We start from the raw sequence: 288,358 nt of genomic DNA on the forward strand, positions 1-288,358 counted from the left end.
AACACATATTGAAACAAAACACACAGCTTGCAGAAAAACCTCAAGGTCTTATTAAATCATGTTATTAACCTGAAACATTGACAGAAGGTCTTTGTTTAAAATCGGACCATGCTTGGGTCGGCTTATGAGTGGACAAAGGGAAGGAGGGATCAAAAGAGAAGGGCTGAGCTGGGATGTCACTCTAGCCCTATCTTGTTATCTTTTGCCGAAAATGTATAACCATCGTTCCTTGACAATGTAACGTCACTTATCCGTAGGGAGTGTGTACGCTCTATCGAGAGAGTATATCTTCTGTCTGATAAGTCTTGCCGGCCGGTAAAATAAAGACTACTTTGTTGAAAGTACAATAGGTATTCGACTCAGTAATTTTACTGAACCAGATTGAGGAAAAGAATCTACATTTACATTTGGTGTCAGAAGTGGGATCTCAACGGACGACTGCCGAAAACTTGCGAATTAAGAGCCAGACTAGCCTTGGACGAGACGAGGGGAAAGTGGCCACTGGAGTGAGTATGATTTCAATACTGCTCCAGTTTCCCCCGGTTTCAAAAGTCTGAGGAAGGTTTAGCCACTCGCTGGTTCTCAGGTGGTGTCTGAACGAGATCCAGGACAATCTGGTGAATACCTTTCAAACTTAGAATAGGGATAGAGATAGGGAAATTGCGCGATGACGCAAACCAAGCGGCGACTTGGAAAGATAGGTTATAGTTAGAGCTAGATAGGGATAGATGATCAATCATGGATCCAAAAATTAATAGGAAAGAAAAGAGACTCTTGTGAACGTCTGTTTAAATGAGAAATGCTTCTGTGATTTTTACTGTAAAAAAAAAGCCGGGGAGTTGTGGTTTGTTTTATCTCAAACAGAATGAAAGTTTTTTTTAACCCTTCATAGTGTTGTCTGTATGTGGGAAATTTAAGAGTGTGAACCTTATTGAATGCTAAGTTACGGAGCCAGGAAATGCACAAACGATAGGTTTGTTAAAAAAAAAGAAAAAATTACATGGTCCCGGTGGTTAAAAAAAAAAGGATTTAACATGCTCACTTACTTGTCGAAAAAAAACATTCAGAGAAGGCACAGCAAAACAACTGAGATGGATTCAAAAGGATTCAAAAAAAAATATTATATTAAATAACACGACCTTGAGGCTGGAACAATTGAGATAACGAAAAGCAGTCCACAGCCTACGTGCCAGACTTCTCTCTAGTTATGGAAAAGAAAAAAAAGTAACGTAGTAAATAGGTGCTAAAAAAAAAATGTTCTGAGATTTTAAATTATGAGAAAAATTCCACTGCAGTCTAAAAGAAAAAAAATCACTCCTGTCCAGTTGGCAGAAAAACTCCATTAAATTAGGGCTTTCATTGACTGATTGGATTTAAACTGCGCAGTGACGCGAAAGGATAGGGAAATTTGGAGAATAAAAGAAATTAAATTTAGAAAATTAGGCTCACAGGAAATTAAATAAGGCTTATGGGGAATTAAATAGAGGAATGGTGTTCAAGTCAGGTGTGACGTCGACCTCGTATATCACTTGGTCCATCTAGGCACTGATTGAATTTAAATCACGCAGCAACTCGCAGCGGCGTGAGTGTGCGGCCAAGTGAAGGAGGGCTGACGCAGACGCATGGCAGCATGAACGCGTAGTGACGTGGGACGTGCGGCGGTGCGAGCGCGCGGCCGAATGAACGTGGGCCGACGCGAACGCGCAGCGACGCGAACCGCGAAGTAATATCAAAGTCAGTGCTGATTTTAGTAAGTCTGTTTATTGTAAGTCTGTTGGTTTCAAGTATTTTGAATCGCGCGGTGACGCGAGCTGCGGGGCGACGCGGCTTTGTGTTAGTTTCGTAAAGTCCGTTTATTTCAAGTGTTTCAAATCGCGCGGCGACACGAGCCACGGGGCGACGCGGCTTTGTGTTAGTTTAGTAAAGTCCGTTTATTTCAAGTGTTTCGAATCGCATGGCAATGCGAGCCGCAGGGCAACGCGGCTTTGTGTTAGTTTAGTAAAGTCCGTTTATTTCAAGTGTTTCAAATCACGCGGCGACGCGAGCCGCGGGGCCACGCGGCTTTGTGTTAGTTTAGTAAAGTCTATTTGTTTTAAGTTTGTTCAAATCGCACGACGACGTGAATGCGTAACGACACGGTAATACGAGGGACAGCGTGAAAATGGGTAATCAGTTGGATAAAACAACGGATGCGGATAGTCCGCTACAAAAGTTATGTGAGGAATTCCCTGAAAGAGCTGAAGACTTTAGAAAATTATCAGGAGCCCTGAACAAATTATTAGGAGATGACCAGTGACCTCTAGGTGGCACTAGAAGCGTAGAGGTAGCAAAAAAGCACAGGGATTGTCAAAAATTAAAAGATGCATCACTTCTGTCAAGTTGGCAAATAAATGCTATTAAATTGGGACTCTCATTGACAGAGGGAACACATGTTAAAACTGTAGACGTCTTAAAACAAAAGAATGTGCGCACGAGAAACTTACTAAGAGATCCTCTGGGACCTCTGAGAAAGGTATTGACCGACTACGTAGTAAAATGGCTGGCTTTATGTTAACCGAGGCTGATGATGAAATTGATGAGTGGTCACTGACTCAGCGCCCAACGGCGCCTCCCGCACCCCCTGGCCCCTTGCTCCAGTCCTCTTCCCAACTCCCTCCACCTTACACTCCGGCAAAAGGAGTTAAAAATAACCCCATACCACCAAAGCAACAAACCCAAACTGACTCTTCATCCTCTGATAGCGATTCGGATCCCCAGTTCACAAGCAATATAGCCGAAAGGACCAGATCTCACACTCGAAAGGGCAGAACTATATCTCGATATCACAGACAGTCCCGTAAATCTTCTAGTCAATCTACCAGTCCAAGTTGTGAAAGACATAGCAAACACCCCCGCCAATCGAGACGCAGAACTGTCAAGCAGTCAGACAGCTCCAAAACATCCTCCGACCTAGGAATGATTTCCAAGATCGCAAAATCCTGACACCAATTCCCTGTCAGACCAATGCCAAACCCTGATGCACAACAAGCTGCAGACCACCCCACTATAGATGTCTATGTGATCTTCGAACAACTATTTGATTGCTCACGCTATCCGGACAAATGGAAAGGGCAGTTAGATATTATTGGCAGGAAAAGAAAGGGGAGGGAGGAGGTGCACCCCCAACCCGGGTCAAGACTGAATACGTGACTAGAAAGGAAGAGCCATCTCGGGAGGAAGGATCAATAGAACCTCAGTGTTGCGTACAGGATTGGATGGATAAGCAAGGATACGGTTAAACTAAACAACCAAACGGCCCGAGCCCTGCTAATAAACCTCCCTATTGTCCCCGGCATGGTATGGGAAGAGGCCGGGACTGGGTGAGAGGAATTGACTGTTTTAATTGTGGGCAGGAAGGACATTGGAATAAAAATTGCCCCTACCGTCAGCATGGAAAAGGAAGAGGAGGAAGAGGAGGGGGGCAAGGGGGGAGAGGAGGATCTTACACTAACTTCTCTCAGAACAATCCCTTTGGTCAATTGTCCCCCGATTGACTACGCAGCTTGATTGTGCAGGGATCCTCCCCGGACGACGAACCAATGATATTGTTAAAAATTCTGAATGAGTGGCAACCCTTTTTGATAGATACGGGAGCCTTCATGTCTTCTGTACAATCAAAGCTTAAACTCCCTGCCTCTACTGAAACACAGGAACTTTCAGGACTCCTGGGACAAATTTCGACATTCCCAGTGTCCGAACCGGTTAAAATGGGTTACCAGGAAGAATCGGTGGAACATCGATTTGTTATCACAACCAATCTGGACTGTAACTTGATGGCTAGAGACCTCCTCTGCAAATTCCAGTTGCATTTGGAGTGTGGAGATGATGGGATTATTGTAAAACAGGGAACCCTTAAGCGGCAGTATTATACCACTAGAACCCCTCAGTGGTGGTCTCTGGACCTGCCGCAGGCACCCTATCACGTGACCCTAGCATACCATCCCAGTGGAAAGAATCAGGACCTGCAGAACTTTTATCAGGATCACGAAGGGGAAGTGAAGGAAATTCTATTAAGGGCTAGAGTGACTGGACCGGAAGGGAAGGCAGATTTTGTGGAAATGGACAGCCCCCAACGGTGGCACCACATATTACTCGTGAAGTATTACCTCCCCACCACGCTAAAGATTTGGGAGTTATGGTGCGCCAGGCTATAGACGAGGCTGACCCTACCAGCCGGGATGTGCAAATTCCACGGGGACCCCGAGAAGGTCTTAACGACTCTGCAGCATCATACTGGCTCTGACATACCTGACTATGTGGATCCTCATGTGTGGGCAGAGGACCCCTCCCAAGTGAGTTATCACAGGCAATACCGAGTATCCACCGAGCTTTGGAGGCTAGCCGAGTCGAACCAATTTGCCAGTTTCCAGTCCCTAGCACGGCTAAACAAATGCGACAGTGTTTGGGGATGATCAATTACTGCAGATCCTGGATCCCTAATGTTGCCCTGATGACTAAGCACCTCACCCCGTGTACAAATAGAAACCGTAGACGTCCAAGCCTTTAAGGAACTAAAGACAGCCCTGCTGCAAGCTCCGGCTTTGGGCCGGCCCCTCTATGACCGGCCCTTTCAACTGTATTGTACAATTCTGAAAGACTGTGCTACCGTTGTCTTAACACATCTCACTCCGTAGCTGCCCTCCTGGGCCAACTGCAGACTCAACACCTTACCATGGCCAGGCAAAGCAGATATGAGATCTACTTACTAACCAATCCTAAGCTGACCTTTCGGCACTGTACTGCAATTAATCCGGCCTGATTTCTTACTGAGCCACCCCAAGATGAGGAAGAACCCAGTCATGATTGTTTATTTTTAATTTAAGAGGCCACATCAGTCAGGGAAGATTTTGTTGATGTACCAATTGAAGATCCAGACTGTATTATGTATGTTGATGGAATTAATCCAGAAGATACACGAATCTCAGGATACGCCATAGTAAACCAGGAGAATCAGGTCTTGGAATCTGCCGCTTTTGAACCTGCCTATTCTGCTCAACAAGCTGAACTATTCGCCCTCACCCGAGCCTGTATCTTGGCCAAAGATCTCAAAGTCAATATCTATACCGACTCTAGGTATACCGACTCTAGGGGTGGCCCATGATTTCAGACAATTATGGAAAAATAGGGGATTCCTAACCTCACAGGGAATGAGATATCTCATAAACAGCTAGTATCTGATTTGTTGCAAGCCCTCATGTTCCCCAAACGCATTGCCATTGTCAAATGTACCGCCACACTACTGGAAATTCTCTGGTTGATATAGGTAATCGTTGTGCTGACCAAGAGGCCAAACAGGCCTCTCGTGACCAACAGATGGTAGTGCCCAAAATTATGAGTCAGACTAAAAATCCTGCGAAGGATAAATTAGCCTCGGAAAAACCAATGCCAACCATCCAAGATGTTATAAAAGCACAGGAGGACGCTCCTGAAAAAGATAAACTGTTGTGGAAATATTATGCATGTACTTATGACAATGTTTCTAAACTCTGGACCATTCCCGCGGAACAGACTTGCATGTCTGACGAGTTGGCTCTATGGGTTATTGAATGTATGCATTTTGCTATTCATTGTGGAGCAAGGACCACGAGTGACACACTTTTGGCTACTTGGTGGCACCCTAGACTCCAGGCGCTCACCCAGAACATCAGTAGTCGTTGCCTGGTTTGCCAGCAACATAATCCAGGGAAGGGAGTCCCCTGTGATTGGGGTAAAACGTCCCTACCCGAAGGTCCCTTTGAGACATTTCAGTTGAACTACATTGAGTTGCAAAAAGTTCAGTGTTACAAATATGTGTTAGTAATAGTAGATGTGTTTAGCAGATGGATTGAAGCCCACCCTATCCTGGACAATAAGGCTCAAACTGTTGTTAAGGTGTTAATGAGGGAAATTGTTCCTAGATATGGTATCTCAGCTCGACTGATGACCACCTATGTTCTTTCTCTGACTCAGGATCTGCGACTAGTTCACAACCAGGTTCAAGATGCTCACCTCGACCTCCCAGTTTTACCCGAATTGTCCCTCGTGGCACCAGGGAAGTATGGATTCAGAAGGGATTAGAGCCACAATGGGAGGGGCCTTTTCAGGTGTTACTCACTACCCCCACTGCAGCCAAGGTTGAGGGGAAAAGTACCTGAGTTCACCTGCACCACTGCAAGCTCACCACCCCCTAACGAACCTATTTTACTGGTTATTCTAACTCCTGTTTCTGTTCCAGACTTCCTCTTCTCCATAGCTGAACAAGGCCGTTGGCGTTCTAATTGGAACGTGGACCAGTTTGAACTTTTACCCATAGTGATAGACAGCCAGCTACACCGACGGTGACCTGAGAAGAGAGACGGGAAAACTGAACTCTTTTAATCAGCAAAATAATTGGACTATTTATCTGAATCCTGAGCCATAAGATGAAACTGTCTGTATGCCACAGTCTGTATAATAGTGTTGATATATGACAGTTTCGGCGCCTGGGAGGGGAGACAGAGACGAGAGCTACATGTCTTATGTTTATGCGTAAAATGGGAACTTTTCTAGATGTTGGGTGTGTTCACATTCCCTATACATTTTACTCCTAGAATGATCCTAAGTGTTATCATGGAATGATAAAAGGGGGGAATGTGAATGTTTAAAAATGTATAGACCATTGAAATTGAGAACGTGGGAATTGTATAGGGACAGTATAAGCTAACAAACAATTCATGGAGGAATAGCCATGACATCTCAGACTCGAGACTGCGAAATGTTACAACATTAACACATATTGAAACAAAACCCACAGCTTGCAGAAAAACTTCAAGGTCTTATTAAATCATGTTATTAACCTGAAACATTGACAGAAGGTCTTTGTTTAAAATCGGACCATGCTTGGGTCGGCTTATGAGTGGACAAAGGGAAGGAGGGATCAAAAGAGATGGGCTGAGCTGGGATGTCACTCTCGCCCTATCTTGTTATCTTTTGCCGAAAATGTATAACCATCGTGCCTTGACAATGTAACGTCACTTATCCGTAGGGAGTGTGTACGCTCTATCGAGAGAGTATATCTTCTGTCTGATAAGTCTTGCCGGCCAGTAAAATAAAGACTGCTTTGTTGAAAGTACAATAGGTATTCGACTCAGTAATTTTACTGAACCAGATTGAGGAAAAGAATCTACATTTACACCCCTTTCAGTCTCACTCCCCCCTCACGATCTCACTACCCTCTCCTGATCTCACTCCCCCCCTCCCGAACCCACTCCTACCCTCCCGATCTGATTACCCCCTCCCGATCTCACTCCGCCCCCCTTCCTATCTCACACCCCCTTTCCCGATCTCACTCCCCCTCACAATCTCACTCCCCGCTCACGATCTCACTCCCGCTCTCCCAATCTAACTCCCCCCACCCCTTCTGATCTCGCTCCCCCCTCCCTCCGAATGACCCTGTACCCGATCCTGCCAACTCAACTGCTTGGGTGCTGGCCCTGGGATGCAGGAATTTGTGCAGCTTCCTGCCGTCATTCTGCAGGGAACAGCTGGGAAGTGGGTCGATAACATTTAAATGAAGCCCGGAAGTTAAATACCATGAGTCTCTTCTTTTCTGGTGCGGGTGATGCTTGAACTGACATCAAAACTCAGCCGCTGAATATTACCCCCCACACTCCCCTGCCACCATTTAACTCCACACCAGTAATTCAATGGCGTGGTTTCGATAACTAAAGATTGAGTGGTTTTTGAATGTCAGCACACCTGCTTTTGAAAATTTTCCTCATTCTATAGTCTCTGAAAATAAATTAATTGCATTGGGGAGGGTCCAGTGGGCAGCAACAAGAATAATCCCATTGCATTCTTGCCTCTGACTCCGTACGTTTGTGAATTTAATTCCAAGTACATTTGACATTTGAATATAATGGTAAGGGGTGCTGTTTTTCACATGAGATATTACTACCCTGCCTGACTGATTAGATGGATGTAAAAGGTGCTATAATCAGATGTTCTAACCAGCGTTCTTCCTTCAACTCGCAGACCGCTCATTTTCAGTTTGTGTTCAGTTGGCTGCTGTGTTTACCTACATAACGACAATGATTGCACCATAAAAGTAATTTGTTGGTTGTGAAGCTTGTTCGGATGTCCTGAGGACATGATAAGATGCTATATGATTGAGTTCGCTCTCTGAAGGGAATAAGCTATGAAAAAGATGAGAGACGTTCGGGCTGCTCCAAAAGAGAGTTGAATGTGGACTTAAGAGGTAGAAAAAATATTAATTGGTATACTTAAGGTATACCTGGACACAAGAAGACATTTTTTGTGCTCAAAGTTTGATAACTGTTTGGAATAGTCTGACAGGCAAGGTAGTAGAACAAGACTTTTGGGCCATTCATTATGTAACATGTTGGAGGGAAAGCTTAAACCTGAAAGATATTTTCTCATCCTTGATTGTTCTTTCTGTGTTGTGCATTGGATGCAATAAACATAGTGAATGCATTGTAATGTGGCTGAAAGAGTACAAGATGACAATGACATAGGACTTGACATAATATCTGACAATAATGTATAAAAATTCTTGGCACATCCTGTTCTTCATTTTCTTCTTATACTTTAGTCACATTCACTCGCCCTCAGTAATATCTAGAGGCAATGTCTGCTTCTGCTACTTTTAATAGATAATACTGTTCTCCTGATGATCAGTCCTTCCAACAGTGGTGGCACGATGGCGCGACTTGTCCAATGCTGAATAGCGAGGAGCGAGACTGTCAAATGATTTGAAAACTAAGGATGAGGATTTCAGAATCGCCTGAATGAGGGACGGGGCAGAAGATGGTGAAAATGGGAGTGGCAGGAGATCAGAGCCTCTATTGTTCCCTATCCGCCTTATTACCAGCAGAATGGTTACTGGTGGGTTTTAGATTGACTGAAATTGAGTCAGCTTTACACACATTGTTGCACGCAGTTCATTAGCATAACATCAGGTGTAACTTTGGATAAATCTGACGAGTAGATGTGTGGTGTGAGAACAAAGCTGATGAATTGTCCTCTTCCAGGCAGAGTTCCAGCAGGGTGGGACTTCCATTCACCTCCCCTGCGAATCTGCCTCAACCCTGACCCAGTACCCTGGGTTGGAGCCATTTACAATGCACGTTGGGTTTCTGGCAGGAGTCTAATCGCCAAGAGGGAGCCATTCAGTGCGATGGTGGAAGAGGTGGCAAGGGGCCGTAAAGGGTTCGAAGATTTCTGAAGATCAGGCCAGCTGTCCCACTGAAGGCTTCAACTGAGACCGGGATGTTCAACTGGTTTGTGTATGTTGCCGATTTGACAGACGGAGGCTATTCCCAGCCCTCGCCCTCCATAAGAGGGACTTCAAGATCTTGACCACCACTTCCCATGGCCTACCGCCACCTTCCACATGGTGACGCCAGGAAGCAGGGGTGGGGAGGATTTGAGGGAAATCCTCCGGCTACCCTGGCCTCCCATCCCCAATGATTTTTGCATGCAGCAAGTGGGGAAGGAGCAGCCAGCAGCAGTCCCAGCAGGGGCAGGGGAAGGGAAGAGCAATGAGTCAGCGGTTGTGTATGCCTCACCGCCAGCATTTTCTCTCATTCTCCACTGATTTTGGACAGGACCACGGGGGGGTTATCACCCCGTAGCAACAATTTGTGTTTCTTTAGCACCTTCAATGTAGCATATCCCAAGATTGTTTCACAGGGGCGCAAGCAAACAAAAATCAACGTTGAACAAAAGAAGCAGCTATTCAGAAAGTTGACATGTGGAAAGTGGGGCGAAGGAGGTGGTACATGTACAAGGGACCAGAGTGGGAGGAACACAACGTTCTCAGGGGTTGTAGGGTTAGAGGAAAATGTGCCATATACATATGAGCATTTTATTTCCTTTGGCAGCACTGTTTGGGCACGATTGTAATGCACACAGTGATTTTACAGGAACACATTCAGCAGTGCACTGCTGGGGCAACGTAAACCCTGAGAGGCTGATTGTCCCCTGATACTTTCGACACTAAACAGCCTCTGAGGTGGCCAAGCTGGGGTCTTGAGTTTAGCCCGCGTTTAGCGCAAGACGCCATCTCGCTAAACATAGAAACATAGAAAATAGATGCAGGAATAGGCCATTCAGCCCTTCGAGCCTGCACCACCATTCAATATGATCATGGCTGATCATGCAACTTCAGTACCCCATTCTTGCTTTCTCTCCATACCCCTTGATTCCTTTAGCCATAAGGGCCACATCTAACTCCCTTTTGAATTTATCTAACGAACTGGCCTCAACAACTTTCTGTGGTATTCCACAGGTTCACAATTCTCTAAGTGAAGAAGTTTCTCCTCATCTCGGTCCTAAATGGCTTACCCCTTATCCTTAGACTGTGACCCCTGGTTCTGGACTTCCCCAACATCGGGAACATTCTTCCTGCATCTAACCTTTCCAATCCCGTCAGAATTTTATATGTTTCTATGAGATCCCTTCTCAGTCTTCTAAGTTCCAGTGAATATAAGTCTAGTTGATCCAGTCTTTCTTCATATGTCATCCCGGGAATCCCTGCCATCCCAGGAATCAGTCTGGTGAACCTTTGCTGCACTCCCTCTATAGCAAGAATGTCCTTCCTCTGATTAGGAGACCAAAACGGCACACAATACTCCAGGTGTGGTCTCACCAAGGCCCTGTACAACTGCATTAAGACCTCCCTGCTCCTATACTCAAATCCCCTCTTAATGAAGGCCAGCATACCATTTGCCTTCTTTACTGCTTGCTGTACCAGCATGCCTACCTTCAATGACTGATGTACCATGACACCCAGGTCTCGTTGCACCTCCCCTTTTACTAATCTGTCACCATTCAGATAATAATCTGCCTTCCTGTTTTTGGAACCAAAGTGGATAACCTCATACTTATTCACATTATACTGCATCTGCCATGCATTTGCCCATTTACCTAACCTGTCCAAGTCCCCCTGCAGCCTCCTAGCATCCTCCTCGCAGCTCGCACTGCCACCCAGCTTAGTGTCAGCTGTAAACCTGGAGATATTACACTCAATTCCTTTGTCTAAATCATTAATGTATATTATAAATAGCTGGGGTCCCAGCACTGAACCCTGCGGTACTCCATTAGTCACTGCCTGCCATTCTGAAAAGGACCCGTTTATTCTGACTCTCTGCTTCCTGTCTGCCAACCAGTTCTCTATCCACGTCAATATATTACCCCCAATACCATGTGCCTTAATTTTGCACACCAATCTCTTGTGTGGGACCTTGTCAAAAGCCTTTTGAAAGTCCAAATACACCACATCCACTGGTTCTCCCTTGTCCACTCTACTAGTTACATTTTCAAAAAATTCTAGAAGATTCTAAAAGAAAATTCTAAAAGGAGTTGAAACTCTTTTAGAGTCTACCTGCAAAACATAAAACATTAAACCGTGCCACCCGACCTGGGTGACACACCAGACATTTACAAGGCCCTTTTTTTTCCTTTTTTTTGTGTTTTTCTTTTTTTTTTGTTTTTTTTTGGGCACTAAAATCACAATTTTTCCCCAGTGCCCCCTATAAAAGGGAAGGGGACACTAAAAGCACCGGCAATTAAAACAAATTAAACTTTAAAACGTAAAATCAAATTAAAATTTGGTTGCCGGGCGTGATGATGCACTCCAGTCCCTCCGGTGCCCACCTCTCGCGGAAGGCCGCGAGCGTACCGGTGGACACCGTGTGCTCCATCTCCAAAGACACCCTGGACCGGATGTAAGAGCGGAAGAGAGGCAGGCAGTCAGGTTGAACGACCCCCTCGACCGCCCTAAAAGGAGTTGAAACTCTTTTAAGTTTACCTGAAAATAAACATAAACATTAAAACCATGCCACCCGCCTGGGTGACACAGCAGACATTTTCAAGGCCCCTTTTTTTCCTTTTTTTTCTTTTTTTTTTTTTTGGGGTGCTAAAATCAAATTTTTCCAGTGCCCCCTATAAAAGGGAAGGGGGACACTAAAAGCACCGGCAATGAAAACAAATTAAACTTTAAAACGTAAAATCAAATTAAAATTTGGTTGCCGGGCGTGATGACGCACTCCAGTCCCTCCGGTGCCCACCTCTCGCGGAAGGCCGCGAGCGTACCGGTGGACACCGCGTGCTCCATCTCCAAGGACACCCTGGACCGGATGTAAGAGCGGAAGAGAGGCAGGCAGTCAGGTTGAACGACCCCCTCGACCGCCCTAAAAGGAGTTGAAACTCTTTTGAGTTTACCTGCGAAAACATAAAACATGTATCCGTGCCACCCGACCTGGATGACACACACAAGACATTTACAAGGCCCTTTTTTGTTTTTTTTTGGGGGGTTTTTTGTGGGTTTTTTTTGGGCACTAAAATCAAATTTTTCCTTTTTCCAGTGCCCCCTATAAAAGGAGAGGGGGACACTAAAAGCACCGGCAATTAAAACAAATTAAACTTTAAAACGTAAAATCAAATTAAAATTTGGTTGCCGGGCGTGATGATGCACTCCAGTCCCTCCGGTGCCCACCTCTCGCGGAAGGCCGCGAGCGTACCGGTGGACACCGCGTGCTCCATCTCCAAGGACACCCTGGACCGGATGTAAGAGCAAAAGAGAGGCAGGCAGTCAGGTTGAACGACCCCCTCGACCGCCCTAAAAGGAGTTGAAACTCTTTTGAGTTTATCTGTGAAAACATAAAACATTAAACGGTGCCACCCGACCTGGGTGACACTCCAGACATTTACAAGGCCCATTTTTTTTTTCCCCCTTTTTTGTGTTTTTTTTTGTGTTTTTTCTTTTTTTTTTTGTTTTTTTTTTGGGCACTAAAATCACAATTTTTCCCCAGTGCCCCCTATAAAAGGGAAGGGGACACTAAAAGCACCGGCAATTAAAACAAATTAACTTTAAAATGTAAAATCAAATTAAAATTTGGTTGCCGGGCGTGATGATGCACTCCAGTCCCTCCGGTGCCCACCTCTCGCGGAAGGCCGCGAGCGTACCGGTGGACACCGCGTGCTCCATCTCCAAGGACACCCTGGACCGGATGTAAGAGCAAAAGAGAGGCAGGCAGTCAGGTTGAACGACCCCCTCGACCGCCCTAAAAGGAGTTGAAGCTTGCGCTAGGAACGGCCACTGGAGGATCGTTAAGGTGCTGATTGCCATTAAAATTCCCTGCAAGTGCTCATTAAGGAGACTACATGGCATTTTGGTGGATAGCGCTTGACCTAATGCCCTCTGCTAACAGTGACCAGAGGATGTCGAGTAAACACAGTGTTGCAGAGGATTTTGAGTGTTACCTTTTACTGTTTGCTTGCTGCTGGATGTTTGAAGAGGACTTTTGAAACACTTTGGGAGACTTTCTGGGACACTTTGTCAAGACTTCATCAACACTCAATCAACATTAATTCTCAAATTCTCTGAGGACTTCACCTAAAAAGAGTGAGTGCTGTGCTACTCCATTTTATAGGAGTCACCAGGAGAAAGAGAGTGCTTGGTCATCGGCACCTTGTTAGGGGTCCCCCTTGGTCTGCAAGAGAAATGGGAGGAGGACATGAGGCCAGGCAGAGCAACACCAGCTTCTGCAGGAGAGAGGGACAGGAGAGTGATGTGGTCTCCTTCCACCCTGCCGGTACAGGACATCCCTTCTCATCTTGGCCTCCTCGCCCACGACCTCCTGTGCTGAATCTGAGAACCTGGTGCACCCTCTCACTCGATCCCTGAGCCATCCTGAAACTTGCCGCTGTGGGTCAGCCAGCACACTCCACACCCTCTATGGAAGTGGTTGTGTGCAGCCCATGTATATTGCGCCACGAAAATTGTGTATAATCAGCGCTTGAGTGCTAAACCTGCAGATGTCTCTGTTTTAGCACCTCTGGGCAAATTCAAATTATGCTAATCAGCAATTAGGACCAAAATTGTATGCTAAAGCCAGACTTTCAAACAGGCATGACTTATTAGCACAGCACCCATTTAGTGCCTGTTTTCACCCTTTCACCAAAATAACCCTCTAAGGCTTTGAATTTACTCTGCGATATTAGTGCACGAAGCCTTTAACACATTTTTGTCTATTTCCTTTGTTCACTTTACCTGAGCAGTTATCCCACTTCATTTCTGTTAAATGAGTTGACATCTCAACTGAAATAGTAGACAATCATTTTTTCTGTATGAAAAATAACTACAAGATGTGAGACTTCTTAGTCTCACATCATAAATACACTTTAGGTTTAGATCTGCTTAATTTTAATCTGACGTATTTGAATTTTATTCATAAGCAGTTGTCTGATTCTCGATACTTTTACAAATCTGACTCACAGTTAAGCCAACCTTTATTTTTAGTAACATCAGTCTTGTTCAACACTGATGCATGTTCTCCCTGAGATCAGATGAGAAAAGCTTCCAGTAGCCTACATCTTAAATGCGAACACAAGAATGGAACCAAAACACACTTGTGATGTACTGTCAGCTTTAACTCCAGCACTGAACAACAACTGCAGCATCTCCTCTAATTGTGTCTCTCGCAATTCCTTCTTTTGAGGTGCTGTGTTTGCTCACATTTAGACGGCAGAGGAAGCAGTTTAATATTCCAGAGGTGAAGCAGTTTTCCACTGCCATTTACTTAAAAAGGAATAACAATCGAGATAAAACCTGTGCTACATCTTTAAGCAGTCTACAGTAGTGTGGCTAGCTATATGGATTGAGAAATCAGGAGGGGTGTTTGCTTGTATAGAATAGGGGCTTCTACATTTCATTGGACAACCGTACTAAATACTACCTACTTAATCTGGTGTGAAATCCGCAGATCATGAAAAGGCATGTTTGCAGTCGGTATTATAAAAATAGTTGACAAAGTGATCAGGGATCAGCTATTACTATTGTATAGCCACCGATTCCATCGCCTCCCCTGGCCACTATCTGAGGTTGATCCTCGCAATTCATAACTGTAAGGGGAAAATGGAAAGGCTTCTCCTCCCATGAGGATCGACGCTCGCCCCAATCCGCGTAACAGCCCCCGGAGTTAGCAGACAGAGACGGATGGCAAGGTATAACGATCTTTTATTACGAACGTCCGGGAACACCTCTTATCACAGCCGCCTATGAGTGGAGATGCTCTCCGAACAGCACAATCATACAACTTTTATACATTTCAAAAACCCCTCCATTCCCTGGTAAGACCTCCCTAGATCTCTAATTGGACTACCTTATCAGTGCTACTTTTCTAATTGGACTACCTTATTACTTTGGATTGACAGGCCAAGACCCTCGTGACCACCTTAGGCCGTGACTAGAATGACTTCATTAGGTCAGAATTTGTTGATTCTCCTTGGTGCCCGTGAGTTCGCTTCGAGCATCTTCGCAAGGTCTTATCAATGCCTGTTTAGGTTCTCACATCGGATTTTGTTGGAATATTATTGAATTGATAACTTCTGGAGCCTTACTACAAGGCCAAAGAAAGGCCTTTTACCTCCTTGTGGGTCGGTGCAGGAACCAGCACTTTAACCCTGGTCCCGCTGGTACCCCTAATGCCAAATTTCTCTTACAATAACCTTGCCGTTCTATTTGACCACCAAGACTTCCGATTTCCACTTCCATAACATTGCCCGTCTCCGCCCCTGCCTCAACTCATCTGCTGCTGCAACCCTCAACCAAGTCCTGTTCACCTATCACCCCTGTGCTCGCTGACCTACATTGGCTTCCAGTTAAGCAACACCTTGATTTAAAAATTCTCATCCGTATTTTCAAATCCCCCCATGGCCTTGCCCCTCCCTATCTCTGTAATCTCCTCCAGCTCCTCAACCCCCCCCCCCCGAGATGTCTGCGCTCCTCTAATTCTGCGCTCTTGAGCATCCCTCAATCGCTCAACCATTGATGGCCGTGCCTTCTGTTGCCTAGGCCCCAAGCTCTGGAACTCCCTGCCTGAACCTCTCTGCCTCTTTACTTCTCTTTCCTCCTTCAAGCTGCTCCTTAAAACCTACCTCTTTGACCAAGCTTTGGGTCACCTGTGCTAATTTCTACTTATACGGCTCGGTGTCAAATGTTTTATCTCATAATAGTCCTGTGAAGCGCCTTGGGATGTTTCACTACATTAAAGGCTCTATATAAAATACAAGTTGTTGTTGTTGTTGTTATTTGTTTCCACTAGACCCGGCTAATCCAATGCACTCCTGGTTGGCCTCCCATCTTATACCCTTTGTAAACTTGAGCTCATCCAAAACTCTGCTGCCCTATCTTAATGTGCACAAAATCTTGTTCATCCATCACCCCTGTGCTCGATGACCTACATTGATTCTCGGTCTGGCAACACTTCGATTTTAAAAATCTCATCCTTTTTTTTCAAATTCCACCATGGCCTCACCCTTCCCTAGCTCTGTAACCTCCTCCAACCCTACAAGCCTCAGAGATCTCTGCTGTCCTCTAATTCTGGCATCTTGTTCATCCCTGATTTTAATCACCCCTCCATTGGCGACCATGCCTTCATCTGCCTAAATCCTAAATTCTGGAATTCCATCACTAAAGCTCTCTGTCTCTCTCTTCTCCATCAAAATCTATGGGCTAGAATTTCGGTTGTCGGTGAAAAAGATTGTTTTATGCCAAAATTAGCGTTTTCGCTGCGCTACCATTTTTAGACCTAAATTTTGGCCTTCAGTAAACTCGCCGTTGCACGAGGATTCGCGGCGCAAACTGTGAGTTTCGGCAACAGTAGTCTGAGGCCTTTAGCACTGCGAGAGAGGCCTTGGGAGGGGAGAAAACGAAAAAAAGAAAATTGCAAAAAACATTCACAAAACATTCATAAAACCCTTACCTACTAAATTGCTGAAAAGTAATTTAAAAACAAAAACTTTAACTTACCTTTTTTGCAGGCCTTCATACTTACCACTGCACTGCGGGTTTGACCTGTCGGTATTCTGGGCGTAGCGGAGAGAGCCCAAATTATGACGGCAATGCAATCCGTGGCATTGCACGTTGTTTCACGTCGACGCACCTCTCCCTGGCGGTACGTGGAAGTGCCGCCCGCAAAAAGATGCCCGAAGATCCCGCCGACCGGGGTTTCGCCGCTGAGCATCAAATCGCTGCAAAAACCCGGTGGCAAAGTCGGCCATATTCTAGGCCTACCTCTTTGACCAAACTTTTGGTCAACTGCCCTAATATCTCTTTATTGATTACTGTAAAGGGGGAAGATTCCGTCTTTAGTGCTTCTGGTGCAGGACTTTGTATTCTGGGAGCCCATATCGGAATGATTTTAGTGTTCTGATATGCTTTCCTGGCACCAAGTGCTAAAGGTGGAACAACCCTTGCAAGTTACACTTCTCCACCAATTGAAGAAGATTCAACACAAGAAAATACTTACCACAAACACCTTCGGTTGAGATTTAAAAAAAAATATTAACACTTTAAACTGTATAAAATACTGGGAGCAGTTACAAATCTTATTCTTCGTTTTTTTCGCGCCACTCATGCATCATTGTTGTCTTTTATATACAAATTTTCCACCAGGTTGTCATGTGATTCAGGTTGCAGTGGTGCATTCTGGGTATAGCAGGGTAGATCGTGACCTTGTGCGATAATGTAAAACTGATGATAGCGAGTCGGCAGACCTTTTACAACTCTCCCCATTTTTATTTCCATTGAAGTCGTGCCCTCTCTAAGCTTATCTTTGCCATGTGACCTACATCTAGCTCCCTTGGCCCCATAACCACTAAACTACTGACTGCCCAGCTTCCCTTCCTGGTCTCAATACAAGCTGATATTGTAAATGATTCTCTCTCCTTAGGTACTGTCCCAAGCCTTTCAAAATTGCTGTCATCGGCCCTCCTCAAAGAAACCACCGTCAACCCCTCTGACCTTGCAAACTACTATCTCATCTCAACCTTCCTTTCCTCTGCAAGGTGTTTGAATGTGTTGGCAATTATCAAATCCGTGCCCATCATTCCTGCAACCCCATATTTGAATCTCCCCAATCAGGTTTCCACCCCTGCCACAGCACTGAAACGCCCCAATCGAAGTCACAAATTAAATTCTCTATTAAAGTGGTGCATTATCCCTCCTCTTCTTGACCTCCATGCTGCCTTTGACACGTTCAATCACACCATCCTCCTCCAATACCTTTCCTCCATTTTCTGACTCACTTGGATTGGTTTCACTCTTGCCTATCTGATCATAGCCACAACATCTCCAACAATGGCTTCTCTTCCCGTTCCCTCATCATTACATCTGGAGTTCCTCAAGGATCTAACTTTGGCCTTCTCCTCTTTCCTCATATTCATGCTGCCTCTTGGAGACATCATCTGCAGACATGTACACATAAAAGCAAGTTGTTGTTGTTGTGAATCCATGCCAGTAACACCATCGGACGTGACTACTTCAATGTTCTTCTGGCCCATCTCTCATCCTCTGTAAACTGCAGGTCATTCAAAACTCTGGTGCCTGTATTGTATTCCGCCTCAAGTCCCATTAGACTTGTCCTTTTTGACCTACATTGCCTCCCAGTCCCCAAGCATCTCCAATTCTCCTCTTCAAGCTTAAATTCCTTCATGACCTCACCTCTCCTTATCTCAGTAACCGCCTCCAATCCTACAACCTCACAAACTCTCCGTTCCTCTGACCCTGGGCTTTTGCGCATCCACCACCCATTTGCCCTACCATTGGTAGCCATACCTTTAGCCACCTAGGCCTCACACTCTTGCATTTTTTCCCTAAACCTCACCACCTACTTTAAGACCCTCCTTAGAACCCATTTCTTTGACCAAGCTTTGAAGCACCCATCCTAATATCTCATTGTTCAGGTTGATATCCATTTTTTCCTTATGCTTCCGTGAAGCACATTTGGGGCTGGATTTTTGGCTGATTTGCACCCCATTTAGCGCCTCAGCGGGGCGCAAGAATGATTATTTGGGCATGAAACGAGGCGTACAAGATTTTGCGCCCAGGTGGAAGTTTCGCCGATGGTTTGGTGGCGGCGCTAAAACTTAGTGCCCTGCCGCTGTTTTGACCATTTGCATGAAGTAAATCATTGTGCATCGCTGCGCTAGCACCACGGGCGAAACTTTAGAGCATTTCGCTCAATTTAGCGTCCGCCCGGGGACCCAGGGCGCACCAGGTGCTAACGGCGCCATGTTAAAAGCGAAGGAGAAAGTCACAGATGTCAGTGATTAAAAGCATTGGGAGAAGAACGCTGAGTTACTGCATACTTTTAATTGTGAAGTTTATGTGAGTTTCTAGTTTGCTTTAAAAGACATTTAAGGACATTTTAAAAGATACGGGCCATGCTATGTCGGGAGCCAGTAATCCTGGCTGCTATATTTATGTGACGTCGAGCTGGAAGAAGGCTTATTGTTGTTCATTTTCAATGTAATCGAAGCGGGTGCAGATGTATGGGAAGGAGACCTTACCCCCCACAAGCTTACAGAGAACATCATTCATACCTGCAGCTCTCTGAGGCACAGTGCGTTAGAAGGCTGCACTGCCAAAAAGAGGTGTTCACAGAGATATGCCAGCTCATACAGGCAGACCTTCAGCCTACCAGCGGCAACAGGACTGCACTGCCTGTCGAGGTGAAGGTAACTGTGGCACTTGCTTTCTATGCCTCGGGCTCCTTTCAGGCATCAGCGGGCGGCATATGCTCCATCTCGCAACACGCTACACACTGCTACATTCGCCAGGTGACTACTGCACTATACGCACGCAGGATGTTGTTCATAAACTTCCCAATGACCAAGGAGACCAAAAATGAGAGGGCTGCAGGCTTTTGTTGATTTGCTGGCTTCCCCAAGGTTCAGGGTGCCATTGACTGTACACACATTGCCCTGCGAGCACCTTTAGAGAATCCAGAGGTTTACCGAAACGGAAAGGGATTCCACTCCATGAACGCACAGATTGTCTGTGACCATACTCAGCGCATCCTGGCAGCCAGTGCCCAATATCCAGAGCGCACACATGATGCTTTCATCATGCGTGAGAACAGTGTCTCACGCATATTCCAGCATCAATCAGGCCAGAGCTGGATGCTGGGGGACAAAGGTTACGTCCTCACCACCTAGCTCATGAACCCCCTTCCGGAACCCGAGCATCGCTATAATGAGAGCCATGCAGCCACACGCAACATCATCGAACAGACAATTGGAGCGCTCAAGCAGCGCTTCCAGTGCCTGGACCACTCTGGATGCTGCCTACAATACTCCCCTCAGCGGGTCTCTGAGTTCATTGTGGTGTGCTGCATGCTACGCAACTTAGCCATCATGAGGAGACAGGAATTGCCAGTGGGGTTTGCAGGACCACCTCAGGAGAAGGAGGACAAAGGCGAAGAAGAGGAGCCTGGTGAGGAACCCATACCACCACCACCACCACAACCACAGGGGGGCATCATGGAGATGCAAAAGCCTTACGTCAGCAGCTCATAATTGAAAGCTTTGCTTGAAGAGTGAACGGCACGTTTGACCATTTCCTGGCCACTCTATCCCACCATGTTGATTATTCCCCCTCTTATTCTGCAAATGAGACACTACACAGGAATGGTTAAGGTGAACAAAATAACTTATTAAACATTCTAAACTTTGTCAACTTTGTAAACTTAATTGTGAAACTTTAATAAATTAACACAAATTAGCTGCTTAAGCAATAAGGGAATTAAGGGTTACGGGGAGCGGGCGGGTAATTGGAGCTGAGTCCACAGCCAGATCAGCCATGATCTTGTTGAATGGCGGAGCAGGCTCGAGGGGCTAGATGGCCTACTCCTGTTCCTAATTCTTATGTATCCAGCAGTGTGAACATTGAACAACATCATCATCATCAACAACATAAATCAGAATATAATAATAAAACATAAAACATAGGATGCATCCAGAATCAACAAATTAATGCAGCAACTCCTGCCCCACTATTTTTTACCAGCGGCTTTCCCGCCCTTCCCTTCAACCCCCTCCCTTGCTTGCTGCTCCAAACCCAAAGTGGCACCAAGGTGACGTGCAGCAAGGCTGCCAGAGCGCTGCTGTGTTGGGGGAGAGACAATGGAGACACTGTCTGGGGTCGCACTGGACCAGCTCATGGAGTGGAAGGCCCGGCTTCTGACTGGCGAGTCTCTTCATCGGTGTCGACAGTCACAGGTGGTTTGGGTTTGAGTGTGACACTGGGGAACGCAGAAAGTATGGCAGGAGGCATGGGCTGCATCACCTGGCAAGCTGAAGCAGAGCTTGTGTCTGTGATGTGCCATATTCAGAAAGGCTTCTCGCCACACTCTCCGGGATTCCAGTGCCACTAGCCTCATGTGGGCACTGATGGCCTCGCTGGTATCATGGCTCGCACTGACAATCTGCGATCCTACCTCCATAATAGTCGCAGTGAGACTCTCGATGGTCGCGGGAATCCTACCCAAGACATCAAGGAGCTGACAGGTGAACTGGATGCTCTCCCTGGACAGTCCCACCATGTCCAGTTCCACGTCTGCCTGTCTGTCAGTAGACTGACTTTGCCGACTCATCCTTCGGAGAGATGGCATACAGGATTTGACCCCAGAACTGCATTGCTGCATGCCGCTAGTTCCAGGAGCCTCGGAGTTGTCAAACCCCGAGAACGTCATGTCATCCTCAGAGGAGCTGAGTGCCAGTGGTAAAAGAGAGGTGTGTATTGCATCTGCGCCGGAGTCGGCTGATCAGTAAACTCGTCCTCTTCTTCTTCCTCCTCCTCCTCCAGACGATGGCCTGACGTGGAGTGTTGCCTTGAGGAATGCAGCGCCTGTGGCTGGTCATCTGGAATTAGAAAGCAACAGACGAGTGGTTAGCAGCAGGGGAGGGGGCAGGGTGACATGAAGAAGGTCACATAGCACAGGCTCATTTGAAGAACCGCCGCTACTCCATTATATTTAGTCCACAGACACTGCATGATATTGCCCCAACCCTAGTCCACAGACACTGCATGACATTGCCCCAACCCTAGTCCACAGACACTGCATGACATTGCCCCAACCCTAGTCCACAGACACTGCATGACATTGCCCCAACCCTGGTCCACAGACACTGCATGACATTGCCCCAACCTAGGCCAGGGAGTTTGCAGGATATTACCCCAACCTAGCCCAGGGAGTGTGCAGGACTTACCCTTAGTATCCAAGTGGGGGTCAACACCCCTCATAGCAGTTGCCCGACCTGAGACACCAATGAGGCCTGCCACTTTGTCCTCGATACTGGTGAGTGGCAGGGTCTGAGGCGGACCTCCACCTGTCTGCATATGCTCGCGCTGATTATGTGACTTCTTGGCCTGCAAAGATGAAAATGGAAATGGTTACAAAAGGGTCTATGTGCTCTTGTGGCACAGATAGCCACTAAAGCACTTATACCATACTGTCTGAATGTAATACAGTCCTCTGTTCAATGGTCTTGGAAGTTGCACGTGGTTCATCAGGAGGACATCGAAGTGCGGCAACATCTTATGAGATCTCAGAAAGCAATCTTAATAATGTGTAAAGATCATTCATATCAAATAGGGAGCCGAACTAAGCCTACCTATGTGTCATGTATTTTAGGAGGCAATCCACAGCCTATCAAAAGCCCAGCGGGAGATCGAGAGCCAGCGGCAGTTGGTGAGAGAGGAGCAGCCTATAAAAGGCCCAGCGGGAGATCGAGAGCCAACGGCAGTTGGTGAGATGCGGGAGCAGCCTATCAAAAGGCAGCTACAGCAGGAGAGAAAGCAAAATAGAAGTAGAAAGTAATCAAAAAGTAACGTCACAGCCAATGAGGTAAGTGATTGGCTGGTGATTGGTGAGTAGCTTTTCTTTTATTTTTTATATCAGTAAGTGAACTGTAACATTGTTATTACCAATTTAAGGGTATCTAAGGTTAAGACATGGCAGGAGAGCTCGGCCATGTGATATGCTCCTCCTGTACCATGTGGGAACTCGGGGACACTTCCGGTGTCCCTGGGCGCTACGTGTGTGGGAAGTGTATCCGCCTCAAGCTCTTGACGGTCCGCGTTGCGGAATTGGAGCTGAGGGTGGATTCACTCTGGAGCATCCACGATGCTGAGAATGACGTGAGTATCACGTGTAGTGAGTTGGTCTTACCGCAGGAGAAGGGTCCACAGCCAGATAGGGAATGGAAGACCAGCAGGAAGAGCAGTGCAAGAAAGATAGTGCAAGGGTCCCCTGTGGTCATCCCCCTGCAAAACAGATACACCGCTTTGGGTACTGTTGGGGAGGATGACTCATCAGGGGAGGGCAGCAGCAGCCAAGTTCATGGCACCGTAGGTGGCTCTGCTGCACAGGAGGGCAGGAAAAAGAGTGGGAGAGCAATAGTGATAGGGGATTCGATGGTGAGGGGAATAGATAGGCGTTTCTGCGGACGCAACCGAGACTCTAGGATGGTATGTTGCCTCCCTGGTGCAAGGGTCAAGGATGTCTCAGAGCGGGTGCAGGACATTCTGAAATGGGAGGGAGAACAGCCAGTTGTCGTGGTGCACATTGGTACCAACGACATAGGTAAAAAAAGGGATGAGGTCCTACGAAAAGAATTTAAGGAGCTAGGAGCTAAATTAAATAGTAGGACCTCAAAAGTAGTAATCTCGGGATTGCTACCAGTACCACGTGCTAGTCAGAGTAAGAATCGCAGGATAGCACAGATGAATACATGGTTTGAGCAGTGGTGCAGCAGGGAGGGATTCAAATTCTTGGGGCATTGGAACCGGTTCTGGGGGAGGTGGGACCAGTACAAACCGGACGGTCTGCACCTGGGCCGGACCGGAACCAATGTCCTAGGGGGAGTGTTTGCTAGTGCTGTTGGGGAGGAGTTAAACTAATATTGCAGGGGGATGGGAACTTATGCAGGGAGACAGAGGGAGACAAAAATGAGGCAAAAGCAAAAGACAGAAAGGAGATGAGGAAAAGTGGAGGGCAGAGAAACCCAAGGCAAAGAACAAAAAGGGCCACTGTACAGCAAAATTCTAAAAGGACAAAGGGTGTTAAAAAAGCAAGCCTGAAGGCTTTGTGTCTTAATGCAAGGAGTATCCGCAATAAGGTGGATGAATTAACTGTGCAAATAGATGTTAACAAATATGATGTGATTAGGATTACGGAGACGTGGCTCCAGGATGATCAGGGCTGGGAACTCAACATCCAGGGGTATTCAACATTCAGGAAGGATAGAATAAAAGGAAAAGGAGGTGGGGTAGCATTGTTGGTTAAAGAGGAGATTAATGCAATAGTTAGGAAAGACATTAGCTTGGATGATGTGGAATCTATATGGGTAGAGCTGCAGAACACTAAAGGGCAAAAATCGTTAGTGGGAGTTGTGTACAGACCTCCAAACAGTAGTAGTGATGTTGGGGAGGGCATCAAACAGGAAATTAGGAGTGCATGCAATAAAGGTGCAGCAATTATAATGGGTGACTTTAATATGCACATAGATTGGGCCAGCCAAACTGGAAGCAATACGATGGAGGAGGATTTCCTGGAGTGCATAAGGGATGGTTTTCTAGACCAATATGTCGAGGAACCAACTAGGGGGGAGGCCATCTTAGACTGGGTGTTGTGTAATGAGAGAGGATTAATTAGCAATCTCATTGTGCGAGGCCCCTTGGGGAAGAGTGACCATAATATGGTGGAATTCTGCATTAGGATGGAGAATGAAACAGTTAATTCAGAGACCATGGTCCAGAACTTAAAGAAGGGTAACTTTGAAGGTATGAGGCATGAATTGGCTAAGATAGATTGGCTAATGATACTTAAGGGGTTGACTGTGGATGGGCAATGGCAGACATTTAGAGACCGCATGGATGAATTACAACAATTGTACATTCCTGTCTGGCGTAAAAATAAAAAAGGGAAGGTGGCTCAACCGTGGCTATCTAGGGAAATCAGGGATAGTATTAAAGCCAAGGAAATGGCATACAAATTGGCCAGAAATAGCAGCTAACCTGGGGACTGGGAGAAATTTAGAACTCAGCAGAGGAGGACAAAGGGTTTGATTAGGGCAGGGAAAATGGAGTACGAGAAGAAGCTTGCAGGGAACATTAAGGCGGATTGCAAAAGTTTCTATAGGTATGTAAAGAGAAAAAGGTTAGTAAAGACAAACATAGGTCCCCTGCAGTCAGAATCAGGGGAAGTCATAACGGGGAACAAAGAAATGGCAGACCAATTGAACAAGTACTTTGGTTCAGTATTCACTAAGGAGGACACAAACAACCTTCCGGATATAAAAGTGGTCAGAGGGTCTAGTAAGGAGGAGGAACTGAGGGAAATCTTTATTAGTCGGGAAATTGTGTTGGGGAAATTGATGGGATTGAAGGCCGATAAATCCCCAGGACCTGATGGACTGCATCCCAGAGTACTTAAGGAGGTGGCCTTGGAAATAGCGGATGCATTGACAGTCATTTTCCAACATTCCATTGACTCTGGATCAGTTCCTATCGAGTGGAGGGTAGCCAATGTAACCCCACTTTTTAAAAAAGGAGGGAGAGAGAAAGCAGGGAATTATAGACCGGTCAGCCTGACCTCAGTAGTGGGTAAAATGATGGAATCAATTATTAAGGATGTCATAGCAGCGCATTTGGAAAGAGGTGACATGATAGGTCCAAGTCAGCATGGATTTGTGAAAGGGAAATCATGCTTGACAAATCTTCTGGAATTTTTTGAGGATGTTTCCAATAAAGTGGACAAAGGAGTACCAGTTGATGTGGTATATTTGGACTTTCAGAAGGCTTTCGACAAGGTCCCACACAGGAGATTAATGTGCAAAGTTAAAGCACATGGGATTGGGGGTAGTGTGCTGACGTGGATTGAGAACTGGTTGTCAGACAGGAAGCAAAGAGTAGGAGTAAATGGGTACTTTTCGGAATGGCAGGCAGTGACAAGTGGGGTACCGCAGGGTTCTGTGCTGGGGCCCCAGCTGTTTACATTGTACATTAATGATTTAAACGAGGGGATTAAATGTAGTATCTCCAAATTTGCGGATGACACTAAGTTGGGTGGCAGTGTGAGCTGCGAGGAGGATGCTATGAGGCTGCAGAGTGACTTGGATAGGTTAGGTGAGTGGGCAAATGCGTGGCAGATGAAGTATAATGTGGATAAATGTGAGGTTATCCACTTTGGTGGTAAAAACAGAGAGACAGACTATTATCTGAATGGTGACAGATTAGGAAAAGGGAAGGTGCAACGAGACCTGGGTGTCATGGTACATCAGTCATTGAAGGTTGGCATGCAGGTACAGCAGGCGGTTAAGAAAGCAAATGGCATGTTGTCCTTCATAGCGAGGGGATTTGAGTACAGGGGCAGGGAGGTGTTGCTACAGTTGTACAGGGCCTTGGTAAGGCCACACCTGGAGTATTGTGTACAGTTTTGGTCTCCTAACTTGAGGAAGGACATTCTTGCTATTGAGGGAGTGCAGCGAAGATTCACCAGACTGATTCCCGGGATGGTGGGACTGACCTATCAAGAAAGACTGGATCAACTGGGCTTGTATTCACTGGAGTTCAGAAGAGTGAGAGGGGACCTCATAGAAACGTTTAAAATTCTGACGGGTTTAGACAGGTTGGATGCAGGAAGAATGTTCCCAATGTTGGGGAAGTCCAGAACCAGAGGTCACAGTCTAAGGATAAGGGGTAAGCCATTTAGGACCGAGATAAGGAGAAACTTCTTCACCCAGAGAGTGGTGAACCTGTGGAATTCTCTACCACAGAAAGTAGTTGAGGCCAATTCACTAAATATATTCAAAAGGGAGTTAGATGAAGTCCTTACTACTCGGGGGATCAAGGGGTATGGCGTGAAAGCAGGAAGGGGGTACTGAAGTTGCATGTTCAGCCATGAACTCATTGAATGGCGGTGCAGGCTAGAAGGGCTGAATGGCCTGCTCCTGCATCTATTTTCTATGTTTCTATGTTTCTATGAGATGCACCAACAGCATGAGAACAAATTGTGTGTCAGATTTCTAATTGAAGTAATGAAGGAGTGCATGAATAAAAATTGTACTCACTCTAACAACCCTCAAAAGATCATTGAACTTCTTTCGGCACTGTGTGCCAGACCTGGCCACTGTGTCTGAGGCAGAGACCTCCTCAGCGATTTCCCTCCGAATGGGTTTGAAAATGTATGGCAGGGGTCTAGATCCACCCCTATGATGTAACTCCTGCCATCTTCTCATCACAGCCCCCACTAGAGCTTTGTTAGCCTCCTGGCTGGATCGCCTGGCAGGCTGTCTCACTTCCTCGTCCTCCATCATCAAAATCCAAATTGAAAATGATTGATTCAGCCCTGGGTGTATGGCGCATGCGCGCGGCCACGCTCTGCATTAGCGTTTGCGATCGCACAGTAGACCAGAAACGCAGGAAGAAGAAAAAAAACGGACGATTTTTTTTTTTAGCACCGGAACTTTCGGCACCGGCGCACAAAGTGAGTGCAACGCAGGAGTTAACGCTAACGCTCCTCGTGACCTTTCATTTGGCAAAAGTTGCACGCTCTGGCACTAACGCTGACTCAGCGCTAAATTTGGGATTTCATTGCGAATTGCGCCCGGAAACGGGCAAAAACACAAAAAGCTGAAAATCGAGCCCTTGGACTTTTTTGTTTTCCTATGTTGAAGAGGCTATATGAATGCATATTGTTGTTGTAACTTTTGTGACAGCTATTTTGTACTCAGTAAGGGCCCAGAAACATTAATGATCAGTTAATCTATTTTTAATGATGTGGTTAGGGGATAAATGTTGGCAAGGACACTGGGGAGAATAGTGCCCTAGCATGTTTTATGTCCACCTGAGCGAAAACGGGGTCTCAGTTTAACATCTCATCCAAATGATAGCACCTACGACAGCACAGCTATCCTTCAGTGCTGCTGTGAAGAGTCAGCCTCGAGTATGTGTTCAAGTCTCTGTAGTGGGGCTTGGTATCATGACCTTCTGACCCAGGTGAGAGTGATCACTCAGTCACCACTGAGCCAATGCTGAGATGAAGGACAAAAAACAGGTGGATACAAGGCAAGCTGCAGTAAATCAAAGGATGACTGTGCACCCAACCCCCACCGCCAATACCCTCCCAACTGAATTTACGACCAAAGGCGGATGAATCTGGACTTATCAGATGAGTAATGCATGGGGAGGCTACGATTCAGTGACAAGACTCGTGTCACATGCTGCAAAATGATTTACAGCCGAACTTCAGAGCAGGCAAGGCACTGCATTACCCAGTTCCTTGTTTCCATCTCATTTTAAATTGTTGAAGGATATATCTAAGAGTACAACATCTGCAGGACTGATAATGAATAGTTAACAAGTTAAATGTTCCAGACTTCTCTTCAATAAAATATAATTGCAATCCAGCAAGGGGAAATCAAGTAAGAAAAGAACTGAGGAACTGTTTCCTGTTATGTCTAATAAATTGTTGCAGAAAGGAAATAATGTTAATCAAATTAAATTGAATTTTCCGTAATGTTTTCCAGATTAGCACTAAATGATCTTTTACAATTTCAAAGGAAGCTAATTAGTCCTGTATTTTCAATGGAATGCTGTAACAGAATGAATGATGTTTAATAAAAACAATTAAACCTTAAGAGAATTGATAAATGTGGGAAGTATTTTCTAATTTTTATACTTGATGTATTAGGCAAGAGATGAAAATAATCTGTACAGTCCCTGAATTTGGATTGAAATGATGGGACAAATTAAAAGTTGGATCCTTACCAACGGATCCACCACAGACCAAATACAAGTGCAGACCAGGGTCAAGCAAGGCTGTGTCATTGCACCAACTCTTCTCAATCTTTCTTGCTGCAATGCTTCATCTAACCTCCAACAAGCTCCCCGATGGAGTGAAGTTCATCGACAGGACGAACGGGGAATTGTTCAACCTCCGTTGCCTCCTGTCCAGATCCAAGGTGGTTCCAACCTCTGTCGTTGAATTACAGTATGCAGACGACGCTTGTGTTTGTGCACACTCGGAGGTCGAACTCCAAACCATCATTGGCACCTTCACTGAAGTGTACGAGAGATTAAGCCTACATTAAACATCCGTAAGACAAAGGTTCTCTACCAACCTGCCCCCGCCTCACAGAACTGCCCCCCGATCATCAAGATCCTCGACAAGACCTTGGACAATGTGGACCACTTTCTATACCTTTGGAGCCTTCTGTCAGCGAGGGCAGACATCGATAACGAAACCCAACACTGACTTCAGTGTGGCAGTGCAGCCTTCGGTCGCCTGAGGAGAAGAATGTTTGAAGACCAAGATCTCAAACCCGGCACCAAACTCATGGTCTACAGAGCAGTAGTGATTCCCACCCTCTTTTATGCTTCAGAGACATGGACAATGTACAGTGGGAACCTCAAAGCACTCGAGAAGCACCACCAATGCCACCTCTGCAGAATTATGCAAATCCATTGGCAGGATAAGCATACCAACGTCAGTGTTCTCTCTCAGGCCAACATACCCAGCATCGAAGCATTGACCACACTCGATCAGCTCCGATGGGCGGGCCAAGTAATCTGCATGCCTGATTCAAGACTCCCGAAACAGGCATTCTACTCCGAGATCTGTCACGGTAAGTGAGCTCCAGGCGGGCAGAAAGAACGCTTCTAGGACACCCTCAAAGCCTCCTTGAAAAAATGTAACATCCCCACTGACACTTGGAAATCCCTGGCCCATGACCACTCAAAGTGGAGAAGAATTTGGGAAGGGGCCGAACACTTTGATCCTCTTCGTCGGGAGCACGCGGAAGTCAAGTACAAACAGCGGAAGGAGTGTACGACAAACCCAGCCACCCCACCCACTCGTCCCTTCAACCACCATCTGCCCCACCTGTGACAGAGTCTGTAGGTCCTGCATTGGACTCATCAGCCACCTTAGAACTCATGTTAGTGTGGAAGCAAGTCATCCTCAACTCCGAGTGACTGCCCAAGAAGAGGTGAGTAGCTTTTTTTATTATCATTCCTAACTTCTTATGTTCATTGACATTAAAAGAATGACTTGCATTTATATAGCGCCTTTCACAAACACCGGATGTCTCAAAGTGCTTTAAAGCTAATGAAGTACTTTTGGAGTGTCGTCATTGTTGTAATGTGGGATAATGTGGGAAACGTGGCAGCCAACTTGTGCACAGCAAGGTCCCACAAACAGCAATGTGATAATGACCAGATAATCTGTTTTATTATGTTGATTGAGGGGTAAATATTGGCCAGGTCACCGGGGATAACTCCCCTGCTCTTCTTCAAAATAGTGCCATGGGATCTCTTACATCCACCTGAGAGAGGGCCTCAGTTTAATATCTCATCCAAAAGATAGCGCAGCACTCCCGTATCAGCCTCAATTTATGGATTCAAGTCCCTGGGGTGGGACTTGAACCCACAACCTTCTGACTGAGAGGCTGTGCTATCCACTGAGCCACAACTGACAATCAAAATCACTGCTCTATGGTACTGAAAACTTTTACCCTGGAAATTTTACATGTTAAACCTTTTTAAAATAGATTTCTCTCACTGTTCCACAGTGAGCATGGAAAAGATATTCTCACCTAATTGTCCCAATTACTACTCATGAAACAATTGCTTCTAATCTCAAATTTGTTTCTGCTTCTTTTTTTGCTTGTCTGACTTTGAATATGATGTGTTTACCATTGCATTGTTTTTCTCTGTAGCCAATAAGAACACAGATGTATTGAAGTGCTCTAACTAGCCGTTGAAGTAATAATCAGGTGCTGATTGGTATTTAAAGGCTGACCGTTTGTTACAACAGCTGAAGAGTGAGCAATGGCAGCTGTTGGGCAATAATGCCAAGTGTGGATCCTGGAAAGAGCTCTCCAGGCACTCAAAGGATCAGTAATGCAGCACAAAGTGGACATGGAAGGCTATGACATAGTCACAGTGCCAAAATGTCACAGGGGAAGTGAAGACACTTTCTTTACATTACTTTCCCCGTACTTTGGAATTCCATCCCCATATCCTTTTGCCTCTCTAGCTGCCTCTCCTCTTTAAAGACCCTTCTTAAAACCCATCGCTTTGAACAAGCATGGTGCCCATTTTTTGATTGAGCCTCTGAGAAACATTTTGGGACATTTTTCTTTGTTAAAAGCTCAGTATAAGTTGCTGTTGTTGCCATTGTCCAAAACCAGTCAGTTCCACAAAATATTCTGTATTGTGTTTCTGCAGCTTATTAACATTCTCTTTGGTACATTGGTACCTCATTCTCTTGGTCTTTATATCTCACGTACATGCAGTTAGGTACAGAAGTCCATTGCGTATGATTCTAAAAAATGTTTTATACGTCATCAAAATGGTTTTACTGAGGTCAGACCAACTCTACAGATATTGAATATACATACTGTTAAAAAGGAGGTATTTTCTCAACAAATCAAAAGTCAAATACATTAAAGAATATGTTTTATGATTCCTTCTATTCTTCCTGCATGGTTAGAGGTATAAAATAAAATGTTCCGAGTAAAATTATGACAAAATGTAATACGTTTGAAAGCTGAGCGGAGGGGAAGATTAAATTCTGCAGGCTGATCTATAAATATTGAATAAACAAGCAAAAACCATGAAGTACTCTAGCTTGAGCATTGATATACCATTAATCCACATCATGGAGGGCATAACCACCTTGGAATCATACCAAGTCAACGTGCAGCAGTAAGAGAAGCCATCTGTGGAGGGAAAGGAGCCATCTCTGTGCAGTCTGATTACAAAGTGCCACAAAATAAGGATATGAGATGTAGATTGGTAGATTGCCACGAGAAACATTGGAGGATGTGATAGAGGCGTTGATGTATTCTCTGATATCATTCAATTTCAGGATGATTGCTCATGGATGAATAAGGCTGATTTCTGAAAGTGTGGTTCAAGTAATGGAGCATCACCCACTAAGAAAGCATATTGGGAAACTGCAGGTGCCTTCTGCCCCAATTTTCTGTCCCTTAAAATTAATGCAAGAGCGTGCAGATGCTGCATGACGCCACCTGTACAATTGATGTTACAGTTAACCCAGAGAACCTCACCAAACATTGACTTCATTGGACAAGAAAATCGAGCAGAATGTCAAACAGCTGCCAAATTATTATCACGCATTTTGAACTACAGCGCAAAACAAATTTCAGCCCCACCTGCTCTAGGGACACAGATAGTGTAGCCAAGGAATTGACACATGGTGAGACACTGAGCACAAGGAAACCACAGAATGTAAATATGGAAGTGGTACCTGATATAGTTGAATGGAGGTGTAAGACATGTCACCCTCTGGTTGTGGAGCAAATGGACGATGATCTCAGGGGGCCTGCCACAAAGAGAAGGATGCTAACTGATCATTCAACACACATGGACGTTCAGCATGGCCTCTCCCAAGACGTGCGGCAAATAGCTGGGATAGCAGTGGAGCCCACTGCCCCACTGTACGTCATCATCTGAGAGGGGCTCAACTCATTGCAGGACAGCCTGAAGAAAATGTCACTTACAGAAACTTCATGAGAGATTCAGGCAAGTTAGTCAACTGAATGTGGAGGCATTGAATGAAGGACTATAGGTCTTGGGAAACTATCTGGAGAAGTCATTGTCAACCAAATTGGAAAATACACAGGGCGGCAGCCTGATGGGGCTAGAGGATATTCAGTTGACTCTCTCTTAGAAATTTAAGGGGGTGAAATTCATTAGCACCACATTTGGGGGCAGTAACAGTCGGGAGGCATGAGACTTTGTGCCAGGCGCTGAAATCTCGCCCCTCTCAAAAAAATTGTTTTGCTGCCCCCGGAAGGAAGTGGAGCATGAAATCAAGAACTCCACTTCCTTCCTGGGGCACTAACGGGGCGGATGCCTCAGTAGCGCTGCACACTGGGCCGTTTAGCGCTGCCGCGACAAAGGGAACCTTCCCTCCCTTAAAGAGAAGGACACACGCTGCATACTCTGCAAATAAAAAAGGGATCGACCAGGACTGCCATGGAGCAGGGCTGCCGCATGAGCAGCCCGTCACTCAAGCAGAGTGCCGGGCTGAGCGGCCAGGACCCAATGAAGAAAACGGGGCAACAGCGGGAAAACCAAGTTAAGTTTTCCAGCATATAGATCATGTAAAGTGAGATTCCCATTGGGAAGGCCAGTGTGCAGAATTCAGTTTTTAGCTCAGTAATGGTGCTGAAATCGAATTCTTTCCAATGAAGTAGCAGAATGTAGGGGAAGGCCTCTGGAATAAAAGAAAGAAAGACTTGTACACCACCTTTCACGACCTCAGGATATCCCAAAGCGCTTTCCAGCCAATGAAGTACTTTTGAAGTGTAATCACTGTTGGAATGTAGGAATCGCAGCAGATAATGTTCACGCAGAATGGTCGCACAAACAGCAAGGTAATAGTGACTGGGTAATCTGTTTTAGTGATGTTGGGTGATATTAAAAATCTTTATTCCACTAACAGTACACTCAGGGTTAATGTTGAGTGAGGAATAAATATTGGCCAGGACACTGGGGATAACTCTCGTCCTCTTCTTCAAAATGGTGCCATGGGATCTTTTATGTCCACCTGAGTTTAACGTCTCATCCAAAAGATGGCACCTTCAATAGTGCAGCGCTCCCTCAGTATTATACTGGAGTTTCAGCCTAGATTTTTGTGCTCAAGTTTCTGGAGCGGGACTTGAACCTACAACCTTCTGACTCAATGTGAGAGCAACGGCAGGACTTTCTTGTAGAATTTTCCATTGTATTTTTACTGAGGTTCTGTTCATCTTTCCCCCTTATTCCCCTCCCCTGCCTCCACCTGCAGGTCATCTCCCTATTATGGAAAACCGGAGTGATTTTCTCAGTCTGGAAGGGGATCAGAAGAAAAATAAAATAAAAACAGAAAATGCTAGAAATACACAGCAGTTCTGTAAGCCATCTGAAAAAATGAAAATTAAGTCATGTTTTGTCCGTAACCCTTGGGTGTCATTTTTTGAGTATGTGCCTGTGGCAAGCAAGTTACCCTGCCTCCAACTTGTACTTGCAAAATCCTTCCCTCCCTCTGACCCCTGCAATGTCATAACTGTAAAAGAAAGGCAAAATAGCACTTCTACAAGACTGACCAAAACAAAGAGGGAAGTGAAGATCATCATGATCCCCAAAATCCCTAACCATTCTGATGCAATCCTGCCGTAAGTTAAGCACGAGTCCACTAGGGTGGTCTGAAACTAGACCTGGTTCTCGATACAATGGGTCCTAACCTAGCACTCAACTATCTGGATGGCCTTGTTCGGGTGAAGTCTCCACCCAGTCTAAGCAAGGTCATCATTGTAAAGAGGCAGCGCTGAAGGTGGAGACAACCTACGTTGGGAATCCACATATCCTGGGGGGCTGACAGGGATATTTCCCTGGCAGGGTGGAAATGGAGATCACCAGGAAGTTCCAACTAGGACTGAGGCTTGAACCCCTGGAGATATATTTTTTAAGTATTTTGTACAGCTCTCCCCTTACAAATGGGGTAACAGGGGACACCTATTTTTGGGGGGTTTCCCAACACCTATCATTAGCCGGGCCTTCAGCATATTTCTAATGGCCAACAACTCAGATGTGCTCTGAGCAGCATGGCTGTCCACTATTTCTGGACAAGTCAGGTTACCTCCCTCTGACCCAAAAGACTTTAGTGGCAACAGATGAAACAGGTCTTGGGCAGGCACATCTCAATACTTACACCAATATTTTACGGGCCCATACATGCTGAAATATCTCGTATTAATTATCAATGAATTCTGATGAATAATGTTTTTTGCATTGGAAAGAAAGGAAACGTGCTGGATGAAACATAAAAGGTTATTTTAGTCAGGATATGAATAAGAATTAGAAGTGGGAATTGAAATGGAAGCCATAGAGCAGTCAGGATCATGCTTAATTGAGATATTCTGCAAAACAATTACCCAATCTGCTTTTGGTCTCCTCAATGTAGAGGAGAGTGCACCATGTGCAGCAATTACAATATACTCGACCATATAAAAGTCTCTCTCTTGCAAAATATTTAAACATTTTATTCCACTTTTTTATTCGTTCATTTTGACCACAGATACCATGTGGCAGGTAACAATGCCATTAGAAAGAAAGACTTGGATTTATATGGATTTTCACGGCTACTGGACGTCTCATAGCTCTTTACAGCCAATGAAGTACTTTTGGAGTGTAGTCACTGTTGTAATGTGGGAAACGCGGCAGCCAGTTTGCATGCAGCAAGGTCCCACAAACAGCAATGTGATAATGACCAGATGATCAGTTTTTGTTATGTTGATTGAGAGATAAATATTGGCCAGGACACCGGGGATAATTCCCCTGCTCTTCTTCGAAATAGTGCGTGTAATCTTTTATGTCCACCTGAGAGAACAGACAGGGCCTCAGTTTAATGTCTCATCTGAAAAATGGCACCTCTGACAGTGCAGCACTCCCTCAGCACTGCACAGCAGTGTCAGCCTAGATTTATGTGCTCAAGTTCCTGGAGTTTGACTTGAACCCACAACCTTCTGACTCAGGCGAATCATTAGGAAAATCGGAAGAACGTCTTTAGGATTTTTCCATGCATTTTAATTTTATTATTTGCCGAATTTATTGCCCATTCCTAGTTGCCCTGAGAAGGTAGTGGGAGGAGGGGCCTTCGCTTTTAATCGCTGTAGTCCTTGTGGTGATGGTGCTCCATGCATAGCCATCTAGCCTTCCCTCTCATAGGGGTCAAGTTTCGGCCTGAGTTGCTCCTATTTTTTTTGAGCAACTAGTTTAGAATGGAGTATATTAGAAATTGCAATTCTCGGCATTTAGTTTGCTCCAGTTCTAGTCAGTTAGAACAGTTTCATTTTAGAACAGATTTTTTTTCCAAAAGGGGGAGTGTCCGGCCACTTACGCCAGTTTTCAAAGTTTAGGCAGCGAAAACTTACTCCAAACTAACTTAGAATGGAGTAAGTGTAGATTTTTGTACGCTCAGAAAAACCTTGCCTACAATTATAAATTAGGCGTAGAGAACGAGAGATGGTTGGGGGGGGGAAGGGAAGTTTACAAATATGAAACACATCACTTTTACAAATAAAGAGCCATCATCAATAATAAATGATAAATAAATCAATAAATCAACCAATAAATCAATCAAAAAAATAAAAAATAAAAAATAAAAAAATAATTTAAAAATCAATAAATAAAAAATTAAGTTTCTACTCACTGACTGCAGCACCGGGAGTCCTCCAACAGTGTGCTGGGATGGGGCCCCCCGAGTGTGTGTCTCTCTGTTTCTGTCAATGTCTCTCTCTCTCTCTGTCTGTCTGTCAGTGTGTGTCTCTCTCTCTCTGTCTGTGTCAGTGTCTCTCTCTCCGTCAGTGTCTCTCTCTCTCTGTCTGTCAGTGTCTCTATGTTTCTAACAGCGAAGGGTGGGGGGAGGAGGGGGGGAGAGGAGGGGTGGAGGAGTGGGGGAGAGGGGAGTGAGAGAGGGAGGAAGGGAGAGGGAGAGGGGAAGGGAGAGGGGGGAGGGAGAGGGAGAGAGGGAGGGAGAGAGAGGGAGGGAGGGAGAGCGAGAAGGGGAGGGAGGGGGGGAGGAGAGGGGAGGGGGTGGAGGAGAGGGGAGGGATAGGGAGAGAGGGAGAGGGAGGGAGGGAGAGAGGGATGGAGGGAGGGAGATGAGAGGAAGAGAGAGGAGAGGGAGGGAGAGGGAGAGAGAGGAGAGGGAGTGAGAGGAGAGGAGAGGGAGGGAGAGGAGAGAGAGGGAGGGAGAGGAGAGGGAGGGAGAGAAGAGGGAGGGAGAGGGAGGAGAGGGGGTAGGCTGAACGGGCCCGGCTGATGAGAAGAAGCCGGGCCGAAGACTTCGGGCAGGCCCCGCCCCCAGCAAGATGTTGGGCGGGCGGGCCCTGCTAAAGACGTGGAGAGGGAGCAGACCGGACCTGAAGGGGGGAGGAGAGGGGGGGAGCCGGAGCCGGAGCGGGAGCTGGAGGGGGGAGAGCCGGAGCGGAGCGGGAGCTGGAGGGGGGAGAGCCAGAGTGGAGCGGGAGCTCGGGGGGGGGGTGAAGGGAGCTGGAGCGGAGTGGGAGCTGGGGGGGCGGGTGAAAAGCTGAAGCCGGAGCAAGAGCAGGAGCTCGAGGAGGGAGGTGCAGTCCGATCATTGGGCCAGGGCTAGGGGCGGCGTGCTTCAGGTCTCTCCCACACAGTTGCGGGCGCCTGGAGCGACTGCACATGCGCGCACACTGTAGCGCACATGTGCAGAGGTCCCGGCACTGTTTTCAGCGCCGGGACCTGGCTCCGCCCCCCACACCTTGTGCTGCACTGCGCCGAGGGTCTTGATCGACCTGAGGGAGGGGAGAATACCGAGGTAAGTTTTCGGTGCGGTTTTGAGCGCGGAAATCAGGCGTTGCTCGCGGGGCTGAGCCGTTCTAGGCGCGGCCCGAAACTTGACCCCATAGTCAGTAGGACTATCTCTTGCTGATTCATTCGATTTCTCTTTCTTTGGTCACCAGCGTTAGTTGCATCACAATCTAGTTAAGCGAACATTGCTAAAATGACAAGTTTTTGATCATTTTTATAATACAATGCGCTTATTAAATATTTCTGAGCTGTTTTTGCTGATCTAATGCACAAGAATATGTCCGCACTATGCTGCACTCTCTAGGACAGCCATTCACAGAAGTATAACTTCTGTTTTTGGCCTGCTTTTGTTCCAGGGATGTTTGTTTGTTTGTTTCAGATGGGAAAAAAACATGCTTCCATGACTCAACACATTACGTCAAAGCGAAGAATCAAGGGAAAGGAATTGTTACTCTGCAGCACGACTCAAAGGAGAGGCTGACAGGATGTTACTTATCCACTCCATCCAGGAAAAATATTGACTCGAGAAGTACTCGATCAGAAAAAAATGCACCTCGCGACAATATACACTTAGGAAGGCTTTTAAAGATCACTTAATAGAAATGGATAAGACAAAGCATTCAAGAATGTTTTCTTATGATAACCATCATAGCATCGAGTATACAATAAAATACATGCGAGTATGTGACATAAGGCTCAGTTTCCCATTTGACTCATTCTTTCCAACAATCACAACTTGCATTAGAAACATAGAAACATAGAAAATAGGTGCAGGAGTAGGCCATTCGGCCTTTCGAGCCTGCACCACCATTCAATGAGTTCATGGCTGAACATGCAACTTCAGTACCCCATTCCTGCTTTCTCGCCATACCCCTTGATCCCCCTAGTAGTAAGGACTACATCTAACTCCTTTTTGAATATATTTAGTGAATTGGCCTCAACAACTTTCTGTGGTACAGAATTCCACAGGTTCACCACTCTCTGGTTGAATAAGTTTCTCGTCATCTCGGTCTTAAATGGCTTACCCCTTATCCTTAGACTGTGACCCCTGGTTCTGGACTTCCCCAACATTGGGAACATTCTTCCTGCATCTAACCTGTCGAAACCCGTCAGAATTTTAAACGTTTCTGAGAGATTCCCTCTCATTCTTCTGAACTCCAGTGAATACAAGCCCAGTTGATCCAGTCTTTCTTGATATGTCAGTCCCGCCATCCCGGGAATCAGTCTGGTGAACCTTCGCTGCACTCCCTCAATAGCAAGAATGTCCTTCCTCAAGTTAGGAGACCAAAACTGTACACAATACTCCAGGTGTGGCCTCACCAAGGCCCCCTGTACAACTGTAGTAACACCTCCCTGCCCCTGTATTCAAATCCCCTCGCTATGAAGCTCACACTGCCACCCAACATTGTGTCATCCGCAAATTTGGAGATACTACATTTAATCCCCTCGTCTAAATCATTCATGTACAATGTAAACAGCTGGGGCCCCAGCACAGAACCTTGCGGTACCCCACTAGTCACTGCCTGCCATTTCTGAAAAGTACCAATTTACTCCTACTCTTTGCTTCCTGTATGCCAACCAGTTCTCAATCCACGTCAGCACACTACCCTCAATCCCATGTGCTTTAACTTTGCACATTAATCTCTTGTGTGGGACCTTGTCGAAAACCTTCTGAAAGTCCAAATACACCACATCAACTGGTTCTCCCTTGTCCACTCTACTGGAAACATCCTCAAAAAATTACAGAAGATTTGTCAAGCATGATTTTCCTATCACAAATCCATGCTGACTTGGACCTATCATGTCACCTCTTTCCAAATGCGCTGCAATGACATCCTTAATAATTGATTCCATCATTTTACCCACTACCGATGTCAGGCTGACCGGTCTATAATTCCCTGTTTTCTCTCTCCCTCCTTTTTTAAAAAGTGGGGTTACGTTGGCTACCCTCCACTCCATAGGAACTGATCCAGAGTCTATGGAATGCTGGAAAATGACTGTCAATGCATCCGCTATTTCCAAGGCTACCTCCTTAAGTACTCTGGGATGCAGACCATCAGGCCCTGGGGATTTATCGGCCTTCAATCCCATCAATTTCCCAACACAATTTCCCAACTAATAAGGATTTCCCTCAGTTCCTCCTTCTTACTAGACCCTCTGACCCCTTTTATATCCGGAAGTTTGTTTGTGTCCTTCTTGGTGAATACCGAACCAAAGTACTTGTTCAATTGGTCTGCCATTTCTTTGTTCCCCGTTATGACTTCCCCTGATTCTGACTGCAGGGGACCTATGTTTGTCTTTACCAACCTTTTTCTCTTTACATATCTATGGAAGCTTTTGCAGTCCGTTTTAATGTTCCCTGCAAGCTTCCTCTCGTACTCTAGTTTCTCTGCCCTAATCAAACCCTTTGTCCTCCTCTGCTGAGTTCTAAATTTCTCCCAGTCCCGGGTTCGCTGCTATTTCTGGCCAATTTGTATGCCACTTCCTTGGCTTTAATACTATCCCTGATTTCCCTTGATAGCCACGGTTGAGCCACCTTCCCTTTTTCATTTTTACGCCAGACAGGAATGTACAGTTGTTGTAGTTCATCCATGCGGTCTCTAAATGTCTGCCATTGCCCATCCACTGTCAACCCCTGAAGTATCATTCGCCAATCTATCCTCGCCAATTCACGCCTCATACCTTCAAAGTTACCCTTCTTTAAGTTCTGGACCATGGTCTCTGAATTAACTGTTTCATTCTCCATCATATTGTAGAATGTAGACTGGGAGAAATTTAGAACTCAGCAGAGGAGGACAAAGGGTTTGATTAGAGCAGGGAAAATGGAGTACGAGAAGAAGCTTGCAGGGAACATTAAGGCGGATTGCAAACATTTCTATAGGTATGTAAAGAGAAAAAGGTTAGTAAAGACAAACATAGGTCCCCTGCAGTCAGAATCAGGGGAAGTCATAACTGGGAACAAAGAAATGGCAGACCAATTGAACAAGTACTTTGGTTCGGTATTCACTAAGGAGGACACCAACAACCTTCCTGTTACAAAAAGGTGTCAGAGGGTCTCGTAAGGAGGAGGAACTGAGGGAAATCTTTACTCGTCGGGAAATTGTGTTGGGGAAATTGGTGGGATTGAAGGCCGATAAATCCCCAGGACCTGATGGACTGCATCCCAGAGTACTTAAGGAGGTGGCCTTGGAAATAGTGGATGCATTGACAGTCATTTTCCAACATTCCATTGACTCTGGATCAGTTCCTATCGAGTGGTGGGTAGCCAATGTAACCCCACTTTTTAAAAAAGGAGGGAGAGAGAAAACAGGGAAGTGTAGACCGGTCAGCCTGACCTCAGTAGTGGGTAAAATGATGGAATCAATTATTAAGGATGTCATAGCAGTGCATTTGGAAAATGGTGACATGATAGGTCCAAGTCAGCATGGATTTGTGAAAGGAAAATCATGCTTGGCAAACCTTCTGGAATTTTTTGAGGATGTTTCCAGTAGAGTGGACAAGGGAGAACCAGTTGATGTGGTATATTTGTACTTTCAGAAGGTTTTCGACAAGGTCCCACACAAGAGATTAATGTGCAAAGTTAAAGCACATGGGATTGGGGGTAGTGTGCTGACGTGGATTGAGAACTGGTTGTCAGACAGGAAGCAAAGAGTAGGAGTAAATGGGTACTTTTCAGAATGGCAGGCAGTGACTAGTGGGGTACCGCAAGGTTCTGTGCTGGGGCCCCAGCTGTTTACATTGTACATTAATGATTTAGATGAGGGGATTAAATGTAGCATCTCCAAATTTGCGGCTGACACTAAGTTGGGTGGCAGTGTGAACTGCGAGGAGGATGCTATGAGGCTGCAGAGTGACTTGGATAGGTTAGGTGAGTGGGCAAATGCATGGCAGATGAAGTATAATGTGGATAAATGTGAGGTTATCCACTTTGGTGGTAAAAACAGAGAGACAAACTATTATCTGAATGGTGAGAGATTAGGAAAAGGGGAGGTGCAACGAGACCTGGGTGTCATGGTACATCAGTCATTGAAGGTTGGCATGCAGGTACAGCAGGCAGTTAAGAAAGCAAATGGCATGTTGGCCTTCATAGCGAGGGGATTTGAGTACAGGGGCAGGGAGGTGTTGCTACAGTTGTACAGGGCCTTGGTGAGGCCACACCTGGAGTATTGTGTACAGTTTTGGTCTCCTAACTTGAGGAAGGACATTCTTGCTATTGAGGGAGTGCAACGAAGATTCACCAGACTGATTCCCGGGATGATGGGACTGACCTATCAAGAAAGACTGGATCAACTGGGCTTGTATTCACTGGAGTTCAGAAGAATGTGGGGACTTCATAGAAATCTTTAAAATTCTGACCGGTTTAGACAGGTTAGATGCAGGAAGAATGTTCCCAATGTTGGTGAAGTCCAGAACCAGGGGTCACAGTCTAAGGATAAGGGGTAAGTCATTTAGGACCGAGATGAGGAGAAACTTCTTCACCCAGAGAGTGGTGAACCTGTGGAATTCTCTACCACAGAAAGTAGTTGAGGCCAATTCACTAAATATATTCAAAAGGGAGTTAGATGAAGTCCTTACTACTCGAGGGATCAAGGCGTATGGCGAGAAAGCAGGAAGGGGGTACTGAAGTTGCATGTTCAGCCATGAACTCATTGAATCGCGGTGCAGGCTAGAATGGCTGAATGGCCTACTCCTGCACCTATTTTCTATGTTTCTATGTTTCTATAATTCCACCATATTATGGTCACTCTTCCCCAAGGGGCCTCGCACAATGAGATTGCTAATTAATCCTCTCTCATTACACAACACCCAGTCTAATATGGCCTCCCCCCTAGTTGGTTCCTCGACATATTGGTCTAGAAAACCATCCCTTATGCACTCCAGGAAATACTCCTCCACCGTATTACTTCCAGTTTGGTTAGCCCAATCTATATGCATATTAAAGTCACCCATGATAACTGCTGCACCTTTATTGCGTGCACCCCTAATTTCCTGTTTGATGCCCTCCCCAACATCACTACTACTGTTTGGAGGTCGATACACAATGCCCACTAATGTTTTTTGCCCTTTGGTGTTCTGCAGCTCTACCCATATAGATTCCACTTCATCCAAGCTAATGTCCTTCCTAACTATTGCATTAATCTCCTCTTTAACCAGCAATGCTACCCCACCTCCTTTTCCTTTTATTCTATCCTTCCTGAATGTTGAATACCCTTGGATGTTGAGTTCCCAGCCCTGATCATCCTGGAGTCACGTCTCTGTAATCCCAATCACATCATATCTGTTAATATCTATTTGCACAGTTAATTCATCCACCTTATTGCATTAAGACACAAAGCCTTCAGGCTTGTTTTTTTAACACTCTTTGTCCTTTTAGAATTATGATGTAGTGTGGCCCTTTTTGTTTCTGGCCTTTGTTTACTCGGCCTTCCAGTATTGCTTTTTACCTTTCTACCATCTGTTTCTGACTCCATATTACTTTGCCCTGTCTCACTGCATAGGTTCCCATCCCCCTGCCATATTAGTTTAAACACTCCCGAACTGCAATAGCAAATGTTACCCCCAGGACATCAGTTCCAGTCCTGCCCAAGTGCGGACAGTCCCTTTTGTACAGGTCACACTTCCCCCAGAACTGGTTCCAATGTCCCTGGAATTTGAATCCCTCCCTCTTGCACCACTGCTCAAGCCACGTATTTATTCTAACTGTCCTGCTCCCCCTACTCTGATTAGCACATGACACTGGTAGCAATCCAGAGATTACTATTTTGAGGTCCTACTTTTTAATTTAACTCCTAGCTCCCTAAATGCAGTTTGTAGGACTTCTTCCCACTTCTTACCTATATTGTTGGTACCTACATGTACCACGACAACTGGCTGTTCACTCTCCCTCTCCAGAATGCTCTGCAGCCACTCTGAGACATCCTTGACCCTTGCACCAGGGAGGCAGCATACCATCCTGGTTTCTCGGTTGTGGCCGCAGAAACTCTTATCTGTTCCCCTTACAATAGCATCCCCTATCACTGTAGCTCTTCCACTCTTTTTCCTGCCCTTCTGTGCAGCAGAGCCACCCATGGTGCCATGAACTTGGCTGCTGGTGCCTTCCCCTGGTAAGTCATCTCCTCCAACAGTATCCAAAATGGTATATCTGTTTTAGAGGGAGATGACCGCAGGGAACTCCTGCACTACCTTCCTGCTCTTGCCTTGTCTCTTGTTCATCCATTCACTATCTGTCCTAACCCTTACCTGCGGTGTGATCAACTCACTAAATGTGCTATCCACAACATTCTCAGCATTGCGCATGCTCCAGAGTGAGTCCATCCGCAGCTCCAGTGCCATCATGTCGTCTGTCAGGAGCTGCAGCTGGACACACTTCCCGCACACATAGTAGTCAGGGATACTGGAAGTGTCCCTGACTTCCCACATAGCACAGGAGGAGCATGACACAGATCCGAGCTCTCCTGCCATGACTTAACCCTTAAATTAATTTACTTACTAAAATGTAATTAATCACCAAACAGCTACTTAGTAGTTCGCTGCCAATTAAACCAATCTAAAAGTCAGTCTAAAAGAGAGTTATACTTAACAGTCGAACAGCCAACCACTTACCAGCTTGGCTGTGATGTCACTCCTCGATTTCGCACCCCTCTATCTTTGTCTGCAGCTGGTTGGGGCTCGTCTGTGGGCCTCCGTCTCCTACTCTCGCACTCCTTATCAGCTGCTCTCATGTCAGCACTGGTAGGAAAAACAAGACAAAACAGCACCTGCCACCCCCACTTGCCTGAACTCACCCACTTACCAAACTCACGAATGCCACTCTTTGCTGCTGCACTGCACATTATCAAGTTGTCATTCTCAACTTATTTGGCCTCTTGAGGTAAAACATATAAAACTTTCAAGAATAGAAAGATCGCCCCAGGTAAGGCAGTGAAACTCAAGCATATTAATTTACTACTACAAAGCACTGAACAAATTCCCTTTGTACCAGTCTCAGTCAGTGCGTAGCCACATAAAAGGTGACTACACAAGATAAAAGTTCACGGGGTTGGGTGTAATATATTAGCATGGATAGAGGATTGGCTAACTAACAGAGAACAGAAAGTCGGGATAAATGGTTCATTCTCTGGTTGGCAACCAGTAACTAGTGGGATGCCGCAGTGATCAGAGCTGGGACCCCAACTATTTACAATTTATATTAACGACTTGAAGAAGAGACCGAGTGTAATGTAGCCAAGTTTGCTGATGATACAAAGATGGGAGGAAAAGCAACGTGTGAGGAGGACACAAAAAATCTGCAAAAGGACATAGACAGGCTGAGTGAGTGGGCAAAAATTTGGCAGATGGAGTATAATGTCGGAAAGTGTGAGGTCATGCACTTAGGCAGAAAAAAAATCAAAGAGCAAGTTATTATTTAAATGGAGAAAGATTGCAAAGTGCCGCAGTACAGCGAGACCTGGGGGTATTTGTGCATGAAACACAAAAGGATAGTAAGCAGGTATAGCAAGTGATCAGGAAGGCCAATGGTATCTTGGCCTTTATTGCAAAGGGGATGGAGTATAAAAGCAGGGAAATCTTGCTACAGCTATACAGGGGTATTGGTGAGGCCACACCTGGAATACTGTGTGCAGTTTTGGTTTTCCTATTTACGAAAGGATATACTTGCTTTGGAGGCAGTTCAGAGAAGGTTCACTAGGTTGATTCCAGGGACGAGGGGGTTGACTTATGAGGAAAGGTTGAGTAGATTGGGCCTCTACTCATTGGAATTCAGAAGAATGAGAGGTGATCTTATCGAAACGGTTTTGCTTTCTCTTTGTTCTTTTCTGTCCAATCGGAAAAGTGCCACCCTGTGGCTGGAGTACTTTATGACTCCTACTGTGTCCAGAATTAAACTAGCTCCAACCAATATACCCTTTGTTCCATCTCTGTATTCCTTCAAATTTGTTTTGTAATGATTGTCTTTTAGAAACTCTGGGCTTAGAGTTTGATAGCACAGGCTTTTTGATACACACTACATCCAGAGTCAATAGATTGTTTGATGTAGATGACATGGAGACACATTGATATAAATTGGAATGTTGCACCTGTTTCGCTAGTCCATTATATTCAAAATACAGTTACTAATAGGCGTCAATTGAATTATTCCAGCAGTGTTCAGGTGGGATAGTACATTCTCCCCAGGTAGGAGGCCAAGCCATTCAATTTAAATACAAAAACATTTTGTATCTTTTAAGATAACTGTTTGATTGGCAACTCCGACCAAATTCGAGATATATGCTTTTAAATTTCCTTTGTGCCAGTATAACTTCAAATGATTTGAAATGGTATATCTGGGCCTAACTTCCGACCAATCAGCAGTCAAGCTGAAGCCATCATAGATAGGAAGGCTAGAGACCACATGGGTCAGTCAACAGCAACGTTCAGTCAGGGACCTTGCATCCTGTCCAGTTTACAGTGAAGTTTAGCACAGGAGAAAAAAAAAATTGTGTTTGATATTACAAGGAGGGCCAGCAAATTCTTTATTTAGCAAGAATCTACTGTTTATATTTAACATAGTCAATTTTCAGTTTATCATTCAATAAATATGGATAGCAATTTACTGCCTTGGCCACAGTTTAATAGAATATTTGTTCTTCTACCATTCCAAGGATGAGGAAAGCACTGAAAATATCCGAATTGCGGTGATGAAGGGCTCACTACAGTTATCTGGATATTGGATAAGCAAAGGCACGCGGCAAGTCATAGGGAGCGAAGGATCATTTACGGGAATAATGTGTATTACTGAATCCAAGGAAATTACTTACTTTAAAAGATTTATCCTTGCCTAGGATTTATCTATTCTTTGACTTGGCACACAAACCACGGACACCAGTTTGAACCTTGTTTGTTGAAACAAATGCTGTTATCTCTCCTGTGCATTTTCCCACAGTCTAGCTATGTGCATGCTGATTAATGCAGACAAAGGAATCCAGAGCTTTCAGCAGTATCCTTTGTTTCCAATTGGTATTCACTGCCAGTTTTGCCTACTTTGGGTGGGAAAGCAATAGTTATGTTGAGTGCCTCTGATGAATAATGATCCTAATTATTCACATCTTTGACATCTTAATTTGGTGAGATGCAAACAAATGACCAGTTCTGCATACTCAATAGGAATTACCAATAGAAACTCATTTTAATTAAACATCAATGGGTTTACATTTGTTTTAAACAACATGTAAGTAGTATTTTGTAACTTGGGGCTTGTACAATTAACAAGATATGCATTATATATGACTAAGAATTTATTCCTGCTAGGTAATATACACATTTAGTTCCATTAATATGGATTTTCAATGTTACAGTGTGAACATAGCAAATGTTAGTGCAGGTCTATTAATTTAGCATGATAATAAAGATTTTAGAGCACAGAATAGATAATAAGAAACATAAGAAACATGAGAAGTAGGAGCAGGAGTAGGCCATCTGACCCCTCAAGCTTGCTCTGCCATTCAATAAGATCATGGTTGATTTGATTTTGGCCTAATGGAAAGATGATAGTCATGTTTACGGAAATGTTGTCATTTAAGATCATTTGCCAAATAGATTGACCTTTCTTCCTTGTTACCATTGACCTTTCCTTATCTTTACTGTCCTTTAGAACACAAGAATTTTTAAGAAACAGAAGAAACCATTTGTAGGTCCAAAGAGCCTCCCTCCTTTTCATGAATTAACCCCATATCCTTATCTCTAATCATATCCCTTAATCGCTTTACTCTCTCAAAACACAATTATGGGTAGAAATTAAGGTGCAAGTTACTTTTAACAAATTGGTTAATGAATTTGGGCGAATTTTCTCCACTCACTGACTTAAAATAAATGGCTTAATGATTCTGCTCACCTAGAAAAATTAAGTATTTCACCTGAATTTGTGAGCCAGTTTGTTAAAAATAGCACAGAGGAATTATCCCTAAATCTCTCTTGAACCCAGTTTGCGGGACTCGCTTCCCCAGACAATTTATAAGAAAGAAAGACTTGCATTTATATAGCGCCTTTCACGACCACAGGATGTCTCGAAGCACTTTACAGATACTGAAGTACTTTTGGAGTATAGTCGCTGTTGTAATGTAGGGAATGCGGCAGCCAATTTGCGCACAGCAAGCTCCCAGAAACAACAACGTGATAATGACCAGATAATCTGTTTTGTAATGTTGTAATGAGGGATAAATATTGTCCAGGACACTGGGGATAACTCCCCTGCTCTTCTTTGAAATAGTGCCATGGGATCTTTTACGTCTACCGAAGAGAACGATCAGAGCCTCGGTTTAACGTCTCATCCAAAAAACGGCACCTCCGACAGTGCAGCACTCCCTCAGCACTGCACTGGAGTGTCAGCCTACATTTATGTGCTCAAATCCCACAACTTTATTACTCTTGGGAGGAAGCAAAGCTCTCCATTTGACTTTCCCCCTTCTTATTCCTAACTGCCTTGTTTTTTAACGAGTGTGCCTTGGTATTTGAACTGGCCAAGACAGGGAACAATTTACTTCGTTCCATTTTATTAATTCCCTTTGTATCCTTGAAAACATCAATGAGGTCAGCTCAAAGACTCCTTTTATAAGACATAAACACCTGGGACCCGAAATTGATGCACTCACCGCCGACTGCCGCCGACTGCCGCCGACATTCCTCCTCGGGTTCTGCCCAGTTCCAGTTTCGAGTTGGGCTGGGGCGGTCGGGAAGGGAGAGCTGTCAGGAACCGCCTGCTGACGTTGAGTGGCGTAAGTGGACTCCCGCCTGCCAAGATGCCAGATTGGTGCGGGCGGGAGTCGGCGCCAGAACGGGGGTGGACCGCTGCGAGGAGGCCGGTCTGTCCCCAACGGTAGGCATGAAGAGCTGAAAAAAAGGTGAGTAAACATTTTTAAATGTTTTTCTTTACAGGGACTTACCTGTATGGAGTCCCCTGAAGGTGTTCCAATGTTGTTTTTATGCTTTCTCTTTGCAAATCTTCGACCCTTGCCGCCGAGATTGGGAGCTCCCGCCGGCTGCTGCCCAGATTGGCGCCCGCCGACCTTCGAGGGAACTTTTTGATGAAAACCCTGCCCAAACTACCGTCAGGTAATTCAGCGGCCATCATGGTCCTTTGGGTGGCACTTGGGCGGGCAGAGGCCTTCACCAAATTCGGGCCCCTGAAACCTAGCATCATCGTACTTCTGTTCCTATTGAAGAGCAATAATAAAATTTGCTTTCTACCGCACAGATAATGCAAGCTAGCAACTTACTTGCCTGTTCTTAATGATAAAATCTCTATTTCTTCTGGTACTACTCAAATGGAAACAATGGCCTTACATTCCGAATGCATTAGCAACACAATTGTGATAGTTCGCTTCAATATAAAATGTTCCAAATAAATATGCATCTGTCCTCAAAATGCCTATGAGGATAAATTTCAAGGTTATATAGATGTTTCTGTGATGAATTTCTCATCAGCATATTGGACCACTGTTTCGTACCCATCAGTGCTGTTATGTATGTATTTTAATGTATGTACTGTAACACTTGACCACTGAATGTACTGTCACCCTGTATACATCATACCTGTACCACCAGAGGGTGCTACTGCTGGAGACCTAAGGGTCACCAGTACACTGCAGGTAACCAAGTGTAAAAGGGAGCTCACCTCAGTCTAGGAGCTGCAATAAAGGACTAAGGTTACTATAGTTCAAGTACTATACCCTTACCGCATGGAGTTGTTATTAGAGTGCTTGCATATACTACAACTGGTGACTAGGTTACGAATTTCCACTCACAATATGTCTAACCGAAGCAACTTCCAACAATTCGCTGATGGGGAAGATTAGTAGCCTTTGTGGAAAGGCTAGAACACTTTTTCATTGCGAACGACCTGGCTGGGGATTCACCGACCTCGCTGAAGGACAAACGTAGAGCCATCCTGCTCAGCAGTTGTGGGCCCAATGTCCACGGCCTCGTCAGGGACCTGCTAGCCCCAGCGAAGACGACAGCCAAGACTTATGCGGAGCTCGTAACTTTAATACAAGAACAACTCAAACCTAAAGGGAGCATCCTCACAGCCAGACACCGGTTCTATACCCACTGGCGGCCCGGAGACCAAGAAATTGCTAAATATGCTGTAGATCTGAGAAGATTGGCTGCACCGTGTGATTTTGGCGACACCTCACCGAAGCACTAAGGGACACCTTCGTTATCGGAATCGGCCACGAGGGCCTCCTCCATAAACTGCTCTCTGCGGACACTACGGTCACCCTGCAGATGGCAATCAAAGTGAGCCAGGCATTCATGATTTCAGTCTGCGACTCCAAGAGGATGATGACTCACCCCCAGGACCCTGACCCGACGAGTAAAGTGAACAGAATGGCGACTTTCAGAGGCAAGACTGCTGCCCCGAGTCCCGCAAAGCTGAGTCTGCCACATGGGGCCAACCGGCTAGCCCCGTGCTGGCTCTGTGGAGAAACCACAGGCCCACCAGTGCCGACACAAAGACTATACCTGCAAAGGCTGCAACACGAAAGGTCACTTTCAGCGAATGTGTATAAGAAGTTTTACTCACCGAGTCACTGAAGAGTTGGCCGATCACCCGGGCTCCAGCACTGATGAAGACGAAGCTGCTCAGCCTCTGGAAGAGGAGTACGGAATATATACCTGCTCCACCGAGAGTTCCTCGTGGAAAATGGAAGTAGAAATCAACGGGGTTCCAGTCTCGATGGAGATCGACACAGGGGTGAGCCGGTCATTGATGAATCAGCCGGCCTTTGAGAAACTCTGGGACAACCCTGCCAAACGACCCAAAATGTCCCCAATCCAGGCAAAGCTGCTCACCTACACAAAAAGCACCATCTCAATCATTGGCAGCGTGGAGATCCAGGTATCCCATGGTGGCACGATGCACAAGCTTCCCCTGTGGACCGGTGATGGTCCAACGCTGCTGGGAAGAAGATGGATGAAGCTAGTCCAAATCTGTCAGAGCGATGAAGGCTTCTGGGCCCCAGCAATCGACATCTCACACGGCCCCAAACTTGGATCCACCTGAAAATCCTACCGTCCAACTCGACTGCGTGGCAACGACACAGATTGCACAACTCAATGGCGAGATGATCCACCTGAACGACCAGACCACGAGGGGCAGTGTTGAGGGAGCAACACGTGTTACCGAGCGGCAAACTGGATTGGGGTAAAGATTGCAAGGCCCTCTTAAAGGAGACCAGCAACCCAAAACAATTAAAGCGACAGTTCCACTCTTGGCACAGCGATGTCAGTGATAGTAAAGATAAAAGTGTAATTAATGAATGCAGGTATATAAATGTACTGTTGAATAGTGATGCCGGCAATGCTAATGGGAGAAATGTAACGAATGCTTCAAAAAGTGATGTAAGTGACAAGTTTGTACTGTTGAGCAGTGATGCCAGTAATGCTAACGTGACAAATGAAACTAACAAAGGCAGGTATCCAAATGTAACCTTGTACAGAGATAGTGATAGCACACAAGAAAGCGTTGTAAGTGACAAATGTGAAAGTGTAAAGAGATATAACAATGTCAAGTTGGCTAGTTGCAGTCGGAGCCACTCATAAATATATCAATGAATGATTTTTAATTGAAAGACAAAGAAGAAACAATTATACAAGTACAACATCTCAAATCCGCCAACCTTGGGACCGAGGCCATGCCGATTTTTGGATTTTTCCGGATTTTAGACAAGACAAAGGACTAACGGTGGTGTGGGTCAGGTTGGATCGGGCCGGGTCGAGGGTCATTCGGCAAGGATCGGATCGATTGCGCGCCATTTAAACCATAGTGGTGAAGCTGATGACTAGTCCGGCCCACTGGTTTTTGGATAATAATTCCGTATTTTATTTTACTGAATATGAAATGGGATTTTCTCAAAAATGTCCGGTTTGTGGACAATTCCGAATTTCGGACAGCCACTTTGAGACATTGCACCTGTATTCTATTACCATGACTGATTGCATTGGTTCATGGAATATTTTGTATTTGTGCTTATGCAAATTAATCATAGAGGCTGCAATTTCCCGATTGCACCTAAAGCAGAAACTCTACCCCTTGATTCACAATTCCTTTGAGCTACTCCCTTATCTCTTTATTTCGGTATTTTTTTCCAGCTGTCAGTTATATTGTAGGAAGTCCTTTTCCTGAAGTTTAGACGAGGTGCCCTTCTGGTGGTATGCACACAAGCAAACAGTGTCAGCTGTGGCTCAGTGGATAGTATACACTTGCCTCTGAGTAGGAAGATTCTGGGTTCAAGTCCCACTCCAGGAACTTGAGTTTAAAAAATCAAGGTTGACACTGCAGTGAAGTGCTGTTCTGTTTTTTGGATGAGACATTAAACCGAGGTCCCGTCTGCCCTCTCAGGTGGATGTAATAGATCCCATGGCACTATTTTGAAGAAGAGCAGCAGAGTTATCCCTGGTGTCTTGGCTGATATTTATCCCTCAATCAACATAACAATATAGATTATCTGGTCATTGTCACATTGCTGTTTGTGGGAGCTTGCTGTGCGCAAATTGCCTGCCATGTTTCCTACATTACAGCAGTGACTGCACTCCAAAATACTTCATTGGCTGTAAAGCGCTTTGAGACGTCCTGTGGTCATGAAAGGTACTATACAAATGCAAGTCTTTCTTTTTACTGATGACTGTGGTCTTAATTTTTTAGGTTCGCTGGTTCTTTGTCCTTGAGTACATTGTCTGTGTTTTCTATGATGTAGTGCCAGCTTAAAAAATACCACCATTTTCACTTGAAATTAGAATTTTCATTTTTCTACACTGTGGGAGGGAGGAATTACTGCTTACAGTACAGATATTTGACTTTGAAAATTGTCCTGGTGCTTTTATTTATTTGCTTCATTAGACTCAACTATGTGAGAAAAATGGACAAATACTATAATGTCTAATTAACCAATAAAAATATTTAAAAATGTAATTTAACATGCATCACAAGTGCAAAAGGCAAGGCTGAAGCATTTGCAACCATCTTCAGCCAGAATTGCCGAATGGATGATCCATATCCTGAGGTCCCCAAAATCACAGAAGCCAGTCTTCAGCCAATTTGATTTACTCAACGTGATATCAAGAAACGGCTGAGCGCAGTGGATACAGCAAAGGCTATGGGCCCTGACAACATTCTGGTTGTCATGCTAAAGGCTTATGCTCCAGAACTAGTCGCGCCTCAAGCCAAGGTGTTCCAGTACAGCTACAACACTGGCATTTATCTGATAATGTGGAAAATTACCCAGGTATGTCCCGTCCACAAAAAGCAGGACAAATCCAATCCGACTGTCCCATCAATCTACTCTCAATCATCAGCAAAGTGATGGAAGGAGTCTTCGACAGTGCTATCAAGTGGCACTTACTCACCAGTAACCTGCTCACCGATGCTCAGTTTGGGTTCCGTCAGGACCACTTCGCTCCAGACTTCATTACAGCCTTGGTCTATTGATTGACAAAAGAGCAGAATTCCAGAGGTGAGGACTGCCCTTGACATCAAGGCAGCATTTGACCAAGTGTGGCATCAAGGAGCCCTAGTAAAACTGAAGTCAATGGAAATCAGAGGAAAAACTGTCCACTGGCTGGAGTCATACCTAGCACAAAGGAAGATGGTTGTGGTTGTTGGAGGTCAATCATCACAGCCCCAGGTCAGTTATAATAAAGAAACACTTGCATTTATATAGCACCTTTCATAACCTTAGGATGTCCCAAAACGCTTTACAGCCAATTAATACTTTTGATGTGTAGTCGCTGTTGTAACCAGTAAAGAATGCAGCATATCCTACCAGTCGTCTGTTTTTCCGGGTTTAGGTGACTCCAGATCAGAACCCTGGTACGTCTGAAGTGGAGACGCATTAAAATGAATGGAACCACACTGATACAGGCTGCTCATCCACATTAGTGGTCAGAGCAGACCTCTATAACAGAATTACATAGACATGTCTTACTTATGTCTCTCTCAATCATTATTTTAAACCTTATTATATTGTGATTATTATAGTTATAATAAATGGTCAGACCGAGTACTGTGTGTAATGAGCAAGTGTGACCTTAGTTCCTTTACTGTAGTTCCAGAGTGCAGATACCTTGTTGGTGGCCTGATTATATACTGTACTCGCAAGGGATGCTGGGATCCCTTGGGACTCCAACAGTGGGCCCTCTGGTGGACAGATGTGATGCAGGTTACAAGGGGTTAAATACATAACATCACTCCCCAATGAAGTCAACAGAACACTTATTTACAAGGTGAGACGATCTGGGGCTCTGTGCTCCCTTGTCGATCGTCTCGGTACAAATGCTGGTGTGGCTGGGTTGGTCAGTTCTTCATTGGGCTGTTGGGCAACCGGCCTTGCCGGGCAGCTGGGGATGATGAGTTCTGTTTCGTGGTCAACTGTGATGTCAGTTGCCACTTATGTGTGTGTTGGAAGTTCAAAGTTGGTGGTGTCTTCGTCGGGTTGTACGTAGCTGTCGGTGAACCGCAGTTTAATTTGGTCCAAGTGTTTTCTGTGCGTTTGTCCATTGGTCACTTTGACCTGAAACACCCTACTCCCCTCTTTGGCTGTGACCATGCCAGCAAGCCATTTGGGACCATGTCCATAATTGAGCACAAACACAGGATCGTTGATCTCAATATCGCGTGACAAGTTTGCGCGGTCATGGTACACACTCTGTTGATGCCGCTTGTCCTCCACGTGATCAGGTAGATCAGGGTGGACCAGAGAGAATCTTGTTTTAAGTGCCCTTTTCATGAGCAGCTCAGCTGGGGGAATCCCTGTGAGTGAGTGGGGTCTGGTGCGGTAGCTGAGCAGTACTCAGGACAACCGTCTCTGCAGGGAGCCTTCCGACACGCGTTTCAAGCTTTGCTTGATGGTCTGGACTGCCCGTTCTGCCTGGCCATTGGATGCGGGCTTGAATAGCACACTTTTTGAATTCGGCACTTGTGACGCACGGCCCATTGTCGCTGACTAGGACATCGGGCAGGCCATGCGTGCCAAACGTAGTACGTAGACTTTCAATGGTGGCCGTGGACGTGCTTCCAGACATTATTGCACATTCAATCCATTTTGAGTCAGCATCCACAACAACCAAAAACATTTTGCCTAGGAATGGGCCTGCATAGTCTACATGGATCCTCGACCACGGTTTGGATGGCCAGGACCATAAACTTAGCGGTGCCTCTCTGGGTGCATTGCTCAACTGAGAGCAAGCATTGTACTGATGTACACATGACTCTAAATCTGAGTCGATGCCTGGCCACCACACGTGGGATTTGGCTATGGCTTTTATCATAACGATGCCCGGGTGGGTGCTGTGTAGTTCCCCAATAAATGTGCCTCTGCCTTTCTTGGGCAAGACCACACGATTGCCCACAAGAGACAGTCCGCCTGCAGCGACAGCTCATCTTTGCATCTGTGGAATGGCTTAATCGCTTCCTGCATCTCCACTGGGACACTGGACCAGCTCCCATGGAGGATACAGTTTTTTAACCAGGGCCATTAAAGGATCCTGGCTGGTCCAGGTCCTGATCTGGCGGGCCATAACGGGGGATTTCTCGTTCTCAAATGCCTCCATGACCATAAGCAAGTCCGCTGGCTGTGACATTTCCACCCCTGTGGTGGGCAACGGCAGCCGACTGAGAGCATCTGCGCAGTTCTCTGTGCCCGGTCCGTGGTGAATTGCATTGTTGTATGCCGACAGCATGAGCGCCCATCTTTGGATGCGGGCAGAGGCATTGGTATTGATCCCTTTGCTATCCGAGAATAGCGATATGAGTGGCTTGTGGTCAGTTTCAAGCTCGAATTTGAGGTCAAACAAGTACTGGTGCATTTTCTTTACCCTGTAAATGCACGTCAGAGCCTCTTTTTCAATCATGCTGTAGGCCCTTTCGGCCTTGGACAAACTCCTGAATGCATATGCAACCGGTTGCAAAATTCCCGATTCATTAGCCTGTTGTAACACACACCCGACCCCGTATGACGACGCATCGCAAGCTAACACTAGTCATTTACATGGGTTATACAGGTCAAGCAGTTTGTTAGAACACAGTAAAGTTCTGGCTTTCTTAAAGGCAGCTTCTTGTGAATTGCCCCATACCCAGACATTTCCCTTGCGCAGTAGCGCATGCAGGGGTTCTAGTAGGGTGCTTAACCCAGGTTGGAAATTACCAAAGTAGTCATGGAGTCCCAGAAACGCCTGCAGCTCCATCACGTTCCGTGGTTGCGGCGCGTTCTTGATGGCCTCCGTCTTGGCGTTGGTGGGTCTGATGCCATCTGCTGCGATCCTTCTTCCTAAGACTTCGACGTCCTGTGCCAGGAAAACACACTTCGAGCATTTCAATCTGAGCCCCACATTGCCCATCCGACTAAGAACCTCCTCCAGGTTCTTCAAATGCTCCATGTGTCCCGACCTGTAACCAATATGTCATCCTGGAAGACCACTGTACAAGAGACCGACTTTAGCAGGCTTTCCATATTTCGCTGGAAGATTGCTGCAGCCGACCGAATCCCGAACGGGCACCGGTTGTAAATAAATAGACCTTTGTGCGTGTTGATGCAGGTGAGGCCTTTCGAAGACTCCTCCAGCTCCTGCGTCATGTAGGCCGAGGTCAGGTCCAGCTTTGTGAATTTCTTTCCTCCAGTCAGGGTCGCAAATAGGTCGTCTGCCTTGGGTAGCGGGTACTGGTCCTGCAGCAAAAAACGGTTAATTGTTACTTTATAGTCACCGCAAATTCTAATTGTACTATCCTCTTTGAGTACCGGAACAATCAGACTGGTCCAGTCGTTGAACTCCACCGGCGCAATGATGCCCTCGCGTTGCAGCCTGTCCAGCTCAATTTCCACTTTTTCACTCATCATATACAGTACCGCCCGAGCTTTGTGGTGGATGGGTCGCGTACCGGGAACCAAATGGATCTGCACTTTCGCCCCCGAGAAACTTCCAATGCCTGGCTCGAATAATGATGGGAACTTACTTAGAACCTGAGTGTCGTCAACTAATGAAAGCGCTTGGATGTCATCCCAGTTCCAGCGGATTTTCCCCAACCAGCTTTTGCCAAGCAACGTGGGGCCATCCCCTGGCACTGCTCCATCATAGGAGACTTTGACTTCAGCACTGCCAATTACCAGTATTAGTTCCTTTGTTTAAGTCCTTAACTATATGAATGGGGCTGAGTTTTGGCCTGTGCGCCTTCTTCCCCCACAGCCTGTCGAAGGCCGTTTTACTCATTATGGACTGACTTGCCCCCGTGGCCAGCTCCATAGACACTGGAATACCGTTCAGTTCAACTTTCAACATTATTGGTGGGCATTTCGTCGTGAACATGTGTACCCCGTACACCTCTGCCTCCTCCGTACGAATTTCCAATTCTGTCTGATCCAGTGTGGACTGATCTTCCTCTGCAATGTGGTGGTTTGCAGGGTTTGCAGGGTTTGCAGCTCACCTGCACATTCGTTGGAGGTGTCCCATTGTTCTGCAGCCATTGCATGCATAGTGCTTAAAGCGGCATTGATGGGGCCGATGATCACCCCCACAGCGCCAACAGGGTGTTAACAGATGATGACGGACTCTGGGTCAATTGAGGTCGGGCCACAGCAGCCGGCGTGTACATTCTGCCCTGTACATTTCTGCTCAAAACCGACGTTACTTTATGCACAGTACTGGTCAAAACGCCTTTGTTCTGCGAAATTTGCTTGGTGTTGTCACTGATGGACATAAACGCTTGGGCTATCATTTTGGCTTTACTCAGATTCGGAGTTTCTACAGTCAACAGTTTGTGAAGGATTGCCTCATGTCTGATGCCCAGTACAAAAAAGTCTCTGAGCATTTGTTCTAGGAATCCCTCAAACCCACAATGTCCTGCAAGGCGCCTTAGTTCGGCAACATAGCTCGACACTTCCTGGCCCTCCGATCATTGACACGTGTAGAACCGATATCTCGCCATCAAAACACTTTCCTTAGGATTTAGGTGCTCCCGGACCAGCGTACACAGTTCTTTGTAGGATTTATCTGTTGGTTTAGTCAGGGCCAGAAGATTCTTCATGAGGCCATAGGTAGTGGCCCCACAGACGGTTAGGAGGATCGGCCTTCGTTTGGTCACGTCCTCGTCCCCTTCCAGCTTGTTGGCTACGAAGTTTTGGTCGAAGCTCTCCACGAAGGCCTCCCAATCATCCCCCTCTGAGAACTTCTCCAGGATGCCGACTGTTCTTTGCATTTTTGCGCGGTTCATTACCTCGTCGCCAATTGTTATACTTATAATAAATGGTCAGACTGAGTACTGTGTATAATGAGTAAGTGTGACCTTAGCTCCTTTATTGGAGTTCCAGAATGCAGGTACCTCATGGGTGGCCTGCTTATATATTTACTCCCAAGGGATGCTGGGATCCCTTGGGACTCCAACAGGTAGGCTCTCTGGTGGATAGGTGTGATGCAAGTTACAAGGTTACAAGGGGTTACATAACAGTGATCACTATTGCCTAGATGTCCCCTGCGCTTACTTCTTTTATCTGCTCTGGTTCATTTCCCACCATTCATTTACTATCAACTGCAGACTTACACCTCAAGTTCGAAAAATAATGATGTTTGTTCCCAGAGTTCAGATGCTATCTTCTCACTAAAGACATTTTACAGAAGTTCAACTGCACTGCACTGTACCGTGCAGTAGCTCCAATGCATGTCAATAATACGCATCACCCCACAAACTTAGGATACGCAACAGCCAACAGTAGGATTCGCAACGTTGTTTGTAAAATCCTCTAGTTCTCCCATCTTTAGTCGAAAAGACCAATGAAAAATTCGGATTTCATCTTAACATGTCGTACAAATATAATACACAGCAGGGAGCAGTAGATAATGGGAATAAAATACCCTTTGAGTCAGTCCTATAGCTCGCGCACATCTCTGGCACCTGTGAGTTATTGGACCTGACTTTAAAAGGTTGTAGTTTACCATAAGCTATCCATCCTGATGATGCATTCAGCATGGATGGTACCCCAAGGGGAAAAAAAAACTTGGCTTGGAAGGCAAGTTTCTTATCATCAGTCAGGCCAGATATCATCCATTCTTTATTAAATATTAAAACAAATGTTGGTTACTTGAGGCACTAACTGATAAGATGCTCTTTATTTGTGGTGATGATGATGATGATGACACAAGTGATTGAGTATAATAATAAATGGTCAAGTTCAATGACAGAAATCTGAACACCAAAGTAACAAGACAGATGAGCATGCAGAACAATGTCCTGAACACAGCAGGCGCTTTACAGTTGGTTCACTCGCGAGGTACTCAAGGGAAATAAATCTTGTGAGGAAGATAAAACTCCTAAGAGTTCTTTGTTGTAAACGTAACACTCTCCTCAATCAACTTGATTAAAAAAAAATAACAGAAATATTGATCAATTGAGCCAATAATGCCTGCCAATCCTGTCCTTAGTTATGGTGCAATAATGAATCATAGAATCATTGAATCATAGAATGGTTATAGCATAGAATGGGGCCATTTGGCCTGTTCAGCCCATGCCAGCTCTCTGTAAGAGTACTTTAGCTGGGCCCAGTCCCCTCCACAGCCCCCTCCTGTTAGAAACTAAGGATGCCTACAAATGTATAACACATACGAATGTTGCATTTAAATCGTTGTTTTGAACTGAAGACGAGATGTCTGCTTAGAATGATAGAGAAATGCTTAGAAATGCTAATTATCTGTGGTTTTCAAGTAAAGCTTCAGTTTGTTTATGTATCTTAAGACAATTTGTATGGAAAGTCTTAGAATTGAAGGAAGTTTGTGGGAATTAACGTAAACACAGGCAGTTTGCTATGTTGTAAAGAACGATTGAAGTGACAAAGCTCTGGTTTGGCCTCATAGTTCAAAGCATAGAGGGCTAAGGTTTTGTATTCATTGTACCCAAGAAAATAGAGACAGAGAGATATCAAAGGAATTCTACAGAAAAGCGACTTCAATAAGGAATAAACGATGACATGTGACCAAAATTGTAAGACATCTTTAAGACGCGTTCTTGAAATAAGAATCGAGACAAAGCACACAATATAGTATTGGATAGCAAGTTTTTGGGGAACTTCTATAGGTTAAAAGGTCTTGTCAATATTCAGGTTCAGGCCCACCCCTAAAAATAGGTTAAAAGTGACCTCGTGGAAGCTTGTAGTCACAGACGGAAGAAAGAGAGAAAGAGAAGGAGGCTCACAGGCGGAAGGAGAGAAAGAGAGAGAGAGAGAGAGAGAGAGAAAGTGAAGGAAACCCTAGATGATAGGAAGAACAGGATTGCTCACGTGTGTCAACTGTCTGTCCAATCGGATAGCTTTCAACCATTGTTACGGCCGTATGTTTTTACTGTATAACTAATGTATTATATTCCGTCCTAAACTCTGATGAAACACAATATATCCACCATATTGGTTTGCACTCGAACCTGATTATTTAAAGTGACCAGAGATAGCCGTAAAGAGGCAATTTCTAACACTCCATTCTTGAAAACGACCATCCCATCTCCAACTTCTGTTTCCTCTCAAAAGTCCTTGAACACGTTGTTTCTCCCAAATCCGTCCCCATCTTTCTCGCGGCTCCATGTTTAAATCCCTCTAATCAGGTTTCCGCTACCGCCACTGTACTGAAACGGCTCTCATCAAAGTCAGAAATGACATCCTTTGTGACTGTGGCAAAGGTAAACTATCCCTCCTCATCCTTCTTGAATTGTCTGCAGCTTTTGACATGATTAACCACTGGGATGGGGGGATTGTCCTATGAGGAGAAGTTGAGTAGACGATGCCTATATTCTCCAGAGTTTAGAAGAATGAGAGGTGATCTCATTGAAACATACAAAATTCTTACAGGGCTTGTCAGGGTAGATGCAGGGAGGATGTTAACCCTGGCTGGGGAGTCTAGAACCAGGGGTCACAATCTCAGAATAAGGGGTCTGCCATTTAGGACTGAGATGAGGAGAAATTTCTTCATTCAGAGGGTTGTGAATCATTGAGTATATTTAAGACAGAGATCGATAGATTTTTGGATATTAAGGGAATGAAGGGATATGTGGATAGTGCAGGAAAATGGAGTTGAGATAGAGGATCAGCCATGATCTTATTGAATGGTAGATCAGGCTCGAGGGGCCGAATGGCCTACTCCCGCTCCTATTTCTTATGTTCTTATGTTTTTATCCTCCTCCGATGCTTCTCCACCATCGTCCAGCTGGGTAGGACTCCATTCGTCTGGTTCCATTCTTATCTATCTAATCGTAGCCAAAGAATCACTGACAATGGCTTCTCTTCCCATTCCCATTACCTCTAGTGTTCCCCAAGGATCTATGTTTGGCCCCTCCTATTTCTCTTGCCCCTTGGTGACTTCATCCAAAAACACAGCGTTAGGTTCCACATGTACCCTGACGACACCCAGCTCTACTTCAATACCACTTCTCTCGACCCTGCTATTGTCTCTAAATTGTCAGACTGATTGTCTAACATCCAATTCTGGATGAATAGAAATTTTCTCCAATTAAATATTGGGAAGACCGAAAATATTGTCCCCGACACAAACTCTATTCCCTAGCCACTGATTCCATCCCTCTCCCTAACATCAGTCTGAGGCTGAACCAGACTGTTTGCAACCTTGGTGTCATATTTAACTGTGAAATGATCTTCCAACCCTAACTTCCAAGCATAACTAAGACCGCCTATTTCCAATAGCATTACATCGCCTGTCTCCACTCTTGCCTCCACTCATCCGCTGCTGAAATCCTCATTCATGCCTTTATTATCTCTGGACTTGACTATTCCAACACACTCCTGGCTGGCCTCCCACGTTCTACCCTACATAAACATGAGGTCATCCAAAACGTGGCTGCCCATATCCTAACTCACATCAAGTCCCCTCACACATCACCCTGTGCTCGCTGACATACCTTGGCTCCCTGTTAAGCAATACCTCTATTTCAGAATTATCATCCTTGTTTTCAAATCACTCCATGGCCTCGCTCCTCGCTATCTCTGTAATCTCCTTCAGCCCCACAACCCCCCGAGATATCTGCGCTCCTCTAATTCTACCCTTTTGAGCATCCCTGATTATAATTGCTCAACCATTGGTGGCTGTGCCTTCTGTTGCCTAGGCCCCAAGCTCTGGAATTCCCTGCCTAAACCTCTCTGCCTCTCTACCTCTCTTTCCTCCTTCAAGATGCTCCTTAAAACACACCTCTTTGACCAAGCTTTTGGTCACCTGCGCTAATTTCTCCTTATGTGGCTCAGTGTCAATTTCTTTGTGTCATAATACTCCTGTGAAGCGCCTTGGGATGTTTTACTACGTTAAAGGCGTGAAATAAATACAAGTTGTTGTTGTTACAGCCCTGCAAATTCTTTTCATTCAGGTACTTATCCAATTCCCTTTGAAAGCCACGATTGAATCTGCCTCCACCACCCAATTTATTATTGAAATGATTATAAAATCACATTAAGAAGCTCTACCATTACCAATACCAATGAAAAGACAACAGGAGGGCAGGTGGGTATGTGAAGTAACATTCTTAACTGGCAATGCAGCTGACTGTTTGCAGCTATTTTGTTACTACAGTACCCTCGGGAAATATACTTTGCGTGGAAGACAGGAGTGCTGAACATTTGTTAGGAGAAATGAGATACTCAATCAAATTGATTTTGTTAATATTTAAAAATAAAAGCTTGATTACTTGAACGAATAGTGACAGCCATATAACTTACAAGTGGCAATAATGGTAAGAATGATTATTCGAATAAATCCTATTAATAAGCCCTTCTGGTGCAGAGGCAGCATTAAGACAGCTGAGCATGTGGGACCATGCGCTTAATGGGGTAATACAGACTCCAGCTCTAGAGGTAGTTTGCCAATACAGTCCCCAAGAGAAATATACCTTCTGTAAAAGACAAAAATCTTTTAAAAAAAGTTTCTTCACAACTTATTGGCAGTCAGTTAACTCGATGTTTTTAACAGCAGTGTAAAAGTTGGTTACTTTGAGCAGCAATGAGACCTATATCCTATCCATATACATGGTGTTATGATCACACTGCTGATTGTAAATTGACAATTCTATAATTAAATTCCCACTGTTGTGTCAGCTGTGGCTCAGTGGGTAGCACACTTGTTTCTGAACGTTGTGGGTTCAAGTCCCACTCCAGGGACTTGAGCGCATAAATCTAGGCTGACACTCCAATGCAGTGCTGATTGGGTACTGCACTGTCGGAGGTGCCGTCTTTCAAAGAGATGTTCAACCAAGCCACCGTCTGCTCTCTCAATTGGACGTAAAAGATCTCATGACACTATTTTGAAGAAGAACAGGGGATATATCCCCGGTTTCCTGGCTAATATTTATCCGAGTGACTATTTGCACTTTGTTTTTTGTGTGTCCTTCTGCACATGCGCATATTGGACTCTGTCCCTTTTGAGCACGGGCCCTCGATTCGGTCGCGCATGCGCAGTGCGACGTATGAGGAAGCCGAAGTCAGAAGTGGGGCCAAACCATAAACCGCGTGGAACTGCCGCTGGAGCTGGAGCTGCTTCTAGGTAGACTGGGGAGGTGGAAGAGAGTCTGCGGGGGGGAAGAGAGAGAGACTGGGGGGCGGCGAAGAGCGAGAGACTGGTGGGGAGAGAGAGATACTGGGGAGAGAGAAGGGAAGCGGGAGAGGGGTTCAGAGGGGATAGAGGGAACTCAGGGAAGACGGATCATGTTCTTCCAACCCCCTTTACACCCACACCTGATTTCTCGGGAAGCTCGGTGCGTGTGTGACAAGGGACATCATTGGAGTGGATGAAATCTGGAAGTCACAGCATTGCCACTAGTCACTTCATACCCAATAAACCTGTTAACAATCTGTGACCCACACACAATGTCCCATCTATGGTGGGGCAGGGGGAGTAAGGTCAGGAACTTGGGCTTGATGGGCATGAACTTGGGCTGGGGGGCATTAACTTGGGCTGGGGGGGAGTTAGAAACTTGGGCTTGGGGAGCATAAACTTGGACTGGAGGACATGAACTTGGGCTTGGAAGGAAGACAGGGACTTGGGCTGGGGATGATCGGTAAGGAACTTCTGCTGGGGGTGTCATGAACTTGGGCATAAGTAGAAATTAGTGCAGGCAACCAAAAGCTTGGTCAAAGAGGTATGCTTTAAGGAGCATCTTGAAGGAGGAAAGAGAGGGAGAGAGGTGGAGAAGTTTAGGCAGGGAATTCCAGAGCATGGGGCTTAGGCAACAGAAGGCACGGCCACCAATGGTTGAGTGATTATAACCAGGAATGCTCAAGAAGGCAGAATTAGAGGAGCGCAGAAATCTCGGGGGGATTGTGGGACTGGAGGAGATTATAGTGATAGGGAGGGGCGAGGCCATGGAAGGATTTGAAAATAAGGATGAGAGTTTTGAAATCGAGCCATTGTTTAATCGGAAGCCAATATAGGTGAGTGAGCACAGGGGTGATTGGTGAGTGGGACTTGGTGCAAGTTAGGACACATCAGGCATGCAAAAAATTAAGTCCACAAAAATGTTTAATGAGGTCCTTATTCCAGAATGCAGTTCAATGCCTGAACAGATACTCAGTGACTTGATTCATTTAGCCATGCTGATTATAGTTCCTTGAAGGGGAGACCACTTAATAGTTGTGTTATTATGGGGCTTTTCTTGGATTCATTGGGCTCAATTTTCCCAAGTTATCAGCGCCGGTCTTTTGGCACGTGCCCCTTTTTTTGGCGTAAATTAAAATATCCAAGTTTCCCCAAAGTTTCTGTGCCAGCGTAACCCAGTTAGTTACGATTTTTTTAGGTTAGTATTTTTTTTGCCTCATAGTGAACCTGATGTCTGCCCCAGTTTTTCAGATTAATGCAAGTTTGGCCAACTTACATTTTTCCTAGGACGGCGTATGTGACCACTCGCAAAAAACCTTCTGGGAACTTAATAAAAAACAGTGGACATTAAAAATTTGGGGCAGAAAGACGCCATTGTTTTTATGCGAAGTTTTGGTGGGAGTCAAGAAAGACAAAGAATACGCATCATGAAACATAATTTTTTCAAACTCAAAAGGGAAACAATGGAAGTCTAATGCAATTCTTTAATTTTGGATTTTTTCAAAGTGCCAGGCCACCACCGAATGTCTCCTCACCGCGCTCGAGGGCCAGAGCGTCGGCCGGCAAAATCGCTCCCTCGTCCAGACATAGGGGCTCGGGACTCAGCTTCAAAAGAAGCTTGGGGTTTGTGGGGGGGGGTGTGGGAATGGAAGCCGAACTAAAGGGATGAGGAGCCTTACACTACGCAGCAGCTTCAAAAGAAGCCCCGGGGGGAGGTGTGGGGGGGGGGCGGAGTGGGTGTTTGCCGAGTACTTGTGTCCGGGCGAGGGAGCGATTCTGCCGGCTGACCTTCGAGCCTGGTGAGGAGATGTTCGGCCGGTGGTGTGGTGGTACTTTGAAAAAAATCTAAAATTAAAGAATTGCATTAGATCTCGTTGCCCCAAATATCATCATTGTATGCCTAGCTTCCCCTTCTAAGCAAGCCTATTGCGCATGCGCAGACCACGGTGTGGTCCATACTAGAGCGTCGACCTTGGGGAGAGAGAGAGAGGAGAGAAGCTTGAATTCCTTGTCCTGCTGTTTTGAGCTTCTTGCAAAGCTACACTTCAATTATGGGGCAATATTGATAATGCCATACCTTGTGCAAGCCTTCTGCATGATGGTGCTGCGGAGGAGACAATTGGTTCAACGTCATCGCATGAGGAACCTCAGAGCACGAAGGATGATGGGCAGGGGCCTTACCCACATCGAGTATAGTGAGACAGGCACCTGCACCTGAGTGATGCAGACTGTGTGAGAAGGCTGCGGTTCCACAAAGAACTGAGATCTGTGAGTTAGTAAAAGCAGACCTGCAACCTCGAAGCATCAGGAGGACTGCGTTATCAGTTGAAGTGAAGGTTACAGCTGCACTTTCATTTCATAAATCTGGATCATTCCAGGCCACAACTGAGGATGTGTGCACCATTTCTCAACATGCAACACATATCTGCATTCGGCAGGTGACTGCTGCACTATATGCCCGGAGGAATGACTATATAAAGTTCCCCATGACCATGCAGGCAATGCGTGACAGGGCAGTGGGATTCTTCAGAATTGCTGGTCTCCCAAAGGTGCAGGGCTGCATTGATTATACCCACATCACCTTGCGAGCACCTGTGGAGGATTTCAAGATGTACAGGAACAGAAAAGGCTTCCACTCCGTGAATGTACAGCTCGTGTGTGACGACATGCATCGCATCATGGCAGTTGATGCAAGATACTCTGGGAGCACCCATGATGCATTCATTCTATGCGAGAATGCTATATCTGCCACGTTTCAGCAGCAGCCAGAAGGGCAGAGCTGGGAGACAAAGGGTATGGCCTCACCACCTGGCTCATGACACCCCTACGCGTAACCCGGATGGAAGCTGACCGGGAATACAACATGTCCCACATTATGACGTGAGCATAATAGAGAGGACCATTGGCATCTTGAAACAGCGTTTCCGATGCCAGGACCATTCTGGAGGCTACTTGCAGTACTCCCCTGAGATTGTCGGTCAGTTCACTGTTGTGTGCTGCATGCTGCATAACTTAGCCATCATGAAGCATCAGCAGCTGATAGGAGAAGACCAACCTGAGGTGAGAGTGGCTGATGATGAGGAGAAAGATGCAGATGATGAGGAGGAGGACGAGGAAGCCATGCAACTACCTGAACCTGGAGCACGACGGCGGAGGAGGGCGGGTCGTCATGCCCCTTTAATGATTGTTCGAGCCTTGCGCCAGCAGCTCATCTGTGAACACTTTGCTGCCTGAAGGCTCAGCGGCAACTATTCCACACGGACCATGTTTACTGTTTGTATCTGTCCGTAATGTTGTGTTGTGTTAATGGAACATATAATGGAAATGATTCTTCTTTTGTTCAAAAAGTTGTGTTAATAATGGAACAAATAATGGAAATGATTCAGTTATAATTTCAAATATATTTTATTCAAAAGTTTAACACTTGTTTGTACTTAACTTTAATAAAAATATTCTTGTATCAAACTTTAAAGTTTTCAGTTAAGAAGACTTACAAACTGTAAGATCACTTACAAACTTTAAGATCACTTACAAACTTTTAAACTTGTAAATTTACATAACTTACAAAAAACATTTTATTTGAAAACAGTTACAACAATAACAATAATAACAACAACAGCAGCAAAGAAAGGCTGCACCCATTGCTCCTCCACCTTATTCTAAGTCCGCCTGCTGCAGTTGGTCTTGTTAACTCTACCCCTGCCCGCAGGCGGTGGCACAGCGTTTCTCGCGTTGGTACCAAGCTTATTCTTTTGAACATCACGGGTAATGCGCACTTCTTGTTGGGGGCCAGGCAGGCGGCAATGTGGAAGGCTGGGCTTGAGCCTCTTCAGAGGCTGGTGTCTGGGGACTGGAGTGGGAGTAGCAGCTGATTCTGTCAATGGTCGCGGGGTCTGGGCATGTCCCCTTATTGCAGCAGCTAACTCCGACATTCCCTCCCTCATGTTCACCAACAATGTATCAACTACCTGCAACATTCCCTCCCTCGTGTTCACCGACAGTATATCAGCTGCCTGTGACATTCCCTCCCTCATGTGCCGAACAGTGTTCCCATTTCTCGTGAGTGTGTTGTTACTTCTCCCGACAGTCCCGATACCTCATTACCCACCCCACTGACGGTGTCCAAGAGTGATCGGGTAAGATCAATGCTCTTCGCACTCACTGCCATCATTTAAACCGCATCTTTTACATCCTGCAGCTCAGGAGAGCGCTGTCGAGCTCTCCTTCCCCTCCTCACCCTGGGCGTGGCTTATTGCATCCTACGAGGACCTGCAGTCTTGGACGGTGGGGCCTTGGGTGTGCCTCGCTGCATCCCACCGGGACCCGAAGCCGCGGACTGTGAGAAACCATGGAATGTCCCAACACTCGTACCACTCAGGAACGGGCCTGGCACCTCAATGTGCGGCACCAGCACCTCCTCCAGAGTGAGTACAAGAGTGGAGGCTTCATCCTCCCCCTCACCCTGCCCCTCCCTCTCAACCCCATGCTCTTGGTCTTGAAGGTGGGATTGGAAGATATTCTCCTCTTCAGGTTTGTCTGTGTCTGAATCTTCTTCTGCATCGTCTTCAGCCCCGTCAGGGTTGGCCTCAAGTTCTGAAAAATATAACAGAACAGACAAATGATCAGCAGCAGAGGAGGGGGCAGGGTGGGTGGCATGAGTCGGCTCACACAGTGCGGGCAGCAGGCTGATTTGAAGAACCACGATGAATGATAGCACATTGCATCAACCGGAGTGTAGCTGACAGAGACATCCCCATGAACCGAAGCATGGCTAGCCCGCGCAGTACTTAACATTTAGCAAAGCCAAACTGTGGAATTTACAGGACTTACCCTCTCCCTCGAGTATGGGCCTAGCTTGTGCAGTGGTGGTTGCTTTTCTCCAGGCAGGACCCATCAAAGCAGCGACCCTGTCTTCCAAGGGTGTCAGTGGGTGCAGATTTGCCAGGCCTCCTTTGTTTCGAGTTTCTTTCCCTTTTGTTGTGTGCCACCTTCCTCTGTAAAGATGAAAATATAACTTTTTAGAGAGGGTGTCTTTCTGATGGGTGGGTCATATACAGGTTGTCACATTTACAATTGCAATTCCAGTGAATAAATGAAAATATTACTTGCACTAACTACTTGACCAAGGTCCTGCCATTTCTTTTTGCACTGGCCTCTAGACCTCGGGGTGGTCACCATTGCACAGTAATCTTCTGCAAGTTGGTTCCAGCATTTCTTCATTTCTTTTGGTGAAACTTTCATGTGACCTCTGCTGATGTCCAGCTCATGCCATCTGGCCTTAATTACATTAACTAGTGCCTCCACTTCATCCTGTGAGAAATTCTTGGTCCTTGAGCCACATTGTATCTTGTATTGCAGCTCCGATTTTTCCGCTGAAAATTAAAGGTCCCACACACAGCTGACTCTTTAACAATGGCCGAATGCAGACCGGGAGCTGTACTGGGCATGCGCGCCCATGGCAGTCACGTAAAAATCGTCATTTTTTTTCACGCATGCGCAGAAGTGGGGGAAGAGGGGGCATTGTTTTATTGACATTAGGCTCCACCCCCCCCCCCAAAGCTAAAGGACAGGCTGCGTGGCGCCAATTTCAAAAATTAGAATGGGAAAATTTGCAAGTTATTTTTGTGGAGTAGTCGGGGCCAAAATAAACGGGAGTAACTCTTGCAATACGCCAAAAAACAGCAGTGGGGAAAATTGAGCACTTAATCATTGAACAATCCTGTTAAGTTGATGTTGCATGCTCGACAGAGCAAATTGGACTTTTATCTGTCCAGTATTGAGGTAAATCCAGCAATCGAATGGAAAACCCTCGTCGCTGTACTTACTGGAATATATCATGTGCTGCCTCATGATCTCTTTAATGTTAAGAGCATAAGCACTCTATCCTATCTTGGTTCAGACTATACATCACTCGGCAAGTTTGTTAAACATTAAACAGGTAAATGAACAATAATCAGTATAAAATATCAGGTAGATTCTGCTTTATGGGCATCCGTGAGGAAGCAGCTGCCCACATTCGTCCTCCCGATGGTTATTTGCATGTCCCCGGGGTAATTCCAGGTGCCACCCCCAGGCATGAGCCATGAACATAAAAATCAGGCAACGAATAGGAATGCTGCTGCTCACTTGGCCTGAGGCTCTAAGAGTATTGAGGGTTGGGGGAGTGGGGTGAGAAGGCACCTCTGCCCGTATCATCTTCACCCTGCATCCAGGAGCCCCTCAGACCATATGGAGCCTGGGGAAGGCCTTTGTGCCAGGTTTTATAAGAAGCCCTACAATGGGGTGCCTAATGGACAGACAACCAGCAAACTGAGGTAAGAGGCAGGGTACAAGCCCTCCTGCCTCTCTTACAAGATAACACTGGACCTATGCCCACCAAAGGTGCAGGCCCAGTGACATACTGTGGGGGAACCCCATAATGTCCTGAGATGTGACAAAAGGGGCGGAGACCTGATTTAATGAACCATTGGTATTCCCCAGGCACAGAGAAGAGGAAAATCTACTCTAGTGTATTTACTTCTTGCATGACTATCAACTATCACAGAGTGTCTATTTGTCTTCTACCGCTGATGGCCTCAGACTGGCTACTGTTTTACTGCAATCGGCCAAGATACAACTCCAAACTTCCATTGTCGCAATTGTGAACAAGGGACATTCAAATCTGTATTTCTCATAACTACATTGTGGTGATCAGTTATTTCGCAGTTTTCTAAACACCAGGAGTATTTGTCAGCCAAGGTAACCTGCAGCATACATTTATCCAGATAGCTGACAGGGACACTGCTGGTACAGAAAGGCATTAATGGATCTACATTCAGCAGATATTAACATGGAAGCAATGTATTGGTGCCTTTGGTATATCAAACCATAATATATATTCTCTGCAGTTTAATAAATCAGCTAACAGACATACATTTAAGCTTGTGTGTACTGTGACTAACAAGAAAGAATCCAATAAATAACACATCATAGGCTATGGTTGATCCTATAGAAGTCTTGTAAGACAGACTTAACAGTGCCATTTCTCAACTTAACTAGGTATATTTTGACTATTGTTCTAACCAACCATTAGCCCCAAAAAGTGTACCAGTGGCCTACCAGGAGTGGTAACTCAAGATGTCACTGTCTCTTAGGATAGTGACGCTGATTAACCATCTTTCCGGTCCCCCTCTGATAACAGAACAGGGCTGATAAACCTTGCAAGCACAAAGAAGATGCATCAAGAGGCAGGTCCTTCAAGGACAGCAGTGTTCACAGAAACGGGTGGCTCCTTAAACCTTGAAGGCTCCAGCAGGAACTGTGCCAGCCACCTAACTCTCCAACTCTCGTCACTCAGGACACACCACACAGAAGTAACAGGTTTACAGCAAGAGTTAGCAAGATTTTAGGCACTCATCATCATCCTCATAGGCAGTCCCTTCACAAGCCACCACACGGGCTTGACAGAGCTAGGTCTTGGTCCAGTGGCAAGGATTAACCAAGACGACTGGAGACCAAGCTCTGCTGCATGGACCTAGTGCGCACACATATCGCAATAAAAAGCAAACAAGCCTACACCCTGCGCACTCGAGTAGATGGACACATGGTGGTAAGGAGTAGTAGTGGTTATAAGGTGTATACAGTAAAATTCACAATTGACAGCCAAAGATTTGTGAGTGTGTTTATTTTTCAGCTGCAGCAACCAGACATCTGCTGCTTACGACGTTACAGTGAGAGAATGACCTTTCTCACAATGAGACAAAGGGGGATCAAAATTGGAGCATGAACTGGGCACAGGGAATGATCCAAGTGCCAGAACACATAGACCCGAGGCCCGGTCAAAATTAGGCCTTGGGTTTCATTTAAATCAGACCAATGAGCTGCAGATGTGTGCTGCGTGTCCCCAGGCCACTCACCAGCGAAGCAGGCATCAGTTTTGGACCACTATGCCGTACCTCAGGTAGTTCCTGGAAGTGGTGGTGAGGGGGGAGGGTGACAATGACATAGGCCATCAAAAGTTGCCGAGTGGATACTAGCAACAGTCTTTGGGACGGCTGTGAAGGTTTATGGAGCAGGAGTGCTCTGCCTGTCTCCACATTCGGGTAAGAATTATCTAAGCAACTTTTTTGGTGGTGTCCTCCAATAGTCCTATTAAAGAGCTTTGGTTAGGCCACCTGGTTATGCTGAATGCAGCCAGCCTCCAATTTCGGGAAACGGTCCTAAAACACGCATTAGTACCCTCAGTAACACATGCATGGGGTCTAACACCTGCTTTAGTCAGCTCACAAGGCAAACTTGCCAAATTGGCCCTATGGGGAATGGCAAGCTGCCTCTGGAGGTGCGAAGGCCCCGGCAGCTCACCACGATTATTTAGATTAGGGCTAAGAACCAATTTTTGGAGATCCTTGTGCTGATCTCTTTGGGCACGCTGAAGTCACACCGTCTGTTTCGTGCCTGTGATCAGGCACTGACCAATTTATATCTTTTTTATCTTCATTAGACGCAGGCTCTCTTTGTTGGTTAGAAGAAGATTCACTTTATCTTGTCTAGATTTCTTCTGTAGTATTCTATACCTAGCAGAGGTAGAAGGGTACCTTTATAAGTACAAAGAGGGAGAAATTGGCCTCTTTTGCATTTCCTGTTAGCGCCTTTGGGGAAGCGATAATGGGGCACTAACGGCTTACTGACCGGGCGCGGTGAAAGGACTGATGCCGCGAACTTCCTTGGCGGGATAGCACTCGTGGTAAACCTTACCGCCTCGATCACCTGCGCCCCGGAGATTGTGACGTCACCTGGTGCACAGCGCCCCATTATCGCCCCGGATCTAAGATTTGCTTCCGTCCCCTGCAGCATCGCCGGGCATCAACGATGGCAGCTGTAGAAGGCGTTGTGACCTTGGCCGACCGTTTGCGGAGAGGTGATTAAAGGTCGCGTGGTCAGGTAGGCCAAAATTTTATTCTCACCCTTGTGTGCTGTTTTTTTTCAATTTTTGCCAGCCTGTGATTGAGCAGCCCTGCACTCTCGTACAGTGCTTGGGGCTGATCTTCGTGGATTGCAGGTGCCATCGCTCACCTTTCACAGCCTTACTTGAAAATCAACGCAGCAATGGCCCTTCCCCTTAAGGGAGGGAAGGAGCCTGTGAATCCGGCAGCGATGCACTGGACATTGCGCAGCGCTCTGCCGCTACTGCCTCTCTTTCTCTGTTTAGCACTCCTTCCTGGAGCGCTAAATCGGAAATTCTCGTCCCATTGACTCGTGTAGCGCCCGGCGATACTATTGTGCTCCCGCAAAAGTTATCGCCCCAAACGGGGCGCTACGCAATTTCTAACCATATTATATTCAAGGAAGAGAGTAAGCGATTATATCAATCTGATTATGCAGCTATACCAGCCAGTTACAGCAGAGAAAAGTGTGTCAAATAACTGTACAAGTTGTGTGAGATCAAAGGAAGATGAGAGCTGAGCTAGCTAGCTCAGATGCAGTCACTCCTGTGTAAAGTGGGTTCAGCCAGGACAGAGGATTCAAGTGGAACAGAGAGCCTTGAGAAATAGTTGTCTGCATTTTAGTCTGCTACTAATACATCTGACAAGTCTAGTGCATCTGCTTTGGTGAGCTTGAAAGCAGGCCACAGGCACAGAAACATTTACTCTGCTCACATTGCTGCTGTGGAATCAAACTTCCAAATGCACTCACGCTGGCTTCAAATCATTTGGAGAATAGTTAGAGGCATCAGGGAGCAATTCTGAAACCTCATAGATTTACATTTACACAGATCAGACATTGTTCAATGCCCTCTACCCCATCATCATAGGTAGTCCCTCCGAATCGAGGAAGACTTGCTTCCACTCTTAGCATGAGTTCTTAGTCCAATATGAGAACCACAGTCTCTGTCACAGGTAGAACAGACAATGGTTGAAGGGTGGGCGGATAACCTGGTTTGCCGCATGCTCCTTCCGCTGCCTGCGCTTGATTTCTGCATGCTCTCGGCGACGATACTCGAGGAACTCAGCGCCCTCCCGGATACACTTTCTCCACTTAGGGCGGTCTTTGGCCAGAGACTCCCAGGTATCAGTGGGGATGTTGCACTTTATCAGGGAGGCTTTGAGGGTGTCCTTGTAACGTTTGCCCACCTTGGCTCATTTGCCGTGGACGAGTTCCGAATAGAGCGCTTGCTTTGGGAGTCTTGTGTCTGGCATGCGAACTATGTGGCCTGCCCAGCGGAGCTGATCAAGTGTGGTCAGTGCTTCAATGCTGGGGAAGTTGACCTGGTTGAAGATGCTAATGTTGGTGCGTCTGTCCTCCCAGGGGATTTGTAGAATCTTGTGGAGACATCGTTGGTGGTATTTCTCCAGCGACTTGAGGTGTCTACTCTACATGGGGGTCCACGTCTCTGAGCCATACAGGAGGGCGGGTATTACTGCGGCCCTGTAGGCCAGGAGCTTGGTGACAGTTTTGAGGGCCTGGTCTTCAAACATTCTTTTCCTCTGGCGGCCGCAGGCTACACTGGTGCACTGGAGGCGGTGTTGGATCTGGTCGTCAATGCCTGCTCTTGTTGATAGGAGGCTCCCGAGATATGGGAAGTGGTCCACGTTGTCCAGGGCCGCGCGTGGATCTTGATATCTGGGGGGCCACGTTGTAAATAGCAGTACGTGTGCCGATAATTGGCACCAATGCTGCTGATGATTCTGTGACATGGTGTCGCTTTCAGAGGTGACAGCAGGAGTCATCTCAGTATTGGGATGGGTGACAAATGCTAGCCTTGCCAGCTATGCCCACATCCCATGAACGAATAAAAATAAAAGCACTGGGTGACCCACGGATACTTCACTGCCAGAGCCCCCGATACTGATACAAGTCCTACAGGGCTAGCTGCGAATACAATTATCTATCAATGCTATTCCTTAATTTGAAGGAACACTTAATAGTAGGGGACAGACATAACCAGCACCAAGAAGTTCATGACACAAATCATACTAGACATATACACTATTATAATTGAGAAACATTAATTCATTGTTGTTAACTCATACCATCTTTGCTCTATGCAGAAATTAAAATACTAGAATTGATTGTTTTCAATATAGACACAGCAGTGGTTCCCCATTAAAATTAAATTGACTAATGCCTTCATTAAAATAGCAGGCAGAGAAATGCTACATGAATTTGTTAAGTGCACTATTACCACAAACAGAATGTTGCAGCAGTATGGTAGGATGGGGCCATGGAACAATTTGTAAATGTGAATGAGGATTTTGAATTGGATGCATTGGGGACAGAGGGCCAATGGAGGTCAGTGAGAACAAAGGTATGGGCGAGTGTGTGTTCGTATAGGACAGGGTGTGGGCACTGGAGATTTGGACAAATTGTAGTTTGTGTAGGGTGAAACTTGGGAGGTTCGCAGAGAGGACATTGGAGAAGTCAAGTCTGTAGATGACTAAAGAATGGTTAAGCATCTCAGTGGCAATGGGGAGAGATAAGTGCCGAGGTGGTTGATATTGCACAGATGGAAGTAAGCGGTCTTAGTCATGGATATGATTTGGGGGTTGAAGCTTGGCTCAGGGATCAAACAGGACACTGCAATCATGCAAGATCTGGTTTGACCTCAATGAGCTCTTGGGAATGCAATTGGAGCAAGGGCACAGAATTTGTTGTGGGAGTCAAATAAGAAAGCTTCAGTCTTGGAGGAAACTGTGGTTCATCCACGACTTGATGTTGGACAGGGATTCTGACAACACAGAGGCAGTCACAGAGTCAAGGTAGAGAGTTGGTGCAGAGGGTGTAATCAGCATGCAAATGGCAATCAACCCCACTTATGCTAAATATAAGTATGAAAATGAAACAAAACACAAGTCTTACACAGCAAAATCACACAGAGATGACATTTTCGTGATGATTAATATGTTTAAAGTAAAAATAGTGGAGTCCAACTGCAGAACTAATTCTCCGCCCCACTCCCACTCTGATCTTTCCGTCCTTGGCCTCCGACACTGTTCTAATGAAGCCCAACGGAAGCTCGAGGAACAGCACCTCACCTTTTGATTAGGAATTTTACAGCGTTCCGCACTTAACATCGAGTTCAACAATTTCAGACCATAACCTCTGCTCCCATTTTGTTCGGACAGCTGTTGATGATTCTGCCATTGCCAGTTACACCTCCTCGAGACCCATCTTAATTTCTTTACCTGTCCCATTACCATACCCTTTTGTTTTGTACAATCATCCATTTTATTTCATCTCTCCTGCCTTTCATCCTATCACACACCTTCCCTTTTGTTCTTTCCTCCACTCCCGCTTTCCCTGCCTCTGTACTCGTTTAAAACCGATTATATCTCCAACTTGTTCTAGTTCTGATGAAAGGTCATCGACCTGAAATGTTAACTCTGTTTCTCTCTCCACAGATGCTGCCTGACCTGCTGAGTACTTCCAGCATTTCCTATTTTTATTTTATGCTAATCACTGCTGCTTAAAGTTCTTTGGGCATTCAGAATACCGTAGCATCTCTGGCACCCAGCATTGCTAAGACAGTGGAGGGGGTGGGGATTGTTACAAATGAAAGTGTGATTAATTACACTTGGCAAAGCAGGAGAGAAAGAACATTATTTTTTGTCTTAGACTGATATAGTTGGGCAGGTGACAGTACAGCAAGCATTGTGGCATTCCCCGCTTGTTATCATGACTTACATAAGGGCTCAATCTTTGCAAATACATAGGGGTAGAAATTGTCCCCCGCCCGAAATGGAACGTTCCCACCCCGTTTCGATGGTTTTTACCGCAACTGCGGTTCAGGTCGCGTCTTGAGCGACATTTGGCTCTTTGTTGTTTTTTTTCCTTGCATCCAGAAGTCACACTTAATGGGGGTTGTGACAGCACTTGAGGAACGGATACGGGGCAGTGACAACACTTGAGGGGTGGATACGGGGCGGTGACAACACTTGAGGGGTGGATACGGGGTTGTGACAACACTTGAGGGGTGGATACGGGGCGGTGACAACACTTGAGGGGTGGATACGGGGTTGTGACAACACTTGAGGGGTGGATACGAGGCAGTGACAACACTTGAGGGGTGGATACGGGGCAGTGACAACACTTGAGGGGTGGATACGGGGCAGTGACAACACTTGAGGGGTGGATACGGGGTTGTGACAACACTTGAGGAACGGATACGGGGTGGTGACAACACTTGAGGGGTGGATACGAGGCAGTGACAACACTTGAGGGGTGGATACGAGGCAGTGACAACACTTGAGGGGTGGATACGGGGTGGTGACAACACTTGAGGGGTGGATACGGGGCAGTGACAACACTTGAGGGGTGGATACGGGGCGGTGACAACACTTGAGGGGTGGATACGGGGCGGTGACAACAATTGAGGGGTGGATACGGGGTTGTGACAACACTTGAGGGGTGGATACGGGGCAGTGACAACACTTGAGGGGTGGATACGGGTTTGTGACAACGCTTGAGGGGTGGATACGGGGCGGTGATAACACTTGAGGGGTGGATACGGGGCGGTGATAACACTTGAGGGGCAGGAGTTGGGGGGCGGTGCAGAGTGACGTCATCACAGTGCCACGTCATCATGGCTCTCCTCTTCACTTAAAGGGGAGAGCCTACATGATTTAAAAACTTTGGCCCACTGGGCCACCTGGGAGGGTTTTGGCCAGGCCAGCCGCCCAAGAGGGGGTGCTAGCCTAGCTGTTGGCAGCCCAGCTGAACCCGGGGGCATAATTGTCAGGCCGACATAATAGTCGGCCAACAAAAAAAAACATGGCGGTAGCGGCAGTGTGTCCTCCCCTTTAAGGAAAGCCGCACCGCCATTGCAGAAGGCCACAGCCTCACCGGACCACCGGGAAAAAACAGGTTTTGGCACCGCCAGGTGGCCGAAGATGTTCAGAGTGGAATTTCGGTGTCGGGGATGTAGATCGGCGGTGCGCTTGGTGATGACACGTTTACCACGGATTGGCAGCTGCGGAATAGTGGCGGGGCGGGGGGGGCCGGGGGGAAGGTGGTGATTGGGGCACCACCAGGAAAACTTGTAAGGGCAATTGGGCTAGCAGCAGCCATTCCAGGAAAAGTGGGCAGCCACTCCACTCCCAGCATGGTCGCCGATTTGCGGTGGTAACAGGCCTTAAGGAGAGGGGCAATTTCGGCCCCCATAATGTTTGACGTATTTCTGGACCTGTAGAATGCTGCACTAATACATTCGAGAACTTAATATATTCAGTTGTCCTTTTTTCCCAGATATTGCAAGTGCCTGTCACACCTTTCTTTCAAGGTAGGATTAGTCATATTATCAATGATTAACTCTTTGGTACTTGCTCCCAAGTTCCACCCTTTTTAGCACACCTACTTTTTCCTACAGCTTCACAAACAGAGGGGTAGAAATTCCCCCCCCGACCTGAAACGGGGCGCACGCACCCCATTTCGATGTTTTTTTACCACAGCTGTGGTTCAGGTCGACTCTTTCGGGAAATTCCGCTCTTTGTTTTTTTTTTGCTTTCATCCGGAAGTAAGTGTAAATGGCGGCAGTGACTACACCTGAGGGAAAAAAAACACGGCAGTGACAACAACTGAGGGGCAGAAGGTGAGGGCGGTGCGTATTCACCACCGCGATGATGTCATCACGGTGCTGCGTCACCACAGCTCTCCCCTTCATTTAAAGAGGAGAGCCTCCATGCTTTTTAAACTTCGGCCACTGGGCCACCAGGGAGGGTTTCGGCCGGGCCAGCGGCCTGGCGCCCGAGAGGGGGTGCTAGATTGCCTGTTGGTGGCCCGGCCGAACACGGAGGGGCATAATTGTCGGGCCGACCCGGCAGTCGGTCGTCAAAGAAAAACGTGGCGGCAGTGGCAGTGAGTGCCCCCCCCTTTAAGGGAAGCCGGACTGCTGCTGTTGAAGGCCACAGCCTCACGGGACCACTGGGGAAAAGGTTGTTTTGGTATTGTCGGGCATGCCGAAGATCTTCCGAGTGGAATGTCACCGTCGGGGGCGTAGATTAGCGGAGGGCACGGTGATGACGTGCTTAACACCGATCGGCAACAGAGGAGTGGTATGGGGGCGATCGGGGCACTGCTGGGAAAACTCTCGAAGGCAATTGGGCTAGCAGCGGCCATTCCACCAAAAGTTGGCAGCCACTCCACTCCACTCCACTCCACTCCACTCGTGGTGGTAACAGGCCTTAAGGAAAGGGGCAATTTCAGCCCCAGAGTGTTGTTCCCTCGAAATAAGTCTTCCATTCCAATTGCATTTCATCTTATCAGACTCACCATTAAGTATGAGTGGCCTCCAGGTTAAAAGTAACCTTCAGCTTCAAGAGCTACCAGCTCACCTGGCTTTCAAATAATTAAGGGCACTCACAGGCTTTGGATTCCTGAAAGTAAAGGAAACCATGAATTTTTACAGGATATGGTACAAAAGATGGTGAGGACACAAATCTTGGAACATGGCAGGCAGGTTAACAAAGTAGTTAATAAAGCATATGGGATCCTGGGCTTTATTAATAGAGGCATAAGGCTGGATTTTCGGCTCATTTGCGCCCCGTTTAGTGCCTGGAGGGACGCAAAAAATGATTTTTTTTTGGCGTGAAACAAGGCGCACAAGATTTTGTGCCTGGGCAGAATTTTTGGCAATGGTTTTGTGACGGTGCTAAAACTTAGCGCCCACCCACTTTTTCACCGTTTGGATGACGTAAATCATTGTGCATTGTTGCGCTAGCGCTCCACGCGGAACATTCGAGCATTTCGCCCGATTTAGCATCCGCCCAGGAACACGCCAAGAAAAAAGCAGTAGCTAACGCCGCCATCTTGGAAACGAAGGTGAAAGTCCGAGTTCTGAGTGATTAAAAGCATTTGGAGAAGAACGTTGCATTACTGCATACTTTTGATTGTGAAGTTTATTTGTAGTTTATAGTTTGTTTTAAAGGACATTTAAAGACATTTTAAAAGATGGCGGCTATACTATACCAGCCATTAATCCAGGCTGCTATATTTATACGACGTCGAGCTGGAAGAAGGCTCATTGATGATCATTTTCAAAATAATCGAAGAGGTCGCTGAGGGGAGGAGGCAGGGTGACACGAAGAAGCTCACATAGCACAGGTTCATTTGAAGGACTACTGCTACTCCACTATATCTAGTCCACAGACACTGCATCACATTGCCCCAACCCAGCCCAGGGAGTGTGCAGGACTTATCGTCAGTATCCAAGTAAGGGTCAGTGCCCCCAGTGGCAGCTGCCCGACCTGAGACGTCGACGAGGCCTGCCACTCGCTCCTCCAGGTCCGTAACTGGCAGGGTCTGAGGCGGACTGCTGCCTGTCCGCACCTGTTCGCGGTGGTTATGGGACTTCTTTGCCTGCAAAGATGAAAATGGGTATGATTGCCAGAGGGTCCATCTGCTCTTGTGGCACACACAGATAGCCACCAAAGCACTTATAGCATACTGTCTGAATGTAATAGAGTCATCTGTTTCATGGCTTTGGAAGTTGCACACAGTTCATCAGCATGACATTGAAGTGCGGAAACATCTTATGAGATCTCAGAAAGCAATCTTAATAATGTGTAAAGATCATTCATGACAAATAGGGTGTGAAACTAAGCCTACCTATGTGCCATGCATTTTAGGAGGCAACCCACAGGGTGTTAAGAGACAGCAACAACATGAGAACAAATAGTGTGTCAGATTTCTAATTGAAGTAATAAAGGTGTGCATCAATAAAAATTGTACTCACTCTAACAACCCTACAAAGATCATTGAACTTTTTTCGGCACTGCTGCCCACTCCTGCAAAGTTAAAGCACATGGGATTGGGGGTAGTGTGCTGACGTGGATTGAGAACTGGTTGTCAGACAGGAAGCAAAGAGTAGGAGTAAACGGGTACTTTTCAGAATGGCAGGCAGTGACTAGTGGAGTGCCGCAAGGTTCTGTGCTGGGGCCCCAGCTGTTTACATTGTACATTAATGATTTAGACGAGGGGATTAAATGCAGTATCTCCAAATTTGCGGATGATACTAAGTTGGGTGGCAGTGTGAGCTGCGAGGAGGATGCTATTAGGCTGCAGAGTGACTTGGATAGGTTAGGTGAGTGGGCAAATGCATGGCAGATGAAGTATAATGTGGATAAATGTGAGGTTATCCACTTTGGTGGTAAAAACAGAGAGACAGACTATTATCTGAATGGTGACAGATTAGGAAAAGGGAAGGTGCAACGAGACCTGGGTGTCATGGTACATCAGTCATTGAAGGTTGGCATGCAGGTACAGCAGGCGGTTAAGAAAGCAAATGGCATGTTGGCCTTCATAGCGAGGGGATTTGAATACAGGGGCAGGGAGGTGTTGCTACAGTTGTACAGGGCCTTGGTGAGGCCACACCTGGAGTATTGTGTACAGTTTTGGTCTCCTAACTTGAGGAAGGACATTCTTGCTATTGAGGGAGTGCAGCGAAGGTTCACCAGACTGATTCCCGGGATGGCGGGACTGACCTATCAAGAAAGATTGGATCAATTGGGCTTGTATTCACTGGAGTTCAGAAGAATGAGAGGGGACCTCATAGAAACGTTTAAAATTCTGACGGGTTTAGACAGGTTAGATGCAGAAAGAATGTTCCCAATGTTGGGGAAGTCCAGAACCAGGGGTCACAGTCTGAGGATAAGGGGTAAGCCATTTAGGACCGAGATGAGGAGAAACTTCTTCACCCAGAGAGTGGTGAACCTGTGGAATTCTCTACCACAGAAAGTAGTTGAGGCCAATTCACTAAATATATTCAAAAGGGAGTTAGATGAAGTCCTTACTACTCGGGGGATCAAGGGTTATGGCGAGAAAGCAGGAAGGGGGTACTGAAGTTTCATGTTCAGCCATGAACTCATTGAATGGCGGTGCAGGCTAGAAGGGCTGAATGGCCTGCTCCTGCACCTATTTTCTATGTTTCTATGTTTCCTGGCCACTGTGTCTGAGGCAGAGACCTCTTCAGCAATTTCCCTCCATATTTTATTAAAAATAGATGGCGGGTTTCTAGATACACCCCTCCAATATAATTCCTGCCATCTCCTCTCCACAGCCCCCAGAAGAACTTTGTTAGCCTTATGAGTAAATCGCCGGACACGCTGTCTGCTATCCTCCTCCTCCATAATCAAAATTGAATTGTCAAATGGCTGATCCAGCCCTGGGTGTACTGTGCATGCTCACGGCCGTACCCTGCATTAGCGTTTGCAGACCAGAAGAAAAAAATATATAAAAGTCGCGCATGCGCAGAACGGCCGAGTCTTTTTTAGTGCCGGAACCTTTGGCTCCGGCGCACAAATTCTGTGGTGCAACGCCAGAGTTAATGCTAATGCTCGTCGTGAACTTTCATGTTGGCAAAAGTTGCAGGCTGTGGCGCTAATGCTAATGCTAACCCGGCGCTAAATTTTGATTTTGTTGCAGAAACAGGCAAAATTGCAAAAAGCCGAAAATCCAGCCCTGAGTACAAAAGCCAGGAAGTTATGCTAAACCTATATAAACCACTAGTTCATCACCAGCTGGAGCATTGTGTGTAATTCTTGGCACCACACTTTAGGAAGGACATTAAGGCTTTGAAGAGGGTACAAAGTGATTTACTCGAATGGTTCCAGGCATGAGGGAATACAGTTACGTGGATAGACTAGGCAAGCTGGGATGGTTCTGCTTGGAGTAAAGAAGGCTTTGATAGAGGTGTTTGAAGTTAGGACTCATTTAGATTGAGTAACTAAAGAGAAACTGTTTGCAATGGCTGAAGGAACAATAACCAGAGTGCACAGATTTAAGGTGATTGGCAAAAGCACTAGAGACAACATGAGGTAAAACATTTTTACATAACGAGTGGTTCGGATTTGGAATGCACTATCTGATCGAGTGGTGGATACAGATTCAATAACAGCCTTCAAAAGGGAATTGGATAAATATTTGAAGGAGAAAAAATTGCAGGGATATGGGGAAAGAGCGGGGAAGTGGGACTAACTGGATTGATCTTCGAAAGGAGCAGGTGCAGACTCGATGGGCCGAATGTCCTCCTGCTGTACGGTGCTATTCTATGATTCAATGATCTTCGTAAAGAACCAGAACATAAAGGAATGTCTCTCTATTTCATCAAATGTAGGAAGTGCTTTGAAATGTTGCAGACAGCTACAGAATGACAGTTCACACAGAAAATGGAGAGTTTTATGGTATGACATTGGAATAGGAAAATGATTGATGTCCTTCTCTGATTATGTACATCAGTGCCTGTTTGTTGCTGTGACAAGCTATACTGCTGGTAATACAAGAGAGTATCAGTAATATTAAATAGCAGCTACTTTGTGAGGTAAATGCAAAGTTCATTTATTATTTGAAAATTATAATTTATTTCTGTTGTACAGATATTGCTGTAAAAAAGTGATTTTTGTAGCACTTTTTCAGATTAATTTGTTGCCCATTTTTAAAGACTGCTTTTAGTTTTGTTTGTATTTAGACAGCAGGATTTCATCAACGTTCTTAGCTGAAGGGCAGAACTTTGCACATTTCAATTCTACAAGAACTATAGATACATGCTTTTCAGAAATACATAAGAGTTACAGTTATCCTATTGCGTCCAGTACAGTGTAGCATTTTCAAGTCTATGGGAGTCTCCTAATACCTACCTAATTTCAAATGTTCACACAAGCTTTAGAGCTTGGAAACAGAGGAAAGAAAAGGCCATTCTTTGTTTGCCAGAGAAAAATTGATCTCATTATTGAATCAAGTAATGCTAGAATATCCTATAATTGGATAGACTGCTATCGAACAATGAAATAGCAGTTAATTAGATTTTTGGGGGGCTTTCATTATCACCTCAATGCATTCTGAAAGATGCAGACTAAAGAAATAAAAGTGTCAGCTGTGGTTCAGTTGGTAGCTCTCTCGCCTCTGAGTCAGAAAGGTCATGGGTTCAAGTCTCACTCCAGAGACTTGAGCACAAAACCTAGGCTGACACTTTCAGTACTGAGGGCATGCTGCACTCTCGGAGGTGCTATCTATCAGATGAGATGTTAAACCGATGCCCTCTCGGGTGGATGTAAAAGATTCCATTGCACTATTCAAAAAAGAGCAGGAGTGGTGTCCTGATCAATATTTATCCCTCAAACCACATTGCCTAAAAAAAACAAATGACCTATTCATTATGTCATTGCTGTTTGTGGGACTTTGCTGTGTTCAATTTGACTGCTGTGTTTCCTATATGACAATAGTGACTACACTTCAAAAGTACTTTGTTGGCTGTAAAGCGCTTTGGGACGTCCTGAGGCTCCGAAATGCAAATATATCTTTCCTTCTTTTTAATGCAGAAGTAGATACCTGTGGCCCTGATATCTGGATACATGACCAAAATGCTTACAGAGATCCTCAGCTTTGAGGTACATGGTCTGTTGTTCCCATTGCCAATTATAACATAATAGATTAAAGTTTATAGCACTTATCTGTAACAAGACTCTTATTTTATAGCAGCATACTAATGCTAAGGGCTATCTAATTAGGTTATGGGAAGTGCACTGCAGTCCATCAGCTTCGTAATACTGTAGAGCAGAAAAGATTTATTCAATTTGGTGAGGTTAGGAGAATGTTAATATAATCTTTAGAGCCTGCAAATTAGGAAAATTCTCTCCTCAGCTTGGCAGAAATATAGAAGCTCATTATAGAACAAGAAAAATATAGGTAATGGCTGAGTGTTGTTCAATTAGATTGAGTGACAGTGTAAGATAAAAAACCGGATAAATAATGATTTTATTTTGAGCTTGTTGTAGTTATCTATGTGGATTTATTATGTATGTTTTAAAGAGTTTGTTCAATACAGAAACAGATAGTTTGGTCTCAACATTTTGTCTGAAAACAAAAAAAAAATTTCTTGCCTCAATTATTCTATTAGAGGCAAAGAAAGTGCTTTATATGCACTGTCAGCTATGGCTCAGTGGGTAGCACTCGCCTCTGAGTCAAAAGGTTGTGGATTCAAATCCCACTGCAGGGACTTGAGCACAAAAAAATCTAGGCTGACACTTCAGTGCAGTGCTGAGGGAGTATTGCATTGTCAGATGTGCCGTCTTTCAGATGAGATGTTATTAAACCAAGGCCAAAAACAAATTATCTTGTCATTATCACATTGCTGTTTGTGGGAGTTTTCTGTGTGCAAATTGGCTGCTGTGTTTCCTACATTACAACAGTGACTACACTCCAAAAAGTACTTCATTGGCTGTAAAGTGCTTTGAGATGTCCTGTGGTTGTGAAAGGTGCTGGCCTTTCTTTCTTAACACATATATAAAAGTCACATTTTAGGAGGTAACTGAGGGTGGAGGATTTCCCTAAATAGGGGAGGGGTAGAACCTCTAATTACCCTTCTGCCATGCCCCAACTCACTTTTTTAGGTCAGATGTCATTGACCACAACGGGCAGGTTCTTGACGGGATTCCCTCTGCCAAGAAGGAGCCTGTCAGGGCTGATGAGGAGCCTGAGGGACCAGAAGAAGCAGTGAAGGTGAAGGAAGGAGCTGTAGCATTTATGATCATCAGCAGAGGCCAAGGCCTACAAAGCTAAGTGCTGGCGGCAATGAAGAGAGAGGAAGCCGCTAATAGGCGCACTCTCTCCATTTGTGGACATCGTGCTCATTGCCACCGCGACCCGGATCCTACTGCCCACCTTCCACCAGTTGGTCCCGGGATGCAAGACGAGCATCGACAAGACGGAAATGGGATGGAATGCCAGGTCAAAGCCATCCAATGCTTTATTTTATGGAGCTAGCAGAGAGCTGGTGAAAGAGTCTTTGTTAACAATATAGCCCCCGGGGTTATTCTAACTCCCGGGCCTCACCCACATGCCGTCGGCCAGCTTCCCACCCGAAGCGGATCTTCAGGTGGAAGGAGGCTGCTGGGCGAGCACCAAAGGACCAGCCAGCGGCAGCAAGGTAAGTTGTGAGCAGAGGGTTTCGGGTGTGTCTCGTGGGAGGGCAGGGGGTAGTCCATAACTTTCCTTGTGGGGCTCACCTGGCAGGAAAATCATAACGGCCACCCTGCTTTGGCCAAAGTTAATACATGTGTCAGAGCTCTGTTTTCATTGGCCGGCCAGCAGCATAACTCCGGTCTGCCTGGCCAAGGTCACTTTGAGCAAGAATTGGTACCAATCCGGTGGTACCTGCTGTACAAAATTGCACTTAATTGCCGGAGGACCAATTTCCGATGGTCCTTCCTGATATGTCCTCACTATGCAGTATAAATGCACACGAGGCCCATACTTGAGAGAAGATCACTCTGTGACCAGTTACCTTTATTACCAAGACCTCAAGTGATGAAGGTGGGTGGAGCTTCCCCTTTTATGCCTGAAAGTCCAGGTTAGGAGTGTCTCCCACAAGTTCATCCCCTTGTGGTCAATGTTATCAAGGTGTACAACTTAGGTCAGCTTATACATGGGTTACAATGATAGTTGAATACATGACACTTCCAGAAACTTCTTTAGGCTAAAGTTCAACATTTCAACTCATGCAGAGCAACAGTCAGCAAAGCCAATACAATGCTGAACTACACAGTCAAAACATAAATCCATAAATCAGAGGAAGTCTTCGATCAAACCATACAGTATTCTGCATAAACCATACCTTGAGTCTTGTGTCAGGTTTGGTGGCCAAGACTCAAGGGAGACATACCAGTGCTGGAGTCCACCGCAGTCCTCACTGACCTACACTGTCTCACAGTCCCTCAATGCCTCAGATTCACAATTTTCATCTTCTTCTTGAAACCCCTTTGTGGAATCATCCCTCTATAGCTCTGTAATCTTCTCCAGCCTTCCAATGCCCCCACCCCACCCCACCAAAATGTCTGTTCCACTGATTCTGGCCTTTGATGCATTCCCCTCCCTTCACACCACCATTGGTGGCTGTGCATTCAACTAACTAGCTCGGCCACACGTTTTCAATTTTTCCCCTGAACCCCTCTACCACTGCTTTCACCAAGGTTTTAGTCACCTCCTCCTAATATCTCCTTCTTTGCTTCAGCATCCATTTTTTTGATTATGTCTCTGTGAAGAGCTTTGGGATATTTTTCTGTGTTGAAGACATATAGAGGTACAAGTTGTTAGTGCAGTGAAGAGCAATGAGGCTGACTCTACTGGGGCTCTACCAACGCCGACCACAACTTTGGTGATTGAGCCACGCAAACCCCAGAAAAATGGCGTAAACATCATCTATGATCGTTTTCTAGGTGTAAGATTTCTAAATCTCTGGCATTAAATTTGACAGTGAGACAATTCTTTTAAAACAATTGGAACAGTTTATTAAAAAAACACACACGCATGTATATCCACCTTAGTTACAACTGATACAATTAAGTTATAATAAAGAGTGATATCCGTTACTTCTCTTTGGCTGGCTGGTTCAGGAGAGAGAGAAAAGTCTTTATACCTCCGAAAGCCACTGTCCCTCCGAAAGCCTCAGGATTGGACCTTGGCTCCAGCGCAGTTCCTTATTGGCTCTCCTCACACATGTGGCTGTCTGACCTGGCTCTGCCATCTCTTGATTAGTTTAAATGGCTTTCCGATACACAAAACCCATGCGGCAGCGCTGTGGGATTCCATTTTGTTTCTTTCAAAACTCAGCCCACGCTGGCAACCTGTGGGCTTTCATTTTGTTTCAACACAAACAGTCTTTTCCATATAATCTACACTTTTAACATTTATACATACACAGAATACATTTTAATCATTAATAAACACTTTTATTCTTACACAGTGTTTATGCGGTTTATCTGCCAAAGTTACAACAGACAAGTGACAAAATCCCTGCAGAAATCCATCTCTTAATGCTGGGGTTTGAACTATGAAGAAAGACTGGAGAAACTTGAGCTTTTCAACCTGGAATGAAGGCCTCTGAGAGGTGATTTTCTAGAGGTGTATAAGATAATAAATGGTATGAAAAAGGTAAGTCTGGAATATTACTTTTAATTCAATTGTAAGGTAGGACAAGGGGGCATTGCTTCAACTGGAGAACATGAAGGGAATAAATCACCACAGGAAATGTAGCCATACATTTGCCATTATTCGTAAAGGAGAATATTGGCAGTTGGCTAGTCTATGAAATTTCTGCTTGCACTATCAATATTCAAAATAAAATATTCAAATATTTGCCAAATAGATTCTTGACCAGTGCTGTAGCAGCTCATCAAGTCGCCATGGCAAGTATTAAGAACATAAAAAACTAAGAGCAGGAGTAGGCCGGTCAGCCCTTCGAGCCTGCACCACCATTCAGTAAGATCATGGCTGATCTCCTACCTCAACTCCACTTTCCTGCACTATCCCCATATCCCTTGATTCCCTTAATATCCAAAACCTAGCATCTCTGTCTTGAACATACTCAATGACTGAACCTCCACAGCCCTCTGGGGTAAAGAATTCCAAAGATTCACCACCCTCTGAGTGAAGAAATTTCTCCTCATCTCAGTTCTAAATGGCTGACCCCTTATTGTGACTCCTGGTTCTAGACTCCCCAGCCAGGGGAAACATCCTCCCTGCATCTACCCAGTCAAACCCTGTAAGAATTTTGTAAGTTTCAATGAGATCACCTCTCATTCTTCTAAACTCTAGAGAATATAGGCCTAGTCTACTCAATCTCTCATCATAGGATAATCCCCCCCATCCCAGGAATCAGTCTTGCAATAAAGGACAACATACAATTTGCTTTTTTAATTGCTTGCTGTACATGCAAGTGAACTTTCAGTGATTTGTGTACAAGGACACCCAGGTCCCTCTGAACACCAACATTTCGCAACCTCTCACCATTTAAAAAATACTCTGCTTTTCTATTTTTCCTATCAAAGTGAATAACTTCACATTTCTCCACATTATATTCCATTTGTCATGGTTCTTGTTCACTCACTTAGCTTGCCGATATCCCCTTTCCGCTTGAAGCCTATTTACATCCTCCTCACAACTTACATTCCCACCAAGCTTTGTATCATCAGCAAACTTGGATATTTAGGTGCAGCACCTAAAGTCCGGAGCCCTCGGGACCGAGGCCGTTTCGGATTCCGGACTTTTCCGGACTTTCGATTTGCTTTCTGACATCACGAATCCAGAAACACATGAGCCCAGGTTTGGGCATTTCTGGATTTCAGAACGTCAGAAAGGGCGGGGTTTGGGGGATGGGGGATGGGGGATGGGGGGGGCGGGGGTGGCAGTGGATTCCCACCGAGGAGCTATTCGGGCCGTCCGGCCCTCCCAAGGAGGTCGGCAAGCGGGCGGGCCCCGCCAAGGAGGTCGTCAGGCAGGTGGGCCCCGCCAAGGATGTTGCCATCGGGCCTCACCAAGGAAGTTGTCGCACGGGCCCCGCTGAGGATGTTAGCGGGTGGGCCCCACCAAGGAGGTTGTCGTTGGGCAGGCCCCGCCAAGGATGTGTTCGGGTGGGGCCCCGCTGAGGAGGTGTTTGGGCGGGCCGATGAGGAGGCCCCGAGGTAAGGGCAGCGGCGGTGACGCGAGGGGGCGAGGTGAGTGGTGGCGAGGCAAGGCCCGAGGTCAGGCAATGGTGGGACCCCGAGGTCGGCAGGGTTGTCGGGTCCGGATTCCGGAACATTTTACGGATTCCGGACGACTCTGCCATCGATCGTCCCGGAGTCAGGATTCCGGAACATTCCAGATTCCGGAACTCAGAATTCTCTACGCTGCACCTGTATTACATTTGGTCCTCTCATCCAAATCATTGATATAGATTGTGAATAGCTGAGGTCCAAGCACTGATCCTTAAAATGACCTGTTTATTCCTACTCTCTGTTTTTTGTCCAATAACCAATCCTTAATCCATGCTAGTATATTACCCCAAATCTCATGAGCCCTCATGTTGTATAATAACCTCCTGTTTGGCACCATATCAAATGCCTTCTCAAAAAACAAATACACCACATCTACTGGTTCTCCCTTATCTATTCTGCTAGTTACAACCTCAGAAAAACACTAACAGATTCATCAAACATGATTTCCTTTTCATAAATCCGTGTTGACTTTGCCGAATCCGATTATTATTTTCTAAGTGCCCTGTTACCACGTCGTTAAGAATAGATTCTACCATTTTCCCTACTGCTGATGTCAGGCTAACTGATCTCTAGTTCCCCGTTTTCTCTCTCCCTCCTTTCTTAAATAATAAGGTTACATTTGCTACCTTCCAATCCACAGGAATCATTATAGAATCTATCGAATTTTGGAAGATGACAACTAATGCATCCATTATCTCTATAGCCACCTCTTTCAAAACACTAGGATGTAGGCCATCAGGTCCAGGGGATTTATTGGGTTTCAGTCCCATTAATTTCTCTAGTACTTTTTTTGACTTGTACTAATTTCTTTCAGTTCTTCAATACCTCTAGACACTTGGTTCTCCACTATTTCTGGGAGGTTTTTTGCGTCGACTTCCATGAAGAAAGACACAAACTATTTGTTTAATTTCTCTGCCATTTCCTTATTCCCCATTATAATTTCTCCTGTCTCAGCCTGTAAGGGACCCACATTTAATTTTGCGATTTTTTTCCCCTTTTTACATACCTATAAAAGCTTCTACAGTCTGTATTGGTGTCTCTCGCCAATTTACTCTCATATTCTACTTTCTCTTTCTTAATCAATTTCTTTCATTCAGTTCTTTAATGCAGTAACAGTATGGTTTAAGATCCGTGGGGCCATATCCAATGTAAAAAAAAATATTCAAGGAGCTGACATTATCAACTAATCACCTAGGTGGAGATAGCATTAAATTCCTAGCAGTAGCACTAGCTCAGAAATAAAAGATAATTTTTTATATTAATTCTCAGGTTGTATGGCGACACTGGCAACATTGGCATTTATTGCCCATCCCTAGTTGTCCTTGAGATGGTGAGCCTTCTTTTGAACTGCTGCGGCTGTGTGGTGAAGGTGCTCCCATAGTGCTGTTAGGTAGGGAGTTCCAGGATTGTGACCCAGTGACAATGAAAGAATAGAGATAAATGTCCAGGTCAGGATTGGTGTGTGGTTTGGAGGGGAACTTGGAGGTGATAGTGTTGGACAGTATGTTGATATTATTACTAACCCTTCCTCTTGAAGACCTGCTCAACCCTCCCATGAATCCAGACATTAACTGGTCTTGAGTCAAAGGCAAAGTTCGAAGTTTCCTGGCAGTGCATTTCTACTGCTAGTCAACAACTCGGGTCACCACCAGCAGTGACACCAATAGCTACCATCAGTGGCAGAGTCACAAACTCTGCTCATCGAATCAATCATCTAGAAAAATAACAGACAATAGGCTCAACTATTATTTGAATGTTTAACTTAGTGAAGGTGTAGAAAACCTAAAGTGTACCCAGCATGGAAATTCAATCTTACCAATTTTAGTTTATTTATAAAAGGGGAAACTGTAACTGTGATATGTTCAGTTTTGGCTGGGTTCATTTTGGATAAGAAGAAACTCGTCCCACTACTGACCAGAACTCTGGGCCTGGCTCAACTTGGCCCACATCTGCCTTAGCCAATTTGGTAAGTTGCTATTGCCCCAGTTTAACAGGATTTGAACAAATAATTACAACACATCAGGTGCTATTAAATTGTTCTAGGAGTCATCCAACCAACACAAAAAATGTGCAATCATTTGTAACATAATTTTATTTATAATTATTTCTCATTTTTAATGAAAAATACAATGTTGTTTACTTACAAAAAAAATCCCATTCCTATAATCATCTTTTTGCCATTATTCATGAACACATGGCTGATTCTAATTTCATTCCCTGCTGGGAACAGTCTATCCAGGGGCCAGCTGAATTCAAACAAATAATAAAACGCTTTGAAATTGTAGTTAGGAGCTCAAGATTGTTTTTACAAAAAACAACAGTGCTGTTTGAAGACCAGATTCATTGAGCATTTGGATGAGGTGAAGAAAGTAACATTAATTTAGTTAGTAATGACCACACTCCTTTTTGGAAATTTGGAATTATCTGAATTACCAAAGGACGAAATCAAAGGCGATGTCTTTCTCTCCTCAGCTATTTGTTTATATCCTTGCACTTCATTGACCTTCTTGGTAGTTTTTTGTCTATGTTAGGTTGCTTTATGGCAGCATCAGAGTTTTATCAGTCAGTTTTCAGCTGAATTGTACTCAGCTGAAAACTGACATTCACTGACTATCACGGCGTGAATGTTACTGCCTAAGTTGTTGTTGTTGACATTTGTTTACACCTAGCTTCCAGTTAGTTGGTCAGATGCAACTAAAGATTTTGTTAGAATACTTTGCAGTGCCCATTCCGAATTTTAAAAAAACTCTTTACCACATAGAGAACCAGTTTTAGAGAGACTCCCACTGAGTCAATTAAAAAAAATCTCATAACACTCCTGCGAAGTGCCTTGGGATGTTTCACTATGTTAAAGGCACTATATAAATACAAGTTGTTGTTGTAGTAATTGGTCTGTTTCTTCTTAATCCTATTACATAGGCTATAGTTGACTTGACACTAACTTATACAGCATGTAATGTCAACATTAAAATGTTTTCTAATTCGTCTTGATTTAAACCTTTGCTAACGTTGCCAGTGTCAACCTGGTTCCTCTGAGTCTAGCCTCCACAAGGCCTCAGTCCCACACAATTAGGTTGATTTCTAATGATGGGATGGGCAATAAATACTGCCTCGCCAGTGTCACCCATATTCTAAGATCAAATTTACATTATTATCTATGAACAATTCATGAAAAACATGAACAATTTTTGAGCAGGAAGTCAAGACTGTCGCTGCTGTCCTGAGCACATGCAGTGACTTGTGGGTAACTGATGATTTCCTGTATTAAACTTGAGTGAAGAAACTCTTTGATGCTTTTATCAGTTCAGTGACTCGTTAGTTACTTGAAAGCTATGAAAAGAATTATTGTTGCAGGTGGATGGTGACTGGCTGATTTTATATTGCCACTAACCAAATTCCTTTGTCAGGAATGGCACCTTTAAATTTGTTGTGCTTCTGCAATGTTATTAGCAGTCTGTCTATTTCAGTTAACTACAACCAATTATGTTTCCTGATTTTTCCAAAAATGAGGAATTTCAGCTCCTCTGTCCCTAACTTTGATGTGTCTCAAAAGCTGCACTTCTGTCAATAATAAATAGTTAATGGGCATTATTCTTTAATGTGAAGTATATTAATGATATAAATAATGGATAGAATATGTCAATGTTCTTTGATTAAATATAGTTTTATTCTATGATTCTCTGCGTACCTTTAATGATTGTTTTGTTATGGTTGATGGATGTTCTGCCTCATCACTCTTGTAAACAAGCTAATATGCTTCCTTTATTCATGGTTTCTCATTTCCCATTAAGTCTAATGCACATATATTGGTTCTGTGCAGATTTTAACATTTTTATACTTTCTAAGGCCCCAAGTTTTGGCCCGCGCAGAAAACGGCGCACCTCCGAGCTGGACGCCTGTTCTTCATGCTTAAAAGTGCGCTAGAAAAAAACTTCGATATTCTCCGGCTCCTCGGAGCTCGATCTCAGCTTGGCACGGCGCACTCTTCACAGCGGGGGGCGGAGCCAAACACTCGCGCCGATTCTGTAAGTAGTGGGGGGCGGGTCCAATTTAAATGAGCCAACGTGGTGCCGGCAACCCTGCGCGTGCGCATTGGAGCGTGCGTGCATGCGCAGTGTCAAACAAACATTGGCACTCGGCCATTTTTAAAAGGACTGGAGAAAAAGTGAAGATTTGTCTCTTGGATCCCTGAAAAGGCTTGTAATTTAATTTTTGCGATATTTCTGTGTGTGAGGGAGTGCTTTTAGCAGCACTGTTGAATAAATCACCTGCTGAAATCAGTGAGTTCAGTTTTTCACTGCTAAACTTGCAGAACCGGTGCTGCATTGGTGCATGCAAATTAAGGACTGTGTGTTTTGAGAAATAAGAGTGCCAATTCAACTTTGCAATGGATCAACGTCCACCAAGAACAAAGAATTTCTTGCATGAGAAAGTAGAGATATTAGTCAACGTAATTGAGCAGAGATGGCAGGAGCTAGATACCAGCAACAGAGGTCGCATAAAAGTGCCACCAAAAGAAATGAAGAAACGCTGGAACCAAGTTGCAGAAGATTACTGCGCAGTGGTGCATACCATGAGATCTGGAAGCCAGTGTAAAAAGAAATGGCACGACCTTGGTCAAGTAGTTAGTGTAAGTAATATTTCCCATTTTTAATTTAATCGTAATTGTAACCCGGCTATCTGTATGTCCCACCTTGCAGACTGACACACTCTATAAAAAGTTATATTTTACTCTTTGCAGAAGAAATTGGCCCACAACAAAAGGGAGGCAACTCGGACAGGAGGAGGCGTGCCCAATCTGCATCCACTGACACCATTGGAACAAAGGGTAGCTGCTATGATGAGTCGTACATGGAGAAAAGCAATCGGTACAGCCCAAGCTGTACCGCGAGGAAGAGGGTAAGTCCTGAAAATCCATCGTGGCCCTTTAAATCAACCTGCTGCCTAACCTGCTATGTGTGAGAGTACTCATGCCACCCATATGGCCCCCTTCCTTGCTGTTAAGCATTTGACTGTTCTGATGTATTTTGCAGAACATGATGATGATGATGATGACGATGATGGCTATGCTGCTGCTGCCAACCTTGAGGGTCCTGAGGGTACAGAACAAGAACCAATACAACCAGCTGCGGACAAACCAGACTGGATGATGGCAGCGATGACTGAAATGTCTGCAGGGGAGAGCTTCCAATTTAATGTTTATGAGCCCCCATCAAGGGGCATCAGAGTTTCAACCCCTAGCATAGGTCTTGGTCCCACCATCCATGGTTTCGCTTCCGATGTTGCGGGTCCCAGTGGTGCTGCTGGTATAATGCAGCATTCTACAGTCAGTGCACTACTGTCCGAGCCTGCGCCTCCCTCTCGCTTAGGTTCTGGTTCCACCTACTATGGTTTTGATTCCAATGCTTCGGGTCCCAGTGTTGCTGCTGATATCATGGAGCAGTTTACACCCATTCGTCCAACATCCCAGCCCACGGCTCGCACTCGAGTGCTGTCGTCTGGAACACCAAGCGCCCCACCATCCCAGCCCGAGCCTCTCTCTCTAGTACTGCTGTCTGCAACACAGAGCGTCCCACCATTCCAGCCCGAGCCTCTCCCTCTAGTTCTGCCGTCTGCAACACAGAACGTCCTACCGTTCCAGCTCGAGCCTCTCCCTCTAGTTCTACCGTCTGCAACACAGAGCATCCCACCATTCCAGCCCGAGCCTCTCCCTCCAGTTCAGCCGTCTGGAACACAAAGCGTCCCACAGTCCCAGCCCGCGTCTCCCTGAGTGGTGCCGCTTGCAACACCGAGCATCCCACCGTCCGTGCCCGCGCCTCCCAGTGTAGTGGTGCCACAAGGCAGACCCAGGCAGAGGAGAAGGAGATTGGAGACACGCTCTCCTGAGATGCAGCGTGCAACAGATGCGACTCAGGTTGTGGCATTGGGTATGGAGACCAATGAGCTTACCCGATCACTCATCGGTGGCGTCAGTGCAATAGGTGAAGAATTGACGGTCCTGCCGGGAGAAATAGCAGTAATGACACGGGAACTTAGGGAGGGAATGTCCGAGGGAGTGCAATCGACGGCACAGGCCGTCAGGGAGGGCATGCAAGTGTCGGCACAGGCCGTCAGGGAGGACCTGGTTGAGGTAGCTGCTGCAATAAGGGCACACAGCCCAGCCAATCAAATGACACCCCCATGAGGAAGTGAACATTCACTGAGATATGGTTGCAGCCTTTCTTTGCTGCTTTTGTTCTTGTTCTTGATGTAGCTGTAGTAGCGTTTTTCAAATTGAAATTGTTTTGTAAGTTTTGTAACTTTACAACTTATAAGGGATCTTATAGTTTTTAAGTGATCTTATAGTGTAAATGCTCTCACATTTTTTTGTATCTTATTTAATTTTGCACCTAAAAAGTGATCCTGAAGTTTAAGTGTTCTTCAGAGTGTAAGATTTTTCACAATGAAACTGTTTTGTAAGTTTTGTAACTTTACAACATATAAGTAATCTCAGGGTTTTCAAGTGATCTTATAGTGTAAATGCTCTCACATTCTGTAACTTATTTAATTTTGCATCTAAAACGTGATCTTGAAGTGTAAGTGATCTTAGCGTGTAAAATTTTTCACATAGAAAGTGTTTTGTAACTTTTGTAACTTTACAAGTTTATAAGTGATCTTCAAGAATCATATTAAAAAGTATAGTTTGATACAACAAATATTTTATTAGAGTAACGTTAACTTTTCAATAAAATATTTTTTCATTAAAACTGTTTCATGTTCCATTAACACAACACAACGTAGGAACAACTGCAAAGAATAAACATGTCCATATGCAAAAGTGGTCGCAGAGCCCTCAGGCATCAGTAGTTGAAGTATTCACAGATGAGCTGCTGGCGCAAGTCTCGAGCAATCGTTAAAGGGGCACGATGGATGGCCCTCCTCCGACCTCGTGCTTCGGCATCAGGCACTTGCATGCTTTCCTGATCGTCGTTATCATCCACATCCTGCTGTTCCGTAATACTATCATCATGCACTGGACCCTCACGTGGGTCTTCTGGTTCCACTACCAGCTCCTGCTGCCTCATGATGGCTAAGTTATGAAGCATGCAGCACACAACAGTGAAGTGACCGACAATCTGAGGAGAGTATTGCAACTGTCCTCCGGAATGGTCCAGGCATCGGAATCGCTGTTTCAAAATGCCAATGGTCCTCTCAATGATGCTGCGTGTCGCAATGAGCGCCATGTTGTATTGACGGTCAGCTTCTGTCCGTGTTACGCGTATGGGCGTCATGAGCCAGGTGGTCAGGCCGTACCCTTTGTCTCCCAGTAGCCAGCTCTGCCCTTCTGGCTGCTGCTCAAACATGTCAGATATAACGCTGTTGCATAGGATGAACGCATCATGGGTGCTGCCAGGGTATCTCGCATCGACTGACATGATACGCTGCTTGTCGTCACATACGAGCTGCACATTGATAGAGTGGAAACCTTTCCTATTTCGGTACTGCTCAGAATCCTCCACGGGTGCTCGCAAGGCTATGTGGGTACAATCAATGCAGCCCTGTACCTTTGGGAAGCCGGCAATCCTGAAGAAGCCCACAGTCCTCTCATGGATCGCTTGTGCGGTCATTGAGAAATTGATGAAGTCATTCCTTCGCGCATAAAGTGCAGCCGTGACCTGGTAAACGCAGGCATGTATTACACGTTGAGAGATGGTGCACACATCTACAGTTGTAGCCTGAAACGATCCCAATGCATAGAAAGAAAGTGCAGCTGTTACCTTCACTGCAACAGACAGGGCAGTTGTCCTTCTGCTTCTGGGCTGCAAATCTGCTCTCACCATATTACCGATCTCAGTGACAACTTCTCTGCGAAAACGCAGTCTTTTCACACAATCAGCCTCGCTCATGTCCAGGTACGAGCGCCTGGCTCAATATTGTCGACGTGGATAAGGTCTCCTGCCCATCAACCTATGGGCTACGACGTTCCTGGTACGGTGAGCTCTAATCAGTTCTCTCCTATGCAGTGAATTGATGGCGAACCATTGCATAATCCGTGGTGTTGACAATGCAGCACCCATTCTGCAAATTTAAATATAAAACTGTCTATGTGGCTGCCTCTCCCTGTCCAAATGGCCTCAGTCCCCCTCACAGCTCGAAGGCTGCTGCTGTATCTTCGGCTACCGTCGAGCCACTGACGCTGCCCCTAAAGCGTGGCCGAATGGCCTCAACCCTCTTGAAAAGCTGCGTGCCTCCGGTGTTGATTCTTCGGCTGCCGGCCAGCCACTAACAGAATGAAGGCCTGCCTGCAGCACCGCAGCTCAGCTCGAAGGCTGCTTGCTCCGCTGTTGGGGCTGCCGTCGAGACACTGACGCCACACCCCTGCCTGTCTCCAACATGAAAGGCCTGCCTGAAGCACAGCAGCTCGAAGGCTGCTGCTGTTTCACACAGGTAGGAACATGGTCTATTTAATCTTTTCTTTGCTTATAAATTTTTATTCAGGTTGGATTTATTTGTATAATATTTGTATAAGTATAACTAAGGATTGATTGTAGAATTTAATGACTTCCCTTCCCCCCCTCTTCCCCCCCCCCCCCATTCCCTATGCCTGATTTGTAACCTACGCCTGATTTTCTAAAGTGTAGACAAGGTTTTTTCGAGCGTACAAAAATCTTCACTTACTCCATTCTAAGTTAGTTTGGAATAAGGTTTCACTGCCAAAACTTTGAAAACAGGCGTAAGTGGCCGGACACGCCCCCTTTTGAAAAAAAAATTCTGTTCCAAAGTGAAACTGTTCCAACTGACTAGAACTGGAGCAAACTAAATGCCGAGAATTTGAATTTCTAAGATACTCTGTTCTACACCAGTTGCTCCAAAAAATCAGGAGCAACTGAGGCCGAAACTTGGGCCCAAAATATTGTTTGATTTCTTTCAAAGATATTGTTGGCTTCTTGTTAGTTTTCCCCAAGAGCGTCTTACTATTTACCGCCTGTTCCTTTACCATGTACTGTGAATTATGCCTGCATTTGAGGACAAAATGTCTCGGGTGTTTAATTCTTTACAAAATATTTTCCTAGTTCACTCATCCAGTGTGTTCCTTATGTCTGCTTTCACTGGTATACAATCACAATAATCTAATTTGTATTTATTTCACAATTGTCATGTCATCTGTTCTTTTAGAATTATGCAACATTAGCTACGAATGTACTTCCAGGTGTTGGAGGTTGCGGGTTCGGGAGTTGATGCCAAAGAATCCTTGGCGAGTTTCTGCAAATGCATTCTATAGGTAGTACACACATTGTAGCCAGGGCACATCTACGGTGGGGTCAGCGGGGGATTGGGGTGGGGGTGGGACATTTAGACTCACGCATGAGGTACTGATCAAGCAGACCGCTTTGTCCTGGATGGTGTTGAGCTTCTTGAGTGTTGTTAGAGCCGCACAGATCCAGGAATGTGGTGAGTATTCAATCGCATTCCCGACCTCTACCTTGTAGAGGGATAGCAAATCGGCAGCCGTTTTACACTGTGCCAATGTTCCCGGCAATTGTTTTGGCACCATGCAGCCCCTTTAAAGTACTGCGCATTCAAAATACCGCGCATTGAAAAGCTGGCCAGTCGGCCGCACGGGATCCCTGGAGCTCTGTGTGGACGCGAGGCCATGCAGCTTACAGGGAACATTGCACTGCACCCAATATTCTTCTCCATTGACTGGGGTTTCCCCACTGCTTAGTCTAAATGAGCAACACCTGAACAAGTGGTCACTTGCCACGGTGTTGGCCCGGCTGAATGTCTGACACTTGTTGCGCTGGTCAAACTCAGCATCAAAGCATCCCATAAACATCTCCTCTGGCTACAGCAGAAACATCAGTCCCCTCAATGACACAAAAAACATCTCATCCCAGACAATACTATTAGTTCAGGGTTTTTATTTTGCAACTTAAATTGTAGAGAAACCAGGTGGGCGGGCAGTTAAAATGAGAGCATTACATAGATTCGACAGCACAGAAAGACCATTTGTCCAAAAGCTCTATGCCGGCGTTTATACTCCACATGAGCCTCCTCCCACGCCACTTCATCTAACCCTATTGGCATATTTTTCCATTCCTTTCTTCCTCATGTGCTTATCCAGATTCCCCTTAAATGCCTATAAGCTGTTCATTGCAACTTATGGTAGCGAGTTCCACATTCTTATTACTCTTTGGGTAAAGAAGTTTCTCCTTAATTCCCTATTAGATTTATTAGTGTCCATCTTATATTTATGGCGGCTAGTTCTGGTTTCCCCAATAGTGGAAATATCTCTCTCTATCTACTGTATCTAACCACTTCTTAATTTTAAAGACCTTTATAGGTCACCCCGCAGCCTTCTCTTTCTAGGGAAAAGAGCTCAAGTCTGTTCAACCTTTCCTGATAGTTAACACCTCTCAGTTCTGGTATCATCCTTGTAAATCTTTTTTGCACCTGCTCCAGAGCCCCTATATCCTTATTAAAGTATGGAGACCAAAACTGTGCACAGTACACCGTGTGGTCTAACCAAGGTTTGATACCAAGTTGAACATAACTTCCCAGCTTTTCAATTCTATCCCTCTGGAAATGAACCCCAGTGCTTTCTTAATGGCCTTATTAAATTGCCTTGCCACTTTTAGTGATTTTTGTATCTGTGCCTCGAGATCCTTCACTCCTCTACCCCATTTAAACTCTTAGGCTTAGAAATTGTAGAATGGTGGAAATCTGCCGCTAAAATCCGCGGCCAAGGTTAACGGCCGCTGGCCGAGAGAGCACAGGCAGTACCGGAATTTTGGTTAAGCTTTGGTTATCCCATATGACTTACCCGCTTTGATCCTGCTGTGCTGCCTTCACATGGGTCCCAATGTTAACTTGCTCATTATTATCAGCGCGGCAGTGATTTGCTAGTGCAATGTGCTCTTTGCAGCGCCAAGGAGGCCAAAGGTCACCTCTGTGTCCCGCTTGATTGATTTACTGACCTACAAACCTAGAAAATGAAACTGTTATGTTTAGAATAACTCCACAAGACTGCATATCTTAAGCTCAAACTGTTGTGACCTTGGTCTCTTTATTGTAACTTCAGAGTGAGGAGTCAGCATGGTAGTCTGCCTTTTATACCTGCTTGCCCAGGGTGTGCAGGTGACCCTTGGGTCTCCCACAGGTGCACCCCCTGGTGACAAGACTTACACATTGCTAATGTTTAAATACATAACATAATTTCCCTCCGCCCCCCCGCCCCCACAAAGTCTTAAGTTGAGGTGATCCGGGCTCTGTGTTCCCGGGTTGATCATCTGCGTGAAGTCCAGGCATAGGTGAGTCGGTCGGATCATTGCTGCTCTGCGGTGTGGCTGGTCTGATCGGATTGTCGGGTATTGGTGGGTTCATCCTCGTGGTTGACTGCGAGGTCGATTGCTGGTTGGGTATGTGTGGGTGGATCTATGATGGTAATGTCCTCTTCAAACTGTTCTTGGTTGTCAGTGAACTGCAGTTTGATCTAATCCAAGTGCTTTCTACACTTTTGTCCATTCAAAAGTTTGACAACAAACATTCCATTCCCCTCCTTGGCTAACACAGTGCCAGCAACCCATTTGGGACCATGACCATAATTGAGAACAAACACAGGGTCATTAACTTCAATGTCGCGTCATACAGCCGCACGATCGTGGTACATGTTATGCCGGTGACGCCGGGTTTCTACATGATCATTGAGATCTGGATGGACTAAGGAGAGCCTGGTTTTGAGTGCTCTCTTCATTAGCAATTCTGCAGGGGGAGCCCCGGTAAGCGAATGGGGTCACGTGCGGTAACTGAGCAGAATCCGAGATAGCCGGGTCTGCAAGGAACCATCCGTCACGCGTTACAAGCTCTGTTTGATGGTTTGGACTGCCCATTCCGCTTGACCATTGAATGCAGGCTTAAACGATGCAGACCTGACATGCTTGATGCCATTGCAGGTCATGAACTCGTTGAATTCCGAGCTGGTGAAGCCTGGTCCATTGTCACTAACATAGATGTCGGGCAAACCATGGGTGGCGAACATGGCCCGGAGGCTTTCAATGATGGCAGTGGACGTACTTGATGACATTATTACACATTCAATCCATTTAGAGTAAGCGTCCACTGCTACTAGGAGCATCTTTCCTAGAAGGGGCCAGCGAAATCTACGTGGACCCTTGACCACGGTTTGAAGGGCCATGATCACAGCCTCCCTTGGTGCATTGCTCAACTGTGAGCAAGTGTTGCATTGGTGTACGCATGATTCCAACTCTGAGTCAATGCCGGGCCATCAAACATGCGACCTGGTGATAGCCTTCATCATGACTATGCCTGGGTGGGTACTGTGAAGGTTGCGTATAAAGGTTTCCCTGTCTTTTTTTGGCAAAATTACATGATTCCCCCATAGGAGGCAGTCCGAATGGATGGATATTTTGTCCTTGCGTTGGTGGAACGGCATAATTTCGTCTTGCATTTCCCCTGGGACCGCCGACCAGCTCCCAATGAGGATGCAACTTTTCACTAGTGATAGCACCGGGTCCTGGCTAGTCCAGGTCCTGATCTGGCGAGCCGTGACGGGTGACCCCTCGTTCTCAAAAGCATCCATTACAAGGAGCAAGTCTGCGGTTTGCACCATTTCCACCCCGGTGGTAGACAATGGTAGCCGACAGAGCATCCGTACAGTTCTCAGTGTCTGGTCTGTGGCAGATTACATAATCATGCACAGATAACATTATTGCTCATCTTTGGATGTGGAACGAAGCATTATTGTTAATAGCTTTGCTTTCTGAGAACAACAAAATGAGCGGCTTGTGGTTGGTTTTGAGTTCGAACCGGAGCCCAAATAGGTATTGGTGCATTTTCTTAACCCCGTCTACGCATGCTAATGCTTCTTTCACAACCATACTGTAGGCTCTTTCAGCCTTAGATAAGCTTCTGGACACATATACAACCGATTGCAGTTTGCCTGACCCATTGGCTTACCGTAACACACAACCCAGCCCATACGAAGATGCATCACAAGCAAATACTAAACGTTTACACGGGTCATACAATACAAGTAACTTGTTAGAACATAGCTTGTTAAAGGCTGTCTCTTGAGATTTACCCCAAACCCAGTCATCACCCTTGCATAGCAATAAATGCAATGTTTCCAGCAAAGTGCTCAACCCTGGTAGAAAGTTACCAAAATAGTTGAGGAGTCCCAGGAATGAACTCAACATCATCACATTCTGTGGTCTGGGTGCATTCTTGATGGCCTCCAGCTTGGAATCCGTGGGTCTGATGCCGTCCGTCGCAATCTTTCTCCCCAGAAATTCGACCTCTGGTGCCAGGAAAACACACTTGGAGCATTTCAGCCTAAGTCCCACTCTGTCCAGTCACTTGAGAACCTTTTCGAGGTTGTGCAAGTGTTCGATGGTGTTGTTTCCAGTGATCAAGATGTCGTCTTGGAACACCACGGTGCACAGAACCGATTTCAGCAGACTCTCCATGTTCCTCTGGAAGATGACCGCCGCCGAGTGAATCCCAAAGGGGCATCTGTGGTATATGAACAGTCCTCTGTGCGTGTTGATGCACAACAATTTTTTCGAAGTTTCAGCCAGCTCCTGTGTCATGTAAGCAGAGGTTAGATCCAGCTTGGTGAACGACTTCCCTCCTGCTAACGTTGCAAACAGGTCATCCGCTTTGGGTAGTGGGTACTGGTCCTGTAACGAGACTTGGTTGATCGTTACCTTTTAGTCCCCGCAGGTTCTGACCGTCCCATCGCTCTTCAACACCGGAACATTTGGACTGGCCCACTCGTTGAACTCGACTGGTGATATGACCCCCCTCTCGTTGAAGTCTGTCCAGCTCGATCTCGACTGTCTCTCACATCATGTATGGAACCGCTCGGGCCTTGTGATGAATGGGTCGTGCATCAGGGATTAGATGGATCTGCACTTTGGCGCCTGTGAAGTTACCGATGCCTGGCTCGAATAACGACGGGAATTTGTTGAGCACTTGGGCATCCTCCGAAGACAGATTTGATGTCGTCCCAGTTCCATCGGATCTTTCCTAGCCAGCTTCTGCCAAACAGCGCTGGGCCATCGCCTGGTACAATCCATAGTGGTAAATCATGCACAGCTCCATCGTACGATACCTTCACCGCCGCACTGCCAATGACTGGTATGAGCTCTTTGGTGTAAGTACGCAGCTTGTTTTGATTGATCGGGTTTAGTTTTGGCCTTTGTGCCTTGTTGCCCCACAGTTTCTCAAATGCCTTCTGGCTCATAATTTACTGAGTCGCCCCCATGTCCAATTCCATGCAAACTGGAATGCGGTTTAATTTGACTTTTAACATTATCAGAGGGCTTTTGGTGGTGAAGGTGTGTACCCCATACACTTCCTCTTCAGCCTCGGGTTGAGTTGCCTCTCTTACTCGTTCAACATGATCTGCGCCGGATCGGTCATCTTCTGCCAACTCTGCCATGTGGTGTGTCGCAGCATGTCTGCACATTCGCTGGAGGTGCCCCATTGTTCCACAGCCCTTGCACATGTGATGCTTGAATCGACATTGATGGCTCGATGATTGCCGCCGCAGCGCCAACGTGGTGCTAATGGATTCACATTCACGCCCCACGGCAGACTCCGAGTCATCCTAGGTCTGGCCTTTGCGGGCGTGTCGGCCCTGCCATGTACAGTTCTGGCTGCTGAAGGCGTTATTTTATGCACAGTACTTGCCGGTGAGTTCCGATGCTGCAATGATATCTGTTTAGTGTTATCGTTCATGGACATAAAAGCCTGGGCTATCGTGATGGCCTTGCTCAGATCTAGGGATTCTGCAGACAGCAGTTTGCGAAGAATGACCCCGTGGCTGATTTCAAGCACGATAAAGTCCCGGAACACTTCCCCCAAAAATCCAGCAAATAGGCACTGACCCGCAAGGCGTCTTAGGTTGGCGACATAGCTCGCCATGTCCTGGCCTTCGGAGCGGTGGTGCGTATAAAACCGATACCTGGCCATCAAGATGTTATCCTTCGGCTTGAGGTGTTCCCAAACCAGTGTGCATGACTCTCCATATGTCTTCTCCGTTGGTTTCTTCGGTGCTAGCAAATTTTTGATGAGGCCATATATCGGGGGCCCGTAAACGGTGAGGAGAATCGCCCTGCACTTGACCGCGGTTTCTTCTTTTTCCAACTCGTTGGCCACGAAGTACGGGTCAAGACGCTCAACAAAGGCTTCCCAATCATCACCCTCAACAAATCTCTCAAGAATACCAAAGGCAGCCATAACTGCGTGAAAGTTCATGATCTGTTACTCGTCGCCAATTGTTACATTGAGAATAACTCCACAAGACTATATCTTAAGCTCAAACTGTTGTGACCTTGGTCTCTTTATTGTAACTCCAAAGTGAGGAGGCAGCATGGTAGACTGGGTTTTATACCTGCTTGCCCAGTGTGTGCAGGTGACCCTTGGGTCTCCCACAGGTGCGCCTCCTGGTGGCAAGTCTTACACATTGGTAATGTTTACATACATAACAGATACAAACCTCACCACCCACCACCCTGCACCAACCTCAACCACTGATGGCAAAAAATGAATGTTTAAAGAAGAACCTTGGCAAAGGAGGTGTTTGAAGTTCCAGCATCCATCCTCACAAGTCATGTCAGACTCCTCAGGGCCATTAACGCTGCTGAAAGACCTTTTAGTGGCAGTGCTCACTGACGTGATTTAGCGCGGGCGGCAACACGAGCGGAGAACTACAAAATGGACGAACTGGCATCAACTTGGCATGCCAATTGACATCATGCTCCACCTCATTAAAATACTTTCAGTTAACAGCAGCGCTGACAACCTACCGAAAATGGCGGCCTGCGTGGTACGCGGTCTCAGCTAGCAGGAGAGCACCAGCCGCCATTTATTTCACCAATTCATGCCGCTAACGGGTGATGCAAACTACCCGAATTTCTAGGCCTTATTGTACAAGCAGCATGTGACCTCCTTATTCTTCCTACCAATATGTAAAATACCTCAGATAACTTATCCCCTTTGATCCTGCTGCCTTCACGTGGGTCCCGATATTAACTTGCTCTTTTTAGCAAGTGACGGCAGCAGGGTTCCAGCTTTAAATATGCAGGTTGGGCTCCAGAGATACCACCGGTGCTCGATTACAATCTTCACCTGAGGCTTGTGCGGGAAAGCCGCTTTTCTGTCACACACGTACTGGTTTTGTCTACAGGAGCAGTGAGGGTGAGCAGGATATCAGTAAAGGTGAGAAGGCAGTGAAAACACACTGGGTAGAATTAAGAAATAGCGAAGGGTGCATGTCTCTGGAGGGAGTTATCTTCAACCTCCTGACAACAGTGATGCAGTAGCAGGGTGCACAGATACAGAGCTCAGAGAAGCATGTAGCAAAGGCTATCGTACGACAAATGGGATATTTTAAAACTCACAGACTGGGAGATGTCAAGCAGCTCAAGTCGTAAAGGAAATTAATTTCTAGACTGTATCCAGGACAATGTGCTGATATTCAGTTTAAAAGAGAATTTCGCCATTAGAATGAGGCATGAACGCCGCACGACATCATTAATTCGTAAAACAAATCCAGCAATTTGCAGATTAAAAGAGACACGCCATGTATTGCGAGTCATCGCAAGCTGCCGGATGATTTATGACGTTCCGCCATTAGCCTCGCCAAAGCCGATACAAAGTTTGTTCTCCCCATAAGGCTCCCCAATGAACTTAATAGCAATCGTGAAATTGCTAGATTTACAACATCATTGCGGAACTATTCCCGCCGCAGCTATTTAGGGCTTGTAATCAATGTGGTAGAGGATCCTGGTAATGAGCTGATTCATGGTCCTGACATGGTAGTCAACCTTGGAGGCCCATTAGTGATCAATGAAGCTGTGCAGTCTCATTCCAAGAGTTAATGAATTGTTCCTAATAGTTTTTTATTATTTATATCTGCCCTGGCAGTATTTTTGCACTAGACTTGCCATTCCGCACGCCTGTTAGTGCCGGAAGGAAATCATTTTCAAGACACAAAGCTGTGTCACACTCAAAAGAAGGTCACTCATTCAAATTCCAATAAGATAGATTGCTTTCAGAAAATAAGATTTCGGGATATACTATATGAGTAATTTGAGACCTGACATGTGGAAAGTATAGCATGCTTAGGAACAAAAAGATGACTTTGGATCCATGATTCCCAAAGGTTTCCACCACTGGGGTTTTCTTCATGTTATTTCTGGGTTTGTTGCAGAGTAATTAATAGAGATTGATTGTCATAAGTCAACAACTCCATTATTGTTGTATCACGTGACTACCAGGATGGTAGAAGGTGCATTAGATAGAACTTGGTCTTCGTTCGTCGAGCAATTCCTGTGTTCTTATTAAAGTAGTTCCAATGTTATTGATCATGATAGAGAGATCACTGATTCTATAATTCATAGGTCAAGAATATTTGTACATTTCACATACTTAATCTGCCATTAATGTCTCAAAGAGCAATACGATAATTCCCAAATACAAAGGCAAAATGCTGCAGATGCTGGAAATCAGAAATAAAAACAAAAAATGCTGGAAATTCTCAGCAGGTCACGCAGCATCTGTGGAGAGAGAAACAGAGTTAACGTTTCATAGAATCATAGAAAATAGGTGCAGGAGTAGGCCATTCGGCCCTTCGAGCCTACACCATCATTCAATAAGATCATGGCTGATCATTCACCTTAGTACCTTTCCTGCTTTCTCTCCATACCCCTTGATCCCTTTAGCCATTAGAGTATTCAAACAGGTTCATTTAGACAGACTGTGAAAATTCACGACCCCCAAGTCAAGGCTGCTACATGCAGTTCGGCATGTTGCATTAACTCATCAATCAACTTGACATTTTCGGACCTTGGGTAGTGAACCAATAAGGTCAAAGAATGCGAGTTCTTTTCTGTAAATTGAACCCGGTATAAAATACAGCCATTTTGACCATGTGGTTTCAGTAAGACAAAGAAACTGGCAATCAGCCAGCAGCTTGTTACTCTCTGCCAAGATCAAAAAGTTAAAACTACCATCGGAGTTTGTATTTCATTGGAAATTAAGAGATCTAACACTCCCTCTTGAATATATCTAACAAACTGGCATAAACACTCTTTGCGGTAGAGAATTACACAGGTTAACAACTCTCTGAGTGAAGAACTTTCTCCTCATCTCAGTCCTAAATGGTCTACCCCTTATTCTTAGACTGTGACCCCTGGTTCTGGACTTCCCCAACATCAGGAACATTCTTCCTGCATCTAATTTGTCCAGTCCCGTCAGAATTTTATATGTTTCTATGAGATCCCTTCTCATTCTTCGAAACTCCAGTGAATACAGTCCCAGTCGATCCAGTATCTCCTCATCTGTCAGTCCTTTGATCCCAGGAATCAGTCTGGTGAACCTTCGCTACACTCCCTCAATAGCAAGAACGTCCTTCCTCAGATTAGGAGACCAAAACTGAACACAATATTCCAGGTGAGGACTCACCAAAGCCCTGTACAACTGCTGTAAGACCTCCATGCTTCCATACTCAAATCCCCTAACTATGAAGGCAAATATACCATTTGCCTTCTTCACTGCCTGCTGTACCTGCAAGCCAACTTTCAATGACTGATGAACCATGACACCCAAGTCTCGTTGCACCTCTCCTTTTCCTAATTTGTCGCCAATCAGATAATATTCTGCCTTCATGTTTTTGCCCCCAAAGTGGATAACCTCACATTTATCCACATTATACTGCATCTGCCATGCATTTGCCCAATCACCTAACCTGTCCAAGTCACCCTGCAGCCTCTTAGCATTCTCCTCACAGCTCTCACTGCCACCCAGCTTTGTGTCATCTGCAAACTTGAAGATATTACACTCATCTCAGGGTATTAAAAGAGATGGCGGAAGTTATAGCAGATGCATTCGTTATAATCTACCAAAATTCTCTGGACTCTGGGGAGGTACCATCGGATTGGAAAGCAGCTAATGTAACGCCTCTGTTTAAAAAAGGGGGCAGACAAAAGGCAAATAACTATAGGCCGGTTCGTTTAACATCTGTAGTGGGGAAAATTCTTGAAGCTATCATTAAGGAAGAAATAACGGGACATCTAGATAGGAATAGTGCAATCAAGCAGACGCAACATGGATTCATGAAGGGGAAATCATGTTTAACTAATTTACTGGAATTCTTTGAGGATATAACGAGCATGGTGGATAGAGGTGTACCGATGGATGTGGTGTATTTAGATTTCCAAAAGGCATTTGATAAGGTGCCACACAAAAGGTTACTGCAGAAGATAAAGGTTCGCGGAGTCAGAGGAAATATATTAGCATGGATAGAGAATTGGCTGGCAAACAGAAAGCAGAGAGTCGGGATAAATGGGTCCTTTTCAGGTTGGAAATCGATGCTTAGTGGTGTGCCACAGGGATCGGTGCTGGGACCACAACTGTTTACAATATACTTAGATGACCTGGAAGAAGGGACAGAGAGTAGTGTAACAAAATTTGCAGATGACACAAAGATTAGTGGGAAAGCGGGTTGTGTAGAGGACACAGAGAGGCTGCAAATAGATTTAGCTATGTTAAGCGAATGGGCTAAGGTTTGGCAGATGGAATACAATGTCGGAAAATGTGAGGTCATCCACCTTGGAAAAAAAAACAGTAAAAGGGAATATTATTTGAATGGGGAGAAATTACAATGGGGTGCAGAGGGACCTGGGGGTCCTTGTGCATGAATCCCAAAAAGTTAGTTTGCAGGTGCAGCAGGTAATCAGGAAGGCGAATGGAATGTTGGCCTTCATTGCGAGAGGGATGGAGTACAAAAGCAGGGAGGTCCTGCTGCAACTGTATAGGGTATTGGTGAGGCCGCACCTGGAGTACTGCGTGCAGTTTTGGTCACCTTACTTAAGGAAGGATATACTAGCTTTGGAGGGGGTACAGAGACGATTCACCAGGCTGATTCCAGAGATGAGGGGGTTACCTTATGATGATAGATTGAGTAGACTGGATCTTTATTCATTGGAGTTCAGAAGGATGAGAGGTGATCTTATAGAAATATTTAAAATAATGAAAGGGACAGACAAGATAGAGGCAGAGAAGTTGTTTCCACTGGTCGGGGAGACGAGAACTAGGAGGCACAGCCTCAAAATATGGGTGAGCCAATTTAAAACCGAGTTGAGAAGGAATTTCTTCTCCCAGAGGGTTGTGAATCTGTGGAATTCTCTGCCCAGGGAAGCAGTTGAGGCTAGCTCATTGAATGTATTCAAATCACAGATCGATAGATTTTTAACCAATAAGGGAATTAAGGGTTATGGGGAGCGGGCGGGTAAGTGGAGCTGAGTCCATGGCCAGATCAGCCATGATCTTGTTGAGTGGCAGAGCAGGCTCGAAGGGCTAGATGGCCTACTCCTGTTCCTAATTCTTATGTTCTTATGTTCTAATTCCTTCATCTAAATCATTGATGTATATTGTAAATCGTTGAGGTCCCAGCACTGAGCCCTGCGGCACCCTACTAGTCACTGCCTGCCATTCTGAAAAGGACCCGTTTATCCTGATGGTTTGCTTCCTGTCTGCCAACCAGTTCTCTATCCACGTCAATACATTACCCCCAATACCATGTGCCTTAATTTTGCACACCAATCTCTTGTGTGGGACCTTGTCAAAAGCCTTTTGAAAATCCAAATACACCACATCCACTGGTTCTCCCTTATCCACTCTACTAGTTACATCCTCAAAAAATTCTAGAAGATTTGTCAAGCATGATTTCCCTTTCATAAATCCATGCTGACTTGGATCAATCCTGTCACTGTTTTCCAAATGCGCTGCTATTTCATCTTTAATAATTGATTCCAACATTTTTCCCACTACCGATGCCAGGCTAACCGGTCTATAATTCCCCATTTTCTCTCTCCCTCCTTTCTTAAAAAGTGGTGTTACATTAGCTACCCTCCAGTCCGTAGGAATTGATCCAGATTCGATAGACTGTTGGAAAATGATCACCAATGCATCCACTATTTCTAGGGCCACTTCCTTAAGTACTCTGGGATGCAGACTATCAGGCCCTGGGGATTTATCGGCCTTCAATCCCATCAATTTCCCTCACACAATTTCCTGACTAATAAGGATTTCCTTCAGTTCCTCTTTCTCGCCAGACCCTCGGTCTCCTAGTTTTTGCGGAAGGTTATTTGTGTCTTCCTTCGTGAAGACAGAACCAAAGTATTTGTTCAATTGGTCTGCCATTTCTTTGTTCCCCATTATAAATTCACCTGATTCTGACTGCAAGGGACCTACATTTGTCTTCACTAATCTTTTTCTCTTCACAGATCTATAGAAGATTTTGCAGTCAGTTTTTATGTTCACATCAAGCTTCCTCCCATTCTCTATTTTCCCGCTCCTAATTAAACCCTTTGTCCTCCTCTGCTGAATTCTAAATTTCTCTCAGTCCTCAGGTTTGCTGCTTTTTCTGGCCAATTTATATGCCTCTTTCTTGGATTAAACATTATCCCTAATTTCCCTTGTTAGCCACGGTTGAGCCACCTTCCCCGTTTTATTTTTACTCCAGACAGGGATGTACAATTGTTGAAGTTCATCCATACCATCTTTAAATGTCTGCCATTGCCTATCCACCATCAACACTTTAAGTATCATTTGCCAGTCTATTCTAGCCAATTCACGTCTCATACCATCAAAGATACCTTCCCTTAAATTCAGGACCCTACTCTCTGAATTAACTGTGTCATTTTCCATCTTAATAAAGAATTCTACCATATTATGGTCACTCTTCCCCAAGGGGCCTCGCATTACAAGATTGCTAATTAGTCCTGTCTCATTACACATCACCCAGATGGCCAGCCCTCTAGTTGGTTCCTTGACGTATTGGTCTCGAAAACCATCCGTAATACACTCCAGGAAATCCTCCTTCACCGTATTGCTACCAGTTTGGTTAACCCAATCTATATGTAGATTAAAGTCGCCCATGATAACTGCTATACCTTTATTGCAGTTTGATGCTGTCCCCAACCTCACTACTACTGTTTGGTGGTCTGTACACAACTCCCAGTAGCATTTTCTGCCCTTTGGTATTCCGCAGCTCTACCCATACAGATTCCACATCATCCAAGCTAATGTCCTTCCTTACTTATTGCATTATTGCATTAATTTCCTCTTTAACCAGCAATGCTACCCCACCTCCTTTTCCTTTCTGTCTATCCTTCCTGAATGTTGAATACCCCTGGATGTTGAGTTCCCAGCCTTGGTCACCCTGGAGCCATGTCTCCGTAATTCCAATCATATCATATTCATTAATAGCTGCCTGCGCAATTAATTTGCCCACCTTATTACGAATACTCCTCGCATTGAGGCACAGGGCCTTCAGGCTTGTCTTTTTAACACACTTTGTCCCTTTAGAATTTTGCTGTAATATGGCCCTTTTTGATTATTGCCTTGGGTTTCTCTGCCCTCCATTTTTACTTTTCTTCTTTCAATCTTTTGCTTCTGCCCCCATTTTACTTCCCTGTGTCTCCCAGCATAGGTTCTCATCCCCCTGCCATATTAGTTTAACCCCTTCTTTTCAGGTCAACGACGCTTGATCAGAACTAGAAAAGGTTAGAGATGTAACAGGTTTTTAAGCAAGTGTAGGGGCAGGGAAAGAGGGGAGGGGAGGAAACAACAATCTGTAATAGGTGGAAGGCAGAAGAGATTAAGAGACAAAAGGAGATGGTAATGGGACAATTTAAGAAACAAAGGATGAGTCTAGATAGGGTGTAACTGGGAATGGCAGAACTATCAACAGCTGCCATGAGAAAGGGAGAAAAAATGAGAAAAAAAGAGAAAAAAATATAAAATAGGGCCAAAGGTCATGGTCTGAAATTTTTGAACTCGATGTTGACTCCAGAAGGCTATAAAGTGCCTAAATGAGAGATGAAGTGCTGTTCCTCGAGCTTACGTTGAGCTTCGTTGGAACAGTGTATGAGGCCGAGGACAGAGAGGTCAGAGTGGGAGTGGAGCGGAGAGTTAAAGTGACAGGTGACCGGAAGCTCGGGGTCACGCTTATGGACTGAATGCAGATGTTCTGCAAAGAGTTCACCCAATCTACATTTTGTCTCCAAAATGTAGAGGAGACAACATCGTGAGCAGTGAATACAGTCTACTAAATTGAAAGAAGTACAAGTAAATCGCTGTTTCACCTGGAAGGAGTGTTTGGGGTGCTGGATAGTGGGAAAGGAGTAGATAAAAGGGCTGCTGTTGCACCTCCTGTGCTTGCATGGGAAAGTGCCATGGGAAGGGGAGGTGATTGAGGAGTGGACCGGGGTGTCGCGGTCCCTTCAGAATGCTGAAAGGGGAGGGGAGGGGAAGATGTGATTGGTGCTGGGATCACTCTGGAGCTGGCGGAAATGGCGGAGGAGGGCCAGGCACCTATTTTCTATGTTTCTATGATCCGTTGAATGTGGAGGCTGGTGGGGTGAAACCAGAGGACAAGGGGAACCCTATCGTGGTTCTGGGAGGGAGGGGAAGGGGTGAGAGTAGAAGTTCTGGAAATAGAATGTACACAGTCGAGGGCCATGTCAACCACGGTCAAGGGTAATCCGCGGTTGAGGAAAAAGGAAGACATATCGGATGCAATAGTATAGAAGGTGTCATTGTCAGAGCAGATGCAATGCAGATGGAGAAACTGAGAGAACAAACTGGGTTATCGAGCCCTATTCTTCTGCTTGCTCTTTTTTACTTTTTTTCATACTTTTTCTTTCTGTCTCTTTTCTCTTTCTATCTCTTTCTAATCCACTCTCTTTCTTTACCACTCATTAATACCTCTTTATATCTCTATACTTTGTTTGACTCTAAGTCACCTTATTTCCTTCTCTGTTGTTCGCTGTTTCTTTCTCTATGCTTTCCTTTCATTGATTAAGGAAATAAGTCCATTGAGCATGACGTTCATGAGGCCCCAGATGCGAGGTTGACATTGCTGCACCATTATCGGATCGATGTTCCAGCAACTTGTGGCGCAAATATGGTTTGATGTCAATGCTCCGCAAAAAGTCCACTTAATGTTGTTGGCCGTCAAACCCACCATTGCAGCAACTTCTGGTCCATGTGCTCTGGAACTAACAAGGGCACAGGCCATACGAGATGTAATGATAAGTAATTATCCCGAATTTATTAATAATCTGACAGTAAAGGAACATCCTGCAAATAGTGACCATAACATGATAGCATTTGACATTTTGGGGGAGAAATTTGGGACATTTGCGTCTCCTGTTAGCGCCCGGGCAACTTTGCGAACTGGCGTGGCACCGCTAATGACTCCCGCTAAATTCAGCAGGGCTTAGCAGTGGCAGGAACCCATAGTGCCCTGCTCTGCTGTGCCAATGATGCTGATAGCTGATATCATCACCGTGCACAGCACCCCGTTAGCGTTGCGCACTCTAAATTGCGTATTGTCCCTGAGGCGGCACCGGACAATGACAGTGACAGCGTCAGGAGATGTGTAGCGGGCAGCTGGCCGCTGGTGGGGTGAAAGTTAAAGGGAAGGAAAAAAAAAATTCTTCTGTGGCCTGTTGCTGCTTTGGATGCGGGGTCCATGCTGCGATTGGTTAGCCCGGCACTCTGCTTGAGTGCCGGGCTGATCGTGAGGCACCCCTACTTCCCAGTGGTCCAGGTAGGAGCCTTTTTATTCTGCAGTGTATGCAGCTTGGGCCCTTCCCTTTAATTGAGGGACGAGCCCCTGCTACGCGACAGCGCTACACGGCCCAGTGCATATCGCTGCTGAGTCGTGCGCCCCACTACTACCCCAGAAAGGAAGTAGAGCGCTTGATTTATTGCTCCACTTCCTTTCGGGGGCGGTAACCCCAATTTCTTGCGATAGGCGATACTTCTGCGCCTGGCGTAAAGTCTCGTGTTACTGCCCCAACTGAAGTTTTAGCCCTAAGTTTGAGAAGGAGAAAGATCACATACATACCAAGGTTGTAAACTTACATAAGGCTGACTTTGAAAGAATGACACCTAAGCTGAATATAATGAACTGGGCTAAGATATTAACAGATAAACCAACAGAAAAACAGTGGGAGGAATGTGAAGAAGAATTTAGTGCAAGGGTACATATAGTGGCACCACAAGTCTTGGCCAGATTGAGTAATACCCCCATCAATCACACCTAGAGACGGCACTGTTGTAAGTGACCAGGATTGATTTAATGCACATAATTTGTAATATGTAACTATCATCCACTCACTACATTTAGCTGGAGAAATAATGCTGCTTTTATCAGGAGGCTCTGCCGTAGTTTCGGTCATGAGTTCTGTTTGCTATTTGTAAAGACTGTTTAAATAGACGCTGTTTGCCATAAGTCCTGCCTCACAGCAAACTCATTGGCTGACGCAGTGATGTCAATACCTGTACTTAGTTCATTAGTACAATAAAAGATCTATCCATACGCCTGAAGAGCTGAAGCCTTACTTGTACTACATATGAGGTAAGACATGGTACAAAACTAAAGGAAGTGACTGACATAAATGTCACGAAAAGTGCGAATCCAGCAGAATGGGTAAAATATAGAAAGTAACAAAGGGACACCAAAAATATTAAGAGCTGCAAAAGCGAATATGAAAAATATTGCAAGTATTATAAAGGCTAATAGAAAAAGTTGTAATACATATATTAAGAGTAAGAGTGCCACTAAGGGAGTTGTGGGTCCATTAAAGACAGACACATATGATACTGTGATAGTCAACAAGGTAATGTCAGATTTATTAAACAAGTACTTTGTATCCGTGTTCACATTAGAAAAAGAAGATAATATGCCCATATTAGAAGATAATCTAAAAATAAATCAAGGGAAGGAACTTATTAGATTCAATATAAGTTTAAAAAATGTTAATTGAGAATATAATGGGACTTAGGATAGATAAATCTCCAGGACCTGCTGGATGGTTTCCACCCCAGTGCATGGAAAGAAGAATATGAGGAAAATAGAGAAGCGTTAGTCATAGAGCTGGAAATTGCTCAACCTTGCGACGGGTTTTTCAGTGATCGTTCGCCCCTTTTGGTGGAAAACGGTGTGGCAGGAAATTCCCTGAAGTCTTGTGCCAGCGGTTTTGAAATATGGCTGGGGAGGGGACCGCCAACATGCAGTGCACCTGCAGATAGGACCAAAACAAACGCCCGGGAAGAACGTACGTTGCAGTCCTTGGAATGGCAGTAGGTATGAAGACTTGCAAAAAAGTTAAGTTAAAGTTTTTAAAAAAAATTATTTTGCAGCGATTCAATAGAAAAGGGTCTTGTGAACGGCTTATGATTATTTATTTTTTATTTTTGGGGTGTTTTCCCCCCTCGCAGTAGTATCAGCCTCGGAAAAAAGTTGCAGAAAATTCATGGTTTGTGCCTTAAATCCTTGTGCAATGCCGATTTATACCACTGGGCACATTGTTAGGCCTCGAAATCATATTGGAGTCACAGCGGTATTTTGGCGGAAAAATACGGCTATGATCAAAAATGGAATTTCTAGGCCTATATAATTTTTCAATGCTCTCTTCATTCTGAAATTGTGCAGTTAAATTGGAAATTTTCTAATGTCATTCCATTATTTAAGAAGGGTGAGAGAGAGAAACCAGGTTTAAAGGCCTGTATATTTAACATTAGTTGTGGAGAAGCTATTAGAATTTGAGATAGAGTGACTGAGCACTTGAACAAATATGAGCTGATCAGAGAGAGCCTGCATGGCGTGTTAAGGATAAGTCATGTCTAGTTAAATTATTTGAGGTCGTTACAACTAAGGTAGATAAGGGAGTGCCTATGAATGTTATCTATATGGTCCTCAAGAAGGTATTCAATAAGGTTCGACACAAGAAATTATTCGAAAAATTGAGCTGGAGGTAGTTTTTCATCTTGAGTTGGAAATTGATTGGGAGGTAGGAGACAAAGTGGGGATAAAGGGTAGGTCATCTGATTGGAGAGATGTGACATATGGTGTGTACCAGGGATCTGTTCTGGGGCCTCAACGACTCACGGTATATTTTAATGCCTTGGATGAAGGAATAGAGAGTTGTATATCCAATATTGCAGATGACACTAAGTTAGGAGGGACTTTAAGTAGTACAGATGGAGGCAGAAAGTTGCAAAGGGGCATAGACAGATTAAGTGAGCGGGGAAAACTATGGCAAATGGTGTTCAATGTGGGCAAGTGTGAGGTCATCCACTTTGGACCCAAGAAAAATAAATCAGAGTATTTTCTAAATGGTGAGATGATAAGAACTGTAGAGAAGCAAAAAGATTTGGGAGTCCAAGTACACAAATCATTAAAAGCAAGGAGTCAGGTACAAAAAGTAATCAAAAAGGCTAATGGAACGTTGGACTTTATCTGAAGGGGGTTGGAATACAATGGGGAGGAAGTTATGCTTCAGTTTTATAGAGCCTTGGTCAAACCCCATCTGAAGTACTGCATCGCAGCTCTGGAAGGATATATCGGCCTTGGAAGGGGACGGTGCAGATTCACCAGAATTATACCGTGGCTTGGAGGGTTAAATTATGAGGAGAGGTTGCACAAACTTGGGTTGTATTCCCTTGAGTGTAGAAGATTGATGGTTGATATGATCGAGGCATTTAAAATGTTAAAATGATTTGATAGGGTAGATACAGAGAAACTATTTCCTCTGGTGAGGGGAATCAAAATTCGAGCCAAGCCATTCAGGAGCAAAATCAGGAACCACTTTTTCACAGAAAGATTTGTAGAAATCTGGAATTTTCTCTAAAAAGGCAATGGAAGCTGGGTCAAGTAGAGCGTTCAAGACGGCAATCAATAGATTTTTGTTAGTTAAAGATATCAAAGGATATGGAGCAAAAGCAGGAAAATGGATTTCAAGTACAGATTAGCAATAATCTAATTGTATGGTAGAGCAGGCTTGAGTGGAAGAATGGCCAATTTATGTTCCTAATTGTACTGTCTCTGCACCTTGTTACAAACTCACACGAGGCATGGATATATCAGACACGGTCACTCTGTGACCTTCACTTTATTTCCAGGACTGAAAAGTGTTGATCCTGAGTGGGACCTCCCCTTTTATACCTGGAAGCCCAGGTGGGAAGCTCACTCCCTGTGGTCAGGGTGTGCATTACAAGGGTACAGGTACAGTATGCATGAGTTACAGTTACATACTTATAGTCATTGCAAGATGGTGAAATACATGACGTCACCTCCCCCCTTAGGTCTTTTAGTTTCAGAGGTTAAGTCTATCGGGTGGTCGGCGCTCTCTCGTGGAGCGCCGCAGTTGTGGCTCTGGTGGCTGAGCCTCAGCATGCGTCTCTGTCTCTTGAGGTGATTCCGGCCTGTCCGGGCTGGCCGCAGGGACTGTGCATGCTGAGGGCTGTCTTTGTTGCTCGTGCGCTGGCAGTGGTGTGGGTGCTATCTCATCATGCTCTTCTTCCGGTTCCTCCGTGTCTACACTGAACCTTGACTTTACTTCGTCCAAGTGTTTGCGGCATATCTGCCCATTGTTTAGCCTGACCACCATGATCCTGTTCCCCTCTTTGCCAATTACGGTGCCCTCAAGCCATTTGGGTCCCAAAGCATGGTTAATAACAAATACCGGGTCATCTATTTCTATACACCTCCCCCTTGAGCCTCGATAATGGAGCTCGGTTTGGGACTGGCGCTTGCCCTCAACAATGTCTGCCAGAGCTGGCTGAATGAGGGACAGCCGCGTCTTGAGCGTGCGTTTCATGAAGAGTTCCGCTGGCGGGACTCGCGAGTACGACCGGGACCTGTAGGCCAGCAGGAAGCGCGATAGGCGGTACTGAAGGGAGGGTCCTTGGATGCGTAGCATGCCCTGCTTTATGACTTGGACCGCCCGTTCTGCCTGGCCATTGGAGGCCGGCTTGAATGGCGCTGTTCGGACGTGCTTGTTCCCGTTGCCCAACATAAACTCCTGGAATTCATGGCTAGTAAAACACGGGCCATTATCGCTGACCAGGATGTCCGGCAAGCTGTGGGTCGTGAAAACCATACGCAGACTGTCCATAGTGATGAATGTCGTGCACGAGTTCAATATGATGCACACGATCCACTTCGAGAATGCATCGAAAATGATCAGGAACATTTTTCCCATGAACGGGCCCGCATAGTCCACGTGAATACGTGACCATAGCCTGGTGGGCCAGGGCCACGGGCTGAGGGGGCCTCCCTGGCGGCATTGCCCAGCTGGGCACATGTTGTGCACCTGCGAACCCAGTGTTCCAGGTCTGAGTCAATCCCCGGCCACCACACGTGTGACCGGGCAATGGCCTTCATTAACACGATGCCAGGGTGCTCGCTGTGGAGTTCCCTGATGAACGCTTCCCTTCCTTTCTGGGACATGACTACCCGGCTGTCCCATAACAGGCAGTCGGCTTGGACGGAGAGTTCATCCATCCGTCTCTGAAACGGCCTGACTTCCTCAGGGCACGCCCTGTGTGCGGGCGCCCAGTCCCCAGTCAGGACACATTTCTTTATCATGGATAGGAGGGGGTCCCTGTTGGTCCAGAGTTTGATCTGCTGGGCTGTGATGGGGGAGCCCGCAGAGTCAAAAGCCTCAATGGCCATGACCATCTCGGCGCTCTGCTCCGACGCCCCCACTGTGGTGGCCAGTGGGAGCCTGCTGAGCACATCAGCGCAATTTTCGGTGCCTGGCCGGTGCCGTATGGTGTAGTCATACGCAACCAGCGTGAGGGCCCATCGCTGTATGCAAGCTAACGCATTAGCGTTGACAGCCTTGCTGTCGGACAACAGGGATGTTAATGGCTTGTGGTCCGTCTCAAGCTCGAACTGTCCACCGAAAATGTACTGGTGCATCTTTTTCACAACGTACACACACGCGAGTGCCTCCTTCTCGACCATGCCGTATCCACGCTCTGTCTGGGAGAGTGACCTGGAGGCGTAAGCCACCGGTTGGAGTCGGCCATCATCGTTACCCTGCTGCAAAACACATCCAACCCCGTAGGATGACGCATCGCATGTTAAAACCAATTTTTTACAGGGGTCATACAAAGTCAACAGTTTGATGGAACACAGCAGGTTCCTCGCCTTATTGAAAGCCCATTCTTGACAATCCCCCCAAGACCATTCACAACCTTTACGGAGGAGCATGTGTAACGGCTCCAACAATGTGCTTAAGTTCGGCAGGAAGTTCCCAAAATAGTTCAAGAGTCCCAGGAATGATCGCAACTCCGACGTGTTGCTGGGCCTGAACGCCCGGCGAATGGCCTCAGTTTTTGATTCAGTGGGCCGGATCCCATCTGCGGCAACCCTCCTGCCCAAAAACTCGACCTCCGGGGCCAAAAAACACACACTTGGTTTTTTTCAGCCGCAGGCCTATCCGTTCCAATCGGCGTAGCACCTCCTCCAGTTTGCGAAGGTGTTCCTCAGTGTCTCAACCCGTTATGAGAATGTCATCTTGGAACACAATCGTTCCAGGGATGGACTTGAGCAAGCTTTCCATGTTTTGCTGAAAGATAGCCGCTGCCGAACGAATGCCAAACGGTCACCTATTGTAAACAAATAATCCTTTGTGCGTCGTCATGGTGGTCAGAAACTTGGATTCTTCAGCCAGTTCCTGAGTCATGTAGGCCGAAGTGAGGTCCAGCTTCGTGAACAGCTTACCACCTGCCAGAGTGGCAAAAAGGTCCTCCGCTCTCGGGAGCAGGTATTGGTCTTGCAGCGACACTCGGTTGATGGTGACTTTGTAGTTGCCACAAATCCTGACCGAGCCATCTGCTTTGAGGACAGGAACAATGGGACTTGCCCAGTCGCTGAATTCAACGGGCGAAATTATGCCCTCTCTGAGCAGCCTGTCCAGTTCACTTTCAATTTTTTCACGCATCACGTACGGCACCGCTCTGGCTTTGTGGTGCACTGGTCTGGCATCCGGAGTGATGCGTATCACTACTTTGGTGCCCTTGAACGTTCCGACACCGGGTTGAAAGAGTGACTCGAATTTTTGCAATACCTGCGAGCATGAACTTCGCTCCACGGATGAAATGGCGTGCACATCCCCCCATTTCCAATTCATCTCAGCTAGCCAGCTCCTCCCCAAGAGCGCGGGGCCATTTCCCGGAATAATCCAGAGTGGCAGCTGGTTCTGTGATCCATTATGCGTTACCACCAAGTTTGCACTGCCCAGCACTGGGATGATCTCTTTGGTGTATGTCCGTAGCTGCGTCTCAATGCGTTCCAATTTGGGCCTGCTAGCTCTGTGTGGCCATAGTCTCTCAAATTGTTGGGCGCTCATGAGGGAATGGCTAGCTCCGGTATCCAGCTCCATGTCATTCAGTATGACTTTCATCATCATGGGTGGCGTTTTGGTGTATGAGCTGTGGACTTCGGCCACATGAACTCTCTGAACTTCAACATCCATGGTTGTTCCCCAGGCCTCATCCTGCATTTCAGACCCCTCGTCTGGTTTGTCTGTCTCACAGACTAGCCTCGCTACTGCCTTTTTGCACATCCTGGCCAGGTGTCCCTTGACATTACAAATCCTGCAGGTGTAAAGTTGGAACCTGCAGATTTTTGCAGTGTGTCTGCTCCCACATCTCCAACATGAGCTGAGATTGCTGTTAACAAAAGGACTATTCCCAGGCATTCCTCTCTGATGGCCCTTTTGGCTGTTTCTAAGCCTTCTGATGGGGGAGTGTTAATTGTCCCATCACAGGATGTATTGTTCCTCGTGATGGTGTGAATTGCCGATCCCCTTTCCATTATCCCTGTTGCCAGGAGCTTGTTGCTGCCTGGCTGGTGTCGAATTGCCCTTGCCTGCCTACCTGGACAGTGTCGAATTGCCCTTGCCTGCCTCTGGAATTCTGTGTCATTTTTATAACATTGATTCTCTGGTTCAACGCAACTTTAAAACCAGGGCTGTGTGCGTAAATTAGCTTGGTCTCCTCTTTCCCCGCCATAAAGGTCTGAGATATCAACGCCGCCCCTTCTAAAGTCAAATCCTTAGTCTTTATGAGCTTCCTGAAAATGCTGGCATGATTAATGCCCTCAATGAAAAAGTCCCTTAACATTTCCCCACTGCAGGCATCGGAGAATTTACAGAGACTGGCCAAACGCCACAGTTCCGCCGCGAAGTCCGAGATGTTTTGACCCTCCCGACGCCGGTGAGAGTAGAACCGGTGCCAGGCCATGTGTACGCTACTTGCTGGCTTGAGATGCTCACTGATCAGCTGGCTGAGCTCTTCGAAGGGCTTGTCCACTGGGGTGCGAGCAGGTCTTTCGTCAGCGCATACGTCTGAGGACCACAGCTGGTCAGTAGATGCGCCCTCCGCTTGTCAGCCGCTGCCTCTTCCAGCCAGTCCTTTGGGACGAAGCTCTGCTGGAGTCTTACCACAAAGTTGTCCCAGTCCTCACCCACACAGTAGTGTTCCTCTGTGTCACCAGTGGCCATCCTCGTGGTTCGGTGATTCCCGATTCTTGTCGCCAAATGTAGTGTCTCTGCACCTTGTTACAAATTCACACGAGGCATGGATATATCAGACACGGTCACTCTGTGACCTTCACTTTATTTCCAGGACTGAAGAGTGTTGATCCTGGGTGGGACCTCCCCTTTTATACCTGGAAGCCCAGATGAGGAGCTCACTCCCTGTGGTCAGGGTGTGCATTACAAGGGTACAGGTACAGTATGCATGAGTTACAGTTACATACTTATAGTCATTGCAAGATGGTAAAATATTTTACACTAATATTACTACGAGTTCGGAAATCCCAGAACCTAAGGCTCAAGTGAACTCTGCGGCTGAAACGGAACTAAAGTCCCAGGCTGCAGAGATAAAGTTAGGCTTATGTAGGGGGCAACATCTAGCAGGGACTTCTCCAAATAAATTATTCATCTGTTCAGCAAGTTTAGTGATTTTAGCACAAATTATGTAATTTTTTATGTATCCACTCGGGGGTGAGTGAAATTTCGGCATGATAAGGTTAAGTAAGTAGTTTCCATTATAAATATGGACATGGGAATTTAGAATGGAAACAGTTGAGTGTAAGTGTGTGCAAACCTAAGATTATTAATATATTTATAATTAAAAACAGTAGATAGCCTTATATATTTAAAAATACAACAATTTCATCTGAAATGTTTAATGTCACACTCCCCTTTTCAAACCAGAGTCACGTCTGCAGTACATTCTGAGAGTTGTAGTCTGATTATTGGTCCAGAAGCTTTAACTCCCAATAATGACAACACGTTCTATAATGGCTGTCAGAATAAAATGTGGCTAATAGCACTTGCCTTTATTTATATGCAAATGCCACAGCAGCTTCAGGCGAAGGCAGATATGTGTTTAAACGTGGAAATTGAGAAGTTGCTCTTGGAGATGCGCTGCTCCGCCATTAGCTTTGCGAAGATGGCATCTCGCTGTCTGACTTCCAGTTCAAATGCATTGAGCAGCGTGGAGTTCCTGTACTTGCACACTAGATTTGAAGAAAACTCGCCACAGAAAGTTAAGTCAAATCATTTCACGTCTAAGTACTGTTTTAACAACATGATAAGTGTTAATTACTGCCAGTCAAACTCTCTGGGAATGAAAACTAAATATTACAAGTGTGGAATCTCATTCCTTCAGGTTTTAATTGTTGTTGGAAATTTTGACAGATTAAAATTTGAAATTAAAAAGTTGGTTTTTACTATTTCTTTCTGTTTTTTTTTCTCTCTCTTAATCCTATTTTTCTCTCCCTCTCTTTATTTCTCTTTCTGCACCTAATTTGACTTTGAATTCATCCACTCTTATTCACAGTCCTTGCACTGCTTGTTTCCCAATCCGACAATCTGATTGGTTAAGGAGATACACAGTTGCTTTCCCAGTTCACTCAGGTCCCAGATGCCCGGTTTCCCTCGCTGCAACATTATCAGCCCACACTTTCAGCAACTTGCCACATAGAAACTGCATGGCGTGTTAAGGATAAGTCATGTCTAGTTAAATTATTTGAGGTGGTCACAAATAAGGTAGCTAAGGGAGTGCCTATGAATGTTATCTATATGGGACTCAACAAAGCATTCAATAAGGTTTGACACAAGAGATTATTCAAAAAATTGAGACGCATAGATTTGGAGGTAATTTTTCATCTTGAGTTGGAAATTGATTGGGAGGTAGGAGACAAAGTGGGGATAAAGGATAGGTCATCTGATTGGAGAGATGTGACATGTGGTGTGTACCAGGGATCTGTTCTGGGGCCTCAACGACTCACGGTATATTTTAATGACTTGGATGAAGGAATAGAGAGTTGTATATCCAATATTGCAGATGACACTAAGTTAGGAGGGACTGTAAGTAGTACAGATGGAGGCAGCAAGTTGCAAAGGGGTATAGACAGATTAAGTGAGTGGGGGAAACTATGGCAAATGGAGTTCAATGTGGGCAAGTGTGAGGTCATCCACTTTGGACCCAAGAAAGATGAATCAGAGTATTTTCTAAATGGTGAGATGATAAGAACTGTAGAGAAGCAAAAAGATTTGGGAGTCCAAGTACACAAATCATTAAAAGCAAGGAGACAGGTACAAAAAGTAATCAAAAAGGCTAATGGAACGTTGGACTTTATCTCAAGGGGGTTGGAATACAATGGGGAAGAAGTTATGCTTCAGTTTGAAAGAGTCTTGGTCAAACCCCATCTGAAGTACTGCATCGCACATCAGGAAGGATATATCGGCCTTGGAAGGGGACAGCGCAGAATTATACCGTGGTTTGGAGGGTTAAATTATGAGGAGAGGTTGCACAAACTTTGGTTGTATTCTCTTGAGTGTAGAAGTTTGATGGTTGATATGATCGAGACATTTAAAATGTTAAAATGATTTGATAAGGTACATTCAGAGAAACTATTTCCTCTGGTGAGGGGAATCAAAATTCGAGCCAAGCCATTCAGGACCAAAATCAGGAACCACTTTTTCACAGAAAGATTTGTAGAAATCTGGAATTTTCTCCCAAAAGGCAATGGATGCTGGGTCAAGTATAGCATTCAAGATGGCAATCAATAGATTTTTGTTAGTTAAAGATATCAAAGGATATGGAGCAAAAGCAGGAAAATGGATTTCAAGTACAGATTCGCAATAATCTAATTGTATGGTGGAGCAGGCTTGAGTGGAAGAATGGCCAATTCATGTTCCTAATGTTACTACGGGTTAGGAAACCCCAAAGCTCAAGTGAACTCTGGGGCTGAAACCGAACTCAAGTCCCAGGCTGCAGAGATAAAGTTAGGCTTATGTAGGGGGCAACATCTAGCAGGGACTTCTCCAAATAAATTATTCATCTTTTCAGCAAGTTTAGTGATTTTAGCACAAATTATGTAATTTTTTATGTATCCACTCGGGGGTGAGTGAAATTTTGGCATGATAAGGTGATGTAAGTAGTTTCTATTATAAATATGGACGTAGAAAATTAGAATGGAAACAGTTGAGTGTAAGTGTGTGCAAACCTAAGATTATTAATATATTTATAATTTAAAAACAGTAGATAGCCTTATATATTTAAAAATACAACAATTTTATCTGAAATGTTTAATGTCACACTCCCCTTTTCAAACCAGAGTCACGTCTGCAGTACATTCTGGGAGTTATAGTCTGATTATTGGTCCAGAGGCTTTAACTCCCAATAATGACAACACGTTCTATAATGGCCGTCAGAATAAAGTGTGGCTAATAGCCCTTGCCTTTATTTATATGCAAATGCAACAGCAGCTTCAGGCGAGGGCAGATGCGCGTTTAAACGTGGAAATTGAGAAGTTGCTCTTGGAGATGCGCTGCTCCGCCATTAGCTTTGCGAAGATGGCATCTCGCTGTCTGACTTCCTGTTCAGATGCATTGAGCAGCGTGGAGTTCCTGTACTTGCACACTAGATTTGAAGAAAACTCGCCACAGAAAGTTAAGTCAAGTCATTTCACGTCTAAGTACTGTTTTAACAACCTGATAAGTGCTAATTACTGCCAGTCAAACTCCTTGGGATTGAAAACTAAATATTACAAGTGTGGAATCTCATTCCTTCAGGTTTTGATTGTTGTTGGGAATTTTGACAGATTAAAATTTGAAATTAAAAAGTTGTTTTTTACTATTTCTTTCTGTTTTTTTTTCTCTCTCTTAATCCTATTTTTCTCTCCCTCTCTTTATTTCTCTTTCTGCACCTAATTTGACTTTGAATTCATCCACTCTTATTCACAGTCCTTGCACTGCTTGTTTCCCAATCCGACAATCTGATTGGTTAAGGAGATACACAGTTGCTTTCCCTGTTCACTCAGGTCCCAGATGCCCAGTTTCCCTCGCTGCAACATTATCAGCCCACACTTTCAGCAACTTGCCACATAGAAACTGCATGGCGTGTTAAGGATAAGTCATGTCCAGTTAAATTATTTGTGGTGGTCACAAATAAGGTAGATAAGGGAGTGCCTATGAATGTTATCTATATGGTCCTGAAGAAAGCATCTAATAAGGTTACACACAAGAGATTATTCGAAAAATTGAGACACATAGATTTGGAGGTAGTTTTTCATCTTGAGTTGGAAATTGATTGGGAGATAGGAGACAAAGTGGGGATAAAGGGTAGGTCATCTGATTGAAGAGATGTGACATGTGTGTACCAGGGATCTGTTCTGGGGCCTCAACGACTCACGGTATATTTTAATGCCTTGGATGAAGGAATAGAGAGTTGTATATCCAATATTGCAGATGACACTAAGTTAGGAGGGACTGTAAGTAGTACAGATAGAGGCAGCAAGTTGCAAAGGGGCATAGACAGATTAAGTGAGCAGGGAAAACTATGGCAAATGGTGTTCAATGTGGGAAAGTGTGAGGTCATCCACTTTGGACCCAAGAAAGATAAATCAGAGTATTTTCTAAATGGTGAGATGATAAGAACTGTAGAGAAGCAAAAAGATTTGGGAGTCCAAGTATACAAATCATTAAAAGCAAGGAGTCAGGTACAAAAAGTAATCAAAAAGGCTAATGGAACGTTGGACTTTATCGCAAGGGGGTTGGAATACAATGGGGAGGAAGTTATGCTTCAGTTTTATAGAGCCTTGGTCAAACCCCATCTGAAGTACTGCATCGCAGCTCAGGAAGGATATATCGGCCTTGGAAGGGGACGGTGCAGATTCACCAGAATTATACCGTGGCTTGGAGGGTTAAATTATGAGGAGAGGTTGCACAAACTTGGGTTGTATTCCCTTGAGTGTAGATGATTGATGGTTGATATGATCGAGACATTTAAAATGTTAAAATGATTTGATAGGGTAGATAGAGAAACTATTTCCTCTGGTGAGGGGAATCAAAATTCGAGCCAAGCCATTCAGGACCAAAATCAGGAACCACTTTTTCACAGAAAGATTTGTAGAAATCTGGAATTTTCTCCCAAAAGGCAATGGATGCTGAGTCAAGGAGAGCAGTTAAGATGGCAATCAATAGATTTTTGTTAGTTAAAGATATCAAAGGATATGGAGCAAAAGCAGGAAAATGGATTTCAAGTACAGATTAGCAATAATCTAATTGTATGGTGGAGCAGGCTTGAGTGGAAGAATGGCCAATTCATGTTCCTAATGTTACTACGGGTTAGGAAATCCCAGAACCTAAGGCTCAAGTGAACTCTAGGGCTGAAACGGAACTCAAGTCCCAGGCTGCAGAGATAAAGTTAGGCTTATGTAGGGGGCAACATCTAGCAGGGACTTCTCCAAATAAATTATTCATCTGTTTAGCAAGTTTAGTGATTTTAGCACAAATTATGAAATTTTTTATGTATCCACTCGAGGGTGAGTGCAATTTCGGCATGATAAGTTTATGTAAGTAGTTTCTATTATAAATATGGATGTGGGAAATTAGAATGGAAACAGTTGAGTGTAAGTGTGTGCAAACCTAAGATTATTAATATATTTATAATTAAAAACAGTAGATAGCCGTATATATTTAAAAATACAACAATTTTATCTGAAGTGTTTAATGTCACACTATCCTTTTCAAACCAGAGTCAAGCCTGCAGTACATTTTGGGAGTTGTAGTCTGATTATTGGTCCAGAGGCTTTAACTCCCAATAATAACAACACGTTCTATAATGGCCGTCAGAATAAAGTGTGGCTAATAGCCCTTGCCTTTATTTATATGCAAATGCAACAGCAGCTTCAGGCGAGGGCAGATGCGCGTTTAAACGTGGAAATTGAGAAGTTGCTCTTGGAGATGCGCTGCTCCGCCATTAGCTTTGCGAAGATGGCATCTCGCTGTCTGACTTCCTGTTCAGATGCATTGAGCAGCGTGGAGTTCCTGTACTTGCACACTAGATTTGAAGAAAACTCGCCACAGAAAGTTAAGTCAAGTCATTTCACGTCTAAGTACTGTTTTAACAACCTGATAAGTGCTAATTACTGCCAGTCAAACTCCTTGGGATTGAAAACTAAATATTACAAGTGTGGAATCTCATTCCTTCAGGTTTTGATTGTTGTTGGGAATTTTGACAGATTAAAATTTGAAATTAAAAAGTTGTTTTTTACTATTTCTTTCTGTTTTTTTTTCTCTCTCTTAATCCTATTTTTCTCTCCCTCTCTTTATTTCTCTTTCTGCACCTAATTTGACTTTGAATTCATCCACTCTTATTCACAGTCCTTGCACTGCTTGTTTCCCAATCCGACAATCTGATTGGTTAAGGAGATACACAGTTGCTTTCCCTGTTCACTCAGGTCCCAGATGCCCAGTTTCCCTCGCTGCAACATTATCAGCCCACACTTTCAGCAACTTGCCACATAGAAACTGCATGGCGTGTTAAGGATAAGTCATGTCCAGTTAAATTATTTGTGGTGGTCACAAATAAGGTAGATAAGGGAGTGCCTATGAATGTTATCTATATGGTCCTGAAGAAAGCATCTAATAAGGTTACACACAAGAGATTATTCGAAAAATTGAGACACATAGATTTGGAGGTAGTTTTTCATCTTGAGTTGGAAATTGATTGGGAGATAGGAGACAAAGTGGGGATAAAGGGTAGGTCATCTGATTGAAGAGATGTGACATGTGTGTACCAGGGATCTGTTCTGGGGCCTCAACGACTCACGGTATATTTTAATGCCTTGGATGAAGGAATAGAGAGTTGTATATCCAATATTGCAGATGACACTAAGTTAGGAGGGACTGTAAGTAGTACAGATAGAGGCAGCAAGTTGCAAAGGGGCATAGACAGATTAAGTGAGCAGGGAAAACTATGGCAAATGGTGTTCAATGTGGGAAAGTGTGAGGTCATCCACTTTGGACCCAAGAAAGATAAATCAGAGTATTTTCTAAATGGTGAGATGATAAGAACTGTAGAGAAGCAAAAAGATTTGGGAGTCCAAGTATACAAATCATTAAAAGCAAGGAGTCAGGTACAAAAAGTAATCAAAAAGGCTAATGGAACGTTGGACTTTATCGCAAGGGGGTTGGAATACAATGGGGAGGAAGTTATGCTTCAGTTTTATAGAGCCTTGGTCAAACCCCATCTGAAGTACTGCATCGCAGCTCAGGAAGGATATATCGGCCTTGGAAGGGGACGGTGCAGATTCACCAGAATTATACCGTGGCTTGGAGGGTTAAATTATGAGGAGAGGTTGCACAAACTTGGGTTGTATTCCCTTGAGTGTAGATGATTGATGGTTGATATGATCGAGACATTTAAAATGTTAAAATGATTTGATAGGGTAGATAGAGAAACTATTTCCTCTGGTGAGGGGAATCAAAATTCGAGCCAAGCCATTCAGGACCAAAATCAGGAACCACTTTTTCACAGAAAGATTTGTAGAAATCTGGAATTTTCTCCCAAAAGGCAATGGATGCTGAGTCAAGGAGAGCAGTTAAGATGGCAATCAATAGATTTTTGTTAGTTAAAGATATCAAAGGATATGGAGCAAAAGCAGGAAAATGGATTTCAAGTACAGATTAGCAATAATCTAATTGTATGGTGGAGCAGGCTTGAGTGGAAGAATGGCCAATTCATGTTCCTAATGTTACTACGGGTTAGGAAATCCCAGAACCTAAGGCTCAAGTGAACTCTAGGGCTGAAACGGAACTCAAGTCCCAGGCTGCAGAGATAAAGTTAGGCTTATGTAGGGGGCAACATCTAGCAGGGACTTCTCCAAATAAATTATTCATCTGTTTAGCAAGTTTAGTGATTTTAGCACAAATTATGAAATTTTTTATGTATCCACTCGAGGGTGAGTGCAATTTCGGCATGATAAGTTTATGTAAGTAGTTTCTATTATAAATATGGATGTGGGAAATTAGAATGGAAACAGTTGAGTGTAAGTGTGTGCAAACCTAAGATTATTAATATATTTATAATTAAAAACAGTAGATAGCCGTATATATTTAAAAATACAACAATTTTATCTGAAGTGTTTAATGTCACACTATCCTTTTCAAACCAGAGTCAAGCCTGCAGTACATTTTGGGAGTTGTAGTCTGATTATTGGTCCAGAGGCTTTAACTCCCAATAATAACAACACGTTCTATAATGGCCGTCAGAATAAAGTGTGGCTAATAGCCCTTGCCTTTATTTATATGCAAATGCCACAGCAGCTTCAGGCGAGGGCAGATGCGCGTTTAAACGTGGAAATTGAGAAGTTGCTCTTGGAGATGCGCTGCTCCGCCATTAGCTTTGCGAAGATGGCATCTCGCTGTCTGACTTCCAGTTCAGATGCATTGAGCAGCGTGGAGTTCCTGTACTTGCACACTAGATTTGAAGAAAACTCGCCACAGAAAGTTAAGTCAAGTCATTTCACGTCTAAGTACTGTTTTAATGACATGATAAGTGTTAATTACTGCCAGTCAAACTCCCTGGGACTGAAAACTAAATATTACAAGTGTGGAATCTTAATACTTCAGATTTTGATTGTTGTTGGAAATTTTGACAGATTAAAATTTGAAATTAAAAAGTTGGTTTTTACTATTTCTTTCTGTTTTTTTTCTCTCTCTTAATCCTATTTTTCTCTCCCTCTCTTTATTTCTCTTATTGCACCTAATTTGACTTTGAATTCATCCACTCTTATTCACAGTCCTTGCACTGCTTATTTCCCAATCCGACAATCTGATTGGTTAAGAAGATACACAGTTGCTTTCTCTGTTCACTCAGGTCCCAGATGCCCGGTTTCCCTCACTGCAACATTATCAGCCCACACTTTCAGCAACTTGCCACATAGAAAATTTTAAAAAGTTAACATGCAGGTACTGCAAGCAATTAAGAAAGCAAATAGTATGTTGGTCTTTATTACCAAGACGATTTAAGTATAAGAGTAAAGACATGTTACTGCAATGATATCATCATCATAGGCAGTCCCTCTGAATCGAGGAAGACCTGCTTCCACCCCTGAAGTGAGTTCTGTCGTGGCTGAACAGTCCAATACGAGAGCCACGGAATCTGTCACAGGTGGGACAGATAGTCATTGAGGGAAGGGGTGGGTGGAACTGTTTTGCCACACGCTCCATCCGTTGCCTGCACTTGACCTCTTCACGCTCTCAGCGTTGAGATTCGAAGAACTCAATGCCCTCCCGGATGAACTTTCTCCATCTAGGGCAGTCTTCGGCCAGAGATCCCAGGTGTCAGTGGTGATGTCGCACTTTACCAGGGAGGCTTTTAGGGTGTCCTTGTAACATTTCTGTGCCCACCTTTGGCTCATTTGCCGTGAAGGAGCTCCACATAGAGCATTTGCTTAGGGAGTCTCATGTCTGGCTTGCGAACAATGTGGCCTGCCCAGCGTAGCTGATTGAGTGTGGTCAGTGCTTCAATGCTGGGGATGTTAGCCTGGATGAGGACACTAATGTTGGTGCGCCTGTCCTCCCAAAGGATTTGCAGGATCTTGCGGAGAAATCATTGGTGATATATCTCCAGCGACTTGAGGTGTCTTCTGTACATCGTCCATGCCTGTGATCCATACAGGAGGGCAGATATTACTACTGCCCTGTAGACCAGGGGGTGGCAGTGTCCTGGATGCAAATAGTGCTCCAGCTGCAGCCTAACCAGTGCAGCACCAGCTCGCACCTATCCCGAGCCGAAATGACCCTGCACTGACCTCAGGGCCTCGCCGACTCGCTGACCTCGGGACCTTGCAGATTTGCTGACCTCCCGACCTCATGGCCTTGCTGACTCCCCAGGGCACTACAGGAGACCACATCCTTACTCTACAACAGACCCAGAATTAACACGAGGATTGAGCAATTATGTACGGCCCTGGTCAGATCGCATCTGGAGTATTGTGTACAGTTTTGGTCTCCTTACCTAGGGAAGGATATACTTGTTATAGAGGGAGTGCAATGAAGGTTCACCAGTGTTATGTATTAATGCTTGGGGGTCACCAGACACCAGAGGGTGCCACGGTCTGAGGTCATCGGGCTGTACGCATGTGGCATGTGTTCTTGGTCACCTGTATATAAGCTTGGTGTCTTTGTCACGCTGGCACTCTTGGGCTGGAATAAAGATGGATCAGGTTGCACCTGAGTGAGTTTACAGTAACCAGGCTCTTGAGTCATTACAATTGGTGACAAGATCATTTAAGAACCTGCGCAGGCACTGTTGGAATCCTGGAGAAATTTGTGAAGGGCGAGAATTAGTCGGATTTTGTCGACCGCCTGGATCAGTATTTTGTGGCCAAAGGCATGGAGGCAGAGGCCTATGCAGTTAAGCGCAGGGCAGTTCTCCTACCATTATGGATCATCCCAGGTAATGGTCCAACGTTGTTCGGCAGGAATTGGCTCGAGAAAATAAAGCTGAACTGGAATGATGTCAAGATGTTGTCCTCGGTGGATGACACTTCGTATACTGGACACAGGTTCGAGTCAGTCAATAATGAGCCAAAGGACATTCGACAAGCTGTGGGACACTAAGGCTAAGAAACTGAAGCTGAGTCCAGTCAATGCCAGGTTGCATACTTACACTAAGGAACTCATACCGGTGCTTGGCAGTGCAGCAATCGAGGTGTCATATGGCAATGTGGTTCACGAGCTACCATTATGGATTGTCCCAGGTAATGGTCCAACGCTGTTCGGCAGGAATTGGCTCGAGAAATCAAACTGAACTGGAATGATGTCAAGATGTTGTCCTCGGTGGATGATACTTCGTGTACTCAAGTATTAAAAAAGTTTCCTTCTTTGTTTGAACCGGGCATCGGTAATTTTACGGGAGCCAAGGTGCAGATTCACCTGGACTCCAATGCAATGCCTGTTTCTCACAAAGCTCGATCTGTTCCATACATGATGAGGGAGAAGGTTGAAATTGACCTTGACAGACTCCAGCATGAAGGGATCATATCACTGGTCGAGTTTAACAATTGCACTAGTCCCATTGTTCCTGTGTTGAAGAGGGATGGCACTGTCAGGATCTGTGGAGACTACAAGGTTACGATTAACCGATTTTCTAAACAGGATCAGTATCCGTTACCGAGGTCTGATGACCCGTTCGCCATACTAGCTGGTGGAAAGTCGTTCACAAAACTGGATCTGACGTCAGCCTATATGCCCCAGGAGCTTGTCGACACTTCAAAGAAACTCACCTGCATCAACATCCATAAAGGACTGTTCATCTACAACAGGTGTCCTTTTGGGATTCGTTCGGCTGCAGTCATATTTCAGAGGAATATGAACAGTTTACTGACGTCCGTTCCGAGAACTGTCGTGTTTCAAGATGATATTCTGGTCACAAGTCGCGACACTGCTGAACATCTGAACAATCTTGAAGAAGTCCTACAGCGTCTGGACAAAGTGGGACTCAGGCTGAAATGCTCGAAGTTTGTATTCATGACACCTGAAGTCGAATTCCTCGGGAGGAAGATTGCTGCTGATGACATCAGGCCCACTGATTCGAAAACCGAGGCCATCAAAAATGCACACAGGCCTCAGAATGTGACAGAGCTCCATTTGTTCCTTGGGCTACTCAACTACTTTGGTCATTTCTTACCCAGATTGAGCACTTTACCAGAGCCACTGCATGTGTTACTAAGAAAAGGCGACAACTGGGTCTGGGGTGCATCTCGAGATACAGCCTTTTGAGAAAGCCAAGAATCTGCTATGGGCAAACAAGTTGCTTGTTCATTATGATCTGCGTAAGTGTCTTGTATTGGCCTGTGATGCTTCATCATATGGGTTTGGCTGCGTACTCCAACAAGCAAATGAATCGGGCAAGCTACAACCTGTTGCGTATGCTTTGAGAAGTCTGTCTAAAGTGGAACGAGCTTACAGTATGATAGAGAAAGAAGCTTTGGCCTTTGTGTATGGGGTTAAAAAAAATGCACCAGTACCTGTTTGCTCTTCATTTTGAACTTGAAACGGATCACAAGCCACTCATTTCATTGTTTGTGGAAAACAAAGGTATTAATACCCCAATGCATCATCCCGTATTCAAAGATGGGTGCTGACATTGTTTGCCTATGATTACATCATCCATCATAGACCTAGTACTGAGAATTGTGGCGATGCACTGAGTCGTCTGCCCTTACCCACAACTGAGATGGAGACGCCTCAACCTGCAGATCTACTGTTAATAATGGATGCTTTTGAGAGTGAAGGAACCCCTGTCACTGCTCAACAAGTTAAGATCTGGACCAGCCATGACCCTATTTTATCGGTTGTGAAACGGTGTGTACTCAGTGGTGATTGGACTGCCATACCTATGGAGATGTGTGAGGAGACCAAACCTTACAACTGTCGCAAGGATTAGCTGTCCATTCAGTCATTCTGTTTACTGTGGGGTAATCATGTAATCATGCCGAAGAAAGGTAGAGAAAAATTTGTACGTGAACTTCATAGCACTCATCCTGGTATTGTCATGATGAAGTCCATTGCTAGGTCTCATGTATGGTGGCCTGGAATTGACTCTGATCTGGAATCATGCATGCATCAGTGCAATACTTGCATGCAGCTAAGTAAAGTACCAGCGGAATCTCCACTGAGTCTTTGGTCGTGGCCATCCAAACTATGGTCGAGGGTCCACATTGATTTTGCGGGCCCGTTTGGAGGAAAGATGTTTTTTGTCGTAGTAGATGCATATTCTAAGTGGACAGAGTGTGTTAATATGTCATGCAGCACGTCTACAGCTACCATTGAGAGCCTTCGTATCATGTTTGCTACTCATGGTTTGCCTGACATTGTGTGAGCGACAACGGATCTTGCTTCACAAGTCTTGAGTTCCAGGAGTTCATGAAACTCAATGGCATCAGACGTGTGAGAGCAGCTCCATTCAAGCCTGCTTCTAATGGTCAAGCAGAGTGTGCCATTCAAACGATCAAGCAAAGTATGAAACGTGTAACTCAGGGCTCACTGCAGAGATGATTGTCATGTATATTGCTTAGTTACAGGTCAAGACCTCCTACGCTGACTGGAGTTCCTCCTGCTGAACTACTTATGAAGAGAAATCTCAAGACCAGACTTTCTCTTGTTCATCCTGATTTGAATGATCGTGTTTAAAACAGACGTCAAAGTCAGCAATGATGTCATGATCGTGTTGCCGTATCACGTGACATCTCGGTCAACGATCCAGTTTATCAGTTTATGTACTGAACTATGGTCAAGGTCCAAAGTGGATCGTCGGCACTGTTTCAGCCAAGGAGGATAACAGGGTGTTTATTGTCGTGCTCAAGAATGGGCAAACATGCAGGAAACACCTTGACCAGGTTAAACTGCGGCACACGGATGAACTGGAACCGAGTGAGAAAGGTGCAGTCAGTGACCAACCAACCAACCATTGTTCACTCATCAGAGGACTCTGTTGACATTACTGACACTGAACCTTCAGTCTCTGATGTGGTCATGACCACTCCTATCAGATCGGCTACTCAGCCCTCAGTCTCAACGGACTCAGAACGCTCGCCCTGAGCCAAAGTTGAACTGAGACGATCAGCTCGTGAGAGGAAAGCCCCAGACCATCTGAATTTGTAAAAAGACTGTTGTTAAGATTTTAAAAGGATGATGTTGTTATGTATTAATGCTTGGGGGTCACTAGACACCAGAAAGCGCTGCGGTCGGAGGTCACTGGGCTGTACGCATGTGGCATGTGTGCTTGGTCACCTGTATATAATGCTGGGTGTCTTTGTCATGCTGGCACTCTTGGGCTGGAATAAAGATGGATCAGGTTGCACCCGAGTGAATTTACAGTAACCAGATTCTTGCGTCATTACAACCAGACTGATCCCTGGGATGGGGGATTGTCGTATGAGGAGAGATTGAGTGGACTAGGCCTATATTATCTGGAGTTTAGAAGACTGAGAGGTGATCTCATTGAAACATACAAAATTCTTACAGGGTTTGACAGGGTAGATGCAGGGAAGGTGTTTCCTCTGACTGGATAGTCTAGAACCAGGGGTCACAGTTTCAGAATGAGGGGTTGGCTATTTAGGACTGAGATGAGGAGAAAACTCTTCACTCAGAGGATGGTGATTGTTTGGAATTCTCTACCCCAGAGGGATGTGGCGGCTCAGTGGTTGAGTTTATTCAAGTCAGAGATCGATAGATTTTTGGATATTAAGGGAATCAAGGGATGGGGGAAAGTGCAGGAAAGTGGAGTTGAGGTAGGAAATCTGCCATGACCTTATTGAATGGCGTAGCAGGCTCGAGGGGCCAAATGGCCTACTCCTGCTCCTAATTCTTATGTTCTTATGTTCTAAACATGCAAAGGCAAGTCTAATTAATGGTACAGACAATTTTGGCACAATATCATTTAATAGAAAAATGCTTTTCTCTGTTGGTTTTCTAAAAGTGGGACTTCACTTTGTAATTTTTTCTCATTAGGACAAATCTAGATCCGCATCTCTAACACGTACTAAGTTTAGCCAAAATGCTTTGGTGATTTTTGAGTAAAGATGAAAACAAAGTTTGAGCACATTTATACTTGCCAATTGGCACAACATAATAGGGATCATTCTGTGTTGGCTCTGTGTCCAGCACGGAACTTTGTTAACAGCAGTAGCGGAGGTACGATTATCACATTGCAGCTCCAATTTCCTAACCCACATCCACTGTAGGGAGGCTCAGCGCTGGGATCCTTGCCTTACAAAATTATCTCAAATAAGTTTGCTGCTTTCATGTTACATTATGAAGCCACCAATTTATATAATGTCAAGGCATTCTACTCACTGACTAGTTCTGCATAATACATCAAATAAGATAAGAGGAGAGTTAATGGTCCAATTGTAAGGTTCAGATATACTTATAAACTATGGGGATAATTTTAACCTTACCCACCTGACGGAAAACCGATGGGATCATCCACCCATTTTATTCCTTGCCCAGCTTTGCTTTACACTGTCTTAGACAGGGAGTTAAATCGGGCAGGGTGTCAAACGGATGGCCAATCCGATGCCGTCAGTTTCCCGCTGGGTGAAAATTACAACCCTTTATGGCTTCAGGGATAGCAATATTTAAAAAAATTGCATGTATTCCACCTTAAAAAGTGGTTGATAAGCAGTCCCAATAGCACAGTCAGCAAATGCACAATCTGTTGTGGGCAGTGAGTGAAAAACCACGAATGTTGCAAGTTCATGCTCCTATCTGTATCAACTTGACTAATCTCAACCAGGATGTCAATAGCGGAGCTAAGAAAGGGTGAAAGATTGACCAGGATTCCTGCTTCTATTTATTGTCTATTGGCTATGGGGAAAGAGCAGAGGACTAATTGGACACCTCTTTCAAAGAGCCGGCACAGGCACGATGGGCTGAATGGCTTCCTGCTGTGCTATAAGATTCTACGGAAAGTGGCAGTCTAGGTTCAAGTCAACTCCAGGGACTTGAGCACATAAATCTAGGCTGACACTCCAGTGCAGTGCAGAGGGAGTGCTGCACTGTCAGAAATGCTGTCTTTTGGATGAGACATTAAACCGAGGCCCCGTCTGCTCTCTCAGCTGGAAGTTAAAGAACCCATGGCACTATTTCAAAGAAGAGCAGGGGATTTATCCCCGGTGTCCTGGCCAATATTTATTCCATCAATAAACATAACAATAACAGATTATCTGGTCATTATCACATTGCTGTTTATGGGAGTTTGCTGTGCGCAAGTTGGCTGCCCCATTTCCTACATTATAATAGTAAATACATTTCAAGAGTACTTCATTGACTGCAAAGTGCTTTGGGACATCCTGAGGTTATGAAAGACAACATATAAAGGAGAGAATCGGGCTCAATTGTCATGTCCTTCACTGTCAGCCCACCAACAATCACTCCCTTATGGAGAATGGGCACTCAATAGAGCTGAAACCATCAAATAAACCCCATCATTAGTGAAGGAAACCGTAAAGAAAAGATGAAATTTCAGACATCAGTTGTTTTGCTTAGTAAGATATAAAGAGAACTGAATCGCAATGTGTTGGTTTATGTACAAGAAGGTTAAATCCTTTAGCAGTGTCATTAGTCTTTTCTCTGAGGATATTTCCTCATCTAATTTAAAGTTGTTTCTACACTACAGATAAATACCATTGAGTTAAGAAATTAATTCTTAAAGCTGCATCTTCGGGTAATTGTCTGAAATGGCAATTGGAATCATCTATCACTTTCCAACTGTGAAGAATTATTATAATTCCTTTAATACTGATTAAATGATAACCAGGTGTAAGTAACAGTTAAATCATGAGGTGCAATGATTCATTTTACTATTTATAATTTTTCCAGAGTTGTACTATTGCTATACAGCAATGATTATATATTGTAATAAATGTTATACTAGAGCTACTGCTCTACATAACTTATCTAAATTCGAGCAATATAGGGCCACATTTTCCCGTCCTTGCTAAGTATAGTGAAAAGGTAGATGTGAGTAAAATCTGATTAACAAACATTAATGAAAAGTCTGTGTTTTGCTGGTTTTGTTAACATCATTAATTGTGACTTGTGAAGCAATTTACAACTGCACAGGCAGATCAAAAACTGACCGGCCCTGAATTTCCTGGAATGGGGAGGTCATACATCAAGTATTTCATCCATTTGGGAGGGTGGGGGCTGGAATCTGAAGCAACATTGAATTTCCACCCAAGGACACATCGTCTACCCACTCTCTAACACCCAGCAGCAGTAGTTCCCATTGCGGTCCTTCTAAATGCATTTCTGTTGTGTCTCCACATATGTGGGCCATCTGCCCCGAATATATAAATAACTCCATCATCATGATTTGAGATTGGGGACATGCCCTAGTCAAAGTAGCAGAGACAAGTCTCTGTCTTAAAATAATGGGAATAAAGGTGGACAAGTCCCCTGGACCTGATGGCCTGTATCTTAGCGTCTTAAAAGAAGTGGCTGCAGAGATAGTGGATGCATTGGTTGCAATCTACCAAAATTCCCTGGATTCTGGAGAGGTCCCAGTGCATGGAAAACTGCAAATGTAACACCCGTATTTAAAAATGGAGGCAGACAGAAAGCAGAAACCTATAGACCAGTTAGCCTAACACCTGTCATTGGGAACATGCTGGAGTCCATTATTAAGGACATTTGGAAAAGCATAATGCAGTCAAGCAGAGTCAGCATGGTTTTATGAAAGGGATATCATGTTTTACAAATTTGCTGGAGTTCTTTGAGGATTTAACGAGCAGGGCGGATAAGGGGGAACCAGTGGATGTGGTGTATTTTGATCTCCCAAAGGCATTCGATAAGGTGCTACATAAAAGGTTACTTCACAAGATACGAGCTCACGGGGTTGGGCTAATATATTAGCATGGATAGAGAGGCTAATTAACAGAAAACAGAGAGTCGGGATAAATGGGTTATTTTCCAGTTGGCAAACGGTAACTAGTGGAGTGCCACAGGGATCGGTGCTGGGACCTCAACTATTTACAATCTATATTAATGACTTGGATGAAGTCATTAATCAAATTTGCTGATTACAAAGATGGGTGGAAAAGCAAGTTGTGAGGAGGACACAAAGAACCTGCAAAGGGATGTAGACAGGCTAAGTGAGCGGGCAAACATTTGGTGGATGGAGTACAATGTGGTAAAGTGTGAGGTTATCCACTTTGGCAGGAAAAATAAAATAGCAAATTATTATATAAATGGAGAGAGATTACAAAATGCTGCAGTACAAAGAGACTTGGGGGTGCTTGTGCATGAAACACAAAAATAAAGTATTCAGGTACATCAAGTAATCAGGAAGGCAAATGGAATATTGCCCTTTATTGCAAGGGGGATGGAGTATAAAAGCAGGGAAGTCCTTCTACAACTGTACAGGCTATTGGTGAGGCCACACACGGAGTACTGCATACAATTTTGGTCTCCTTATCTAAGGAGGGATATACTTGCATTGGAAGCAGTTCAGAAAAGTTTCACTCGGTTGATTCCGGAGATTAAGGGGTTGACTTATGAAGAAAGGTTGAGCAGGTTGGGCTGATACTCCTTGGAGTTTAAAGAATGAGAGGTGATCTTATTGAAACATATAAGATACTGAGGGGGCTCATCAAGGTAGATGCAGAGACGATATTTCCACTCGTAGGGGAATCTAGAACTAGGGGGCATAGTTTAAGAATAAGGGGTCGCCCATTTAGAACTGAGATGAGGAGGAATTCTTCTTTCAGAGGGTCGTAATTCTGTGGAATTCTCTGCCCCAGAGAGCTGAGAAGGCTGGGTCATTGAATATATTTAAGGTGGAGATAGACAGATTTTTGAATGATAAGGGAGTGAAGGGTTATGGGGAACGGGCAGGGAAGTGGAGCTGAGCCCAAGATCGGATCACCCATGATCTTATTAAATGGAAGAGCAGGCTTGAGGGGCCAATGGCCTAATCCTGCTCCTATTTCTTATATGATGTAAGTCCTGCTCTGCTGCACTTCCACCCGCTTATAATTGTCCAGTGAATTTCTGGTCCCAAGTATTTTACTCTGAATAGGAGAATAGAGTAATAAACTTCAATGGGCTGAATGGCCTGTTCTGTTCCTTGACTTTTGCAAAGAATCACTGAATGCAAGATACAGTAAAAGTAAATGAATTTAATTTAACTAGCTCATCTCCCATGGCATCACTCATGGCTGAAAATAACTCTTCTTGCAACAGTATTTCTGCTGGTTTCCAGCACCGCAATTCTTTCTGCCTGCCAATATCTATCTGTTTGTCATTTTAGGCACTTTGTTTACCTCTTTCTCTTCTTATCTCTCTCTATGTTTTTCTCCCTTTGCCATTGTTGTCTCCTCTCTTTTTCACACTCTTCCCCTCCATCCTTCATTACAGCTCTGTCTCCTTGCTCATCTGTAGGTCTCTCTCTCATTGTAAATATCTCTCACATGTTTCTCTTTCTCTCTCTCTCTCCGTCTATCCATATACCCCACTCTTTTAATCCTCTCATCTCCCTAGAGTTCTGGAGCCACAATTGAAGCTCTGATATTTGAGGAAAACTTTTCCTGGGTGCAAAGATGCACTGCAGCAACTTGCCCAAGGCTTCTTCGGCAGCACCTCCCAAACCTGCGATCTCTACCACCTAGAAGGACAAGGGCAGCAAGCACATGGGAACAACAGCACCACCTCCACGTTCCCCTCCAAGTCACACACATCCTGATTTGGAGCAGTTCGCCATTCCTTCATCGTCGCTGGATCAAAACCCTGGAACTCCCTCCCTAACAGCACTGTGGGAGTACCATCGCCACACTGACTGCAAGAAGGTGGCTTACCATTATCTTCTCAAAGGCAATTAGGGGTGGGCAATAAATGCTGGCCTTGCCAGTGACACCCACATCCTGTGAACAAATTTAAAAAAAAGACAGAGCAAGAAACCAGAGCATGGGGCTGGGAGTGAGGGACTTTGAACAAGGGAGATCAGGTAATAAATCGGTGATGATTATATATAGGGTCTAGCAAAGCCCAAAGTTCCCCAGGAGAACTGCTGAGAAAAAGGGGAAAGTTTTCAACAGTGAATGAACTTAAGTTCCCCAAAAGTTAACATGGGCTTTTCCTTCTCTCCCTTCCCCTACCTTTCATAATGTTTGGGCACAGCCTTTGCTCTCAGTCTTTCTGCGCTCATGATTTAAAATTTATTTCCTCTAGCAACAATCAATATCCTATTACTGGAGGAAAATAAATGTTTAAAATTTGTGAAACGGACAGTAACACAAATAGGATTCTGTTGCTGGCCTTTGGTATCTGTCAAACCTGATTTTCCATTAAAAGATGTTGTTATTTCATGCATATTCACTTGGAATTTCCTCAGGGCTTCTGCCGTTCCACAGATATCCGCGGAAATTTGTCAAACCTTCGGCGGTGGAATGATGGAAGCCCCAAGAAAATAAACCTCAATGTTTAAAAATAGGCAAAATAACAAATTCATAATGGAATCCATGCAAACCTTTGGAGCAAACAGTAAAATGCTCATTGTTTAATAAAGTAGCAATAAAATAATGCTATATAAAATTTATAATTACAGCATCATAGAATCATAGAATAGTACATCACAGAAGGAGGCTATTCAGCCCATCGAATCTGCATCGGCTCTTTCGAAGAGCGATCCAGTTAGTCCCACTCCCCCGATCGTTTCCCTTAACCCTACAATTTTTTTCTCCTTCAAATACTTATCCAATTCCCTTTTGAAGTCTACTATTGAATGTATATCCACCACTCTATCAGGCAGTGCATTCCAAATCCTAACTACTTATTGAGTCAAAAGGTTTTTTGCTCATATCACCTCTGGTTCTTTTGCCAATCACCTTAAATCTGTGCCCTCTCGTTGTCGACCATTCAACCATTGGAAACTTTTTCTTTTTATTTACTCTATCTAAACCCGACATGATTTTAAACACCTCCATCAAATCTCCTCTTAGCCTTCTCTGCTCTAAGGAGAACAATCCCAGCTTCTCTAGTCTATCCACATAACTGTTACTCCTCATCCATTCCAGCAAAACTCTTCTGTACCTCCTCCAATGCCTTCAAGTCCTTCTTAAAGTGTGGTGCCCAGAATTGAACACAAAAGTCCAGCTGGGGCCAAACTAGTGTTTTATATAGGTTTAGCATAACTTTCTGGCTTTTCTACTCTGTGCCTCAATTTATAAAGCTCAGGGTTCCATTTGCTTTATTAACTGCTTTGTTAACCTGTCCTGCCCCCTTCAAAGATTTGTGCACAAACACCCCCAGGTTTCTGTTTTTCCACCCCCTTTAAAATTGTTCTATTTACCGTGCATTGTCTCTCCTCATTCTACCCATCAAAATTTATCACCTCATATTTGTCTGCATTGAATTTAATTTGTCACATGTCCAACCATTCCACTAGCTTGTCTATGAACTTTTGAAGAATTAGTGATATTAAATGAAACACTTCCATTGGACAACTGATTTTCCTTACTGGCCTGCCAAATAGAATGTCCTGAGAGATTTAGTTAACCCACAGACTTGAAACAGCAAAACACTTCGGTCGAGAAATTCGGCTCAGTAGTACCCGTTGTTTGGGGCTACGAAAATGGTGTCTGCAGCAGTGCACGCACATTTCTGATGGAAAGCACCCCAGATGCTATTTTGGTAAAGGCGTTAGTTGCAAAGATCTAGAGAGAGTGGTGTGGCAAGTGCTGAAGTACTTTTTGCTGACTTCAAGGTTTCTGCACAAATCAATTACTCCCAGACATGGGTGGCCTAGTAGTCATTCCTCTTGGAATCGAGCATGACTTGCAGAATAAGTAGAGGCCACGCAGAGCAGGACAAACTGTCAGAAGGTACAGGCACAGATTTGATGGGCTGAATAGTCTCTTTCTGTGCTGTAACCTGTCTATGATTCTAAGTGGACAGAGCAGGAGGGTGAGAAGGGCTCTCAACAGGAGGCCAGAACCGCGGAAGGTATTTAGGGAGCAATTCTCATACCTGAACCTCAGTGACGCTCAATGTTTATGAATTTTATACTTCACTCAGGAGGTCCTCACTGAAATTTGCCAACTGCTGTGTAATATAGAGCTCCACTAGTGGACCAGTGCTCCATTTAGTGGACTAATGTGGTAATGCAACTGCTGATGTAAATACAATAAAAGAATCATGTGATTAGGTCATCTGACATGTTATCTGTAGAGCCATCTTGTAGTCTGTGTGTTTATGATGTCGTAAAGAAAATATCACATTGGTGACATGGGAAAGGATAATTGGATTCCCTAGCTGAAATTATTGTTGGTGGATGATTCAGCCAACTGACAGAGAGACTTTGACAGCTTCTTTGTTTTGCAGAACAAGCTAAAAATACAAGGAAAATTACAAGCACACTTAGCTGAACTGTCAGAGTCTGGATGGCCGCACCTATTGGAATAATAGGTGAGTTCCATCACAACCGAGAGGCTTTTGGAACTTATGTGGAGCAGCTAGAAATGTTTTTCACCGCAAATAGTATCGTCGAAGTCCCCGATGATGAAAACAGTAACTGGATGATTTTAGAAAGAAAACGGACTATCTTCCTGACTGAAGCAAGTCCCAAGGTGTATGAAACCCTGAAAAACTTGCTTGTTCCTGTCAAACCAAATGACACGTCACTGACGGAGAAAGTTAGAACAGCACAACAGTCCTGAGCCCCTGAAAATTGCTGCAAGTTATCATTTTGGCATATGAGATCAATTCATTGACAAGGTATCAGTGAGTATATTTTAGCTTTAAAAAAGATATCCATTCACTGTCATTTCGGAAACTTTCAGGACCGAGCATTGCGTGACCGCTTTGTTTGTGGGATGAAAAATGAAGCAATCAGAAGAAAGTTGTTGACAACCCCTAAATTGACTTTTGATTTAGCTTGTCAGTCAGCTATGTCGATGGATATGGCCAACCAATACTCCCGAGAATTTTGCACCATTTCCAGTCATCAGACAACCAAGGTGATTTGCCTGCAGGTTAAAAGTAAAAGGTAGTTAGGTCACAAGGCTTAAATAACTGGTCAAGGTATCAGCTCATTGAAATCATGCTATCGGTGCCTGGGACAACACATTGCTCAAAGCTGTCCATATGTGAAGGCAGAGTGTTTCTTCTGCAAGAAAACTGGGCTTCTTGCGAAGGCATGCCAACTGAAGAGTAAACATAGAAACATAGAAACATAGAAAATAGGTGCAGGAGTAGGCCATTCGGCCCTTCGAGCCTGCACCGCCATTCAATGAGTTCATGGCTAAACATGCAACTTCAGTACCCCATTCCTGCTTTCTCGCCATACCCCTTGATCCCCCTAGTAATAAGAACTACATCTAACTCCTTTTTGAATATATTTAGTGAATTGGCCTCAACAACTTTCTGTGGTAGAGAATTCCACAGATTCACCACTCTCTGGGTGAAGAAGTTTCTCCTCATCTCGGTCCTAAATGGCTTACCCCTTATCCTTAGACTGTGACCCTTGGTTCTGGACTTCCCCAACATTGAGAACATTCTTCTTGCATCTAACCTATCTAAACCCGTCAGAATTTTAAACGTTTCTATGAGATCCCCTCTCATTCTTCTGAACTCCAGTGAATACAAGCCCAGTTGATCCAGTCTTTCTTGATATGTCAGTCCTGCCATCCCGGGAATCAGTCTGGTGAACCTTCGCTGCACTCCCTCAATAGCAAGAATGTCCTTCCTCAAGTTAGGAGACCAAAACTGTACACAATACTCCAGGTGTGGCCTCACCAAGGCCCTGTACAACTGTAGTAATACCTCCCTGCCCCTGTACTCAAATCCCCTCGCTATGAAGGCCAACATGCCATTTGCTTTCTTAACCGCCTGCTGTACCTGCATGCCAACCTTCAATGACTGATGTACCATGACGCCCAGGTCTCATTGTACCTCCCTTTTCCTAATCTGTCACCATTCAGATAATAGTCTGTCTCTCTGTTTTTACCACCAAAGTGGATAACCTTACTTTTATCCACATTATACTTCATCTGCCATGCATTTGCCCACTCACCTAACCTATCCAAGTCACTCAGCCTACTAGCATCCTCCTTGCAGCTCACACTGCCACCCAACTTAGTGTCATCCGCAAATTTGGAGATACTACATTTAATCCCCTCATCTAAATCATTAATGTACAATGTAAACAGCTGGGGCCCCAGCACAGAACCTTGCGGTACCCCACTAGTCACTGCCTGCCATCCTGAAAAGTACCCATTTACTCCTACTGTTGAATGCAATAAGTAGAAATCACCAGAGACTACATAGCATTGAAGAGAAGCAACAGGATGAGGAAATTCTAGAGATACACGTCATCAGGAGCACTAGGGTACCTAACAACGTAGACATTGCAGGGACCAGGATACCCATGGAAATCGACACTGTGCATCCATGACCGTAGTACCAGAATCACCATATCTCAACAAATTGAGTGAATTTTTACTGGAGAAGTTGAAGATAAAGCTGCGAGGCTACTCAGAGAACAAATCCCTGTGGTAGGATGTATCACCGTATCGGTGAAATACAAGGATCAGTTTCAGAGCTTGCCTCTCTTAGTAATGTCAGGAGACAAGCCTGCCTTGATAGATAGAAATTGGTTGGGATCACTGAAGCTGGATTGGAATGAGATTTTTTTTGTTGAAACAAGATATGCATCGAAGGATGATGTCATCAAACACTATCCAAAGGTGTTCCACGAAACAGGCAGTCCGATCCAAGGTTTCAAGGTGAGTGTCAGGGTACAGAAGGATGCTAGACCAATTTACTGCAAGTAACATTCTGTACCATACGCACTCAAGGAGAAAGTTGAGCAAGAACTCAAAAGACTAGAAACTGAGAACATTATCTCTAAGGTAGATCTAAGTAATTGGGCAACACCCACTGTTGTTGTACCTAAGTCAGATGATAATGCTGATGCTATGTCCAGGTTGCCATCCCTATCACAAGTTACACTCACTAGGGAAGAAGTGTTCTATTTTTCATACAACTCTTTTGGTTGTACCAGAAATAAACATTAAATCAAGAGCCCCCTGATTAAAGTGGGGGTACACTCCAAATTGTTTACAAGTGCCCTTTTTTTTGGTGTTTTTTTTTTATAACAAAATTAAACAGTTAAATCAAGTGCCCCCTGATCTGGGGGACACTCCAAACACTTTTCAAGTGCCCTTTTTTGTTTTTTTTTGATTTTTTTTGTTTTTTTAATGTTTTTTTGTGTGGTTTTTTTGGGCACTAAAACCATAACTTTTACAAGTGCCCCTTATAAAAGAGGAGGGGGGTACCAATGCAATCCAGTCCCTCCGGCGCCCACCTCTCGCGGAAGGCCGCGAGCGTACCGGTGGACACCGCGTCCTCCATCTCTAAGGACACCCTGGCCCGGATGTAGGCGCAGAAGAGAGGTAGGCAGTCAGGCTGAATGACCCTTCGACCGGCCGCTGCCTGGACTGGCTGATGACATCCTTGGCCGTGCCTAGGAACAGTCCTACGAGGATGCCCTTGGACCTACCCGCTCCCCTCCGCACAGGGTGCCCAAAGATCAGGAGTATGGGACTGAAGTGCAACCAGAAATTGAGGAGCAGCCCCTTTAAATAATGGAACAGGGGCTGCAACCTCGTACATTTGATAAAAACATGGAGCACAGACTCTTCCAGACCGCAGAAATTGCAGGCGGCCTGGAAGCCTGTGAACCGGCTTAAAAATGTATTGCACAGGACTGCTCCATGCACCACACTCCAGGCCAAGTCCCTGATAAATAGTGGGAGGACTCCCGCATAGAGTGCAATCCGTCGGGGACCCCCGCCTCCTCTGGACGGCAAGATGGTATGCCATGGCGTGTCCGGACGGTAGGCGAGGATGGCAAGGTTGAGAGTGTGCAGGAGCAGCCCGTACAGGAAACCCCTCCGTGCAGAACTGAAAGGCACGGAGGGGATTTCCCCGAGGCGGCTCAAGTTGTGAGGCGCCAGCTCCCGAGGGAGGTTCCGGGGTTTGGCGCCGATGAGGAATTCCGTCCAGACGGAGGTCAGTTAGGACAGGATCTCCCACGTGCTGGAGCCTCCTCGACACACCTAACGGAGTCAGGGCCCAGAGCTGTTTTTAGCGATTCGATGGCATCGGCCGCGCCGCGGACGTTGGCAGAATTTAGGCACCGCGCCAGCATGTCTGGGGCCATCCAGCCCGCTCCTCCGCCATCGAGCAGGTCCCTGACCCTGGTCACCTCACCAGCCACAGCCCTCTCGTCCGACTGCCACCTAATACCTCGGTCGTGGAGGTACGGATTCCCGAGCAGCGGCTCCTGCAGGACAGCCGCCACTCCAATTGGTGGAGAGCTGCGCTTGGTGGAGACTTTGTTCCAGACCCTGGTGAGTTCCTTGTAAAAGACAGGCAGCCCCTGGACGGCGGTCCTGACGCCCCCCAAGCTCACAAACAGGAGCTGTGTGTCGTAGTTGAGGCCGTGCTGCTGGCGGAAGAAATACATCGCCAACGCACGCCACCTAGGAGGGGGCTCGACGTAAAGGTATCTCTGCAGGGACTGAAGACAGAAAGTAGCTAGCTGGGTGCTGGCGCACACCAATGACTAACCACCCTCCCTAACTATTTTTCATACAACTCTTTTGGAGTTAACAATAGACATTAAATCATAAACATTAAATCGTGCCCCCCGATCTGGGGACACTCCAAACATTTCCCAAGGCCCTTTTTTTTTGTATTTTTGTAGGTTTCCAACAGCTCCACTACTCTTTTAGGGTAAACAAAATGAAACATTAAATCAAGTGCCCCCCGATCTGGGGAACACTCCAGACACTTTTAACTGCCCTCTTTTTTGTTTTGTTTTTTTTTGTGTTTTTTTTTGTGATTTCTTTTGGGGCATTAAAATCATATAATTTACAAGTGCCCCCTATAAAAAGGGAGGCAGACACTAAAACCCGGCATTAAAACAAATTAAACTTTAAAACATAAAATCAAATTAAAATTTGGTTGCCGGGGGTGACGATGCACTCCAGTCCCTCTGGCGCCCACCTCTCGCGGAAGGCCGCGAGCGTACGGGTGGACACCGCGTGCTCCATCTCTAAGGACACCCTGGCCCGGATGTAGGCCCGGAAGAGAGGCAGGCAGTCAGGCTGAATGACCCCCTCGACCGCCCGCTGCCTGGACCGGCTGATGGCACCTTTGGCCGTGCCCAGGAGCAGTCCTACGAGGAGGCCCTCGGACCTGCCCGCTCCCCTCTGCACAGGGTGCCCAAAGATCAGGAATGTGGGACTGAAGTGCAACCAGAATTTCAGGAGCAGCCCCTTTAAATAATTAAACAGGGGCTGCAACCTCGCACACTCCATAAAAACATGGAACTCGGACTCTTCCAGACCGCAGAAATTGCAGGCGGCCTGGGAGTCCGTGAACCGGCTTAAAAAATTGTTGCTTGGCACTGCTCCGTGCACCACCCTCCAGGCCAAGTTCCCGATAAATAATGGGAGGACTCTCCATTGGGGACCCCCGCCTCCTCTGGACGGCAAGATGGTACGCCATGGCGTGTCCGGACGGCAGACGAGGATGGCAAAGTTGAGAGTGTGCAGGAGCAGCCCGTACAGGCGGCTCAAGTTGTGAGGCGCCGGCTCCCGAGGGAGGTTCCGGGGTTTGGCGCCGATGAGGAATTCCGTCCGGATGTGAGTCAGTTCGGACGGGATCTCCCCACGTGCTTGAGCCTCTTCGATACACCTAACGGAGTCAGGGCCCAGAGCTGTTTTTAGCAACTCGATGGCATCGGCCGCGCGGCGGACGTCGGCCGAATTTAAGCGCCGTGCCAGCATGACTGGCACCATCCAGCCCGCTCCTCCGCCATCGAGCAGGTCCTTGACGCTGGTCACCTCACCAGCCACAGCCCTCTTGTCCGACTGCCACCTTAAACCTCGGTCGTGGAGGTACGGATTCCCGAGCAGCGGCTCCTGCAGGACAGCCGCCACTCCAGCCGGTGGAGAGCTGCGCTTGGTGGAGACTTTGTTCCGGACCCTGGTGAGTTCCTTGTAAAAGACAGGCAGCCCCTGGACGGCGGTCCTGACGCCCCAAGCTCACAAACAGGAGCTGCGTGTCATAGTTGAGGCTGTGCTGCTGGCGGAAGAAATACATCGCCAGAGCACGTCACCTAGGAGGGGGCTCGACCCTAAAGGTATCTCTGCAGGGTCTGAAGACAGAAAGTAGCTAGCTGGGTGCTGGCGCACACTAACGACTGACCGCCCTCCCTAACTATTTTTCATACATTGATGCGCATCCAGTCACAGCTGAAGAGATTATTAGAGCAACCAAATGTGACATAGTTATGTCAAAGGTGTATGATTACATAGCAAATGGCTGGCCTACTCAAGTATCAGAGAAAGATATTCATCTCTACTTCATTCGTAGGAATGAATTATCAGTGGATAAAGATTGTATCATGTGGGGTGCAAGATTAATTATTCCAAATAAGTTCAGGTTCAAATTGTTAGGAGATCTTCATGACCAGCACCTGGGAATGTGCTTGACCAAGAATTTTGCACACAGCTACTTATGGTGGCCAGGTTTTGATAAAGATATCGAATATATCGTTAATCAGTGTACAACATGTCAATCAGTGTGCAAGAAACCACCATCTGTACTATTATAGCCATGGAAATGGCCCCCCAGAGTGTGGCAAAGGTTACATATCGATTTTGCTGTGCTAAAGGACAGCAATTGTGCACTGTGATTGATAGCCATTCGAAGTGTGTGGAGATGTTTCAGATGCAGAAAATAACAATTAAACAATTTAAACACTAGACAATTTGCAAAGATTGTTTTCTTCATTTGGCCTCCCAGAAGAAATTATGTCTGATAATGAGCCGAAATTTTGTTCAGAAGAATTTGCACAGTTCATGAGCAGAAATGGTGTGAAACATACCAAAGTTCCACCATGCCACATTGCTTCAAATGGTGCAGCAGAGCGCATAGTACAAATTGTAAAACATGCTCTCATCAAACAAATGTTGGATTCAAATCCAAAGAAACGGCAGTTGTCGTTGGACCACAAATTGGTAAATTTCTGATTACTTACCGTAATACTCCTGATACAACTACTGGTAGAACACCAGCAGAGTTGTTTCTCAAATGACAGCCACAAACCAGCACAGTCAGTAGAAGAGAAACAATTAAGACAGAAAGAGAATCATGATAGAGGTAGAATAAGAGAGAGAAATGTGAGATAAAATCAGAAGGTGAGAGTGAAGAACCATCATCATAAATGGTTAAAGTGATTACCAGGAAGAATAGTGAAGATATGTGGTCCTTGCACATATTTGGTCCAGATGTTTGATCATGGACAGGTTAGGTTTGTTCACATTGATCATATTTTATCTGCAGATGTGGAAGGAGTTGAAAGTTCAATTGATTCAATTATTTCTGATGAGTCAGATAGTCTTGTTACAAGTAGAGTAGAGTAGCAAATCCTACATTAGATGTACTGGAAACAAGTCCAAGAGAAACTCAGAATTTAAGTCTGAGTCCGAGTTAGGCAGACAAACAGTCTGTGAAGTTCTACAGAATCCAAATATAGATCAAGGGTTACCCTTGGAGGAAAACTTTCCTCCAGCTCAGATTAGAATGAGTCTATACCATGTTCAATATCATGTTTGGAAGATTCTGTTCAGGAACGAAGGTATCCTCTTCAAACCAGAAAAAAGTAGTTAAGTTTGACTTGTAAATATGGCAAGTATGATTACTTCTTCATTAAGGAGGGAGAAATATAATATAGAGCTCCACCTAGTGGGCTACTGATGTACTGCAATTACTGATGTATTAATAATTGCCTGGTGCTAATATTTCAAACCTTTAAAAGTTAACACCCCAAATGGGGCGATGGTGAATTTCTCCCCCTCATCTCTGGAAATTACATGGCTTGAAATCAAAATTAATGATGAAACAAAAGATTACAAAACTGGAAACTCTGTCACCAAATGATTTTAACCAGGCTTAGATAAAAGAAAGGAGACCCTAACCAGAAAACCACTGGGCTAAATCTCTTGTCCTCAACATACACTCAAATTCAAACTCTAATGAGCTCCGTCCTCTAAACGCAAATAACTAATTGTATCCCCTTCCTATTGCTAAAACTTAATCCAAATAGGGGCTGGCCCAACCCCAAAAATTTACACAAGCCTCAGAGCTTAATCAAATAACCCTAATGTGGTGGGCCATAATCCTATGGGAACCAAGACTGATCGCACATATCGTAACACCAGCCGGGATGTGCGTCAAATTGAAATGGCAGGCCCAAATTCAACAGAAAACCAGTAATAAGATGAGAGCATAAAAACAAGAAAGGACAACTACCCTCCTGCCCTAATCTAACTCTAGCCCTACTACACTGCTTGTTGCCTCCTTTGATTATTTCAGAATTGTTCTCCACCCCCTGCTCCCCCCCGCCCCCAAATCTTGGTCTCCAAAATAAAGTTTACTATAACGTCCAGGGTCTTGTAGGGAAAGTGGACTTCGTGAATTTGGCTTAGATCCATTTTGTTCAAACATTGCAAACTTAGCAAGCAGATTAATCAGCTTCCTGACATTTATTCCTGTTAATTATTGGTTTGGAAGCTGTGTGAGAAGTAGTAAAGGATTATTATCACAGGTATGTCATGATTGGCAGCCACTTTTTTTTTTACCATTAATAAAATCACCTTTTTAGGAGTTACACATTTCAAAGTCACATGTTCACTTGATTTTGTCTTTTGTTGCTTGATAAACTATTCAGAGAAAAATAACATCTTTTTTTTAAAAGAAGAAACTCTGGCCCATTCTCACAAATTTTGGGGGAGAAGTTTGTTAGTGCCTCCTGTTAGCACTGGCGGGGGTGGTAATGGGACGCTGAGGCAGTAGCGCTCGCCGAGGCAAATCTTGCAACACAAACCAAATCTCGCCCCTTCATAGCTCCGCTGCTACGATTTAGCGCTGGGGACGTCAGCGTCAGGCAGATCGTGATGTCACTGGGCACCTGATCTTCAAAATCCATTGTCGCCCGCCTTAGCGCCTTTCCCCGACAGCGACAGGGAGTGGAGGCATCAAGCAGACAGATGCTGGCTCCAGGGGCGCTACTTAAAGGGATCATAAGTAATGAGTTGCAGCTGTCAGCTTAGTGCTGTTTTACTGCTTCCTTGTCAGTTTGACATTGTGCAACAATTGAATTCAGTCATTTAAAGGTTGTTAGTCTCCAGAGTGTTGTGGCTACTAAAAATTAGTGACATTTTTATTCTCACAGCATATCAAAGTGTTGCACTAGAATGAGGTTCTGCAGCATTATGAACCTCCCCTTTAAGAACTGGAAAGAGCCTGTGGCAACGATAACTTGCGATTAGACTGCACCTGATATTGCTTAGCACTTTGAGTCTAATGCTACTGAGCTAGGCAATTAGTGCTTGAATTTGCCCTCTCAATCCTTTCTTTGAGCAATGAGACTTAAACTTACATGCAGCTTGATTCATTAGTGCCCGGCGCTAAATCTTAAACTTTTCTAAAGTTACCACCCATTCCTGGACTATAATGAATTTCTCCCCCTTCAATCCTAACCTGAATGGTTGGATATATCTTGACTTTGCCAAATGCAGTTTTGGAAGATAATGGCCTGGAATTTGTGGTCCGAGGCATAACTTTGGACTAAGGTGGTCGTGAAAGACTATATAAATGCATGTCTTTCTTTGGGATCATGTGGGCCAAGTCCTCGAATCAGCAAGAAGAAATCCTAATATGCTTATGCAGATTGTATTTACGAACGGAATCCCCAAAAGCAAATTAGGAATACCCAAATAATTAAATAATTTATATAACATGAATAAAAATAAATGCTCCCATTTTCAAATTTAATTAAAAATCCCTTCAATAAAGGATACACAATGAAAATTAAATTTTTTGAAAAATAGTTCTAAACATTTTAACCTGATCCAAAATTTAAATAAACTGATTTTAAATGTTGGTGCATGAATTTTTATTTCAAAATTTTTAATTTCAGATTTATGTTAACCCTTACGCTGATGATAGCTTTTACCAGGCATAAGGGTTTTGTAGGAATTTTCTGGGCAATAGTTGGGCAAATAGCCCAACTCTATATCAGCGAAAGTGATTTTTGAGTCGGTGTGGATGATCTGCCAAGGCGAACCTTGACAGATCACAAGTTCTGGGTTTTCGCTCATGTACAGTGCTTGCAGAAACCCAAAACTTGTGGGGTCTTTCTGATGGCTTATGACGATCATACGCCGTCATCGAGAATGCAAAATCCGGGCCATTATAAAAAGATACCTTCGTATGAGAAACAATTTCCAAGGGAACTGGATCACACATATCCAGACCAGCCTGATGGCTTTAAAGTTTCCTCCATCTGCTGTCTATAAGGATCCTTTGTGAAATAGGTTTCGGAATTCTCAATCAAATACCTGGTGGACATTGGCCTTCAACACAAAACTGGCCCTAATTTGGTGTAGGAAATAGAAAATGTAATTTTGGCGCAGTATGGTGCACTGTCCTGATGTTGGGGCTAAGGCAGGTCTTTGGAACAGAGTAGAAGGTCTGGCTGAGCTATGCCTAATGGGAGTGCTCAATGCTGACAATAGAGGAGCAATATTTTCCTAACCTGCCTAACAGGAAACTGACTGGATCAGGTCAGCTGATCACTACTGCTCATTTTTCACCCAGACAAAGTTAAATTTTGCCCCCAACAATATTCTTCCTATATTGCACAAAATGCTCCATTGCCTTGTATTGTAATAATGTCACCTCCTGTGATTTGTTTACTGTACTCAATGCTGCTTAACTGGAACTGCACTTGCTATTGCCTGGTTCAATATTATCTATTTGGATAAAACATTTAGCTGGTCAGCAGTTTTCAGGTGTTGATTTAATCCGTTATGCATCATATAATAATTACCGAGTGGGTTCACAATGTTCTTTGTTAGTAGAGCATATAATTTCAAAATGCTTTAACACAGGGTAAAGGAAGAAAGCACAGTTTGAATTTTAATCATTTAATTCACCTATATCTTTCTTTGATGATCTTCTTGTAAGTTTTGTCTTATTGCACTGAATCTAAGCTGTGACTGTAACTATCCAGTTTATTTTGAAGCAATTATTTTTACTCTTTGGTGTTTTATTTACTTTATTAGGTTCTTAGGCTCGCTGAAAAACAACATCAGAAATTAGCTTATGGTGTCTCTGTAAGATGGTGATGCAACATATTATTGCTGTAGCAGATATAAGAACAGAGATTGGTGGAAATACATAGAGCTAGGACTTCCCACTGCTCTTTTCACTAGTTTTCTGACAGCACAGGAGCGTTGAGGTCAAAGTTCCACCTCGCTGGAATATGTGTGACCTGATGTGTTTCCCACTGGGCATTATTTTCAGTGATATGTACGAACATATGAAAAAGACGGACTGGAAAAGACCAGCTGGTCTGTCATCCATGTCCCACATGCGTACTGTCTGCAGTAGCATGACTAGATATTTCTTACCGCTTGCAGCAATATAATCTCCTGGGAGTGGCAAAAAAGTGGGAAAAAAAGGGCCAATAAGGGAAAAAACTTTGGAAAACTCCACTCCGATCCCTTCAGGGGATCGAAACCAACCCAGGAGATCACATTGACTATACATGCGTTAAATGTTTTGATTTTATTCGTTCATGGGATGCGGGTGTCACTGACAAGGCCAACATTTATTGCCTATGCCAAATTGCCCTTGAGAAGATAGTGGTGAGCCGCCTCTTTGAACCACTGCAGTCCGTGTTGTGAAGGTATTCCCACAGTGCTGTTAGGGAGGGAGTTCCAGAATTTTGACCCAGAGATGATAAAGGTACTTCGATATACTTCTAAGTCAGGATGGTGTGTGACTTTGAGTGGAATTTGGAGGTGATAGTGTTCCCCTGCACCTGCTACCCTTGTCCTTCTAGGCGGTAGAGGTCACACATTTGGGAGGTGCTGCCGAAGAAGCCTTGGCAAGTTGCTGCAGCGCATCTTGTAGATGGTACACACTGCAGCCATGGTAAGCCAGTGGGAGAGGGAGTGAATATTTAAGACGACGGATGCGGTGCCAAACAAGCGGGCTGTTTTGTCCTGGATGGTGTTGAGATTCTTGAGTGCTGTTGGAGCTGTTAGCCCACTTACCTTTCATATGATGTAAATCTGCCCCAGCTAAAAACCGAGTCCAGCTGCCTGTTGAAGATATTCAGAGAGTCATCCGACAATGTCTTCCCGAGGCTCACTACTTGAGCAGTGAGATGGGAGTGCCCACCTCAAACAGGTGGACCATCCCATTTGAATATGAATTTTGGCACATCTGAACTGGCAAAATAGGACTGCATATGTAGACCATATAGACTATGTAGATCACATTCTGATATAATATGCAAAGAAGTGAGTAATTCCGCAATAGTGTCCTTTGAAGCACAGGGTCCATTAAAGTCTGTATCCCAGAGCAACTCAGGAGGGGCACACAGCATGATAGGCCTCTGACATGTACCAGGCCCCATAGTTTTTTAATTTGTTTTCAGGATAGGAGTGACACTTAGCAAGTCTGCATTAACTGCTCATTCCTAGCTGCCTTGAGAAGTTGGTGCTGGATCTTACATAGAAACATAGCAAATAGGTGCAGAAGTAGGCCATTCGGCCCTTCGAGCCTGCACCACCATTCAATAAGTTCATGGCTGATCATTCACCTTAGTACCCCTTTCCTGCTTTCTCTCCATACCCCTTGATTCCTTTAGCCATAAGGGCCATATCTAACTCCCTCTTGAATATATCTAACGAACTGGCATCAACAATTCTCTGCGGTAGAGAATTCCACAGGTTAACAACTCTCTGAGTGAAGAAGTTTCTCCTCATCTTGGTCCTAAATGGCTTACCCCTTATCCTTAGACTCTGACCCCTGGTTCTGGACTTCCCCAACATCGGGAACATTCTTCCTGCATCTAACCTGTCCAGTCCCGTCAGAATTTTATATGTTTCTATGAGATCCCCTCTCATTCTTCTAAACTCCAGTGAATACAGGCCCAGTCGATCCAGTCTCTCCTCTTATGTCAATCCTGCCATCCCAGGAATCAGTCTGGTAAACCTTCACTGCATTCCCTCAATAGCAAGAACATCCTTCCTCAGATGAGGAGACCAAAACTGAACACAATATTCCAGGTAAGGCCTCACCAAGGCCCTGTACAACTGTAGTAATACCTCGCTGCTCCTATACTCAAATCCCCTAGCTATGAAGGCCAACATGCCATTTGCCTTCTTCACCGCCTGCTGTCCCTGCATGCCAACTTTCAATGACTGATGTACCATGACACCCAGGTCTTGTTGCACCTCCCCTTTTCCTAATCTGCCGCCATTCAGATAATATTCTGCCTTCATGTTTTTGCCACCAAAGTAGATAACCTCACTTCTTGAATCGCTGTAGTCCTTGTGATTGATAGCACTCCTAAAAAGGTATTAGCTCAAGAATTCCATGGTTTTGGCTTAGTGACAATAAGGGACTGTCAATATATGTCTGAGTCAGAATGATTGCATCATTTGGAGGTGATGGCATTCGGTGGTAGAGGTTGTGGGGCCGGGAGGTGCCGTCAAAATAAGTTTGGTTGCTAACTTTCTAAAGTGGATCTTATGCCCATTGTAAGTCCTGTTGGAAACACAATTATGGTGAATGCTGGTGAAGATATTTCCTCATTTTCTATCTGTTGCTGGCAGCAGTGCTATGTAACAAAATAAATTACATTTTCTACTTAATCACAACAGTGCTTCAGCTTGAATGAGATGATCCTGTAAGGTACATGATTTGTCCTCATTTATATCATTTCAATCCTAATGATGACACCATTCACTTTCTCATTTTCTGCAGGGAAATTACTGTAGGCAGTAAGTAAATTTGCTACCAGGTATTGATTCCTAACTGATTGCCTCATTCCAACTGATGCACTTCCTGCAGGATTTTATTTTCTGCAGGTTTGAGAAAATATGAAGCAAAATGAGAGCCAGGTTCAACAAAGAATGTTTCTCTCTGACCATTCGATATCAGTTCAGAGTTCATGAAATTTGCTAGTCAGAAAATAACTTGCAATCTAGGGAATGTTCCAATTGATTTGAAGGTCATTCTTAATGAGCCATTCTTTATCTATTTCATGTATATCATATATTTAAAACATCTCATACTGTATAGAGGTAGAACTTGACTTAGTGTGAGAGTATAACACAGGTGATAAGGAATCAGCAACCCGTTTTACATCTCTCCTGATTTTTATTTTCATTGACTTTCCATTGACAGCCTGTCAACTCGCTGTTCCCCACCTTACACTATCACACAAAATCAGAAGTACCCCCTATGAGTTAATCAGAATATATCCACCGCCTGCCCCCCCTACAAATCGGTAACCATAGGCCTTACACTTGAGGATTAAGAATTTAATTTTGAGCAGGTATTGCCACTTACTCTTGCTAATTACGTTTTCAGTATCTCTCTGGATTCAAACTGATTTGCTGAGTTGTGTGGCTCAGTCCTGACAGATAATCAATAAAAAGTACTTCTGATCATTTCTATTACAAGCGCCAAATGGAATTGGAGAAGCAGTTCTTTCCTATTACCTTCAATGTTTGGCACAGTGCAGAATGAAATGAACCGTTTGAAATTCTAACAGGTTAGACTATTGGTAACAAAGTCACATATCTTTGTGTGACAGCACTAAAAGGATGCACTAACACTGAATGAGCATGCACTAAATTTCACTTTCTTTTCAATTCTGTAAGCCGTCAACTCAGTTACCTAAGCACAGAAATTGACTGCTCGAATATTCACGCCATTTTTTTCTTAATTTCTGATTTTTATTTTTTATTTTAGATAGTTGATCCAAATGTCTATGCTATTGATGAGGCTTAAATTTGAGTTTAGCAACAATTATATCAAATTTAAGGCACATCCACCATAAAGTTTATAATCTTGTAAACTCAACATTTTGCCTACAAATATCTGTGAATTTGAATGGAAAATCATGACAATTCCATTGGAAAGAACTAAAAGAATTAATTTTGATTTTCAAAGAATTGTTAGGTTCAATCAACAGGAATTGGGGATGTTGGCTGCTCTTACTAGAAACTGATAGCATGTGACAATCCAGGTTTTGAATCAATGCTTGATCTGGGATATCTTTCCCACATTACAACAGTGACGACACTCCAAAAGTACTTCATCGGCTGTAAAGCCTTTTGAGATGTCCAGTGATCGTTAAAGGCGTTATATAAATGCAAGTCTATCTTTCTTTCTTTAAATGCACTCGACCCAAATATATGTGGAAAAAACAATAAAATACAACTGGTCGATCAAGCTGTAAAGTAAATATTTCTATCAGTGATGTTATTGTTTGAAAGCTCCATGGGCTTGCATCAAAAGCCTCTCTGCAATTTTAAAGGGGGGTGTTAATTCATTAAAACAAACAGGTTCACACCTTCATTAAAATAGCAGAATATAATTTGGTGCAAGCACTCATACAACATTATTACTGAGTAATAGTTAAGGAATTCAATAAATATCAGGATATAACAATCCCTCCACTTCAAAAATATTTAATTACTTGATGTTCTTAAGACATTTTGATATAAAAGAAGCTATATAAATGTAAGTACAGTTGTTAGATTTATTATTATAAGAAACTTTGGAATGCAAAAAATGCACCTGAGCGAATGAGCTAACTTCTTCCAATAGAGTCTGAGTAAATGTTACAAGCCAGCATTAACAGGAGGGCAGTGTGACCAGCACTCATTCGCAGCCCTTTCAATTTTTCTGTTGGTGAAATTAATAAATGGAAAATTAGAAGGTTTGCAAATTGGCTGCTTTAACCTCAGTGGCTGATTTTCTGATCAGCCCTCCATCGAGCCAGAGTGTCAACTCATAAAACTTGACCCTGTATAGAGTCTGCCTTACCATAGACTCTCTTCAGTTTATTTCATCTTCAGAGAGAGATGCATAACTACATATAACTTTAAATTAAATTCTCTCCAAGTCTCAAAACATCAGTCTACATTACAATTTACATAATTCTGGTTTAATTTTATACATGACATTTCTATGGTCTCAGTAGGATTGGAGCTATATTGGAACTACAGAGTATCATCACTGTCGATATTCTTCCTTGTCCCTGTAACCTTCAGTGTTCCGAACCACATATTCAGCCAGCTCCTTTTTAATAAAAGAGTTCATCTATGTTGCAGATTACAGAATTCTTTGATCAACAGCTGGGTATCATTGCCACTCATTGCAACTCCAGATGTAAAATAACAATGCCAACTTTTATTTATATAGCACATTTAACATAATAAAACATCCCAAGGCGCTTCACAGGAGTATGATAGACAAAAAATTTGACCGAGCCACATAAGGAGAAATTAGGGCAGGTGAACAAAAGCTTGGTCAAAGAGGTACGTTTTAAGAAGCGCCTTAAAGGAAGAAAGTGATGTAGCGAGGTGGAGAGGTTTAGGGAGGGAATTCCAAAGCTTCGGGCCTAGGCAACCGAAGCCACGGCCATCAATGGTTGAGTGATTAGGGTCAGGGATGCTCAAGAAGGCAGAATTAGAGGAGCGCAGATATCTCGGGGAGTTGTAGGGCTGGAGGAGATTACTGAGATGGGAAGGGGCGAGGACATGGAGTGATTTGAAAACAAGGATGAGAATTTTGAAATCGAGGCGTTGCTTAACTGGGAGCCAATGTAGGTCAGGGATGATGGGTGAGCGGGACTTGGTGCGAGTTAGGACGCAGGCAATGAGTTTTGAATCATAAGTTTACGTAGGGTAAAATGTGGGTGGCCAACCAGGATTGCATTGGAATAGTCAAGTCTAGATGTAACAAAGGTATGGATGAGGGTTTCAGCAGCAGATGTGCTGAGGCAAGGGCGGAGATGGGTGATGCTACAGAAGTGGAAATAGGCAGTCTTGTGGAGATGTGGTTGGAAGCTCATTTCAGGGTCAAATATGAGACCAAGGTTGCTAACAGTTTGGTTCAGCCTCAGACAGAAGCTGGGGAGAGGGATGGAGTCAGTGGCTAGGGAACGGAGTTTGTGGCAGGGACTGAAAACAGTGCCTTCGGTCTTCCCAATATTTAATTGGAGAAAATTTCTGCTCATCCAGAACTGGATGTCAGACAAGCAGTCTGAAAATTTAGAGACTGTTGAGGGGTCAAGAGAAGTAATAGTGAGGTAGAGCTGAGTGTCATCAGCGTACAAGTGGAAACTGACACTGTGTTTTTGATGATGTCGCCAAGGGGTAACATGTAGATGAGAAATAACAGGGGCCAAGGATAGAACCTTGGGGGACACAGGAAGTAACTGTTGTGTATGGAGAAAGAGTCAGACTGAACAGTGTGAGCTCAAAGTAAAGTGTAACCTTAGTCTTTTATTGCAGGTCTCCAGAGTGCCTCTCCAACCTGTGAAGCCTCGTTAAATACCTGTGCTCGCAAGGGATTATGGGATCACTTGTACAGATACAAGTCCACATATATAATAACACTCCCCCGCCCTCCCCAAAGTCAATAGTGCAACTATTTACAAAGTGAGTCAATCTGGGGCCCTTCTTGCCATGGTTGATCGTCTCAGTGTGAAAGCTGGTGTTGTTGAATCATTTGTTGGGCCCTCGCTGGGCTGCTGTGCAGCTGGCCTTGCTGGGCTGCCTGGTGTGTTGGGCCCTGCAGGGCTGCATTTGATGATGGGTTCTGCTTCGTGGTCAACCGTGGTGCTGGTTGCCACTGGTGTGTGTGTTGGGGGATCAAAAAAGCTAGGGTCCAAGGTGGGTTGCTCAGGGTAGTCCGTGAATCTGAGTTTGATTTGGTCCAAGTGTTTCCAGTGGATGAGTCCTTTTGAAAGTTTGACCCGAAACACCCTGCTCCCCTCTTTGGCCATGACAGTGCCGGGAAACCATTTGGGACCTTGTCCATAATTTAATACAAATAAAGGATCATTGATTTCAATCTCGCGTGACACATTTGCGCTATCATGGTATGTAATTTGTTGAAGCTGCCTGCTCTCTACCTTTTTGTGTAGATCAGGGTGAACGAACGAGAATCTTGTATTAAGTGCTCTTTTCATGAGCAGTTCAGCAGGTGGGATCCCAGTGAGTGAGTGGGGTCTCGTGCGTTAGCTAAGCAGGACTCGGGATAGGCGAGTCTGCAGTGAGCCTTCAGTTACCATCTTCAAGCCTTGCTTGATGGTTTGCACTGCTCTCTCTGCCTGACCATTGGATGCTGGTTTAAACGAGGCAGATGTGCCATGTTTGATCCCATTACGGGTCATGAATTCCTTGAACTCAGCACTGGTAAAACATGGCCCGTTGTCGCTCACCAGGACATCGGGTAAGCCGTGAGTGGCAAACATGGCCCGCAGGCTTTCAGTAGTGGCAGCAGACGAGCTAGCCGACATTATCTCACATTCAATCCACTTGGAATACACGTCTACAACCACAAGGAACATTTTACCCAAGAATGGGCCTGCATAGTCGACGTGTACCCTAGACCACGCTTTTGAGGGCCAAGACCATAAACCTAGCGGCGCCTCCCTGGGTACATTGCTTAACGGCGAGGATGAATTACATCTGTGAATGCAGGACTCTAAGTCCGCATCGATACCGGGCCACCACACGTGCTTTCATCATTACGATGCCTGGGTGGGTACTGTGGAGGTCATTGATGAAGATGTCTCTGCCCTTCTTAGGGACCATGACTCAATTGCCCCACAAAAGGCAGTCTGCCTGTATAGACATTTCATTTTTGCGCCGCTGGAATGACTTTATCTCTTCCTGCATTTCCACTGGGACACTGGACCAGCTCCCGTGAAGCACACGGCTTTTGACTAGAGATAATACGGGGTCCTGACTTGTCCTGGTTTTGACCTGCTGAGCAGTGACGGGTGATTGTTCATTCTCAAATGCTTCCATAACCATGGCTAGGTCTGCGGGCTGCGCCATTTCTACCCCCGTGGTGGGCAATGGCAGCCTATTGAGAGCATCGGCGCAGTTTTCTGTGCCTGACCTGTGGCGGATGGAGTAGTTGTATGCGGACAATGTGAGCGCCCATCTCTGGATGCGGGCCGATGCGTTGGTATTTATCCCTTTACTGTTGGAAAACAGGGATATAAGTAGCTTATGGTCAGTTTCCAATTTGAATTTTAGCCCAAACAGGTATTGATGCATTTTCTTTATTCCATAGACATACGCTAATGCTTCTTTTTCAATTATGATGTAAGGCTCTCTCAGCCTTAGACAGACTCCTGGATGCATAAGCAATTGGTTGCAGTTTCCCAAAATCATTAGCTTGTTGCAATACACACCCGACACCATATGACGACACATCACATGCTAGTACCAAACGCTTACATGGATCATACAACACAAGCAATTTGTTTAAGCATAACAATTTTCTCGCTTTCACAAAAGCCTTTTCTTGGCTTTTGCCCCAAACCCATTCACCCCCTTTTTGTAGTAAGACATGTAGTGATTCTAGCAGTGTGCTGAGACCCGGTAAGAAGTTACCAAAATAGTTCAAGAGTCCAGAAACGACCGCAGCTCCTCACATTCTGTGGTCTCAGTGCGTTCTCGATTGCCTCCGTCTTTGCGTTGGTGGGCCTGATGCCATCCGCCGCAATCCTCCTTCCCAAGAACTCCACTTCAGGTGCCAGGAAAACGCACTTCGAGCGTTTTAACCTGAGCCCCACGGGGTTGAGTCGACTAAGAACCTCCTCTAGGTTCTGCAGATGCTCGACTGTGTTCTGACCTGTGACCAAGATGTCCTGGAAGACTACGGTGTGCGGGACAACTTCAGTAAACTTTCCATGTTTCTCTGGAATATCGACGCAACTGATCGGATTCAAATCGGGCATCTGTTATAAACAAAAAGACCTTCGTGCGTGTTGATGCAGGTGAGGGCCTTCGATGATTCCTCCAGTTCCTGTAATGGTGCCGTCTCTGTTGAAGACTGGGAAAATAGGACTGGTCCACTCGCTGAACTCGATCGGTGAAATGATGCCCTCTTTTGCAGCCGGTCGAGCTCGATCTCTACCCTTTCTCTCATCATGTACGGTACTGCTCTTGCCTTGTGATGGATGGGTCGCGCCCCCGCAATTAGGTCAATCTGCACTTTTGCTCCTTGGACTTTCCCGATGCTTGGTTCGAACAGTGAAGGAAATTTGTTTAAGACTTGGGCACACGAAGTGTCGTCAGCGGGCGATAGCGCTCGGACGTCGTCCCAGTTCCAGCGTATCTTTCCAAGCCAGCTCCTGCCAAGCAGCATGGGACCATCGCCTAGTATCACCCAGAGTGGTAGCTTGTGCACCGCTCCATCGTAGGAGACCTTTACGGTAGCATTGCCGATTACAGGAATCAGTTCTTTTGTGTAAGTTCTTAGTTTCATGTGAACTGGAGTTAAGACTGTCCTTGAGGCCTTGTTGCACCACAACCTTTCAAAAGTCTTTTTGCCCATGATGGACTGGCTCGCGCCTGTGTCCAGCTCCATTGACACCGGGACTCCATTTAGTTCAACATTCAGCATTACTGGGGGTCAATTTGTGGTGAATGTGTGCACTACATGTACCTCTGCCTCAATGTTCTGAGACTCTGATTCATTGTGATCCTCCGTGGATCTGTCCTCCTCTGCAACAAGGTGGTTTACAGGTTTAACAGGCTTTGCAGCTCGCCTGCACACTCGTTGGAGGTGTCCCATTGTTCCACAGCCCTTGCAAATGTATTCTTTGAATCAGCATGAATGGAAACGATGATCACCCCCGCAGCGCCAACAAGATGTTAATGGCCTTGCATTCATTACCCTTGCTGGTGGACTCTGAGATATCTGCGGACATGCAGCTGCAGGTATGCATGACCTGCCCTGTACATTACGATTCGAAAACAACATCACTTTGTTCACGGTACTTGTAGCAGCACTTGTGTGCTGAGAGATTTGCTTCGTATTGTCACTGGTGGCAATGAACGCCTGGGCTATCACTATGGCCTTACTCAAAGTTGGGGTTTCTACAGTCAAAAGTTTGCGAAGTATAGTTTTGTGGCCAAGGCCAAGTGCGAAAAAATCTCTGAGCATATGCTCTAAATGTCCTTCAAGTTCACAATGTCATGCAAGGCGTCTTAGCTTGGCGACATAACTCGCCACTTCCTAGTCTTCAGACCTTTTGTAGGTGTAGAACCGGTACCTCGCCATCAGAACGCTTTCCTTCGGGTTCAAACGCTCTCGGACCAGTGTGCACAAATCGTCGTACGATTTCTCCGTGGGTTTCGCTGGATTGAGCAGATTCTTCATGAGGCCATACGTTGGTGCCCCACAGATGGTGAGGAGGATCGCCCTTCGTTTGGCAGTGCTCTCGTCCCCATCGAGCTCATTGGCCAAGAAGTATTGGTCGAGTCGCTCCTCAAAAGTTTCCCAATCATCTCCCTCTGAGAATTTTTCCAGGATGCCCACTGTTCTCTGTATATTTGGGTTCACTATCTGTATCTCGTCGTCAGTTGTTGTGTATGGAGAAAGAGTCAGACTGAACACTGTGAGATCAAAGTAAAGTGTGACCTTAATCTTTGATTGCAGGTCTCCAGAGTGCCTCTCCAACCTGTGAAGCCTCCTTAAATACCTGTGCTCTCAAGGGATTATGGGATCCCTTGGGACTCCAGGGGATGAACCCCCTGGTGGCTGTACAGAGTAAATACAAGTTCACATATGTAACAGTAATGATGTGGGGATGAGAAGAGATGCTGTTTGTTATGTATATAATAACTCGATAGACTGAACACTGTAAACTCACTCAGGTACAAACCTGGCTCAACTTTATTCAGGCCCAAAGTGCCCACATTACATGGTGGCTTGCTTTATATACCTAGCCCAACGCACACATGTGTACAGCCCAGTGACCCCCTGGAGGCTAGTAACCCCAAGCATACATACATGACACTGTTGCAGGTGATTCTCTGGCTATGATTAGATAGATAAGAATTGAACCAGGCGAGTGCAATCCCACCCAGCTGGACCATGGTGGAGAGACATTGGAGAAGGATAGCGGGGTCAACCATGTCAATGGATGCAGGCATGTCAAGAAGGATGAGGAGGGATAGTTTGCCCTTGGCACAATCACAAAGGATGTCATTTGTGACTTTGATGAGAGCCATTTCGGTACTGTGGCAGGGGTGAACACTAGATTGGAGGGATTCGAACATAGAGTTATGGGAAAGATGGGGACGGATTTTGGAGGTGGCAACATGTTGAAGGACTTTGGAGAGGAAACGGAGGTTGGAGATGGGGTGGTAGTTTGCAAGGACGGAGGGTTCACGAGTTGTTTTTTTTAGGAGAGTGATAATGACGGCAGATTTGAATAAGAGGGGGACAGTACCTGAGGAGAGAGAACCATTAACAATGTCAGCTAACATGGGAGCCAGAAAAGAAAGTTAGATGGTCAGTAGTTTGGTGGAAATAGTGTCAAGGGAGCAAGAAGTAGGTCTCATGGACAAGCTGAGTGTGGAGAGGTCATGAGGTGAGATTGGAGAGAAACTGGAGAAAGATGTGAGTTCAGAACTAGGGCAGGGGGGATCCTTAGAAGAAGTGTGGCTCGGTGGGCTCGGGGAAGGAAGGGAAGTGGCAGAGGCAGCTGAACGGATAGTCTCAATCTTAGAGACAAAGAAGTCCATGAGCTCCTCATACGTGCTGCCGGAGTGAGGGTGGAGGAGACAGGGCAGAGGGGTTTAAGAAGACCGTTAGTCATGGAGAATGGAAACCAGGGTTTATCTTTGCATTCCAGAATGATTCTGGAATCGTGAGCAATTTTGACAGATGAGAGCAGGACCTGATAATGCTTTATGTGGTCCAGCCAGATCTGGTGGTGAATAGCTAAACCAGTTGTCCGCCATATCCGTTCAAATCTGCATCCCTTGGACTTAAGGGAGCGAAGATGAGGGCAGTACCAGAGGAAACGGCCAGGGTGAGAGAGAGTAATTGTTTTAATAGGGACTAGGACATCAAAGTTGGTGGTGAAGGTGTGATTGAGCAGATTGGTGGCTGCAAAGATGTCATGGTGAACAGAGGGCCAAAGGCTGGACAGTTGGGATTTCATAAGTACAGTTGTAAGAGAGTTGGGAGAAAGTTTTTTTACAGGGATAGAAACAGAAGGAAATAGGGTTGGGGGATGGTGGTGGAAGGGGGATGTGGGTGGAGGGCGATATGAGGAAGTGGTCAGAGTTGGCCTTATCTGCGATTGACACGATGTGAGTAGCGAGGCCACGAGAGATGGCAGGGTCGAGGGGGTAGCCGTGAATATGGTTTGGTGCATTTTACATGGAGGGAGAGACTAAGGGAGGATCAGAGGCTAGTGAACTCAGAGGAGAGAGAGCAGGATGAATTGAGATGGAGGTTGAAATCATCGAGGATGAGAAGTTGTTCAGTTCAGAGGCTGAGGGAGGAAAGCAGTGAAGATATCTCGGTGATAAAAGTAACATACTTATTTTACTTTAGAACAATATGGAAAAATGTACACATGAGTTCAACCTTGATAAAGTATTATTTTGTAATATCTCTAAATCATGACAGGGATAACACCATATTGTCCCAGAGCATTAACTAGCGATTCTGGAGCAAAAACATCAATTGTCAGGGTTACCACACAACCCACCCGGCAGCATCAACAACATTGATTGAATGAGGCAACAATTTGATCGAGAGCTTTGATTGACACTTAGATGCAGCAGAAATAGGAGTCTGGCTGACGACGGCTCCACCGTGCAGAAAATAGCTGCTAACCACAGTCACCAGTAGCTCCTCCCCACAGGCACAAGTGTTAACTCTGCATCCATTCTGGCCTCAGACCCAAACACAGGTCAATACTTATTTAAAACTTCACATCTAACTGTAAGTTAAAACATCCATGCTTATATGGTAACTTGGTTCAGATGGTAGCAACCTGGCCTCAGAGTTAAAATGTTCTGGATTCAAGGTGCACGAAAAAGACTTGAGTATCTAATCTAGGCTGGTACTTCAGTGCAGTACTGAGGTAATGCTTCATAGTCAGAGCTGGTGTTTTTTAGAGAAAAGAAAGAAAGACTTACATTTATATATTGCCTTTCACGACCACCAGGCGTCTCAAAGTGCTTTACAGCCAATGAAGTACTTGAAATACAAAGAAGTGGCAGCGAATTAAACACGAATACAAAAGCAAAATACTGCAGATGCTGGAAATCTGAAATACAAACAGAAGTTCACTGCCACTTCTCTTCTAGGAATGCCCATCTAGAAGAAGTTCTGCTTTTCTCTCCGACGGGATTTCCATTTTTCTTTTTTACCTTGTTACCTGAAGCGCTAACTCTGTTTCTCTCTCCACAGATGCTGACCGACCTGCTGAGCAGTTCCAGCATTTTCTGTTTTTATTTCGGATTCCAGCATCCATCGTATTTTGCTGTTATAAAAAGCAATTAACACACTATTCATTTAGTTTGGGGTTTGCTGCTGTGTTTGCCAATATAACATTAGTGGCTGTACTTCAAAAGTGATAAATTGGCTGCTTAGTGATTTGGTGCTTTTTAAGCATGTCTAATTTAGAGGTGTTGTGCCGTACTCTTTAATTAAAACTTCACAGTGAAACAAACTTAACGCTGTGTGCACCAAGATTGTATGCACCTGGAAAGTGCCCCATCTGAAGTACGTCAAGCTGTATGCTTAACGTTTTATTCAAAAATTGTCACCTATGTTTGTATTTAAATTTGCAAAACTAAATTGATTTGGATATGTATGTCTAATCATGTTTAAATCAAATTTACTTAAAGTTAAGTCAGTTAAAACTGGCATACCAAAGAGGCTTTAAGAACAAAACCTGGTGATGACCTGGTACTAGATTAAAGAGACTATTGTTTTGGTCACTTAAAGTGCCTAGGCAAAAGAGAATGACTTTTCCTTTCAACCTTTTCAGTTTTCAGGCACTGTCAGGCACAATTACTCCCTATTTAACCTGTCAGCTGTTGCATTTGTGCTCTTGCCTGGCATAATATAAGAAAAACGGCATGGAAGGCATTTTGGCATCACTTCCACATCATTTCAGTGCAATGTCCATGCTGAAATGGAGTCCTCGCGCCCTCACCCGGGATGGAGACTGAAGTGCATGTCATGCATTACTGTGACAGGGAAAGCATCAGAGTGGCCAACGAGAATGAGGAGAGACAGGCAGCCATATCACAGACACACACAATGTTATTTGTGACTTTTATCATTGTGGTCTTAGTGTTGTGGGCAGGACACAAAAATCAGATTGGAGGATCTTGAACAAGGGGCAATGGGAATAAAATTGTGAGGTAACGACACATTGCACAATTTTGGAAAGAAAGGGAAAGTTCGAAATAGAGTTGTCATGTATTCAACTGTCATTGTAATCCATGTATAAACTGACCTAAGTTGCACACCATGAGAACACTGACTACTAGGTGGTGAACTTGTGGGAGACACTCCGAACTTGGACTTTCAGGTATAAAAGGGGAAGCTCCACCCATCTTCATAATTTCAGTGCTAGCTAATAAAAGGACTGGTCACAGTGTGACCTTCTCTCTAGTATGGGCCTCGTGTGCATTTGTACTGTATAGTAAGGGCATATTATTGGCGACGAGAAACTGGGATTTAAACCACGCGAGCATGGCAACTCGCAGCACAGACGAGAGGTACTGTGTTGGTGATGATTGGGATGATTTTATTAAGAGACTACAGCAAAGTTTCGTCACTAAGGAATGGCTGGGACAGGATTCGGCCGACAAACGCAGGGCTCCTCTTATAAGAACATAAGAATTAGGAACAGAAGTAGGCCATCTAACTCCTCGAGCCCGCTCCGCCATTCAATAAGATCATGGCTGATCTGGCCGTGGACTCAGCTCCACTTACCCGCCCGCTCCCTGTAACCCTTAATTCCCTTATTGGTTAAAAATCTCCTGACGGTTTGTGGATTCAGGACGTACTCCCTGATGAAGGACCTTCTAGCGCCAGAGAAGCCGACGGACAAGACTTTTAAACAGCTCAGTAACTTGATCGGGGAACACTTTAAACCGGTGAGCATAGCATGCACATGGCGAGACACCGGTTTTACACGCACCGGCGGCGAGAAGGGAAAAGCGTTCCGGACTTCGTGGCAGACCTCCAGCGACTGGCGAGCCTATGTAAGTTCCCAGATGCATGAGGAGCGGAGATGCTGCGACACTTTTTTATTGAGGGCATCGGGCACGCTGGGGTTTTCAGGAAACTGATTGAGACCAAAGACTTGACCTTGGAAACGGCAACTTTGATGGCCCAGACATTTATCTCAGGGGAGGAAGAGACCAGAATGATGTTTGACAAAAATCTTGGTTTAAATGCAGCAAATGGACAGGGAGTCAACATTTTAACGCGGCACACAGTTCTCCAGGCAGACAGGGGTAATCGGATATGCCCGAGCATGTAGTCGAACCCAAAGGGGGAATTCAACAGAGACAATGGCTAGCTGAACGGCAATTCATGCCATCGCAAGGGACAATGCGGCCAGTAATGGGGCCATCAACTCCTGTTAATGGTGCGCTTAAGGACAGTTACAGAGACAGTCAGAGACGATCGACTGGTAATGGACCTTTTGTTTCCAACAACGGCTCATGTTGGAGGTGTGGAGGCAAACACACAGCCAGAGCTTGTAGGTATCAGCAATATACCTGCAGAAATTGCAATGTCAGTGGTTACTTGGCATGTATGTGCAGAAAGCCTGCAGCCAGGTTGATGTACGAGGAGGACGGGCCCGATGTAAGCCTTACGAGGCCAAATGGGCACTGGGGTAAATCGCTGGAAGCCGAAGTTCAGCGAGTTCCTGTGGAGTACATATACAGTTCATACACCAGGACGCCACCAATAATGATGAAAGTGCTCCTCAATGGCATCCCAGTATCAATGGAGCTAGACACGGGGGCCAGCCAGTCCCTGATGAGTATCAAATAGTTCAACAAGTTGTGGGTGTCCAAGGCCAGGAGGCCAAAATTATTGCCGATTGACGCACAGCTACGGTAATATACAAAGGAGATCATTCCGGTGCTAGGCAGCGCCACGGTAGTCGTGACCCACAAAGATTCGGAGAACAGGTTGACACTCTGGATTGTCCCGGGGGATGGTCCCGCACTGCTGGGGAGGAGTTGGCTTGCTGTCATGAACTGGAAATGGGGCGATGTCAATGCAATTTCTTCTGTGGAGCGAGTATCATGCTCACAGGTCCTGGACAAATTTGACTCACTATTTCAACCCGGCATTGGAACTTTCATGGGGACCAAGGTAGTGATTCACATAAACCCGGATGCCAGGCCAGTACACCACAAGGCCAGAGCGGTGCCATACGTGATGCGGGAAAAAATAGAAAGCAAATTGGACCGCCTGCTGAGGGAAGGCATCATCTCGCCAGTCAGATTCAGTGACTGGGCGAGCCCGATTGTGCCAGTGCTCAAGGCAGATGGGTCGGTCAGGTTATGTGGTGATTACAAGGCCACCATCAATCGGGTGTCACTCCAAGACCAGTACCCGCTACCGAGAGCGGAGGACCTCTTTGCGACGCTATCCGGTGGCAAACTTTTTTCAAAATTGGACCTGACCTCAGCTTACATGACCCAGGAGCTGGCGAGTGAGTCGAAGAAGTTAACCACCATCATGACACACAAGGGGTTGTTTGAGTACAATAGATGTCGGTTCGGGATTCGCTCGGCCGAAGCGATCTTTCAACGAAACATGGAAAGTCTCCTCAAGTCGATTTCAAGGATGGTGGTTTTTCAAGATGACATCCTCATCACTGGTCGTGATACTGAAGAACACCTCCACTACCTGGAGGAGGTGCTACGCAGACTGGACCGGGTAGGTCTACAACTGAAAAAGGTGAAGTGCGTCTTCTTAGCTCCAGAGGTAGAATTCCTGGGGATAAGGATAGCAGTATTCGGGATCAGACCTACTGCGTTCAAAACAGAAGCGATCCAGAGAGCACCCAGACCCCGTAACACGACGGAGCTGCGTTCGTTCCTGGGGTTCCTGAACTATTTTGGCAATTTTCTTCCCAAATTGATCACGCTGTTAGAGCCACTACACATGCTTCTACGCAAAGATCGCGAATGGGTCTGGGGGGACAGCCAAGAAAGGGCTTTTGATAGAGCATGCAATTTGTTATGCTCTAACAATCTGTTAACGCTGTATGACCCATGTAAGAAACTTGTTTTAACATGCGATGCGTCGTCGTATGGGATCGGGTGTGTGTTGCAGCATGTTAATGCCAAGGGTCAGTTACAACCGGTAGCTTATACCTCCAGAAGTCTGTCCCAGGCAGAAAGGGGCTACGGGATGGTAGAAAAGGAAGCGTTTGCATGTGTATATGCAATAATAAAAATGCGCCAGTACCTGTTTGGCAGGAAATTTGAGCTGGAGACAGATCACAAACCCCTATCATCCCTTTTGGCCGACAACAAGGCCATAAATGCGAATGCATCGGCCCGCATACAGAGGTGGGCACTCACGTTAGCCGCCTATGACTATACAATTCGGCACAGACCGGGCACTGAAAACTGCGCCGATGCACTCAGCAGGCTACCACTATCCACCACTGAGGGGCAACCGAGCATGCTGCTGAGATGGTCATGGCTGTTGAAGCTTTCGAAAGCGAAGGCTCATCCGTGTCAGCCCGTCAGATCAAAGTCTGGACAAATAGAGATCCGCTATTGTCTCTAGTCAAGAAATGTATCCTGAATGGGGATTGGGCAGCCACGTACGAGGCATGCCCTAAGGAATTTAAGCCATTTCACAGGCGCAAGGATGAACTCTAGATTCAGGCCGATTGCCTACTATGGGGAAACCGAGTAGCCATGCCCCAGGTGGGCAGAGAGGTGTTCATCCGAGAACTCCACAATGAGCACCCGGGCATTGTCATGATGAAGGCAATTGCCAAGTTACACGTTTGGTGGCCAGGGAGAGATGCAGACCTGGAACTTTGTGTTCGCAGGTGTAACACGTGTGTCCAGCTGGGCAATGCGCCCAGGGAATCCCCCTTAGCCCCTGGTCCTGGCCCACCAAGCCATGGTCACGCATCCATGTGGGTCCTTTCATGAGAAAAATGTTTTTGGTTGGAGTAGATGCCTACTCCAAATGGATCGAGTGTGACATTCTCAATTCAAGCACATCTTCTGCCATGGTTGAAAGTCTATGGGCAATGTTTGCCGCCCATGGTCTACCGGACGTCTTGGTTTACAAGCATTGAGTTTCAGGACTTCATGGCAGGAAATGGTATCAACCATGTCAGCACGGCACCATTCAAGCCGGCCTCAAACGGCCAGGCGGAACGAGCAGTGCAGATAATCAAACAGCGGATGCTCAGAATCCAAGGGGGTTCCCTACAAAGCCTCTTATCACGCCTCCTGTTGGCCAATAGATCCCGACCACACTCGCTCACAGAGCTGCTAATGAAAAGTTCTCTCAAAACCAGGTTATCCCTCATGCACTCCACCATGAAAGAAATTGTTGAGAGCAGGCGCCGGTCACAATGTGACTACCATGACGGGAATGTGAGGGCGCGATGTATTGATGTCAATGATCCTGTCTTTGTCCTCAACTATGCTGCAGGGCCCAAATGGCTCACAAGCACTGTGATTGCCAAAGAGGGAAATAGGATTCTGGTAGTTAAACTTACCAATGGACAAATCTGCCGCAAACACGTGGATCAAACAAAAAGGAGGTTCAGCAACCCCATAGAAGAAGCAGAGGAAGAACACAATGTAGAGTTCATTCCACCACAGGTGACCGAACACTGGAACCAAGTGGAGGAGAGCCCAGTCACTGTGGGCAGTCCGGACAGGCCTGAGGCACCGCAAACTCAGGCCAGCATCCAACAACCGGAGCCTCAACTCAGGCACTCTACAAGGGAGCATAAACCACCAGAGAGACTTAACCTGTGATCCCAATAAGACTTTGGGTGGGAGGTGATGTCATGTATTCAACTGTCATTGTAATCCATGTATAAACTGACCTAAGTTGTACACCGTGAGAACATTGACCACTAGGTGGTGAACTTGTGGGAGACACTCCTAACCTAGACTTTCAGGTATAAAAGGGAAAGCACCACCCACCTTCATCACTTCAGTGCTGGCTAATAAAAGGACTGGTCACAGAGTGACCTTCTCTCTAGTATGGGCCTCGTGTGCATTTGTACTGTATAGTAAGGACATATTAAGAGTAGTAGTGGGTTTCATGAGAAAACAGTGATAGCAGCAGTCTGAAAGGTGCTGGAGGAAAAAGACAATTTGATGAAACTAAGGAGGTAAAGTTGAATAGTTAGCAGCTGGAATGGTGGAGGGTCGAGGAACAGGTGTTTGGCTCCAGATGAGATGGACATGATGAAGGCTGAAAGGAAAATGTGAGAGAAACGGCAGGGAGTAGGATAGGCAAAACAGGTATTGAGTAGAACATTTTAATCAGAGCAGAGAATACAACTGAGAGTGATTTACTTCAAGATAAGAAGCAACAGTTTTGTTTGGCTGTGGAAAAGGTAGAAAAAGGACACACAATCCGATCAGCATGCTTCAATCTTACCGACCAGATTTCTTCTTAATGCTAATGTTAAAAATGACTGCGGCAAAATAGTGGTGAAAATAAAAGTGATTTGACAAGAAACATTTTTTTCAGTGTATTTTCTTACATAATGCTTTGAAGACAGAAAGTCATCATAGGTGAAGACTGTAATATAAGTTACAATGATTGTGTGAAGGAATATTAATTGACAGTCAATGGGAAAGTGACTTAGAATTTCAAAGGTGCCTTTTCATCTGGAAGATTTGTCTTGTAAGTTAAAGAATGGCTAATTTGAAGAAAGGAATCTGAAGTGCGAAATATGTGAAGCCTATCGCCCCATTAGGCCAATTATCCCCAACAGATCATACAAAATCTGCACTACCACTGATATGATTATAGGATATCAATCAAAGATTACAGTTTATGTCCAAAACCAGGGAGCATAAATATAAGACAGTCACTAATAAATCCAATAAGAAATTTATGACAAACTTCTGAAGGCAGAGAGCGCTTAGAATATGGAACTCGCTACCGGCAGTTGAGGCAAATAGCATTGATGTATTTAAGGCAAACTTAGGTAAGTACATGAAGGAGAAAGGAATAGAAGGTTATGCTGATAGGGTGAGATGAAGTAAGGTGGGAGGAAGGTTGTGTGGAGCAGAAACACTGGTATAGACCAGTTATGCCAAATGGCCTGTTTCTGTGCTGTAAACTCTATGGAATTCTATGTAACCTAACTAGTTGCTGTTCTTAGATGATATTTCCATTCTCCCATCAGCACAGGAACTGCAATATTACCGGAGATTTGATCATCTATGTCCCTATGTATTTTTACAAATTAAAACTCCCAGTCTTCATTGGATATTCACACAGTTATTTTTTAAACAGGTCAATTGATATAGGATTACTTTCTTTTGATGACATATCTACTAATCCACAGCAGAAAGAACATTTTTGATCTCTACTCCTGCTTCAGCTGATTAACATTATATGTGTGCCCTCTAGTTCTGCAATCACAATTTAAGTCAAATAATCTTGTTACATCATCACAGTCATTGTCAGGATTATAAACTTTAAGGTTATGCCTCCTCTCGATCTCTTCTCATTCATTTCCATATAACATTTGAAATAGAGATTTGCTTCCATATTTTCTGAAAATATGAAAGAAAAATCTGTATTTTACTGTTACTAAATTGAAACTATTAAAAAAGTTTTCAGAATGGGTTCATATGCTTGCCATCATTGCTGGACAATTGTAAACTGGCCACTCTATATAGGAATGTGGTCTTTGAAGCCTTGTAGCTGTGACAACAATACCTCTGTGTCCTCCTTCTTGAATGAATAACAGTATTATTTCTGTATTATTTCCCCTTGGAAATAAAGGCTATTGCACAGGTCTTGACACAATACCACATTTAAACAAGTGGAACTGGCATTTAACATAAACATCAGTCACATATAATCTAAGAGGTCTCATATTCATGCACTATTTCAAAGGCCTGTCACCATTGCTGAAAGCTTCTGAAGTCTTCATAACAAAACAATGATCCCCAAGCACAAATATAACAAATTAGTCCAGATCAAAAGTGTTGGATAATTCCCTTCCTTATCTTTTTAACAGATTTGAAAAGGTAGAGACAGTAATATGTTTGATAATTAACTTCATTTATTATTGTTCCAAAAGATTCATCTTAAACCCCCATACAGAGCAATACACAGAAAATGTATTGTTCTGAGGAAGGGTCATTGACCCCAAACGTTAACTCTGTTTCTCTCTCCACAAATGCTACCTGATCCGCTGAGATTTCCAGCATTTTCTGTTTTCATTTCAGAGCAATGCACATCCGCCTTATGTCTTAAACTTTCATGCACAGGACATGATGGGAAATTGTGAAAAAGGCTTATCAAAATCTGTTCATGTTAGCTGGTCTTGAAGTTAAGCAAAAGTTCCTTCTGAGTGAAATATATCTCTTTTTATACCATTTTCTCATATGGTCTAACTCCTGCTCGATTCAACAGTATTGGGTATTTAATGACCCATCAATCTTTGAACAGTTTATTAGACAGGGATGAGGGGCCACACTCCATACCGTTGCTTCCGATCTCCGTTTTTCCCGCGTCGATGGGTTCAATTTTCCCCAGTGCCATTTTGTGGCATATTTGAAGAGCTAAGCCTGTTTTTTTGGGGCCCGACTACGCCAAAACAAAAAGTTGAAAGTTTCCCCGTTTTAACTTGTGAATGTGGCCCGGCGCACATTGACCTTAAGTTCTGTGGTGGAGCCTAAGATCCGCATCAAAAAGATTGGGTTGCCAGGGTACCGAGGGACACATTGTGGGCTGAGGTTGGAAAGTGATACATAACAAAACATTTTGGCCAGTTAATAGCAACCTGCACAAGCACCCTTGCACATAGCAGCATGAAAATATTAAAGAGTCTTTATGCCAAAAATCTATCCTTTAAACTGAATTGAAAAGGCCCCCCTCCCCCGCCGGTGCCTGGTGCTGCTCCGAGCCCAGGATGAAAGGGTGGACAGACCAGACCAAAAGCCCCAGATTAAAGTGAATTCGAGATTAAAGACAAAAAGGAGATTGTTAAAGGAATGGAGTTGTACTACAGAACCCGTAAGTAAAAGAAGTTCTAATTACCCACTCTCTCTCCCGCTCTGCCACTGCTATCCTGGCCGTGGAACTGGATCTTCTGTGCTGATTCACTTACCTGTGCTCATTTTGTTAACTGCCCAGAAGGTTTTTCAGAGCGGACACATACACCGTCTTAAGAAAAATCGTAGTTGGCCAAACTTGCATAAATAGCCAGAATTGGCATGAGTGGCAGGTTACGCCCCCAATGGGGAAACTTGGAGATTTTAATTTACTCCAAAAAAAACGGTGCACGCCAAAAAAATGGTGCAGGTAATTGGGGAAAATTGAGCCCTATATAGTTTTTGTTATAGAAACCTTTGATATTATTCTATACAGCAACAGGAGCCGAGTTTTATGTTGCAGCAATCTCCTTCCCTTACACTCCCCCATGCTGTGATCAAAAGCCTGTGTTTCAAAAGCCAAGGCTGGATTTTCGGTTAATTTGCGCCCCATTTAGCGCCTAGGCGGGGCACAAAAAAGTGTTTCTGGGCATCAAATGGGGTGCACAAGACTTAGTGCCCGGGTGGAAGTTTCGCCACTGGATTTGCGGTGGTGCAAAAATTAGTGCCCTGTCCACCGTTTGGACCGTCCGGATGACGTCAATCGTCATACAATGCCGCGCTAGCGCCGCAAGCAGAACTTTCAGTCCTAATGCCTGATTTAGCGACTGCCCCAGGATCCGCCCAGAAAAAACAGGTGGCCCTCAGAGTGCACCAGGCACAATAGGCGCGATGTTTAACGGGATGCTGGAGAATGTAATGTCCCAGCTGTGAATGACTGCCACGGTTGCGAGCAGACGTTGCATTAGTGCACATTTGCAATCGGAACTTTTACGTGAGTTTATCGTATGTTCTTAAGGTCAGTAAGAGAGTACAATGGAGACCATGCTAGGTCTGGAGCCACTAATGCAGGCCACTATTGCCAGATGCCGTCAAGCTAGAAGATAGCTTACCATCGTTTGCAACGGAATCGAAGAGGTCGCAGACGTTGGGGCAGAAGGCCTTACCCCCCCGGCGGGTTTACAGGGAACATCAGTCCTACCTACACAGTTCTGATGCGCAGTGCGTTCGAAGGCTGTGCCGAATTTTTCAGACTTTTCCTGGGGCGGGTGTTAAATGAGATATTAGGGCAGGAAGTTTCATCCGGTGCACTAGTGGATCGTTGCACGACGATTGACGTCATGATCTCAGTGAAACAAGAGGGCGGGACGGTAAGCTTTTGCACCACTGCAAAACAGGAGCCTATTTTACCGGCCGGGAAATAAAAGCTGGTTGCCTGGCGTTACGCCTAGAAACGACATTTACCGCCCCTCCAAGGTGCAAATGAGCCAAAAATCTAGCCTGTTTTAGTGATGTTGATTGAGGGATAAATATTGGCCAGGACCCCGGGGATAACTTCCCCGCCCTTCTTCAAAATAGTGTCATGGGATCTTTTACATCCACCTGAGACAGCATAAGAACATAATAACATAAGAAATAGGAGCAGGTGTAGGCCATTTGGCCCCTCGAGCCTGCTCCATCATTCAATAAGATCATGGCTGATCTGATCCTGGCCTCAACTCCACTTCCTTGCATGTTCCCCATAACTCTTGCCTCCCTTATCATTGAAAAATCTGTCTATCTCTACCTTAAATATATTCAATGACACAGCCTCCACAGCTCTCTGGGGTAGAGAATTCCAAAGATTCACGACCCTCTGAGAGAAGAAATTCCTCCTCATTTCTGTTTTAAATGGGCGACCCCTAATTCTGAAATGATGCCCCCCTAGTTCTAGATTCCCCCATGAGGGGAAACATCCTCTTTGCATCTACCCTGTTAAGCCCCCTTAGAATCTTATATGTTTCAATAAGATCACCTCTCATTCTTCTTAACTCCAATGAGTACAGGCCCAACCTGCTCAACCTTTCTTCATATGACAATTCCTTCATTTCAGGAATCAACCTTGTGAACCTTCTCTGAACTGCCTCCAATGCAAGTATATCCTTCCTTAAATAAGGAAACCAAAACTATACGCAGTACTCCAGGTGTGGTCTTACCAATGCCCTGTACATTTGGATCAGGACTTCCCTACTTTTATACTCTATCCCCCTTGCAATAAAGGCCAACATTCCATTTGCCTTCTTGATTACTTACTGTACCTGCATACTAACTTTTTGTGTTTCATGTACAAGAACCCCTAGATCCCTCTGTACTACAGCATTTTGTAATCGCTCCCTATTTAAATAATAATTTGCTTTTTTATTTTTTCTACCAAAGTGGATAACCTCACATTTTCCCACATTATACGCCATCTGCCAAATTTTTGCCCACTCACTGAGCCTATTTATATCCCTTTGTAGATTTTTTTGTGTCCTCCTCACAATTGCTTTCCAACTCGGTCCCTTCACCCAAGTTATTAATGTAAATTGTAAATAGTTGAGGCCCCAGCACTGATCCCTGTGGCACCCCACTAGTCACTGTTTGCCAACTGGAAAATTACCCATTTATCCCGACTCTCTGTTTTCTGTTAGTTAGCCAATCCTTTAACCACATTAATATATCACACCCAACCCCGTGAGCTCTTATCTGTGCAGTAACCTTTTGTGTGGCACCTTATCAAATGCTTTCTGGAAATCCAAATACACAACATCAGCTGGTTCTCCTTTATCCACTCTGCTCATTACATCCTCAAAGAACTCCAGAAAATTTGTCGAACATAATTTCCCTTTCATAAAACCATGCTGACTCTGCTTGACTGCATTATGATTTTCTAAATGGCCTGCTTCTAATTCCTCAATGATGAACCCCAGCATTTTCTCAATGACAAATGGCCCTTGGTTTAACATCTCATCCAGAAGATGGCATATCAAACAATGCAGCGCTCCCTCAGCACTGCACTGGAGCGTCAGCCTAGATTTTTGTGCTCAAGTCTCTGGAATGGGACTTGAACCCACAACTTTTTGACTGAGAGCCAAGAGTGTTACCAACTGAGCCAAGGTTCACCCTGACAGCAGAATTGTGGGTGAGCTCAAGTTTATGGATGGTGGAAGATAGGAGGCCAGCCAGAAGAGCTTTGGAATAGTCAACTTTAGAGGTAGCTAAGGCATGGATGAGGGTTTGAGCAGCAGATGAGCTGAGGTAGAGGTGGAGGTGGGCGATGATACGGAGGTGGAAGTAGGTAACCTTGGTGATGGCACCTCCAGTCATATCGTATTCTTTCAGTACTACACTGCTCAAGTCCTGGAATGGGTCTTGAACCAAAACTTTCTGATTCAGAGGCAACATAGAAACATAGAAATTTACAGCACTGAAGGAGGCCATTTCAGCCCATCGTGTCCGTGCTGGCTGACAAAGAGCTATGCAGCCTAATCCCACTTTCCAGCACTTGATCCATAGCCTTGTAGGTTACGGCACTTCAGGTGCACATCCAAGTACTTTTTAAATGTGATGAGGATTTCTGTTTCTCCCACCCTTTCAGGTAGTGAGTTCCAGACCTCCACCACTCTCCGGATGAAAACATTTCCCCTCCAATCCCCTCTAAACCTTCTATCAATTACTTTAAATCTATGCCCCCTGGTTGTTGACCCCTCTGCTAAGGGAAATGGGTCATTTGTAGCCACATAATTTTATACACTTCAATAAGGTATTCTCAGGTATCCTCAGCCTTCTCTGTTCCAAAAAAACAAACGCAACCTACCCAATCTTTCCTATAGCTAAAATTCTTCAGTCCAGGCAACATTCTCGTAAATCTCCTCTGTACCCTCGCTAGTGCAATCTCATCTTTCTTGTAATGTGGTGACCAGAACTGCTGCAGTACTCTAGCTGTGGCCTATCTAGTGTTTGATACAGTTCAAACATAACGTCCATGCTCTTGTATTCTATTCCTCGGTCAGTAAAGGCAAGCATTCCCTATGCCTTAACCACTTCAGCTGCATGGCCTGCTACCTTCAGGGATCTGTGGACATGCACTCCAAGGTCTCTTTGTTCCTCTACACTTCTCCGTGTCCTACCATTTAATGTGTATTCCCTTGCCTTGTTAGCCCTCCCCAAGTGCATTACCTCACACTTCTCCGGATTGAATTCCATTTGCCACTGTTCTGCCCACCTGACCAGTTGATTGATATCATCCTGCAGTCTACAGCTTTCTTCTTCATTATCAACCACACAGCCAATTTTTGTATAATCTGCAAACTTTTTAACCATACCCCCGACATTCAAGTCTACGGGCCCGGACTTGGTTGACTTACCGCCCGCTGCCACCGGCTGCCGCTGAGTTTTTTGGGCAGTCTCTCCTCGGTGCCGGTTTCCTCGAGGCCTCTCACAGACGGGAGGGGAGGACCGAAGGGATCTGCCCGCTGTCGACCGCTAGCGCGCAAGGTGTGTAAGTGACCTCCCGTCTGCCGAGCTGAAAGATTTCTCTGGGCGGGAGTTGGCAGCAGCAGGGGGAAGGACCGCTGCGTGGAAGCAGGTCTAACCCCAACGGTAAATATGAAGACCTGCAAAAAAAAGGTTCGCAAACTTTTTTTTTTACAGTGATTCAGGGGTCCAGTGAAGGTTTTCCAGTGGGGTTTTTTTGTGTAAATTTTTATTTTTATGCGTTCCCCACTCCCTGGGCCCAACTCAATCCTTGGCGGCACTTTGGCGAAGATTGCATTTGCCGTTGAGATTGGGAGCTCCTGCCCGCTGCCACCCAGATTCACGGCGTAAGTCGTTTTTAGGCCGCCAGGCAGTCTTTGCAGATCTTTTTGAGGAATCTCCCTGCCAAAGTACTGCCAGGTCTCTCGGCGGTCCTTTGGGCGGCACTTGGGCGGGCCTTAGCTTTGACCAAGTTCAGCCCCTAAATCATTGATATATACCACAAAAAGCAAGGGACCTAGTACTGAGCCCTGCGGGACCCCACTTGAAACAGCCTTCCAGTCACAAAAACACCCAGCGACCATTACCCTTTGTCTCCTGCCTCTGAGCCAATTTTGAATCCAACTTGCCACTTTGCCTTTGATCCCATGGGCTTTTACTTTCGTGACCAGTCTGCCAAGTGGTACCTTATCAAAAGCCTTGCTAAAATCCATATACACTACATCAAAAATATTACCCTCAACAGTGAGCAAACATGACAAGAAATGCTTTTGTTTTTCATGAGTTATGAAATAACATCTCAATCCAGACAGTTCTAAACAAAGCTATGAATCTCAACTGATACAAGGGGCATGGGGGTTGCTTTTCTGCCTGTTATGTAAGGCCATTTAACAATTACATTTCCTTCAATGTCTCCTTGGGCCAAATTTTGCAGTAGCAAGGCATCTAATGGTGACTGCCGCTAGTTAGACTTGACTTTGCACATTTAACTGTGGCTCCGTATCAGATGTGGCTCAGTGGGTAGCACACTCGCTTCTGAGTCAGAAGGTTGTGGGCTCATAGTCCCGCTGCAGGAGCTTGAGCAGATAAATCTAGGCTGAGGGAGTGCTGCACTGTCAACAGTGCCATCTTTCTGATGAAATGTTAAACCGAAGCCCTGTCTGCCCTTTCAGGTGGATGTAAAAAATCCCACGGCACTATTTCAAAGAAGAACAGGAGAGTTATCCCTGGTGTCCTGATCAATATTTATCCTTCAATCAACATAATAAAAACAGATTATCTGGTCATTATCACATTGCTGTTTGTGGGAGCTTGCTGTTCGCAACTTGGCTGCCGCGTTTCCCACATTAAACAGTGGCTACACGCCAAGAAAACTTCATTGGTTGTAAAGCACTTTGAGTCCGGTGGTTCTGAAAGGTGCGATATGAATGCTAGTCTTTCTTTCTTTAAATGTTTTAATTTTCTGCGTGGCAAGTTGCTGAAAGTATGAGCTGATAACGGTGCAGCGAGGGAAGTCGGGCATCTAGGACCTGACTGGACAGGGCAAGCAGCTGTATATCTCCCTAACCAATCAGATTGCAGGATTGCGAAATTAACAGCACATAGTCTGAAAAGGCAGTATTAGTTAGAGGGGGTAAATTCAAAGTTAAATCAGGTACAGAAAGAGAAATAAAGAGAGGGAAAGAAAGATTGGATTGAGAGAGAAAAAAGAAACAGAACGGAAAAATAAAAAGAAAATTAAAATTTCTAATTTAAAAAAATCTCCAATAACAATTAAAACCTAAAGGGATGAGCCTCAACACTTGTAGTTAATTTTCAGTGCCAAAGAGATTGTTTGGCAGTTAACACTTATCACTTGGTTAATATGGTACTTAGACTGGAATGGACAAGTGGTGAGTTTAGTTCGTGTCTACCATGCAAATGCAGCAACTTCACGCCATTCAATGTATTTCAAAGGTGAGGCAGTCAGCGAGGTGACCTTTTCACGAAGCTCACAGCGGACTTTGCAACTCGGTTAGCAGCTTCTGGATATTTGCTTTTAACCGCGCATCTGCCCCTCACCTACCATTTGCACTACCATTTACAATAACAGCAAGCGCCATTAGCATCTCCGTTATTTTGACAGGAAAATCTGGGCCACTTATGTTCTCTCTTAGATTCTGAACCATTAACAAGAAAAGATTACCCATTTTCTCTCAGACAAAAATCTATTTCTGAAGAAAATCAATTGTTAATGCATTTTGAACCAACCAAAATGATCATGGTGGATCATGTCAAATAAAATACCAGACAACAATGAAAAACTGAAACGCAAAGTAAGTGCAATTTTCTTTTACAAACCTTGGAATATTGTCTCGTAATTTCCCACAGAATATAGGAACTTGTGAAAATCCCACATATCCAACTGCACCATTATTGCACCACAGATCATCCTATATTCAAACAGAGGTGCAGGGTGACACAGAAATGGTGGGATCAGCTTCAAGGTCACAAAGCCAGAAAGGAACAGCTCAGTGCAGAAAAACCATCTCAGGTATGAATACAAAAGCTATGCAGAGTGTTGGCCCAAAAGCTCACTCCCCTGCAGTGCAGCACAAAGGGATCTTCTTCCAGTATGATGACTACAATAAGAAACCTCTGAGCCCAAGCAATGTCACAAGACCACTTTCAAATGAGTTGACTGATCTGAAATCTATTCTCAAAAGAGCCTCATGATCAGGGCTGGAGGAATGTTGAGGTTAAGCAACCAGAAGATTTCTCTGACATCATGAATGTACAGTGGTCTGTGTTATAAGATAGGCTTATTCCCACCAATACTTTTCAATCCTGCTTAAGACAAGACTGAGCTTCCTTAGGCAAGCCCACTCTTCCTTTGAACCCCAAAGTTTTCTCCTATACACAAGGTACCTGGAATGGCATTGCCATCGGGCAAACAGTGAACTCTTCTGCTGTTGAGATACGTATCAGAAATAATGCAGCCTATTCAATGTGTGCTCCAGATCTCTCCAAAAGTCAGACCATGTAGTTCAGTTGAATAACTATAAATTGTATTTATTAAGTAAGGTTGTACAGAAGCAAGAATAAATCAGCAGAAGTAAAAATAAGGTACTGTCCTTAATTTTGACAGGTAAAGTAAAACTCTAACTATAATAAAAAAATCTTTAGAGTTTTGTTTACATTAATGTACACTTGTTGCCTTCTACAGCTCATAGCGCAGTCCTCTGGGACCACAGCACTGCCAAATATTGGGCATCAAATCTCTGGCCACTATAGACATTGAGATCTGAGGCCCTCTATGTGCGCAGTGTGGAGAGCACATGATCAACTGGTCAGGAAGCATCTGCAGCAATGGCAGCCTGCACATCTGCCTCTGCACGAGGCTGACTATGCTGCTGAATATGACCCTATTGACATGTTTATATATTTCTGTTTGAAGCTTGGCAACAATTCAACTTATGGAAACTTCTTCATGACTACTCACTATTCCACAATCAATCCGAATGCAGAGTTAAACCTCGGCTTCTATTCTCCACTGCTAACTATCTATTTAAATCCCTTGCCCCAGTCTCCACCCTCATCTCCGACAGTAAGTATGAGGAGCTCATGGACATCTTTGTCTCCAAGATTGAGACCATCCTTTCAGCTGCCTCTGCCACCAGGCCAAGCTTCCTTTAAAGATCCCTATTGTCCTAGCCCTGAACTCAGATCTTTCTCCAGTTTCTCTCCATCTCCCCTCTTGACCTCTCTAAGCTCTTCCTGCTCATTTTGCCCATGCAACCCACTTCCTGCTCTTTCGACACTATTTCCACCTATTCCTTTTTCTGGCTCCCATGTTATCTGACATTGTTAACAGTTCTCTCTCCTCAGGTATTGTCCCCCTCTCCTTCAAATCTGCCGTCATCATGCCTCTCCACAAAAAAACAACCTTCGTCCCCTCCGTCATTGCAAACTATCAGCCCATCTCTAACCTTCCTTTCCTCTCCAAAGTCCAAGCATGTGTTGTTGTCTCCAAAATCTGTGCCCATCTTTCCCGCAACTCCATGTTTGAATCCCTCCAATCAGGTTTCTGCTCTTGCCACAGTACTGAAACGGCTCTCATCAAAGTCACAAATTATATTCTTTGTGACTGTGACAAAGGTAAACTATTCCTCCTTGTCCTTCTTGACTTGTCTGCAGCCTTTGACATGGTTGACCACTGCATCCTTCTCCAACGCATCTCCACCACCGTCCAGCTGGGTGGGACTGCACTTCTCTTGTTCCATTCTTGCCAATCTAATCACCTGCAATGACTTCTCTTCCCACTCCTGCATCGTTACCTCTGGTGTCCCCCAAGGATCTAGCCTTGGCCCTCTCCTAGTTACCTAGGGGTACTGAAGTTTCATGTTCAGCCATGAACTCATTGAATGGCGGTGCAGGCTAGAAGGGCTGAATGGCCTGCTCCTGCACCTATTTTCTATGTTTCTATGTTTCTATGTTTCTCATCTACATGTTGCCCCTTGGTGACATCATCCAAAAACACAGCGCTAGTTTCCACATGTACGCTGATGATTTGCTCTACCTCATCACCACTTCTCTCAACCCCTCCACGGTCTCTAACTTGTCAGACTGCTTGTCCGACATCCAGTTCTGGATGAGCAGAAATTTTCCCCAATTAAATATTGGGAAGACCGAAGCCATTGTTTTCGATTCCCACCACAAACTCCGTTCCCTAGCCGCTGACTCACTCCTTCTCCCCAAAATCTGTCTGAGGCTCTACCAAACTGTTCGCAACCTTGGTGTCATATTTGATCACATATCCGCAGCATAAATAAGACTGCCTATTTCCACCTCCGTAACATCGCCCATTTCTGCCCTTGCCTCAGCTCATCCACTGTTGAAACCCTCATCTATGCCTTTGTTACCTCTCGACTATTCCAACACACTCATGGCTGGCATCCCATATTCTATCCTATGTAAACAAGAAGTGATCCAAAACTTGGCTGCCCGTGTCCTAACTCGCACCAAGTCCCACTCACCCATCACCCCTGTGATGGCTGACCTACATTGGTTATCGGTTAAGCATCACTTCGATTTCAAAATTCTCATCATTATTTTCAAATCCCTCATAGTCTCGCCCCTCCCTATCTGCACTTCTCTAATTCTGCCCTCTTCAGCATCCCTGATTTTAATCGCTCAACCATTGGTGGCCGTGCCTTCCGTTCCATATGCTCTAAGCTCTGGAATTCCTTACCTAAACCTCTCCGACTCTCTACCTCTTTTTCTTTCTTTAAGACGCTCCTTAAAACCTATCTTTTTGACCAAACTTTTGGTCACCTGCCCTAATTTCTCCTTATGTGGCACGGAGTCACATTTTTTGTCTCGTAATACTCCTGTGAAGCACTTTGAGACATTTTACTACACTAAAGGTGCGATATAAATACAAAATGTTGTTGTTGTTGTTGTTGTTGTTGTTGTTGTGACCTTTAAGGGTGACTAACAGCCCATTTCACGAGAGGAGTGATTTTAACCCTACCCACCCGGCAGTGGGCAGTTAAAATCGTCTCGTTTATTTACCCGCCCTGCAGCCGCCGGGAGCTGACGGGTTCTAATTTTTACCTTCTCCCTAGAGCTGGCAGCAAAGACACCCGCCCATAGTCCTTTTTAACATAGGCATGGTGGGTCCTGATGACATGGTCATAGGTATAGTTAACTGGAAGGTGCGGGTTGCCTGAAGCTCAGTCTTGGGTGGAATAGGACACTGAGGTTAGCCTGAGGCAATGGCCAGGGAGGGGATGGAATCGCTGGCAAGGAGCCAAAGTGGAAGGTGATAGCATTAGAATTCCCAGTGTTTAATTGGAGGAAATTATGGCTCATCTGAGACTGGATGTCAAACAACACAGAGGCAGTGGAGGTGTGGAGGGAGAAGATGGAAAGGAACAGCTGGGTGCCATCAGTGTACTTGTGGAAAAGAAGCCATTGCTGGAGAGATCTAACTAAGATTGAAAAGGTAAGAGCAGAACCAATTAAGGGAAGGCTCATGGAGATGGACAATGGAGGGGGGACATTGGGTGGTGTGGTCAACCATGTGAAAGGCTAAGGGTGAGGAAGAACAATGCATCGCAGTCATAGTCACAGAGGATGTCATCTGTGACTTTAGTTAGGGCCGTTTCAATGCTTTGGCAAGGATGGGGACCTGATTGGAGAGAGATTGCAACAGGGAGTTGTGGGAAAGATGGGCATTAGATTTGGGAGGTAACAACAAGTTAAAGGACTTAGGGGAAAGGGAGGTTAGAAATGGGTTGGTGGTCCGCAGAGACAGAAAGGTCAAGGTTGTATTCACTGAGAAGGGTGTGATGACAGCAATTTTGAAAGGTGGGGGGTTGGTACCTGTGGACAAGAAACCACTTACAATGTCAGGGGCCAGGAAGGGAAGTTAAGCAGTCAGCAATTTAGTGGGGATGGATAAAGGGAGTAGGAGCTGGATCGCAAGGACACGATTCAGAGCGGGCATGAGGGAAGACAGGAGTGAAATTACATGGATTCAGGGCTAGGACTTAGTAAGTTATGGCTTGGTGAGCAAGGAGAAGGGTGGGAAGCAACAGTGACAGCTGAATGAATGGTCTCAATCTTGGTGATAAAGAAGACAATTAGCTATTTGTGCTTGTTGTTACAGGTAAGGGTGATGGGTACAGGGCATAGGAACTTAAAGAGATGTTTGCCGGCGGAGGAAAGAAGCCAGGGGTTATTTTTGCTCTCCTGGATGATCTGGAGATGTGAACTGTTTTGGCAAAGAAGAATGAGGTCTGATAGCGTTTGATGTGGTCCAGCAAGATCTGCTGATGAATGTCTAAACCAATTGCATGGCAGGTTCACTCAAATCTGTGGACGGGCAAAAGTGAGAGCCGTGTTGGGGGAACGACTTGTGTAGGGGAGAGTAAAGGTTTTTCTGGGAACAAAGGCATCACATTTATGAGGTGAGGTAGTAGCTCAGCAGATTGATAGCTGTCGAGGTACTGCAGGTGCCCAAAAAACAGTTCTTCCACAGAGTGCTGCCATACACCAATGACCTGCATGTACAATGACCTGCGTGAGCTCAACTTAAGAACCAGGGAAAGCTTGTCATATTTATCCCCAGCTTCAAGCAAAACTATCAATCAAAAATTAGAACAACGACACAGTGGTACGGAATGGTTGCAGAGGTGTTAATTGATGCAAACGTCTGCTTAATGAGGGGATGATAATTGAGACACTTGTGTGCACCGAGCTAGCCTTTAAAAAACAAAGCTCATTTTTCATGGTTCAATCATGATGGATAACAATAGCATCTCCTTTCCCAGTAACAACTTTACATATATTAACACATCACAAGCCTCAGGTGTCAGACAACCAAGCTAGGCCTGATAATGGAGCGCTTACAGATAAATAGTAAACAAAAGTCCCTGCACTTCAATGTCAAATCCCCAAACAGTTTGTGTGTTCCCTCTAAAAGAAAAAAGAAAGACTTACATTTATATAGTGCCTTTCACACCTTTACAGCCAATAAAGTACTTTTTGAAACGTAGTCACTGTTGTAATGTGGGAAATGCGGCAGCAACATTGCACACAGCAAGCTCCCACAAATAACAATGTACTAATGAACAGATAATCTGTTTTTAATGATGTTGATTGAGGGATAACTATTGACCAGGATACGGGGAAACTCCCCTGCTCTTCTTCTAAATAGTGTCACAGGATCTTTAACGTCCACCTGAGAAAGCAGATGGGGCCTCGGTTTAATGTCTGACCTGAAAGACGACACAGTGCAGCGCTCCCTCAGCACTGCACTGGAGTGTCAGCCTAGGTTTCTGTGCTCAAACCTTTGGAGTGGGACTTGAACCCACAACCTCCTGGTGAGGGTGCGACCAACTATGCCACGGCTGACCAAACAGCAAAAATCTGTCCCAACAAGGATTCACAGACATCAATTGAGATTGTTACAATGCTATGCATAGATCCACATCCTCCACTGTGCTGCCCAACATCAGATGGCATAGCAACAAAAATAGGAAGGAAATGGTCCAGACTGCCTACCAATGGATCTACATCCTAGTCAGTGCTGCGAGCAGTCTACTTCGCCCTCTTACCCAGCAAGGGGGTATACCATCTGCCCCTTGTTCACCTCGCCATATGTAGATGATGGCAGAGAGGCAGGGCCCCGGAAACAGAACAATTTCCATGTCTCGTGCTTCGACTACCAGGGGCAGTAGACGCTGGAGCATTGGCTGGACGCTCACCTGAAAGCCCTTTAGGAGGAAGAGGGTGGTAGTGGTGGATATTTTCCCCTCTCTTCTACATCAATGCACTTGCTTTGTGTAGGCCTCTGCTTAGTCTCAGGCCTTAAATAAATTTGGGCAAAGATCTTTGGGCACTTCTGCCCCTTTAACATCACCTCCTCACTTTCATCTATTGCAGAGCCATCGGGCTAAAATTTCGATTGTGTAACGCCAATTGTTTGGGTGTTACAGCTGCCGTTTTGGGTCAAAAATGGCATCTGAACAGCGCGCACACTGCTGGTGTGGGTGCCGTAAGTATGCAGAATGTGCAGAATTTGATGCCAGCGCTGCCATTTTCAACCTCAATGCTGGAGCTAACACCCTCTCTTAACTTCGCACAGCAGAACAGGTGTTCAGCAGCAGGAAGGATCCAGCGATATTTAAAGCATTCATCATATACTTACAGGTTAGTTGCTGATTGATTCCTACTAGCTGTTGCTGAGTTTGTCGAAGTGTTTGGTGATTTCAAGGCTTCTTTAAAGCTGCCTAAAATCTATAAGGAGTGGTGCAGCATGTGCTCAAGGACTTGGTACTGACTTGCAAGGGACATGCTCAGACCAATTGTCCCAGACATGGTGCGGTAGTTTGTATCTCCCTTGGCCTGCAGCATGACAGGGAGAATGAGCAGAGGCGACACAGAGCAGGACAAGCTGCTAGAAGAGGGAGGAGGGGGAGGGGGAGAAGGGGTCTCAGCAAGAAGACATATTCACCTAGAATCCCCAGCAAGTAATTCTTGTATCTCATCCTCAGAACCAGCAGCGACTTGAGGAAAACTTTATACACATTGAGTGGTTAAGATTTGAAATGCACTGCCTGATAGGGTGGTGATACCGATTCAATAGTAGCCTTCATAAGGGAATTGGATAAATATTTGAAGGAGAAAAAATTGCAGGGATATGGGAATAGAACAGGGGAGTGGGACTAACTGGATTTGAAAGAGCCGGTGCAGACTCGATGGGCTGAATGGCTTCCTTCTGTGCTGTACTATTCTATGATTCTATGAATCTACGCACATTAGATTCTTCAAATTCATAGGGGTATTGCAGTTTAATTACCAGCTCTTCTACTCCCTTAGTGGATTACAGACAAAGAACTTTTCACCCACCTCTTCCTCCATATCTTCCTGCGGACTATAGGAAGATATCAATCAACTGGTCAGGTGGACAGAACAGTGTCAAATGGAATTTAATCCAGAGAAATGTGAGGTAATGCATTTGGGGAGGGCTAATCAGGAAAGGGAATACACATTAAATGGTAGGATACTGAGAAGTGTAGAGGAACAAAGGGACCTTGGAGTGCATGTACACAGTTCCCTGAAAGTAGCAGGGCTGGTAGGTAAGGTGGTTAAGAAGGCAGACAGAATGCTTGCCTTTATTCACTGAGGCATAGAATACAAGAGCAGGGGATTATACTTGAACTGTATAAAACATTGGTTAGGCCACAGCTGGAGCACTGCATGCAGTTCTGGTCTCCGCATTACAGGAAGGACATGATTGCACTGGAGAGGGTACAAAGGAGATTTACGAGGATGTTGCCGGGAATGGAGAATCTAAACTATGAGGACAGATTAGATAGGCTGGATTTGTTTTCATTGGAGACTAAAGGGAGACCTTATTGAGGTGTATAAAATTATGAGGGGCCTAGATATAGTGGATAGAAAGGGCCTATTTCCCTTAGCAGAGGGGTCAACAACCAGGGGGCATAGATTTAAAGTAATTGGTAAAAGGTTTAGAGGGAATTTGAGGGGAAATTTCTTCACGCTGAGGGTTGTGGGGGTCTGGAACTCACTCCCTGAAAGGGTGGTAGAGGCATAAACCCTCACCACATTTAAAAAGTACTTAGAGGTGCATCTGAAGTGCCGTAACCACCAGGGCTATGGACCTAGAGCTGGAAAGTGGGATTAGGCTGGATAGCCTCTTGTTGGCCAGCATGGACATGATGGGCTGAAATGGCCTCCTTTGATGCTGTAAACTTCTATGATTCTATGAACCAAAAATCTTTGGGTTTGGGATTTCTACCAGTCATAAATCCAGATTTCCCAATGAATCTTGTCCTTGGCAGTCCTCTTTGCCTCAATATAACCCTTCGGTGAGGTGGTGAGAAAACCGAAGCCTGGCTGAGGGCAGGCATTGGGATGGTCAGAGGTCCACATTGTGGAAGGAGGAGAGGTCAAATAAGTCAGAGTGACCGCAGCCATTGTGCACACAATGTGCTCAACAGAGACTCCACCGTTGAGTGGGGCCTGCGGCCAGGGGGAGGCCAGAATGTTGTTGGAGGAAGGAAGGCCAGAGCGTTGCCGGAGGAGTGAAGGCCCCAACGGCGCCGGTGGGATGGAGGTCTGAACGTCGCCGTGGGACGGAGCCCCAAACGTCGGCGGAGGGAGGAAGGCCCAAACGTCGCCGGACGGAAGACTCGTGCGTGAGGGCGAGGAGTGAAGGTAGGGCCCAAACCTGTAGTTGAAGCTGGTTGGAGTCTCACCACCGTTGAGATCGCCGGGGGTCAGTTGGAGCAGCTTGAGTCGGCCAATGGTGAGCGAGAAGCAAGAGTCCGGTTGGAGGGACTTGGCAGCAGGAAGGTAAGTCGAGATTGGGGAGTGGGGGATGGTCAGTGGGGCCTTGCAGCACGGGTTTTAGGGGTAGGTAAAATACTTTGGGCGGGGGGGGAGGATCGAAGTTAGGGCCAGAGGGGGCATAGACAGTGAATGGGGGGTAGGTTGATGGAGAGAGAGGTGAAGGGTGGCAGCAGATGGTCAGAGGAAGGTTTGTTTGGGGAGAGCTCCCTAGGGAGCTGCTATCCCATCCGCCATCTTGTCAATATACCCTATCTCTATATCTTTTAAGCTTTGAATCTGTGCATTATTTATATTTGCAGTTTTCACCCAGGCAACATACTGCTCAAGAACTGTGGAGCTATTTTAATGTGAGCCAAAAAAACTATTCTTACTCTTTCTCTCCCTTTTACTAGTGAAATTTCTGTTCATTGAAGTGAGAGATGTTAGTGCTGAAAAAAATGTTCTTTGTTCAGCTTGTAGTATCCAACTTAATTTATCTCACTTCTTGCACTACTGCAGTTATGCCACTCGCTTTGCTTCTCAATAGAATTCTCTCACCTTCCACTGTATTAAACTCACAATCATTGCATAAAAGAAATCTTCCCTGTACATATTTCTCTAATTATTTAGACCTTTCATCCTTCCCCCAATAACACCCTCAACCACAATGAGATTGAGACTATTTCAGAAACACTATCCAAAGGGACAAATCACAGCAACTTGTATACCCTTTCTTGTTTGAAACTATAAATAGATTCACATTCTATACATGCGTGTCAAAAGAGGTATTGGCTTTTATCTTGGCAATCGTCTAATAGGGTTTTTAATTCTATCAAAAGTCGTCATTTTACTTTTCTTTCAAGAAAAAATATTTCCAGTAGAGAATTTTATTCTGTAACAAAAGATAAAAGATACTCACATTTCTGTGATCAGGCTACTAGAATACCATATTAGTTATTCCCTTACATCGCTGTTAGTATCTTCAGATGGTTGTATAATTTCATCACCATTAAAATAAGAGGAAAGCTAATTGTGATTATAAGTCTTGGGGCAATGAGGCCTAATTTACTGACACTGAAAACATTACTTTTGAGTCTGCTACGCTTCTCAAATGCCTGTTCATGAAGCATGATCATCGTAAAAAGTGAATGGTGATTCATAACACAGTTTCATCTTATGTACAGAAAATGCTCGAAATCTCAGCGGGTCAAGCTCTCCAACATTTTCTGGTTTTATTCCTGATTTCAGCATCCGCAGCATTTTGCTTTTGTGTTCTGGGCTTCATCTTGTTTGGATGTGACATGCAAGAATTTTCCAACGCTCATACTTGCGGAATGCACAGTGTTAGTTACATTCTTGACAACACTGTGTCCTTGATTGGTAAAGACAGGGAATCAATGGAAGTGCATTTATGAAAGATAAAAGAAAGACTTGCATTTATATAGCACTTTTCATGACCACCGGACGTCCCAAAGCTCTTTACAGCCAATTAAGTACTTTTTGAAATGTTGTAATGTAGGAAACACGGCAGGCAATTTATGCATAGCAAGCTCCCACAAACAGCAATGTGATAATGACAAGAAAATCTGTTTTAGTGATTGAGGGATAAATATTGGCCAGGAATAATTCTCCTGCACTTCTTTGAAATAGTGCCATGGGATCTTTTACATCCACCCAAGAGAGCAGATGGGGCCTCGGTTTAACGTTTCATCTGGGCTTCGGTTTAACGTATCATCTGAAAGACGGCCTCTCTGACAGTACTACACTCCCTCAGTACTGCATTGGAGTGTCAGCCTAGATTTTTGTGCTCAAGTCTCTGAAGTGGGACTATGAACTCACAACCCGCTGACTCAGAGGCGAGAGTGATACCAACTGAGCCACAGCTGACAATGTAAGGAAAAGTGAATGTTCTTATGAACCTTGATGCCATTTGTTTTCATTTTATTTTGCCGACCCACACCATTACTAATACCACTGGGTTTTCCAATTCGCAGATGTTTGGAAGAGGAGGAGGGCAAATACAGAGAAGCTCGGCAGGTCAGGCTTCAGAAGAGGGATGCCTGACTTCTGTGTCTACCAAACCTGTGTAGACACAGAAGTCAGGCCTGTGTGGACAGAGATAGACATACTGTGCTTTGGCAAATGATTATTGTACATGGAGACTGCTATTCCCAAAAGCAAGCTAGGACAGCAGAACTGATACCATCACTGACATATGTGAATGCCTGACTAACTGAAATGTTGGCTGCTTCCTCAGAAGCACACCAAGTACAGTCGGACACATTTTCTCATCTCCATGCCCCATTTGTACCAATTTTAGGAAGATTAAGATGAGACCCATATCTGTCCCATTTGTTCATGCTGTGTGTTTCAGGTGGGCAGAAAAAGTTCCAGCTTGAAGTAGGCAGGTGCTTCACTGAAAATATTTATGTAATGTAAGGGCATTGTTCTGATGTGGATTAATGCCGCCATTAAAATAGTGATCCAAGGAATTTCATGTGCATGCATTAAGTATTCATACACTAATATAACATGCCATGGTTTCAACCCAGTAACTTTCACCAAAATAACTGCATTTCATTGTGAAGTTATTTTATGAGATAACATTTTGTATATCATAAATTGGACCACTACTAGACCTACTTATCATCAAATGTGAAGGATTGGCACCAGTTGGGAATGTAGAAGGTTTCTCTTAGAATCCCACTGATTTTCATTATTCATCAATGTTGTAAACAGTCTTGGACTAATCACAATAAAACAGTTGTGATCATATTTTCTTTCATTATCACTGTTTCAGAATCCTGGAACGCCCTACCAAATAAGATTGTGTGAGTACCTTTACCACATGGACTGCAGCGGTTTAAGATGAAGGCTCGGCACCATCTTCTCAAGGCCAACTAAGGATGGGCAAAAAATACTGGCTTTGCTAGCGATGCCCACGTCCCGAGAATGAATAAAAAACATTTCATTTAGCATATTAACAAGCAGGAAATTAGCCCCACAGGGACAAACATTTCATCAATGCAGATGTGCTGACTGGAAACAGAGGCAGGATGAAAATATCAACAGAAAGACATGTTTACTGACGCAGTGTTGAATTTGATCATGTAAGGGATAATTCTATACCAATAGTGGAGCAGCTCCCGAAAAATTTCCTGCTTGGTACTAGCTCCAAGTGACAAATGACTTCGAATACAGTCATTTGGTGTACCTTCTTCAGAAACCCTGCTGTTGAGCCCCTTTTGGAGAGATAGGAGATAGTAGTGGACACCTCTTCTTGTGCTCTGGCCAACAAACTTCCTTTTTTTAGGATTTGGTCCAGTTAAGTTTCACCTCTGTGGGCCTGTCTGCTTCATTTAAAATGGGCTCCCTCCTCTTCAGGAGTCCTGTTGCAGCACTGTCATATCTTGCTCCTCGACAGTGATGGACTTTCCCCATCACTGCCAACAGCTCACCCTACATCGATGGTGAGCCCTGAAGAAACTAGGAAGAGAAAGCCTTAGGTCGGGATGCAGCCAATTTTCTGCCAGGAAACTGGGTTAGGTCAGTAGGATGGGTGGAAGTTCTGCCCTGGCCCCCTCTGGTGGGACAAGGAAAATACAAATCATAGAAAGAATATGATGCGGTTTCATTTGTACCATGTCCACATTACATATAAAGGCAAGACTCGATGACGAATAATAAATAATGATCATTTGCTGCATTCTGTAATTGTAAGGATTTACTAAAGTAACTGTTGCTGATGATCAACACATTGCCCCTTCAGCTTGGAGAGGTTATGATTTGGAGAGACTGAATCTGTCTTCTACCTTGTGTGATGGGTTGAGTAGTTGAAGTGGAAAAACTGATTGAAAAGAGTAAATTACTCTGAAGTGACTTGCATCACTGAATAAATAACCTCAGAGTTACAAAAAAAAGTGGTGAGAATTATCATCTCACTTTCCTGCGTGTGGCTGCAAATGATTTCAATTACAATTCGGGTGCGAAATTGGGTGCCTTTGTGCTCCCCTCTAGTGCCCCGGCAGGCGTTAACGGGACATAAATGGCTTTGCGACCAGGCGCGGCACTGACATCAACTCAGCGGGAGTTTTGTGGCAGCGCTACAGCATTGTGCCCTGCTCTCCTTTGTCCGGAGATCATGACGTCATTGCCATGCGCATCGCCCCGGTAGCACCCCAGACCTGAAATTGCCTTCAGCATCGCCGGCCAAAAACACCAACAGCTGCAGGAGGGAGGCCAGCCGCTTCAGGGGCAATGCTTAAAGGTGAGATGGCCGAGGTAAGTAAAAAAAAACGTACCTTTCTTGTTCTAATTTTTTTCGCGGGATCACTCTGCTTGAGTGCCGTGCTGAGTCGGGAGCAGCGTCGAGGAGGTTCGTTGGTGAGGCATATAAAAGGCTGCAAGGTCGGACGGTGCGTCGCTGAGTCGGGAGCAGTGTCGAGGAGGTTCGTTGGTGAGGCCTATAAAAGGCTGCAAGGTCGGACAGTGCGTCGCTGAGGCGGGAGCAGTGTCGAGGAGGTTCGTTGGTGAGGCCTATAAAAGGCTGCGAGGTCGGGCGGTGCGTCGCTGAGTCGGGAGCAGTGTCGAGGAGGTTTGTTGGTGAGGTGTGCTTGTGCAGCTACAGGGAGAAGGCAAAAAAGAAGCAGAAAGAAATAGAAAGGTGATGTCACAGCCAAGAGGGTAAGTGATTGGCTGGTGATTGGTGAGTAGTTTTTCTTTTTTCTCTTCGAGAACAGTGAGTATACTTCAGCATTGTTGTTGCCAATTTAAGTGTATCTAAGGGTTAAGTCATGGCAGGAGAGCTCAGTCACGTGATATGCTCCTCCTGTACCATGTGGGAACTCAGGGACACTTCCGGTGTCCCTGACGACTACGTGTGTGGGAAGTGTATCCGCCTCCAGCTCCTGACGGACTGCGTTGTGGAATTGGAGCTAAGGGTGGATTCACTCTGGAGCATCCATGATGCTGAGAATGACGTGAGTAGCACGTGTAGCGAGTTGGTCTTACCGCAGGTGAAGGGTCCACAGCCAGATAGGGAATGGAAGACCAGCAGGAAGAGCAGTGCAGGAAGGTAGTGCAGGGGTCCCCTGCGGTCATCCCCCTGCAAAACAGATACACCACTTTGAGTACTGTTGAGGGGGATGACTCATCAGGGTAGGGCAGCAGCAGCCAAGTTCATGGCACCGTGGCTGGCTCTGCTGCACAGGAGGGCAGGAAAAAGAGTGGGAGAGCAATAGCGATAGGGGATTCGATTGTAAGGGGAATAGATAGGCGTTTCTGCGGTCACAACCGAGACTCGAGGATGGTATGTTGCCTCCCTGGTGCAAGGGTCAAGGATGTCTCAGAGCGGGTGCAGGACATTCTGAAAAGGGAGGGTGAACAGCCAGTTGTCGTGGTGTACATTGGTACCAACGATATAGGTAAAAAAAGGGATGAGGTCCTACGAGACGAATTTAAGGACCTAGGAGCTAAATTAAAACGTAGGACCTCAAAAGTAGTAATCTCGGGATTGCTACCAGTGACACGTGCTAGTCAGTGTAGGAATCGCAGGATAGCTCAGATGAATACGTGGCTTGAGCAGTGGTGCAGCAGGGAGGGATTCAAATTCCTGGGGCATTGGAACCGGTTCTGGGGGAGGTGGGACAATTACAAACCGGACGGTCTGCACCTAGGCAGGACCGGAACCAATGTCCTAGGGGGAGTGTTTGCTAGTGCTGTTGGGGAGGAGTTAAACTAATATGGCAGGGGGATGGGAACCAATGCAGGGAGACAGAGGGAAACAAAAAGGAGACAAAAGCAAAAGACAGAAAGGAGATGAGTAAAAGTGGAGGGCAGAGAAACCCAAGGCAAAAAACAAAAAGGGTCACTGAATATATAGGGGCAGCAGGAGGGGTCAAAACTAAAAATCATGGTTTAAAAACTAGTATTAAAACACTCTACCTAAACGCACGCAGCATTCGAAATAAAGTAAATGAGTTGACGGCACAAATCATTACAAATGGGTATGATTTGGTGGCCATTACAGAAACATGGTTGCAGGGTGGCTAAGACTGGGAATTAAACATACAGGGGTATCTGACAATTCAGAAAGATAGACAAGAAGGGAAAGGAGGTTGGGTAGCTCTGTTCATAAAGGATGATATCAGGGCAGTTGTGAGAGATGGTATTAGCTCTAATGAACAAAATGTTGAATCATTGTGAGTGGAGATTAGAGATAGTAAGGGGAAAAAGGTCACTGGTGGGCGTAGTTTATAGGCCCCCAAATAATAACTTCACGGTGGGGCGGACAATAATCAAGGGAATAATGGAGGCATGTGAAAAAGGAACAGCAGTAATCATGGGGCATTTTAACCTACATATTGATTGGTCAAATCAAATCGCACGGTGTAGCCTGGAGGAGGAATTCATAGAATGAATATGGGATTGTTTCTTAGCACAGTATGTTACAGAACCTACAAGGGAGCAAGCTATTTTAGATCTGGTCCTGTATAATGAGACAGGAATAATAAACGATCTCCTAGTAAAAGATCCTCTCAGAATGAGTGAACACAGTATGGTTGAATTTGTAATGCAGATTGAGGGTGAGGAAGTAGTGTCTCAAACGAGCGTACTATGCTTAAACAAAGGGGACTACAGTGGGATGAGGGCAGAGTTGGCTAAAGTAGACTGGGAACACAGACTAAACGGTGGCACAATTGAGGAACAGTGGAGGACTTTTAAGGAGCTCTTTCATAGTGCTCAACAAAAATATATTCCAGTAAAAAAGAAGGGCGGTAAGAGAAGAGATAACCAGCCGTGGATAACCAAGGAAATAAAGGAGAGTATCAAATTAAAAACCAATGCGTATAAGGTGGCCAAGGTTAGTGGGAAACTAGAAGATTTGGAAAATTTTAAACAACAGCAAAGAATGGCTAAGAAAGCAACAAAGAAAGGAAAGATAGATTACGAAGGTAAACTTGTGCAAAACATAAAAACAGATAGTAAAAGCTTTTACAGATATATAAAACGGAAAAGAGTGACTGAAGTAAATGTTGGTCCCTTAAAAGATGAGAAGGGGGATTTAATAATGGGAAATGTGGAAATGGCTGAGACCTTAAACAATTATTTTGCTTCGGTCTTCACAGTGGAAGATACAAAAACCATGCCAAAAATTGCTGGTCACAGGAATGTGGGAAGGGAGGACCTTGAGACAATCACTATCACTAGGGGGGTAGTGCTGGACAGGCTAATGGGACTCAGGTAGACAAGTCCCCTGGTCCTGATGAAATGCATCCCAGGGTACTAAAAGAGATGGCGGAAGTTATAGCAGATGCATTCGTTATAATCTACCAAAATTCTCTGGACTCTGGGGAGGTACCAGCGGTTTGGAAAGCAGCTAATGCAACTCCTCTGTTTAAAAAAGGGGGCAGACAAAAGGCAGGTAACTATAGGCCGGTTAGTTTAACATCTGTAGTGGGGAAAATTCTTGAAACTATCATTAAGGAAGAAATAGCGGGACATCTAGATAGGAATAGTGCAATCAAGCAGACACAACATGGATTCATGAAGGGGAATCATGTTTAACTAATTTACTGGAATTCTTTGAGGATATAACGAGCATGGTGGATAGAGGTGTACCGATGGATGTGGTGTATTTAGATTTCCAAAAGGCATTCGATAAGGTGCCACACAAAAGGTTGCTGCAGAAGATAAAGGTTTGCGGAGTCAGAGGAAATGTATTAGCATGGATAGAGAATTGGCTGGCTAACAGAAAGCAGAGAGTTGGGATAAATGGGTCCTTTTTGGGTTGGAAATTGGTGGTTAGTAGTGTGCCACAGGGATTGGTGCTGGGACCACAACTGTTTACAATATACATAGATGACCTGGAAGAGGGGACAGAGTGTAGTGGAACACAATTTGTAGATGACACAAAGATTAGTTGGAAAGCGGGTTGTGTAGAGGACACAGAGAGGCTGCAAAGAGATTTAGATAGGTTAAGCGAATGCGCTAAGGTTTGGCAGATGGAATACAATGTCAGAAAATGTGAGGTCATCCACCTTGGAAAAAAAAGCAGTAAAAGGGAATATTATTTGAATGTGGAGAAATTACAACATGCTGCGGTGCAGAGGGACCTGGGGGTCCTTGTGCATGAATCCCAAAAAGTTAGTTTGTAGGTGCAGCAGGTAATCAGGAAGGCGAATGGAATGTTGGCCTTCATTGCAAGAGGAATGGAGTACAAAAGCAGGGAGGTCCTGCTGCAACTGTATGGGGTATTGGTGAGGCCGCACCTGGAGTACTGTGTGCCGTTTTGGTCACCTTACTTAAGGAAGGATATACCAGCTTTGGAGGGGGTACAGAGACGATTCACGAGGCTGATTCTGGAGATGAGGGGGTTACCTTATGATGATAGATTGAGTAGACTGGATCTTTATTCGTTGGAGTTCAGAAGGATGAGGGGTGATCTTATAGAAACATTTAAAATAATGAAAGGGATAGACAAGATAGAGGCAGAGAGGTTGTTTCCACTGGTCGGGGAGACTAGAACTAGGGGGCACAGCCTCAAAATATGGGGGAGCCAATTTAAAACCGAGTTGAGAAGGAATTTCTTCTCCCAGAGGGTTGTGAATCTGTGGAATTCTCTGCCCAAGGAAGCAGTTGAGGCTAGCTTATTGAATGTATTCAAGTCACGGATAGATAGATTTTTAACCAATAAGGGAATTAAGGGTTACGGGGAGTGGGCGGGTAAGCGGAGCTGAGTCCACGGCCAGATTAGCCATGATCTTGTTGAATGGTGGAGCAGGCTCGAGGGGCTCGATGGCCTACTCCTGTTCCTAATTCTTATGTTATTATGTTCTTATGATCGCGTGTGATCGCGGCTGCCTTGGTGGTCCAGCTAGGTACTTGTTATTTTGCAGAGCCTGCAGCGATGGCCCTTCCCTTTAAGGGAGGGAAGGAGCCTTTGAACGCGGCAGGGCTGCTCGACCCAGTGTGCAGCGCTGCTGAAGTCTCTGCCCTGCCTGAGGCTTTAGTGCTCCACTTCCTTCTTGGAGCGCAAACAGCGATTTTAAAAAAAGTTTGAAATCGGTAGCGCCTGGCGCTATCTTTTCATACTTTAAAAAATTAGCGCCCCAAACAGGCCGATAGTGAATTTCTCCCCCATTGTGTCTGTGTTAATTTGTGCTGGGGGAATAAGTCGCTGACATCTAACAGTCGATGTTTCCCCATTTTGGAATATTCAACTAGTGCTAACTTTCCATTTTCGCCGAGCCTCCCATCTCTCGACTTGCATCACCATATTGCTGGCGGCCCTGAGGAATTTTGTGCCCCTTGCTTTTAATGACTGGTTTTCCACTCTGCCACAATTCAAAAACAAAGAAGAGCTTTATTAGCACAATCAATTCATACTTATTTAGGCTCCCATTAACAGCGAATGAGAGTCAAGAATACAGGGCGATAGGTCACGTGGAGAATCCCCGCTGAGGCAGGCTTTCAGTGAGCCGAGGCAGAACTGCCAGCCATTCAATTTCACACAAGGATTGCCAGTAGTAGAAATATGCTGGGCAAAAAAAATCTACCGTAGTTAGTCTCTGCAAGATTTAAATCTAGTTCAATATCAATTGCTGCAGTGGTATTAACAACCTCAGCTGTGATAACCTTTTGCCCTCTTCTACAGAGCAATTACCATTTTGTGCCTGTTATTTTTTCAGTTTCTATCTGTCTTCTTTGAAGTCATTAATTTCTTTGGTAACTGGAAAACTAAGGCTTGGATTTTTGCCTCTTCTGTAATCTTTCCACTTCATCCCCAGCATCTATATATAAAGATTGATATGCTTATAACGTTTCATCTAGTCATGTACAATCTGCACTGACTTTCCAACATTCGCTAGCTTTGAGAAAAATCTTCTTCTGTTACATCATTCTCCAAAATTTATTTTGCTCGTGTAGGGACATGAAACACTGTTTGAAATCATAATTTATTTTTATTTCATATTATTCACATCTGAAAAGTCCAACTTGCCTCAATAACATTTCTTTGTACTATGAGCCAACAATGCAGTGTTGTATGTGCATCGGTGTATCCAATGCTGGCACGCCATGTATTAGGCCAGTGAGAGTTGAAGCCTTCTAAGCTCCCGATGTGCATTAGTTCAGCCTGGGGGTGCTTGAGGTACTTGTCGCCCTCTCACAAGTTGTGCACTAGGCTCATTAAGGATCTTGACTGCTCTTTCCCATTCACTTCTTCTCTGCTGTACTGCTGTTGTGGGAGAAAAAAAGGTTGTGAAACTTCGTGTGAGACACGCGCAGCATATCCTCACAGTCAATGCTCGCTATCCTGGAAGCGCACATGATGCCTTTATCCTCCAGGACAGCACTGTACCACGACTGTTTCAACCACCACGGCAAGACTGAGGTTGGCTGCATGGGGACAAGAGATATGGCCCCCCCTATCTCCGCAACCCCACCACACAACTGGAGGAACACTACAATGAGAGCCATGCTGCCATTGGCCAAATCATTGAGCAGACAATAGGGCTGTTGAAGCAGCGATTCCGATGCCTGGACCGCTCTGGAGGCAGCCTTCAATACTCCCCTCAACAGGTCTCGCTATTCATCGTGGTCTGCTGCATGCTGCACCAATTGGCCATCATTAGGGTCCAGGCCTTGCCAGTGGGGATCACAGGCCCACCTCAGGAGGAGGAGGAGGAGGAGGGGGAGAAGCAGGAGGAAGAAGAACAGGAGTCTGGTGAGGCCTCGAATATCCAGCAAGATAATGAGGACCAGCAGCAGCCACGGAGGAGGCCAGTGTTGCAGCACCAGTGCTATTCAGCAGCGGCTCATAAGGTATCGGCTTGCTTAAATGGAGGGAGCTTCGGGATGTAGCTAATAATGACTGCACAGTGTGCAACAATAATGCCACATCTCCATCATAAGTCCACAGTCATACACCAGAGGCTGAAGGAAACGGTCAAAGTAACATTATATTTATTTACATCCCTCAAACAACCCCAAAAATCCCTCACTCGCAAATAATAAAGACTGGAGCTACCGCCCCTTCAAACAGCAGAATACACAATGACCATCAACAACATATGTACAAATGTCCCTGCCAGTTCTCATTCTGCAACAGTATCCATGTGCCACCTTAGCCACAGCCCCTTACAATAGCAGCAGGCATGCAGGAACACCAGAGAGATTTTGGCAAGCATTTGTAGTCAGCAGCGACATATTTAGTGACACAACAGTGAGAACATTTAAATAAAAACACTAAAGGATCTCTGTTTCAAACCCATTTGTAATTGAAGTGTTTTTCGAGTCCCTCATTCCTACTGTGATCAATGGCCTTGTGGGCAAATGCATTGCCTGCTGTGGTGCTAAACTGCCCAAACTACTAAAGTCTCATTCTGTGCTGAGGTAGTTCTCATTGTTAGTTAGTTGGCAGCAGTAGATTTATTACTTATCTTCAGTGTTCCGGGCTAGTGATCTGAGGAGGGGCGGAGTGGGGGCGGGGGAGGGGAAAATCAGGCAGGATCCTTACTCCAGATTTGCCACACGGGCGGTACCTTCACCCAATGAATCGTCAGCTCAGCCTATCTCGGGACAACATGTACAAAGTGCTAAAAGACGCGTGGCCTTTCTCGCTCGTACCTGGCTCAACGTCGACTTGAGAACCACCTTCTCCAGTTCAATTGCGATCAGGCTCATCATCAGACTGGTGAGATTATCGTAGAACACCTGGGACAATCCGACCTACGGAACACAAATACAGTCACACACTGGAAAGGATTGCAGCTTCCATCTCTCTCTTCAACAGCTCGGGGGAATGAAAAGACAGCCTGTCAATGCTGGAAATCTGAAACTAAAACAGGAGATACTGGGGCAATAAATTCTGCCTTGCCAGGGCTGCCCACATTGTGAGAACTAATGTAAAAGAAGAATCAGTCAGCAAAGAGAAGAGACGGATTGTTCTGTGTGGTCTCCAATGAGATGCTGCACAAGTGGAGCAGCTAGCTTTAATTTCACTCCATTCCCCCTTGTTCCCCGAGGAGCCGAATCATGCAGGTGTATGGTTCTGCAGTGCCACTCAGCCTCCCATACCTTATCTAAGTGGCCATTGTGACTAGACAGTAAGCAGAGTGTTTGGTATTGGGTGGCATCACAGCCGAACTGGATCCATTGTTGTTGGATGCCCACACACATTCACCTACCAGTGGGACTCATTGTACAGTCAGAAATGGGAACTAGGGGTAAATTTCTCCCTCGCTGTGATCAACCACTAACAGCACTGACTGAAGCTGGGCCCTCCCTAGGTCTATATACCTCAGTTCCACCCCAGGCAGTGCATTGATCCATTGAGCTACCAGGCCGGCTCCAGGGGTTCAGTTAGCTGGCAAACTGTACAAATCTCAATCTCCTTAACCGAGTGATACTTCTGCAGCTTGAGGACCAGGAGTGAGTGGATACAAGACCAGAGAACTGCTCCAAGCCCTGTTCCCAGGGAGAATGCTGGATGGTGAGAGGGTGAAAGGTGGTGAGCTTTCATTTACAGCCACAGCTAGTGTACTGCGTGCAGATCACCACATTACAGGAAAGATGTGATTGCACTAGAGTAGATTTACAAGGATGTTGCCTAGACTGGAGAATTTTATCGATGTGGAAAGATTGGATAGAAACAGAGAACATAGAAACATAGAAATTTACAGCGCAGAAGGAAGCCATTTCAGTCCATCATGTCCGCGCCGGCCGACAAAGAGCTGCACAGTCCTTGGTCAGCAGCCCTAAAGGTTACATATAAACCTATGAACAATGACGGAAAGGCAAAGAGCACCCAGCCCAACCAATCCGCCTCACACAACTGCGACACCCCAACCGGAGCCGTGTAATCTCCTGGGAAAGGCAAAATCCAGATAAAAACCCAAGCCAATTTAGGAGGGACTGTTAGGTTGGGGTTGTTTTCTTTGGAACAGGGGAGGCTGAGGGGAGATTTAATTGAGGTGTATAAAATTATGAGGAGCCGAGATAGAGTGGATGGGATGGATCTATTTCCCTTGGTAGAAGGGTCAAAAACCAGGGGGCATAGATTGGAAGTAATTGGTAGAAGGTTTAGAGGGGATTTGAGGGGAAATATCTTCAGTCAGAGGGTGGTGGGATCTGGAACTCACTGCCTGAAAGGGTAATAGAGGCAGAAACTCTCACCACATTTAAAAAGTACTTGGATGTGCTCTTGAAGTGCTGTAATCTACAGGGCTACGGACCAAGAACTGGAAAGTGGGAATAGGCTGGATAACTCTTTATTGTCCGGCGCAGACATGATCGGCCGAAATGGCCTTCTTCTGAGCTGTAAATTTCTATGATTTCTATAATTCTAGTCCCATGGGGACACGTCATTAGTGTGTCTTCTGTAGACATTTGCCGCTCCTCTGCCTCACCTCTGTTTCGCATGCCTGCTGCTCCTCCTCAATATGGCCTCAGTGCCTGCTTGAGAGCTGCTCTGTGCCTGCAGGAGACAGGACAAATGGCCTACAAGAATTCCCTGGACAAGCTGTGGGCCTGGAAGGCCAGGCTGCTGATTGCACCACCTCAGATGGTTGGGGTGCAGGGCGTGGCAGGTGGAGAGGTGGAATGGCAGTGTTGGAAGCCGAAATGCTGTCATTGTGAGGAAGGACAGCACATTCCATTTCCTGCGGCACACTGCCAGTCCTCCAGGGCGGAGCCAGAGCATTAGGAGCAATATGCGTGAGCACAGATTGCTGCCCTGCTGTGGCTCTGACAACTCTCCGTCACGCTGTGGGGATGATAGAGAGGATGACAGCAGTCACTGCTTGCATAGCATCACTCTGAGACTGCATCAGAGCAGACTGTGCTTGAAACACTGCAGTCTGAGAGTGCATGCCAGCAAGCAGTGACTGCATGACATCAGAAAGACCTTGCGTGGCTTCGGCCTGTGATGTCATGGCTACTGCCACATCATCCATGGCACACGCCAGCACCTCTGGGACCCCACTGTAGCTCGTTGAGCCCACTTCTCGGTTTAACCGGGCAAGGATGGGCTTATTGGACTGCTGAGAAGGCATGGGCAATGATGGAGGCGTCCTCCGCCACACTCACAGCAAGTGCATTCACACTCTGCGCCACCTCCCCCCCCAATGCACCCATCATCATAGATAATCCCTCGGAACCTAAGAAGACTTGCTTCCACTCTAAAAGTGAGTTCTCAGGTGGCTGTACAGTCCAATGCAGGAATTACAGTCTCTGTCACAGGTGGGGCAGACAGTGGTTGAAGGAAAGGGTGGGTGGGGAGTTTGGTTTGCCGCACGCTTCTTCCGCTGCCTGCGCTTGGTTTCTGCATGCTCTCGGCGACGAGACTCAAGGTGCTCAGCGCCCTCCCGGATGCTCTTCCTCCACTTTGGGTGGTCTTGGGCCAGGGATTCCCAGGTGCCGGAGGGGATTTATCAAGGAGGCTTTGAGGGTGTCCTTGAAACGTTTCCTCTGCCCACCTGGGGCTCACTTGCCGTGTCGGAGTTCCGAGTAGAGTGCTTGCATAAGGAATCTCGTGTTGGGCATGCAGACAATGTGGCCCGCCCAACGGAGCTGGTCGAGCGTGATCAATGCTTCGATGCTGGGGATGTTGGCCTGATCGAGAACACTGATGCTGGTGCGTCTATCCTTCCAGTGGACTTGCAGAACCTTGCGGAGGCAGCGTTGGTGGTACTTCTCCAGCGCTTTGAGACATCTGCTGTATATGATCCACATCTCTGAGCCATATAGGAGGGCGGGCATCACTACTGCTCTGTAGACTACAAGCTTGGTGCCAGATTTGAGGTCCTGGTCTTCAAACACTCTCTTTCTCAGGCGACCAATGACTGCGCTGGCACACTGGAAGAGGTGTTGGACCTTGTCATCGATGTCTGCCCTTGATGATAGTAGGCACGAATGCACGACCTCATCTCTCACCTGGAAGGAGGAAAACATACCAGGAGTTCTCAGAGATGCCGTAATCATGACCATCTTCAATAAAGGCGACAAGTCCGACTGCGGCAACTACAGAGGAATCTACCTGATGTCGGTCACTGGGAAAATCATTGAAAGAACCCTCCTTGGCTGAAGAGCTCCTCCCAGAGTCGCAATGCAGATTCCGTCCACTAAGGGGTACAACGAACATGATCTTCACCGAGCGACAACTACAAGAGAAATGCAGGGAACAGCATCAACCCCTGTACATGGCCTTCTTTTACCTCACAAAGGCTTTTGACACTGTCAAACGTGAGCAATTATGGAGCATCCTCCTCCATTTCGGCTGCCCCAAAAGTTTGTCACCATCCTCCGCCAGCTCAATGATGACATGCAAGCCGTGATCCTGACCAACGGATCCACCACAGACCCAATCCACGTCCGGACCGACGTCAAGCAGGGCTGCGTCATCACACCAACGGTTTTCTCGATCTTCCTCGTTGCAATGCTCCATCTCACTCCAACAAGCCCCCCACACCCATAAACTCATGGTGCATCTGCATGGTCCTTATCTGCCTGTCTCTGAGCAGGACTCCTGGGCCGAATTACCCTCTAGAGAGCTGGCCCCTCGCTTCCCCTCGCGCTGGACGTGGCTGCAGGCCACTGGGTCCAGGAGTGCCCGGATTTGAAAACCCCAGGAAGGTGATCTCTTCCACCATGCTAGTCTTTCCATCCACTGGTGCGGAGGATGGATCCCACTCTGTCGCCACACTCATCTTTAGTTCCTCTTATCTTCCCCGTCATGTGCCGAAGACGGCTGACAGGCAGGCTGGTGCTCATCTGGCTCATCATCTGTAAGCACAAAGCATCAAAAGTGTGGGTAGCAGTTGGAGAGGGGGCAGGAAGGCAAGAAAGAAGGGGCATTGTTATTGTGAAACTACATGTTGCATGTGGGCTCAAGGGTCAGGGATCTCACAGAAAACGCTCATCTCACTCACAAACCGTCACTGTCACGTGGGGCTCTGCCTCGCCCGCTGCCACCACGACCGGTGCACTCCACCTCGGTGAGGTCTTAGAGGTCTGGCTCCACTCCTCCCATCCACTCCTGCTCTCTCCTGTTGTGGGCGGGTTTGGCCGGCAATGACCAAAACAAGAAGTGGGTCTATAGCTACTCGTGTGCCACATGTGTCTGCAGTAAGTGACTCGATATTAATGTCGCGAGGTGTGAATCTCTGCATCTCAGCCTGCGTGGTGTCGCACAGTGGATGTGTCAAAGTTGCGATTTGAGGACAAAGAGCTAAGAGCAAGTATGAGGCTGAAGGCCTGTGACTGCAGAAGAGTGAAAAGGTGTTGGTGGGAGTCCTCAGGTTGAGTCGGGAGCTAGATGGTGAGAGATGCTTGGATAGGCGGGGCATGTCTGGCGAGGCAATAGAGAGCTTTTAGGGTGTCTCCAGCAATGAGGAGCATGGCCTGGTACATATAGAGAAGGGGTGGGCAGTGTAAAGCATTTACATTGTGTAAGACAGTGAGGCTCACATGAAAGCATTACAAGGTGAATGGAAAGGGTACTCACCCTGACGACCCCAGTGAAGTCATTGAACTTTTTGTGACATTGAGTCGCTGTCCTTGCCACCATGTCATGGGTGGAGACATGCTGGGCCACTTCCCTCCACAGCCTTCTGAAGACCCTTGGTGGTGTCCTTTGTCCCCTTCAGGCTGTAGCGCATTGTTGCATCTCTCTGCAGCTTCAAGCAAGGCCTCAAGGGCTGTGGCCACGCTCTCTGCCTTCCTCCTTGCTCCTCCATTTTGCCGCTCTCAAAACACTGAGGAGATGGAGCTCTGCATGCGCATACTTGCCTTTCCGTGCCTTTAAGACTCCGCTTTTCCCGGGATGTGAAACGGAGCATGCGCAATGGTTGACAAAATTTAGCGCGAAGATTTTCGTTAGCGCCCCCCTCAGGTCAGGTGTGTAATGTCTGGTTTAGCGCCCCCTTCAGTTCTTGATCTGATTCAAGCAAATTTCTCGGCAGGAGGCTCAAAGTTTTTAAAGGCGCCGTACTTACTGCTCCGGCTGGTTTAACTCCTCAAAATGGGCGGTACCGAATTTCCATCCCATTGTCTTTAAAGCCGCACAAAGTTGTAAACACATTGTTCAAGTGCTATAAGGTATTTGATATTAGCAATTTAATTGAAATATTCATATTCAAAATTTCTCTCCAGTTACCATTAACCATTTGTGCATTCAGTTTCTCTCCAATAACTGGTCACTTCCGCAGCAGTTTAAAAAAATATATTTTACTCCATAACTGAGGAAATCTGCAATGTGTTTTCTAACAAAAACATAAAAAACTAACAAATAACAATAATTTTTTTGTGCTAAAAATTACGGCCTAGAAATTACGCAGTGGATACCAGTGTTACAACACAACCGATTCATCTGAAATTCTTCTTGCTATTTCAGTGGAGGAGATCACCATTTTCATAGAATCTTAGAATGATACAGCACAGAAGGAGACCATTCAACCCATCGGGCCTGTACTGGCTCTTTGAAAGAGCTATCCAATTCTTCCCACTCCCCTGCTCTTTCCCCATAGCCCTGCACATTATTCCTTTTCAAGTATATATGCCTTCTGAAAGTTATTATTGAATCTGCTTGCACCATCCTTTCATATAGTGCATTCCAGATCATAACTATGTACTGTATAAAAAACAGTCTCCTCATATTCCCCTGTGGAAATTTCTCCAGTTATCCTAAACCTGTGTCCCTTGGTTACTGACCCTCCTGCCAGTAGAAACAGTGTCTCCTTAGTGTGAGGTGGTGCATTTTGGTAGGAGGAATAAGGAGGTCACCTACTTCTTGGAATATACGAGTCTAAATGGGTAGAGATACAAAGTGACCTGGGGGACAGTTACACAAATCACTAAAAGTAGCAATGCAGGTTAACAAAGCCATAAAACATGCAAATAAAGCAATGGGTTTAAACTTTTATATAGGACCTTGGTGAGACCACACTTGAGTACTGTGTGCAACTCTGGTCTCTATATTACAAAAAGGATATGGAGTCACTGGAGAAAGTACAGAAAAGATTTACAAGGATGATACAAAAAGTGAGAGGTTACAACTATCAGAAAAGACTGAACAGGCGGGGGCTCTTTTCTCTCGAAAATAAAAAGCTGAGAGCTGACCTGATGGAGGTTTTTTAAATTATGAATCGGATTGATAGGGTAGACATAGAGAAGCTGTTACCAACTATGGGAGAGTCCAATACTAGGGGTCATAAATATACGATAGTCACTAATAAATCCACTAAGGAATTCAGGAGAAATGTCTTTACCCAGAGTGTGCTGAGAATGTAAAACCCACTACCGCAGGGAGTGTTTGAGGAGAATAGCATTGGTGCATTTAAAGGGAAAGCTAGATAAACACATGAGGGAGAGAGGAATAGAAGGTTAGGTTGATAGGGCCAGATGAAGTAAATAGTGGGAGGAAGCTTGCGTGGAGCATAAAGATTGGCATAGATCAGTTGGGCATAATGGCCTGTTTCTGTTCTGTAAATTCCATGTAATACTCCATCAAAACCATTCATAATTTTGAACGCTTCTGTTAAATCTCCACTTAACCTTCTCTGCTCTAAGGAGAACAATCCCTGCTTCTCTAATCTCCACATAACTGAAGTCCCCCATCCCTTCAACTAAAATGGGTGAATTTCAAACAACTGTGTTCACGTTTGTACTCTGGTATTGCATAGTATCATTTCAGGGTCCAGATAGAAACATAGAAACATAGAAAATAGGTGCAGGAGTAGGCCATTCGGCTCTTCAAGCCTGCACCGCCACTCAATGAGTTCATGGCTGAACATGAAACTTCAGTACCCCATTCCTGCATTCTCGCCATACCCCTTGATCCCCCTAGTAGTAAGGACTACATCTAACTCCTTTTTGAATATATTTAGTGAATTGGCCTCAACAACTTTCTGTGGTAGAGAATTCCACAGGTTCACCACTCTCTGGGTGAAGAAGTTTCTCCTCATCTCGGTCCTAAATGGCTTACCCCTTATCCTTAGACTGTGACCCCTGGTTCTGGACTTCCCCAACATTGGGAACATTCTTCCTGCATCTAACCTGTCTAAATCTGTCAGAATTTTAAACGTTTCTATGAGATCCCCTCTCATTCTTCTGAACTCCAGTGAATACAAGCCCAGTTGATCCAGTCTTTCTTGATATGTCAGTCCCGCCATCCCGGGAATCAGTCTGGTGAACCTTCGCTGCACTCCCTCAATAGCAAGAATGTCCTTCCTCAAATTAGGAGACCAAAACTGTACACAATTCTCCAGGTGTGGCCTCACCAAGGCCCTGTACAACTGTAGTAACACCTCACTGCCCCTGTACTCAAATCCTCTCGCTATGAAGGCCAACATGCCATTTGCTTTCTTAACCGCCTGCTGTACCTGCATGTCAACCTTCAATGACTGATGTACCATGACACCCAGGTCTCGTTGCACCTCCCCTTTTCCTAATCTGTCACCATTCAGATTTTTGAGGTTTTCACCTCTTTGTCCATCGCTAACAGCGAATATTGAAGTGGGATTACTTTGTGTGCTTAAACTTAACTGGGCAAAAGAGATCTACATAAAAGAGACACGTTAATATTTTAAAGTGCTGATTTTAACCCTGCCTGTCTGGTGGGAAAGGGAGTGGCGAGTGGTTAAAATGGCGGTCGGGCGCGCTGGCTGCATTCCTGACATGTTCGCGCCCTGTTGTTTTTCGGCAGCGTAGGGCCCCCATATTCAAATGCCGGGGTCCGATCATGTAGTTGATACCCAATGCTGGTGAACAAGCCCTCTCTGAATATGATACAATTTTATATTGTACTCAATCTCATTTAGTTGCTTTCAGTTGAAAGATTTCACGTCCCATCACCCTAATGAATTCCTCAACTCTTTAGATTCATGCTTTCTTTTACATTTGGATCCTCAATGTGAGTCAACCTTAAACATATCTCATTTATTTTTACATAAGTTTAAAATTCGATTATAATAACCTCCTTTAAGTGACTAAACCCATATCCCTTCAACCCCTCATTATTGTAACATTAACATTTTTATTCCACTTCATTTCATAAAAGAAATGAAATCTGAGGAATCCCTCTTTGCATTCACGGAGGTTCTTTTAATAGCTTATTCCTTCTCTGTCAGATGGTGTCTCGAGCATTGCTCTGATGATTGTATAATATCTTTATAATGCAACTTTTTCACTCAGAGAGACCAATTTCAGGATGTTGCCATCAAGATGATCTGGTTGCTGGCCAATTCTACTTTGCTTTTCCACCAATTGGATCAGCACTGTGAAATGACTGTCTTTCCAGTCTGCTGGAGTCGGGAAAAGAAACTGAAACGTCATTTCCATTTATTTTTACGGTTCCCTCTTTCTCAGTTGCAGTGAGGAAAATATTCAGTTTGATGGACATTATGCTTGCAACACTTTCTTATAATCTTGTTCAAATGTTTGCTTCACTCTATCATACCATATAGCACTTTAGACGACCTCTGTTTACTCCACATGTCACGAAACAAACTTCACTTTGACAAGTAAACTCAAAAGCAAAGCAACAGTACTTACTTTCGTCAATGATTTTTTTCAAATATTCTCGACTGCATTCGAGTTGGTATTGTATTGTCTTCAATTTACATCAAAATCAAGGTAAGTTATGATAATATTTCTGCAGGTATCATAATAGTTATTGTTGGTGAGTAAATTTAGAATTAACCTGTACGCAAAACAACTGTATTACCATTAAATTCAGAGGATTGTTATGCAGCCATAATGGGTGGTGACTGAGAGGCTCGGTCCTCATCTCATCTTTGGTCTCCAGCCATCTCATTAAAACCAGAAAACTGTTGTAGCTCGAGAGGGAAATACTTCTCATTGATGGCACATGCAGTGCAAATCATAGAATATTGATCCGTCATGTATTAAAACTATCGCCCCGTAGACACAACTGTAAGTGCACCATTTACTTCTGTTACGCTTTTTCAGTCAATCATCTTAATAGTCAAATGTATTATAATTAAACTTAAATTGCTTCGAATGTACTTCTCATTCTAGCATCTGATTGATTCCAACCCTGACTTTCTCAGCAGGTGCAGCAGGCGTAGCGAGTTAAAATAAACTAACAACAGAACAATTCAAAATTAGGTGCAAATGTCGGACAATGTAAGCTTTGGGGCTAGATTTTCCAACCCATTGATTTTTTGATGAACCTGGGGCAGGAGCAGATGGAAACTAACTGGGGAGTATTATCTGCCCCCGTGCCACCCATTACCTGGTGAGCAGTCCAGCAGCCTGCAATGTGCCCACCTATATATGTTTGTTCAGATTGGATGCTGGACAGTTGGGACACCTTTTAGACCCTGGAATTCAGTGTTGAAAGGTCAGTTGAAGAGGCCTTGTCAATTCTTTGGAGGAAGGGCATGTTCATATGTGCTGAGTGGTATCACACATAGGTATCTTCAATGGAGACAATAATTTGACGCATATAAAAAATTTGCAGGCAGTTCAGTAGCAGCTGTTTCCTGCCACCACAGGAAGCCCTCGGGATGTCCCTCTATCGGGAAAATCCAGCAGATTCTTATAAGTCGGATCATAAACACTTATAACCTCTTGTACTCAGCTCTCCTTCTTATGGGTGGGGATCAACCTTAAAATGCTGTGCCTTTTGTTATGTATGTAAACCTGTAAATAGCATATCTAACCACCAGAGGGCTTATCCGCTGGAGTCCCAAGGGATCCCACAATCCCTTGGGAGCACCTGTATATAAGGAAGCCTCACAGCCTGGAGAGGCACTCTGAGATCTGTAATAAAGGACTACGTTTGCACCTTACTTTGAGCTTGCAGTATCTAGTCTGATTCTTAATGCGAGACATAACAACTGGTGACGAGATACAGATGACGAACCCCACCGCAACAATGCAGAGAACCGTGAGCATCCTGGAGAAATTTTTGGAGGGAGATGATTGGGAAGCCTTCGTGGAGCGACTTGACCAATACGAGCTGGAAGAAGAAGTGAACGCTGCCAAACGAAGGGCGATCCTCCTCACTGTTTGTGGGGCACCAACGTATGGCCTCATGAAAAACCTGCTCGATCCAGCAAAACCCACAGACAAGCCGTACGATGAGTTGTGCACACTGGTCCGGTAGCACCTAAACCTGAAAGGAAAGCGTTCTGATGGCGAGGTATCAGTTCTACACGTACAAGAGGTCTAAAGACCAGGAAGTGGCGAGCTACATCGCCGAGCTAAGGCGCCTTGCAGGACATTGCGTATTTGAATGACACTTGGAGCACATGCTCAGGGACTTTTTCATACTTGGCCACGAAACCATACTTCGCAAACTTTTGACTGTAGAGACCCCAACCTTGAGTAAAGCCATAGCAATAGCCCAGGCATTTATCACCACCAGTGACAATACCAAACAAATTTCTCTGCACACTAGTGCTGCTGCAAATACTGTAAACAAAGTAACATTGTTTTCAAATTGAAATGTACAGGGCAGGACTTACACGCCTGCAGCTGCACGTCCGCAGATAACTCAGAGTCCACCATCAAGGGTGGTGAATACAACGCCATTAACACCTTATTGGTGCTGTGGGGGTGATCATCGTTTCTATTCATGCCACTTCAAAGGATACGTTTGCAAGGGCTGTGGAACAATGGGACACCTCCAACGTATGTGCAGGCGAGCTGCAAACCCTGCTAATCCTGCAAACCACCATGTTGCAGAGAAGGACAGATCCACGGTGGATCATGAAGAACTAGAGTCTCAGACAAAGGAGGCAGAGGTATATGGGGTGCACAGATTTACCACAAAGTGTTCCCCGATAATGCTGAAGGTTTAATTAAATGGACTCCTGGTATCCATGGAGCTGGACACGGGTGCAAGCCAGTCCATAATGAGCAAAAAGACTTTTGATAAATTATGGTGCAGCAAGGCTTCAAGGCCAGTCCTGACTCCCATTCGTACTAAACTGAGAATGTACAAAAAGGAACTGATTCCCGCAATTGGCAGTGCTACCATAAAGGTCTCCTATGATGGAGCAGTGCACGACTTACCACTCTGGGTGGTACCGGGCGATGGCCCCACGCTGTTTGGCAGAAGCTGGCTGGGAAAGATACGCTGGAACTGGGACGACGTCCAAGCGCTTTCATCCATCGACAACACCTCATGTGCCCAGGTCCTAAACAAGTTCACCTCGCTGTTTGAACCAGGCATCGGGAAGTTTGAAGGAGCAAAAGTGCAGATCCATTTGATTCCGGGGGCACAACCCATCCATCACAAGGCGAGAGCGGTACCTTACATGATGAGAGAGAGGGTGGAGATCGAGCTGGACAGGCTGCAATGAGAGGGCATCATTTCGTCGATCAAGTTCAACGAGTGGGCCAGTCCAATCATTCCTGTTCTCAAGGGAAACGGCACCGTCAGAATCTGTGGTGATTACAAAGTAACTATCAATCGTTTCTCACTGCAGGATCAATACCCGCTACCAAAGGCAGACGACCTATTTGCAATGCTGGCGGGAGGGAAAACTTTCATGAAGCTGGACTTGACCTTGGCCTATGTGATGCAGGAGCTGGAGGAATCATCGAAAGGCCTCACCTGCATCAACACGCACAAAGGTCTCTTCATTTACAACAGATGCCTGTTTGGGATTCAATCGGCCGCGGCGATATTCGAGAGGAACATGGAAAGCTTGCTGAAGTCGGTCCCGTGCATTGTGGTCTTCCAGGACGACATCTTGGTTACAGGTCGGCACACTGTCGAGCACCTGCAGAACCTGGAGGAGGTTCTTAGTTGGCTTAATCGTGTGGGGCTCAGGCTAAAATGCTCGCAGTGCATTTTCCTGGTGCCTGAAGTGGAGTTCCTGGGGAGAAGAATCGCGGCGGACGGCATCAGGCCCACCGATTCGAAGACAGAGGCAATCAAGAATGCACTGAGACTACAGAATGTGACGGAGCTGCGGTCGTTTCTAGGACTCCTGAACTATTTTGGAAACTTCTTACTGGGTATTAGCACATTGTTAGAACCCCTGCATAAAGGAGATGAATGGGTATGGGTTAAAAATGAAGAAAATGTCTTTAAGAAAGCTAGGAAGTTGTTATGTTCAAATAAATTGCTTGTGTTGCATGATACATGTAAACGTTTGGTACTAGCGTCTGATGCGTCGTCGTACGGGGTTGGGTGTGTATTGCAGCAAGCTAATGAATTTGGGAAATTGCAACCAGTTGCTTATGCATCCCAAAATCTGTCTAAGGCTGAGAGGGCCTGCAGTATGATCGAAAAAGAAGCATTAGCATGTGTTTACGGGGTAAAGAAAATGCATCAATATCTGTTCGGTCTCAAATTTGAATTGGAAACCGACCATAAGCCGCTTATATTCCTCTTTTCTGAAAGTAAGGGGATAAATATGAATGCATCGGCCCGCATCCAGAGATAGGCGCTCACGTTGTCTGTATACAACCACGCCATCCGCCACAGGCCAGATACAGAAAACTGTGCCGATGCTCTCAGTAGGCTGCAATTGCCCACCACAGGGGTGAAGATTATTGTGTTCCTAACACAGATGAGGTTGCACACAGGGAGGTTAAAGTAACAGTGACCTCAGTCTTTAATAAGACACTCCAGAGTGAGGAACAGGCCTTCGGGGCCGGCTGATATACAGTGCTCCAAATGGATGCTGGGATCCCTTGGGACTTCAGGGGATGAACTCCCTCGTAGCGGAATATGGGAGTGCATGCTTTACAGATACACAACATCACTCCCCCCGCCAAAGTCAAAGTGAAAACTATTGACAAAGTGAGGCGGTCGGGAGCCTTTCTTTCCCTGTTGGACCGCCTCGGTACAAATGTCTGTTCTGGTGTGTTGGCTGTGCCCTCGCTGGGCTGGCGTGTTGTTGGCCCTGCAGGGCTGCTAGGTGAGCCTGGCCTTGCTGGGTTGTTGGGCGTGATGGGTTCGATTTCCTGGTCTGGGGTGGTGTCGTTGATCCTTTGGGTGTGTGTTGTGGGCTCGAAAAAGGTGGTGTCTGCTGTGGGTTGTTCAGGGCAGTCTGTGAACTGCAGCCTCGTTTGGTCCAGGTGCTTTCTGCAAATTTGTCCATTGTCTCATTTGACTACAAACACCCTATTCCCTTCTTTAGCTATCACCGTGCCCACGATCCACTTGGGACCATGTCTATAGTTTAGCACATACACAGGGTCATTCAGATCAATTTCCCATGACACAGTGGCGCGACCATCGTTTACATTTTGTTGCTGCCGCCTGCTCTCTACCTGATCATGTAGGTTGGGGTGAACCAGCGAGAGTCTGGTTTTAAGTGTCCTTTTCATGAGTAGCTCAGCCGGGAGCACCCCTGTGAGGACTGGGGTCTCGTGCGGTAGCTGAGCAGTACTCGGGACAGGCAGGTTTGGAGTGAGCCTTCTGTGACTCATTTAAGGCTCTGTTTGATGGTTTTTACTGCCCACTCTGCCTGCCCATTGGAGGCTGTTAAACGGGGCCGAGGTGACATGTTTGATCCCATTGCGGGTCATGAATTCTTTAAATTTGGCACTGGTGAAACATGGCCTGTTGTCACTGACCAGTGAGTCAGGCAGGCTGTGGGTGGCAAACATGGTCCTCAGGCTTTCAATGGTGGCGGAGGTGGTGCTTCCCGACATTATTTCACATTCACTCCATTTTGAAAAAGCATCCACCACCACGAGGAACATCATTTTACCGAGAAATGGGCCCGCATAGTCGACATGGATTGTCGACCATGGTCTGGAGGGCCAGGACCACAAACTTAGTTGTGCCTCTCTGGGCACGTTGCTCAACTGAGCACACATGCGGCATTGCCATACACAGGACTCTAAGTCAGAGTCGATACCGGGCCAACACACGTGGGATCTGGCTATCGCTTTCATCATTACTATACCCGGGTGTGTGCTGTGGAGATCCGAGATGAACGTCTCCCTGCCCTTTTTTGGGTAGCACTACGCGGTTACCCCACAACAGGCGGTCTGCCTGAATGGACAGCTCGTCCTTTTGCCGCTGGAACAGCTTGATTAGTCTTGCATTTCAACGGGGATGCTGGTCCACCTCCCATGCAGTGCACAGTTTTTTTTACTAGGGACAGCAGAGGATCTTGGCTGGTCCAAGTCCTAATCTGGCGGGCCGTGACAGGTGATTTATCATTTTCAAACGCTTCCATGACCATCAACAAGTCTGCGGGCTGCGCCACCATCAACAAGTTTGCAGGCTGCGCCATTTCCACCCCTGTGGTGGGCAATGGTAGCCGACTGAGAGCATCCGCACAGTTCTCGGTGCCTGGCCTGTGGCGGATGATATAGTTATACGCTGATAACGCGAGTGCCCACCTTTGTATGCGGGCTGAGGCATTGGTATTTATCCCCTTGTTTTCAGCGAACAGGGATATGAGGGGCTTGTGATCGGTTTCCAGCTCAAATTTGAGTCCAAACAGGTACTGATGCATTTTCTTTACCCCGAACACACACGCTAATGCCTCTTTCTCAATCATGCTGTTGGCCCTCTCGGCCTTAGACAAGCTCCTGGAAACATAGGCAATAGGTTGCAACTTCCCCGCAACGTTAGCTTGTTGTAATACACACCCGACTCCGTACGACAACGCGTCACATGTTAGCACAAGTCTTTTGCATGGGTTATACAATACAAGCAGCTTGTTGGAGCATAAAATGTTTCTAGCTTTCTCAAAAGCAATTACTTGTTTTTTTTCCCCATACCCAGTTCTCACCTTTGCGCAATAATACATGTAAGGGCTCTAAAAGGGTGCTTAACCCCGGTAGGAAGTTACCAAAATAGTTGAGGAGTCCCAGGAACGACTGCATCTCCGTGACATTATGTGATCTGGGCGCATTCCTGATAGCCTCTGTCTTGGTGTCTGTGAGCCGAATGCCATCCGCCGCGATCTTTCTCCCCAAAAGCTCCACTTCTGTTGCCATGAAGACGCATTTCGACTTCTTCAGCCGCAGCCCTATGCGATCCAGTTGCTGGAGGACCTCCTCCAGGTTTTGTAGGTGCTCGGCGGTGTCCCAACCCGTGACCAATATGTTGTCCTGAAAGACCACCATGTGTGGTACTGACTTGAGTAGGCTCTCCATGTTTCTCTGGAAGATCGCTGCAGCTGACTGAATTCCAAACGGGCATCAGTTGTAGATGAACAGTCCCTTGGGCATGTTGATGCAGGTGAGGCCCTTCGAAGACTCCTCCAGCTTCTGCGTCATATAGGCCGAAATCAGGTTGAGCTTGGTGAACGTCTTGCCTCCTGCCAGAGTCGCAAATAGGTCGTCTGCCTTCGGTCGTGGGTATTGGTCCTGTAGCGAGAAACAATTGATAATTACTTTATAATCGCCTCAAATCCTGACCGTGCCATTACTTTTGAGTACTGGAACAATCGGGCTGGACCACTCGCTGAATTCCACTGGGGAGATGATGCCCTCGCGTTGCAGCCTGTCCAGCTCGATTTCCACTCTCTCCCTCATCATGTGAGGTACCGCTCGCGCCTTGTGGTGAATGGGTCATGCCTCTGGGACCAAGTGGATCCACACTTTCGCCCCAGAAAAGTTTCCAATGCCTGGCTCAAAAAGGGAAGGAAATTTGTTAAGAACCTGGGTACTTGAGGCCTCATTGACATGTGATAGTGCTCGGATGTCATCCCAGTTCCAGCGGATTTTGCCCAACCAGCTCCTTCCAAGCAGTGTGGGGCCATCGCCCGGGACAATCCAGAGTGGCAGTTTGTGCACCATGCCCTCGTAGGTGACCTTGACCATGGTGCTGCCCAGGACAGTGATGAGCTCTTTGGTGTACATTCTCAGTTTCGTGTGGATGGGGCTCAGGGCTGGTCTGAGTGCCTTGTTGCACGACAATCTCTCAAACATCTTTTTACTCATGATGGATTGGCTATGGGTAAGCCATTCAATTTTACATTTAGCATTATAGGTGGGCATTTCATCGAAAATGTGTGCACCCCGTCTACTTCAGCATCTGCCTCCTCTCTGAGGCTTGAAATTGATTTGATCCGCCATGGACCGATCGTACTCTGCCACGTGGTGGTTAGCAGGTTTTGCAGAGCTTGCAGCTTGTTTGCAAGCTCGTTGGAGGTGCCCCATTGTTCCACAGCTCTTGAAAACTTACCCTTTGAAGCAGCATGAATAGGCTGAATGGAAGCTTCCACAACGCCAACAAGGTGTGAATTGCCTTGCATTCATCCTTTGTTGGGGATTCTGAGTCATCTGGGTCACCTGAGGCCTGCTGGCAGTTGCAGACTCGTGGGTTCTGCCCTGTACATTTCTGCTTGCAAACACAGTTCCAGTTAATTGATGAACATTGCTAGCACTTGTGTGCTGAGAGATTTGTTTGATGTTATCACTGGTGGACATAAACGCCTGTGCTATCGCAATGGCCTTACTGAGGGTTGGTGTCTCTACAGTCAAAAGTTTTCGTAGGATGGTCTCATCGCCAATGCCCAGTACAAAAAAGTCTCTGAGCATTTCCTCTAGGTAACCATCAAACTCACATTGTCCTGCAAGTCGCCTTAGCTTGGCGACGTATCTCGCCACTTCCTGACCTTCAGATTGTTGGCACGTGCAGAACCGATACCTTGCCATGAGCACACTCTCATTTGGGTTAAGATGCTCCCGAACCAGTGTACACAGCTCCTCATACGACTTATCTGTGGGTTTCACCGGAGCCAGAAGATTCTTCATGAGGCTGTAGGTCGGTGCCCCGCAGACTGTGAGGAGGACTGCTCTCCTTTATGCTGCGCTTCCTTCTTGGAAACTGGAATACTGGATACTCAGCAAACAGCTACTAATAGCAAGACGCAAAAGGGTAAACAGTAAAAATGTGCCCAATAGGTCTTGAAAATGTTTCTACTGCTATCTCACTTTCTCACTCAGCTGATGACTTGGTACTGGAAATAAGAAGGCGGTGGGAGGGTGGGTGTGTGGGGGTTGAAATTCAGAGTGAAGGTTGTTGGCAGTGGATCTGAGGAAAGATAGAGTGGCTAGGATGGACCTATTTCCCTTAACCAGGGGGCATAGATTTAAAGTAGTTGGTAGGAGGATTAAAGGATAGATGAGGAAAAGGGTCTGTAACTCACTGGCTGATAGAGGCAGAAACCCTCATCACATTTAAAAAGTACTTGGATGTGCACTAAGGGCCATTACCTGCAAGGCTACGGACCAGGAGCTGGAAAGTGGGATTAGGCTGGGTAGCTCTTTCTTGATGTGTTGAATGGCCTCCTTCTGTGTCGTAATTTTTCAATAATTCTACTCTATGAAATCACAATGAGAAGGGATTTAGCTGCACCAGTGTAGCCCCAGTGTAGGTTCACTTGATTACTGGCCTGAGATGTTTTAAATCATTATTATTGCTGCTGCTGTCACTTAAGGCTTGTTTCCCAAAAGCAACCAATTGCATGGTAGTCTTTTAAATTTTAAATTTGCCACTCCATCCAGGCACATAGCAATGCAGGATGCCACATGTGCACACGTGTCCCTGGTGCCCACGTTGATAGGGCACCAATGGCAGCCATTACGGAGTATGATGTATTTCCCTCATTTGCATGGTGTCATGCTACCAGTCTTTTTTTTTGCCAATGTTCTCTGATGCATTGTCATGGAACTTGCTGTTATTCCTTCATGGAGGTCTGTCCTTCCATACTGCTGCTGTTTCTCCATTTCTCAATCCACTGGAACACTCTGTAACGTGTCTTACGTTGTTTGTGAGCTCTCTGAGAATTGTTATAGGATCATTATTACAGTTGCATTTTGATTGACTGATTACTTTGTGCTCATTGATGAAACCTTACTGTGTCAAATCGTCCGTTTAACAGTGTGCTCAAATATTATTATGATTGAGTCATCGGAAACTTGCAAACAAGATAATTATCATTTTTTGAAACTTAGTCCAATATCCACAGCATTCACTCACAGTCCATTTTTAAAGTACACATAAGATCTTGTCTAAAACTTTTCGTTAATTCTGCCAGCAACATTGCTGCAAAATTTCTTACTAGCTCATTTCATCTTATTCCCAATTTATTATTTGAGTGTAGACTATTTTACCTCAAACATGTGAAAAGTGACCACACTTTGAAGGAGCATTGTAAAATTGGTTGTCTTATTAATGCCTGTCACACTGAATTACTGAGATTCACTTATTCTCAGTCTCGGTACAGTTCAGTAATACAAGAGCGTTGTTGCACTTTATCATGAGAAAACCTGCTCTGTTAATTACTGACAAACAGCAAAAGATCCATACATGGAGAGAAGGGGACGGATTTTGCAATAAAAATAACAGTGAGGTTAACAATGCCTTTCAGGAATAAATCAGGTATTCGCGCATGCGCAGTTAAACATGCAAATCCGGAAGTTGCTGTCAGAGATACCCCACTCCTCCACAGTCTGTGCTGATGTAGTCATCGTTGATTGACTCAGCACTGAAATGAATGTGACGGCGTGAAGTTGCGTTACTTGCCCACTAATTCCCCACTAAAAATTAGGGCTGGTGCATTCAGAAGTAAGTGAGCTTTTAACGGTGTGGTAAACGATAATTACAGCTGAACAACCTCACTGGCCCTGCAAATTTAATTTTTGAAGTGTGGAGTCCCATTTCCACAGACTAAATTTGTGTTAGAGATTTAAAAAAAATTAAAATATATATTTTTTAACTTTTCCTTGCTGTCTCTATTATCTCTCTCCCTTAATCCCATCTATATTTCCCAATCTTTAATTTGGTTTCTGTACCTCAGTTAAATCTAATTTATAATTCCTGCTTTATACTTCCTGGCTCAGGCTCTGTGTGGCTCAGTGAGGATTCTTCAATCTGATTGGTTGAAGAGCCTCGCTGTTACTTGACCTTCTCACAGACGCCACAGATTCCCTGTAGAAGGCGCCGTGTTGGAATCAGATGGTGGATTAGAGCAATTCTGCACTTCAAAGCCCGCAAAAACTTTGTGGGCTGCTGTCAGCAAGATGAATGGCAAGCAATGTTCCTTCACTGCTGACCACAAAATTTGGGACAATAAAAGGTGGTGAGTATCATATTTGTCATCTTCCTGCATTAACACAAACTGTTTGAGCATCTAGCTGTTAAAAACCTAATCATGCTTCCTTTGACTTTTTAGAAATTTACGTGCTATTTTATAGTTTACTACACTTAAAAGCTAATAGTTTAAAAAAATATTATCCTGCGCACACATTTTGTAATCAATAGCCCCATTTACACAAATGCATTGATAATTAATTTTTCAGAAACAATTTTGTTATCTAATGTGTTTCTATTCGATTGGCTTCTTTATTACAGTGGCAAATATCAGATGACACACAGGAGTGGTTTTGAAATGAGGCCCTCTAGTGTTGATGTATACCAAAAGTAAGAGAGCACAGCTACAAATAGTGCATCCAAAAGTAATTGGTTATTAGTTAATTCCTTTAAAAAGGGATTGGAATATCTGGTAAAAACAAGATTGAAGGTTATGGACATTAATGACCAAAATTTCAAAATAACTTGTTGGTTTTTTTAATGATGTCATCTACTGGCAACATATCCAGTAGTTTCTTGTTGAGTCTGTATCTTCTTTATTTCTGCTTCAGATCTCAATACTGTGATCAATATTTATCCTTCAACCAAAATCACTAAAAAAGGCAGATTATCTGGTTATTATCATGTTACTGTTTATGGGATCTTGCTGTACACAAACTGTCTGTCATGTCTCTGACATTGCAACAGTTACTACACTTGAAAAGTACTTCATTGGCTGTATAGTTCTTTGGGACATCCTGAGGTTTCGAGAGGCACTATATAAATGCAAATCTTTGTTCCTTTCTGTATCTGAAAGCTGGTTTAATCTGATTATGTATTTAACTAGTATATATATATATATGGTGATTGCTTGAATTCAACAGCTACACATAATGATCTTGCGTGTTTGTCTGTGCATTAATGGCCCTGAATTCGCAGTTGGCAGTATACCTAAGGAGAGGGCACCGATATCCAAAGAAAATCCACACTTAACTCGTGCGAACCCCCCCTTCGAGAAGTTGCTTTGAAAAGCTGCAGAGTTGTGCGCAGCGCAGAGGCCCACAGATCCCAGGGGTGCACCGTTGTGCGTATGTGAACCTGGGATCAATTGGAGCAGTGATCCTTTCACTGACTCTTAGCCAATCAGGAAACAGAGGAGATTGCTAATGTGCCCACAACTTATTTTCAAAGGCTATTAAGATATGCATGCCATTCAGTTACAGAAACGAACAGTTCATTGTACAAATAGAATAGAAATGATGTATTTTAAATAAAGTATATAAAATAATCGGCCATTAATAAAACGTAGCGGTGATATTAGGCCCATTCAATTTTCTCAAGCTATTTTTTACCCAATAATCAAGATAAGCTGTTACCACTATTTCTAAAAGCAAAACAGAGCTGGGATAATGGACATAATCCCTTTCTTTCAGTATGAATAGCCTAACCTGCTGGAAACAAATTTGCTATGGGGTCGAAATTGCCATGTTTAGTGATAGAAACATAGAAGCATAGAAAATAGATGCAGGAGTAGGCCATTCGGCCCTTCGAGCCTGCACCACCATTCAATATGATCATGGCTGATCATGCAACTTCACTACCCCATTCCTGCTTTATCGCCATACCCCTTGATCCCTTTAGCCATAAGGGCCACATCTAACTCCCTTTTGAATATATCTAACAAACTGGCCTCAACAACTTTCTGTGGTAGAGAATTCCACAGATTCACAATTCTCTGAGTGAAGAAGTTTCTCTTCATCTCGGTTCTAAGTGGCTTACCCCTTAATCTTAGACTGTGACCCCCTAGTTCTGGACTTTCCCAACATTGGTAGCATTTTTCCTGCATCTAACCTGTCCAATCCCATCAGAATTTTATGCTTCTATGAGATCCCCTCTCATTCTTCTAAATTCCAGTGAATATAAGCTCAGTCAACCCAGTCTTTCTTCATATGTCAGTCCTGCCATCCGGGAATCAATCTGGTGAACCTTTGCTGCACTCCCTCAATAGCAAGAATATCCTTCCTCAGATTAGGAGACACTGCCACCCAGCTTAGTGTCATCTGCAAACTTGGAGATATTACAATCAATTCCTTCATCTAAATCATTAATGTATACTGTAAATAGCTGGTGTCCCAGCACTGAACCTTGCGGTACCCCACTAGTCACTGCCTGCCATTCTGAAAAGGACCCGTTTATTCCTGCTCTTTGCTTCCTGTCTGCCAACCAGTTCTCTATCCACATCAGTACATTACCCCCAATACCATGTGTTTTAATTTTTCACACTAATCTCTTGTGTGGGACCTTGTCAAAAGCCTTTTGAAAGTCTAAATACACCACATCCACTGACTCCCCCTTGTCCACCCTACTAGTTACATCCTCAAAAAATTCTAGAAGATTTGTCAAGCATGATTTCCCTTTCATAAATCCATGCTGACTTGGACCGATCCTGTCACTGCTTCCCAAATGCGCTGCTATTACATCTTTAATAATTGATTCCAACATTTTCCCCACCACCGATGTCAGGCTGACCGGTCTATATTTCCCTGTTTTCTCTCTCCCTCCTTTTTTAAAAAGTGGGATTACATTAGCTACCCTCTAGTCCATAGGAACTGATCCAGAGTCTATAGAATGTTGGAAAATGACTACAATTGCATCCACTATTTCTAGGGCCACTTCCTTAAGTATGCTGGGATGCAGACTGTCAGGCCCTGGGGATTTATAGGCCTTCAATCCCATCACTTTCCCTAACATAATTTGCTGACTAATAAGGATTTCCTTTAGTTCCTCCTTCTCCCTGGACCCTCGGTCCCCTAGCATTTCCGGAAGGTTATTTGTGTCTTCCTGAGTGAAGATAGAACCAAAGTATTTGTTCAATTGGTCTGCCATTTTTTTGTTCCCCATTATAAATTCACCTGATTGTGACTGTAAGGGACCCACATGTCTCTTCTCTAATCTTTTTCTCTTCACGTATCTGTAGAAGCTTTTGCAGTTTTTATGTTCCCTGCAAGCTTACTCTCATATTCTATTTTCCCCCTCCTTATTAAATCCTTTGTCCTTCTCCGCTGAATTCTAAATTTCTCCCAGTCCTCGGGTTTGCTGCTTTTACTGGCCAATTTCTATGTCTCTTCCTTGGATTTAACACTATCCCTAATTTCTCTAGTAAGCCACGGTTGAACCATCTTCCCCATTTTATTTTTGCGCCAGACAGGAATGTACAATTGTTGAAGTTCATCCATGTGATCTATAAATGTTTGCCATTGCGTATACACCGTCAACCCTTTAAGTATCATTCGCCAGTCTATCCTAGCCAATTCACGCCTCATACCTTTCTTTTAGTTCAGGACTCTAGTCTCTGAATTAACTGTGTTACTCTCTATCTTAATGAAGAACTCTACCATATTATGGTCACCCTTCCCCAAGGGGCCTCGGACAACAAGATTGCTAATTAATCCTTTCTCATTGCACAACACCCAGACTAGAATGGCCAGCTCTCTAGTTGGTTCCTCGACATATTGGTCTAGAAAACCATCCCTTATACACTCCAGGAAATCTTCCTCCACCGTATTGCCACTGGGGGGAGTTAACCGGGCGTGAAACAATTTTTGCCCGGGGTGGAGGGGCACTACTGGCTGCCGCAAAATGCGTGGGAGTTAGCAGAAGCGCTGCGCCCCGCTGTGTGTAACCCCCCAGTTCGCCGCACAACCGGTGATTACGTCATCGCCACGTATGGTGACAAATTTGCGCTGCGCGCCAACGCCGTTCCACCCTGTGGCACACATTGGCCAGCGCCCCGCGAGGCTGCTGCATGTAGTGTCAGCGGCAGTTTTGGGAGTCGCGAACCGTGCCAACATCCGCTTGCGAAGCGGAAGTTAAAGGGGAGTTCGGGAGCACCGCCATCTTACCTGTTTGGCCGACTCACCGGTCGGCCCCTTCTTTACTTCTCTGGTGTGGTCCGAGCCACCATTGTGCAGCCTAGCACTCCGTTTTGGCCCAGTGGAGGCCATCAAAGGCCCGGCAGAGTGCGCAGTGGCCCTTCCCCTTTAACTGAAGGGGAGGGGCATTGAACCGGGTCAGCGCTACGTGGAGCATCCACAGTCCACTGCCGGTCACACCACAGTATCACCCCGGAACCCGCCCCAACAGGAAGTGGAGCGTCCACTTCCTGTGAGGGGTGGTAACTGCAATTTCGCCGCTGGGGCACACATTACCGCCCCCAATTGGGGCGCTGGAAAATATCTCCCCTATGTATTTACCAATACACATCATCTAATGGACAGAAAGTGCGCCCTCGATATATCATACATTGAAGGAAATGGGAGATTAAATACAAATTGGCCTTTTTGCGTGACAACAGCAATGTTTGGAACATGTTTGTTATACAGTTTTCTCATACGGTTCCCTTATGCTGTGCAACAGACTTCCTGCGCCTGTTTGCATCAGACCTCAATTTTATTTGGTTGTAATTACCTCGCAGTAGCTGGGCAATCAGCTCAACTTTTCAGCAGCACATGAGGAGGCGAAGCCCATGTGTTGTTGGAACTGGACAGATCGCATGATGGGGATTAAACCTGCGGTCAATTTCAAAGGCAGTTTGGCAGTGTACTCTCAGAGTACGCCGTCATACCGACCACAAATTCAGGGCCACTAAAATGTCATTACAGTTCCCGAACTGGTGGATTAATTGGGGCAGAATAATGTAGCTTGTTATACTGGTTTGAAATTCTGATGTTTCTGTAGATTACCTTAGAAAGTCAGAGAACAATTTCATCGAACTTTGTCAGCTTGGAAGTTTTACCCGTGGTTAGTCACCACCCTCAGGAGATTGAACTAAGTGGATAGAATCCATAATATAGTAATTTTACATGGTGTGCGGAACTAACATGTTCACAGATCAAATGTTTTTCCTTGACTGCATGTGTTAAGAATTTTCCTTTTATTGTGTTTAAGTGGAAAGCATTGCCTGGGCACAGCACACAGAGGAAAATTGGGCCGTGAAGGGGATCGTAAGTGCATAACGAAATCCATACGATTTTCTGGAATTTTGAATTAATGGAGTCAAAATGAATGGGTTCTGTTACAACCAGGTGATGTTTCCTGTCGAATGTTCCTCTATTTGCTATGCCCAGGCAATCCTGCAAATCCAAGCATAATAAAAGGACAATCTTTCCCCATATGCTTTTTTACTTTTAACAAGAAACTTTAGATTGTTTTGGATCTAGCTGATTTAATTTCAGAATTGCGATGTTTCTAGACAAAGTAGATAGAGAGAAACTGTTCACATTGCTGGAAGGGCCGAGAACCAGAGGACACAGAGTTAAGGTGATTTTGCAAAAGAACCAAAGGCGACATGAGGAAAAACTTTTTTAGGTAGCAAGGAGTAAGGATCTGGAATGCACTGCCTGAAAGGGTGGTGGAGGCAGACTCAATCGTGGCTTTCAAAAGGCAATTGGATAAGTACCTAAAAGAAAAACATTTGTAGAGCTATAGGGAAAGGACGGGGGAGTGGGACTAGCTGAAGTGCTATAGCAGAGAGCTGGCATGGGCTCGAAAGGCTGAATGGCCTCCATCTGTGCTGTAACTATTCCATGATTCTATAATGGTATATAGTTTGATTATTCACTGGAATGAACCGATCCACCACCTCCTGGCCAGGGTTTGCAGGTCCTGTGGCTATGGCTACAATAGTGATCTTTTGTCTTCAGGGTAAAGGTGAGAAATTGTGAGATGTTTTTCTTGCTTGAGTGGTAAGAGTTCCAAAATAAAAAGCTTGTAATATAATGCGCATCATTTTTCCGATTAGTTTTTGATATCTTGAAACATAACACTGGTGATTTTCAGGTTGAAGTGCAGACTTAGGGGGAGGGAGGATTGACACCACCCAATTGGATGAATGCTCAACTGGCCAGGACTTCCAAAGTCAACCTCACTTTCGCACAGGTAATGAGCTCCGAGCCCATATTTATCCTCAGGAGCTCACTCGAGAAGCAGACCAGAAATTGTAAAGCTATTGAAATGGAACGAGAGGAATTTTTTAAAGCATGTGGCCATTTAAAGGAAATAAAATTTCACCTCGCCTTTAACAAGGCTGTAAATATGCATATTTCAGCTTTTCCAAAGGCTGTCTGGGGCATATGTGGCTGGCAATAACCAATGGTTGGGAAAATAAATGCGCAGGCAGGATTCAAAGCTATGGACTAGTGATGCAGCAGTACATCACTTGAGCTACTTGTTTTATAGCTGGCAAAGCAAAGGTGATGCTGCATGAGATGGGTATGAAGCGAGTTGTCCTATTTTGCACTCCCTGGCACTCTTTCCAGAGGATAGCAGCACGGTCTACAGGGCTGTAGTAATACCCGCCTTCCTGTATGGCTCAGAGACATGCACCATGTACAGTAAACACCTCAAGTCGCTGGAGAAATGCCACCAACGATGTCTCCGCAAGATCCTACAAATCCCCTGGGAGGACAGACGCACCAACATTAGTGTCCTCGACCAGGCTAACATCACCAGCATCGAAGCACTGACCACACTTGATCAGCTCCGCTGGGCAGGCCACATTATCCGCATGCCAGACACGAGACTCCCAAAGCAAGCGCTCTACTCAGAACTCCTTCACAGCAAACGAGCCAAAGGTGGGCAGAGGAAATATTACAAGTACACCCTCAAAGCCTCCCTGATAAAGTGCAACATCCCCACTGATACCTGGGAGTCCCTGGCCAAAGACCGCCCTAAGTGGAGGAAGTGCATCCGGGAGGGCACTGAGCACCTTGAGTCTCAACGCCGAGAGCATGCAGAAACCAAGCGCAGGCAGCGGAAAGAGTGTGAGACAAACCAGTCCCACCCACCCGTTCCCTCAACGACTATCTGTCCCACCTGTGACAGAGACTGTGGTTCTTGTATTGGACTGTACAGCCACGTACTGATTTTTAAGAGTGGAAGCAAGTCTTCCTCGATTCTGAGGGACTGCCTATGATGATGAGTGTGCATAGAAGGCAGGAGTGGCCAGGCTCAGCACTTTGCTTGCTAACTGCTAGACCTAGGAACAGCCACAAAAAAGATGGTACACTTTAGGGAAGCTGCCACGATTATCCAACATTTCCTTTTTAGCAATTACATGGATTCATGCCACAATGTGCTGCCTGGAAACTTGGTAAATATTTATTGCTGGCCCATGTCAAGCTCTCAAGCAACCCTTACAGTTCTTTTACTGCTTATGGTGAACAAATTATCTGCTCCATTTGCGTACATATCAACAGTGATTGCACGTCAAAGGTGCTTCACTGGTTGTGCAGCACTGTCATGTCCTGAGGATGTGAAAGACAATATAAAATACAAGTTCTTTCTTTTTTTCTTTCTTTCTTTCTTTCTTTTTTACTTTCTTTTTTTCCTCCTGTATATTAAAAATCTAGCCATACTCACATCTTCAAAGGACTACACACACAAGCACACTATAATACAACCTAGCTGCATGATGCATGGTCGCTTACTGACACCCAGGATGAGCTGCAACTCCAGCACTTGTCTGTTACTGCGTATGGGCCCTTTTCACTTACAATGATTCAGGACTAACTCTTTCCTCACAATACAAGATCGCACTTAATACAACTAAATAAAGCAAAGCTGGAGGAGGGCTTAGAAATGACTCGACTTTAACTCCCTTGGAGGAGGCCACCCCTGACAACTGTGTCTGTAAGTGCATCAAAGGGTAAGAGAAAGCAAAACCATCTAAGCTTTGAGCTAGTTACATCCTGTTTAAGCTTTTCCCCCTTCTCTTTCCCTTGCACATAGACATACAAACAAACAACATGCACAGTTAATATCTTGTATTGCAAAGACATGTCCAAAGACATTTCTTAAAGACAGCACTGTAACATTTCTGGAACAGGTTGGAGGTTGATGGCCCAGTGACATGAGGCATGTTGGTTTCTGGTAAGGTGCAGGCAGGTCCTAATGGGGAGTCCAAGGCTAGAATAAAAGGTGAGAATCTTTGCAAATTTTCTTTATTGGCTCTTACACAGGAGGCCTGTATGGTATCTCTGGGGAGGCTGGGCACCCCCCATGATGGCGACCAGGTGCTGGAGTTTCCAACAGCATGTGGCAGGTGAGTGCTGGAGATGCATCCATCGTGGCACAAATGCCCACCTATCCTTATAAAATAAGGTGCCCTCCCACTGACCCTGTAAAATCCAGAGGATTCAGTGTGAAGGACAAGATTAGTGGCCCATGGATTTTCCTGGCCACAATATTCTTTAACTGTGCAAGTAGAGTGCTTTGTACATCACAGTGACCACTTTCTCGCTACATACAATAGTAACATAGAAACATAGAAATCTACAGCGCAGAAGGAGGCCATGTTGGCCCATCGTGCCTGCGCCAGCCGACAAAGAGCCACACGGCCCTCAGTCAGCAGCCCTGAAGATTACATATAAACCTATGAACAATGAACAATAACAATGGTGGAAAGATAAAGAGCACCCAGCCCAACCAGTCCATCCCACACAACTGTAACACCCCTGCACCGCAACATTCTACACTCCACCCCCAACCGGAGCCGTGTGATCTTCTGGGAGAGGCAAAAACCAGATAAAAACCCAGGCCAAGTGGGGAAAAAAATCTGGGAAAATTCCTCTCCGACCCATCCAGGCGATCGAAACTAATCCAGGAGATCACCCTGCCATATTCGATTCCCTGCAGTACTTACCATCATATCTGCGCCAGCCAACAAGAGGTTATCCAGTCTAATCCCAATTACCAGCTCTAGGTCGTAACCTTGCAGGTTACGGCACTTCAAGTGCCCATCTTTTAAATAGGAGTCCTTAGCACTACCATTCTAATAAGTCACAAAAGCAAAACATTGCAAGAACACCATATGGAATTTGTCACAGCTTTCATGATATAGGGGAACTCTCTCTGTTAATTCCACGTTCAAGAAACCCGTTAGCTTTGTCACATCATTAACTTCTCTGTAAACTATAAAAATGGTATGGTAGCTTATCTCCCTACCCCACCTATAACACTAGTCAGTAGATGGCAGGCTTGCTACATGAGGAATTTTCTGTTGTTATATGCCTCAATTGTACTAAAACAGAGTTTGCATAGTAAATGTTAAAATACAATGTATTATTTTTTATATCATCCACATGTGAGACAAAGAGGATTGTTTTTTTTTATTGTTGATTATAAGTTTATGGGATTATAGACATTGGATATGTGAACTGTGCAGTGAACCAGCTGGAATACTTCTTATATTAAAATCTGGCTCAAAGATGCTTATCAGAATTCTAAAACCCTACTGAGACCCATGATCGATGTTAGCACTAACATATTTGGCAATAACCGATGTAACTGGTTTTCTTCATCAGTTAGCTCATCAAAGTATCACCTGAAGGTAGAAAAAAAACTTAACATCAAGTTCAAAAAAATAAATAAATGTTTGCTGCCTTAAGGGCTGGATTTTCATCATTTTTTCAATCATTTACTACCTATTTACCACCGAAAATACCACCGATGGTAAATTCATCGCAGATTACCACTGAAATATCGCTGATTTCATAATTTAGTACCGAAATACCACCGGTGTTAAATTCATCAGTGACTTATCACCAGTGGTAAAAAATATCACCGATCTTATTTTTTTGCTGTTTTTATGACGTCATTAAGTGTGCAACACCAAAATACCACCGAAAATTACCACCAGAGGTAAATCAATACCACCATTTTTACTACTGGCCTAAATTACCACCGAGAAAAGTGCAGTCTTATCTGATCGTATCTGATCAAACCCAGTGCTACGGACGTCATTTAAAAAAATGGAGCTACAGTCCATTCCACATGACAGAAGATTGAGCTTTACACAGACATCTTTATGTGAGTTCAGAGTTAGATTTTAAGCTTATTTGAGGCTTTTAGTGGATTTTTTGAGAAAACTGGAGGACATTTGAGGACATTAGGAGAACATTTTGAGGACATTTGAGGATATTTGAAGACATCAGCAGCTCATAAATCAATGCTTGTCTTGAACAGTTTTATATATTCTGCCCATTCTATCGTTGAGTTTTACTCTTCGTTTTCTAAAAGTTAGACACAGTAAAGAATAGTTAGGTTTAACAAAATTTTATAAAATGTTGTAAACTTTGAAAAGTGTAAAAGTCAATAAATAAATAATTTTTTAATTTCAACAATTTAAAACTTTTTGCAACAACAACAACAAGATAACAACAAGAACACAAGTACAACTATAAGAACTACAACATCAACAGCAAAAACAAAAACAGCAATAAAACATCAGTCCCCGCCCTGCACTTTTAGCTGCAGCCAAGACTCCCAACACTGAAATACCACCGAAAATTATCACCAGTGGTAAACTCATCAATACCAACATTTTTACCACCCGCAAAAATACCAGGCATTTCACTTTGAGTGTTGCACGATCAAAAGTAAGGACGAAATACAATTAGCCCTACCTCCGGTCATATTTAATGAAAATAGCGGCCTTGAGTGAAAGTGGTATTTCAGTGGTAAAAAAACCCACAATTTTTAAATAGCACCGAAATACCACTGGAAAACAAATGGCAGGGCTAAATGTTAAAAATCTAGCCCTTGGTCTTTTCTTAATTTAAATCGATCCACCCCATTTTTCTCTTCCAAAATAATTCACTACTCTAGGATTACCCTGGGGAAAAGTTAACCCTTTAATTTATTGCCAACCACCTACTTAAAACACTCTCTCCTGCATTTTCCACACTCACCTCCAACATAGATTTGTTTATCACTCAGATAGAGACCACTTGTTCAGATAACTTTGTTACTTCTCCCCTTCTCCTTGCTCAAGCCAAACCTCCCCTGTCTCTCTCTCTCACACAAGCCCTCAATCTCCATTTCTCTCTAGTTCTTCTTCCATCGTCCCAGGTCCTCTCCAAGCTCATCTTATCCATCAGACTTAACTTCTGTTTCCTCAACCCTATTCCCACTAAACTACTTACAACCCAACTTCCCTTTCTGGTTCCTATGCTGGTCAATATACAAAATGCTTCCATCTCTTCAAGCACTGTACTCCTTCCTCCCTTTCCAAAGCACCTTCATCACCTCCTACTCAAAATTTCACCCTTGATCCTCCTACCCTCATTAATTGCTGCCACACCTCCAACATTCTTTTCCTCCCCAACATTCTTGAACATGTTGTCACCTCCGAGATAGAAACATAGAAACATAGAAAATAGGTGCAGGAGTAGGCCATTCGGCCCTTCGAGCCTGCACCGCCATTCAATGAGTTCATGGCTGAACATGCAACTTCAGTACCCCATTCCTGCTTTCTCGCCATACCCTTTGATCCCCCTAGTAGTAAGGACTACATCTAACTCCTTTTTGAATATATTTAGTGAATTGGCCTCAACAACTTCCTGTGGTAGAGAATTCCACAGGTTCACCACTCTCTGGGTGAAGAAGTTTCTCCTCATCTCGGTCCTAAATGGCTTACCCCTTATCCTTAGACTGTGACCCATGGTTCTGGACTTCCCCAACATTGGGAACATTCTTCCTGCATCTAACCTGTCTAAACCCATCAGAATTTTAAACGTTTCTATGAGATCCCCTCTCATTCTTCTGAACTCCAGTGAATACAAGCCCAGTTGATCCAGTCTTTCTTGATATGTCAGTCCCGCCATCCCGGGAATCAGTCTGGTGAACCTTCGCTGCACTCCCTCAATAGCAAGAATGTCCTTCCTCAAGTTAGGAGACCAAAACTGTACACAATACTCCAGGTGTGGCCTCACCAAGGCCCTGTACAACTGTAGTAACACCTCCCTGCCCCTGTACTCAAATCCTCTCGCTATGAAGGCCAACATGCCATTTGCTTTCTTAACCGCTTGCTGTACCTGCATGCCAACCTTCAATGACTGATGTACTATGACACTCGTTGCACCTCCCCTTTTCCTAATCTGTCACCATTCAGATAATAGTCTGTCTCTCTGTTTTTACCACCAAAGTGGATAACCTCACATTTATCCACATTATACTTCATCTGCCATGCATTTGCCCACTCACCTAACCTATCCAAGTCACTCTGCAGCCTCATAGCATCCTGCTCGCAGCTCACACTGCCAGCCAACCTCGTGTCATCCGCAAATTTGGTGATACTACATTTAATCCCCTCGTCTGTGTGAATCTCTCCAATCAGGTTTCCACCCATCTATAGCACCAAAAATATCCCTAACCAAAGTCATAAATGCAACTCTCTATGACTGTGACAACCCTCCTCATCTTCCTCGACCTCTCTACAGCCTTTGCACAGTCAACTCTATCATTCTCCTCCAATGCTTCTGTTGTCTAGCTTGATGGGACTACCCTTGCTTGGTTCCACTTTTACCTATTCAATCACAGCCAGAACAGGTCTAGCAATGGCTTCTCTTCCCACTCCCATAGTGTCACCTCCGGAATTCCCCAAGAATTCATGCTTGGCCCCCTCCCCTTCCTCATTTACATGTTGCCCCCTGAGATATCATCTGCAAATATGGGGTCAGCTTCCACATTTACACCAACAATACCCAGCTCTTATCTCTCCACCACTTCTTTGACATCACTGTTTCTAAGCTGTCAGACTGGTGATTTGGCATCCAGTCTTGAATGAGCCAGAATTTCCTACAGAATGACACGAAGTACGGAGATGTGAGGTATTTGTAACATTCCCTGCAATACAAGGAAGGTGAAAACTGGTCACTTTATGATCATACAATTGGGCAATATCTGAATATCAAAACAAGAAGCAGAGAACACTGGGATCAATATCAATAATAAATGGAGAGGAATATTGTTTTTATGGTAATTTGAAAGCTAAAAAAGGCTAGGCCTATTGAGGGATTGCAAATAATTCTTTTAAAGCTCCACTTTTTGGCCAAAGACCAGCACAGGGACCTTGAGGATCTTTTGCCCCCAGTGGCTGAAAATAGAATATTTTCTGCAGATGCCATTTGAAGACAAGAAAGATGTTTGTGGTTAGAATTTGTTTTATTGATTTCAATGTTCAGTGCTATTTAGACTCATTAATGATTTGCTGATTATATCCTATGCTAAATTCAAATGACATATTAATAACATGAAAAGGGGAAAAATGCACAGTCCAAGACAGTAACTGACAAGTTACAGAAGGATTGTGGAGCAAAAATACCTTTCACTCTGAGACAAATCTCCAAATGGCACTGATTGTAACACTGAGCTTTAAAACCCAGCCCACAATTTACAAATATATTTACCTGTATCTTGCCCAGCAAATGTCCTCAAAATTCTTGCGCCTGATAAAAGCAGGTGCATAGCCTACTTTTACAGGCGTAAGAGTTTAAAAACATACAAAAATATAATAAAATTAAATTTTTAAAAACACATTATTTTTAAAAACCCTGAGCACTATGTTACATTTATTTTTAACCATAATTAAAAACACTTTGAAAAAACTCAGAAAACAATTTTTTCTCTAAAATATTTATTAACTTTAATTTCAATTAATTTTAATTATGTGATGTATGTTTTTTTATTTTTTATTACATGTGTTCAGTGTCTTTGCTTTTTTCCCCTCATTAATAGCAATGAGAACTCATAGATATGGCGTTCTCATTGCAATAAATGAGAAAGCTGTGGAACACTGTACCTGATTGGCTGAGCAGTCACACGTGACTGCATCTTCTGCGTGGGAACCAGGAGGATGGGAGCGCGCTTCGCAGCGCGGGAAGAGAAGTACTCCCCACCGGAATCGTAGGCTCCTCTCGGACCACCAGGTAAATTTGTAGAAATATTTCAACTCGGAGGCAATTGCCCGCGGGAAGCCTCCGACCGCAATTTCAGCCCCATGTAGGTATGTGTTCTCTCTAAGCTCACACACAAGAAAAAAAAAATTAGAGGGAACATTGTGTGCAACTATCTCTTCCCTCTTTTGATTTATTTATAAGTCAAGCATTCAATAGTTTACATGCAAATCAATATTGTTCTGGAGTTGATTGCATAGCACTTGCCTTCTAAGTGGAGATTTACTAACCCTGTGCTACTGGTGGGGAGCAGTGCTTGAATGGGAGTGCAGGTCAGAGATAGGGCAATAACATTCCAGTGCTGATTTTACATCCCTCCTTTCTTTTAAGTGCAACCCTCTGCTGGATGCACAGGATCAGTCACCATCTCAGTTATGCAGGGCATAGGCAACCTACGTGCATTGGTTATCAAAGTTCCCACTGCTGCTTTGGAGGTTTTGGGTTTCATAATCTAAGGTGTGGACAGCGCCACTTTCAATTTGCTTGGAAAGTAGATATAGGGAGTAATGCAAAACCATCATTGATGCCTAGTGTGCTGCGCTCTATCAGATCAGTAGATTTGGTGAGGCATGCATGGAGCAGCCGAGCAGTCGACATTTGTGTCGTTAGTAGTTATGTCCAGGTTAGTTGTAGACTCAATCAGGGAGCTTTTAACTCTCTCCAAGCGGCGGGAAAGGAGCGGGGAGCAGGTAAAATCGAGTGGCTCCGTTTCTCGCTAAGTTATCGTCGATTTGTGATTTTAATGCTGCTGCTATTGGTGACAGATCAGGCTTCCAATGAACTCCAGCAGGAGCATCATTACAAAATGCAAGCCCGTTAACCTAGTATCCGCTAATCTCCCGCATCATAAATTCAGGCTGCATCATGAAACATCCTCTGAAGTTGCCTGGACGGTCCCTGTGACATCAAAGTTGAAGGTACTGATAGCTTGTACTGACACCACTGTTGCTGCATTGCAGATAGATTACTGTTTCTACAGATCTTTGAGGAACAGCTAGCACATCTCAGTCACTACCTTACAGGTGAGATTAGGCCCTCTCGTGATTGCTCCTCTGCTCCAACCCAGGAGCAGAATTTACTGTGGTAGATCCACTGGGAATTGTGTACCTCCTTATCCAGGAACATCCCCTGCTCCTCATCTTCCTTTTCATCGTCATCATAGGCAGTCCTTCGAAACGAGGATGACTTGCTTCCACGCTAAAAAAGGATGAGTTTACAAGTGTTTCAATGAAGGACCTAATATTCCAGATCCTGAACTACATCCTGAAAGGTGAAAGATGCCTGTGCGTGGATTTTTTAACGTGTGGTGGCCGTTGCACACCAGCCACCACACGGGCTTGACAGAGCTAAGTCTTGGTCCAGTGGCAAGGGTTATCCAAGATGACTGGAGGCCTGCTCTGCTGCACGGACCTAGTGCGCACACATATTGCTGTGTGGGCTGGCCCGTGCTGCCCCTGGGCCCCTGACCCTGAACTCACGCCTCTCCTGGGCCCCAATCACATCCCTCCACAGTCTCTCGCTGTTCCTGTTGTATCTGCCCACGTTCCAATCACCGACCTGACCTTGATGACGTCATTCTTTGTTGCCGTCGCCCTCCTGCACCACCTGCTCCCTGAAATGGCATGCCTTCATGCTGCTCCCGGGCCATCGCACTGCAATATAACTGCACTTTGGCAGAAAAAAATCAAAGAGCAAGTTATTATTTAAATGGAGAAAAATTGCAAAGTGCTGCAGTACAGCGGGACCTGGGGATACTTGTGCATGAAACACCAAAGGATAGTATGCAGGTACAACAAGTGATCAGGAAGGTCAATGGAATCTTGGCCTTTATTGCAAAGGGGATGGAGTATAAAAGCAGGGAAGTCTTGCTACAGCTATAGAGGGTATTGGTGAGGCCACACCTGGAATACTGTGTGCAGTTTTGGTTTCCATATTTACGAAAGGATATACTTGCTTTGGAGGCAGTTCAGAGAAGGTTCACTCGGTTGATTCTGGAGAAAAGGGGGTTAACTTATGAGGAAAGGTTGAGTAGGCTGGGCCTCTACTCACTGGAATTCAGAAGAATGAGAGGTGATCTTATCGAAATGTAAAAGATTATGAGGGGGCATGACAAGGTGGATGCAGAGAGGATGTTTCCACTGATGGGAGAGACTAGAACTGGAGGGCATGATCTTCGAATAAGGGGCCACCCATTTAAAATTGAGATGAGGAGAAATTTCTTTTCTCAGAGGGTTGAGGATCTGTGGAATTTGTTGCCTCAGAGAGCTGTGGAAGCTGGGACATTGAATAAATTTAAGTCAGAAATAGACAGTTTCTTAAACGATAAGGGGATAAGGAGTTATGGGGAGCGGGCAGAGAAGTGGAGCAGGCTTGAGGGGCTGTATGGCCTACTCCTGTTCCTATTTCTTATGTTATGTTCTTATAACCATACATTGGCCGCTACATCCCTGCTTTTTGACAACAACAAAAATCCTCTGGAATATTCACTTGTGTCATTGTTATGGTAGTGCTTCAAAATTTTCATATTGGTTAAGTTCAGTAATGCCACCTGACGTGGATTGAAAAACAAATCTACAACAAATAACTTTGAAGTGCAGTGACTGTTGGTATGTCGGCAAAGATTTGATAGTGTAGCTGAGTAAAGCTGTTCAACCTCCTCACCAATACCCTAACAAGCAAGAGTTTGTGTTTCTCTTTTAATGCTGGAGTTCATTAATTCAAGTTTGGAGATGAAGAACTGCTTAGAACAGTGCTAAACCCAAGCATATAAGTCACTTGCCCTCTCCACTGACATTATATATCTTTTTGCTCATGTACTTTTTCACTAACATTAATAAAGTGAGGAGTATAAAACCCCCAGTGACTAACATCCTTAGATGTTTGTAAAAAATTGTTTACGAGATGGAGTTAATAGATGCAGGCATGAATTTTGAATAAGAATAACACAAATGCTTAAGTCATTGGTGTACTAATAATGGTCTGTATGCACATTCATATTTTTTGACATAAAATTGAAAATTACACATCAGGGGTAACAATTTTTTTGATGTAAGAATTGTTAAATTAATCACAATCCATGTACCCATAATTGTCAAAATAGTTAATGTTGGAAATATGCAAAAGCTTAAGTGCTAATGGTATTTTGCAGGATATTAACCTTTCTCTTTAAGATGCAGCTAAACCTGATGTGTGAATCCAACATTTTCTGTTTTTGTTCCAAATTTCCAGCACTGGCAGTTTTTCTAATTTCTCTATAAATAATCACAATTTATGTTATCATTAACCTAATGTCCTTCCAAGATGATGTCCTTCCAGGTAATGGATAGCAAGTGCGGGGCCTTATTCCAACATAAAGAGCTACTCTCTGAGGAAAACTCTGATGAGATTTATCGGTTAGGAAATCTTCACCATATGTTGGCCACCCAAAGTTATAAACACAATCAGATATATTTATGTGTTGTTAGGCAGTGTAAAAAGATGATGGTAAGTCTTATCAGCCTTAAAATGTATGAAGGCATCGTGCGAATAGCAATTGCCATAGCTATAATTGTATATACATGATTATGTGTATGCCACAGCTCATTTATCCCCACAAGTTCTTTAGAAGGGAGTGCGCAATTAGTACAGGAGGCTGTTAGTGCAGCAGCAGTCCAAGAAGCATAAACACGCTTGTTTCACACAAAGAGCACAGATCACCTATTGACGGATCAATGCACAAGATCATAGGATGGCACTTGCCCATCTCGTGGTGCCACCGTCACTCCTATGAGGCTGTGACTCATCAGTCCCACAGATTTGTAGGAGAGCAGACAGCGTTTCCTCAGAGGAGCTCATTGGTGTTGAGGATGCACTGTCACAGGACACATGCGTTGCAGACACCGGTGCAGATAAGAGCACTGCAGTGGGTCCTCTTCGAGAGTTAAGTGGGATCTCACCTGGTGAATCGGATGGCATGAGTGAGCACGAGCAGAGAGTGGTGGCAGGGACAGCTGTGGAGAGTCCATGTTGGAGGACCCCGTCCTCTCCAAGTTCTGCTCAGCTGGACAGAGATGCTGAATTCGTTGGGGGGGTGGGGGGGCCATCAATGAAAAGGAGAATGATAGAGGGTCAGCTGCAACTGTGCGAGATACTACCAGTCCTGCTGGGCAAACGCTCCACAATGTCCCAGAGAATGGAAAAATCCAGCTCGAACATTTGTGGAGTGATGTTGCACATCTTTTCAACCAAACAATATTCCATTGAGAGTCTGGCCTCGTCTATGGAACTGGAATCATGGTGTATTAATGAGTCCCTGCAGGCCCAGATAGCTGCCTTGTAAATTCTGAATGCTAACATGTCTGCAGATTACACAGGCTGAGATAGACTGGATGTGGGATTCCAAGGCGTCGCTGATCTCCTCCAAACTGCTCCCCCGCAGAGAATAATGAGTGATGTGCCCATGGACCAGGAGAGGGAGGATGTTGATAAGGGAGGGGAAAATGCTAACGCCTCTCAAAGCGTTTGCACGTCTCACCCGCAGCACCCACCCCCTCCCCCAACCAGTACCCGACAAGCTGCCTCCTCCCCTGCTGGTCCAGTCTGCCCCTACACAGGTACAGGTCATGCAGACATTGAAGGAGTCCTCACGGGCTCCGACATCCAGAGGTCGGCGGCCGCGAGCATCTCGTAAGATTTGGGCAAGGAACGGAGCAGCCTGTCACTACCCCTGCTGAAGCCACAGGGATTGCACCACACATGCGTGGTGGAGATAGGAAGAGAATGACTTCATAGTTCACCAAGAGTAAGTACATGGGTGTTTTTTTGATATTTGTTATTGAAGTTCTTTTGTTGTGTCACCTTAAATTCATAAATTTGCACCATTTTCCCCGTGTGCCCCATTATTGAATGCCGAGTGCCCATTCTGCTTTTCATTTGTTTGGTATTGAAGGTGGAGAGATGAATTTACTGACAACAATTACTGGAACTGGAAACAATGGATAAATGTTTGCCCGACTGCTTGTGTGAGGGGCGATGGTATCATGACATTGGTCCAGTTTGAGTGACTAACTGAACATTCGAGCTATTAGGGGATCCCTGGCAACTTGAGCAGCAAAGTGATTCACGGGTCTTGCATTGGACGCCATATTGGAATCCTCGTCATTGGAATCCTCATCAGATGAGGAACGCTGAGAGGATTCTTCCCCCTGCACTTTCGGTCCTTGCTGCTGCGCTATGTTGTGCAAGCACAGCACATCACGATTATCTTCAAGAACCCTTGCTGGTGAGTAATGAAGGGTGCCTCCAGACCTGTCCAGGCACCTGAAGCCCAACTTCAGCATGCCAATCGCTTGCTCGACGACACATCTGGTTATTATATGGCTCGAGTAGTAGCACTCCTGGTGTTCATTGGTGGGGTTCCTCAAAGATGTCCTCAGCTAGTGCTTGAAATGGGTATCCCTTGTCACCTAGCAATCACCCATTAAGGCTGGTTCCAGGTCTGAATGAGTCAGGGATGTTGGACTATCACAGTATGAAAGTATCATGGCAGCTTCCAGGGAATCTGCCATAGACCTGCATTAACTAAAAATGAAAAGCACATGAGGTGTATGTATCGCACTCTGGTGTTTTACCTTAGAGAGATGCAAGTCCAGTCGGACAACCAAGTATGGAGGCAAACAATGAATCATCTATGGTAGCCTTTTGCTACCTGCCCTGCATTCCTTTCTATTCAGGGTCATAATATAGCATGATAACTGCTTGGATCACATCTAATACTGTAGAGGCAGTCTGCTCCTGTCTCTAAATGGCAGTTCTTCAGTTCTTTTTGGGAACTGGCTTGGTTGATCAGATGTGTCATCCCAAGAGGCATCTGCCTCATCACACCAGAAATATTTGGGGTAGGAATCACTTTTGTAAAACCGGTTGGATGGCATCGACTGTCTGAGCTGAGTTTCCAATCCTATATCCTCTCTATCACCAAGACCACCTATTTCCACCCCATCTCCACCCCTACCTGAACTCATCAGCTGCTGAAACCCTCATCCAGGCCTTTCTAACCTCAAGACTCGACTATTCCAATGCTCTCTTTGCTGACCTCACACCTTGCAGACTCCACAGAAAGAAAGACTTGCATTTATCTAGCCCCTTTCAGGTCCACCTGAGGTCCCAACGCACTTTACAGCCAATGAAGTGCATTTTGAAGTGTAATCACTGTTGTAATGTAGGAAACGGGACAGCCAATTTGTGCACAGCAAGCTCCCACAGCAATCTGTTCTCGTGATGTTGATTGAGGGATAAATATTGGCCAAGACATTGGGGATAACTCCCCTGCTCTTTGAAATAGTGCTATGGGATCTTTTACATCCACCTGAGAGAACAGATGGGGCCTTGGTTTAACATCTTGTCTGTAAGATGGCACCTCCAACAGTGCAGCACTGTGTCAGCCTAGATTTTTGTGCTCAAGTCTCTGGAGTGGGACTTGAACCCACAACCTTTTGACTCAGAGGTGCGGCTGCTACCAATCATGCCACATAGAAACATAGAAACATAGAAAATAGGTGCAGGAGCAGGCCATTCAGCCCTTCTAGCCTGCACCGCCATTCAATGAGTTCATGGCTGAACATGAAACTTCAGTACCCCCTTCCTGCTTTCTCGCCATAACCCTTGATCCCCCGAGTAGTAAGGACTTCATCTAACTCCCTTTTGAATATATTTAGTGAATTGGCCTCAACTACTTTCTGTGGTAGAGAATTCCACAGGTTCACCACTCTCTGGGTGAAGAAGTTTCTCCTCATCTCGGTCCTAAATGGCTTACCCCTTATCCTCAGACTGTGACCCCTGGTTCTGGACTTCCCCAACATTGGGAACATTCTTTCTGCATCTAACCTGTCTAAACCCGTCAGAATTTTAAACGTTTCTATGAGGTCCCCTCTCATTCTTCTGAACTCCAGTGAATACAAGCCCAGTTGATCCAATCTTTCTTGATAGGTCAGTCCCGCCATCCCGGGAATCAGTCTGGTGAACCTTCGCTGCACTCCCTCAATAGCAAGAATGTCCTTCCTCAAGTTAGGAGACCAAAACTGTACACAATACTCCAGGTGTGGCCTCACCAAGGCCCTGTACAACTGTAGCAACACCTCCCTGCCCCTGTATTCAAATCCCATCGCTATGAAGGCCAACATGCCATTTGCTTTCTTAACTGCCTGCTGTACCTGCATGCTAACCTTCAATGACTGATGTACCATGACACCCAGGTCTCGTTGCACCTTCCCTTTTCCTAATCTGTCACCATTCAGATAATAGTCTGTCTCTCTGTTTTTACCACCAAAGTGGATAACCTCACATTTATCCACATTATACTTCATCTGCCATGCATTTGCCCACTCACCTAACCTATCCAAGTCACTCTGCAGCCTAATAGCATCCTCCTCGCAGCTCACACTGCCACCCAACTTAGTATCATCCGCAAATTTGGAGATACTGCATTTAATCCCCTCGTCTAAATCATTAATGTACAATGTAAACAGCTGGGGCCCCAGCACAGAACCTTGCGGCACTCCACTAGTCACTGCCTGCCATTCTGAAAAGTACCCGTTTACTCCTACTCTTTGCTTCCTGTCTGACAACCAGTTCTCAATCCACGTCAGCACACTACCCCCAATCCCATGTGCTTTAACTTTGCACATTAATCTCTTGTGTGGGACCTTGTCGAAAGCCTTCTGAAAGTCCAAATTTCCCACATCAACTGGTTCTCCTTTGTCCACTTTACTGGAAACATCCTCAAAAAATTCCAGAAGATTTGTCAAGCATGATTTCCCTTTCACAAATCCATGCTGACTTGGACCTATCATGTCACCATTTTCCAGATGCACTGCTATGACATCCTTAATAATTGATTCCATCATTTTACCCACTACTGAGGTCAGGCTGACCGGTCTATAATTCCCTGTTTTCTCTCTCCCTCCTTTTTTAAAAAGTGGGGTTACATTGGCTACCCTCCACTCCATAGGAACTGATCCAGAGTCAATGGAATGTTGGAAAATGACTGTCAATGCATCCGCTATTTCCAAGGCCACCTCCTTAAGTACTCTAGGATGCAGTCCATCAGGCCCTGGGGATTTATCGGCCTTCAATCCCAGCTGACACGAACCCACCTAAAATGCTGCTGCCCTTACCCTAACTCACACCAAGTCCCATTCACTCAACAGCCCTGTGCTCGCTGACCTATATTGTCTCCCGGTCCGGCAACACAGCAATTTTAAAATTCTCATCCATATTTTCAAATCCCTCCATGGCTTTGCCTCTCCCTATCTCTGTAACCTCCTCCAGACTTACAGCCCTCCAAGATCTCTGCGCTGCTCCAATTCTGGCCTCTTGCGCACCCCTTGATTTTAATTGCTCCATGGCTGCTAGTTGTGCCTTCAGCTGCCTAAGCTCTGGAAGTCCCTCCTTAAACCTCTCCACCTTGCTACCTCTCCTCATTTAAGATGCTCTTTAAAACCTGCCTCATTGACCAAGCATTTGGCCACACGTCCTAATTTCTCCTTATGTGGCTCCTGTTAAGTGCCTTGGGACATTTTAATACATTAAATACGCTATACTGGGTATATTATTATTGTCATTGTTATTATATGCTCCATTCGATATTCAGTTCCAATGGCTATCGCCCAAGATAGCTTTCTACCCCATTTTCTCTGTTATCTGGGTGGATTGATTTGAATTACGAAATGGGGGGAGAAATTCGCATTGTTTGTGCCTCCCGTTAGTGATCCGTGTTGCGAACTGGGCCCCACTCCGCTCGCGGGGCGAAAAGTAAAGGAGAGGTGCGTGGCGCCATTTACTTTACTCGGTCGACTTACCGGTCCGGCCTTTCGTTGCCTGTTTTGCAGGGTCCGTGCCGCGATGATGTAGCCCGGCACTCCACTTCTGTGCCGGACCGCGACCCCCAGTGGAGTAGTGGATGCCCCTCACCCCTTTGCAGAGTTCAAAGCATGCCCTCCCCTTCAACGGAATGGGAGGGCCCTGTGCTCCTGCCAGCACTATGCAGCGAGGCCGCGTATTGCTGGAAAACACGAACGCTTACTGTCCCGGTCCCATCCCCGAGAGGAAGTGGAACGCCCGACATTGTGCTCTACATCTTCTCGGGGGTGGTAACACCAATTTCGCGGCCGGGGCGGGGCGCAGGAAGTCCTGCTTCGCCTCGGTTGCCGTCCCCAAACGGGGCAATACCGAATTTCGGCCCCAGGGTAACTCTCCTTACACACATCTCAAGCAGTTGCACACCCACTTCAGTAGACAGGAAACAGGGGGTAGACGCAGTTTGTCTTCTCCACATGCCCACAGACTCCATTTCATGCCTTCAAGTTGGCAATTAGCGGAAACTCCCAATGATTATTAATTCACCCTGGGGGGGTGTGGCCAGTTTCATGGGCGGGGCCTGCTTCTAGCACAATGTTTTTAAAACTAATGCAAAATTCTGCTGATATCGATGGCATTGCGCCAAAAAAAACAGCGCAATTGAGTGGAATCTCCAGGCCAACATATCAACGCATCCTTGTTATTTTTAATTAATGCTTAACACAATGACCCATTAGGTCACCTTGTAAATGTTGTAATCCTCTTTAGTGCCCCTGTGTGACACTATCATTGCTTTTCACATGGTTTGTACCTTACTATCCCATTCTATTTCAACCAGTCTATTGTATTCATAAGTCTCATGATCATCTTGTGACTGTTTGGCTCGGTGCCCAGACTACACCACGTCTGTCCTTGCCAATTATTAGTGCATTCATTTCTGTACACAGCTTCTAATCTTGTTCGGAAGATGCCCTCTTAGAACCTTCATATATTACAGACTCTTAGTTATAATGGGCTCAATTTTCCCCGAAGCTGTTTTTCGGCGTACTTGTTTTTTTGGGGCCCAACTACGCCAAAAATAAAATCATCCAAGTTTCCCCATTTGAATTGTTGATTTTGGTGCCGCCAAGCCTGTACTTTAACTTTGGGGGTGGAGCCTAAGATCTGCGCCAAAACGATTGGGTTGCCACGGTAACCAGGGATACACTGCGGGCTGAGGCTGGAAAGTGACACATACAACAGCCAGCTCACGGTAACCTGCACAAGCACCTTACACATTGCGGCAACTTAACACCATTAAATTATTAAAGTGTTTATCACAAAAGTCTATCTCCTTCCCTGACCCTCCCGCCCCCCCGATGCCAGTGCCGGTACCTACTACTATCCCAGGCCAAATGACCTCCCAGTTCCCACTATTATCCCAGGCCGAAGGGCCTCCCCCTCCCAGTACCCACTCCTAACTCTAGCCGAAAGGCCTATCCTCCCCCCACCCCTCTCCCCTCTCTGCAGTGCTGTCCGGGCCCTGGAAGTGCATCTGCTGCGTTGATTTCCTTACTTGCGTCGATTTTCTTAACTGCCCAGAAGGTTTTTCCACAGTGGTGACATACACCGACCAAGCACAGATGCCACATGTGTACAGCCCGATGACCTCTGACCGTGGTGCCCTCTGGTGTCTGGTGACCCCCAAGCATTAATACATAACACCAACGATGCCTCCAAAAGATCCTACAAATCCCCTGGGAGGACAGACGCACCAACATTAGCGTCCTCGACCAGGCCAACATGCCCAGCATTGAAGCAACTGACCACACTTGATCAGCTCTACTGGACAAGCCACATTGTTCGCATGCCAGACATGAGACTCCCAAAGCAAGCGCTCTACATGGAACTCCTTCACTGCAAACAAGCCAAAGGGAGCAGTGGAAACGTTACAAGGACACCCTTAAAGCCTCCCTTATAAAGTGCGACATCCCCACTGACACCTGGGAGACCTTGGCTAAAGCCAGCCCTAAGTGGAGGAAGCGCATCCGGGAGAGCGCTGAGCACCTCGAGTATCGTCGTCAAGAGCATGCAGAAATCAATCGCAGGCAGCGGAAAGAGCGTGCGGCAAACCAGTCCCACTCACCCTTTCCCTCAACGACTATCTGTCCCACCTGTAACAGAGACTGTGGTTCTCGTATTGGACTGTTCAGCCATTAAGAATTAATATTAAGTCTGGAAGCAAGTCTTCCTTGACTCTGTGGGACTGCGTATGATGATAAGTAATATAGGAAAACCATTTCTCCATCTAGCCTACCCTTCCAAACCAACCATCAGAATCCTTACGGTGATTCTGGAATTAATTGCCCTGGATAGGAATTCATCCCTCATCAAAGTATTAAACACTTTCCAAGCACTTGAGGAAGAGCTCAGAGATCTATAATATGAGGCTGCGTTCCTTGTGCTTTAAAAAAATTATTGCTATTTCTAATCAACTAGGATATTACCTGATTTTAGAGATATATTCTAAGTATGATAATAGTTAATGAAAAGGTAGGAACAATTAAGTGACAAATAAGGACGTCTTACAGAGGATAAAGGAGAGTGAGAGGTACTGAATGAGTACTTTGGTCCATTCTTCATAAAGAATGTTAATAGTTAGAATGTAATAGGTAGAAGAGGTAGATATGCAGTAATTAGACATGGTAACTTCATGGGCCAGACTTTCCACATTGAAAAATAGTTCTGTATTTTGGCGTTATTTCTGATTAACGGGCGTTTTTTTAGGCCAAAATAACGCCAAAAAAATAAGGCATAAGTCTCGCCAAAAGGTTTTAAATTTTGGCATAGCCTTAAAATACCTCCAATGTTAAGGACCAAACTAAAATTTTTTGCCTTAAAAATAACGCCCGTTCTGCGCTTGCCCAAAACTCGAAGCATTTAGGTTTCCAGGGTAACCGCTGTTCAATGAAACGCGAGTTTGTTCACAAAAAGACGGGGCTCTCGGCAACCTTAACATGTTCTTAAATTGCATTTTCTGTTTGCATTTCGCCCCAGCTCAAACTAATAACAGCTATAGTAGCCTGAATTAAACCAGAGGGATTTGTTCACATTGATTTTCAAAAAATCACCCATTAGTGGCCCTCCATAATGTCTCAAGCATATCCAGCATTCATAAACAAAATATCAGCATTTAAATACTAGAAACTGCAAGCATGTCTCTCTTTAGATCCGTGTTGTACCATTTATTCTTTCTCAAATAAAGAGCAGTAACTATCTATAATGCTGGATATACATTTGTAAGAAATGCTGTAAACATTTTTAAGCAGCCTTTATATAAAATATAGTTTTTATTCCCTCCAATAGCTTTAACTTTTAGCTCCATTTCCCAAGATGGTTCCGTTAATATTGATTTTGATCGGACTCGACTAGGTAAGGCAAGCTTTTTAAAAATGGTATTTAGCACTGTCCTTAAAAATATCCTTATTGGGGACACTCGCAAAAATGGCGTTATCGTTGGGTTTGACCCTGAGTGACGTCACAAAAACGGTTCTTAAAAAAATGGCCCTTATTTTTTAACAATGGCATTATACCATTGGTGAAACTAGCAAAATCACCTTAAATTTATTTAGCTCCAAAAATTGGAGCTAAATTGATCATTATGGTGGCGAAGGAAGTGGCACTGATAAAGTTTATGGAGTTTAAAGTGGAAAAAGCATTGGGTTCTGATAGCATATATTCTCGATTGCTAAGGGAAATCAAAGAGGAACTTGCAGAAGCTCTGACTACAATCTTTCAAACATGCTTAGATATGAAAGTTGTTTCAGAAAACTGGAGGGTTGCGAATGTAACATCTCTGTTCAAAAATGAAGAAAGAGAGAAATGTGGTAGCTGTAAACTAGTCAGCCTAACATCAATAGTGGGTTAGCATTTGGAAGCCATTATACAGGATAAAATTAATATTCATGTAGAAAGAGAATGATTGATTAAGGGCAGCCAGCATAGATTCATAAAAGGCACATCATACATGATGAATTTACTAGAGGTCTTTAAGGTAATTACAATGAATTAACATAGGCAATGCAGTGGATTTTTAAAAGATGTTCAATACAGTGCCTCAAAAGAGGCATGTTGATAAAATTAAGGTGTATTGTGTTAAAAGTAATATTGCAGCATAGCTAGGAAGTTGGTTTTAGACAGAAAATAGAGAGATGTTAATGGATGTTTTTCAGACTACGGAATGTAAACAATACTGCCCCCCAAGAAATCAGTATTGGGATCATTGCTTTTATCAATAACATATAATTGAAAAGTGAAATACTGCGGATGCTGGAAATCTGAAATAAAAACAGGAAATGCTGAAAATACTCAGCAGGTCAGACAGCATCTGTGGAGAGAGAAACAGAGTTAATGTTTTGGGTCGCTGTCCTTTTATCAGAACTAGAATATATAGTTGAACAGGACCTGGGTATCGGGGGAACAATATCAATATATTTCGATGACACAAAAATATGACCTGTGCTTAAAAAGAACCATAACTAATTTTAGAAGGACATCGATCGGTTCGTAAAATGTGAGATTATATATTTTGAAAAGAAAAATAAGAAGAAATATACACTATATGTAAAATTTTAAAAGGAGTGGAGGAACAGAGACTACCGAGGTACGGATATATAAATCTTTAAAAGTGAGGACAGAAGTTGGAAAGCTGGAAAAAAAAAGCAAAGAAATAATACTAGACCTTTATAAATCATTCGTTAAGCCATGGTTAAAATATTATGTCCAATTTTGGGTCTTTGACTTTAGGAAAGATGCAACTATTAGGAAGAGGATAGCCAAGAGATGATACAAGGAAACAAAGGGCTCTAAACTGGTTAGCCCCCGAAAATGGGCATGGGGATCACGATGCGCGATTGACCCGCACCTGTTCAGTGGAATGCAGGTAGCACGCCAACAAGCTTCCTGCACTGTTTGTTGGTTGCACCATCGGCAGGGGGCCCAATATCATTAGTGCCTAGTACTGCTTAAAGCTAAGCTGCACCTTTTAAAGGGGATGTGCATAGTGGCTGCAGCAGATACTGGGAGTCGTTCTGCACCTGAACCTGACCTGGGAAAGAGAGATCACTGGCTGACCATGGGAGAGAATGGGCCCCTATGTTTTCTGTCACTGCACTGGAGGCCTTGATGGAGGAGGTGGAAAGGAGAGATATCCTATATCCTCAGCGGGGGTAGGAGGCTTTCCAGACACATAATGAGCAGGCAGTGGGATCAGATAGCTGCCAGAAATCTGTGCACAATGTCAAGGAGCATGGAGGAGTCCGGCACCAACTTGGCACAGGGTTTGTGCAGAGCTTGGAGCCCATCCTTTCCAAAATGGAAAGGGTGGTTATCTCCATTAACACACTTGTGGAGCCAACCATGGTGCAGCATCTAATGGCCGATGTCTCAGCTTCCATTGTAGCACAAGCAGCTTCCACTCAACAGCTGGGTGCTGCCATGCAATTTCAGCATCCTGCCATGGAAGCTCAGACTTCTGCCATTATAGCTTTGAATATCAGTGTGAAAAGAGGCTTCCAGGGCATCACAGCACTCCAGCAATCTTTTCTCCAACTGATCTGCTCCCTAAAGAACCTCTGCAGATGGACTCCTGCTGAGAGACCTTCTGCCCTTCCCTCACCTCCCCCTCCTAGCGGCTTGTCCTGCTCTGCTTGGCCTCTGCTCATTCTCCCAGTCATGCTCAATGCCACGAGGAAGCCCTCCTTGGCTACCCATATCTAGAAGCAAATGATTTTTGCACAAGCCTTTAAGTCACCAAACTCCCTGTAGACTATTGAAAACTTTTAACGTATAAAAAAGCTCCCAAAATGATTAGAATTGTAGCAACAGCCAGAATAAATAATCCAGCAACTAACCTGTAAGTACTTGAAGATCCAGGCGATCACATGGCTCCAGTTGGGGTGGAGTGTTAAATGTTGTGGTGCAGTGGGTGTCACAGTTGTGTGGGGTGGACTGGTTGGGGCGGATGCTCTTTATCTTTCACCACTGTTCATTGTTCATAGGTTTATATGTAACCTTGAGGGCTGCTGACCGAGGGCCATGTGGCTCTTTGTCGGCTGGCGCGGACACGATGGGCCAAAATGGTCTGCTTCTGCGCTATAGATTTCTATGTTTCTATGTTTCTATCCCTTTAAATAGCGCTGTTGGGGGTCCTTCATACTTCTCAACGCATGTTCAGCTGTGGGAGGTTAAGAGAGGACATTGGCAGCGCTGGTGTCAAATCAACATTGCATGCTAATTGACGTCATGATCAGCCTGTTCTTCCTACTTCTGGCAAACATTAGATGCACACTGCCGGCACCTTTACCAATGTAGGATCCATCGTACTTCACCTTAGAAGTGTGCGCTCATCGTGGGCACAATTTTGGAACTTTATGGGGCATTATAGCCCAAAAAACAGGCGTTTCCGAGCCCAATTTTGTCCTCAGATGCCTTAGTTATGAAAGTAGAGTAGAGAAATTGGGGTTCTCTTCACTAAACATAGAAGGTTAAGAGGGCATCTAATAGTAATGTTCTGGGTATTGATAAGGCAAATAGGGAAAATTTATTTCCACTAATTGGTCATTCGGTAAAATGGTGTAAATTTAATATTGCCACCAAAATGATGAGAAAAGAGGTTAGGAGAATTTGTTTTTACTCCAAGGGTTAGTAATGCAGACAAGAGTAGGCCAAGTGGGGAAGAATCTAATAATTTTAATAACTTTATTAAAAATTCCGCAATATTAAAAACACTTTCACGTATTGGCCTCAATTCACGTATTTGCGCCGTTTATTTGGCGAGCGCCGCTTTTTTTGGCCTAAATTTTAAAATCCAAGTTTCGCCAAAGATTGTGCGCCAGTGTATGTTGGTGGGTAACTATCTGAAGCCAAAAGACGGGATCATCATATCACGCTACCGTTTCTACACGCATGTTCGTGCTGAGGACCAGGACGTGTCGGGGTTTGTCGCCGGCCTGCGACGTCTTGCTGAGCCGTGTAAGTTCAGGAACATGCTGAAAGACATGCTGTGTGATGTCTTCATGATAGGCATCAGCCATGATGCAATCCTCAGGAAGCTGTTGGCTGCAGAGATGTTGGATTTGAAGAAAGGCCATCGCGACTGCTCGGGCATGCATGACGACGGATGATAATTTGAGGCAGATATCATTGATGAGTCAGAGTTCCATGGCAAGTACTGTAAACAAGATGGCATCGTCTTCGGGCAAAGCTGCTTACGCGAAACCTGCGCTGCTCAGAGCCCGCCAACTGGTTCGATCCAGATTTCAATCCTGTTGGCATTGTGCGGGCAATCTTCAGCCTCATCAGTGTCGGTTTAGAAAATAGTCATGCAATGGATGTTCGAAAGTGGGGCATCTTCATAGGATGTGTCCACAATGGAGCAAGCGTGGTGCGGCTCACCACGAGGTTGATGAGGACCAGTTCAGTGATGGCCCGGAAATGCAATCCGAGGAGGAAGTGAATGGACTGTATTCATTCCTGAGCAAGAGCCAGCCAACAGTCGTTAATGTGAAGTTGAATGTCGTGCCTGTATCAATGGAGTTGGACACAGGTGCGAGCTAGTCGATAATGAGCCAAAGGACATTCGACAAGCTGTGGGACACTAAGGCTGCGAAACCGAAGCTGAGTCCAGTCAATGCCAGGTTGCGTACTTACACTAAGGAACTTATACCGGTGCTCGGCAGTGCAGCAATCAATGTGTGATATGACGGTGTGGTTCACGAGCTACCGTTATGGATCGTCCCAGGTAATGGTCCAACGCTGTTCGGCAGGAATTGGATCGAGAAAATGAAGCTGAACTGGAATGATGTCAAGATGTTGTCCTTGGTGGATGATACTTCGTGTGCTCAAGTATTGAAAAAGTTACCTTCTTTGTTTGAACTAGACTTTGGTAATTTTATGGGAGCCAAGGCGGAAATTCGCCTGGGCTCCAATGCAAGGCCTGTCTATCACAAAGCTCGGTCTGTTCTGTACATGATGAGGGAGAAGGTTGAAATTGAGCTTGACAGACTCCATTGAGTTTAACAAGTGGGCGAGTCTCATTGTTCCTGTGATGAAGATTGATGGCACTGTCAAGATTTGTGGAAACTACAAGGTTATGATTATCCAATTTTCGAAACAGGATCAGTATCTGTTACCAAGAGCTGATGACCTGTTCGCCATACTAGCTGGTGGAAAGTTGTTCATGAAACTGGATCTGACGTCGGCCTATATGACCAAGGAGCTTGTCGACATTTCGAAGAAACTCACCTGCATCAACACCCATAAATGACTGTTCGTCTACAACAGGTGTCCTTTTGGGATTCGTTCGGTTGCAGCCATATTTCAGAGGAACATGGAGAGTTTACTGAAGTCCGTTCGTGGAAGTGTCGTATTTCAAGATGACATTCTGGTCACAGGTCGCGACACTGCTGAACATCTGAACAATTTTGAAGAAGTCCTACAGCATCTGGACAAAGTGGGACTCAGGCTGAAATTCTCGAAGTGTGTATTCATGGCACCTGAAGTTGAGTTCCTCGGGAGGAAGATTGCTGCTGATGGCATCAGGCCCACTGATTCGAAAACCAAGGCCATCAAAAATGCACCCAGGCCTCAGAATGTGACAGAGCTGAGTTCGTTGCTTGGGCTACTCAACGACTTTGGTAATTTCTTACCCAGATTGAGCACTTTACTTGAGCCATTGCATGTGTTACTAAGTAAAGGCGACAAATGGGTCTGGGATGTGTCTCAAGATAGAGCCTTTGCGAAAGCCTAGAATCTGCTATGTTCAAACAAGTTGCTTGTTCATTATGATCCACGTAAGCATCTTGTATTGGCCTGCGATACTTCATCATATGGGGTTGGCTGCGTACTCCAACAAACAAATGAATCGGGCAAGCTATAACCTATTGCGTATGGTTCGAGAAGTTTGTCTAAAGTGGAAAGAGCTTGCAGCATGGTAGAGAAAGAAGCTTTGGCCTGTGTGTATGGGGTAAAAAAAATTCACCATTACCTGTTTGGTCTTCGTTTTGAACTCGATACGGATCCCAAGCCACTCATTTCATTGTTTGCGGAAAACAAAGGTATTAATACCAATGCACCGTCCCACATTCAAAGGTGGGCGCTGATATTATCTGCCTGTGATTACGTCATCCATTGTAGACCTGGTACTGAGAATTGTGCCACTGCATTTACCCACAACTGAGATGGAGACGCCTCAACCAGCAGATCTACTGTTAGTAATGGATGCTTTTGAGAGTGATGGAACCCCTGTCACTGCTCAACAAGTTAGGATCTGGACCAGCCATGACCCTATTTTATTGGTTGCGAAATGATGTGTACTCAGTGGTGATTGGTCTGCCATACCTATGGAGATGTGTGAGGAGATCAAACCTTACAATCGTCGCAAGGATGAGCTGTCCATTCAGTCAGACTGTTTACTGTGGGGTAATCGTGTAATCATACCGAAGAAAGGTAGAGAAAAATTTGTATGTGAACTTCATAGCGCTCATTCTGTCATGATGAAGTCCATAGAAACATAGAAACATAGAAAATAGGTGCAGGAGCAGGCCATTCAGCCCTTCTAGCCTGCACCGCCATTCAATGAGTTCATGGCTGAACATGAAACTTCAGTACCCCCTTCCTGCTTTCTCGCCATAACCCTTGATCCCCCGAGTAGTAAGGACTTCATCTAACTCCCTTTTGAATATATTTAGTGAATTGGCCTCAACTACTTTCTGTGGTAGAGAATTCCACAGGTTCACCACTCTCTGGGTGAAGAAGTTTCTCCTCATCTCGGTCCTAAATGGCTTACCCCTTATCCTCAGACTGTGACCCCTGGTTATGGACTTCCCCAACATTGGGAACATTCTTTCTGCATCTAACCTGTCTAAACCCGTCAGAATTTTAAACGTTTCTATGAGGTCCCCTCTCATTCTTCTGAACTCCAGTGAATACAAGCCCAATTGATCCAATCTTTCTTGATAGGTCAGTCCCGCCATCCCGGGAATCAGTCTGGTGAACCTTCGCTGCACTCCCTCAATAGCAAGAATGTCCTTCCTCAAGTTAGGAGACCAAAACTGTACACAATACTCCAGGTGTGGCCTCACCAAGGCCCTGTACAACTGTAGCAACACCTCCCTGCCCCTGTATTCAACTCCCCTCGCTATGAAGGCCAACATGCCATTTGCTTTCTTAACCGCCTGCTGTACCTGCATGCCAACCTTCAATGACTGATGTACCATGACACCCAGGTCTCGTTGCACCTTCCCTTTTCCTAATCTGTCACCATTCAGATAATAGTCTGTCTCTCTGTTTTTACCACCAAAGTGGATAACCTCACATTTATCCACATTATACTTCATCTGCCATGCATTTGCCCACTCACCTAACCTATCCAAGTCACTCTGCAGCCTAATAGCATCCTCCTCGCAGCTCACACTGCCACCCAACTTAGTATCATCCGCAAATTTGGAGATACTGCATTTAATCCCCTCGTCTAAATCATTAATGTACAATGTAAACAGCTGGGGCCCCAGCACAGAACCTTGCGGCACTCCACTAGTCACTGCCTGCCATTCTGAAAAGTACCCGTTTACTCCTACTCTTTGCTTCCTGTCTGACAACCAGTTCTCAATCCACGTCAGCACACTACCCCCAATCCCATGTGCTTTAACTTTGCACATTAATCTCTTGTGTGGGACCTTGTCGAAAGCCTTCTGAAAGTCCAAATATACCACATCAACTGGTTCTCCTTTGTCCACTTTACTGGAAACATCCTCAAAAAATTCCAGAAGATTTGTCAAGCATGATTTCCCTTTCACAAATCCATGCTGACTTGGACCTATCATGTCACCATTTTCCAGATGCACTGCTATGACATCCTTAATAATTGATTCCATCATTTTACCCACTACTGAGGTCAGGCTGACCGGTCTATAATTCCCTGTTTTCTCTCTCCCTCCTTTTTTAAAAAGTGGGGTTACATTGGCTACCCTCCACTCCATAGGAACTGATCCAGAGTCAATGGAATGTTGGAAAATGACTGTCAATGCATCCGCTATTTCCAAGGCCACCTCCTTAAGTACTCTAGGATGCAGGCCATCAGGCCCTGGGGATTTATCTGCCTTCAATCCCATCAATTTCCCCAACACAATTTCCCGACTAATAAAGATTTCCCTCAGTTCCTCTTCCTTACTAGACCCTCTGACCCCTTTTATATCCGGAAGGTTGTTTGTATCCTCCTTAGTGAATACCGAACCAAAGTACTTGTTCAATTGATCCGCCATTTCTTTGCTCCCCGTTATGACTTCCCCTGATTCTGACTGCAGGGGACCTACGTTTGTCTTCACCAACCTTTTTCTCTTTACATACCTATAGAAACTTTTGCAATCCGCCTTAATGTTCCCTGCAAGCTTCTTCTCATACTCCATTTTCCCTGTCCTAATCAAACCCTTTGTCCTCCTCTGCTGAGTTCTAAATTTCTCCCAGTCCCCAGGTTCGCTGCTATTTCTGGCCAATTTGTATGCCACTTCCTTGGCTTTAATACTATCCCTGATTTCCCTAGATAGCCACGGTTGAGCCACCTTCCCCTTTTTATTTTTACGCCAGACAGGAATGTACAATTGTTGTACTTCATCCATGCGGTCTCTAAATGTCTGCCATTGCCCATCCACAGTCAACCCCCTAAGTATCATTCACCAATCTATCCTAGCCAATTCACGCCTCATACCTTCAAAGTTACCCTTCTTTAAGTTCTGGACCATGGTCTCTGAAATTACTGTTTCATTCTCCATCCTAATGCAGAATTCCACCATATTATGGTCACTCTTCCCCAAGGGGCCTCGCACAATGAGATTGCTAATTAATCCTCTCTCATTACACAACACCCAGTCTAAGATGGCCTCCCCCCTAGTTGGTTCCTCAACATATTGGTCTAGAAAACCATCCCTTATGCACTCCAGGAAATCCTCCTCCACCGTATTGCTTCCAGTTTGGCTAGCCCAATCTATGTGCATATTAAAGTCACCCATTATAACTGCTACACCTTTATTGCATGCACCCCTAATTTCCTGTTTGATGCCCTCCCCAACATCCCTATTACTGTTTGGAGGTCTGTACACAACTCCTACTAACGTTTTTTGCCCTTTGGTGTTCTGCAGCTCTACCCATATAGATTCCACATCATCCAAGCTAATGTCTTTCCTAACTATTGCATTAATCTCCTCTTTAACCAGCAATGCTACCCCACCTCCTTTTCCTTTTATTCTATCCTTCCTGAATGTTGAATACCCCTGAATGTTGAGTTCCCAGCCCTGATCATCCTGGAGCCACGTCTCCGTAATCCCAATCACATCATATTTGTTAACATCTATTTGCACAATTAATTCATCCACCTTATTGCGGATACTCCTTGCATTAAGACACAAAGCCTTCAGGCTTGTTTTATTAACACCCTTTGTCCTTTTAGAATTTTGCTGTACAGTGGCCCTTTTTGTTCTTTGCCTTGGGTTTCTCTGCCCTACACTTTTCCTCATCTCCTTTCTGTCTTTTGCTTTTGGCTCCTTTTTGTTTCCCTCTGTCTCCCTGCATTGGTTCCCATCCCCCTGCCATATTAGTTTAAATCCTCCCCAACAGCACTAGCAAACACTCCCCCTAGGACATTGGTTCCAGTCCTGCCCAGGTGCAGACCGTCCGGTTTGTACTGGTCCCACCTCCCCCAGAACCGGTCCCAATGCCCCAGGAATTTGAATCCCTCCCTGCTGCACCACTGCTCAAGCCACGTATTCATCTGCGCTATCCTGCGATTCCTACTCTGACTATCACGTGGCACTGGTAGCAATCCCGAGATTACTACTTTTGAGGTCCTACTTTTTAATTTAGCTCCTAGCTCCTTAAATTCGTTTCGTAGGACCTCATCCCTTTTTTTGCCTATGTCGTTGGTACCAATGTGCACCACGACAACTGGCTGTTCTCCCTCCCATTTCAGAATGTCCTGCACCCGCTCCGAGACATCCTTGACCCTTGCACCAGGGAGGCAACATACCATCCTGGAGTCTCGGTTGCGGCCGCAGAAACGCCTATCTATTCCCCTCACAATTGAATCCCCTATCACTATCGCTCTCCCACTCTTTTTCTTGCCCTCCTGTGCAGCAGAGCCAGCCACGGTGCCATGAACTTGGCTGCTGCTGCCCTCCCCTGATGAGTCATTCCCCTCAACAGTACCCAAAGCGGTGTATCTGTTTTGCAGGGGGATGACCGCAGGGGACCCCTGCACTACCTTCCTTGCTCTACTCTTCCTGCTGGTCTTCCATTCCCTATCTGGCTGTGGACCCTTTCCCTGCGGTAAGACCAACTCACTACACGTGATACTCACGTCATTCTCAGCATCGTGGATGCTCCAGAGTAAATCCACCCTCAGCTCCAATTCCGCAACGCGGACCGTCAGGAGCTGGAGGCGGATACACTTCCCGCACACGTAGTCGTCAGGGACACCGGAAGTGTCCCTGAGTTCCCACATGGTACAGGAGGAGCATAACACCCGACCGAGCTCTCCTGCCATGTCTTAACCCTTAGATACACTTAAACTGGTAATAACAATGTTAAAAGTTACTGACCAATATAAGAAGAAAAAGAAAAACTACTCACCAATCACCAGCCAATCACTTACCCCCTAGGCTGTGACGTCACCTTTGTTTTTTTGCCTTCTCCCTGTAGCTGCACCGGTACGCCTCTCGCCGACTCCGGACTCGCGCTGCTCCGAGCTCCCGCCTCCTCGACTGACTGCTCGACTCCCGCTGGCCTTTATAGGCCTCTCGCCGACCCCGGACTCGCGCTGCTCCGAGCTCCCGCCTCCTCGACTGACTGCTCGACTCCCGCTGGCCTTTATAGGCCTCTCGCCGACCCCGGACTCGCGCTGCTCCGAGCTCCCGCCTCCTCGACTGACTGCTCGAACTGCCCGACTCCCGCTGGCCTTTATAGGCCTCTCGCCGACCCCGGACTCGCGCTGCTCCGAGCTCCCGCCTCCTCGACTGACTGCTCGAACTGCCCGACTCCCGCTGGCCTTTATAGGCCTCTCGCCGACTCCGGACTCGCGCTGCTCCGAGCTCCCGCCAGGACTAGGACTCATGTATGGTGGCCTGGAATTGACTCTGATCTGGAATCCTGCGTGCATCAGTGCAATACTTGCATGCAGCTAAGTAAACTACCAGCGGAATCTCCGTTGAGTCTTTGGTCATGGCAATCCAAACCATTATTGAGGATCCACATTGATTTTGCCGGCCTGTTCCTAGGAAAGATGTTTTTTGTCGTAGTATATGCATATTCTAAGTGGATAGAGTATGTTATTATGTCACCAGCACGTCTACAGCTACCATTGAGAGCCTTCGTATCATGTTTGCTACTCATGGTTTGCCTGACATTGTTGTGAGCAACAACGGATCTTGCTTCACACGTCTTGAGTTCGAGGAGTTCATGAAACTCAATGGCATCAGACGTGTGAGATCAGCTCCATTCAAGCATGCTTCTAATGGTCAAGCAGAGTGTGCCATTCAAACGATCAGGCAAAGTATGAAACGTGTAACTCAGGGCTCACTGCAGAGATGGTTGTCATGTATATTGCTCAGTTACAGGTCAAGACCTCCTACGCTGACTGGGGTTCCTCCTGCTGAACTACTGATGAAGAGAAATCTCAAGATCAGACTTTCTCTTGTTCATCCTGATTTGACTGATCGTGTTGAAAACAGACGTCAAAGTCAGCAATGATGTCATGATCGTGTTGCCATATCACGTGACATCTCGGTCAACGATCCAGTTTATGTACTGAACTGTGGTCAAGGTCCAAAGTGGATCGCCGGCACTGTTATAGCCAAGGAGGGTAATAGAATGTTTATTGTCACGCTCAACATGCAGAAAACACCTTGACCAGGTCAAACTGGTTGAACTGGAACCGAGTGAGGAAGATGCAGTCAGTGACCAACCAACGATTGTTCACTCATCAGAGGGCTCTGCTGACATTACTGACACTGAACCTTCAGTGTCTGATGTGGCCATGACCACTCCCATCAGATCGGCTACTCAGCCCTCAGTCTCAACGGACTCAGAATGCACGCCCATAGCCAAAGTTGAACTGAGACGATCAGCTCGTGAGAGGAAAGCCCCAGAACGCCTTAATTTGTAAAAACTCTGTTGTTAAGATTTTAAAAGGGCAATGTTGTTATGTAGTAATCCTTGGGGGTCACCAGACACCAGAGGGCGCTGCAGTCGGAGGTCATTGGGCTGTACGCATGTGGCATGTGTGCTTGATCACCTGAAAGAAGCTAGGTGTTTTTGTCACGCTGGCACTCTTGGGCTGGGATAAAGATGGATCAGTTTGCACCTGAGTGAGTTTACAGTAACCAGACTCTTGAGTCATTACAGTTGGTGGTATTTCTCCAGTGACTTGAGGTGTCTACTGTACATGGTCCATGTTTCTGAGCCATACAGGAGGGCGGGTATTACTACAACCCTGTAGACCATGAGCTTGGTGACAGTTTGGAGGGCCTGGTCTTCAAAGAATCTTTTCCTCAGGTGGCCGAAGGTTGCACTGGCGCAGTGGAGGTGGTGTTGGATCTCGTCATCAATGCCTGCTCTTGTTGATAGAGGCTCCCGAGATATGGGAAGTGGTCCATGTTGTCCAGGGCTGCGCCGTGGATCTTGATGACTGGAGGGCAGTGCTGTGCGGGTAAGGACAGGCTGGTGGAGGACCTTTGTCTTGCTGATGTTTAGCGTAAGGTCCATGCTTTTGTACGCCTCAGAATATACGTCGACTATGTCCTGGAGTTCAGCCTCTGTATGTGCATGGATGCAGACATTGTCCGCATACTGTAGCTCGATGACAGAGGTTACTATTATGTTACTACTATGTTGCCAGCCATATTACTACTGTGTTGCCAGCCAGACATCATCTTCAGCAAAGAAACATGTACGTTGCAACACTGCAGGAAACAAGCAGAGGGACAACTATCCCTGTTCCTAGGATATTTAAATATTACTAATGCTGAAATTCAGTTGAAGAATATGTCAGTTAGCTGTTATTATTACTGGCTGTCTGCCAGTAATTTCTCCTCCTCAGCAGCCATATCCTCTGGTCTTTCTTCATCATGTTCAAGCCCTCAGGAGTGTTAACCTACCACTGACCTGCATGTTGATGCCGCTCTCAATGACAATATTGCATAGCATGCAGCACACTATTACTGCCTTCAACAACTTCTCTGAGCTGTACTGTAATATCTCCTCTGAGTCATCCAGGCAATGGAATCATTGGATTAGAATTTCCATGGGAGCTTCGCCGATCTTTCCACGGAAGATGGGCAGAAATCCCAGCGACACGGGGTAAATGCCCATTTTTGCCATTTTGGCAGGGTTTGTAGCAATCTTCTGTCAAAGTAACAGTGGGAGACTGGGAGCACCCACGAGAAATTCTATTCCATTGTTTCAAACACTGTTCAGTGAACATCCTAATTTTGGTGTGGCAGGTACTGAAGCATTTTCTGCCCTGTTGGTTCTGCCAATTACTGATTGCATCAGCCAAGGTCGGAAAGGATAGCCAGGGTCCCCAGGAAAGAGCCCAGTTTGCCACCTGAGAAGAAGAACTAATGAATGCTGGACTGCTGTTCGATGTATGATTCATGGGATCTCCTAAGATATCTGTCGGTAATATGATGGAAACTTAGAAACATAGAAAATAGGTGCAGGAATAGACCATTCGGCCCTTTGAGCCCGCACCACTATTCAATATGATCTTGGCTGATCATGCAACTTCAGTACCCCATTCCTGCTTTCTCTCCATACCCCTTGATCCCTTTAGCCATAAGGACTACATCTAACTTCCTCTTGAATATATCTAACGAACTGGCCTCAACAACTTTCTGTGGTAGAGAATACCACAGGTTCACAATTCTCTGAGTGAAGAAGTTTCTCCTCATCTCGGTCCTAAATGGCTTACCCCTAATCCTTAGACTGTGACTCCTAGTTCTAGACTTCCCCAAAATCGGGAACATTTTTTCTACATCTAACTTGTCCAATCCCATCAGAATTTTATGTGTTTCTATGAGATCCCCTCTCATTCTTCTAAATTCCAGTGAATATAAGCCTAGTTGATCCAGTCTTTCTTCATCTGCCAGTCCTGCCATCCCGGGAATCAGTCTGGTGAACCTTCGCTGCACTCCCTCAATAGCAAGAATGTCCTTCCTCAGATTAGGAGACCAAAACTTTACACAATATTCAAGGTGTGGCCTCACAAAGGCCCTGTACAACTGCAGTAAGACCTCGCTGCTCCTATATTCAAATCCTCTCACTATGAAGGCCAACATGCCATTTGCCTTCTTCACCGCCTGCTGTACCTGCATGCCAACTTTCAATGACTGATGTACCATGACACCCAGGTCTCCTTGCACCTCCCCTTTTCCTAATCTGTCACCATTCACATAATATTCTGTCTTCCTGTATTTGCCACCAAAGTGGATAACCTCACATTTATCTACATTATACTGTATCTGCCATGCATTTTCCCACTCACCTAACCTGTCCAAGTCAACCTGCAACCTCTTAGCATCCTCCTCACAGCTCACACTGCCACCCAGCTTAGTGTCATCTGCAAATTTGGAGATATTACATTCAATTCCTTCGTCTAAATCATTAATGTATATTGTAAATAGCTGGGGTCCCAGCTCTGAACCTTGCGGTACCCTACTAGTCACTGCCTGCCATTCTGAAAAGGACCCGATTATTCTCACTCTGCTTCCTGTCTGACAACCAGTTCTCTATCCACGTCAATACATTACCCACAATACCATGTGCTTTAATTTTGCACACTAATCTCTTGTGTGAACCTTGTCAAAAGCCTTTTGAAAGTCCAAATACATCACACCCACTGGTTCTCCCTTGTCCACTCTACTAGTTGCATCCTCAAAAGATTCTAGAAGATTTGTCAAGCATGATTTTCCTTTCATAAATCCATGCTGACTTGGACCGATCCTGTTACTGCTTTCCAAATGCGCTGCTATTACAGCTTTAATAAATGATTCCAACATTTTCCCCACTACCAACGACAGGCTGACCGGTCTATAATTCCCTATTTTCTCTCTCCCTCCTTTTTTAAAAAGTGGGGTTACATTAGCTACCCTCCAATCCATAGGAACTGATCCAGAGTCTATAGAATGTTGAAAAATGATCACAAATGCATCCACGATTTCTAGGGCCACTGCCTTAAACACTCTGGGATGCAGACTATTAGGCCCTGGGGATTTATTGGCCTTCAATCCCATCAATTTCCCGAACCCAATTTCCTGACTAATAAGGATTTCCTTCAGTTCTTCCTTCTCACTAGACCCTCGGTCGCCTAGTATTTCCAGAAGGATATTTGTGTCTTCCTTAGTGAAGACAGAACCAAAGTATTTGTTCAATTGGTCTGTCATTTCCTTGTTCCCCATTATGAATTCACCTGATTTTGACTGCAAGTGACCGACATTAATCTTCACTAATATTTTTCTCTTCAACGATCTATAGAAGATTTTGCAGTCAGTTTTTATGTTCCCTGCAAGCTTAGTCTCATGCTCTATTTTTCCCCTCCTAATTAAACCCTTTGTCCTCCTCTGCTGAATTCTAAATTTCTCCCAGCCCTCAGGTTTGCTGCTTCTTCTGGCCAATTTACATGCCTCTTCCTTGGATTTAACACTATCCATAATTTCCCTTGTTAGCCACGGTTGAGCCACCTTCCCCATTTTTTTTTTACGCCATACAGGGATGTACAATTGTAGAAGTTCATCCATGTGATTTTTAAATGTCTGCCATTGCCTATCCACCGTAAACCCTTTAAGTATCATTCGCCAGTCTATCCTAGCCAATTCACGTCTCATACCATTGAAGTTACCTTTCTTTAAGTTCAGGACCCTAGTCTCTGAATTAACTGTGTCACTCTCCAGCTTACGAAGAATTCTACCATATTATGGTCACTCTTCCCCAAGGGGCCTCGCACAACAAGATTGCTAATTAATCCTCTCTCATTACACAACACCCAGTCTAGGATGGGCAGCTCTCTAGTTGGTTCCTCAACATATTGGTCTCGAAAACCATCCCTTATACACTCCAGGAAATCCTGCTCCACCGTATTGCTACCAGTTTGGTTAGCCCAATCTATTTGTAGATTAAAGTCTCCAATGATAACTGCTGTACCTTTAATGCACACATCCCTAATTTCCTATTTGATGCCATCCCTAACCTCACTACTACTGTTTGGTGGTCTGTACACAACTTCCACGAGCGTTTTCTGTCCTTTGGTGTTCCGCAGCTCTACCCATACAGATTCCACATCATCCAAGCTTATGTCCTTCCTTACTATTGCGTTAAGCAACTCTTTAACCAGCAACGCTACCCCATCTCCTTTTCCTTTCTGTCTATCCTTTCTGAATATTGAATACCCCTGGATTTTGAGTTCCCAGACTTGGTCACCCTGGAGCCATATCTCCATAATCCCAATGACTTCATATCCGTTAACAGCTATCTGCAGAGTTAATTCATCCACCTTATTATGAATGTTCCCCGCATTGAGACACAGAGCCTTCATGCTTGTTTTTATAACACTCTTTGTCCTTTTAGAATTATGTTGTAATATGGCCCTTCTTGATTTTTACCTTTGATTTCTCTGCCCACCACGTTTCCTTATCTCCTTTCTACCTTTTGCTTCTGCCCGCATTTTACTTCCCTCTGTCTCCCTGCATAGATTCCCATCCCCCTGCCATATTAGTTTAAACCCTCCCCAACAGCACTAGCAAACACACCCCTACGACATCGGTTCCGGTCCTGCCCAAGTGCAGACCATCCAGTTTGTACTGGTCCCACCTCCCCCAGAACCAATTCCAATGTCCAGGAATTTGAAGCCCTCCCTTTTGCACCAGATTACTACCTTTGAGGTCCTACTTTTTACTTTAACTCCTAGCTCCCTAAATTCAGCTTGTAGGACCTCATCACATTTTTTAACTATATTGTTGGTACCTATATTCACCACGACAACTGGCTGTTCATCCTCCCCCTCCAGAATGCCCTGCAGCCACTCTGAGACACCCTTGATCCTTGCACCAGGGAGGCAACATACCATCCCGGAGTCTCGATTGTGACAGCAGAAACGCCTATCTATTCCCCTTACAAAAGAATTCCCTACCACTATAGCTCTCCCACTCTTATTCCTGCCCTCCTGTGCAGCAGAGCTACCCATGCTGTCATGAACTTGGTTGTTGCTGCCTTTCCCTGATAAGCCATCTCCTCTAACAGTATCCAAAGTGATATATCTGTTTTGGAGGGAGATGACTGCAGGGGACCCCTGCACTACCTTCCTACTCCTGCTCTGCCTGATGGTCACCCATCCCCTATCTGCCTTTGTAATCTTTATCTGCAGTGTGACCAACTCACTAAACGTGCTATTCACGACATCCTCAACATCGCGGATGCGCCAAAGTGAATCCATGCTGCAATGAGTTCTGACAGGAGCTGCAGCTGGATACATTTCCTGCACACATAGTATTTAGGGGCAGTGGAGGAGCATGACATGGGTCTGGGCTCTCCTGCTATGACTTAACCCTTAAATTAGCATAATTTGTCAACAATGCCAAAGGTTTCCTACTGATCAGAAAAGAAGAAGAAAAAGATAAAATACTCACCAATCCACCAGCCAATCACTTATCCGCTTGGCTGTGATGTCACACTTCGATTTCTTTTCACTTCTTTGTTTTACTTTCGGCCTCGATCTCCCGCTCCCGCTGCTGTGGCTCCTCCCGAACTCCGTGCCCCTTTTATGGGCCTCTCGATCTCCCAGTCCCGTGGAGGCTTAGTGTGACATCTGTACACTTGTTTGTTTCTACACAGTATTGCATAATCTGTGGTTATAATCAATGACGCTCTGCACCCATGGAAAACTGGCACGATAGAAAGACTTACATTTATATAGCGCCTTTCACAACCTCAGCCATGTGAGGCTATTTGTAAGAAATCCTGCTGGTTGTGAATCTACTGCTGAGACTAGATACCAGAGTGACAACTTGGACATAGTGTTGCATCTAGGAATAGCTCTACTCCTGTCAGATCTCCTGTGACAGCCTGAAGTGACTGTGAAGCATAAAAAAATCAGTGATGCGCCTGCTTTGATCGCCTGTGTGCATGCAATCTGCATTGCTGTCAAACTCAGCAGTTAACTTTAAGGTGGGATTTCAGAACTAGTGACCATAATGGAAGAAGACAATGCAGGATTTGCGAGCTCCTGTCAGAACTCCGCAGCATAAACTGTTGAATTAAACCAGACGTGAGAGTAGGATATCCACCTCCCAAATATTGTAATAAATAAATGATGATCAAAGAAGGAAGCTGAATGAATAAAATGGAAGTCAGGATTTTTTTGTTAAAGGCCAGGAAAACTGAAGTTATTGCTGATAAGATGATTGTGGATGCCTGTGCGCAGGAGAAAATCTATTCACAAGCACATTGAAAATAAAGAAAGAAGGATCCAATTTGGGAGAAGTTGATTGAGGTTTGTCCTAAATGACAAATTAAGTATTTGGTATTGAATTTACTATAGAATTATGCTCAATCACATTTTAAGATAGTTTCTTCTATAAGTCCTGATTAAGGAAAGAAACTTTAGGACTAGAAATTTGGGTCATTTGGGGCACTAATGGGGCGCAAAGAACTTTGCGACCGGTCACGGCGTCACTAGCAACTCTTGCTAAATTTGTCGGGAGTATAGAGGTGATGGTAACCCGTAGCGACCTGCTCCACTGTGCCGGCGATGATGATGTCATCACCATGCGCAGCGTCCCGTTAGCACCCCGGACACTAAATTGGGTATTGCCCCCTGAAGCTGCGCTGGGCAATGACAGCGACAGCTTCAGAGGATGTGTATCTGGTGGCCGGCCACTAGCGAGGCGAAATTTACAGGGAAGGTGTGCTGTAGTTAAAAAAGAAATCCACCAGTTTTCTTCTGCACTCCATTGGCACTTTGAATGCGGGAACCATGCCACGATCCATCAGCCCGTTGAGTGCCGGGCTGTTGGCACGGCACCCTCACTCCCCTGAGCATGCAGCTTGGGCCCTTCCCTTTAATTAAGGGACAAGCCCTTCCCATGCCACAGTGCGACACGACCCAGTGCATAGCGCTGCTGAGCCGTACGACATGCTCCCAAGACGTTCGCCTCGCTACCGCCCCAGGAAGGAAGTGGGGTGCTTTATTTTGCGCTCCACTTCCTTTTGGCGGTGGTAACCCCAATTTCTCATGAGAGGCAAGACTTAAACAAAGGGGACTACAGTGGGATGAGGGCAGTGTTGGCTAAAGTAGACTGGAAACACAGGCTAAACAGTGGCACAATTGAGGAACAGTGGAGGACTTTTAAGGAGCTCTTTCATAGTGCTCAACAAAAATATATTCCAGTGAAAAAGAAGAGCGATAACCAGCCATGGATAACCAAGGAAATAAAGGAGAGTATCAAATTAAAAACCAATGCGTATAAGTTGGCCAAGGTTAGTGGGAAACTAGAAGATTGGGAAAATTTTAAACGACAGCAAAGAATGACTAAGAAAGCAATAAAGAAAGGAAAGATAGATTACGAAAGTAAACTTGTGCAAAACATAAAAACTGATAGTAAAAGCTTTTACCGATATATAAAATGGAAAAGAGTGATTAAAATAAATATTAATCCCTTAGAAGATGAGAAGGGGGATTTAATAATGGGAAATGTGGAAATGGCTGAGACCTTAAACAATTATTTTGCTTTGGTCTTCACAGTGGAAGACACAAAAACCATGCCAAAAATTGCTGGTCACGGGAATGTGAGAAGGGAGGACCTTGAGATAATCACTATCACTAGGGGGGTTGTGCTGGACAGGCTAATGGGACTCAAGGATGAAATGCATCCCAGGGTATTAAAAAAGATGGTGGAAGTTTTAGCAGATGCATTCGTTATAATCTACCAAAATTCTCTAGACTCTGCGGAGGTACCAGCGGATTGGAAAGCAGCTAATGTAATGCCTCTGTTTAAAAAAGGGGGCAGACAAAAGGCAGGTAACTATAGGCCAGTTAGTTTAACATCTCTAGTGGGGAAAATGCTTGAAGCTATCATTAAGGAAGAAATAGCGGGACATCTAGATAGGAATAGTGCAATCAAGCAGAAGCAACATGGATTCATGAAGCGGAAATCATGTTTAACTAATTTACTGGAATTCTTTGAGGATATAACGAGCATGGTGGATAGAGGTGTACCAATGGATGTGGTGTATTCAGATTTCCAAAAGGCATTCGATAAGGTGCCACACAAAAGGTTACTGCAGAAGATAAAGGTACGCGGAGTCAGAGGAAATGTATTAGCATGGATTGAGAATTGGCTGGCTAACAGAAAGCAGAGAGTCAGGATAAATGGGTCCTTTTCGGGTTGGAAATCGGTGGTTAGTGGTGTGCCACAGGGATCGGTGCTGGGATCAAAACTGTTTACAATATACATAGATGACCTGGAAGAGGGGACAGAGTGTAGTGCAACAAAATTTGCAGATGACACAAAGATTAGTGGGAAAGTGGGTTGTGTAGAGGACACGGAGAGGCTGCAAAGAGATTTAGATAGGTTAAGCGAATGGGCTAAGGTTTGGCAGATGGAATACAATGTCGGAAAATGTGAGGTCATCCACCTTGGAAAAAAAAAACAGTAAAAGGGAATACTATTTGAATGGGGAGAAATTACAACATGTTGTGGTGTAGAGGGACCTGGGGGTACTTGTGCATGAATCCCAAAAAGTTAGTTTGCAGGTGCAGTAGGTAATCAGGAAGGCAAATGAAATGTTGGCCTTCATTGCGAGAGGGATGGAGTACAAAAGCAGGGAGGTCCTGCTGCAACTGTATAGGGTATTGGTGAGGCTGCACCTGGAGTACTGCGTAGAGTTTTGGTCACCTTACTTAAGGAAGGATATACTAGCTTTGGAGGGGGTACAGAGACGATTCACTAGGCTGATTCCGGAGATGAGAGGGTTACCTTATGATGATAGATTGAGTAGAGTGGGTCTTTACTCGTTGGAATTCAGAAGGATGAGGTGTGATCTTATCGAAACATTTAAAATAATGAAAGGGATAGACAAGATAGAGACAGAGAGGTTGTTTCCACTGGTCGGGGAGACTAGACCGAGGGGGCACAGCCTCAAAATACCGGGGAGCCAATTTAAAACCAAGTTGAGAAGGAATTTATTCTTCCAGAGGGTTGTGAATCTGTGGAATTCTCTGCCCAAGGAAGCAGTTGAGGCTAGCTCATTGAATGTATTCAAATCACAGATAGATAGATTTTTAACCAATAAGGGAATTAAGGGTTATGGGGAGCGGGCGGGTAAGTGGAGCTGAGTCCACGGCCAGATCAGCCATGATCTTGTTGAATGGTGGAGCAGGCTCGAGGGTCTAGATGACCTACTCCTGTTCCAAATTCTTATGTTCTTATGTTCTTCTGTGCCTGGTGCATAGTCTCATGCCTCACGAGTGGAATTTTTCCCCACTAGAGTTTGGCATCAGTAAGGTCTGAGATGGCCACTGATCATGCTGCAACTGAAAAACCTGCAAGAGTAACCAACACATTTTGGTAACTATTATTTGTAATTCGGCGCAACTTTGACACTCATATGCAAATACTGAATGGAGTATTCATAGTATACATCATAAATCTTTTACTGATGACAGAGAAAAATCAGCTAGCTGCTTTGAAAATGAATTTTCTAATTATATATATCCACTTAATGCGTCACAGGTGATCATTTGCTTTTACATTAGCAATATATATAAATGTGTGGAGTCACTGATTATACTCTCATCAGCAGGATAGAAGTACTCATTTTCTATGTTATGCATTCTAATGTATTATGTACACATATTAGTGCAGTGCTAAATGTTACAATTGACAAAATAAAGAGCCCTTTTGTAACACCGCAAGAGGTCTACCAATTGGTTTGAATAAATCGATTGAAGGTGAACAGATTGGTGATAGAATAAATTCTCTTTGCTCTCTTCTGAATAATGAATTATGAATGTAGACACTTTGGTAACCAGGAGAGGGACAATTATGTTGCATAGAATTACATAGGATATACGGCACAGATACAGGCCATTCGGCCCAACCAGTCCATGCCGGCGTTTATGCTCCACTTGAGTCTCCTCCCGTCTTTCCTCATCTAACCCAATCAGCATAACCCTCTATTCCCTTCTCCATCATATGCTTGTTTAGCCTCTCCTTAAATGTATCTATACTATCTGCTTCAACCACTCCCTGTGGTAGCGAGTTCCACATTCTCACCACTCTTTGGGTAAAAAAGCTTCTTAGATTTTCCTATTGGATTTCTTGGTGACTATTTTATATTGATGGCCTCTAGTTATGCTCTTCCTCACAAGTGGAAACAATTTCTCTGTATCCACTCTATCAAAACCTTTCCTATTTTAACGACCTCTATTCGGTCACCCCTCAGCCTTCTTTTTTCAAGATAAAAGAGACCCAGCCTGTTCATCCTTTCCTGATATGTATACCCTCACATTTCTGGTATTATCCTTGTAAATCATCTCTGAGCCCTCTCCAGTGCCTCTCTATCCTTTTAATAATATGGCGACCACAACTGTACGCAGTACTCTAAGTGTGGTCTAACCAAGGTTCGATACAGGTTCAGCATAACATCCCTACTTTTCAATTCTATACCTCTAGAAATAAACCCTAGTACATAAGGAAAGTAGATCTGACCATAATTCCTGGTGTCATACAGCTGCTGGAGTGTATGGTCATTTTACTTTGAAGGTTTAGCAGGTTCTTTCCAGACATGAGTTGGAGCCGCAATAGCCTACCAAATATTTGGGGAGTCGGACTGAGTAATTTCAGGAGTATGGAGCAGTGCACATTTCCCAACTATTTCATGCAGGTTACCAAATTGCAATTAAAGGGAAATAGCTTCCATTCCATACAGCACTGAAGATGTAATTGAGCTACTTGAGCGTATTATTGCTGGGATTATAGCTCATTGCAATGGTTAGGTGCAACATTCCCTCTAAGAAACACGGGCGCGTGGCCGCGCAGTGATCAGAAGGTCCCGCGCAGGCCACTTATCAGCTGTCCCGCTAGAAAGGATACCGGGCATCCGTGGCCATGCAGCACATTTAAAGGGACCGCACACCAAACAGACAAATTAGAGGGAACATTGATTAGGTGGTGCACCACCTTCCTGTTGAAGCATTCTGTTTTCCTGTAGTGGTAGGTAAAATGTTGCATGGTGCATCTTCAAGATTGGGAATCTGTCTGACAGCATTATTGGCCTGGATTCTTAGCTTGGAAATGCGTTCCATGCAGTGGAGCTGTTTTGAGCTCGGGAAACTCGAAAGTACGGGTTTCCCGAACATGTTGCCGTTTTTAACTGCAGAAAGTCTTATTATTTCTGTAGGTTTTCTGGCAACAACCAGCCTGATTGACAGGCTGGAGGCCTGTCAAGTGGGAAATCCTGCAGCACAGGCTGGGTTGAGAGCAGGTAGGCCTAGTGGGGTAGTGGGAAAGATTGTGGGAGTATATGATCGCGGGGGGAGGGGGGAAGGGGTGATGGTGGGGGTCCAATCGTGAAGGTGGTTCCTGTAATTACTCCTGGTTACTGTCAACTCACTCAGGTACAACCTGATCCATCTTTATTCCAGCCCAAGTGTGCCAGCGTGACAAAAACACCCAGCTTATATACAGGTGACCAAGCACACATGCCACATGCGTACAGCCCGATGACCTGCGACCGAGGCGCCCTCTGGTGTCTAGTGACCCCAAGCATTAATACATAACAACATCCCCCTTTTAAAATCTTAGCAACAGTCTTTTTACAAATTCAGACGGTCTGGGACTTTCCTCTCACGAGTTGATCGTCTCAGTTCAACTTTGGCTCTGGGCGAGCGTTCTGAGTCCGTTGAGACTGAGGGCTGAGTAGCCGATCTGATAGGAGTGGTCATGACCACATCAGAGACTGAAGGTTCAGAGTCAGTAATGTCAGCTGAGTCCTCTGATGAGTGAACAATGGTTAGTTGGTCACTGACTGCATGTTCCTCACTCGGTTCCAGTTCATCCGTGTGCCGCAGTTTAACCTGATCAACATGTTTCCTGCATATTTGCCCATTCTTGAGCACGACAATAAACATTCTGTTACCCTCCTTGGCTGTAACAGTGCCGGCGATCCACTTTGGACCTTGACCACAGTTCAGTACATAAACTGGATCGTTGACCGAGATGTCACGTGACACAGCAACATGATCATGACTCCATTGCTGACTTTGACGTCTGTTTTCAACACGATCATTCAAATCAGGATGAACAAGAGAAAGCCTGGTCTTGAGATTTCTCTTCATCCGTAGTTCAGCAGGAGGAACCCCAGTAAGTGTATGAGGTCTTGACCTGTAACTGAGCAATATACATGACAACCATCTCTGCAGTGAGCCCTGAGTTACACGTTTCATACTTTGCCTGATCGTTTGAATGGCACACTCTGCTTGACCATTAGAAGCAAGCTTGAATGGAGTTGATCTCACATGTCTGATGCCAGTGAGTTTCATGAACTCCTGGATCTCAAGACTTGGGAAGCAAGATCCGTTGTCGCCCACAACAATGTCAGGCAAACCATGAGTAGCAAAAATGATAGCTGTAGACATGCTGGATGACATAATAACACACACTATCCACTTAGAATATGCATCTATTACGACAAAAAACATCTTTCCTAGGAACGGGCCTGCAAAATCAATGTGGATCCTTGACCATGGTTTGGATGGCCACGACCAAAGACTCAGCAGAGGTTCCGCTGGTACTTTACTTAGCTGCATGCAAGTATTGCACTGATGCACGCAGGATTCCAGATCAGAGTCAATTCCAGGCCACCATACATGAGACCTAGCAATGGACTTCATCCTGACAATACCAGGATGAGTGCTATGAAGTTTCCGTACAAATTTTTCTCTACCTTTCTTTGGCATAATTACACGATTAACCCACAGTAAACAGAATGACTGAATGGACAGCTTATCCTTGCGACGGTTGTAAGTTTGGTCTCCTCACACATCTCCATAGATATGGCAGACCAATCACCACCGAGTAAACACTGTTTCACAATCGATAAAATAGGGTCATGGCTGGTCCAAATCCTAACTTGTTGAGCAGTGACAGGGGTTCCTTCACTCTCAAAAGCATCCATTACTAACAGTATATCTGCAGGTTGAGGCGTCTCCATCGCAGTTGTGGGTAAGGGCAGACGCTCAGTGCATCGCCACAATTCTCAGTGCCAGGTCTATGACGGATGATGTAATCATAGGCAGACAATGTCAGCGCCCACCTTTGAATGCGGGACGATGCATTGGTATTAATACCTTTGTTTTCCGCAAACAATGAAATGAATGGCTTGGGATCCGTTTCTAGTTCAAAACGAAGACCAAACAGGTACTGGTGATTTTTTTTTACTCCATACACACAGGCCAAAGCTGCTTTCTCTACCATCTTTCCACTTTAGACAGACTTCTCGAAGCATACGCAACAGGTTGTAGCCTGCCCGATTCATTGGCTTGTTGGAGTACGCAGCCAACCCCATTGGATGAAGCATCACAGGCCAATACAAGATGCTTACGCAGATCATAATGAACAAGCAACTTGTTTGCACATAGCAGATTCTTAGCTTTCTCAAAGGGTCTATCTTGAGACGCACCCCAGACCCAGTTGTCACCTTTTCTTAGTAACACATGCAATGGCTCTAGTAAAGTGCTCAATCTGGGTAAGAAATTACCGAAGTAGTTGAGTAGCCCAAGGAATGAACGCAGCTCCATCATATTCTGAGGCCTAGGTGCATTTTTGATGGCCTTGGTTTTCGAATCAGTGGGCCTGATGCCATCAGCAGCAATCTTCCTCTGAGGAATTCAACTTCAGGTGCCATGAATACACACTTCGAGCATTTCAGCCTGAGTCCCACTTTGTCCAGATGCTGTAGGACTTCTTCAAGATTGTTCAGATGTTCAGCAATGTCGTAACCTGTGACCAGAATGTCATCTTGAAATACGACAGTTCTAGGAACGGACTTAAGTAAACTTTCCATATTCCTCTGAAATATGGCTGCAGCTGGAAGAATCCCAAAAGGACACCTGTTGTAGACGAACAGTCCTTTATGGGTGTTGATGCAAGTGAGTTTCTTCAAAGTGTCGACAAGCTCCTGGGTCATATAGGCCAACGTCAGATCAAGTTTCGTGAACGACTTTCCAACAGCTAGTATGGCGAACAGGTCATCAGCCTTCAGTAACGGATACTGATCCCGTTTCAAAAATCGGTTAATCGTAACCTTGTAGTCTCCACAAATCCTGACAGTGCCATCACTCTTCAACATAAGAACAATGCGACTAGCCCACTCGTTAAACTCGACTGGTGATATGATCCCTTAATGCTGGAGTCTGTCAAGCTCAATTTCAACCTTCTCCCTCATCATGTACGGAACAGACCAAGATTTGTGATCGACAGGCCTTGCATTGGAGTCCAGGTGAATCTGCACCTTGGCTCCCGTAAAATTACCAATGCCAGGTTCAAACAAAGAAAGAAACTTTTTCAATACTTGAGCACACAAAGTATCATCCACTGAGGACAACATCTTGACATCATTCCAGTTCAGCTTGATTTCTCGAGCCAATTCCTGCCGAACAGCGTTGGACCATTACCTGGGACAATCCATAATGGTAGCTCGTGAACCACATCGCCATATGACACCTCGATTGCTGCACTGCCAAGCATCGGTATGAGTTCCTTAGTGTAAGTACACAACCTGGCATTGACTGGACTCAGCTTCAGTTTTGCAGCCTTAGTATCCCACAGCTTGTCGAATGTCCTTTGGCTCATTATCAACTGTCTCGCATCTGTGTCCAGCTCCATTGATACAGGCACGCCATTCAGCTTCACATTAACGACCACCTGCCTGCTCTTGCTCAGGCACGCATGCAGTCCATTCACTTCCTCCTTTGGTTGCGTATCCGGGTCAGCACTTAATTGGTCCTCATCAATCACATGGTGAGCTGCACCACGCTTGCCCCGTTGTGGACACATCCTGTGAAGATGCCCCACTTTCGAACATCCATTGCATGAGTATTGTCGAAACCAACACTGATGAGGTCGATGATTGCCCCCACAATGCCAACAGAGTGAAATCTAGATCGAACCAGTTGGCGGGTCCTGAGTAGTGGTAGGTTTCGCATAAGCAGCTCTGCCCAAAGACGACGCCATCTTACTTACAGTACTTGCCGTGGAACTCTGACTCCTCGATGATATCTGCCTCAAATTATCATCCGTCGTCAAGCATGCCTGAGCAATCGCAATGGTCTTTTTCAAATCCAGCGTCTCTGCAGCCAACAGCTTCATGAGGATCGCATCATGGCTGATGACTATCATGAAGACATCACGCAGCATGTCTTCCAGCATGTTCCCCAACTTACATGGCTCAGCAAGACAGGGCAGGTCGACGACAAATCCCGACATGTCGTGGCCCTCAGCACGAACATGTGTGTAGAAACGGTAGCATGATATGATGATCCCCTCTTTTGCCTTCAGATGGTTACCCATCAACGTACACAATTCCTCGTACCCTTTTTCCACTGGACGTACAGGTGAGAGACGATTCTTCATGAGGCCGTAAATTTTCGGACCACAAACGGTGAGGAGAACTGCCCTGCGCTTAACTGTGTAGGCCTCTGCCTCCATGCCGTTGGCCACAAAATACTGATCCAGGCGGTCAACAAAATCCATCCAATCCTCACCCTCTATGAATCTCTCCAGGATTCCAACAGTGCCCATTGTGCATACGAAGGTTCTTAAATTACCTCGTCGCCAATTGTAATGACTCACGAGTCTGGTTACTGTAAACTCACTCAGGTGCAATCTGATTCATCTTTATTCCAGCCCAAGAGTGCCAGCTTGACACCCAGCTTATATACAGGTGACCAAGCACACATGCCACATGCGTACAGCCTAATGAACTCCGACCGCGGAGCGCCCTCTTGTGTCTGGTGACCCCCAAGCATTAATACATAACAGTTCCAATCTCTCGGGGCGCAGGGGGGATGCAGAGGTGGTTGAGGGAAGTCCAATTGCTGGGAGGAGGGGAGGGGGAGATCGCAGAGGTGGTGGGGGGGGTGCATTTACTGCGTAGCTTGTTTGGCTTAGAGGAAACACTCCTTCTCTTCTTGGCCCACAAGCAGTGCTGTAAAGGGTCTTACCACAAGGATTTAGCCCTTCTCGCCTCCTTTCAACTGCTGAATTTCCCAAGGTCTGGAAAATCTGGTGGGCATGAGTTAGAAACAGAATCACTGTTAAAATGAAGGCACACAGTCTCATTAAAATGACTCAACCACCTCCTGCGAGCTGATTGGTTGCCCGCCCCTCATCCTGCCTCCATTAAACCTGGAAGTGGATGAGTTCAAGGCAGGTTGGGATCCTGATTCAGATTTTTTGACCTTCGACCCAACCCCAACCCACTTGTTTTTGGGAATAAAGATTCAGCCACTCCTCCAGCACTAGACTTGGCTGAGGAAGCCCAGTAAGTGTAGGAAAGGACTTCAGAGTTGCCAAGTGGTAAACAAATCATACAGCCTGATCTTGCTTCTATATACCCATCACCGTGACAGATAGTCACCCAATCCACTCAGAATCCAGGCCTGTCATCATTGCTGGGTACTCCCTTAACATACCCATTGATCTGCCTCAGAGCAGAATTGGGGGCCGAAATTCACCGTCCCCAAAGGGACAGCTACCGCAGATTTTGGCCAGTCAATCGAAAAAAATCGATCGGCCGCCGCAGTCGGGTACTTTTCTCTCTCTGAGCCAATTCAGTTCGCGAGGGTTTTCAGCGGTGTTCACTTCCACTGGAAACGGCGCGGTGAAGCCGCAATAAAGGGAGATCTTCGTGCGGTGAGGGAAGCAGCGGGCAGGCCACTGGAAAATGGCTATCACCTGGATTTTCAGCTATAAAAAGGTAAGGCTTCAGGCAGTGCCGCTGTCAGGTATTCGAGTCGGTGCTCGAACGCACACTGCTGGAGTGTTGCTGCGATCGGGGCCCTTTGGCAGGAAAATAGTTTAATTAAGTTTTGATTTGAATTTAAAGTGCAATAAGTTGTAGTGATTGTTTTGGCTTCGTTAAACCTGTGTGCTGCTCAGAGATTTTGACAGACTTTTGTAGAACTTTCTGACTGTTTAGTGGAGGCCTTTAGGCCTCATTGTGGGCTGCAGAGACCTGCTTGGCAGGGTTCACCCTGAATTTGGGAGGAGTGTTGGGAGGGCGACACCTCGTACACCTAGTCACTCACAAGGTGTCACGCAGGAGAAGGTGTCGCCGTCAGCACCGTGCAGAGAGGCAGCGTGCAATGGAGGCAGCAGCCATGGCTGCACAACTGAGAGAAGGGCCTGCATATGTGCGCAGACCTGCGCTAGAGTGGGTGGCCAGGAGGGTGATGGCATCAGGAGGAGGGTGTGGGATGCTGCCCTCCCACCCTTCCAAATACTGGGAGAGGAGCCTTTCCAGCAAGAGCCTCCACAGGAGCCTGAGAATGAGGAGGACCAGGGAGATGGCCAGCAGGCAGCTGCCAGGGGAGGTGGCCAACATAGACGTGGGGGAAGGAGGCCATACCCTCAAAGGGTCCACAGGCCTCAGTTCTTCTTCCTCCAGCTCACTGATGAGCAATGCCTGCGAAGGCTACGATTTCGGACAGAAGTACTGAGGGAGCTCTGCACTGTCATACAGAAGACCTGCAGCCTCAAACATGCCTCAGGACCGCCCTCACTGTGGAGACTAAGGTCACCATCGCCTTGAATTTTTGTGCCACGGAGTCTTTCCAGTCTGCCACTGCAGACATTGGCAACATCACCCAATTCTCAGCACATCTGTTCTTCTGCAGGTCACAGATGCACTGTACAGGAGACGGGTCCAGTACATCTCCTTCCCGATGACAAGGAACAAACAGATGGAGCGGCAGGCTGGATTTTCCCAAATGGCAGGCTTCCCGAGGGTGCAGGGTACCATTAACTGCACACACGTTGGGCTGAGGGCGCCACATCATCACCCCGAGATCTTTGTGAACTACAAAGGCTTCCACTCGCTGAACGTCCAGCTCGTGTGTGACCATCACCGTCAGATCCTGGCAGTTGATGTGAGGTACCCAGGCAGCAGCCATGACTCATTCATTCTGCGCTAGACCAGTGTGCCCACCGTCTTCACCAGCCTGAATCAGGATTGCGGTTGGCTGCTTGGGGACGAGGGATATCCCCTGTCCACTTGGCTGCTCGCTCCACTGTGGAACCCCAGGACAGCACCAGAGCATGCATACAATAACATGCATTGTGCCACAGGTGCACCATCGAGCAGTACATAGGCATCCTCAAGCAGAGGTTCCGGTGCCTGGACCACTCTGGTGGCACCTTACTGTACTCTCCTCAACGGGTCTCTATAATCGTCATGGTGTGCTGCATGCTGCACAACCTGGCCATCATGAGGGGACAGTCTGGGAGGTCGAGCCAGCAGTACCCCCTGAGGAGGAGGAGGAGGAGGCGAAGGAGGAGGAGGAGGATCCCCGTCACCCCTGAGCTAGGAGGCGTCATCCCCATCACAACCCTGGAAGGGAGGAGCAGCTGTGCCTCATAGCTGCTCGCTTCAGATAATCCCAACCACACATGACCCTTCAGCTCCCACTTTCAGTGGCCATTGCAATGAGTGCTTTAACACAGAATTGCCCACTCACAGATGAAACACCTGGCTAGATATATGTTCCAAAAATAAAGATTTATCCAATTATCCAAATCACTGCAAAAACAGAACATAAAGAACAATATAATAATACTGTAATCATTTTTTACCCCTGTGCATCTCACTATAACACCTGTTTCGCGTGAATACCCTAATACCACGCCTAACTGTCATCCCTGTGGCCGCATCATGGGTCCGGGCAGGCTGCTGTGTTTGTTGTCTGGGACCTACAGCTGTCCTTCTAGGACGCCCTGGAACACCTCTGGGCCTGGAAGGGCCGGGTGCAGACTTGCCAGCACTCTTCTTGGATCCTCAAATTTATGAAGGTGCCTGACACCTCCCCTGCAATCTCCATCCATGCATTATGCACTGGTGGTCTGCCAGGTCTCCCCATGTCAGGAAACAGTATTCTTATTCTGTCCTCCACACCGTCCATCAGTGTCTCCAGCTCCATAATCAGTGAACCTGTTGGCTCTCCTTGCACCTCTTACACCAGCCATCCTTCCAAACTCCTTCCCCCCTCAGGGCCTTGCTGCAAACCCTGCCCGAGCAGCTGGCTCATTAGAAACCCTTACCTGCATTCTGAATTTCTCAGTGGTGATAACTCTCAAATTAAGACAGTCACACCGCTGAAAAATCCACTTTGGAAGGGCTCATTAGTGCTGGAACCCATTTCTTCTCTTTTGGAGCTGAATATGGGGTGGCCCAGCGAAGAAAACATTTTGGCGCTAATGGCCACAAAAAGATGGGGGGAAGCACCAGCTTTCCAGCGGTACTGAATTTCGGGCCCCTGTAGTCAGCACTGAGACCTGCTATGGGCCTCTACATGCTTTCCCAACATAAGAACATAAGAAATAGGAGCAAGAGTAGGCCATTCGGCCCCTCGAGCCTGCTCCGCCATTCAATAAGATCATGGCTGATCTGATCTTGGACTTGACGCCACTTCCCTGCTGGCTCCCCATAACCCTTGACTCCCAACAGGCTTAAGACAGTCAGAAGAGTATCTTTAAGACCTGAGCTCAAGGTTCTTATAGCAGCAATGTGAGCATTCAGGACAGGTGATCATACTGGGCTTAAAACCCAGAGTTAAAATTGGGCCCCCATTTAACCTCCTCATCTTTGCCATCGGGATCTTCTAGCCTGTGCGCAGCTGTGCTGGTGCTTGGCAGTGGCAGTGATAATAACACGGTGATGTGAGGTATTGCCTTGCTTGGGAATACCGTGTGTGATTGGAATCTGTTCTACCATTCCCAAGAATACTCAAGAGAATAAAACATAAAAATCTTACTTCAAGTTAGAAATTTCAAGCAGCACTTCCATTGAATGACATTTTCAGTAATATTACTGAAGTTGAGTGTGACATTCGCTTGCAGGACTACAACAATAACTTGCATTTATAAAGCGCCTTTAAAGTAGTAAAATGTCCCAGGACGGTTATCAAACAAAATTTGACATCGAGCCGCATAAGGAGATGTTAGGACCAAGAGCTTTGTCAAAGAGGTAGGTTTTAAGGATCATCTTAAAGGAGGAAAGAGAGGCTTAGAAGCGGAGAGGTTTAGGGAGGGAGTTCCAGAGATTAGGGCCTCGGCAGCTGAAGTCATGGTCGCCAATAGTGGAGCGATTAAAATTGGGAAGGCGCGAGAGGCCAGAATAGGAGGAGTGCAGTGATATTGGAGGGTTGTAGGACAGGAGGAGGTCACAGAGATAGGGGAGGGTGAGGCTTCCTTTAAGATGCTCCTTAAAACCTACCTCTTTGATAAGCTTTTGGTGACCTGTCCTAACATCTCCTTATGCGGCCCGATGTCAAATTTTGTTTGATAACTGTCCTTGATTTGAAAACAAGGATGAGAATTTTAAAATCAAAAGCTTTGCCGGATAGCGAGCCAATGTATATCAGTGAATACAGGGGTGATGAGTGAATGGGACTTGATGTGAGTTTTGGACGAGCTCAAGTTTCCAGAAGGTGCAAGGTGGGAGGCCAGCCAGGAGAGCATTGGAATAATCGAGTCTAGAGGTTGACAAAGGCATGGATGAGGGTTTATGCAGCAAATGAAATGAGGCAGGGACAGAGATGGGAGATGTTATGCAAGAGGAATTAGGTAGTCTTAGATATTAGATATCAGATCAGAAGCTCATCTCAAGGTCAAATAGAATGCCAAGGTTGCTTACAGTCTGGTTCAACATCACACAGTGGCCAGGGAAAGGGACAGAGTCGGTGGCTAGGGAACGGAACTTCTGGCGGGGACCAAAGAGAATGGCTTCGGTCTTCTTAACATCTAATTGGAGGAAATTTCTGCTCATCCAATATTGGATACTGGACAAACAGCGTGACAAATCCAAGGCTGGGAGCTGTCGAGAGAGTTGGTGGTGAGGTAGGACTGGGTGGCATCAGACTACAATAAATGACATGAATGTGAGCTCGGGGGATGTCTTCAACTTCACTGACACTTCATGACCTCGATGCTGTCCCGTGCTATGTTAATCAGAGTGTCATTGACAATACTGTGGCAAGCAAATGAGTTTGAGGTGGGCTGCACTTACGGCTGAACTTACAGCAAACACTATTATACAGCAAATTTATTATACAAAAAAAATTTCTCGACTTTTTTGAGGATGTAACTAGTAAAGTGGACAAAGGAAAACCAGTGGATGTGGCTTTTGACAAGGTCCCACACAAGAAATTAGTGTGCAAAATTAAAGCATATGGTATTAGGGGTAATGTATTGACGTGGATAGAGAAATGGTTGGCAGACAGGAAGCAAAGAGTAGGAATAAACGGGTCCTTTTCAGAATGGCAGGCAGTGACTAGTGGGGTACCGCAAGGTTAAGTGCTGGGACCCCAGCTATTTACAATATACATTAATGATTTAGACGAAGGAATTGAATGTAATATCTCCAAGTTTGCAGATGACACTAAGCTGGGTGGCAGTGTGAGCTGTGAGGAGGATGCTAAGAGGCTGCAGGGTGACTTAGACAGGTTAGGTGAGTGGGCAAATGCATGGCAGATGCACTATAATATAGATAAATTTGAGGTTATCCACTTTGGTGGCAAAAACAGAATATTATGTGAATGGTGACAGATTAGGAAAAGGGGAGGTGCAAGGAGACCTGGGTGTCATGGCACATCAGTCATTAAAAGTTGGCATGCAGGTACAGCAGGCAGTGAAGAAGGCAAATGGCATGTTGACCTTCATAGCGAGAGGATTTGAGTGTAGGATCAGGGAGGTCTTATTGCAGTTGTACAGAGCCTTGAGTATTGTGTACAGTTTTGGTCTCCTATTCTGAGGAAGGACATTCTTGCTATTGAGGGAATGCAGCGAAGGTTCACCAGACTGATTCCCGGGATGGCAGGACTGACATATGAAGAAGGACTGGATCGACTAGGCTTATATTCACTGGAATTTAGAAGAATGAAAGTGGATCTCATAGAAACATATAAAATTCTGACGGGATTGGACAGGTTAGATGCAGGAAGAATGTTCCCAATGTTGGGGAAGTCCAGAACCAGGGGCCACAGTCTAAGGATAAGGGGTAAGCCATTTAGGACCGAGGTGAGGAGAAACGTTTTCACTCAGAGAATTGTGAACCAGCGGAATTCTCTACCACAGAAAGTTGTTGAGGCCAGCTCATTGGATATATTCAAAAGGGAGTTAGATGTGGCCTTACAGCTAAAGGGCTCAACGGCTATGGAGAGAAAGCAGGTGTGGTGTACTGAAGTGCATGATCAGCCATGATCATATTGAATGGCGGTGCAGGCTCGAAGGGCCGAATGGCCTACTACGGCACCTATTTTCTATGTTTCTATGTTTCTAAGTCTATTTACTCAGCAAACAGCAAAGCAAACAAAGTCTATTTACAGAGTCAATGTAAAAAGAGTCTGTAGCAAACAGAAATTCATGACTGAAACTGCAACAACTTCTTCCGATAAAAACACCGTGATTTTCCGAGCAAAATGCAGTGCGTGGAGGGTAGTGACATAATACAAATATTGTGCGTAAACTCAATCCCAGTCACTGGTAGCAGTGTGGTCTCCAGGCGTGATTGACGGGGGAACTACACAGTCATCTCCATTTGGGCTGGGAATAGTGCTGTCACTATATGTAGCCATGTTTAAGAGCCTGGTCTCCTAAAAAGATACCAGGAGCTTGAATTGTTTGGGGCATCTTATCTGTGCGAGTTTGGTCCCACCAATTAAAAGCAAGCTTGTGCTGCATGCAGAAGAATAGTAAAGAGATACTGAAAGTAGACAGAACTTAGTATGAAGCAGAGCTTCCTGACATCACCCTTGAATGTCCTAGCTCTAATTTTAAGGTTATAGAGAGAATCCTTGTCCTGGATTCTTGCACCAGAGTACATAGTTTCTCTCTATCAACCCGATCAAATCCTTTAATCATCTTAAGCATCTCAATTAGATCACCCTTTAATCTTCTATATTCAAACATCTTTAAAATTTTCGATCTGCACAAATGAGCACACCACATTTAGAACTACATTTAATATTGTTAAAGAAAACAGAGTTAAAATTGGGTGTACCGTTAGATAAATATTATGTTAAAATAAGGTTTCTAAATAAAAATTAGAATAGTGGGAATGAGACAAAAGGGTGAAAAATAAAACTGACGAAGCAGAAGTAAAATCATAGAATCTTACAGCACAGAAAGAGTCCATTTGGCCCACCGTGCCTGAGCCGGCTCTTTGAACGAGCTATCCAATTAATCCCACTCCCCTGCTCTTTCCCCATAGCTCTGTAAATTTTTCCCCTTCAAGTATATATCCAATTCTCTTTTGAAAGTTACTATTGAATCTGTTTTCATTGCCCTTTCAGGCAATGCATTCGAGATTATAACAACGTGATGTAAAATAATGTTTCCTCATGTCGCCTCTGGCTCTTTCGCCAATCACTTTCGATCTATGTCCTCTGGTTACTGACCTTTCTGCCACTGGAAACAGTTTCTCCTTATTTAATCTATCAAAACCGTTCATCATTCTGAACACCTCCTTTAAATCTCGTCTTAACCTTCTCTGCTCTAAACTTCTTCAGTCTCTCCACATAACTGAAGTCCCACATCCCTGGTACCATTCCACTAAATCTCTTTTGCACCCTCTCCAAGGCTTTGACATACTTCCTAAAGTGTGGTGCCCAGAATTGAACACAATACTCCAGCTGAGGCCTAGCCAGTGTTTTATAACGGTTTAGCATAACTTCCTTGCTTTTGTCCTCTATTCGTCTATTAATAAAGCCAAGGCTCACATACTTTTAACAGACTTCTCAACTTGTTCTGCCAGCTTCAAAGATTTGTGTACGTACACCCACACGTCTCTCTGTTCCTGCAACCCCTGTACCATTTAGTTTATATTGCCTCTCCTCATTTTTCCGACCAAAATGTATCACTTCACACTTCTATGCGGTAAATTTCATTTGCCAGTTAGGTGCTGTGAGCAGTACAAGCTGAAAGACATTTAATAAACATTTCAATTTGCCTGAAATCAGTGGCGCATTTAAAACGAGGATTAAGTCATTGAAGTAAAGTGAATTGCCCGAAATAGCCGGCGCGCTTAATACTTGGTAAATGTTGCCTTTGTAATTGACTTCTATGGTGATGGATGGCAGTTAGAGAAAATTGCCTGCTTTGGCCATAAGAGTGGGTGATATATGTGGTGCGGACTGTAATAGCAGTTCATCAGTATAGTAAATGCCCAAGGGCTCAGGACACTGGAATATTTTTTATTCTCACAAACTGGCCTCAACCAGCTGCATAGGAACATTACATCCTTGCATGCGAATACAAAAGTTGACTGGGCACCGTTTGCTGAGCAGGTTGCTTCTCATCCGTAAGATCAATTCCCAAATCTGCCACCTGCCACGCTCCTCTCCACAGCTCAAGAATGCCACTAGTCAGGCCCCCTTAGCATCCTCCAGTGGCCAGTAGCCCAGAATGGTGCTGTGATTAATATGCCAGTTCTGTTGGTCTGTCCCCGTGGAGCATCCTTGTAATGATGCCATTATCCAAAGTCCTGTGTCTCTGTCATTTCTGTAGCCAATAATGAAGTTAATCATTTGGCTCTTCACCTGTGCAAATACATACTTTTATTAAATGTTTGCTTAAAAATGTCATCATTTCTGAGTCAAAACTTTTTCTTCATACCAGAAAATTGCTAACCATATAAAGTGTGGGGATGCAGCCTTGTGTGATGTAATCGCCTTCACTTTCAGATTGGGTACTGCTCTAACACATAGATTGCATCTTTATTCAACAAACCTTCTTTAATTGACATATATAAATGGTGATTTGAATCGTGTCAGGTAATTCATCAGAAGGTTTTAGAGTGTCATTTTCCAGCATTTAAGTTTATGCATTGGTCCAGGCGGTCCTCCGCTCCAGAAGAGATCGCCGCGTGGAGGCAGGTTTTACCTGAATGGTAAGTATGGAGACGTGCAAGAAAAGGTTAGTGCACTTATTTTCTTCATTTCTTTTGCAATGATTTTGTTGGATAGGGTCCTCTGAAGGATTTGTAATTGTTTTTTTTTTCATTTGTTGAACATTTTTTTCCCGTTCCCCCCCCTCCCTGGGCCTGACTCTGTCCTCGGCGTTACTTTGCCGAGGATCATATTTTCTTCTCAGAATCCGACCTACTGCCCGCTGCCGCCTAGAATCGTTGTGTAATGCCCATTTTTTCCGCCGGGCAGTTTTTTTCCCCATTTTCCACCAAACCTCCGCTCAAAGTACCTTTAGGACCTGAGCGGTCCTTTTGACGGTAAATGGGCGGAACTTAGGTTTGACCAAACTTTTCTTGCAGTAGAGGATTGCATATTCTGTTGTGCTGTGAAAATTCAGTTTAAATAAACAAAAGAGTACTATTAACCATTGAGATATGATGCCTTTAAAGGGTTGGGTGATATCTTAGTTTCAAGTCATAATCTGTTATTTAAGCTGGTCTTAGCCAGGGTTGTATATAGGGTACTACAATTGCCTCAGCGTTCTTGAAGTTGAGAGGATAAAAAATAAACAGCTAGGGCCCTTGGCCTCCCACATTGTCTCCATGGATTAAATGCGGCAGTAAAGCTCTCTGTGCTTAACTAACCTCGAGACACACAAGCCTCGATTTTCAAATTGAGCCTATATGATTTAGGAACATTGGGTAGAGATCAGTTACACAATCACCACCTGAAATATATGCTCACAGGTTTGTAGAGCTGTTGCATTGTGGGTGGCTTAGCCAGTCACGTGATGTTCACAAGACTCAATAAAACCCTAGTCAGTTGAGTCTCGGTCATCCATGATGAGCTATGCAGTTGTGAGTTTCGTAGATGAACTGGTATGTATGTGAGAGAGAGTGTATGTGAGAGAGAGTGAGTATGTGTGTATGTGAGGGAGAGTGTATGTTAGAGAGAGAGCGTGTGTATGTATATGAGAGAATGTATGTGAAAGAGAGAATGAGTGTGTATGTATGTGAGAGAGAGAGAGAGAGTGAGTGTGTATGTATGTGAGAGTGTACATGAGTGAAAGAGTGAGTGTGTGTATGTGAGAGAGAGTGAGTGTGAATGTATGAGAAAGAGTGTATGTGAGAGTGAGTGTGTATGTATGTGAGAGAGAGTGTATGTGAGAGAGCATGAGTGTGTATGTATGTGAGAGAGAGTGTATGTGAGAGAGAGAGAGTGAGTGTGTATGTATGTGAGAGTGTATATGAGAGAGAGTTGTTATGTTCAGAATAACTCCACAAGACTGTATTGTAAGCTCAAACTGTTGTGACCTTGGTCTCTTTAATGTGACTCCAGAGTGAGGAAGCAGCATGGTAGATTACCTTTTATACCTGCTTGCCCAGGGTGCACAGGTGACCCTTAGGTCTCCCCCTGGTGGCAAGCCTTACATAGTAGTGAGGTTACATACATACATACATAACATCACTCACCCCCAAAGTCTTATGTACAAGTTATTTACAAGTTGAGACGATCTGGCGCTCTACGTTCCCGTGTCGATTGCCTGAGTTGAAGTCCAGGCATAGGTGAGTTGGTTGGATCATTGCTGCATGACCGTGCGGCTGGTCTGATTGGACTGTCAGGCATGGTGGGTTCATCCTTGTGTTTGACAGCGAGGTCGATTGTGTTAGTGGGTCGCTGGGGGCCAGGTCCTTTCACAGTAGTGCCTGGTTATCTGTAGTTCGCAGTGTGGTCTGGTCCCAATGCTTTCTGCGTTTTCCCATTACATGGTTGCACAACAACCACTCCATTTTCATCACAAACACTCCATTCTCCTCTTTGGCTAATACAGTGCTAGCAACCCATCTGGGGCCATGATCATGGTCTACATCATTTATTCTGATGGCGCGTGGAGAAGCCGTGCGATCATGGTACATTCTCTGCTGATAGCATATGGAAGGCTCGGTTCTGAGTGATTCTGTCTGGTGACTGCATAGCACCCGGGATAGCCAGATCTGTAGGGAGTCTACCGTCACACGTGTGGTGCTTGGCTTTATGATTTGAGCTATCCGCTCTGGACTATTGTCGCTGACCCGAAGGTCTGGCAAGCCAAGGATGGCCGATTTGGCCATGAGACTTTCATTGGTGGCGGGAGGCCGCGTGGACCCCGTGGATCCTGGGCCATGGTATGGAGGCCAAGGACCACCGGCTGTGTGTAGCCTCCCTGCCTTTCTTTGCAACTTTGTCGGGTTGCCCCATAGGGGGCAATCTGATGGGATGAGCATTTCGTCTTTGCGACGAATAAGCTGCAACATCCGGTCTAGCGGTTTACCATTAGCAGGCGGTAACGTGGGATCCTGGCTGGTCCAGGTCCTAAACTGGGGAGCCATTACGGTTGACCCCTCGCTTTCTAGCACTTCCATAACAACGAGCAGGTCTGCGGGCTGTGCCGTTTCCACCCCGGTAGTGGGCAACGGTAGCCAACTGAGGGCATCAGCGCCATTCTCAGTGCCTGGCCCGTGGCGGATCATGTTACAGTGCACAAATAATGTTAGATATATTAGAAACAAAGCATCGATGATAGTGCCTCTGCTCTCCCAAAAACTGTGAGATTGGCAGCTTGTCTGGCTCGATCAAATGTTGGGACACTCTTTGGTACGGTCTCTTTTGTCCCGTGAACACAGGTTACTGCCTTGGTTAACTTATTGGATACATGTACACCCGGTTGGGGCTCGCCCACTACTTTGGCTTGCTGTACAACACTCCCGACCCCATGTGATAACATATCATTTGCTACAAATACTTTGTCAGATATATATACGACCGGTTGGTGTTCGCCCACTACTTTGGCTTGTTGTAAGGTACCCTCAATCCCATATGATAATACATCATTAGCCGTGAAAGAACGCTCACATGGGTTACACAGTGCAAACAACTTATTGAAACGTGGTGGGTTCCTGGCCTTCTCAGCGGCCGCCCTTTTACCTCTGCCCCAAGCCCAGTTGTCTTCCTTGCTGGGCAACACATGCCTCTGTTTCGTTGCGACGACATCCATGGTCTGGATGCTCTCTCGTCCTGTGGTCTGGATGCTCTTTCATTCCGTGGTCTGGACGCACTCTTGTCCCATGGTCTGGATGCTCTCTCGTCCTGTGGTCTGGATGCTCTTTCGTTCCGTGGTCTGGACACTCTCTCGTCCATGTCCGTGATGCCGACTGCCGCGATCTTCCTCTCCAGGGATTTTGCCTCTGGCATTGGGAAGATGCATTTGGATCGTTTTGGCCGGAGTTCCACTCTGCTTGGTCGACCTTGAGCCTCTTCCATCATCGCGAAGAGGTCGTCGGCTTTGGGTGATGGGTACCGCGCATGTACCACTGCTCGGTTGATCTTTACCTCCTCGTGGTCATGATGAGCGGCCTGTGCCTCGGGGATCTGCAAATGGATCTGCACTTCGACGCCCTGGTTCAGCTGAAGGTGGGGACTTGCTCAGCCTTTGAGCAAGGGAGACGTTGTTCGCCGGAGAAGGTACACAAAGGTCTTCCCAGTTCCATCAAATCTTCTCCATCCACCTTGTACCAAGCAGCGTTGGCCCATCATCTGAAACAATCCACAGTGGTAAATCATGCACCGCTCCCTCATGGGATACTCTTATATCCGCACTACCAATAACTGCTAGTAGTTACTTGGTGTAGGTGCACAGCTTTGCCTGAATCGGGATCAGCTTGGGTCGTTGTGCTCTATCACCCCACAGCCTCTTGAATGCCTTCTGACTCACTATTGATTGACTCACCCCCGTGTCCAATTCCATGGAGACTGGAGTGCCGTTGAGTTTAACTTTTAACATTATCGGAGGGCTTTTGGTGGTGAAGGTGTGTATCCCATATACTTCCTCTTCATCCTCAGGTTGTGTTGCCTCTCCTGCTCGTTCAGCGTGATCCTTGCTGGATCGGTTGTCCTCTCGTGACTCTGACACATGGTGAGTCAGAGATCGTTTGTACATTCGCTGAAGATGCCCCATTGTTCCACAGCCCTTGCACATGTAGTGCTTGAAT

The sequence above is a fragment of the Pristiophorus japonicus genome, chromosome 7 (genome assembly GCF_044704955.1).
Source record: "Pristiophorus japonicus isolate sPriJap1 chromosome 7, sPriJap1.hap1, whole genome shotgun sequence".
Lineage (NCBI taxonomy): Eukaryota > Metazoa > Chordata > Chondrichthyes > Pristiophoridae > Pristiophorus > Pristiophorus japonicus.